We start from the raw sequence: 228,022 nt of genomic DNA, 5'->3' as shown, positions 1-228,022 counted from the left end.
CGTGTGTGTGTGAGGTGTATTTAGCGGAGCCGTGTGTGTGCGAGGTGTATGGAGTGGAGCCGTGTCTGTGCGAGGTGTATGGAGAGGAGCCATGTGTGCAAAGTGTAAGGAGCACAGCCGCGTGTGTAGGAGTAGCTATGTGTGGCCATTATATGGTACGAAGTATGTGCAGCCAATATACAGTATGGAGCATCATGTGCGGCCAATATACAGTATGGAGCATCATGTGCAGCCAGTATACAGTATGGAGCATCATGTCCGGCCAATATACAGTATGGAGCATCATGTGCGGCCAATATACAGTATGGAGCATCATGTGCGGTCATTTTACAGTATGGAGCATCATGTGCGGTCATTATACAGTATGGAGCATCATGTGCGGTCATTATACAGTATGGAGCATCATGTGTGGCCATTATATAGTATGGAGCATCATGTGCGGTCATTATACAGTATGGAGCATCATGTGCGGTCATTATACAGTATGGAGCATCATGTGCAGCCAGTATACAGTATGGAGCATCATGTGTGGTCATCGTACAGTATGGAGCATCATGTGCAGCCAGTATACAGTATGGAGCGTCATGTGTGGTCATTATACAGTATGGAGCATCATATGTGGCCATTATACAGTATGGAGCATCATGTGTGGTCATTATACAGTATGGAGCATCATGTGCAGCCAGTATACAGTATGGAGCGTCGTGTGGTCATTATACAGTATGGAGCATCATATGTGGCCATTATACAGTATGGAGCATCATGTGCGGTCATTATACAGTATGGAGCATCATGTGCGGTCATTATACAGTATGGAGCATCATGTGCGGTCATTATACAGTATGGAGCATCATGTGCAGCCAGTATACAGTATGGAGCATCATGTGTGGTCATCGTACAGTATGGAGCATCATGTGCAGCCAGTATACAGTATGGAGCATCATGTGTGGTCATTATACAGTATGGAGCATCATATGTGACCATTATACAGTATGGAGCATCATATGTGGCCATTATACAGTATGGAGCACTGTGTGGCCATAGATTTTTTGTTTATAATTATTGTATATGAAACAGTGTGATCAGCAGTGCTGAATGGGTGTGGTTGGGACGTGGATATGGGTGTGGCTAATTATGAATGGGTGTGGTCAGAGGCGTGGCCTAAAATTTGCCCCTCTTTCCCATCTTCAAAAGTTGGGAGGTATGCAAAACCCTGTCATGGGCAGCCCAATCTCCAGACCTGAACTCCATTGAAAACCTCTGGAATGTAATCAAGAGGAAGATGGATAGTCACAAGCCATCAAACAAAGAACTGCTTAAATTTTTGCGCCAGAAGCAGTGTGAAAGACTGGTGGAAAGCATGCCAAGACACATGAAAACCAAAACTGTGATTAAAAATCATGGTTATTCCACAAAATATTGATTTCTGAACTCTTCCTGAGTTAAAACATTAGTATTGTTGTTACTAAATGATTATGAACTTGTTTTTTTTTTTTTTGCATTATTTGAGGTCTGCAGCAATACATTTTTTTTGTTATTTTGACCATTTCTCATTTTAAGAAAATAAATACAAAATTTATTGCTTGGAACTTCGGAAACATGTTGTCAGTAGTTTATACTGTAGAATAAAAGAACAATTTACATTTTACTCAAAAATAAACCTATAAAAAGAAAAAGGTTAGAAACAAAAATGTTTGCAGTGGTCTCTTAATTTTTGCCAGAGCTGTATATATATATATATATATATATATATACATACATATACATACAGTATATATATGTATATATGTACCGTATATACTGGAGTATAAGCCGAGATTTTCAGCCCATTTTTTGGGGCTGAAAGTCCCCTTCTCGGCTTATACTCGAGTCATACCCAGGGGTCGGCAGGGGAGGGGGAGCGGGGGCTGTCTAATTATACTCACCTGCTCCTGGCGCGGTGCAGTCCCTGCTTCCCCGACGCCGCAGCTTCTTCCTGTACTGAGTGGTCACATGGTACTGTTCATTACAGTAATGAATATGTGGCTCCACCTCCCATAGGGGTGGAACCGCATATTCATTACTGTAATGAGCGGTAACGATGACCGCTCAGTAGAGGAAGAAGCTGCGGGCGCCGGGGAAGCAGGGACTGCACAGTGCCAAAGCAGGGACTACACCGTGCCGGAGCAGGTGAGTATAATGGGGAGGGGGGACGCAGCACTGCGCGATATTCACCTGCTCCTCGTTCCGGCGCCGCTCCATCTTCAGCGTCTTCTGCAGTGACGCTCAGGTCAGAGGGCACGATGACGTGGTTAGTGCGCGCCCTCTGCCTGAACGTCAGTGCAGAAGACGGAGCGGCGCCGGAACGAAGTCGGGTGAATATTGAAAGTGCCGGGGGCCTGAGCGACGGAGAGGTGAGTATGTGATTTTCTTTTTTAATCGCAGCAAAAGCAAATGGGGCAAGTGTCTGTATGGAGCATCTTATGGGGCCATAATCAACGTTTGTGCAGCACTATATGCGCAAATAGCTTTATGAAGCATCTTATGGGGCCATAATCAACATTTGTGCAGCACTATATGGCGCAAATATCTTTATGGAGCATCTTATGGGGCCATAATCAATGTTTGTGCAGCACTATATGGCGCAAATATCTTTATGGAGCATCTTATAGGGCCATAATTAACGTTTGTGGAGCACTATATGGCGCAAATATCTTTATGGAGCATCTTATGGGGCCATAAATAACGTTTGTGGAGCATTATATGGGGCAAGTGTCTGTATGGAGCATCTTATGGGGCCATAATCAAGGTTTGTGCAGCACTATATGGGGCAGATATCTTTATGGAGCATCTTATGGGGCCATAATCAACATTTGTGCAGCATTATATGGGGCAAATGTGTCTATGGAGCATCTTATGGGGCCATTATTAACCTTTATGCAGGATTGTATGTGGCATATTTTAATATGGAGCATCTTATGGGGCCATCATAAACTGTATGGAACATTATATGGGGCTCCTGATTCAATATGGATATTCAAAAACACTTAACCTACTGATGTCTCAATTAATTTTACTTTTATTGGTATCTATTTTTACTTTTGACATTTACCAGTACCTGCTGCATTTTCCACCCTAGGCTTATACTCAAGTCACTAAGTTTTCCCAGTTGTTTGTGGCAAAATTAGGGGGGTCGGCTAATACTCGGGTCGGCTTATACTCAAGTATATACGGTATATATATATATATATATATATATATATATATATATATATATATATATATATATATATATAAACAAATAACAGAATACCTAACTTTTTATATTTCGTACATATGTTGATGATATTGCTGCCCAGTGATGTTAATAACCAATACTACATTAACTTACAAATAAGCAAAACTTATAATGTGAATTGTGCTTTTTTGTGGGATCTGGAACTGGATAAGTGTGGGGTGAATATTCAAAGATTACAAGTATTTTAGATAAAGAACAGGCAAAAGCTTTATCATAAACGCTAACCAAAATTTTATAGACCAGTATTTTAACTGTAATCATAAATAATTTACAACAATCCATCTGAACTCATCTACCTGTATAATATCATATTACAGCATTTGTGTAGTCTCCTTGCCTCCTCCTATTGTTTTGAGATATTCCAAGTTGAAGTTCCTCCAGTTGACTAATCACTTTGGTATGTCAAGTTCCTCTTCTAAGTAGAGGATAACAGCTGAAGCTAATCCAGCTTCATTTTGGCATTTTCCAGAGCTCTGCGGAAAAGGAAGGCATATTATATTGTTATTTATAATAGCATGCTTTACATTAATAGTCTTCTAAGTCCAGGAGGAAAAAGTCAATATATTCTTATATATTATTGTGCAGAAGTTTTAGCCAGATATAGAAAAGTGCTGCAAAGTAATAATACTTTAACAAATAGAAGTGTTAATAATTTATTTTTTTATCAGTCTAAAAAATGCAAAGTGAATGAAGAAAAGAGAAATCTGAATTGAATATTTCCTTCGAATGCCCTTTACCTTCAAAATCCATCAATGCAACAATTCTTTTAAGAACACTTGTACACAGTTTTTGAAGTAAATTGAAGGATGGTTGTTCAAAAACTAACCACATATCTTCTGTGGATTTAGTCTGTCTCTTCATGTTATCCCAGATAGACTTGATGATGTTGAGATCAGGGCTCTGTGGGGTCATATAATCACTTCCAGGACTCCTTATTCTTCTTTACTGAAGATAGCTCTTAATGACATCGGCTGTATGTTTGGGGTCATTGTCCTGCTGCAGAATAAATTTGGAGCTAAATGATGGTATTGAAAACTAAGTATCGCCAAGTGCTTTGGACTAATGAGCTAAAATTTTAAATATTCGCCTGTAACAGTAAGCTGTATATTATCCAAAGGACTGGACAGTGGTATGAAAATGAAAGTCTCTATGAGCTCTCCACTGAGATTTTTGCCCATTCCTTAAGGCAAAACTGCTCCAGCTCCTTCAAGTTAGATGGTTTTCTCTGGTGAACAGCAATCTTCAAGTCTGACCTCAGATTCTCAGTTGGATTAAGGTCTTGGCTTTGACTAGGCCACTCCAAAACACGTTTCAACTTTCCCCAACACTTGAGTGTTGCTTTAACAGTATGCTTTGGGTATTGTCTTATTGGAAGCTGAACCTCCATCCCAGTCTCATATTACTGACAGACTGAAACAGATTTTACTCAAGAATATCTCTGTTTTTTGCACCATCCATCTTCCCTTCGACTCAGACCTCTTTCCCTGTCCCTGCTGCATCCCCATAGGATGATGCTGCCACCACCCTGTTTCACTGTAGGGATGGTGTTCTTGGGGTGATGAGATGTCTTGGTTTGGCTCCAGACATAGCATTTACCTTGGTGGCCAAAAAGTTCAATTTTGGTTTCATCTGACCACAGGACCTTCCTCCATACATTTAGATAGTCTCCCACGTGTCTTTTGGCAAACTTAAAGCGAGCCTTACAATTTTTGTGTGTAGGTAAAAGCTTTTTTCTGACCACTTTTCCATAAAGATAAAGTGTACAGCTTATTGTAGTCATCTGGACAGATATTCCAGTCTCTGATTGGGAACTCTACAGCTCCTTCAGGGTTACCTTTGGTCTCTCTGCTTCCTCTCTCTGATTAATGCCCTCCTTGCCTACGCTGAGAGATTTTGTGTGCTGCCTTCTCTTGGCAGGTTTGTTGTGCTACCATGTTCTTTCCATTTGATGGTAATGGATTTCATAGTGCTCCAGGAGATCATCAGAGATTGGGAGATTTTTTTTATAACCCAACCCTGACTTGTATTTCTAAACAACTTTGTCCCTGATTTGTTTGGAGATCACCTTCGTCTTCATGGTGTTGTTTGGTTAGTGGTTCCTCTAGCTTAATGGTATTGCAGTCTCTGTGGCCTTTCAGAAAAGGTGTGAATATACTGACTGAAGATGGGACGCTTATATGAGTAAAAGGGTAACAATGTTTGATGTTTTTACTTTCAGACTGCATATCTCACCATCCACTACTGGTATAAACATGAGACCACCATAATTTTGTAGACAATTATCTTAGTTATCTCAATTTGACTAGCAACTATTTAGCATATGATTCGTTATGCAGGTTCTTGTCATGTCACTGCATTGTTACTATTTTGCTCCTAAAAAAATGTAAATTTTTATTATTTAGTTAGTATTTTGTAAACACTGCCTGAATCCTTCTGGGCATGCTATCGATCAGATTCAAGCATGTCTTGACCGAAATATGATCCCAGGTCTCTTCGACACTTTCCCAAAGTTGGTGCATATTGGTTGACTCACTTGGGTATGTATACAGTTTTTTCTTCAACTCTATTACAAGTGTTCGATTGGGTTGAGGTCTGGGGACTGTGGAGGCCAATCCAGCACCTCTATTTCACTGTAATTGAACCATTTCTTTTGCTAATCTTGACATATGATTTGGCAAATGTCCTGCTGGAACACTCTGTCATCTTTTCATACTCATAATACTCAAGTGTAGGAAGTACCTCTCTTGCAGAACACTCACATATAGCTCAGCATTGAGATTACCATCCATCCTGGTCAAGTAGTCTATGCTTTTGGCTGTGAAACAACCCCATATCATCAGGCTTCCTCCACCGAACTTAACAGTTCCTTACATTTCTCAATCCGTTAGCCCCTTTTTCCCTTGTTTCTTTCAGACCCATTTGCACCCATCAGAGTCTAGTCTCATCGTTCAGAATCACCGCATTTCCAGTCATCTACTGTCCACTTTTCGTACTTTTTTGCAAACCGATTCAAAACTTATGATGATGATATTGAAGTCAAGGCTCCTTTCCTTATTTCAGGCCACTATTCCAGACTTGAGTAACATGCGTAACATGGTGCTTGCATGGATGTCTGATCTCATTATTACAAAGCATATGAGCCAATTCCACTGCCGTGTTTATTGTGCCAGAATTGATAGACCTTGTGATAAGCCATCTTATTGACTCCAATATTTTGCCTGGACGTCCATCTCTTGGCTTTTGAATTGATGAACAGACTTCATTTTGTATTCTTCCTACTGTCATGGCACTCACATGATGCAGTTTGGCAATTTTCTTGGCTGAGAGACCGCTATCAATGAGCGGGATGCTGCTGCATCTCTGTTTTTGGGAAATTTTCTTCATGGCTGCCCCTCGATTCGAACCATTGACCTTTTGCTTGGGAATCAACCTAATAACACACTGAGCAATTACAGAATGTGAGAACAGGTTGCATTTTGTAGTATACAGGAAAAAAAATATTTTTCCACTAAGAGGAACAAAACTAACAATGCAGTGAAATAACAAGAATCTGCATAACTAATCATATGCAAAATTGTTGCAAGTCAAATTTATTTATGAGATAGCCTCATAATAAAATACTGTCTATAAAATTATGGTAGTCTCATTTTCAAAGCAGTAGTGGATGGTGAGCTATGGACCCTGAAAGTAAGAAGTTCAAAACATTTTTAGGGTATGTTTCCACTTTCAGTATTTGCTGCGGATTGGATGCTGCGTACAGCTGCAGCGTCCTATCCACAGCGGCCAGATGTTACAGCATAGTGGATGGGATTTTATGAAATCCCATTTCCACTATGCGTTCAAAGATGCAGGTGGCAGACCTGCGTATACGCACATGCGGCGCAAGATAAATAGCACCTTCCTATGTATAGGATGCGGTGATTCTGCATGTGTTCAATGAACACATGCGGAATCACTGCGTGTACAAAAGCCGGCAGCACTTTGGACAGAGTGGGTATCTGCTCCATCATTTTCTGAGACCTGTAGCGTCTCCATTTTTCAGGATCTGGGGCCGGGTGACAGCTTATTTTTTGAATGCCGAGAACAAAGACGTTTTTAATGATACCATTTTGGTGTGTATATGATCTTTTGATAGCCCGTTATTGCATTTTAACCCCTTCATGACCCAGCCTATTTTGACCTTAATGACCTGGCCGTTTTTTGCAATTCTGACCAGTGTCCCTTTATGAGGTAATAGGAACGCTTCAACGGATCCTAGCGGTTCTGAGATTGTTTTTTCGTGACATATTGGGCTTCATGTTAGTGGTAAATTTAGGTCGATAATTTCTGAGTTTAATTGTGAAAAAAATGGAAATTTGGCGAAAATTTTGAAAATTTCGCAATTTTCACATTTTGAATTTTTATTCTGTTAAACCAGAGAGTTATGTGACACAATATAGTTAATAAATAACATTTCCCACATGTCTACTTTACATCAGCACAATTTTGGAAACAAAATTTTTTTTGCTAGGAAGTTACAAGGGTTAAAATTTGACCAGTGATTTCTCATTTTTACAACAAAATTACCTCACATTTGAAGTCAGTTTGAGGGTTCTATATGGCTGAAAATACCCAAAAGTGACACCATTCTAAAAACTGCACCCCTCAAGGTGCTCCAAACCACATTCAAGAAGTTTATTAACTCTTCAGGTGTTTCCCAGCAGCAGAAGCAACATGGAAGGAATAAATGAACTTTTAACTTTTTAGTCACAAAAATGATATTTTAGCAACAATTTTTTTATTTTCCCAAGGGTAAAAGGAGAAACTGGACCACGAACGTTGTTGTCCAATTTGTCCTGAGTACGCTGATACCTCATATGTGGGGGTAAACTACTGTTTGGGCGCACGGCAGGGCTCGGAAGGGAAGGAACGCCATTTGACTTTTTGAATGAAAAATTGGCTCCAATCTTTAGCGGACACCATGTCGCATTTGGAGAGCCCCCGTGTGCCTAAACATTGGAGCTCCCCCACAAGTGACCCCATTTTGGAAACTAGACCCCCCAATGAACTTATCTAGAAGCATAGTGAGCACTTTAAACCCTCAGGTGCTTCACAAATTGATCCTTAAAAATGTAAAAGTACTTTTTTTTCACACAAAATTTCTTTTAGCCTCAATTTTTTCATTTTCACATGGGCAACAGGATAAAATGGATATTAAAATTTGTTGAGCAATTTCTCCTGAGTACACCGATACCTTACATGTGGGGGTAAACCACTGTTTGGGCACACGGCAGGGCTCGGAATGGAAGGAGCGCCATTTGACTTTTTGAATGAAAAATTGGCTCCAATCTTTAGCGGACACCATGTCACATTTGGAGAGCCCCCGTGTGCCTAAACATTGGAGCTCCCATACAAGTGACCCCATTTTGGAAACTAGACCCCCCCAAGGAACTTATATAGATGCATAGTGAGCACTTTAAACCCTCAGGTGCTTCACAGAAGTTTATAACGCAGAGCCGTGAAAATAAAAAATAATTTTTCTTTCCTCAAAAATTATTTTTAGCCCGGAATTTTTTAATTTTCCCAAGGGTAACAGGAGAAATTTGACCCCAAGAGTTGTTGTCCAGTTTCTCCTGAGTATGCTGATACCCCATATGTGGGGGTAAACCACTGTTTGGGCACATGCCGGGGCTCGGAAGGGAAGTAGTGACGTTTTGGAATGCAGACTTTGATGGAATGGTCTGCGGGCATCATGTTACGTTTGCAGAGCCCCTGATGTGCCTAAACAGTAGAAACCCCCCACAAGTGACCCCATTTTGGAAACTAGACCCCCCAAGGAACTTATCTAGATGTGTAGTGAGCACTTTGAACCCCCAAGTGCTTCACAGAAGTTTACAACGCAGAGCCGTGAAAATAAAAAATCATTTTTCTTTCCTCAAAAATGATGTTTTAGCAAGCAATTTTTTATTTTCACAAGGGTAACAGGAGAAATTGGACCCCAATAGTTGTTGCCCAGTTTGTCCTGAGTACACTGATACCCCATATGTGGGGGTAAACCACTGCTTGGGCACACGTCGGGGCTCGGAAAAGAAGTAGTGACGTTTTGAAATGCAGACTTTGATGGAATGGTCTGCGGGCACCACGTTGCGTTTGCAGAGCCCCTGATGTGCCTAAACAGTAGAAACCCCCCAAAAGTGACCCCATTTTGGAAACTAGACCCCCCCAAGGAACTTATCTAGATGTGTGGTGAGCACTTTGAACCCCCAAGTGCTTCACAGAAGTTTATAACGCAGAGCCGTGTAAATAAAAAATAATTTTTCTTTCCTCAAAAATTATGTATTAGCAAGCAATTTTTTATTTTCGCAAGGGTAACAGGAGAAATTGGACCCAATAGTTGTTGCCCAGTTTGTCCTGAGTATGCTGGTACCCCATATGTGGGGGTAAACCACTGTTTGGGCGCACGTCAGGGCTTGGAAGGGAGGGAGCACCATTTGACTTTTTGAACGCAAGATTGGCTGGAATCAATGGTGGCGCCATGTTGCGTTTGGAAACCCCTGATGTGCCTAAACAGTGGAAACCCCTTAATTCTAACTCCAACACTAACCCCAACACACCCCTAACCCTAATCCCAACTCTAGCCATAACCCTAATCACAACTCTAACCCCAACACACTCCTAACCACAACCCCAACCCTAATCCCAACCCTAACCCTAATCCTAACCCTAATCCCAACCCTAACCCTAACCCCAACCCTAACCACAACTTTAACCCCAACACACCCCTAACCATAACCCTAATGGCAAGCCTATTCTTAACCCTATTTCCAACCCTAGCCCTAATTCCAACCCTAACTCTAATTCCAACCCTAAGGCTATGTGCCCACGTTGCGGATTCGTGTGAGATTTTTCCGCACCAATTTTGGCAAATCTGCAGGTAAAAGGCACTGCATTTTACCTGCGGATTTACCGTGGATTTCCAGTGTTTTTTATGCAGATTTCACCTGCGGATTCCTATTGAGGAACAGGTGTAAAACGCTGCGGAATCCGCACAAAAAATTACCATGCTGCGGAAAATACAACGCAGCATTTCCGCGCTGTATTTTCCGCACCATGGGCACAGCGGATGGTACTGTAAACCTGATGGAACACTGCTACGAATCCGCAGCGGCCAATCCGCTGCGGATCCGCAGCCAAATCCGCACAGTGTGCACATAGCCTAATTCTAACGCTAACCCTAGTTCTAACCCTACCTCTAACCCTACCCCTAACCCTACCCTTAACCCTACCCCTAACCCTAGTTCTAACCCTAGTTCTAACCCTATTGGAAAAAAAAAATATTTTCTTTATTTTATTATTGTCCCTACGTATGGGGGTGATAAAGGTGGGGGTCATTTACTATTTTTTTATTTTGATCACTGTGATAGGTTTTATCACAGTGATCAAAATGTAGCTGGAATGAATCTGCCGGCCGGCAGATTCGGCGGGCGCACTGCGCATGCGCCCGCCATTTTGGAAGATGGCGGCGCCCGTGGAGAAGACGGACGGACACCGGGAAGCTCGGTAAGTATGAGGGGGGGGATTGGAGCACAGGGCGGTGATTGGAGCAGGGGGCCGGGATCGGAGCACGGGGGGAGCGGACAGGAGGACGGAGGAGCGGACAGGACGACGGAGGGGAGCGGAGCACAGGATGGAGGACTGGGGAGGAGATTGGTGGCGGTGGGGGGGGTGCAGACCAGTGTTTCCAGCCGATGCCGATGATATTGCAGCATGGGCCATGGCTGGATTGTAATATTTTACCAGTTTTCATAGTGAAATATTGCAAATCGCTCTGATTGGCTGTTTCACTTTCAACAGCCAATCAGAGCGATCGTAGCCACGGGGGGGTGAAGCCCTGGGCTGAAGTACCACTCCCCCTGTCCCTGCAGATCAGGTGAAATTGGAGTCAACCCTTTCACCCGATCTGCAGGGACGCGATCATTCCATGACGCCACATAGGCGTCACAGGTCGGATTGGCACCGACTTTCATGATGCCTACGTGGCGTCAAAGGTCGGGAAGGGGTTAATGCAATGTTGTGGAAACAAAAAGTCATAATTCTGGGGGGGGGGTTTGCTACGCCGTTTACCGTTCGGATTCTTTTTTTTTATTTAGCTTGATAGATCGGGCAATTCTGAATGCAGCAATACCAAATATGTGTATGTTTCTTTTTTGTTTGTTTGTTTTATTTTGAATGGGGCAAAAGGGGGGTGATTTGAACTTTTTTATTTTTTTTATATTTTTAAAAACTTTTTTTTTTTTACTTTTTGCATGCTTCAATAGTGTCCATGGGAGACTAGAAGCTGCAGTTGTCTGATCGCCTATGCTACACACAGGCGATGATCTGATCGCCTGTGTGTAGCAGAAATGCTCACTTGCTATGAGCGTTGACCACCAGGCGGCGCTCATAGCAATCTAGCTATGACAACTATAAGGCTATGTGCACACGTCCGGAATTGCCACAGAAATTTCCTTAGCAATTCCGCAACTGTGCCGCGGGTAAAATGCATGCGGAAGTGGCATGCGTTTTCCCGCTGAACACTAGCGTAATTAGCTTGCAGAATGCTGGCGTTTTCCAAGCGATCTGTAGCATCGCTTGGAAAACTGATTGACAGGTTGGTCACACTTGTCAAACATAGTGTTTGACAAGTGTGACCAACTTGTTACTATTGATGCTGCCTATGCAGCATCAATAGTAAAAAGATCTAATGTTAAAAATAATAATAATAAAAAAAATCATGATATTGTCACCTTCCGGCGGCCCAAGCAGCCTTCATGCTCCTTGCGATGTTCCCAATTCATTGACTTGCGGCAATGATCATTGCCGCAAAGCATCCCTGGGAATGGAAGCATCGCGGGGAGCGGGGAGGCTGCCGGGGCCATCGGAAGGTGAGAATATCACGATTTTTTATTTTAATTTTTTTTTTTTACAGGTATATGGTTCCCAGGGCCTGGAGGAGAGTCTCCTCTCCTCCACCCTGGGTACAAACCGCACATGATCCGCTTACTTCCTGCATGGTGGGCATAACCACATGCGGAAAGTAAGTGGATCAATGCATTCCTATGTGTGCGGAATCCCCTCAATTCTGCACAAAGAATGAACATGCTGCATTTTTTTCCGGAATGCGATTCCGCCGCGGAAAAAAAAAAGCAACATGTGCACAAAATTTGCGGATTGCATTCTAATAATAGGATGCTTAATGAATGCTGTTTTTTTGCGGTTTTATCGCGTTTTTATAGCGAAAAATCCTGAACGTGTACACAGCCTAAAGGTCTCTTGGAGACCTCTGGTTGTCATGCCAACCCATCGGTGACCCGTGATCAAGTGACGCGGTCACCGATGGGCAGGATTTTCTGTGCTCTTCCGGTAAGCGCAGTTAAATGCCGCTGTCAGAGATCAACAGCGGCATTTAACAGGTTAACAGCCGCTGGTGTATCTCGATTGCATTCACGGCTGTTAGAGGCACAAGAGGCTCAGCGCCAGAGGCCACATCAAAGGGGGAGACATGGCATGCACCATACATGTGTGGCACATGTCGTGAAGGGGATAATTTATGCCTATATGGTTCTCACTTCACTTCACCAACTTAGACTATTTAGTGCTGATGAATCACACACAAATCGGATTACAAAAATATTTAAACACAGGTTGTAATTTAACAAAATAGGTTAAAAACCAAGGGGTGAATACTTTTGAAAAACACTGTATATTTCTATTTTGTTCATTCATTTTAAATTTTCTTAATTGATAAAAATAACTATTAACATGTCATTCTTAATTTGCAGCATTTTTTTCCCACACTTGCCTAAAACTTTCCTGTCCAGTACTAGTAATAGGTTTTTTATGTCATTTGCAAGACATGACAAAACTAATTTTGTGGTTCTGTCGTAAATGTATAAAATATATGCTAGTAGGAGGATGAGTGAATTTCAACACATAGCAGTCTTAATTAAATTTTTAGAACAGATAATTCCTTTCCATAAAATGCACAATTTTTGCTAAGTCAAGACAGAAGAGGCTATGGTAATTATCATAACTCATAAATCCTACAGTGGTGGTTTAAAGTTTCATCCTTTAGAATTTTCTGTATTTCTGCATACATTTTACCTAAAACTACATCAGATTTTCACACAAGCCCTAGTACTACAGGTGCTTCTCACAAAATTAGAATATCATCAAAAAGTTAATTTATTTCAGTTCTTCAATACAAAAAGTGAAACTCATATATTATATACAGTCATTACAAACAGAGTGATCTATTTCAAGTGTTTATGTTGCGGCTGCGACCACAAACGTGGCCGAGCCGACACCTCCACGTCGCCAGACCATGACGACGTGGGCGAGCGTCCCAAAAAGGAACGCAATGTGGACCCACTGGACCACAGAGTAACCTGGACCTACCCAGACTAGGGAACGGTAGCGAGCAGGGTCTGTGGCAGCTGAGCATGTCAACAAGATGTAGATATGCAGAACTAGACTACACCGCACAACTTCAGGTATGAAGAAACAAAGTTTACTTAAATGATAGCACAGTACATAACAAAACATAATGATGTCAGGATCCCGATTCCACATGACAAGGAAGGGTACACGACTCAGACGATGGCAGGAGTCATCACGGGTTGATGCAGTCCAGGTTCATCTGGCACGGGCATACTAGGACGGCCAATCTCTCAGGCCTCAGACATAGCACAGGCTCAGCAGGAGAACATCAGACACCGATGCCAGAAGGACGTCATCTCAGGGTGGACCTCAGGACATCAGGATCACAGGCGGGACATCAGGATCACAGGCAGGACATCAGGAACACAGGCAGGACATCAGGAACACAGGCAGGACATCAGGAACACAGGCAGGACATCAGGAACACAGGCAGGACATCAGGAACACAGGCAGGACATCAGGAACACAGGCAGGACATCAGGAACACAGGCTTAGATGGACGTCTGACGATGGCAGGAGTCATCACGGGTTGATGCAGTCCAGGGTCATCTAGCACGGGCATACTAGGACGGCCAATCTCTCAGGCCTCAGACATAGCACAGGCTCAGCAGGAGAACATCAGACACCGATCCCAGAAGGACGTCATCTCAGGGTGGACCTCAGGACACAGGCAGGACATCTGGACACAGGCAGGACACATGGACACAGGCGTGGCAGCCCAGGGAATCAAGACATCGGACAATGAAAGGACATCAGGAAAACCGGAAAGACATCTGGGACACTGGCGTGGCAGCCCAGGTCATCGGCTGGGACACTGACGTGGCAGCCCAGGAATCAGGACATCGGATAATGAAAGGACATCAGGAATACCGGAAAGATGTCCGGGACACTGGCGTGGCAGCCCAGGTCATCGGCTGGGACACTGACGTGGCAGCCCAGAAATCAGGACATCGGACACCGGAAGGACATCAGACACAGGCTGGACACTGGCGTGGCAGCCCAGGTCATCGGCTGGGACACGGAGGGCACAAGACCAGGTAGCGGAGGTCATCAGGTTCATAACTTTGGCCGTCAGGCTCCAGACATCAGACCTAGGAAGGAACTCAAGCGTGATGGTGCTAGCTCCGCTGGACTGGAACTGGGCCAGACAGGGTTAGCACCGAATGAAAGACTGAGCACAGAATAGTAAGCGCTCAGCAAGAACACCGAACTCCATCTTTGAAAGATGAGCCCGGAAAGTTCAGTCACAGGGTGCGGGGTACCAGACACAATAGGACTTAAGAAACATAACAGAGACAGGTTCAGACAGGATCAGGTACTGGATATTCAGCCTCCAGGATAGGCGGATCTGGGTACTCTGCCCCCAGAACAGGCGGGTAAACAAGACACAAACGGATCTGGATATACAGCCTCCAGGATAGGCGGATCTGGGTACTCGGCCCCCAGAACAGGCAAGAGACAGGCATCAGCTCTCCCAGAACATACTGCACAATGCACAAGCACAATGCAATGCTCTGGCAACGCACAGTAGCAAAGAGGAAGTTTATATAGGAGCTGCTCCTCAGCAATAGGCTGAGGAAGCAACACAGGTGCACACTCAAACCCTGATAAAAGCAGGGTAGGTGTGGCCGCGCGCACCCTAAGCACAAACAGAAACCATTATAGCACTGACAGCACAGGAACTGTGGCTTAGGGCACCTGGCAGCGGCTGCTAGCCTGGACACACGTGAGAAGCCATGCACCAGCTGCAGAGGACCTCCCAAGCCAAGGCTAGCTTCCAAGCAGCAGCCAGGGACCGCACATGCGAGTGGCCATGCAGCAGAGCAAAGTCATCACAGCACATGTACAGCTACGCAGCGGTGGCAGGGAACTGAGCAGAATCCATACAGGTAACAGACAACAGTATCCCTGCACATTAGGGGGAGAGGAGCAAGGGTTAAAGCAGAGATATGCAAAAGTAACGCCGAAGAAACGAGGTATAAACCCAGCGGCGTTACAGTTTATTTCTGTTAATGTTGATGATTATGGCTTACAGCCAATGAAAACCCAATAGCCATTATCTCAGTAAATTAGAATACTTTACAACACCAGCTTGAAAACTGATTTTAAAATCCGAAATGTTGGCCATTTGAAGTGTATGTTCGGTAAATGCAGTCAATACTTGGTTGGAGCTCCTTTTGCATCAATTACTGCATCAATGCGGCGTGGCATGGAGGCGATCAGCCTGTGGCACTGCAGAGGTGTTATGGAAGCCCAGGTTGCTTTGATAGCAACCTTCAGCTCGTCTGCATCTTCCTCTTGACAATACCCCATAGATTTTCTATGGGGTTAACATCAGGCGAGTTTGCTAGCCAATCAAGCGCATGCGCCGGTTGCGCAGCTGTTACTGGCCGTTTCCTGGCATGTGATGTGTCACATGCACAATGGTCCACCCTATTTTAAGTTCCTGGTGTTAGTCAGTGCCACTTCCCCTTGAGAAAGCTGAACATACCGCAAGGCGAAACGCACGTCGGGGGTCTGTCTTGGTAAGGATCCGTCCTGGCATACACTGCCCTAGCATCCCAGACTGGTAAGCTCCCCTTTGTGACTGTTATTTTAGGCTGTGGAGCACTCTTTTGCCCACTGGTCGAATCTTATACTGATTCTGGGCTGCTTTTTCACATTGGCTTTTTGCCTAGTATTTATATGGGCTTGTTATGCTGGTGGATACTCACCTTTTTAACCATCTTTATGCACCTTACAACCTTTTGACTTGTTATGCACTTTATGCATGTGTTTGTTAAATTAATAAAAGTTACTATTTTTACTACCTTCATGCTCCATTGGTACTCCTTTTCTCAGCTGTCTTTAAACCAGGTATTGGTACTTTTGGCAGTGTGGACAGGTGCCAAGTCCTGCTGGAGAATGAAATTTCCATCTCCAAAAAGCTTGTCGGCAGAGGGAAGCATGAAGTACCCTAAAATTTCCTGGTAGACAGCTGCACTGACTTTGGTCTTGATAAAACACAGTGGACCTACACTAGCAGATGATATGGCTCCCCAAACCATCACTGATTGTGGAAACTTCACACTAGACCTCAAGCAGCTTGGATTTTGTGCCTCTCCCACTTCCACCAGACTCTGGGACCCTGATTTCCAATTGAAATGCAAAATTTACTTTCATCTGAAATCAACACCTTGGACAACTAAGCAACAGTCCAGTTAATTTCCTCCTTGGCCCAGGTAAGATGCTTCCAGCGTTGTCTATTGGTCAAGAGTGGCTTGATGCAAGAACACTTGTAGCTGATGTCCTGGATATGTTTGTGTGTGGTGACTCTTGAAGCAATGACTCCAGCAGCAGTCCACTTCTTGTGAATCTCCCCCAAATTATTGAATGGCCTTTTCTTATCAATCCTTTCAAGGCTGCGATTATCCCAGTTGCTTGTGCACCTTTTTCTGCCACACTTTTTCCTTCTATTCAACTTTCCATTAATATGCTTGGATGCAGAACTCTGCGAACAGCCAGCTTCATTAGCAATGACCTTTTGTGACTTACCCTCATTGTGAAGTGTGTCAATGACTGCCTTCTGGACATCTGTCAAGTCAGCAGTCTTCCCCATGATTGTGGAGCCTACTGAAACAGACTAAGGGTACTGTCACACAGTACCATTTTGATCGCTACGACGGTACGATTCGTGACGTTCTAGCGATATCGTTACGATATCGCAGTGTCTGACACGCAGCAGCGATCAGGGATCCTGCTGAGAATCGTACGTCGTAGCAGATCGTATGGAACTTTCTTTCGTCGCTTGATCACCCGCTGACATCGCTGGATCGTTGTGTGTGACAGCGATCCAGCGATGTGTTCGCTTGTAACCAGGGTAAACATCGGGTAACTAAGCGCAGGGCCGCGCTTAGTAACCCGATGTTTACCGTGGTTACCAGCGTAAACGTAAAAAAAACAAACAGTACATACTCACATTCCGGTGTCTGTCCTCCGGCGTCTCAGCTTCTCTGCAGTGTGAGCGCCGGCCAGCCAGAAAGCGAGCACAGCGGTGACGTCTGACGTCACCGCTGTGCTTTCCGGCTATGGCGCTTACACAGTGGAGAGAAGCAGAACGCCGGGGACAGACACCGGAATGTAAGTATGTACTGTTTGTTTTTTTTACGTTTACGCTGGTAACCACGGTAAACATCGGGTTACTAAGCGCGGCCCTGCGCTTAGTTACCCGATGTTTACCCTGGTTACCGGGGACTTCGGCATCGCTCCAGCGCCGTGATTGCAACGTGTGACCGCAGTCTACGACACTGGAGCGATAATCATACGATCGCTGCGACGTCACGGATCGTGCCGTCGTAGCGATTAAAATGGTCCATCTAGTTCAACCCATAGCCTAACATGCCCTAACATGTTGATCCAGATCACTTTTTGTATTGAAGAACTGAAATAAATTAACTTTATGATGATGTTCTAATTTTGTGAGAAGCACCTGTGTATAATGAGAAAAATTAAACAAATGAACAAAAAATATTAGACTTTGTGCTTTAGGACTCTACCAATACACAGACAGATTATGTACAAATGGTGAGAATTTAAGACCATTTTTACCCTATCCAGGAGTGATTAACCAACAAAGATCACTCCAATAGCGAGGCGTATAATAGCCTACCAGCTCACAAAGAAACTAATGTATCTTCTAAACAAAGGCATATTAGCTAATATTAATGTGCATAAGTGCACCATCGCAAGAACAGTGAATAAAAATGGTGTGCATTGCAGAATTGCAAGGAGTAAGCCACCATTCTCCAAAACTAGAACATTGCTACCCATCTAAAATTTGCTAAATATCACTTGATAAACCACAATGGTATTGGAACAATGTTTTGTGAGCAGATGAGACTAAAATAGAACTTTTTGTTTTAAATGAAAGGTGTAATGTTTGGAGAAATAAAAACACTGCATTACAGCATAAAAATCTCATACCATCTGTGAAACAAGGTCGTGGTAGTACCAAGGACTGGGCCTGTTTTACAGTATCTGGACAAGGACTGCTTGTCATAATGAATGGAACAATTCATTGTGAATTATACCAGTATAATCTAAAGGAAAGGTCAGGATATGTGTCCATGAGATGAATGTTAAAAAAAATGTCGGTTATGCAGCAAGACAACGACTCAAAACACACAAATTGTTCTCAAAATGAATTATTAAAGATGAATAAAGTTTTGGAATGACCAAGTCAAGCAGACTTGCCCAGCTCTGCCCTTGCCGGCTTTTTCCAGTGAAGCTTCTGGTGATTGACAGCTCCCTCTCTAGTGAGTACATAGGGAGAGACTTGTCAGTCACCTCCAGCAGAGCTGGGAACAGCCGGGAAGAGGCAAGGCTGGACAAGTCTAGTCTCCGGCCATGATTGCCTGCCAGATCTTTAAAGTATAACTTCCCTGAAACACTGGAGCATTTCAGAGACCAATTATCTGGCTGTAGTAATGCATCTAGACTGTGATTCATGATGCCTGAGATTTAGGCAGCACAAGTCCTCTAAAAAAAAATAAAAAAACTAACGAGCACCTCAGAACAGAATATAGCAACTGTGAACAGGTGCAAGCTTCCATGACTGCTAAATGTACAAACAAGAGAATACAGCAGCACTTTGTAAGTGCTAAAATATAAGCATCTTAGGCTGGTTTCACATTTGCGTTTGTTGCCGCAGCGGTGGTACCGCATATAAACGCATGCGTCGTGTTTTCCTATATTTAACATTAAAAACGCATGCTTTTTTTTTGTTCGCGTTTTGCAGCATTTGACGACGCATGCGTCGTCTCGTCGTTTGCGGCTTGGCGCTGAAATGCAACATGTAGTCATTTCTTGAGGCATCTATTTGCCGCCAGGAAACGCATGCGGTCGATTGCGCAAGGATTGCGACAAAAAAACGCATTGCTGTCTATGTAAACGCATGCGTTTTTTTGCACATGCGTTTGGTTGCGTTTTTGAACGCATGCGTTTCAATTGAGAAAAACATGTCTAGACACTGATGAGCCACCCCCCACCATCAAGGTGATAAAAGGGAGGGTGTGGACAGTTGCAGGTCACTTCTCACCAGACACTGAAGCAGACGAGATGCAGGCTACATCCTTGGAGGAAAAAAAGACACTGAACAATGTGAGTATATCCTATCCAATGCCTTCATTTTCTATTTTCTGTCTCTACATGTCCTAATTTCTGCCATTTCTTTCTTTCTACATGCATCAGAATGTCTTCTTCGGATTCTTCATCTGGTGAGGAGTTTCAGCCAGGACAGTCGGAAGTGGAGCATGTCCTCAGTGAGGTGAGTACTTGCCTCGTCAGATTGGTAAGTATTCACTGTCACATCGACACATGTGACAATTTGATTTTTCCTGTTTTTTAGAGCTCTTCTACTGCGGCTGAGACAGGGCAGGAGCAGCGGAGTCAAGGTCCGGTGGAAAGGCGGCAGCGGGTACGTATACAAGGCTGACTGTCCTCCGTGTATTATTCTTGAATCTTCCTTTCTTTATACTCGTATTTCTTTACTTTTTTCTTCTGGAATCCTTTTGTATGTTGACTTTCCTATTCATGCCATTTCTCAGCATCTTTTTTCTTTCTTTTCCTTATGTAAATTGAGCAAACTTTAATGACTTTCTTTAATTTTTAGGTTTCACAACGGGAGGATGACCTAATCAAAAATGACCTCCTTATCACCCTGGTCCAGGAGCGAGTCCCGTTGTGGGACACCCGGGATCCACTGCACTCGAACAACATCACGATCCAGCGGTTATGGAATGAGGTGGCCCAAGCGATGTGGGATGGCTGGGACAACGCCCCGAACGGGTCCGAGCTGCATTTGGTAAGTATTGCACTGCAGTGTGAAGCAGCAGAGACCTTGGTCGTGCTCACTCGACTGTGTGTGATGAAAGAAACTCTCAGGAGTTTCTCTCATCACACACAGTTGTGTGAGCACGGGTAAAAGTCCTTTTTCTGACCACAATTTTTTTTTTAACAGTATCCAAAGTCAAAACACGTTGGCGTTCGATGAAGGACCGCTTCAACAAGGACCTGCGTCAAGAAAGCCGTGTTCCCATTGGTTCAGGAGCAAGGATAAGACGTTACAAATACCATCGAGTACTGTCATTCTTAAGACCGGTCCTTGCCCAGAGAATGTAAGTATTTATCACGTGCATTAGGTTGTATTGTATTGCCATAATCTGTATTTTTAAATTCCACAGGATTTTGCATCTGGTAAATTTTTTATATTAATTTTCTTTTTCCTTTTTTCACAGCACATACAGCACGACTGTCGGCCCAGGTTCTGGAGCAGTCCTTCATCTGACAGTCACGGACCCGTCCCTGCCATCCAGCAGCGCAGCAGCAAGTGGGCCTTCCACACTAACTGGAGACCAGGGAGCTGGTCCATCAGGTCTTCCCCTTTCGCAGTCCTCTTCCACTGCTCCCTTTTTTGGGCTCATCCCGGCAGCGGCAGAGGGCTTCGGACAGGTCACTCATGCCCGAGTTTTTGCACTTGAGCTCGGTTTTACACGATGCGATCAAGGCTTTGGGTGACCGAATGGATGCTTCGCATAACCTCTTAAATGCACGGATCCAGGAGGTCAGCAAAAGCCTTGATCAAGTGAAAGAGGCCAGCACATCATTTTTTTAATCAAATTGAGCAGGGCATGTCGGAACACCTTACTCCTGATCTCCAGCTGAGTGACATGCATGCCTGCAATGCTGCTTACGTGCAGGCTATGCAGCAGAGTCGGTACTTTCAGCAGACAGTGGGGGCATATCCACCTGTGCCTTCACTGTCACGCTTGATGTCGACCTCTGCTGCATCCCACTGCACGGCCACCTCAATTCCTTCCACAGCCGGACACCACTACAGTACCACCACCATGCCGAGTGCAGTTGGACATCCCACCGCCACCACCATGACATCCGCTGCTCCTGCTTGGACCTCCTCCACTGACACCACGATGCAGCAGGACCCTGGCATGGCCTTCCGTACCGCCTCCTCCATGATGCAGCAGGACCCTGGCATGGCCTTCCGTACCGCCTCCTCCACGATGCAGCAGGACCCTGGCATGGCCTTCCGTACCGCCTCCTCCACGATGCAGCAGGACCCTGGCATGGCCTTCCGTACCGCCTCCTCCACGATGCAGCAGGACCCTGGCATGGCCTTCCGTACCGCCTCCTCGACGATGCAGCAGGACCCTGGCATGGCCTTCCGTACCGCCTCCTCCACGATGCAGCAGGACCCTGGCATGGCCTTCCGTACCGCCTCCACCACGATGCAGCAGGACCCTGGCATGGCTGCATGCTCTACGAGCACTATGGACTCTGGCATGGCTGCACGCTCTACGAGCACTATGGACTCTGGCATGGCTGCACGATCTACGAGCACTATGGACTCTGACACAGTGCAGCCGGACCCTGACAGGTCACCCACCACCACGCCACGCCATATGAGCCCACCAAGACCTCCCACAACCAGGCAAACAAAAAAAAAACACAAAAAAACAAAAACCAAGGACTCTTAGCATTCCTCCCCCTTCACCTCCCAATGTGTCCGTAATGTCAGGTTTGTCTCACCCTTCCAGTGCGTCTGAAGCCTCTCATGTGTCAAGCCCCATCCCCGAACTTCCAGACCCTTCTAGTTTCATTGCCCCTTCTCCTGCCACCTCTGCGTCATCCACGGTTAGCCAGGCCTCAGCACTTCACACCCCCCGTTTACATCACTCTACCCCAAGCCGGCGCAGTAAAAAATAATTTTTTTCCTGTTGTTAACAAAATAAAAAAAGTTTGATTTGCCACAATTATGTTTGGTTTATTGTGTCTTCTGCCGCCGGCAACACACCGTGCGCCATGAAACTTCGCCACACACTAATTTTTTGGGCCACATCATATCTCCTCTAGTTAAAAATAAAAAGACTGCAGCTTTATGTGTCTTTAGTATACAGATATGAGGTGGCCCAAAAAATATTACATGTATCTCCATAATCTCTTTAGGTCTGTGCTTAGTGTGCCAGTCTGAAGAGAAAATGGTGGAAATACAGTGCAGACCTCTACTGAACAGATCAGGTGTCAAAAAACTCATTAGTTATTGACACCTGACCTGTTGAGTAGAGAACTGCCTTGTATAACCACCATTTTCTCTTCTTATATTACACACAACTTGAGTTACAATGGTGGTCACACACTACATATCTATGCTCACCTGCACAGGTGTCAGAAATAGTGAATTCATGAGCCTGTATATGTTTATCATGAATTCATTATTTCTGACACCTGACTTGATGACTGTAGATAGTGTGACAGTGATTGTCTCTTCAGTTTGTGTCCAATGGATACAGGAGAAGAGAATCATGACGCAATGACGTCAACAAGCTTACCAATAAAGCAACATGGCTGCCCTTACTAGCAGTATGTGGCCAGTGTTTTATATCAGTATTTGTAAGCCAAAACAAGGAGTGGAACAATTAAGTAAATTATGATATTAACATAATAACTGGCAGATCTGCTTTTATCACCCACTCCTGGTTTTGGATTACAAAAACTGATATTAAATACAGACCAAATACTGCCAGTTTTAGGACAGCCTGGGTTTGGAGAGGAAAAAAATAGGAGACACGGTCAACTCAACCAAAACTAAAGTTTATTAATGAGAAATATTATAAAGTTTATTAATGAGAAATATTATTATCATTGTAGAAAATAACTGGTACATATCGAATTACAACAGGACTTTTACACTACATTGTCCTGCCATGAGACACGTCCAATATCTGAATCAAAAAAGGCCGCAAATTGGTCCTGCATGTGGCCAACTGCTGCAGTTGACCGCAGCGGGTGATGCTGGAAAACGGGCAGTGGGTGTGCAACTGGTTCATCCAGTTCAATGTTGGGTTGCTCCTTAACCATTATATAATTATGCAGAACCACACAGGCTTTGACCACCTCGTCGACTGTTTCCACTTTTAGATTTATGGCTGATGCAAGAATGCGCCATTTAGCGACCAGAATGCCAAAGGTACACTCCACTGTTCTTTGGGCCCTGGTCAGTGTGTAGTTAAAGATCCTTCTAGTGTGGTTCAAGTCCCAACTGGAATAGGGCTTCAGTAGGTTTTCACACATCTGAAAGGCCTCATCCCCAACCATAACAAATGGCATCGGTGGTCCTTGAGTGTTGGGAAGAGGTTGTGGCGGGGGGAAATTGAAATTTTTGCCATACACACGCCGGCCCATATCCGAGTTCTTGAAAGTCTGCGAATCGTTGCCACGGCCAAAAGCTCCAATGTCCACGGCGATGAAGCGACAGTTCGCATCGGCTATTGCCATGAGCACAACAGAAAAATATTTTTTGTAATTGAAGTACTCCGATCCTGTTCTGGCTGGTTTGATAATGCGAATGTGCTTTCCATCCACCGCTCCTAAACAGTTGGGGAAATCACACACACTCCAGAATTTCTCCGAAATTTCTAGCCACATGTCCAAGGTGGGTAGGGGTATAAACTCATCCCGGAGTACATTCCACAAAGCCCGGCAGGTGTCCGCAACTATTCCGGACAGGGTGGATATTCCAAGCCGGTATTGGAAGTGGAGGGATGATAAACTCTCTCCGGTGGCCAGAAATCTGTAAGAAAAACAAACACAAAAAACATTACAATCTATTCTTTTTATGGTGTGGTTACGCTAAAGAAAGAAAGGAAAATACCCAAAAAATGCATGTCAGAAAACAGTAAATTTGGACTATCATTGGTTTAGATTTGGAACGTATCTTAATATAACCAGCAGACATTCCTCGGGTGGAATCGCTTTACGGAGCTGGGTGTCCTGTCGCCGTATGGCTCCTTGGACACGAGACAGCAAATCCAGGAATGAGTCTTGCGACATTCGTGTGTATTCCAGGAATTTCTCCGGGTTGGTATTAAGCTCGGCATAGAGCGTGTAGTAGGCTCCACGGCTCTCACGTAGTTCGATAATGGGGTGCCTCCAAAAACGCCTACGTTGCCTCCTTCTCCATCTTTGGCGATTTCTGTCTTGCTCCCAAGCGAAAGCACAGGCAAGAAACAGCTTGAAGCTGAAATCCAGGTTGAAATAAAAGCTCTCCATGCGAAGATCCATCATGACACAGGATACAGTAGCAAACTGTTAAAATTTCTGTAGCCCTAGGGTCTATATATAGAGATCCCATAATACACGCCCTCTGTAGTCCCATTGGCGGTGTCTGGTTATCTTGATTTTTCTCTTGTGAAATTTCTCATCATGTGCACCAAAAACGCAAACGCAGGAAAAAACGCGTACAAACGCAGCGTTCTTTTAACCGCATGCGTCAACGCATGCGTCAAAAAAAGCCACGTTTGTATGCGTTTACATGCGTTTTTTCCACCACTTGCGGATGCGTTTTAAACGCTGCATATTTAAACGCAAATGTGAAACTAGCCTTAGAAAACAATGTACTTAGCACATAAATTGGCCAATTTATGCATGCCCATGATTCACCGCAAGGGGACCTTTCTTTGAAGATCAGACAGGGGACCAGAACTCCGCAATGTCACATCCATGTCGGAACCTGCTGCTGTAACCCTGCCCTGGTCTCTATTTGGCGCCACACTAAAGGTACCGTCACACTAAACGATATCGCTAGCGATCCGTGACGTTGCAGCGTCCTGGCTAGCGATATCGTTTAGTTTAAAACGCAGCAGCGATCAGGATCCTGCTGTGATATCGCTGGTCGTTGAACAAAGTTCAGAACTTTATTTGGTCGTCAGACCGGCGTGTATCGTCGTGTTTGACACCAAAAGCAACGATACCAGCGATGTTTTACACTGGTAACCAGGGTAAACATCGGGTTACTAAGCGCAGGGCCGCGCTTAGTAACCCGATGTTTACCCTGGTTACCAGTGTAAAATGTAAAAAAACCAAACAGTACATACTCACCTTCGCGTCCCCCGGCGTCCGCTTCCCACACTGACTGAGCGCCGTAAAATGAAAGTGAAAGTACAGCACAGCGGTGACGTCACCGCTCTGCTGTTAGGGCCGGCGCTCAGTCAGTGCAGGAAGCGGACGCCGGGGGACGCGAATGTAAGTATGTACTGTTTGTTTTTTTTACATTTTACGCTGGTAACCAGGGTAAACATCGGGTTACTAAGCACGGCCCTGCGCTTAGTAACCCGATGTTTACCCTGGTTACCCGGGGACCTCGGCATCGTTGGTCGCTGGAGAGCGGTCTGTGTGACAGCTCTCCAGCGACCAAACAGCGACGCTGCAGCGATCAGCATCGTTGTCTGTATCGCTGCAGCGTCGCTTAGTGTGACGGTACCTTAACACTATGATTACTGCTGGATGCTAAAAGTTTGAGGGTGTTTAGATTTCAGATTGCAGAGACTAGTTTCCCCTTTTTTTTCACTTGTGTTTCCTGCAGTGAGCTGGTAGGTAATTAGCACTCTGATGTCAGCCATTGGTGGAGCAGCCTTCTATATAAACCCCAGAAGACAGTCTCTAGATGACAGTTATTATTGTGTATGGCTAGCACTAAGCTCTCTGTTTTTTGGCTCCTATGGTTTGTGTTGTATTTCCAGTGTTCTGATTCTGGCTTGAATTTTGACTATCTGCTTTTCTCCTGATCTTGTCCTTGACACGACTTCTCATCTTTGACTTTGCTTTGCGAACCTTCTTTTCTTCTGGTTCACACTTCTGGACAGAAACCTTTCCGTGGAAGCAATCCACTGGACTCTGTTGTAAGAACAGAGCTGTATACATGGCTTAAAGGGTGGTCAAGGTTTCTCTGGAGTCTGCCAGACAGAGTGGCTTCTACCAAGTAAGTGCAAGGCAGCCTCTTTGGGTCTGTGGCCTCTGACAGATGTGACACGCAATTTTCACAAGTAAAGCGTCATGGAATAAAAATGAATAATAATAATAATATTGGCACCTTTGTTCCTAGGGAGCACACGAAGGATGTTAGCAAAACATTTGAAAAGTATAGTCTTATTTGTATTTTAGACTGGATGGTGACTTGAAATATATGATTCTGTTTTCTTATTTTTTGCAATAAGGTCAGTATCTACAAATACTGAACAAAGGAACCATAAATTACTGATGATACAAGCAGTTTGTTCTAAATACGTCCACTTAATATAGACTCAGAAAAAGTATTCCACTATTTTCAGTCGCTGAGTTTTCGGAAAGTCAACAGGCAAGTAGTGTATTTTTGTATTTTACAATAATGTAGTGCAGTGTCATCTAGTTTATATTTAACTTCCCAGGCCTTAATTCTTAGGCAGTGGTATTTACAATTACATAAAAATAGACCATACTGAATCATATCCATTTCACTATAGACAACAAGACAACAGCGTGTCTATAATAATAGGACTATTACTAATAGGCACCAGGATGAATAAGAAATCAATTCATTTAGGACAGTGTGGTATTGTATAGTCATAAATAGAAAGACAGAAGTTAGAGGATTATGGGATCAAACTTTTCCATCTCCTTCCTTGACCCATTGACTGTAGTAAACACTGTTCCCCAATCCATTAAAGAACTTGGGTGACGCACAGCATCTCTAAATGCCTTGCGCCACAATTGACGTCCCATCAAAAACGGGTCACCTCACCAATGTGATGCTTCAGAGGTGTTTATTTTTTTAACAGATTGTGTTCCCTAAAAAGGTCATAGAAACTTATAGTGGACTAGACATTTTAACATTACAATATTTTTTTTGTTATCATTAATTTCCCTTGAAGTTGTAATTCAAATACTAAGATATGGCATCCACCTTAACTGACATGCCAAGCAAAGAGAGAACTAATTAAAAAAGCAGCAAAGAGGATTATTGTCACTCTGAAGGAGCTGCAGAGATCCACAGCTTAGGTGGGAGAATCTGTTCACAGGACAACTATTAATCGTATACTCAGCAAGTGTATTTTATGGAACCGTGTTACAAAGAAAGCCTTTTTGAAAGTAAACCGTTGGAAGTCCCGTTTACAGTTTGCAAAAAGCCATGTAGCGGCCACAGTTAGTATGTGGAAGAAGGCGACGTGGTCAGATGAGACCAAGTAGAAGTTTTGGGTTAAATGCAAAATTCTGTGTGTGGTGGAAAATTAACACTAAACATCACTTTGAAAACACCATCCCCACCATCAAACATGGTGGTGGCAGCATCATGGTGTGGGGATGTAGCACGCCTGCCAGGGCGGTGGGGTACTCTGTACGGGGTCCAGTCGTTGTTAAAGGGGAGGTCACGGTGGCAGCGACCCTGTCCGTGGCCCTGGGCGCCCAAGTAAAAGGGACAGTCTTTAAAGGGGTTGTGAAAATAATAAAAATTTGTGACACCACCTGTGGTACTCGGTCAAGGGTGACCGACGCTGCTAAAACGGGTCCTCTGGGGGTGATGGTGCTGCAGCAAAGATGTTTTCACTTCCCACAGGTGAAGCGGGGTCCTCAGGGCTCCCTATGTGTTTAGCAAAAATGGTGTGATACCGAAAATAAATGGAGGACACAGGGTTACATTCTCTTTACCTGGTTTACTGGTTGTAGTAAGCCACAGTCCAGGGTACCAGCAACAGGTGGTGATGTGGTCCGGTTAACCTGGAGGCAATAGTGGATCCCTCTCCCAGGTGAGGTTTGAAAGCCTTACTTCTAGTGCTTTTTTGCGAAGTCCTTGCTGCCTGCAGCTCCCTTACAAGGTCCTCTCTCTCCTGTCCTGGGACAGTACCGTATGGTGGGCAACGTAAGCCTTTTTACACGGTCTTTATCATGACCTGGGCTGTGTACTGCTGCACCTTCGGGTGTGGGTGCAGACAGACGATTTACAATCTTCTGTCCTTCCGGTTCTGCTGTGAGACCTAAAGTATGACACAGCCTAGGGCTCCCGGTGCCCGGTTCCTGCGCTTCAGCTCAGAGGGTGCCCGGTCACAGTTTCCCTACGAACTCCTTGACTCTCCTTTGCTTCTCCCCTCTCACACTTTCTATCACTTCAACCCTTCTGGTTCTTTTCTGCCCTGGAGCTTCACACGTGGCTGCACGGCCCCACTCTCTTCAGACTCCTCTCTCCTCCACTGTCTCTCTCCAACTAACTAACTCCTCCTCCAGACCAAAATATCTATATCTGGGGAAGCTCCCCTGAATCCGGCTTCAGAGCTCCCCCTTCTGGCCTGGATTCAGAATGTGTTGCATGTAGATGTATTACCTGTTAAAGGGAATCCTCCTTGCCTCCAGGCATGACATCATCCTCCCCGAAAGGAAGGCAACATCACTGTAACAACCAGTTACCTAGGGTGTTACAGATGCTTTTCTTCAGCAAAGACAAGGAATCTAATCAGAATTTATGAAAAAGAACAAAAATGCCCTAATTCATAAGCACGGAGGACCGTGATAACATCAAACACTTATGTAGAGCAAAAAAAAGTCCTCCAAACATAGTGGTGCATACAAAATAAATTTTATTGAAACATACACTTAAAAATGTTAAAAGAAAGTGTTTTGGAGATGTGGTACAGACCATACAGAAAAAAACAAGCAAAACACTGGGCTCATAAAATATATTGCATCCATAATTATAAGCAATCTGCAACTACCTGCATAATGAATTTTAATTACAAGGTGCACTTATAAAGCAGTAGTATGTAATAGTCATCTATAGAAGTTAATAAAGTGCAGAGTGCAAATAAATTGCAACAATAGGGTGCAAAATAAGTAAATAAATATACCTAGACACTACTTTATGAGAAGATACAGTAGATGAAGCTAAATACAGGGTAATCTTGGTCTCGATTGATCAGAAAAAGTCTTGGTTTTTAATACTTTTCATGTTGTTCAATTCCTGTTGCGTGATGAACTTTGACACTATCATGTGCCCAATTTGGCGTTTGTTTTTTTTAAAAGACTGCATATAAGCAAACCAACTCTGACAGCGGTTATAGGTTTTGTATTGATGAAGAAGTCCTGTATATGACTTCGAAACACATTGACTTTAAAACCTGACCAATAAAGCCTTTGTAAAATATATTGATTATATAAGACTACATTCATCAGCTGCGCATTCATTGACATGCTACCCGAATTCTGTACCTGTCTGTCCTTTTGGACCTGTGTCTTGCAGCGGCTGATACATGCTAAACATGTTGCATGTGTGCAACCTCGCCAGGTGAGCAAATTCCTTTCTGCATTATTGTTTTTATCAGTTAAAACCCTATTATAGCTCTATTTGTTCTCCTAGTTTGTTCCGTAGTTTCCAAAATGTTTTAGCACACAAATACTACATATGATCCAGGAGATCTATTTGCCTAAATTCTCCAAGCAATTTCAGCTTAAGCTTATGTGAGGCAGTGACCGGTGTCACAGATAGGGATCGCTGTGTGTTCTCCCCAGGATGCGCACGGAGGCGTATTGAAGCCATGGGGGTGCATTGCAATCACAGGCTTACAGTAGATGTAATTGCAATTGTGAGGCAGTGACCGATGTCGCAGATAGGGGTCGCTGTGTGTTTTCCAGAGGATGTGCACGGAGGCGTATGGAGTCCATGAGAGTGCATTGCAGTCACAGTCATAGCTGTGATTGCAATGCAGACTAAAAATAGGTATTAGTCTTGGGTTAGTCTTGGGTGGGTTAGTGTCCAGGGCAGCATTGGGAAAACCTACCGTGGGGGTTTTGTATTTTTAAACAGACTGCAGGATGGTAGACGTGCAGTCCGTTTCATTCCAGGCCTGGGTTTTCCATGTAGCTGAAGGCTACAGTTCCCAGTTAAAATCCCTGCAGTAAAGGGTTTGTGTGTGTCAGGGTCTGAGTCAGTATCAGTCTGGTGTATGCTAGAGTGCAGAGCAGTCGGCTCTGCCGAGCTCCTGCGTGAATGAAGAGAAAATTGGTGTGCACTAAGGTTGGAATAAAGCGAGGTGCAGGTGTAGAGGACTGGGGTGTCCTAACACACTATGACTAAATATAATACACCGCACACTCTAAGTATGTCACTTGTGAAGAATTTGAAATTTATTGAGGTGCTATAGACATATCATTCAACAATGCGAAGTGCGACCAGAAGTCAAACTGACAACGTTTCGACTCCTCCCGAGTCTTTATCAAAATGGTCGCTTAGCAAGGTGAATAGTAGTATAGCAAAAAATAGTATCCTCGTGGTATAGAAAATATCTTGCAAACTGATATTAATAATAGGCAGGTGGCCTTTCCTAAAGGTACCGCAGGTATAGTCTTATAGAGTTGGTGAAATTGCCAGGTAGTACGTTAGTAACTCAAAAAATGCGGTATTTCTGTTGTGCCATGAAGCAAGTCCTGGTAGGCTCTATGAGAAACTTAGCCTCGTGTGGTGTATGGACCGCCAGTAGGTCCAACGTATCGTTAGTATGGCCTAGAACTGCTGGTGGTATAAGGCTGTTTTGGGATTCCTCTGGTTATACCAGTAGGTGAGTGACAGCAGCTATATAGAAAAATGGAAACAAGAGACATACATGGGGCTCCACACAGGCTGTATGCGGCAATTGCATAAACGGCAAATGAACCGTGGGTAGGAGACCTCTTGAGGTGCTGTGTTGTAAGCGGCGCTCCTGCGCCTTGCTGCGATGGCCGTGAGGCACCACTGGCAAATGGAACCAAGCAGCCAGGAGAGCTGAGACGCCTGGCACCCACAGCGTGAAGAGTGGTGCAGTTGCCCATGGTAACTGGTCAGAGGTGAACTGGCGTGTTTAGTGATTGTAATCCAGAGGATATGGTTCCCAGCTGTGATCCGGAGGATATTGTGTACTGTGTAATGTTGTGAGTAGACATTAACACGGAGGTGCGGTCGCCCACGGCAACAGGTCTCAGGCGGTGGACTGGCGTGTTTGGTAACTAATCCAGAGGAAATGTGCCTGGCTGCGATCTGGAGATATTGTGTGCAGTTTTTATATGAGTTGGACATTAATGCTGTGAAGTGAACGCATTAAAGAGACTTTTGTTTGTAACTTTGCTGGGTCACTGCCTCATCACTGCATATGTGTGCGATAACGGACTGCGCTACACCGCGTTATGCCACAGTGTAACGCAGTCCGTTTAACAGACTGCTTAAACGCTATGTGGGTGCTGACTGGAGGGGAGTATGGAGGGGGCACTGACTGGAGGGGAGTAGGGAGGGGCCAATTCACGGCTGGACTGTGCCTGTCGCTGATTGGTTGCGCCCAGCCGGCCGCGACCAATCAGTGACGCGGGATTTCCGTGACAGACAAACAGACAGACAGACGGAAGTGGACCTTAGAGAATTATATATACAGTATAGTCACTATTGAAAGCAGCATCTAAGGGGTTAAACAGATATGGATGGTGCAAACACTGATCGTAGCTGATACAGCAAGTTGTCAGCTATAGTGAACAGCCGACAGCTGCTGGATTGTTACCTGTATGGGGAGGCTATTATCTTATATCTCAGGTCAGTTAAAAGATGTATTGGCGGTCATTAAGGGGTTAAGCAAATCATGCATTTTCCATTCAAAATCCTGCATTTTCCATTCTGGTCCCTCTCTCTCTCTCTCTCTTCTCTCTCCTCTCTCTCTCTCCTCCCCAGAACAAGAGGTCCAAACTCTATCCCCTGGTGAAATATATATATATATATATATATATATATATATATATATATATATATATATATAGATCAAAAAAAGAGGCAGCACTCCATTTTTCAAAAAAGGTGCAGGATTTATTCAAATCCACATGTCAGTGCGACGTTTCAGCTCTATTGAGCTTTTCTCAAGCAGTGGATACAGGTTCCTTAGTACTTATATATAGTGTTCTAACAACCTTAATTACAGCCATTCGTGTTCAATTATATGTAAATACTTTAAATAAAGTGCATCTGTGCATTTGTGCGTTTATACATGTAGATATCATCAGCCATTCTTACCGCTGCTGGAGACAGTTATTCATGGAGGACGCCATTGTCTTTGTCGGCGTTCCTAGATCTCCATTGCGCATGTCTATTATTTTACTAAGCTTGGTTGAACTGCAAAGCAGGTGAACAAACTCGGCGCATGCGCAGTAGCGCTAAATACCGCCATTTTCTTGTAGGCATAATCTCTAGAGCTCCAAGCATACAAGAACCGACGAAAAAAATATATATGTGCTTCCAAGTCTATTAGAATTATGTAGATGGACATACTTATGGCACCACTTGTTATAATACCACAAAACTATTAGGTACCATGTTTATTTTATGTTTACCAACACTACCTACGTCACATAAGGACTAGGGTTCTTAGTGATATATAATAATAATAATACCAAATGGACTTAATCCACATCACCCTGATCTTGCAAGTGTAGCTTTATATGGGCCACATCCTGCAGATCAGATAGCTCTTGGTATGGGCCAGTCGGACCTTAGCGGCCAGACTACCCATATCCCAAGCTGCTATATAGTGGTGGAATGTCCTGGCGTATAAATAATTCTAACACAAACAACAGGTACCATAATCTTATTATTGCACATTTTATTAACTTGCCCTCAGTTCAACAAAATATTTATATATATATAGGTTCATAGAAAAGAATTTTTTCTTTGATGTAATATACATTTCCTCCATGTTCAAACTGTCCCCTACAGCAGCACCCCGGCATGGATGACTTCTCATCTACATAAAAGATAAAAACAGATAAAGTGCATTAGTATCTATATTAAAAACAAACTAGTAATAACATGGGACCATATAGCTATACAACGGATTCAAATAATCGTATGCATCTTAAAATCGACATTAAGACCCCCAGGTTTTAGGGTATTGAGCTCGTATATCCACATAATTTCTCTCTTTTTAAGCATTGATTCTCTGTCACCCCCTCTTCTCTGTATGGGGACAGTATCAATAATTTTAAATCGTAGATCTTTTTCTGTATGTTTTTGTTCAGTGAAATGTTTGGGGACTGGGAGATCGGTTCTTTTTTTCCTTATGGTATATCTATGTTGGTTCATTCTAACTTTGAACTCACAGGTTGTTTCCCCAACATACCATAAGTTGCAAGGACATATCAGCACATAGATGACAAACTCTGAACTACAAGTCAGAAAATGCTTAATTTTATAAATCTTATCTGTCATTGGGTGTTTAAATGTAGATCCTTTAAGCATATGATTGCAGTTTATACAATTTAAACAGGGGAAGCATCCACTTCTACCAGATCCAGTCAAGGACATTTGAGTACTTCTCCTCATAGGGCCCATATCTGACCTAATGAGTATGTCCTTGATATTCTTGCTTTTTTTGTATGAGTATAGCGGAGGCATCCTAAATTCGTGAATATTAGGGAGACATTTTCCCAACATTGTCCAGTGTTTTTTAATAATATTTGCAATTTTGTCACTTTCCTCCGTGTATGTAGAGACAAAAGGGACTCTTTTGGATGATTTTTTCACATTAGGCTTTTTATTGATAAGTTGTAATCTGTCCTCTTTTATAACAGTATTTTTTGTCTGTTCCAATAGCCTCTTAGGGTACCCCCTATCCAAAAATTTTTTGATCAATAGGTCTATTGTTGAAATGGCTTTATCTTCCTCTCTCACAATTCGTCTGACTCTGAGTAATTGGCTCAAGGGAATTGATTTCTTTATAGGGTTTGGGTGATGGCTGTCATATAATAGTAAATTGTTTCTATCAGTATTTTTCACAAATAGAGTTGTGTCAAGCTGGCCATTTTTTTGTTCAATCAACACGTCTAAAAATTGAATTTCAGTTTTAGATTTTACTAAAGTAAATTTAATTGTTTGGTCTATTGTGTTGAGAAACGCATGGAACTCATTCAACTCTTTTTCTGTACCTGTCCAAAGGAGGAAGACGTCGTCTATGTATCGCCACCACACCAACACATGCTGGAAGTGGTGGGACACATAGACAAGGTCCTCCTCCAGGACTTCCATGACCAGGTTCGCATATGAGGGGGCCATATTGGCCCCCATGGCTGTACCTTGTTTTTGAGCATAAAATGCGTCACCAAAAAGGAAATAGTTATATTTAAGGATTATTTCCAACATCTTGAGGAGAAAAGCCCTACCCTCTATTGTGTATTTTCTTGGATCTAACATCTTACTCACAGCTCCTAAACCTCGTACATGATCAATGGAAGTATATAGTGACACTACATCGAAGGAGGCTAGAAGCACCTCCTCCTTCAAATCCAGTGTCTCCAACTTCTTCAGGAAGTCTGTGGTATCTTTGATGTAAGACCTACTATTTTTTGTGATAGGGTTCAGTATTTTATCAAGGAAGATGCCCATTTTGTTGAACATGGACCCAACCCCGGACACAATAGGTCGCCCCGGAGGGTCGACCAAACTTTTATGTATTTTTGGTGTCATATATAGCACCGGGGTACGTGGATTCTCCTCCCATAAAAAGTTATAGAGATCTTGATCTATTATAGATGCCTGCATGGCTTCTTTCAGGCATTTTTTAATTATTTCCTGAATACTAAATTTTGGGTCCCTATCTAGTTTTTCATATACATTTTTGTCATTTAATTGTCTCATGACTTCTTTTATATAGGCTTGCTTGTCCATGACGACAACCGCTCCCCCCTTGTCAGCGGGTTTTATTATAATGTTGTCGTCATGGACAAGCTCCTGCAGGGCTTCAACCTCCTCCCCCGAATGTTTGGGTGTCTATATTCATTGGTACATCCATTTCTCAACAGTTCAATATCTGTTTTTACAGCTTTTTCAAAAGCTTCAATAATGGCAGAATTGGTTGGTGGAATAAATTTACTTTTTTTCTTTAGCTCGACCATTTTTAAATCAAATTCACTTATTTTACATGACCCGCCATCACTTTTATCATTAAACCATTCTCTCAATTTAATTTGTCTAAAAAAGCTTTCTAATTCAATTTGTAACTCGAACCAATTTACATGGGTACATGGACTAAAATTCAACCCCTTACTAAGTACAGATACTTGTGCATTAGTTAATACCTTGTGGGAAATATTCACCACTAATTCTGGTCTCTCTTTCTGAGGTTCAGAGTCCTTTGTGGCTTGGCTTTTTCTATTTTCTTTTTGCCGCCGATGTTGGCGCTTGCCTCCTCTTCTTTGCCTTCTTCTGGACCTTTGGCTGGATCTAAGGGGTACAAACTCAGAGTTCAAGTAACAAGCATTATTAATATTAATCTCATGTCTATTCTGATGACCTCTTTTTCTCCAGGACATTTTAACATTTTCTGTTTGGAATACACGTGACCCGTCTCATAATCTGCAGTGTCTCTAATCCATTTTTTTCTTTTAGTTTCCTCCAGTTCACCACGGAACTTGCTCATATCTTTGTCAACTTTATCCTTAAAAAAAGTCCATTTGGTATTATTATTATTATATATCACTAAGAACCCTAGTCCTTATGTGACGTAGGTAGTGTTGGTAAACATAAAATAAACATGGTACCTAATAGTTTTGTGGTATTATAACAAGTGGTGCCATAAGTATGTCCATCTACATAATTCTAATAGACTTGGAAGCACATATATATTTTTTTCGTCGGTTCTTGTATGCTTGGAGCTCTAGAGATTATGCCTACAAGAAAATGGCGGTATTTAGCGCTACTGCGCATGCGCCGAGTTTGTTCACCTGCTTTGCAGTTCAACCAAGCTTAGTAAAATAATAGACATGCGCAATGGAGATCTAGGAACGCCGACAAAGACAATGGCGTCCTCCATGAATAACTGTCTCCAGCAGCGGTAAGAATGGCTGATGATATCTACATGTATAAACGCACAAATGCACAGATGCACTTTATTTAAAGTATTTACATATAATTGAACACGAATGGCTGTAATTAAGGTTGTTAGAACACTATATATAAGTACTAAGGAACCTGTATCCACTGCTTGAGAAAAGCTCAATAGAGCTGAAACGTCGCACTGACATGTGGATTTGAATAAATCCTGCACCTTTTTTGAAAAATGGAGTGCTGCCTCTTTTTTTGATCTATATTGAATGTGGACGACCAGTGGACGGGTTGCCTGGAGGCTCTGCACCCAGAGATAAGTTAACCAGTGTGCTGTTCCCCTTTTTACCATTTATATATATATATATATATATATATATATATATATATATATATATATGTGTATATATATATATATATATATATATATAATCATAAAAAAAGCGGACCCATCGCATCAGTTTTTCACAATTTGCAACAAAATTCGCCGGATTGTGCCTGATGGCTAAAAACTGATGTGTGAAAGCAGCTAAGCAGTAAGAGATATGTCTACTCATCTAAGACCAATTTATAATCATGTACATATTTGGTACTAATGTAGGCAACACAATAACTCAACATAGTTTAAACCCCTTAACTACCAGAGATATTTTTAGTTTCGCATAACTTTTTTATTTTTTGGTAAAAAATGGCCATGTGAGGGCTTTTTTTTTGCGGGACGAGTTGTACTTTTGAATTACACTATTGGTTTTACCATGTCGTGTACTCGAAAACAAGAAAAAAATTCCAAGTGTGGTGAAATTGTAAAAAAAGTGCAATTCCACAGTTGTTGTTTTTTTTTTCTCACCATGTTCACTAAATGCTAAAACTAACCTGACATTATGGTTCTCCAGTTTATTGCAAGTTCAGTGGTGAAAAAAATTCCAAAGTTTCTTAAAAAAAATAAAATTTGTGCCATTTTCCGATACACGTAGAGTCTTCATTTTTCGTGACCTCGGGTTGGGTGATGGCTTATTTTTTGCATGCAGAGCTGATGTTTTTAATTAAATCATTTTTGTGCAGATACGATCTTTTATTGCATTTTAATACAATGTTGCTGTGAACAAAAACCTCTGGAGTTTTTAATTTTTTTCTCGTTATGCTGTTTAGCGATCTGGTTAATTCTTTTTTTATTTTGATAGATTGGGCGATTCTGAACTCGACAATACCAAATATGTGTATGTTTGATTTTTTTTTTTTTTAATGGGCCAAAAGGGGGTGATTTGAACTTTTTTATATATTTTTTTTAAATATTTTTTTAAACTTTTTTAAACTTTTGCAGGCTTCAATAGTCTCCATGGGAGATCGGCTCTGCTACATACAGGCGATGATCAGATTGACTGTACTTAGCAGAATTGCTGATTTGCTATGAGCGCCGTTCACCGGGCGGTGCTCATAGCAATCCGGCATTGACATCCATTGAGGGCTGCTAGAGACCTCTGGTTGACATGCCAACCCATCGGTGACCCGGGATCATGTGACGAGGGTCACCGTTGGGCGGATTTCCGGCGCGATTGCCGGAAGCGCATGTTAAATGCCGCTGTCAGAGTTTGATTCCACCAGCGGATGTTTCGGGCACATGTCAGCTGTTCAAAACAGCTGACATGTGCCGGGAAAGATGTAGGCTCACCGCCAGAGCAGACATCAAAGGGAGGGGGTCCGACATCAGCGTACATTTATGCCCGATATTGATAAGGGGTTAAATGCTTATTTTCACTTTTACTCGTCTTTTCACATTCAGTCATCATAATGCCTAGTACCTTACAGACCGAGAGAGCATACATGATTAACCCTGACTACATGGGCTTAACGCACCAGTGGGGCATAGCAAATGAGCCATGCGCGGGTATATATAGAATAGATGTGTTAGGTGAATGGACCGTAACCCTGCTGAAGTACTTCTTCCTTCAAAACGCGTTGGTCCTTTGGCCTTATCAGGCACCCGTCGACCAGTATCAGTGACGTAACTCCTACAACACTCACCGCTAACCTCGCCACTGCTACGGCGGCACTTCCAGCCGGAGTTTATGATGTGCCCACAGGGCAGTTGGGTACTCAGTACCGGGTCCAGTCGCAAAGGGGGATGTCACGGTGGCTGCGACCCGGTCCATGGCCCTGGACATCAACGTTAAAGGGGTTAAATGTTCAAGGTTTGTCGTGACGCCACCTGTGGAGTTCGGTTAGTAGTGGGACCGACGCTGCATTAAAGGGGTCCCCTGGGGGATGTTGTGGCAGCCCAGATGTTACACTTCCCACAGGTGAAGCGGGGTCCCCGGGGTCCTATGGTGTGTGGCGTAGATGGTTTAGCCAGAGAATAAATGGAGGAAACAAGTGATAAGTATTTACCTGGTTTACTTGTGGTTGACAGACCACAGTCCAGGGTACCAGGCACGGATTGATGGTGGTCCGGCCGGCTCAGAGGCAAGTTAGAGTTCTCTCTTCCCACTAGAGGTCCATAAGCCTTTCCTCCTGGCGCCTTTCTAAGTGAGGTACTTGCTGCTTTAAGCTTCCTACAAGGTCCTCCAGTTTTCCCCCTGTCCATCCTGGGACAGGTACCTGCACGATGGGCAGCTTGAGCTGTTTTACAGAGACTCTCAGATGCCCCGGGCTCCTCAGGTGCTGCTGCGTCTCAGGCGTGGTGCGGGCAGGTGACATATAATATAGTGCCCTCCGGTGCTGCTCCGTGTCCTAGAGTCCACGAAAGCCTCGGGCTCCCGGTTCCCAGATTATTGCGCTTTAGCTCTGAGGGTGCCCTGCCACAGTTCCCCTCTGAGCTGTCTCTCTCCTGTGCTCCTTCCCTTCCGGCTGCTCCACATGCAACCCAACAGGTTACTCCTTACCAGAGGCTGCAGCTCCACGTGGCTGCCAGGCCTCTCACGTCTGCTCCAGACGTCCTTCTCCTTCTCTGTTTCCCTCCAACTGAACTAACTCCTCCTCCAGGTCAAGAAACATAAAGCATAGGGAAGCTCCCCTGAATCCGGGTCTTGAGCTCCCCCTCCTGGCCTGGATTCAGAATGTGTTGCATGTGTGTGCCTTACTTGGTGAATTGGTGAAGAAAACTCATTTGCCTCTGAGCATGACATCACCTTCCCCGAAGGAAAAACAACATCACTGCAGCAACCAGTAACCTGGGGTGCTGCACTCCCCCCCATTAACACCAGTACTCCCGGACTGGGAAAAGAAAAACAGCAATACAGGTTAAAGACAATTTTTGGATATGCATATCAACAGATGAAACTGGTTAAACTTGAGCATCCCTTAATGGGAGGTACGGTTATTGAATGTTGCATAAGATAGTAATAAAATAACTCTTTATTACAAGTGCACACAGGTTAAAGGGCAAACTTAAGAGGAACAAGGCGCATTGACCAGTCCTGGTCCTCTTCTGCGCCAGGTAGTTTTGCTCCAGTCCTGAAAAGCAAAACAGGTACACATATATACAATTCTGCTTTGAGTCTGTAAAGAAACCATGTAAACAAGGCAAACAAGGTCCCACCCACGCCGACAAATGGGCAGAACCAGGGTGCACCTTAACAGGTGGCAACTATTTACAAAATCAGTTTCCAGGGAAACATCTTGTCCATAAGTACTGCAAAAGAAAAGGCATCAAAACAACATATACTGTATACAACAGTTATTTCACACAGGTGAATGTCCTTTACTTCTGCTTTTTCCAGGGCAGGTCCTGGTGTGTACAGCTTCCTGACTGGGGAAGTCCATGAACACAGGGGTCAGCAGGTGACTCCTTAGAATGTTCAAGTTCCACAGTTTGCGTAGCCTGAGTCTGTGTTTCAGTTCCACTTTCAGTGGCTACACGGGGGTGATCATAAGGGTCATGGCACCGTTTCACATGAAGGGCGTAGTTTCCCCTTTCGCCGTGGTGCCAGGTATGAGTGACATTGTCTCCAGGGTAGAAATCATGGTCAAGGTGTCCTCGTAACAGGTGTGACTCCACACCTTCTCTTTGGCCAATGTGCTCTCTGATAAATCCCCAACCTCTGTCCAAGTTAGAGGACACTACAGTCGTTCTAGTGGTCCCTCTACTGGCAGGTTTAATTAAACGGGATTGAGCTTTAGCTGTTAAGTTCTGTTGCTCCATAGCCTCCCGTTTAGCTATACATTGTTGTCCTTCTGTTGCCAGTTTTAGAATCTGCTGTTTGCCGTAGTCCTCTGTTTCGGTTACTGTCACGCTATTAGCTGCAGATTGGGCTTCTATAGGAAATCCTATAAGGTCTGTCTGAGGGTGTTGCCAGTGTACTGTCTTTTTGGGCTTACATGCCTTTAGGGGCGATGCTACTGGGGTCAGAGGCTCAGTCAATGTGTCACACGCATCAGTTATGCAGTCCCAAGTCATGACAGTTGTTACTTGTTTGAGCACTAAGGTTGGCGGGGGTGTTAGTGGTCCCACTAAAATGTCTTCAGCTACCGGGGCAGTGAACATACCTGTCTCACCGGTGCCAGTGTCTTGTTTGGCCTTCTCCGCTGGAGTCAGGAATTCTGGTTGTCGCTGTGCTTGATCCGCGGGCTGTAGGACCTGGTGCTGCGGCCTCATCGTCTCCAGTTGTGGCATCTCGCTTGGCAGCGTCTCGCTTTCTGGCTGGGCCTCACTTTCTGGCTCCGTCGGGATGGCAGTCGCGAGGTCCAGGTTTTCCGTCGGCGGTGTTGTCTCACATTCCGGCAGGGTCTTACTTTCTGGCTCTGTCGGTGCTGTAGAAGCGGGCTCCGGATCTTCTGTCGGCGTCATCGTCTCCTCCATCAGCGCGCCACTCAACGGCTCCACTGAGGTAGACAGTGCAGGTTCCTCCAGGGCTGGGAATGCAGCTGGTAAGTGTTGGCGGGGCAGCTGGGCGGTCTTCATTCTCCGGACCAGGGAATCTTTCCAGGCGGCCATCGCTGTCATCTGGGTCTTCATCAGTTGCTGTGTGAAGGGACAAATTAAGAAAGATTCTCAATTTTGTGCTTTTCGACTCCATTTTGCTGTTCTAAGATAAATTTTGTTAGTAGGCTAAAGTTTACAGCTGTTATGAGACCTTGATTGTTGCAATCCAAACAGAACATGAGACTGAGGGTGTACTGTTCTACGAAACCTTGACGCACAGACTGTTCCTGCATTCTTATAGGTTAAGAACTGTGAGCGTGTTCTTATGCTGATTGGTTGAAGTATAATTTCTATGACTATGAAAAGTCATACACAATAAACGGGGGCCCAGAGATCAGCTTGATCCCCCCCAAACAGAGACACACGTCTCCGTCTGGTCATTTTCAGTTGCCGGCAACGCCTTGTAGATTAATTTGGAAATCACTGAGTTAACCGTGAAGGATCACTTTAGATCCTCCCTCAACAGCTGGGCCAGCTCCTCCATCTCTGCGACGAGGAGCTCGGGGTCCAGGATAGGTTGCAGGTCCAAGGTTTCTTGCCGCTGCGGACCGGGGACATTTTCTGGGGTCTCTCTTTGTTCTGGCAGCACTTCTTCGCTGTTTACCAGGGACTTGACCAAGTTACGCGCAGCCATCCTGCTGCCGTGCTGTTCCACATGCTTCCTCTTTCTGTGGAACACGCACTTTCCCGCCAGCTCCTTCTGGGGGCGGACCCGTCCTGGTGATGGACATCTTTGTTTAGCATTAGAGTCTCTGTAGGCGGTGGATCCAGCAGTTTGCCAGTGCACGAACTCCACCCATAGCAACACATCTTTTCCTGTTCTCTGTCCTTCTCCTTCTCTGTTTCCCTCCAACTGAACTAACTCCTCCTCCAGGTCAGGAAACATAAAGCATAGGGAAGCTCTCCTGAATCTGGGTCTTGAGCTCCCCCTCCTCCCCTGGATTCAGAATGTGTTGCATGTGTGTGCGTCTTACCTGCTGAAGAGAACTCCTTTGCCTCTGAGCATGGCATCACCTTCCCCAAAGGAAAAGCAATATCACTGCAGCAACCGGTAACCTGGGGTGCTGCACTTACCGCCAGCCCGCATCTCCATGGACAGGAGAGCCACAGCAATGGGAGGAAGCTCTCTTCTCGCTGCATAGGAGTTTGCCTTAGTACTGCACCATCGCGCTGTACACTATGCCCATGCTGACTATAGAAGTTAGTAATATTAATATACACTGGCTTACCAGCAGCCGAATTGCTCTGCACACTTCTCGAATCACTCCATAGGTCTGTAAAATAGTGGTTTGTACACCAATTGCACAACTTTCTAGGTTTGTAGCGCGGTGATATAATAACTTTTAGATTTCAGCACATGTGCAATTCAGACAGGGGAACGCACAGAATCTGTCTTATCATCAGCAGCTACAGCCTATCCATTATTTGTGAAGCCCCAGTGTTCTTGTTTGCCGGTTCCATAATTTTCAATATGACCATTGGTATGTATGAAAATACAACAGGTGGGCAGCCGTCGCCAAGGTACGCATCTGCGCCTTGCCACACTACAGGAAAATGGGGATCCTAACTGGGTGTGTGCTATTACCTTTGCAGTACGCCTCTCACAGACTGCATGCTGCAACTTGACATAGCAGACCAGCACCAGATGCAATAGAGATATAAGTATCTATCCCTCAACACCTGGTTTCATATGGCTATGACGTCTTCAAAGAGAGTAAGTACGATCCAGGGTCTGGCTCAAGTCAGGCTCAAGTCCTGTTAAGAACACTACCTTCTTTTACCCTTAAAGTACATTTATTCTCTAATATAAACCCACAAAGAGAGCTGCCAGTTTTTTTTCATCTGGACACCTCTTCCAATGAAGAGAGAATCCTGCATTCCCTGGATGTTGGCGAGGCTCTAAAGGCAGATGTGAACCACACAGGAAATCAAAACATATCTTCCTTTACTTCTCAGAGAAGAACAGGGGTAAGAAGGTATCAAAATTCTCCTTATCCAGATGGTTGTGGCAAACTATTACGATTTGCTATAAGCAAGCAGGCTGTCAGGCTGTGTAACCTCCACAGGTTATAAAAGTCCACTCAACTAGCGCTATGTCCACATTATGGGCAGAAAGAAGCTGGATACTTTGGAGTTTGGGCCATACATTCATGGAAGATTATAGGCTGGACATCCAAGGTTCTGGAGAGTCAGCCTTCGGCACAGCAGTTCTACTGTCCACGGTTAACAGTACTAACCCAAAGGATGGTTAATTGCTATATCCCCATTGATGCTGCTGCAGTAGGATGAAAGGAAAGTGTAATTTCTTAGAGTAAATTGTCTTTCCTTTAGTCTGAAGCAGCAGCACGAACTTTCCCTCCCAATAAAGTGGTGTTTTTTCTGCAGTTTTTCTAGGCCTAAGGCCTCTTGGTTTATGTCATACACAAGGGAAGGAGTGGAACCAGTAAGTGTGTATATAGATTGAAGACAATTTAAACTAATTGCTATCACCAGTCCTTTGTTTCAGGAGGTTACAATCTCTATTGGTGCTGCTGCTTTGCCTTTATGGTAAGAAATTACACTTTTTTTGCGTAAACTTTTTGCAAACTGTAGCAGTATTTGTGCTAAAAAGTCACAAAAATAAAGACCCCTATTCATCTTTTTAAAGTCAGTTTTCATTTTTTGTGGCAAATTCTTCAAAAGGGTACAAATAATCATAAAATTTGTACAAAGTAAAAAATGTTCTTTGCATCTGTCTATAACCTATTTTGCATGTATTCAACGTAAAAAACTGGACATCTAACAAAAACAAGAGGCAAACAAGACATATGAAATAGACTTAAATGAAAAATAGAAGAAAAAATATGCAAAAAAACAGGCACTAATGTAATAATGAATTGTTCTCTGAAACCATGTTGTGCAAAGTTATATTATGTTAGATATATCATGTTAGATATTGTGCAAATGGCTTTGTCCCTATTAACTTACAGCAAATATTTAGCCGAAATGTTTTTTTTTTATGACAGAAAAATAGGATGGAAAACTTGCAATAGGTTAGGGTGCCCACTATGACCTAAAACTATTAATTATTATATTCATGTCAGGGTTTGAACCAATAAATTTCATAACACAATTTCCAGTGGATTGTTAGAAATGATTAGGTGCTTTATGCTGAGCTATGGGATAAGAGGGACCCATATATAATTCTTGCACATGGGCCTTTTACTGTCTTTGTACACCCCTATATAGGCAGAACGTTATTATTATTTTTTTACAAGGACCACAGTGGAGTAAATAGGGGTCACCTTCCTGTCATGTTATTACTATGTAGCCGCTTTTGAGGAAGGACTTGTTTTTTTCTGACAGGATTTTGCAGGTGACGCAGACTCCTCAGTCAGCAGCACAGCGATTCATGGCTGCTGCTTCCTATTTTGTATTACCTAGACGTGAGGTAAAAATACGTTTCTGCATTTGCTCGTCGAAGGGGTCCCCTTTCTGAGCCATAATTCAATAGACAGCCGAGCTGTGTGAGTTAAATATATCAGCAGGCTGCCTCCTGAGGGATTGCCATTGAGAATGTCCTCACTGCGGACAGACACACACACAGGAGGGTCACACTGACATGTTCTCCACTGACAGCACAGGGGAGCCTGAACTGGAGCAAAGCCTGGGTACATAATAAAGACCCCCTGACAGTCAGCAAGTGACACACACTCAAGGTGGCAGAGCCAGCAGGCTGCACTCAGACACACACCCACTCTCTGGGTGGAGGCAGCAGGGTGCACACAGACACACTGGCACAGTCACTCCTGCACACACAACCCCCTCAGCCTTTGCTCAGGGGCTCTTCCTGCCAACATGCTTGTGCTCAGACTTATGGCAATGGGATTTTACATCCAGCTCTTTTTCTGTTTCATCCTCTCACAGACTTCCTTCATTGACAGTGTCTTCCCAATTCCTGCAGGTAATGAGCAGTTTTCTGTTCTTATGCATGTGCAGCCCCCTGAATGTTATCATAGGGCTGCATTATCACTGGGACCCCATGGTCTGGCCAGGAGAGTCCTCTGCATGTTTCCTTCTATTTTTGTCTGGGGTAGCCAGAGATTTGAACCAGGAAGGACAATTATCCCTATTAATAAACCTATTACAAGACTCGGTGCGAAGTGCAGGAGCGCTGGGAAGAATTGACTGGGTGAATTTAGATAAGGCTTATTATAGGAAAATCATTCATTATAAGCCATGCTTGGGAGCATGCTTATAATGCAATATGCAGTGTATTCTTTGCAGTATGAGCTGCCGTATATCTGGTAATTTGTATTGGTATACTATACTGCAGTGATTATCATATTGGGATGATTATGTAATGCAGATAAAGCCCCACAGGCGATTAATCAAACCTATAGCTTTATTTAACCCCTAACTAATTTAAAGCACTTCTTGATTTGCAGCAAAAAAAGAGAAAAATACAAAAAAAAATCTTATATATTTAAGCTTAAAGATTAAAGTTCATTGGGAAAAGTAGACCCTGTATGATATTACAGCGCAATGCACACACTGGTTCTTGTCTGCAGTGGAAGTTCATTATGTCTTACGATATATTCACACCCGGCAGATTCATCCGCAATTTAAAAAAAAATCCTTGCCATTCATCAGAAATGTTTTTCTGCAGCAAGTGCATGAAGAACATAGGAACAGCACCTTATATTGTTAGTTGGATGTACTTAGGGTGCATTTATCATAATGACTTTTTGGGAATTGGGACTGACTTGCTGATAAATATTTGTAGTAATCACCATTATTATGTTTGAAGCATAAGGCTATGTTCACATGTTGCGTTTTTGCTCCTTTTTTTTCTGCAGCAAAACCTGCTCTCTTGGCAGTAAGAAACTTGCTGCAAAAAGCAGGTTTTGCTTTGTTTTTGTTGCATTTTTTCCCCTGTGTCTTTGCTGCGTTTTTGTCTCTTGTGAATGCTGATAAAGTTTAGTGCTAAAAAAAAAAATCCGATTCTACTTCATCAGGTTTTGGCACAAAAAACGCAGCAAAACCTGATACCTGCATTTTTTCAGCATTTTTTTCACCACCCATTACTTTCAATGACTGTAAAACGCTGAAAAAACGATGACAGAAGTGACATTCTTCATTCTGCTACAACCTAGGTTTTGCACAAAATACTGAAGACAAAAAGAACAAAACAAGCTGTGTGCAAGAGATTTCTGAAATCTCATAGACATAGCTGGTACTGCAAAATGCAACTAAAATTAGCATAAAAAAAGCAGGAAAAAAAGCACAAAAATGCATACGTGTGAACATGACCTTACACTATGAAGACCCCATAGCAGCTTTCCATTTTAATAATGGACTGTGATTTGCCTTTCCTTTGTGCACAGTGCAGATCAGCATCCTAATAATAAATATTCAGCACTTCAATTTGATTGGGATGAAAATTATAATGGTGAACATGTAGTATCACACAGGGAGATTTACTAAGCAATATTCAGATACAGGCTGCAGAAATGATGGTGTGCACGGAGTGTTCCAGATTAATTATGTTTTTTAGACCTGTGCATTTTTCAAATAATTAATAAAAGCACTAAATTTAATGAAGATGTATGCCCTAGTATATAAGAGCAGCAGCATCTAAATGGTAGAAGAAAGAAAATTGTGTCTAAAATGCCTTGCAAAGCACAATTAGAATGCAATGTAAGCTATACACCGAATGACCGTATTAAAAAAAATATGTCGCCCAGCTTTGTCCTATTGGTTTTGGGAATGGGGAATCAAATATTTTTGACCATAAATGCAATTTTATAAATTATATACTGTAGATTCAGTTGCTTCTGAAATTACAAACCTGTGGCACTGGGCAGTAGCTGTGGGCGAGGTATTCGTCTTCCAAGCGCCGGCACCCTTCAGGAAAATGGAGGTCCTGGGTGTGTGGACTTTAGCTGTGGGGGCGCTACGCCTTTGCAGACCGCATGATGCCAGTGACTTCAGATGGCCAGGACCAGATGCTGTAGGGTTCAATGAGGGAGACCACCACTCAAAAATAAACTGTCTTTTACTAAACAATCACTTAAGGGGAACTATGTACTGTAGATAGCAGGTGCAAAACTTTGTGGAAGTTTCTCTTAGAACATATGACATAGTCATACCCATTCCTGTTACTTCCTGAGCTCGCTCCACTCTCAGCCCGATAGCCTCTCTCTCTCTAGCTTCACCACCACCCAGGACTTTGGGAGCTTCCCTAGTCCCCAACAACAGCACGACTAAGCAAGATTCCTATTTCTCAACCCACGGTTTCATGTCCTTTTTCCCTTAGGGGAGCTATTTATGCCACCATGGCTGTTAGCTTCTGTGCTTGCCGACACCTTGGAACTACTGCATGAGGCACTCTCTCTTTGTCCCACTTTCCTTCCCAGTACTGATTTGTAACTTAAATGTCAGATAACTCTGTACCGTCTTGCTAGGTTTCCTGCCCAGACCTTATTTCCTGAGAATCACTCACTCCGTCTAACACTTTTCCTTGTCTCTACTCTGGATCACGCTATCCATTGCCTCGGTCTCCACTCACTTCGAGGAGACTCACTTCATGCGGCTCTGCTGATTAATCAGACCAGAGATCTGCTCTAGTTGAAAGCTGGAATCTAGCTATCTCCTCACAGGAACCTCATAGCTGTCCCTTCACTTTAGGTCCTCTACTCTGGGCTAGTCTCAATTATTAGCCCTGTAGGCTACCTAGTGCTGGGCATAACACAACCTTTCACAGATCAAGCATTCAAACATCATAATGCATTGCAAAAAAAAAATACATGTCTTCAAGGGGGAAAGTGGGCAACCCATCCACATTCTTACACCTGAAAACACAATTTGACCTTTTTAAATCTTTTTAAAATAAATGTAGAGAATTGTTCTTTTAGGGTATGTGCATACGTTGCAGATTCGTGTGCGGATGTTTCTGCGCAGATTCAGAAAAATTCGCAGGTAAAACACCCTGCGTTTTACCTGTGGAATACCCGCTGTTTTACTGTGGTTTTTGTGCGGATTTCAACTCCATTTTAACACCTGCGGATTCCTATTAAGGAATAGGTGTAAAACGCTGCGGAATTCGCCCAAAGAATTGACATGCTGCAGAAAATAAACCACAGCAATTCTGCGCGCAATTTTCCGCAGCATGTGCACAGCGGATTTGGTTTTCCATAGCTTTACATGCTACTGTAAAACGCATGGAAAACAGCTGCAGATCAGCAGCATCAAATCCGCTGCAAATCCGCAGCCAAATCCGTAACGTGTGCACATACCCTTAATAGATTTCATCTCCCTCCCATGATGTCATCCTTGATCCTGTAAGGCCGGTTTCACACGTCAGTGGCTCCGGTACGTGAGGTGACAGTTTCCTCACGTACCGGAGACACTGACACACGTAGACCCATAAAAATCAATGCATCTGTTCAGATGTCATTGATTTTTTGCGGACCGTGTCTCCGTGTGCCAAACACGGAGACATGTCAGTGTTCGTGGGAGCGCACGTATTACACGGACCCATTAAAGTCAATGGGTCCATGTAAAACACGGACCTCACACGGACGTTCTCCGTCTGGGGTCCGTGTGCATGCAGGAGACAGCGCTACAGTAAGCGCTGTCCCCCCCACATGGTGCTGAAGCCGCGATTCATATGTTCCCTACAGCAGCGTTTGCTGCAGAGAAAATATGAATAATAGTGTTTAAAATAAAGATCTATGTGTCCCCCGCCCTCCCACCCCCTGTGCGCCCCCCCCCCCGCTGTTCAGAAAATACTCACCCGCTCCCACGTTGGCTGTCACTCGTTCCTCTCTGCCCCGTGCCTCCTACTGTATGCGGTCACGTGGGGCCGCTCATTTACAATCATGAATAGTCGGCTCCGCCCCTATGGGAGGTGGAGCCACATATTCATGACTGTAAATGATCGGCCCCACGTGACCGCATACACTAGAAGCCGCGGCCAGACCAGGAAGCAGCGAGGGAGGCGGGTAAGTATTTTCTGAACAGCGGGGGGGGGGAGGGCGGCGGACACATAGATCTTTATTTTAAACACTATTATTCATATTTTCTCTGCAGCAAACGCTGCTGCAGGGAACATATGAATCGCGGCTTCAGCACGATGCAGGGCACCAGACGCGTGGGTACCACACGCTCCGTGTGGTACCCACTCGCCATACGGGCGGCACACGTGTGCCGCACGTATGGCCTACGTGAGTTCCCAGGCACACGGACACGGATAACTCCGGTACCGATTTTTTCCGGTACCGGAATTATCTGGACGTGTGGGACAGCCCTAACATTGTTACTAAGCACCAGCAGCTTTTTCATTTAATCTTTTTTTAAGTCAAACATGGATTATGAGTTTCATAAAAAATCCTAGACTTGGATGTCTTGTTCTGCAGCTTGTATTGAGAGCTATATTCCTAGAAAGTAAAAATGTATTTAGTACATGCCAAAACAATAGTATTATTTATATGCTTTATGGTTTTAGTAGGCTTTAATCACTTTCAGCAAAAATGAACTTCAGAGCACATTGATTTTAAGACTTTTATTAAGGAGAATTTAAGCGCTTCTGGTTTTATCTTGTTTAGTAAATGTTAATATTTAGTGTTTTTCTTTAACGATCTTGTATGCATTGAAGGTATTGACTAAATTATTACAAATTCTGATGTGCAATAGGTATTTTACATTACATGTAATATGTCGCATGCTGATTAAGTTCCACCAGAAATACTAAAGATTAGAAGACAGCAGTGATACTGCATTGGTGTCCACTGCCAAACTGCAGGAGGTTTGTCTCTCAGCCTCCAGCTTTAAGATCAAGGTTCCTAGACAAAAGCTAATAATGAATGAAATTTACTTTTCCTATTTCTTTGTTTAATTCTTTTTACCATTTGCTGTTGACTAATAGTGTGGGGAAATATATACGGTAAGTGTAAGATGTAATATATCTTTCTTTATATATTAATGTAGTGTTTTGGGTGTGCATAAACATTCCTCAGTGGTGGATAGCAGAAGTCCTGCAGAAAAGGTTTATCAGAAGCATTTTAAAAATATATACAGTATATAAATTTTTTTTCCTTGGAGACTGCTTATTTTAGGACATGTTTACACTTGCTATTTGATATTCCTTTTGACTGTTCTGTTATTAAGAATAGGCAAATTGAATCAATGTTAAAAATAGATATGATGCAAGGGACCCCTTAATATTTGACCCGTCCAAGTTCTGCTATGTGTCTGTTTTTAGAACAAAAGAAAAAGTACACCATGCACAGCTTTTTCCTATGCTCGAAGAACCGAATAAGTCCTTTTTTTTTGCATTATTTCCTTTTGCTTGTATGCAATCTAAGGGTCACATGGTCTGTCAGTGTATACACACCTTTTCTGAAAGGCCACAGAGGCTCCAACACCATTAAGCCAGTTTCACACGTCAGTGGCTCCGGTACGTGTGGTGACAGTTTTATCACGTACCGGAGACACTGACTCACGTAGACACATTAAAATCAATGTGTCTCTGCACATGTCAGCGTGTTTTCACGGACCGTGTGTCCGTTTGAAAAACACGGAGACATGTCAGTGTTCGTGGGAGCGCACGTATCACACGGACCCATTAAAGTCAATGGGTCCGTGTAAAACACCTACCGCACACGGATGCTGTCCGTGTGCAGTCCGTGTGCCGTGCAGGAGACAGCGCTACAGTAAGCACTGTCCCCCCAGCTTGTGGTGCTGAAGCCGCCATTCATTTCTTCTCTCCAGCAGCGTTCGCTGGAGAGAAGGAATGAAAAATCATTGTTTATTAATTTTTTTTGTGTTTAAAATAAAGATCCTTGTCACCACCCCCCTCCCACCCCCTGTGCACCCGCCCGCTGGAAATAAAATACTCACCCGGCTCCCTCGATGCTTCCTCTCAGCGCCGCAGCTTGTCCTGTATGAGCGGTCACGTGGTGCCGCTCATTACAGTGATGAATATGCGGCTCCACCTCCCATCAGTATTTGTAAGCCAAAACCAGGACTGGGTGATAAATACAGAAGTGGTGCATTTGTTTCTATTATTATTCCTCTAATTCTCTAATTGTTCCACTCCTGATTTTGGCTTACAAATACTGATGTAAAGTACTGACCAAATACTGCTAGTGTGACGGCAGCCTAAAGCTACTTTCACACTAGCGTCAGGCACTGCGCATCGCAATGCGTCATTGTGGGGAAAAAACGCATCCTGCAAAGTTGCCCGCAGGATGCGTTTTTTTTCCATAGACTTATATTAGCGACGCATTGTGACGCAGTGCCACACGTCGCAACCATCATGCGACGGTTGCGTCGTGTTTTGGTGGACCGCCGCCACAAAAAAAGTTACATGTAACTTTTTTTGTGCGTCGAGACCGCCATTTTTGACTGCGCATGCACGGCCGAAACTCCGCCCCCTCCTCCCCGGACCTTGCAATGGGGCAGCGGAAGCGTTGTAAGACTGCTTCCGCTGCCAAAGTCGGGCATTTTTTTCACAGTATGCGTTGGTACGTCGGGCCGACGCAGCACGATGGCCCTGTACCGACGCTAGTGTGAAAGCAGCCTTACACTGATTAAAATGATGGGAGGCGGTGCTTGCGCAGATTGAGAGCATCGCTTGCCAATAGATGCTACTGTGTATATTTGTCATATTTGTTGTTTGCTCTTGAGTTTCTAAGCCTTGCATCGAAGCTGGCCTGTACTGCTGGAGCATACTGTTAGTTCCTGATTATGGCCAACTTCAGTGTTACTGAGCTCCTCCAATGATGCAGAGGCAAGACTGCCTCAAATAGTTGCATTGGAGAGTACACAATTCAGGCCAGTGGTTAAACAATACTGCTAGACTAAACTGCCAATCATTCAGGAGCACACTGCTCCTGAGCTAACAGGAAGACGGAAGGCTGGGAGCAGTGCACTCCTGAATATAAATTATGGTAAAACCTCTTTAAGTTACCTAAATGTCCCTAAATGTTGTCATCAAATGTAAAAGGAAGCTCAATATTTGATAAAAACAGCTAAATTGTATATTTAATGTTATAGCTCTTTCAATTCTAGCAAGCCTCAAGAGAGGTGAAAATGGTCCGTGAACTTGCATTTAAAGGAAATCTGTCAGTAGGATCAACCGTCTATGTGGATATGCAGATACTAGAAAGCTGAATAAAATAAAACCTTGATATCTGAGATCAGAAGTCTTATCCCAGAGAAATCTTTGTTTTTCTTAGTGCATAAATGAGCTGTTAAGATCCCTGAGAATCTGCCTCCAGAACTTATTTTAACAGAAAAGTGGTGTTACCAGTGTGAGACATGTAGATCAGGAGAGAACACTGTCTGTCATTACATGTCTCACACTGGTAATACCCCCTTTCATTTAAATTAAGCTTTGGAGGAAGATTCTCAGGGAGATCTATGTCCGGCCCATAGAACTTAACAGTTCATTTCTATATTAATAAAAATGTGGATTTCTCTGGAATAAGACAGTGGATTGCACACTTCAAGGTATTATTTTATTCAGCTTTCTATGATGCACATGCCTATATAGATGACTTAGAAAGGTTGATTCTACTGACAGATTCAGTTTAAGTCCAAAGTTCATCTTCACCTCTATGAAGCTACTAAAAGCCAAAGGAGCTGGACACTCCATAAGGTGGCACAGTGTTCATTCTGGATTTAGTGGTCAAAGCTCAAAAATCTCTTAAAGTATATCAAAATACTTTGATATAGCTGCTATTTTGAAAGTGCTGAACAATACATTTGATAGAAACTACTGTAGATAAAAAAAAACTATATAAAATAATGAGAGAAACAGATAAAAATATGCATGAGAAAAATAACTGTTTCCCAAAAGGACCTTAGAGACTCATTATATAAAAGACTGGCTGTTGTTGGAGTAATCTATTTTTTGGACTAACAAGGGGCAGATAAATAGCAGAAGTAGTCGTATAGTAAAAATTAAAATGTTGTTTTCATACCCATTACGATACTCCTTTCATGTTCCTGATACAGAGTATGGTACCCACCATAATGTCTCTGACATAGTATGTTACTCCCACAGTGATTTCCTCAATGTAATATGCTCATTCTGTGCTACCACAATGCCCCTATCACAGTATGATGGTCTCACAGTGCCCCAACACAGTATGATGTCGTCACAGCCCTCTTACATTGTGATGTCCCTACAATTCCCCCACTCACATTATGAGGCTCACACAATGACCCACCCCACAGTATGATACCCGCACAGCTCCCGACAAGGTATAATTCCCCCACATCCCCTTACACATTATGATTCCGCAATAGCCCCTGACACATCGTCTGTTGCTATCACATCCAGCCAACACGATATGATTCTCCCACAGCTCCCCTACACACAATATGATAGACTCCACGTATTCCCCCACTTCTCCTCTTCACACACTTTGTTTCTCCTCACAAGAACTGACTGAAAAAAATACTCACTTGGCCTATTCCACTTCTGATATGCTTATTTAGTCTGTGTGGCATGTGGACTGAGTCTCCGCACAGTAGGCCTGATCTAGTGCTGTCATTGCGCCTGCTGTGCTGAGACTTAAATGCACAAGCTGAATTGTAGAAGAGGGAGCCGATAGCTCCATGTTCCACCATTATATTAAACTGGATCTACTGTAGATTATGAGGATGCAGATACCATTGAAACTGAGACATCAGGATGTGGAGTCATTGTGCTCTTCAGCACCAGGCTTCACCGACTCACGGGCCCCATAGCAGCCACATGGTCTGCCGCTATTAATAGTACACCACTGTTTCCAATACTTTGGCTGTTCCCGGCAGCGGATCAGACAGGAATAGCCAATGGGCTTGATGTGGCCCATGGGCTGCAGTCTGCCAGGGTTTGCTTGCTATAAGTATTACATCCACTCCATCATATTTTAAGTGATGTGACATTTTGCCATATCGTGCTGCCAGTTAGGAGACTACTATTGTATGAAAACACTACCAAAATTGTGTGCTGTGCTGGACATTCTCAGATGCTGTTCGAGATATGTGAGATAGGAGTTCACACCATGAAGTAAAACAGCTTGTTGACACCTTTCCTGATGGAGAAAACCTTCAATTTCTCTTTCTTGTTTTCAAGAAGTGTATTTTCTATGAGGAGGATGAGGAGGCAGTCAGCACCCATACCGCTGAAGAACCGCTACCAGGCTCTCACCCAGTACAACTGCAAAGATGTACGTAAAAAAAGTGCTTTTCCCACAAAGACACTGCAGTAAGCAGTTAGAAGCCACTTGAAGGGAGAAAAAGAAGTGCTGTGGTGAAGAAGAACAGGAGAGTGGTGTTCATGGGGGATTTCCTACTAAGAGGAACAGAAGCCACTATCTAACGACCGGACATCACCACATGTGAAGTGTGTTGTCTTCCAGGTGCCCAAATCAAAGATGTGTCTGATAGTGTATCAAGACTCTTCATTGATACAGATGATCACCCATGTCCACTAATTCACATAGGAACAAATGACACAGCAAAAAGGATCCGCCATATGCAGAGACTTTGAAGACCTTTGCCAGTAAGTGAAGGAATTGGGCTCGCAGGTCATCTTCTCATCCATTCTCCCAGTGGATTGACATGGTACAAGGAGATTAAACAGGATTCTACAGGTGTACAACTGGCTACTTCGATGGTGCCATCAGCAACATGTTTGGTTTCTTGACCATGGGGTGAATAATTTGTATGATGGACACCTTGCTAGAGATGGGCTGCACCTTACAAAAACAGGAAGGCACATATTTGGAAAAAACGCCTTGCTACACTCATCAGTAGAGTTTTAAACTAGAACAATATTGGATGGAAAATATACAACCAGGAAAAAGTATGCATCTAATGAATTCTTTTGAACTCTGCTATTAGAAGGGAAAATAAAGAACAAAGACAACAAATTTTTAATGAAAATAGAGAGCCAAAAAAAGACTACAAACTAAAATGTGTCTATACAAATGCACAGAGCATGGGAAGCAAACAAGGAGAATTGGAGCTACTAACACAGGAAGAGAGATGTGTTATAGTCATCACTGAAACTTGGTGGGATGATACAGATTATTAGAGTACAAACCTTGAAGGCTACAACTTATTTATAATAAACAGGCTTCACAAGACGGGAGGAGGTGTTGCATTGTATGTCAGGAAAGTGTATATCACCACAGAGATCCAAGGTTCAGAGAATAGTAGCTCTGTAGAAACAGTTTGAGTCAGAATATAAGGAGAGAAGAACTGAAAGGACACTATTGTAGGTGTTTACTATAGGCCACCTGGACAGACCGAAGATATGGATTAACTTTTTTTACATCAGATGTCTTTGTTCTTAAAAAAAAAAGTACGACATAGTGATCATAGGAGATTTTAACTATCCAGATATTTGCTGGGAATCTCTCTCAGGCAAAAGTAATAGGTCAAGAAAATTCTTATCTTCTCTTTGACAACTTTATCTTTCAAAGAAGAGAGAACAAGAGGATCTGCCATCTTGTACATAATTCTTACCAACAGGGAGGAAAGGGTTGAGGAAGTAAAGGTGGCTTGGAATTTAGAAGGCAGCGACCATGCTATCCTCGAATTTTGGATTACAAAAGGAGGAAGACCTGCGAGCACTCAGACTTTAAGGTTGGACTTCAGAAAGGCAGATTTCAATGGACTCAAAGAGGGTAGAAACTTCCAAAAATTCTAAAGTACAGAATGAAGTGAGGCTTGCAAGGGGGACCAAAAGCAATAAAAAAGGATTTTGGGGGTATGTCAAAAGCAGAAGAAAATTCAAAGATGCTATAGGGCTTTTACACGATGAAAAGGTTGAAGTGGTAAAAAATGATTTTGAGAAAGACGAACTTTTAAATTCCTATTTTGCATCTGTGTTCTCTAAGAAGGCAAATGTAACATCAACTGATCTTCACTGCTATCGAAGGAATAAAAGAATTCATGCTATGTATAAACAGAAAGATGGTGAGGGAACACTTAGCTAATTTAAATTAATTTAAATCTCCTGGGTCCAGATGAATTACATCCTAGGGTATTGAAAGAGATAGCAGAGGAAATTGCAGAAGCAATAGACAGAGTCTTTTTAAAATTCCTATAGAACAGGAGAAGTCCCAGAATATTGGAGAAGGGCAAATGTCTTTATCTTAAAAAAAAAGGAAAAAAGATGGAGATAGGAAATTACGGGCCAGTGAGCCTTACTTCTATAGTAGGAAAGGTCTTTGAACAAATTATTAAAGGGCAGGGTCAAACTGGGGTGTCTTGGGCCCACAGGGTGTTATGATGACCTGGTGGTTAGGAGCACTAGGAATGACCTGATGAGCAAACTAGCAATACAGGACAAGCTCTGGGAAGTGGGAGCTCTGCTGACCGCAACCCCTAAACCTATCACAACAACTAGAAATAGCCGTGGAGCGTACCTGACTCTGCCTAGACGCCTCATCACAGCCTAAGAGCCAACTACCCCTAAAGATAGAAAATAAGGCCTAACTTGCCTCAGAGAAATTCCCCAAAGAAATAGGCAGCCCCCACACTTATTGACTGTGAGTTAAGATGGAAGTCACAAACACAGGAATGAAATAGGTTTCAGCAAAGGAGGCCAGACTTAACTAAACAGACTTGAGGATAGAAAAGGTATCTTTGCGGTCAGCATAAAAAACTACTAAAAAACCACGCAGAGTGTGCAAAAGAGACCCCACACTGACTCACGGTGTGGAGGTGCCACTCTGCATCCCAGAGCTTCCAGCTAGCCAGGCAGAATCATGATAGCAAGCTGGACAAAAAAACAGTGGTAAACAAATAAGCTAGCAGGGACTTAGCTTTTGCTGGAGAAGACAGGTCATCTGAAAGATCCAAGAGCAAACTGAACCAGTACTAGGACATTGACAGCTGGCATCAAGTAACGATCTAAGTGGAGTTAAATAGAGCAGCCAGCCTAGTACTAAACGAGGTCAGCTGAGGAAAGAACCTCAGAACCAGCAGCTCCACTCACCGCCACCAGAGGGAGTCCATGGACAGAACTCGCCGAAGTACCATTCATAACCACCGGAGGGAGTTCGAGAACAGAATTCACAACACAGGGGCAATGAACTCTAGGGGCCCATTTGCTATATGCAAATACCTGTTAGTCATTAACCCCGTTAAAGTGGAGCATCGACTGTAAAACACAGGCAGCTCCTGCACATCTACTGTACGCCTCCATAATTGGGATGTACAATTACAATAGTTTGCATTAAATGTGTTCTTTGATGAAAACAAGTTATAAATACAGGTTAGGTAAATGATAAATTATTGATCAGTGGAATCCCACCATTGGAAATTGCACCGATCGGAAGAATGGGGAACTTTTATCCCCATTTTAAAATAGAGCTGCAGATGGGATGTCTGACCGCAGCTCCATTCATCATCTTTTGGGGCTTCCAGAGAAAGCCAAGTGCAGCCACTTAGGGAATGAATGGATCAGTGGTCTTCTAACAAGGATAAAAGTTACACATTCTGCAGATCAGTGCAGGTTCCAGCAGTTGGACCCCCACCAATAAATCACATATCCTTTGGCCATGTTCACACAATCAGTATTTGGTCAGTATTTTACATCAGTATTTGTAAGCCAAAACCAGGAGTGGAACAATCAGAAGAAAAGTATAATAAAAACACATCATCACTTCTGAATTTATCACCCACTACTGGTTTTGGCTTACAAATACTGAGGCAAAATACTGACCAATTACTGGATGTGTGAACATGGCGTTAGGATAGGTGATTACTAGTGATGAGCGAGTGTACTCGTTGCTCGGGTTTTCCAGAGCACGCTCGGGTGGTCTCCGAGTATTTGTAACTGCTCGGAGATTAAGTTTTCATCGCCTCAGCAGCATGATTTGCGGCTACTAGACAGCTTGACCACATGTGGGGATTCCCTAGCAACCAGGCAACCCCCACATGTACTCAGGCTGGGTAATAGCTGTAAATCATTCAGCTGCAGTAAGTGCATATTTGCTACTGTGTAATAGTCACAGGTCAGGGAGGGGTTAAATGTCCAAGTATTTAATCTGTATTGAAAATAAAGAATCTTCCCCTTATTGCTATCAGAGAGAACAAGTGACCTCTATACACAACACAATCCACTATACCAAGATCATAATACCGCCACACAGTGACCAGACTACATATTATCACCACACAATGACCAAATAATACCACATACAGGAGATAAATATTGTTACACCATGACCAGACCACACATTACCACCACACAGTGACCAAATAATACTACATACAGGGGATAAATATTGTCACATCATGACCAAACCACATATTACCAATACATAGTGACCAAATAATACATACAGGGGATAAATACCTTCATAACATGACCAGATCACATGTTACCACAATATAGTGACCAAATAATACTACATACAAGGAACAAATACAGTCGCACCATGGCCAGACCACATGTTACCACCACATAGTGACCAAATAATACCATATACAGGGGATAAATACCAACACACCATGACCAGACCACATATTACCACCACATAGTGGCTGAATAATACCATATACAAGAGAGAAATGCTACCACACCATGACCAGATCACGTTACCACCACATAGTGACCGAATACTACAATACTGATCATTGATAAAAACCACAATACTAATAACACTAATATCACCACTGGTGACATTATACATAGATGTTCTGCGTATAGTGTCAGTGTATAGGTAATACAGTGATCACCAGTTACATTACAGTATATACAGAGCTCCTGTGTATATATATATGGTAGTGTACAGGTAATACAGTGGCCACCAGTTACATTATACACTTGAGCTCTGTGTATAGTGTACAGGTACTACATTGACCACCGGTGACATTATATACAGGAGCTCTGTACATAGTATACAGTGTATAGTGTCAGTGTACAGATAAAACACTGACTCAACAGTGATGTCTGTAGTTGAAGTCCTTCATCTTCGCTTTTCTTCTTCATCCAGTGCAGATCGCCATCACTTCCTTCCAGCCAGGGCTCGTCTCTGTAGAAAATAAAACAGTTATGTATAGCTGATCGCTTCCAGAGCACATTACCCTGTTTTTCCCCTACTTTTACACTACGAAAGATGAAGAAAAATAGCGATATAGTGCCGCCCTGCACAGTAACAGGACATCCCTTTAGTTCCCCCCATAGAAGACAGTATGCTCAAAAGTAAATTAAGTTAAAGCAGTAATAATGTCCCCCCGATTGGCCCCTACAGTAATTATGTCCTACTTACCAACTTAAACCAATAATTTATGTTCCTCATCCTGACCCCTATATAGCAATTTTGTCACTCCTTTATTTAATAAGGTCCCAGATCCTGGGCCCCTTTAATGTCCCCATCCTAGGCCCCTTTATTTATTGTCTTCATCCTATGCCCCTATGTTGCCCCCATCCAGGACCCCTATGTCCTTTAATAATGCCCCCATCCTGGGCCTCTTCCTGTAATAATGTCCTCTTCCTGGTCCACTAGCAGCATTATTGTCCCCATGCTGAACCCCTTCTGGTAATAATGTCCCCATCCTGGGCCCCTACTGGTAATAATGTCCCTATCCTAAGCCCCTATGTAGCCCCGTGCTGGGCCCCTATGTCTAATTTTATAATGTCCTGATCCTGGGCCCCTATGTCAGCCCCTATGTCCAATACCCTATCCAATCCCAGAGGGGGGAAAAAGATTCTTCTCACCTTTCTGCGCTCCCCAGGCATCGTCTTGCAGCTTCATATTCAGCATGGTCATTAAAATGGCTACAAACTGCAGCTGTGACAAGGAAGTCTGTTCAGTAACAGGCCGCGGGCTGACGTCACATAGCAGTAACATTGAAAGGCCACCGACCCATGAAAGGCTGCAGGCATCAGTGTATGGCCTCTGATAGGCCGGTGGCTGTTTAACGTCACTGCTATGTGACGTCGGCACGCGGCCTGTCACAGACCATGGCGCCCAGGTTCTCATGGGCCCCGGGCGAAAGAGTCTCAGTGGGTCTCTTTAACACATACCACGATTCATGATGCACAGATAAGAAATATAGGTATAGTACAATGCCAAAGATTTCACTTAGTTCATTACATGAGTGATATCTATTGTAAATTCTACAATGGCAAATCCTCACAGCGCACAGCAGGCAGGACGACTGCAGACTTACCATTTTAAACTGGACAGTATAGTCCTCCATACAGTATTATGTGCACCACATAGTCCTCCATACAGTATTATGGGCACCACATTGTCCTCCATACAGAATTATGGGCCCCATATATTACTCCATATAGTATAATGGGCACAATATATTGCTCCATACAGTATAATGGGCCCCACATATTGCTCCATACAGTAGAATGGGCCCATATATTGCTCCATACAGTATTTAATGGGCCGCATATATTGCTCCATGCAGTATTTAATGGGCCCCATATAGTGCTCTATACAGTATTATGGACCCCATATATTGCTGCATACATAAAAAAAATCAAATACTCACCTCTCATCATTCCTTGCTGGCTGCAGGTCCACTCTCCTGACTCTACAGTGCTCAGCACAGAGGGTGCACTCTAGTGATGCCATCGAGCCCTAAGCCCTGAGATGTCAAAAAGTCTGAATTTGCTGAAGACACTGGAGCTTCAGGGAATGGGAGAGGTAAGTATTTGAGGGAGGCTCCCCAACTCACTCACCCACAGCATACTAGTGTCCCCGACGGCGAGTGGACCCCCCTTTTTTTATTCTATCTCAGGTGACAGGCCCACCGGGCACTTAACCGGTACTCTGCCAGGGTAGTCCAACCCTGCCTGTATGTAAGTACTTGGACAAGAATGCAGTAATGTAATAATTATAGGGTATAACTCAGGAGACTCTTTGCGTGGAACAAGACAACTACAGGACACAGTTTTATAAGTGGTAAAGTCTATATTATCACACGGTGATTCAAACAGGTGCAGAGAGAAACTCAAGTCCACAACACTTGGTGCAAATATCAAATGCAGCTCAGCAGTCTATAGGAAACTTCAGAGGAAAATGCAATCACGCAGAAAGTCTATGAAGCACAATTATTCTTGAGGATACTTGACACGAATAAGTCCTTGCTTAGTCCAAAACACAGATAGATATGCTTATAAGGCAGTTCAAATAATATCTTAGCTCAACCAGGGAGGCCTGGTTAATAGTCTCAGGTTTTTGCAGAGCAGGAAACGCTTACATGTCCAGCAAATGCAGATGGAAGTAAACACGAGCAGCAGATGAAGGAGGATTACAGGAACTGGTGTATGCAGCAGGAACTCAGAGCAGAGTAGCAGGATCTCCACACAGGTTCACAGGAGCAGGTATATAGCCAGAGAGTAATCAGAGGTCAGGAGCTGGATGCAAGGCAGAATACTCTAGCACAGACTGAAGGCTGGGGTGGAGTTTTATAGCAGGAAGACACAGTGCACATGAGACCAAAGATGCCATCTTGGAAAAGGGCAGTAATGCACAAAAGGTAAAAAAAGTTCAGAGTCCTGACAAGTAATTATCTAGAGCCAAAATGGGTTTGTAGCAAACAAGTCATGCCAGACTAGTGTAATTTCCTTCTATGATGGAATTACTGACTTAGTGGATCAGGGAAATGCAGTAGATATAATATACAGTTGTGCTCAAAAGTTTACATACCCCTGCAGAATGTATGCTTTCTTGGCCTTTTTTCAGAGAATATGAATGATATCACCAAATCTTTTTCTCCACTCATGGTTAGTGGTTGGGAGAAGCCATTTATTGTCAAATTACTGTCTTTACTCTTTTTAAATCATAATGACAACTCAAAACATCCAAATGACCCTGATCAAAAGTTTGCATTCCCTATTTCTTAATACCGTGTGTTGCCCCTTCTAACGTCAAAGACAGCTTGAAGTCTTTTGTGGTTGTTGTGGATGAGGTTCTTTATTTTCTCAGATGGTAAAGCTGCCCACTCTTCTTGACAAAAAGCCTCCGGTTCCTGTAAATTCCTGGGCTGTCTAGCATGAACTGCACTTCTGAGATTTCTCCAGAGTGGCTCAATGATATTGAGGTCAAGAGATGGCCATTCCAGAACCTTCACTTTGTTCTGCTGCAGCCAATGACAGGTCGACTTGGCCTTGTGTTTTGGATCGTTGTCATGTTGGAACGTCCAAGTACCTCCCATGCGCAGTTTCCGGGCTGATGAGTGCAAATTTGCCTCCAGTAGTTGCTGATAATGTGCTGCGTTAATCTTTTCTTCAACTTTGACTAAGTTTCCTGTAGCTCACACATCCCCAAAACATCAGTAATCCACCTCCATGCTTCACAAAAGGAATAATGGTCTATCTCCAAATGTAACGTTTATGGTTGTGGCCAAAAAGTTCAATTTTGGTCTCATCGCTCCAAATTACCTTATTCTAGAAGTTTTGAGGTTTGTCTCTGTGCTGTTTTGCGTATTGTAGGTGAGATACTTTGTGGCATTTGCACAGTAATGGCTTTCTTCTGGCGACTCGACCTTGCAAACCATTTTTCTTAAAGTGCCTCCTTATTGTGCATCTTGAAACAGCCACACCGCTAGTTTTCAGATAGTCCTGTATTTCAACTGATGTTATTTGTGGATTTTACTTTGCATCCCGAACAATTTTCCTGGCAGCTGTGAATTACATTTTTGTTGGTTTACCTGACCGTGGTTTTGTTTTTACAGAGCCCCTGATTATCCATTTGTTAATCAGTTTGAACACTGCTGACTGGCATTATCAATTCCTTGGATATCTTTGAATCCCTTTCTTGTTTTATGCACTTCAACTACCTTTTCCCGTAGATCCGTTGACAATTCTTTTGCTTTCCCCAATACTCACAATCCAGACACGTCAGTGACTGGATGAAAGATGCAAGAGTCTGTCTGGATCCAAGAAACTCACTCAGCTTTTATGCACACACTTTGATTACAAGGAAACAGGTAACAGGTGCAGATGTTACCTTTAGTAGTCATTCAAACCCATTTGTGTCAACTTCTGTGCATGTTATCAGGCCAAAATCACCAGGGTATGTGAACTTTTGATCAGGGTCATTTGGATGTTTTGGGCTGTTATTAAGATTTAAAAAGAGAAAACACAGTAGTTTGACAATAAATGGCTTCACCCAACCACTAACCATGAGTGGACAAAAAGTTTTGGTGTTATCATTCATATTCTCAGAAAAGGCCAAGAAAGCAAATATTCTGCCGGGGTATGTATACTTTTGAGCACAACTGTATGTTGACTTCAGCAAAGCATTTGAAAAAGTATCTCATACTATCCTTATTGAAAAAATGACCAAGTATGGGATTGACAAGGCCACGGTTAGGAGGATTCATAACTGGCTTAGTGATCGTACTCAAAGAGTGGTAGTAAATGGTTGCACATGCAAGAGTGTTTCAAGTGGGGTACCACAAGGATCTGTCTGTATTGTTTAATACTTTTTCGAAATGATCTAGATAAGGGAACTGAAGGTAAACTAATCAAATTTGCATATTATACAAAGCTAGGAGGGATAGATAACACTAGAGAAGGCAGAGAAAAGATTCAGAAGGATCTAGATAAGCTTAAACAATGGGCAGTTACTAATAGAATGGTAGTTAACAGGGAGAAATGCTAAGTCCTACATCTGGGGAAAAAATGATACCTACAGAATGGGAAGAATAGAACTAAGAAACAGCATATGTGAAAAAGGCTTGGTTATACTAATAGATCACAGACTATACATAAGTCAGCTGTCATGATCCAGACCGGGTTTTGAGTCCTGATTTCCTGGTCGGATCATGTCAGGGGTTAACTTTTCTCAGCCTCAGTCTGGTTTCAGGTTTTGCTATTTATCTCTGTTGCATCCTGCGGGCGGTGTCAGTTATAGTTCTGTCTTCGGCTTGTGTAGCTGACTCTGGTATGTCCTGATTTGTCCTGCTGCTTTAGCTGCCTGAACCCGTGTCTCTGTTTTCCCCTGTTCCTGTCTTTCCCTTTAGTGTGCAGACCCCCTGATTTTTACTTGACTTGTATCCTGACCTGTTTTCGTCTTCTGTCTTTGGCTTATCCGCTCCTGACTGTTACTGACCTCTTGGCTTGTCTCTGACTCTGTGTTTTGTCTTTTCCTTTGGTACTGCACTACTGACTATATAGAACCGGCTTGTTTGACTATTCTGCTGCCACCTGTGGTAGCCTCACTGCTGCACTGCAGGTCAGCTCTCTTTAGGTGCAGCTGCTTCCTCTCTACTACCATCTAGTGAAGCTGGCACCTACCTGCATTGCAGCAGCATGACATTATAACTGACCAGAAACAGACAGGTTTTTTTTTTCTCCACTCTGCTTTCTATGGATCCGCTCCGTACCTTGGCAGATCAAATGGCTAGTTTGACACAAATGATGCAGGATCTGTCTGTGGAACATAAAGCCTTGGCCATGTCTCATAACCACCTGCAAAGAGAGCTTTCTGACATGGTAAGATCTTTGCAGGGATCTTCTTCCCAGTCTGGCTGTATGCACTCTGACACTGTTGATGTCTCATTGCACTCTCCTGAACCTACGGTCAGGCTCCCAGATACCTTCTCGAGAGAAAAGGAGAGGTTCCGTACGTTGAAGGAGAATTGAAAGCTATTGCTTTCTCTGAATTGTAGCGTGAAATTCGGGAGGCTCAGTCTCTTGCTCCTCCCTCTTTCCCTGATAATAAGCTCTTTGTCCCGGTTCAGTACCGGTTGAGTGTTCTCCGGGAGTTCCACGATTCTGCTCTCAGTGGGCACCCGGGGATCTCAGCCACCCGGAATGCCATTGCTAGGCTGTTTTGGTGGTCCTCCATGACCTCTGATGTCGCTGTGTTTGTGTCTGCTTTTGATACCTGTGCACGTGCTAAGAGCTACCGTAACCGGCCAGGGAATTGGTGCCATTGCCAATTCCGGATAGACCTTGGACTCATTTGTCCATGGATTTTATCACTGATCTCCCTCCTTCCAATGGCAAAACTGTTATCTGGGTAGTTGTTGACAGATTCAGTTTACAGACACATTTTGTACCTCTGGCAGCATTGCCTAATGCAGAAACTCTATCTAAGTTGTTTGTTGAGCACATTGTGCAGTTGCATGGCATGCCTTTGAGTGTAGTTTCTGATAGAGGGGTACAATTTGTGTCCAAATTTTGGAGGGCATTTTGTAAAAAATTGGGTATTTGCTTAACCTTCTAATCTGCCATCCCGAGACCAACGGTCAGACGGAGAGGACCAGTCAGTCACTTGAACAGATTTTACGGTGTCTTGCTATGTCTCAGCAGGATGATTGGTGTTCTTCATTGTCAGTGGCTGAGTTTGCATTTAACAATCGGATTAACCAGTCCACTGGCACCCCTCTGTTCTTTTGTAATTACGGCTTTCACCCCCATTTCGGTGAATTTTCCAGGCTGGATTCAGGATGTCCAGGGGCTGATACGACAGTTCAACGGTTGGGGGAGGTGTGGACGGAGGTCCAGAAGAGCATTGGGGAGGCTCAGGGCAAACAAACATTTTGCATGGTCCGCAATTCACTTCACTATTTGGTCCATTGTAGGGATTACGGTCCTGAGGATTGATCTTGGGTCCAGGCACGATCTGTCCATGCGGATCGATTGGTTCGGGCATTTCATATACGTTATCCTGGGAAACCTGGGGGTCCGGTGGCCCCACTTGAGAGGAGGGTACTGTCATGATCCAGACCAGTTTTGAGTCCTGTTTTCCCTTTTCCCGGTTTGATCATGTCAGGGGTTAATTTTTCTCAGCCTCAGTCTGGTTTCAGGTTTTGCTATTTACCTATGTATTAAGAGAAGCATAGAGTCTAGAACATGTGAAGTAATTATCCCCCTCTACTCCTCCTTGGTCAGACCTGATCTGGAATACTGTGTCCAGTTCTGGGCACCACATTTTAAAAGACATTGAAAAACTGGAGTAAGTTCAGAGAAAAGCTACTAGGATGGTGAGCGGACTGCAAATTGTCCTACGAGGAACGATTATAGGATCTGGGAATGTTTAGCTTGAATAAAAGAAAGCTAAGTTATGACTTAATAGCTGTTTCCAAATATTTGAAGGGATGTCAGTGTAGAGGGATCATCCTTACTCTCATTTGCACATGGAAACACGAGAAGCAATGGAATTAAACTGAAATATGAGAAAAAAGTTTTTGAAAGTGAGTTCTCCCTTAATTGAAGTCTTCAAACAAAGGCTGGACAGACATCTGTCTGATATGGTTTAGTGAATTTTGCATTGAGCAGGGAGTTGGACACGATGATCCTGGAGATCCCTTCCAACTCTAATATTCTATGATTCTATGATTCTATGAACTAAGTCTACACACAGACACATACAGGGCTTTCCATTGAGCAGTACATGGGGTTTTTGTTGTAAACCTCAAAAATCAGGATTCAGACTGAAACCCTGACAGAGCCATACGCTTCACTGAAGCCGACAAACTCACTTTGGACACTCTCAGGCTTCTGCCCTGCATGATTTGTCTTTTTTCAGATCCGCACAAACATGTTGATAATCATCAGTGGCTCCATTGGGGCTCTGTTGGGGTTACCGTAGGAAACTTGTTTTTCAGAGATTACGACAGGCATCCTGACGTAGTGTTCAATGGAGAGTTTTGTATGTGTGTGAACAAAGCCGAAGCTACAGTGCCGGACACAGGCTCTACCATATGTACTCGGCTGTACCTGGTAAGCAACAAAGAGAGATTGTGTAGGGGCATACCACTTTAATAGAGGGAATGATAAATAGTAATGCAGAGTTATAAGAAAAGAGGCTCCTGATATTTCATAGGGAATACGTATATTTACTAAAGCAGACATGTCAGGAGAGATGACTTCTGCTCTCTGGAGTCTCAGAAGGCTCGTAGTCCTGCTGCTTCACCTCCTGTGGTCAGAGCATGGATAATGTTATTCCTGTCTCAGTCATAAAATAATGAGATGGGAATAACCCGTTAACTGCATTTTCCAGTAAACTGGATCTTCTTATAATAGCTCCTGAAAAAAGATTCAGTCAAATGGTCTGAACATCAGGTGAAAAGTTATATTATATTTTATAGTCACTTGTTTGCTGTGTACTGTTTATAATAGTTCAGAGAAAATACAGTGCTCAGAATAAATGAGTACACCGCAACAGATTTTCCATAAACGTTTACTTTCCTATCATAATCAACATTTTCTATGGGATACCATACTAGAAATGACTCCCACAAATGTGCGGCATTGATTGCAAACAAGATTTGTTATTTTGCAGACCCAAAAAAGTAATTTTTCTAAAAAATTCATTCAAGACCATGTTGCAAAAATGAGTACACTCCAGTGAAAGTCTTAGGAGCAAAGCTAAACTTTAGACAACAAAATTCTAATTAACACAAATTCAACCAAAGGTAAGTTTAATAATTCATTAACCGGGTGTCAAGCAGTTGACTATAAAAGGGTGGTACTAAAATAAAACCCCTTCCCATTTTATGCTGTCAGAAATGGCACTACATCGAAGAGAAATGTTACAAGACCTTAGAAAGAAAATAATTTCTTTACATAAGAACGGGGAAAGCTACAAGAAGTTCTGCAAACCTTTACTTATCAGTCAGAATACTGTTGGAAAAGTGATACAAAAATGTCAAAAAAAAGAACTTCAACCATCTCAGAGACATCCAAACCAACCAGGGAAGTTAACACCTAAACAGGAACATCTTATGATGAGAAGGGTTGCAGAAAATTGATATGCAAGTATATAGTAGGTGTGAGGCAGTGACCCCTGTTACAGCTAGGGGGCGATGTTTGTGCTCTCCAGAATGCGCACGGAGGAGTAGTGAGGCCATGAGGGTGTATTGCAGTCACAGGTGTAACTATGATTAGAATGGTGCAGCAGTGACTGATTAAAAAGCCCTGTAGTAGAGGGGGGAGGTGTCAGTGTTGTTCTTGGAAGCAGACAGAGCAGTTGTCTGCAAAGCACTCCCTGTGTGAAGCAACACAGGGACAAGAGGAACAAAAGAGAGGCTGACACCCTGCCTCTCTGGCTGTCTTATGTTTACCTGGCTGCAGTCCGGAGGATCTAGCGTGCGGTGCATGGTATGAGTAATGAGACTTGGTACCGGTGTGCAGTCGCCCAGGGAAACTGGACAAAGGGAAGTCTGGCCTGTTTAGGGACTGCAAACTAAAGCCGTTTACTGTGTATTTCTAATGGACTGTGTGAAGTAACACATTAAAGGAACGTTTTGTTTGAATTTGCTTGGTTCACTGCCTTTTCACTGTGTATGGTGCTACCGCTGCATCACATATGGTGGAAAGAATGCGGGCCATGTGAACTAAGGCATACCCCAGACAGTGCTGCAGATCGTTGTGCAAGTTTGCTGGAGAAATGGAGGAACTTTTGGAGCAGGTTGTGCTCAATCAGGAAAGGCTTCAGCAAGAGAAGCTGCAGTTTCAGTCGCAGCAAGAGGTTCTGCAGCAGCAAGAGCTGCAGTGGCAGCAGCAGGAGGCGCTGCAGAGGAAGCTAGCAAAGCTTCAGCGATGTAAAGAGGAGAGGGGCGAACAGCAGAGTCCTGAAGAGACCCCAAAGGTAAGGGGCTATCATTGGGTGTGTCAGCTGTCCTATGTAGAGACTCGGCCTGCCAGGTTTCAAGCAAATGACATATTGCAATTGGTGGAGGAGTGAGCGCTCCAGCCTGAGTTCTGTTCCCCATATGAGATGATGGAATCGTGGCTGACCAGATGGTGAGGGCTCTGCCGGACGCCATGCAGTGTTGGGTCGGGCTGAGGGACCTAGGCACCCTGGAACTGCTGATAGAGTTGATTGAGCTGTATACACCCACTCAGGTCGTTGCACCAGAGCCCGGGCATGGGGCTAGTAACTTCGGTGACATCTAAGCCCATGGACTGCAGGAACACTGGTCAGGAGTCTATGTGTGCCCAGCCAGTCTGTATCACCACTATGGGCACAGCCAGCAGTGAACCAGAATTGTGCCAGGTACTGGTGAATGGGTGCCAAACCGAGGCTTTCCTGGACACGGGGAGTAAAGTGACTCTGGTCTATCGGTCCCTTGTTGCCATGTCCCCAAAGGACCGAAAGTGGAGGTGATGGGTATCTACAGGGAAATCTGGGAGTACCCGATCACGGAGGTTAATTTTTCCACACCATGTGAGGACATTAAGCATGTGGTGGGAGTGGCAAAGACCCTTCCATATGGGGCTGTGTTGGGGAGAGATTTGCCCCTCTTTTGGTCCCTGTGGGAAACCAGGGTCAACCCTCTCACGGAAAAGGTTGTACCGGGTGCAAAACACAATTATATTGAGATACCTGCCATAGGAGTCGCCAACCTAGGGACAGAGTGTAATCCCAATAGGCTTCCACTAGAGGTAATGGCAGGAGAAATTGAAGATGTTGTTTCGAGCGTAGAACCCGAAGATCCTAAGAGGTCTGCCACAGGGGTTGCCAATTTAGGGTTAGAGTGTAACCCTGATAGGCTCCCTCTAGAGGTTGTGGCAGTAGAAGTCATGGGGACCCCATTGAACCCTGAGCTGGAGGTGTTCCCTGGTAAGGTCAGGACAGCTCAGATCCAGGGTCCCACACGGAAATGCTGATATAAAAGACGCAGGTATGAGAAGAGCTGGGAGTGTATGGTTGCGGAGGCAACTGGGGACGTGCAGACGAGGAACCCTCTGGCATCAGTCAAGGATGCGGCTAGAGGTCAGGGTAAATTAGATACAGTGCTCGCTAGACAGCAGTGTCGGGAGGCTCAGGTTCAGGTGCGACATAATACAAACATATGCGCAGAGTTACCGGCGCAGTCCGTGGCATTTCAGCATGATATAGTCACTGAGGCATGGGTAAGGGTACAGAGGAAACCGTACCAGAGGCCCGAAAACAGATACTTAGGTGACAGGATGAACCGCGGGGTTAGTGAACCCAAAACAAACAAGGTCGAGACCACCCAAAACTGGCCCAAATCTGTGGTTAATCAGAAAAGAGGGCTTCGCTTCTGCAATGGAGAACGGGGTGGGTGGTCACATAATTAAATATGGAGGAGAAGCGCAAAGGGGAGGGATGCATGCGCCGATCGATGGTTCCAGTCCCTACTTTGGTTTCTTAATGTAGTCTTTCACCCATACGGGGTTACAAATGTTCAACCCCACAGGTATGAACGGGGGGAGGATATGTGAGGCAGTGACCCCTGTTACAGCTAGGGGGCACTGTTTGTGCTCTCCAGAATGAGAACGGAGGCGTACTGAAGCCATGAGGGTGTATTGCAGTCACAGGTGTAACTATGATTAGATTGGTGAAGCAGTGACTGATTAAAAAGCCCTGTAGTAGAGGGGGAGGTGTGTCAGTGTTGTTCTTGGAAGCAGACAGATCAGTTGTTTGCAGAGCACTCCCTGTGTAAAGCAACACAGAGGCAGGAGGAACCAAAGGGACTGACACCCTGGGTCTCTGGCTGTCTTATGTTACCTGGCTGTAATCCGGAGGATCTAGCGTGTGGTGCACAGCGTGAGTAAAGAGACTTGGTACCGGCGTGCGGTCTCTCAGGAAAACTGGACAAAGGGAAGTCTGGCCTGTTTAGGGACTGCAAACTAAAGCCGTTTACTGTGTATTTCTAATGGACTGTGTGAAGTAACACATTAAAGGAACATTTGGTTTGAACTTGCTTGGGTCACTGCCATTTCACTGCATACGGTGCTACCGCTGCATCACACAGGTAGCTAAAGAAATAGAAAACAAAACCAGGGTGAGTTATTCCCATGACACAATATGGCGTACACTACAGAGGAAAGGCATGTATGTGTGTCTTCCAGGTAGGAAGCTTTTTTCTAAAGTTCAAGCAAAAAAAAAGCTTGACTGCAAATTGCCAGAGCCTATGCTAAAAAATATGTAGACTACTGGGAATCTATAGTTTGGATTGATGAGACCAAGATAAATGTTTTTGGAGTTGATGGCTTCAAAGCTGTATGGCGTCACAAAGGACAAAGGAAAATGCATGGTGCCTACAATTAAACATGGTGGTGACAGGGTCCTTATGTGGGGCTGCATGAGTACTGCTGGTGTCAGGGGGCTACATTTCAATGATAGTATCATGAATTCATAGATGTGCTGCTCTATATTGAAAGAGAAGATATCACCATCACTCCGTGCCCTTCGTAGATGTTATCACAGGGGATTCCCAGCACCATGCTGCTCACTGCGTTCGCTGCTCTGCTCCTTCCCATGTCAAGCCACTGTGCTAAGTCATCATGCAGCTCTTCCAGCTCTGCTGCATATCCCTGGTGTCTCCACCTTGCTATAGGGAGGTACTATCAGATATTGCAGGAACCTAACCCTGCTGTGTCCTGCAGTGCCTAACTTCCCATTGTGGGGTATTTATTAGGTAAAATGTGTCTGAATTTTGGTACAAATTGCTGAAAAATAAATAAACAATTGAGTACATGGGATACATCAGAACTTTATGCATTTTCTACATGTTTTGTGCTTTCTTCAACTGGTTTGTAACTTGACTAGAATCATTGGTGTTAGCTAAAATCAACTGCAACAGAATTACTCATAGCTGGATAGAAAATGCAAAAGCGCAATAGGGTCTTATCCAAGTAATGAAGAGAAATCAAAGGGTAAGCAGGCTCTCAGCTCATGGGGTTGTGTAAGACACAACCACTAGAAATGCATAGATTCCAGCTGCTGCAGAAAAAAAAGGGCGATGGAAGTATCCTGCGCTGCTGAATAAATGACAAGCCACGAAGGGATGAAGTTCATCTGTAGTTGTCCTGAAGAGGGAGTTGGAGTGACTCTGAAACGCGTTGACATTAAACCAGCATTCCTTCATCCCATTGTGGCTTGTGATTTATTCAGCAGTGCAGAATACTGCCATCGCCCTTGTCGTATGTAGAATTACCCATAGAGTGTGTTATATCCATTGGAGGAAAATATAGATATAAGAATACCATCCATGAAGTCTTGGTGTCTCTATGTCTGAAAAGTTTGATATTTGTCAATTAGCAGCCAGCTCTGTCTGCTTTATCCTGGAGATAAAAGGTACAAAAATAACTGATATTACAACTTTGCATGACGCCTTGAAGCATTTGTGACATTTCCCCAATGGCAATATCAGAAACCTGTGCATAAATTGTATATCTAGTACAAGGACAGGATCGGATTGGAAACTTTAGAAAAAGTTTTCCTGATCCCGTTTTTTCCATTAACTGTACCTCTGTGATCCAGATCACTGTGTATGTGCCCTATTTGTACAGCGATAGATGGTTAGCTTTCCTATAACCTTTAGGCTACTGTATGCTTGTTCTTACATTTGAACCCGCTTGTCAATGCATTTCCTTTCCACCAGCTGTCCCTCTATAAAACAAGTAACACATTTGTGAAAGGAAAATACAGCAATCTTGTAAAGCATTAGGTTAATCACATCTAATAGTGAGTCCATTCTTGAGTGATGACTTGTTTTTCCATGTGTTACAAAAATACATTTGGATTATTTCCAATTATGCTTGAAAATCAGTGGCCTTAGAACACCTTTTATTTATGTCATCACATGTCTTTCCATGGCAACAGATGTAAACAAATATTGTATAGGTGTTACAGGGTCACAAGACAGTAACCAAGAACTACAGATAAACATCTCAGGGGGAAATACTCTCATGTATTCCAAATATTTCACTGCATGTGACTGCACAGAATGACGGGCAGGAGTTCACCAAAGCTTCCGGAGATTCAGCATATGTTTCACTCATCAATGTCTTTTCAACCAACTTTCAAAAATATTTGAACAGTACGGTGACTTTACCAGTCAATAAACAAATGCAGTGAGTTGTTGTTTACTAATGACATTAGTTGTTGCAAGTAGAAATCAATGTTTGCAATTGTTACAATTAAAGGACAGCATAGATAATATATTAGGAAAATGCTGGACATGCTTTTTCTTTAAATTGCTGGTTAAAAGGGTGTCCTTCATATGTAACGCTTGTTCAATCAATACAGGACTTTCACAGTAAAAGGATAATTACATAGAAATAAACAATAAAAATTACAACTATGTTTCTTATTGGCACAACATCTTAGCTTGGAAGATTTCTGTGTAGACAAAACTACATTGTTACTGAGAGTAACAGTTTAAAATGATATTTGTTTGTTTTTCGGCTACTTAAATACATTTTTTTAATACATGATGTACTGACAACAAAGTGTCCCCATTTTTAATAAAAGTCATAAAAGTTACATTTTAGCTAAGAATCTCTAGAATCGACAAGTTGTAGTGAATCCATTGACCAGTTATGCCATACATAACTTTTTTCATTTTAATGATAATTAAATTTACTTATTTATAATGAAGGTGAAATTGAAGAATAAAAGCTTAGTTCAAAGCAGCGTTAGGCCTCATTCAGACGTCAGTGTCTTTCACGTGCGCAAAATAATGGTACCATTGTCTTCAATGTTTTGGATCAGTGTTTGGTCACTGTGCAAATAAACTACAAAACGTCTCTTATACAATGCAATATTAAACGCAAACGCAATCCGTGGGCTGTAAGTGTTTTTCACAGATCAATAGACTTTTATTGGTACTTTTCATCTGAGTTGCTGGAAAAAACAGACTTCTGTAATGGGTACTTGTTGTATCCATGAAAAACACAGAATATGTGCATGCAACGAGGATGTGTGAATGAGGCCTTAGGCTAAGTTCACATGCCCATTTAGGAGTTTTTTGCCCATTTAGGAGTTTTTTGCCCATTTAGGAGTTTTTTGTTCCAGAAACACAGGGGTCTAATTGATTATTTTTTTGTCCTGTTTATTTTTGGTATTAGTTTTTGGAATGGAAGAAAACGTCTTCTGTTCTAAAAGGTGGACACCGAATGAAAACCAAGCAAACCCCATAATCAGGGCCCCAAATAATAATAATATATTAATAATAATATATTAATAATAAGTAGGGCCCCACTGTTTCTTTTTGCAGCAGTTAACAAGTGTTCCACTTTGGCCATGTATTTCTTTTGTCTGTTTCTAAATTGGAACAGAAAAACAGAACTGCCAATCGTCACGTGAACTTGGTCTTAGGTTGGTTTCGCATCATGATTTGATCATCTGTCATACATAAATATTTGTATACTAAAAATTATTGGACACATATACCTTAGAATGCAAATATGTGTCTTGGGGCAAGTTTATAATAATAGAGTATCTTTGTTTGACATGTTTACATATGGATCTTGCCATTAATTGTAGATTAAACAGGATCCCAGTGTTTGTAGTTTTTGGAAGTCAATGGTGGCAGATAGATCCAAGCATATGGGCATGCATCTAAATATTTGTACACCATACAGCTAGAAAAAAAAAAGGAAAAACAGATCTTCGTCAAAATAGTGTGAAATCAGCTCTACCTATCAAAGTTAATTATTCATTTGTAGATTGAAATATATTGTATTCTTCAGTGCTGAATTGTACGTTTTTTTTTTTTTAATAAAGTGCTATTAATATTTAGAGCCATAATTATAAGTAGTGGTATAATAGTGATAAGTATAATAATATATATTGTTATTGCTCAGTTAATGGTACTATACATGGTCATGGTATAATATTGCTTTTTAGTATCTCCATGAGATTGTAAATACTACGACATTGTGTTCCCTTGTTTTACTATTTTATTTAAATATTTAAAATTTACATTTTTATACAAATTATTGGAACTCCACGTGGTTATATTACACATTGTAATTGCACTAAAATGTATGCCTACAAAATCTTTTGGTCATCCAACTGATTTTTTTTTTTTTGCTAATGGACTTTGCCTTAATACTGTTTTTTTTCAGTACTCTGAAGTTACTTACTGCATGTTGTTTGTTTTTGTCAGTTTGTAAATTTGAGCTTTGACTTGAAAATTTGGAATAATTTATATTTTCCAATGTGCACATCTTTAAGAAAGTAAAATGAAATGGAAAGGAACATTATATCTACATTTTTATGACCATTTATGACATGGTGATTTTGTTTCTGTAATACAGCCAAGGAAAAGGAGAGAAAAAATAAGTCTATATATATATATATATATATATATATATATATATATTAGGGACATGAAGTTTTATAAAACTACCATTGAGGGTATAAGAGTATAAATATCTCACTTAATCCTTAGGCTATGTTCACACATGGCATTTTTGTAGTGCTTTTTTGCTGCGTTTTCTTCTGTAGAAAAAAACGTGCTTTTTAAAATACCAGCACATGCTGTGAGATTTCAGAAAATTCATGCACACAGATTGTTTTTCATGACTGAATTTGAGCACTGCAGCGTTTTTTAAATCTGCAGCATGTCAATTCTTTCAGTATTTTTGCAGTTTTTTTTTTCACTCATAGAAAGCAATGTGAAAGTGGAAGAAAAACTGCAGAAAAAGCAGCAAAACGTGTGTGCCGTGTTTTTGCAGCATTTTTTGCTGCATTTTTTTATGAATAAAACTAACTTTATTAGCATGTACTATAGAAAAATGACACATGTTCTGCTTCAAAAACAGAGCAAAAAACACTGGAAAAATGCCACGTGTGAACACACCCGAACTGGTCCTGTACATTTGTGCATGTTTAAAGTCCTAATTAAAATTGAGTCTGCTGAATTTAGTTTGACCTACTTATATTATGTAATAATACTATAAATGTACATAAATATAAATATTAAATGTGTGTGTTCATGTTAATTTTTTTCTATTCTTATAATCAGCAAATTGGAACAAGTGGAACAGAGATAAAATCTAATATAGAGCTGATGGAAGTAAAATAGATAAATATGCTTCTTTTTTTCTTCTGGCTTCCATCACAATCTTTTTTTATGTTTTAAAAGTGCATTTAACAAATTACAAAACATTGGTATTTTTATGTACTAACCTTTCTTATGGTATTTTTAGTATGTTGGGTTTGTTTGCGTAATTTTATACGTATTTTCCCTGACATTTTTTAATTGTTATATAAAAGAAAAACTATTTTAGAAAAGACAATAAAAAAAACCCCATACTAATCCAAATATTTAATAGTATTGAAATATATACGATCAGCCTGTTTACATCATACTATAATATTTTCTTCAAAATGATCACTTGGTTGAAGACTGAAAATTTATGGTTTTATCATGAAAAACTGTTTTGCTATTAGGATATTCAGTGTAAAATCAGAAAATGCAGCCTTGTTGAATTAAGCAGTAGTTGAAATCGGTAATTTTATACACTGTCATAAAACACACTTGCTGGAAAATCAGCTCATACCCCGCATTAAGTGACTTGTAATAATTCATTTTTTCGGTGTATAAATAATGAGGGCATTTTGTATCCCATGTAATTCTCTATGCTAGGTAATTGAGATAATGTGCCATTTTGTACTTTGTTGCACATGGCAGCTGCTAACAGATGCTATTTAATTTTTAGATGGCATTCCATTTGTTATAGAATATTGTGTAATATTGCCATAATTATTTCTAGTTATGGTTTGAGTTTTAAAGGGAACATGTCACAATGAAAATGCTATCCAATATTTTGGAACATATTATACAGTAGGAAAAGGTGAGCAGATTGATATATAGGTTTGTGGGAAATGATTCAGTATACATTTAGATCTCTGGTCTTATTCTAGATTAAGGGTATGTGCACACGTTGCGGATTCCATTGCAGATTTTTCCACGCGAATTCTGCAGAATCTGCAGGTAAAATGACCTGCGTTTTACCTGCGGATTCCCTTCGGGTTTTGTGCAGATTTTGTGCGGATTTCGCCTGTGTTTTTACGCCTGCAGATTCCTATAATGGAACAGGTGTAAAACACTGTGAAATCCGCACAAAGAATTGACATGCTGCGGAAAATAATCCGCTGCGTTTCTGAGCGGAATTTTCTGCAGCATGTGCACAGCGGTTTTTGTTTTCCATAGGTTTACATGGTACTGTACACCGCATGGAAAACTGCTGCAGATTCGCAAGGCCAAATCTGCTGCGGATCCGCAGCCAAATCCGCAATGTGTGCACATACCCTTACAGGTCAAGTGGGCAGATTTATTTGTGGTTGACTGGTATTTCTGAATGCATGCTTACACAGGGAAAACTGTGTGACTACGTAGGACCACCCACTTGACTTCTGAACACAGATTGAGCTGAGAATTAAATGAGTAAAAAACTAATTTCTCCCATAACTTAATATAAATTTGCTGAACTTTTCCCACTCTTTAATAAGATGCTAGCAGATCAGACTCGTACTGCTATTCCATGTGACAAGTTCCTTTTAAGTAACTTGCCTTTTTATACAATATACTGAAAATCAACATTTCTCTCATATGTTCCTTTTAAGTACAGGTGCTGTTCACAAATTTAGAATATCATCAAAAAGTTACTTTATTTCAGTTCTTCAATACAAAAGTGAAACTCATATTATAAAGAGTCATTACAAACAGAGTGATCTATTTCAAGTGTTTATTTCTGTTAATGTTGATGATTATGGCTTACATCCAATGAAAACCCAAAAGTCATTATCTCAGTAAATTAGAATAATTAACAAAAAACACCTGCAAAGGCTTCCTAAACGTTTAAGAAGGTCCCTTAGTCTGTTTCAGTAGGCTCCACAATCATGGGAAAGACTACTGACTTGACTGATGTTCAGAAGGCAGTCATTGACACACTTCCCAAGGAGAGTAAGCCACAAAAGGCCACTGATTAAGAACCTATATCAAAGCATATTAATGGAAGGTTGAGTGGTAGGAAAAAGTGTGGTAGAAAAAGGTTCACAAGCAACCGGTATAGCCACAGCCTTGAAAGCATTGTTAAGAAAAGGCCATTCAAAAATTTTGGGGCGGTTCACAAGGAGTGGACTGCTGCTGGAGTCATTGCTTCAAGAGCCACCACATACAGACATGGGCTACAAGTGTTACATTCCTTGTGTCAAGCCACTCATGACCAATAGACAACGCCAGAAGCATCTTACCTGGGACAAGGAGTAAAAGAACTGGACAGTTGCTTCAGATGAAAGCAAATTTTTTCATTTCATTTGGAAATCAAGGTCCCAGACTTTGGAGGAAGAGTAGAGAGGCACACAATCCAAGCTGCTTGAGGTCTAGTGTCAAGTTTCCACAATCAGTGATAGTTTGGGGAGCTATGTCATCTGCTGGTGTAGGTCATCTGTGTTTTATCAAGACCAAAGTCAGCACAGCCATCTACCAGAAAATTTGAGAGCACTTCATGGTTACTTCTGCCGATAAGCTTTTTGGAGATGGAAATTTCATTCTCCAGTAGGACTTGGCACCTGTCCACACTGCCAAAAGTACCAATACCTGGTTTAAAAACCACAGTATCACTGTGCTTGATTGCCCAGCAAACTCGCTTGACCTTAACCCCATAGAGAATCTATGGGGTATTGTCAAGAAGAAGATGAGAGACACCAGAACCAACAATGCAGACGAGCTGAAGGCTGCTATCAAAGCAACCTGGGCTTTCATAACACCTCAGCAGTACCACAGGCTGATCACCTTCATACCATGCCGCGTTGATGCAGTAATTGATGCAAAAAGAGCTCAGCATTTACTGAACATACATTTCAGTAGGCCAACATTTCAGATTTTAAAATAATTTTTCAAGCTGATGTTATAAAGTATTCTAATTTTCTGAGATAATGACTTTTGGGTTTTCATTGGATGTAAGTCATAATCATCAACATTAACAGAAATAAACACTTGAAATAGATCACTGTTTGTAATGACTCTATATAATATATGAGTTTCACTTTTTGTATTGAAGAACTGAAATAAACTAACTTTTTGATGATATTCTAATTTTGTGAGAAGCACCTGTATGTTATTTCTTTATGACGACTGGTGTGCTATAAACACTTGTATTCCCTAGTTATGAATGCAAGTGCCCGTTACTCGAGTTTACCTAGGGTGCTCGGGTATACACTGAGTATCTTGAGTGCTTGAGAGACATGTTTAAGTGCCCGCCTCTTAGCCACAAAACATGATGTGGGCGCAGGGACTTGAACATGTCACTCAAGTACCCGCAATACTCGGTGCATACCCGAGCACCCTAGGCAAACTCAAGTAAGGAGCACTTGCGCTTAACCGCTTAATCCTATACGACGTACTATCCCGTCGAGGTGACCTGGGACTTAATTCCCAGTGATGAGATAGTACGTCATATGCGATCGGCCGCGCTCACGGGGGAAGTGCGGCCGATCGCGGCCGGGTGTCAGCTGACTATTGCAGCTGACATTCGGCACTATGTGCCAGGAGCGGTCAAGGACCGCTCCTGGCACATTTACCCCGCAACACTGCAAACATGATCGCAGTGTTCCGGCGGCATAGGGAAGCATCGCGCAGGGTGGGGGCTCCCTGCGTGCTTCCCTGAGACCCTCGGAGCAGCGCGATGTAATCGCGTTGCTCCAAGGGTCTCCTACCTCCTCCTCCCTGCAGGCCCCGGATCCAATATGGCTGTGGGGCTGCTTCCGGGTCATGCAGGGAGGTGGCTTGCAAGCACCTGCTCAGAGCAAGCGCTTGCATGCGTCCCTGCAGTGCCACAGTGCTCTGCAGAGTGGAAGATCAGCGATGTGACTCTATAACATGATGCCCCCCCCCCCCCCCCCCCCCCCGGGGCAATGTTATAAAGTTAAAAAAAAAAATTCACATATGTAAAAAAAAAAAAAAAAAATCCTAAATAAAGAAAAAAAAAATATTGTTCCCATAAATACATTTTTTTTAGAAACACAAAAGTACACATATATTGTATCGCCGCGTCCGTAACGACCCGACCTATAAAACTGTCCCACTAGTTAACCCCTTCAGTGATCACTGTTAAAAAAAAGAGGCAAAAAACAACGCTTTATTATCATACCGCAAAACAAAAAGTGAAAGAACACGCAATCAAAAATACAGATATAAATAACCATGGTACCACTGAAAACATCATCTTGTTCTGCAAAAAATGACCCACCATACAGCATCATCAGCAAAAAAATAAAAAAGTTCTAGTCCTCAGAATAAAGCGATGCAAAAATAATTATTTTTTCTATAAAATAGTTTTTATCGTATAAAAGCGGCAAATCATAAAAAAAGATATAAATGAGGTATTGCTGTAATCGTACTATCCTGAAGAATAAAACTGCTTTATCAATTTTACCAAACGGTATAAACGCCCCCCCAAAAGAAATTCATGAATAGCTGGTTTTTGGTCATTCTGCCTCACAAAAATCGGAATAAAAAGCGATCAAAAAATGTGACATGCCCGAAAATGGTACCAATAAAAATGTCAACTCGTCCCGCAAGAAACAAAACCTCACATGACTCTGTGGACCAAAATATTGAAAAATTATAGCTCTCAAAATGTGGAGACGCAAAAACTATTTTTTGCAATAAAAAGCGTCTTTAGTGTGTGACAGCTGCCAATCACAAAAATCTGCTAAAACCCCCACTATAAATAGTAAATCAAACCCCCCTTCATTACCCCCTTAGTTAGGGAAAAATAAAATAAAAAAATGTATTTATTTTCATTTTCCTATTAGGGCTAGGGTTGGGGCTAGGGTTAGGGTTGGGGCTAAGGTTAGGGCTAGGGTTAGGCGTGTGCTTAGGGTTATGGTTGGGATTAGGGTTAGGGGTGTGTTGGAGGTAGGGGTGTGGTTAGGGTTGGGATTAGGGTTAGGGATCTGTTGGGGTTAGGGGTGTGGTTGGGGTTAGGTGTGTGGTTAGGGTTATGGGTAGAGTTGGGATTAGGGTTAGGGGTGTGTTTGGGTTAGGGTTTCAGTTAGAATTGGGGGCTTCCACTGTTTAAGCATATCAAGGGCTCTCCAAATGCGAAAAAAACACCATAAGAGGAAAAACCTCCACTATTCTAGACAAAAATACACCAGTATACAGGCAGAGATGCTTACCTGTCCAAGGCCTCCAACAATTGCACTAACCAAGGTGCAGAGGACCCAAGTTAAGATGGCAAATACACAGGTGCAATAATACCGATAAGGCAGCCTACAATCAGGAATTGGCCGCTTGGTGCACCTGTGCAAACAAATAGTCTGTATGTGGCGTGTTCACACAGGAATGCAAAGTATGTGGCTCAAAGCCTATTAATGACGCCATGTAGCGGGCTCACCATGATGCATCCTGTGTGAACAGAGGCCACAGTGTACAGAGCCACATACAGACTATTTGTTTGCACAGGTGCACCAAGAAGCAAATTCCTGATTGTAGGGTGGCTGCCTTATCGGTATTATTGCACCTGTGTATTTGCCATCTTAACTTGGGTCCACTGCACCTTGGTTAGTGCAATTGTTGGAGGCCTTGGACAGGTAAGCATCTCTGCCTGTATACTGGTGTTTTTTTGCTCTCCAAACGCGACATGGCGTCCGATCTCAATTCCAGCCAATTCTGCATTGAAAAAGTAAAACAGTGCTCCTTCCCTTCCGAGCTCTACCGTGCGCCCAATCAGGGGTTTACCCTAACATATGGGGTATCAGCGTACTCAGGACTCAGGACAAATTGGACAACAACTGTTGGGGTCCAATTTCTCTTGTTACCCTTGGGAAAATAAAAATTTGGGGGGCTAAAAAAAACAATTTTGTTGGAAAAAATGATTTTTTTTATTTTCACGGCTCTGCGTTATAAACTGTAGTGAAACACTTGGGGGTTCAAAGTTCTCACAACACATCTAGATAAGCTTCTTGGGGGTCTAGTTTCCAATATGGGGTCACTTGCGGGGAGTTTCTACTGTTTAGGTACTTGGCACCAATGCCAAGTGGGCAAGTGGCAATGTGATGCCTGCAGACCATTCCATCTAAGTCTGCATTCCAAACGGTGCTCCATCCCTTCTGAGCTCTGCCATGCGCCCAAACGGTGGTTCCCACCCACATATGGGGTATCAGCATACTCAAGACAAATTGGACACCAACTTTTGAGGTCCAATTTCTCCTGTTACCCTTGGGAATATACAAAACTGGGGGCTAAAAAATTATTTTTGTGAAAAAAAAAAAAAAAAAAAAAATTATTTTCACGGCTCTGCGTTATAAACTGTAGTGAAACACTTGGGGGTTCAAAGCTCTCACAACACATCTAGATAAGCTTCTTGGGGGTCTACTTTCCAAAATGGTGTAATTTGTGGGGGGTTTCAATGTTTAGGCACATCAGGGGCTCTCCAAACGCAGCATGGCGTCCCATCTCAATTACAGTCAATTTTGCATTGAAAAGTCAAACGGCGCTCCTTCCCTTCCGAGCTCTGCCATGCACCCAAACAGTGGTTTACCCCCACATATGGGGTATCAGCGTACTCAGGACAAATTGCACAACAACTTTTGGGGTCCATTTTCTCCTGTTACCCTTGATAAAATAAAACCAATTGGAGCTGAAATAAATTTTTTGCAAAATAAAGTTAAATGTTCGTTTTTTTAAACATTCTAAAAATTCCTGTGAAACACCTGAAGGGTTAATAAACTTCTTGAATGTGGTTTTGAGCACCTTGAGGGGTGCAGTGTTTAGAATGGTGTCACACTTGGTTATTTTCTATCATATAGACCCCTCAAAATGACTTCAAATGTGATGTGGTCCCTAAAAAAAATTGCTGGTCAAATTTTAACCCTTATAACTCCCTAACAAAAAAAGTTTTGGTTCCATAATTGTGCTGACGTAAAGTAGACATGTGGGAAATGTTACTTATTAAGTATTTTGTGTGACATATCTCTGTGATTTAAGGGCATAAAAATTCAAAGTTGGAAAATTGTGAAATTTTCAAAATTTTCGCCAAATTTCAATTTTTTTCACAAATAAACGCAGGTAATATCAAAGAAATTTTACCACTATCATGAAGTACAATATGTCACGAGAAAACAATGTCAGAATCATCAGGATCCGTTGAAGCGTTCCAGAGTTATAACCTCATAAAGGGACAGTGGTCAGAATTGTAAAAATTGGCCTGGTCATTAACGTACAAACCACCCTTGGGGGTTAAGGGGTTAACATTAGTTTTCACTATAAAGTAACTTTTCTTACAATTTTTTATATTGCTATTACTCTGTTACTCCCTTTGGAAGTATATGAATATATTGGACAACTGGCGTTTCCATTTCCCTTGGTTCTACGGTTTATCCTAAGGCCGGTTTCACACGTCAGTGGCTCCGGTACGTGAGGTGACAGTTTCCTCACGTACCGGAGACACTGACACACGTAGACCCATAAAAATCAATGCATCTGTTCAGATGTCATTGATTTTTTGCGGACCGTGTCTCCGTGTGCCAAACACGGAGACATGTCAGTGTTCGTGGGAGCGCACGTTTTACACGGACCCAATAGAGTCAATGGGTCCGCGTAAAACACGGACCTCACACGGACATTCTCCGTCTGGGGTCCGTGTGGCGTGCCGGAGACAGCGCTACAGTAAGCGCTGTCCCCCCCACATGGTGCTGAAGCCGGTATTCATATCTTCCCTGTAGCAGCGTTTGCTATAGAGAAAATATGAAGAATAGTGTTAAAAATAAAGATCCATGTGTCCGCCGCCCCCCCACCCCCTGTGCGCCCCCCCGCTGGTCAGAAAATACTTACCCGCTCCCTCGCTCCTTCCTGGTCTGGCCGCGCCTCCTACTGTATGCGGTCACGTGGGGCCGATCATTTACAATCATGAATAGTCGGCTCCGCCCCTATGGGAGGTGGAGCCACATATTCATGACTGTAAATGATCGGGCCCACGTGACCGCATGCAGGAGAAGCCGCGGCCAGACCAGGAAGGAGCGACAGCCGACGGGGGACCCGGGTAAGTATTTTCTGACCAGCGGGGGGGCGCACAGGGGGTGGGGGGGCGGCGGACACCTAAATCTTTATTTTTAACACTATTCTTCATATTTTCTCTGCAGCAAACGCTACTGCAGAGAGGATATGAATCGCAGCTTCAGCACCATGCAGAGTGGGTACCACACGCTCCGTGTGGTACCCACTCGCCATACGGGCGGCACACGTGTGCCTCACGTATGGCCTCCGTGAGTTCCCAGGCACACGGACACGGATAACTCCGGTACCGATTTATTCCGGTACCGGAATTATCTGGACGTGTGGGACAGCCCTTACATAGTCAGATGGTATAAGCAATTAATGTAGTGTGATAATTGTGTGGGATTTCAATTGGTTGTTCTCATTATAGTTTCTTAGCCTTTATGAGAGACGCCTCATAATCACCTCTTAACAAAAGGAATAAACTGTTGTGGTTTTATAAATTATTATAGGAGTAAAGCAAATATGTAGGTGTAATGCTCATTGTAACATTCAACGTCCATAAGGCTTCATCAGACGTCTGTGTTTTACATACATATATGCATTCGTAATGGATAGAACATGTACAAATGATAGTTTATACGGTTGTTCACATTTCTTCATTTTTTGGGGGCACCAAAAAAACCAACAAAAAACCCACAATATGAAGACAAGCCACAAATCAAATTGCACGTTCCAGTCTATAGGTACATAAAAAATTCATACAAGACACACACGGAATCCAGGTTCCATCCTAGTATGTTCATTTTCACTGACTACTATGAGGAGTTTAGGAAACTTTTTATATGTGAGAAAAACTGTTAAAACTGTTTAAATACTGATGGTAAAAACTCACACTGGAACCAAGCATTGCTGAATAACTAATTCAAATCACTGACGAAAATCATAGGGAAAAAAGAATGAGGTTGGTTCCTGTTCTTAATAGAGCCATGCCAGCTTTTAGGCATCATTCAGATATAAAAAAATTTCATATGTAAAAAAAATAAATAAAATAATGATTCTTATCAGTGTTCTGGATTTTGTTTTTGTCTGTATTTTATCAGTGATTTTCTGGAATACTCTCCCCCAAAGAAATTAAATTAAAAATATTCAGCTCCTAACCATAACAATGTTAAAGGCCGGTTTCACACGTCAGTGGCTCCGGTACGTGAGGTGACAGTTTCCTCATGTACCGGAGACACTGACACACGTAGACCCATAAAAATCAATGCATCTGTGCAGATGTCATTGATTTTTTGCGGACCGTGTCTCCGTGTGCCAAACACGGAGACATGTCAGTGTTCGTGGGAGCGCACGTTTTACACGGACCCAATAGAGTCAATGGGTCCGCGTAAAACACGGACCTCACACGGACATTTCCGTCTGGGGTCCGTGTGCGTGCAGGAGACAGCGCTACAGTAAGCGCTGTCCCCCCCACATGGTGCTGAAGCCGGTATTCATATCTTCCCTGTAGCAGCGTTTGCTATAGAGAAAATATGAAGAATAGTGTTAAAAATAAAGATCCATGTGTCCGCCGCCCCCCCACCCCCTGTGCGCCCCCCCCGCTGGTCAGAAAATACTTACCCGCTCCCACGCTCCTTCCTGGTCTGGCCGCGCCTCCTACTGTATGCGGTCACGTGGGGCCGATCATTTACAATCATGAATAGTCGGCTCCGCCCCTATGGGAGGTGGAGCCACATATTCATGACTGTAAATGATCGGGCCCACGTGACCGCATGCAGGAGAAGCCGCGGCCAGACCAGGAAGGAGCGACAGCCGACGGGGGACCCGGGTAAGTATTTTCTGACCAGCGGGGGGGCGCACAGGGGGTGGGGGGGCGGCGGACACATAGATCTTTATTTTTAACACTATTCTTCATATTTTCTCTGCAGCAAACGCTACTGCAGAGAGGATATGAATCGCAGCTTCAGCACCATGCAGAGTGGGTACCACACGCTCCGTGTGGTACCCACTCGCCATACGGGCGGCACACGTGTGCCGCACGTATGGCCTCCGTGAGTTCCCAGGCACACGGACACGGATAACTCCGGTACCGATTTATTCCGGTACCGGAATTATCTGGACGTGTGGGACAGCCCAAAGGCAGACAGCACATGGATTGAATACAAATAGCAATGTATGAGCAAACGGAACCAGTAGTTTTATATGGGGAAAAAAACACACCCAATAGACTATAATGGGTATGTGTTCTAAACATGAAAAACATGGATAGAACGTGTATGTGAAAAAAGATATACCGATATATTTTTTCAAAATGCCAATTTCAAAATAAATACCTGTAATAGAGATAAGAAGTGATAGGGCTCATACCCAGCACCATAAAAAAATAGTCCTATATCATTCCAAAAAAAGCGGGAACCAGTTACGTCCACGCAAGCGCCATTAGCACTGTTCTAACGGGGCTCCTCTGACGTAATTGAGTTGATCTGAGTTCATTGGCTCTGAACTGTGATGACTTTTCTGATGTCACTGCGTGCTTTGGATCCTGAAAAGCAGCAAAAAAAAACAAACAGTGTGAACATAGCCTTAGACTGCCTACTCTGAGCTTACCAAAATATTTTTGTCATTTTCGGTGAATGGTGAAACATGTTAAGTCAGTCCTTTTTGTTGAAGTCATGCCTGTTGTAAGGGGGAACTAAAGAAACTTTGGACAGGCCATTAACTCCCAGAAACTTATGAAGAACTTGCAGTCATCATTGGCCCCTATCTCCTCCCACTCATGTCCTGATTCTGCACTGAAGCATTACAATGAAACACTGTAAAGTGCCCTGGATGAAACCGTACCTCCTATACATAAAACAACTCGGCACAGATGGCGACAACCATGGCACACACTGCAAACACGTTTCCTACAGAGGTGCTCCAGGTACGCCGAACGTCTGTGGAGAAAATCCAATCTACCCAAAGTTTTCATCCATTATAAGTTTATGCTTAAAACATAAAACACGGCCCTTCTCCTCTCCAAACAAATCTATTTCAACACCCTCATCACTTTACTATCCAATAACACTAAACGTCTCTTTGACACTTTTCATTCCCTATTGAACCCAAGAGTGCAGGCCCCAACCATGGATCTCTGCACTGACAATCTGGCCAATAAAGTCAAAGAAAAAAATTTACCATATCCGAAAGGAAATTTTCTCCCAATCCCCTCATACCATGCACTGTCCTCCCTCCTCCACTGCATCTAGCTCAAGTCTCTGATTTTGAACCAGTCACAGAAGAAGAAGTGATCAGGCTCCTTGCATCTTCTTGCCCCAGTGACCCTATTCCATCACATCTGCTCCAGTCCCTTTTCCCTGCTGTCACCACTCACCTTACAAAAATATTCAACCTCTCTCTTCTGGTATCTTTCACTCCTCATTTAGGCATGCCATCATACATTACGTAAAAAACATTCCTCGACCAAAACTGTGCAGATAACTATAGACCTGTCTCTAATCTTCCCTTCATCTCTTAACTCCTCGAATGCCTAATCCACTCCCATCTTATCCACCATCTCTCAGATAACTCTCTTCTCAACCCTCTTCAATCCGGTTTCCGCTCTTTACACTCTACTGAAACTGCCCTCACTAAAGTCTCTAATGATCTACTAACAGCTAAATCTAATGGTCACTACTCCATGCTAATTCTCCTGGATCTCTCTGCAGCATTCGACACTGTGGATCATCAGCTCCTCCTCACTATGCTCCACTACATTGGCCTCAAGGACACTGTTCTCTCCTGGTTCTCCTCCTATCTCTCTGACCGCTCCTTCAATGTATCTTTTGCTGGCTCCTCCTCCTCTCATCTTTCTCTTACTGTTGGGGTTCCTCAAGAATCAGTCCTAGGCCACCTTCTCTTTGTATACTGCCCCTATTGAACAAGCAATCAGTAGATTTGGTTTCCAGTACCATCTCTTTGCTGATGACACCCAATTATACACTGTAATATGCATTAATTAAATCTTGTACCTTGTCTCTTTAAGAAAGATGAGATGTAGAGAATTGTGGGTAGTTACAGAGAGGAGGGGGAGAAGTTACTTTCACTTTGTCATGCATGCAGAGCCAAGCTTATGCAACCTGCTAAAGAGAAATAAAGATAATGAAGATTTACTAGTGTGGATTACTTACAAAGTGTGGACATTACAACTGGCGACGAGGATGGGATCGAAAATCTTCTGCTGCAGTGAGTACTAATCCCTATTTTACTGATCCACACGGCTGCACCACTGAAAAACTTCATCATGGCTGAATACTTACACAGTTTCCCACAGTTTGATATGACTGATGTCACTAATCTCTCCCATAACTGGAGAAAATGGTTGAGCAGATTTGAGAACTTTCTAGAAGCCATAGATATAAAAGAGGAGAAAAGAAAGAAAGCATTACTTTTACATTGTGCAGGCACAGGAGTCTATGATATCTACTGCACATTACCTGCATCTGAGACAGATACATACAGCGATTGCAGCAAAGCTCTCACTGATTACTTCAATCCCAAACAAAACATCAGATATGAGAGATACAAATTCAGAATTGCTAAGCAGCTTCCCGAAGAATCCATAGACACCTATGTCACACGACTGAGGGAGCTGGCACATGGATGTGCATTCACACATATAGATGATGAAATCCTAACTCAGGTAATCGTCACCTGCTCATCTAACAAAATAAGGCGCAAAGCTCTGCAGCAAGATCTCTCTTTACATGAATTACTCAAAATAGCCCGTGCTACGGAAATAGCAGATCATCAGGCTACTACAATGGAGAATGGGGAAAAGTCACAGGTACATAATCTCGTGCATAAAAATACACAAGACAAGCAAACCCCGAAACAGAAAAAATGCTATAGATGTGGACAGGAGTTCCCTCACCGCCTGGACAGATGTCCAGCTATAGGACAGACATGCAATAAGTGTGGAAAAGGGAACCATTTGGCAGCTGTCTGCAGATCAGCACAATACAAGCCTTCTCTGCCTATGACACGGCCTGCAGATGTAAAAATGGTAAATCAGGATACAGAAGAAGCATCTGGAGCAGAAAACTATGTGTTCACCACCTCTGCCACTGGCTCTGTACAGTCCCCCTGTATCACACTCCCAATCTGCGACACCAATATCACGTTTACAATAGATACGGGAGCGTCAGTGGACATCATAGACAGCACTACCTATGAGCAATTGAAGACAAAGCCAGTTTTGCAGCAAGTACATACTAAAATCTTCCCATATGGATCTAAAATACCTCTAACTACCAGAGGGCAGTTTGATGTTGAACTGAGCTATAAAGACAATAAGCAGAAAACTACCTTTCATGCGTTACAAGGATCAGGAGGCTGTCTTCTCAGCTATCACACTGCCTTGAAGCTAGGTCTCATCCAAATTATCCATACCATAACTGATCCTGCGGACATGGATATACAAACCATGGTGAATAATTTTCCCTCCCTATTTAGTGGCTTGGGGAAACTAAAAGACTCTCAAGTACATCTTCATGTGGACGATAGTGTTCGCCCAGTGGCCCAGTCACATAGGCGCATTCCATTTCACCTGAGAAGGAAAGTAGAAAAAGAACTCCAATTCCTCATGGACGAGGACGTTATCGAAACCGTTACTGGGCCCACTCCCTGGGTCTCACCACTGGTGGTAGTTCCTAAACCAAAGGCTCCTGACCAGGTGAGATTGTGTGTTGACATGCGCCTACCCAACACTGCCATTCAGAGAGAAAGACATATCTCACCCACAATTGATGACATCATTCATGTGTTAAATGGAGCGACCGTCTTTTCAAAACTCGATCTCAATAAGGGCTATCACCAGTTAGAGCTGAGTCCAGAATCCAGATATTTGACAACATTTTCCACACATGTGGGCCTCAGAAGATATAAAAGATTGACTTTTGGGGTCTGCTCTGCAGCGGAAATTTTTCAGGATGCAATAAGGGGCGTTATTCAGAACATTCCAAATGCCTTTAATTACAGTGATGACATACTGGTGTTTGGCAAAACTCAAGCTGAACACAATCGTGCTCTATATGCCGTCTTTGAATGCCTCCTCTCTGCTGGACTCACCTTAAACAAGGAAAAATGTGAATTTGATAAAAATTCATTAGAGTTTTACGGTCATATTTTTTCGGCAAAAGGGGTACAACCTGATCCCAAGAAAGTGGAATCCATTAAATCAGCCTCAATTCCACAAGATGCCAGTGAAGTACGCTCGTTTCTTGGAATGGCCAGTTATTGTGCTAGATACATTCCAAACTTCTCAACAATTAACAGTCCATTAAGGGAACTTACAAAACAGAGTTGTGTTTTTCAATGGTCTCCAGACTGTCAAAATGCATTTGAAACAATTAAAACTGAACTTTGCTCAACAACCACAATGGCCTATTTTGATCCAGCTCTCCAAACTGAGCTAATTGTGGACGCCAGTCCCGTGGGGCTGGGTGCCATCTTAGCACAATATAAAGATAACAATCAAAATCCTCAGATTATTTCTTATGCAAGTAAAAGCTTAACAAGCACGGAACGGAAATATTCACAACCTGAAAAAGAAAGCTTGGCAGTTGTCTGGGGATGCGAACATTTTCACTTATTTCTGTATGGAGCTCCCTTCACTGTTGTCACAGATCATCAAGCACTCCTTACGATCTTTGGAAATCCCAGAGCTAAAATGCCTGCACGCATAGAACGGTGGGGTCTACGTCTACAGGACTACAACTACAAAATTGTCCACAAGCCTGGAAAATTCAGCAATCCCGCTGACTATCTGTCAAGACATCCGATGACTGATGATCTACCTGAGCATTCCGCCATTGAAGAATACATATGCTTCATTACAGCCCATGCAGTACCAAAAGCTCTTTCCATTGATCACTTTGTGAACGCCACAACAAGTGACAAGACACTACGTGCTTTAATACAAATCATCCGAAATCGAAGGTGGCATGAAATTCAAAGAGAAAAATTTCCCGATCCTGAGATTGATCTGACAGAATTAAAACTATTCTCAAGTGTACGGTATGAACTATCTGTCACTGAGGAATGCCTCATCCTTCGAGGTACCAAATTGGTTGTACCTAAGACTCTGCGCAGCTTAGTAATACAGATAGCGCATGAAGGTCATCTGGGAATTGTTGGCACAAAGAAATTACTCAGAGAAAAAGTGTGGTTCCCAAACATGGATCAATTGGTGGAAGAGAAGGTTAAACACTGTTCCACCTGCCAAGTTATCACTCCATCATCACAGCTGGAGCCTTTACAAATGTCACCTCTACCCACTGCTGTCTGGGAGGAGGTGGCAGTCGATATATATGGACCGTTACCAAATGGCCAATACATTCTAGTAACAATTGACGAATATTCCAGATACCCTGTCATTTCTTTTATCTCTTCAACATCTGCTACTAGTGTGATACCAGAACTGGATAACATATTTTCAGCATATGGCATTCCAAGAGTGGTCAAAACGGACAATGGACCTCCATTCAATGGACACGTGTTCACACAATTTGCTGAATACTTGGGGTTCAGTCACAGAAAAATCACACCGTGCTGGCCGCAAGCAAATGGAATAGTCGAACGCTTCATGCGCACCATGGGGAAACGAATCAAGGCAGCTAGCCTGGAGCACACCCCACTGAAACAGTCATTGTACAAATTCATGCGCAATTACCGCAATACGCCACATTCTACTACCAATGCTGCTCCAGCGCATCTAATGTTTGGCAGAACTCTGCATATACGAATCCCTGACATAGTCAGTCGTCCTGTACCAAGTGACTCCTCTGTGCGCTTAGCAGACTCTTCCAACAAACAAACCATGAAACACTATGCAGACAGAAGGCGAAGGGCACAGCCAAATGCTATCAAAAGAGGTGACGTCGTTGTGGTGCGTCAGAGACCAACCAACAAGACTTCAGCTGCATATTGTCCCGCAAAATATAACGTTATTGACAAGAAAGGCAGCATGGTCACGGCTGAGAGGGATGGACACTTCATAACTAGTGTTGAGCATTCCGATGCTGCAAGTATCGGGTATCGGCCGATACTTGCTGTATCGGAATTCCGATACCGGGATTCCGATACTCTTGTGGTATCGGGTATTGGGTATCGGAACAACATTAATGTTAAAATGTGTAAAATAGAGAATTAAAATAAAAAATATCGCTATACTCACCTGTCCGACGCAGCCGGGACCTCAGCGCAGGAACCGGCAGCGTTGTTTGTTTAAAATTCCCGCTTTTACATGGTTACGCGAAGTCCCGGCTTGTGATTGGTCAGGGCGGCCATGTTGCCGGGCCGCGGACCAATCACAGCAAGCCGTGACGAAATTACGTCACGGCTTGCTGTGATTGGTCCGCGTCCCGGCAACATGGCCGCCATTAACCAATCACAAGCCGTGACGTCACGGGAGGCTGGAAACGCGCTCATTTTAAAAAGGGCGCGTGTCCAGCCTCCCGTGACGTCACGGCTTGTGATTGGTTGCGTCGCGGTCAACCAATCACAAGCCGGGAGGCTGGACACGCGCCCATTTCAAAATGAGCGCGTCCAGCCTCCCGGCTTGTGATTGGTTGATCGCGGCGCAACCAATCACAAGCCGTGACGTCACGGGAGGCTGGACACGCGCCCATTTCAAAATGAGCGCGTCCAGCCTCCCGGCTTGTGATTGGTTGATCGCGGCGCAACCAATCACAAGCCGTGACGTCACGGGAGGCTGGACACGCGCCCATTTCAAAATGAGCGCGTCCAGCCTCCCGGCTTGTGATTGGTTGATCGCGGCGCAACCAATCACAAGCCGTGACGTCACGGGAGGCTGGACACGCGCCCATTTCAAAATGAGCGCGTCCAGCCTCCCGGCTTGTGATTGGTTGATCGCGGCGCAACCAATCACAAGCCGTGACGTCACGGGAGGCTGGACACGCGCCCATTTTAAAATGAGCGCGTGTCCAGCCTCCCGTGACGTCCCGGCTTGTGATTGGTCAGGGCGGCCATATTGCCGGGACGCGGACCAATCACAGCAAGCCGTGACGTAATTTCGTCACGGCTTGCTGTGATTGGTCCGCGTCCCGGCAACATGGCCGACCTGACCAATCACAAGCCGGGAATTCACGTAACCAAGTAATAGCGCGATTTTTAAACAAACAACGCTGCCGGTTCCCTCGCTGAAGTCCCGGCTGCGTCGGACAGGTGAGTATAGCGATATTTTTTATTTTAATTCTTTCTTTTACACATTTATATGGTTCCCAGGGCCTGAAGGAGAGTTTCCTCTCCTTCAGACCCTGGGAACCATCAGGGATACCGTCCGATACATGAGTCCCATTGACTTGTATTGGTATCGGGTATCGGTATCGGATTGGATTCCGATACTGTGACGGTATCGGCCGATACTTTCCGATACCGATACTTTCAAGTATCGGACGGTATCGCTCAACACTATTCATAACTCGAAACTCTTCACATTTCAAAATTATTCCTCAAAATAATGACAATGGACATTCTCTGGGGGAAGATTCGGCACTCAACAGTGGAGAGAATCACCAGGAGGCAACAAGTTCTTCATTAATGGACACCATCGCTGAGCCCAGACGTTATCCATCAAGAGAGAGAAGGGCTCCATCCAGACTTATTGAAGAAGCGTGACTTCTTTTCTTTAACAGGGCAAAATGGACATACGTTTTCTTGGACATTTTTCTTGTTGCATCATTAGTTCATGTTATTTTATTTTAGCTTTATTCGTTTAAAAAAAAAAAAAAAAAAAAAAAAAAGGGGGATGTTGTAATATGCATTAATTAAATCTTGTACCTTGTCTCTTTAAGAAAGATTAGATGTAGAGAATTGTGGGTAGTTACAGAGAGGAGGGGGAGAAGTTACTTTCACTTTGTCATGCATGCAGAGCCAAGCTTATGCAACCTGCTAAAGAGAAATAAAGATAATGAAGATTTACTAGTGTGGATTACTTACAAAGTGTGGACATTACATACACCTCCTCTCCTAACATCATGCCTGCTTTTTACACTTTTTAGTACACTAGTGATCGTCTTACCGCTGTCTCCAACATCATGTCCTCCCTCTATCTGAAACTGAACCTGTCAAAAATTGAACATGTTGTGTTTCCTCCCTTTACTAACCTACCTATGCCCGACATTGCCATTTCCGTGTGTGGTTCCACCATTACTCCCCAGCAACATGCCCGCTGTCTTGGGGTCATACTCAATTCAGAGCTTTCATTCACCCCCCACATCTGATCACTGACTCGCTCTTGTTATCTGCACCTCAAAAACATTTCTAGAATTCGACCATTTCTTATTTTCGACTCTGCAAAAACTCTTGCTATTTCTCTTATTCATTCTTGTCTGGACTATTGTAACTCTCGACTAATCAGTCTCCCTCTTACCAAACTCTCCCTTCTCCAATTTGTCTTGAATGCCTCAACCAGGATCATATTCCTCCCCAATTGTTACACCGATGCTTCTACCTTGTGCCAGTCATTACAATGGTTACCCATCCACTCCAGAATTCAGTATAAACTTATTATCCTCACGCACAAAGCACTCCATAACTCAGCACCACCCTACATCTCCTCCCTCATCTTAGTCTACCACCCTACCCGTGCCCTCCTTTCTGCTAATGACCTGAGGTTAACATCCTCAATAGTCAGAACCTTCCACTCCCGTCTCCAAGATTTTTCACTTCCTGCCCCAATTTTTTGGAATGCACTATCCAGGTTAATTTGATTAATCCCCAATACCCACAGTTTTAAGTGCACCCTAAAAAAGCATTTCTTCAGACTGGCCTACCGCCTCAATACATTAATCTAACTATCCCTGTGTTGCCCATTCAAAATTTTTACCATAACCAGGATCCTTGTATCTTGTTCTCACACGCTTTATGCATTTAATAGCCCTCTGTGTCTGTACTGTTACATATTTAGGCTGATAACCGGTTTATGCAGCATTACATGAACACCCGATTCTTGCACTATGGCTGGACCGAACAATGAAAGCAATTGTTACCATCTACCTTTCGTGTCTCCCCTTTTTCCATAGATTGTAAGCTTGTGAGCAGGGCCCTCACTCCTCTTGGTATCTGTTTTGATCTATGTGTTTATTGTTATGCTGTAATGTCCATTGTCTGTACAAGTCTCCTATAAAATGTAAAGTGCTGCGGAATATGTTGGCGCTATAGAAATAAAATGATTATTATTATCTATATATATAATTGTCTAAGGGTTTTTCCGTCTGCCTGTCTGTCTGTCTGTCTGTCCTGGAAATCCCGCGTCTCTGATTGGTCGAGGCCTGGCGGCCTCGACCAATCAGAGACGGGCACAGCATGGCGACGATGATGTCATAATGGTTGCCTCGACCAATCAGCGACGGGCACAGTATCGACGTAGATGTCATAATGGTTGCCATGGCGACAATGATGTCATAAAAGTTGCCTCGACCAATCAGCGACGGGCACAGTCTGCCGCTAATCACATACTACGGGGACATGCATATTCTAGAATACCCGATGCTTTAGAATCGGGCCACAGTCTAGTTATTATTATAAGTGTGTAAAATGTAGTAGACATGATACAAGTCAGGGGAGCCAGGTTTTTTTCTTCAAAAATTGTGCCATAATTCTTGTGCCACCTACCGGCTCTTTGTATGTAGCTTTGCTATGTGCATTAGACCAAAAACTGCTTAAGGCTATGTTCACACGTAGCATTTTTGCTGCTTTTTGTATGCAAATTAAAAGCTGCATTTTAAAGTGTCAGCAAATGCTATGAGATTTCAGAAATCTCATACACAGTTTTTTTTTTCTGACTTGAATGAGAAAACTGCTGCTTTTTTGAAAACTGCAGCATGTCACTTCTTTCACCATTTTTCAGCGTTTTTTCACCCATAGAAAGCAATGAATAAATGCAAAAAGTAGCAAAAACGTTGCCATAAATTTTTTGCTGCGTTTTTAGTAAAAATGAAAAAAAGCTGGTCCAGCAGGATGTGAAACCCATTTATTTTTGTGATTTTCTCAAGTTGAAACCATAATGTCTTGGTCTCCTCACCTGAGAATGGCAAATAGGATTAGTACAATTTAATTAAATTAGTGATGTGTTAAGGTACATTAAGCGACGCTGCAGCGATAGCGACAACGATGCCGATCGCTGCAGCGTCGCTGTTTGATCGCTGGAGAGCTGTCACACAGACCGCTCTCCAGCGACCAACGATGCCGAGGTCCCCGGGTAACCAGGGTAAACATCGGGTTGCTAAGCGCAGGGCCGCGCTTAGTAACCCGATGTTTACCCTGGTTACCAGCGTAAAAGTAAAAAAAACAAACAGTACATGCTCACCTGCGCGTCCCCCAGCGTCTGCTTCCTGACACTGATGAGCTCCGGCCCTAACAGCACAGCGGTGATGTCACCGCTGTGCTTTCACTTTCACTTTAGGGTCGGATCTCAGTCAGAGCAGGAAGCAGACGGCAGGGGACGCGCAGGTGAGCATGTACTGTTTGTTTTTTTTACTTTTACGCTGGTAACCAGGGTAAACATCGGGTTACTAAGCGCGGCCCTGCGCTTAGTAACCCGATGTTTACCCTGGTTACCAGTGTAAAACATCGCTGGTATCGTTGCTTTTGGTGTCAAACACAACGATACACGGCGATCGGACGACCAAATAAAGTTCTGGACTTTATTCAGCGACCAGCGACATCACAGCAGGATCCTGATCGCTGCTGCGTGTCAAACTAAACGATATCGCTAGCGAGGACGCTGCAACGTCACGGATCGCTAGCGATATCGTTTAGTGTGACGGTACCTTTAAAGTAAACAATTAGGTACCGTCACACTAAAGGTACCGTCACATTAAGCGACGCTGCAGCGATAGCGACAGCGATGCCGATCGCTGCAGCGTCGCTGTTTGGTCGCTGCAGAGCTGTCACACAGACCGCTCTCCAGCGACCAACGATGCCGAGGTCCCCGGGTAACCAGGGTAAGCATCGGGTTGCTAAGCGCAGGGCCGCGCTTAGTAACCCGATGTTTACCCTGGTTACCAGCGTAAAAGTTAAAAAAACAAACAGCACATACTCACCAGCGCGTCCCCCAGCCTCTGCTTCCTGACAATGACTGAGCTCCGGCCCTAACAGCACAGCGGTGACGTCACCGCTGTGCTTTCACTTTCAGTTTAGGGCCGGCGCTCAGTCAGTGTCAGGAAGCAGAGGCTGGGGGACGCGCTGGTGAGTATGTGCTGTTTGTTTTTTTAACTTTTACGCTGGTAACCAGGGTAAACATCGGGTTACTAAGCGCGGCCCTGCGCTTAGTAACCCGATGTTTACCCTGGTTACCAGTGTAAAATATCGCTGGTATCCTTGCTTTTGCTGTCAAACACGGCGATACACGGCGACCTAGCGACCAAATAAAGTGCAGACCTTCTAGCAGCGACCAGCAATTTCACAGCGGGATCCAGATCGCTGCTGCGTGTCAAATACAGCGATATCGCTATCCAGGTTGCTGCAACGTCACGGATCGCTGGCGATATCGCCTAGTGTGACGGTACCTTAAGCGACGCTGCAGCGATACAGACAACGATGCCGATCGCTGCAGCGTCGCTGTTTGGTCGCTGGAGAGCTGTCACACAGACTGCTCTCCAGCGACCAACGATGCCGAGGTCCCTGGGTAACCAGGGTAAACATCGGGTTGCTAAGCGCAGGGCCGCTCTTAGTAACCCGATGTTTATCCTGGTTACCAGTGTAAAATGTAAAAAAACAAACACTACATACTCACCTTCACGTCCCCCGGCGTCTGCTTCCTGCACTGACTGTGAGTGCCGGCCCTAACAGCAGAGCGGTGACGTCACCGCTGTGCTCTGCTTTTACTTTATGGCCGGCAGTCAGTCAGTGCGGGAAGCAGACGGCGAGGGACCTGACGGACACCGGAATGGGAGTATGTACGGTTTTTTTTTTTTTACATTTACGATGGTAACCAGGGTAAACATCGGGTTACTAAGCGCGGCCCTGCGCTTAGTAACCCGATGTTTACCCTGGTTACAAGCGAACGCATCGCTGGATCGGTGTCACACACACCGATCCAGCGATGACAGCGGGAGATCCAGCGACGAAATAAAGTTCCAAACGATCTGCTATGACGTACGATTCTCAGCGGGGTCCCTGATCGCTGCTGCGTGTCAGACACAGCGATATCGTATGAATATCGCTGGAACGTCACGGATCGTGCCGTCGTAGCGACAAAAGTGCCACTGTGAGACGGTACCCTAATGTGTGAAATTGAACAATGCTTGATCAACTCAATGGCCCTGACCAATGTGTAAGGCTATGTGCATACCATGCGGATTTACTGCGGATCCGCAGCGTTTTTTTCCGCGCAGAAATGCTGCAGATCCGCAAAGTGATTTACAGTACAAGTAAATCAATAGGAAAAAAAAAATGCTGTGCTAATGGTGCGGAAAATTCGGCATGGAAAACGTAGCGGATTGAAAGGAGCATGTCACTTCTTTTGTGCACATCTGCAGCGTTTCTGCACCCTTCCATTATAGAAATCCTCAGGGGTAAAAAACGCATGAAATCCGCACAAGATCCGCAGCAAATCCGCAAGAAAAAAGCACAAAATCCGCAAGAAAAACGCATCAAATCAGCACCTGCATTTTCTGCCAGGAGATACAGATTTTGTGCAGAAAATTCTGCACCCAAATCTGCAACGTGTGCACATAGCCTAAAAGTAAAAAGTCTCACCAATGCTCTGCCAATGTCTATGGTAAACTATTCCAGACCAATTCAACTCCCCCAGTTGTTGTTACATTTGTAATTATGTATTTTTCAAGAACATTTTTGTTCAGAATAGTCACTATTTTTTCAGACATCAAAATCTTTTTCCACTAAATAATTTGATAAATTTGCCCTTTCTTCCACATACGGTATGTTTTATGGGTTCACACATGTCTTGTGTTGATGGCCTTACATCTTGCATTGTTCATGCTTGTATGGTGGAAGCAAAGCTGAACTTTGGGATCCTGAAAACGCAGCAAAAAAAAAAAAAAAGAAGCAAAAACGCAGCAAGAAAAACAGCAATAAATCCAGCCAAACCTGCTTTTTGTCTGCAGCTTTTTACTGCTAATGGATAAGGTTTTGGCTGCAGAAGAAAAAGCAGCAAAAAAAACAATGTGTGAACATAGCCCAAATAGAAGCTTTGTTTTCATGCAGCTCTGCCCTACTCAACTGTTTTATATCTGGAATTCTAAGTCACTCTCTCCAGTAAGCACGTAGGGAAATTAATACAAGCAGGATGTCCAAGGGAGTGTGGGAAAATAATGAATGGAGGCACTAGAGTCGTGTCAGTATTAAGTACGTAATGTGTATCACCCAGCTTGTTTATTATTAGTTTTGATCTGCTCCCAAGTAGGAAAGACACCTGTGATGTTATGTCAGCAGTGCTCTTCGGAACGGTTTAGCCTGTCAATCAATGTTCATAGAAGCCAATGAGTCACTTGAATTGAAGACAAGCCTTCAGGACAGCTGGAGCAGGGCACATGAATGTGCAAGTGTTTAATGAGAATGTCTGTGAAAAGTATCGGGCCCTTACTATAAACAAAGAGAACAATTAATCCAGCATTGTGTCTAAAATGACTAAGTAGTGAATTCTCTTTTAAAAGGGTATCCCAGAAATAGAAAAAAAAAAATAAAGGAGAGGTCATTGTAAAGTTTTGCCTAGTGGGATAATTACTATAGGATTAAAATGGGCTTGCATCTTGTTACACTGAGAGAAGCCTGTCCTAGAATGCCAGGACAGGAGCCTGTGAGCAGGTGCAGGAGGAGCTCCGCCGCTGTGACCTGGAGTTCAGCTGTATACTGTGCAGTCATTCAGAAAGGCAGGGTGCTGAGAGGTTCGAGCTGCCTCTTCTTACCTCACATCTCTGGTATCTCTCTCTTTAGCAGAGCACATCTTCCTACCCATGAAGGGAGAGGGACGGGAGCTTCCTACTGCACATGCTCATGGGCAACTGTCCTAAAATTCGAGGACAGGTTTATGTCAGTGTAACAGGACAGCGGCCATTTTAATTGAATAATGACTACCTGCCTAGAAATAAAGATTGTGATTTGTTAATTAACCCTTTCACCTTTCGATTTTCCATTTTTCCGGTTTCGTTTTTTGCACCCCTTATTCCCAGAGTCATAACTTTTTTTATTTTGCCATCAATATGGCCGTGTGAAGGCTTGTTTTTTGCAGGATGAGTTGTACTTTTGAACAACACCATCAACTTTACCATATAGAACACTGGCAAATGGGAATAAAATCCAAGTGCGGTGAAATTGCAAAAAAAGTGCAATTCCACAATGTTTTTTAATTTTTTTACCATGTTGACTAAATGCTAAAACTGACCTGCCATTATAATTCTCCGGGTCAGTACAAGTACGCATATATAAAACATGTATAGGTTCTTTTTTATTTAAGTGGTAAAAAAATCAAAAGTTTGTAAAAAGTTTGTAAAAAAAAAAAATGGGGCCATTTTCCGAGACTCGTAGCATCTGCATTTTTCTGATGGGTGAAGGCTTATTTTTTGCACGCTGAGCTGTTGTTTTTATTGATACCCTTTTGTGATAGATACAATGCTTCAATCACCTGTGTTTGCATTTAATTGCAATGTTGAGGTGACTAAAAAAAACGTAATTTTTATTTTTTTTTCTCATTATGCCGTTTACTGATCGGATTAATTTACTTCATATTTTGATAGATCTGACATTTCTGAACCCAGCGATACAAAATGTATATATTTTATTGTTTTATTTTGAATGGGGCAAAAGGGGAGTGATCTGAACTTATATATACAAGTGCTTCTCACTAAATTAGAATATCATCAAAAAGTTAATTTATTTAAGTTCTTCAATACAAGAAGTGAAACTCATATATTATATAGAGTCATTACAAACAGAGTGATCTATTCCAAGTGTTTATTTCTGTTTATGTTGATGATTTTAGCTTACAGCCAATGAAAATCCAAAAGTCATTAACTCAGTAAAATTAGAATACTTTATAACACCAATCCGAAATGTTGGCCTACCGAAATGTACGCTCAGTAAATGCACTCATTACTTGGTCGGGGCTCCTTTTGTATTAATTACTGCATCAATGCGGCGTGGCATGGAGGCGATCAGCCTGTGGCACTGCTGAGGTATTATGGAAGCCCAGGTTGCTTTGATAGCAGCCTTCAGCTTGTCTGCATTGTTGGGTGAGGTGTCAGATTATCTATTGGGTTAAGGTCAGGTGAGTTTTCTGGCCAATCAAGCACAGTAATACTGTTGTTTTTAAACCAGGTATTGGTACTTTTGGCAGCATGAAGTGCTCTAATATTTCCTGGTAGATGGCAGGGCTGACTTTGGTCTTGATAAAACACAGTAAACCTACACCAGCAGATGACATGACTCCCCAAACCATCACTGAATGTGGAAACTTCACACTAGACCTCAAGCAGCTTGGATTGTGGCCTCTTTACTCTTCTTCCAGACTCTGTGACCTCCAAATGAAATGCAAAATTTACCCTCATCTGAAAACAATGTCTTGGACCACTGAGCAATAGCCCAGTTCTTTTTCTCCATGGCCCAGGTAAGACACTTCTGGTGTTATCTATTGGTCATGAGTGGCTTGACACAAGGAATACGACACTTGTAGCCCATGTCCTGGATACATCTGTGTGTCTTGGCTCTTGAAGCAATGACTCCAGCAGCAGTCCACTCCTTGTGAATCTCACCCAACTTTTTGAATTGCCTTTTCTTAACATTTCTTTCAAGGCTGCAGTTATCCCAGTTGCTTGTGCACCTTTTTCTACCACACTTTTTCCGTCTACTCAACTTTCCATTAATATGCTTGGATACAGCACTCTGTGAATGGCCAGCTTCTTTAGCAATGATCTTTTGTGGCTTACCCTCCTTGAGGAGTGTGTTAATGACTGCCTTTTGGACATCTGTCAAGTCAGTAGTCTGATTGTGGAACCTACCGAAACAGACTAAGGGACCTTTTTAAACACTTAGGAAGCCTTTGCAGCTGTTTTTTGTTAAAGGGGTTGTCCACTACTTTCAATTAACCCCCCAATGTATCCCCCCGGGTCCCCTAATGAATTGTGCAAATACCTTCCGTTGCCGTTTTCACCTGTGAGCGACGCTATTTCGGCGGCTGAGTCCAGGTCACGTGACCCCAGGCTGCAGCCACCGCTTATTTCCGCCGACGTCACGTCAATTTCCAGACTCTGGAAATTGACGTGACGTCAGCAGCAGGCGTGAGCCAGCCTCACAGTCAGCAGTCACTCATCAAGAGTGCCTGGGCTGTGGGCGGGGCTGGTGGCTGCCTGCGGGGCTGTGCTGGGGGCGGGCGGGGCTAGGCTGGTATGTGCGGGCGCCGGGGGTCTGCGTGCCGGCGCCAGTATGTGCGTGCCGGCGCCGGTATGTGGGGGCCGGTGCTGGGGCTCTGTGGGTCGGTGCCGGTATGTGCTGGGTCTGCTGCGGGGGGGGGGTGGTCTTTGGGGTGTGTGTGTGAGTCTCTCTGTGTACAGGCACCGTCCGATGGGACTACAGGTCCCATCGGGCTCTGCCTGCTACAGTGACAGTGAGTGACACATTAGCCAATGATGGGACAGTAGTAGTCCCATCTGTTGTGAATTCCATTCTCGGACTCCCTCCTGTGGTCATGAATGGTACTTTGGTTAGTTCTGCTCTTGGACTCCCTCTGGTGGCTTTGAGCGGAACTGCTGGTCACTGAGGTTGGCTTTGTCAGCTGCTCTCGTTTATTGCTTGCTGGCTTCCCTATTTAACTCCACTCAGATCGTTACTTCATGCCAGCTGTCAATGTTTCAGTATTGGTTCAGATCTCTCTTGGACTTCTCTGAGGACCTGTCTACTCCAGCAGAAGCTAAGTCTTTGCTAGTTCATTTGTTGTTACTGCTTCCTGAATATATTTCTTAGTACTGCTAATTTCTAGTCCAGCTTGCTATCATGATATTCCCTTGCTAGCTGGAAGCTCTGGGGGTGCAGAGTGGCACCTCCACACCGTGAGTCGGTGTGGGGAGTCTTTTTGCTTACTCTGCGTGGTTTTTTGTAGTCTTTTGTGCTGACCGCATAGTTCCCTTTTCTATCCTCTGACTATTTAGTGAAGTCTGGCCTCCTTTGCTAAAACCTGTTTCATTCCTGTGTTTGTGACTTTCCTCTTAACTCACAGTCAATATATGTGGGGAGCTGCCTTTACCTTTGGGGAATTTCTCTGAGGCAAGGTTAGGCTTCTATTTCTATCTTTAGGGGTAGTTAGCTCTTAGGCTGTGAAGAGGCGTCTAGGGAGAGTTAGGTACGCTCCATGGCTCTTTCTAGTGTGTGTGATAGGAGTAGGGTTTGCGGTCAGCAGAGTTCCCACTTCCCAGAGCTAGTTCCGATTTTTGAGTTTACTCATCAGGTCATTCCGGGGTGCTCCTAACCACCAGGTCCATAACACCCATCATCCGGCTAATGTGTTGAATGTAAAAAAAAAATACACATATACAGTACATACATACATACATACAACACACACCATGTGACATGTAACAACATGCGACATGTGACAACATGCAACATACGACATGCAATGACATGCGACATGCACCATGCAATATGCGATGACATGCAGCATGCGCCGACATGCGACAACATGCAACATACGACATGCACCATGCGACGACATGCACCATGCGACATGCACCATGCACCATGCGACGAAATGCACCATGTGACATGCACCATGCGACGACATGCAACATGTGACATGCGACAACATGCAACATACAACATGCACCATGCGACGACATGCACCATGCGACATTACCATGCGACGACATGCGCCATGCACCATGCGACGACATGCACCATGCGACGACATGCACCATGTGACATGCACCATACGATGACATGCAGCATGCGACGACATGCAACATGTGACATGCGACAACGTGCAACATACGACATGCACCATGCGACGACATGCAACATGCGACATGCACCATGCGACGACATGCACCATGCGACACCATGGACATGCACCATGCGACGACATGCACCATGCGACAACATGCAACATACGACATGCACCATGCGCCGATAAGCACCATGCGACGACATGCGACATGCACCATGCGACGACATGCGACATGCACCATGCAACGACATGCAACATGCAACCTATGACATGCACCATGCGACGACATGCACCATGCGACTACATGCACCATGCGACGACATGCACCATGCGACGACATGCACCATGCGACGACATGCACCATGTGACGACATGCGACATGCACCATGCGATGACATGCAACATACGACATGCAATGACATGCGACGACATGCAACATGTGACATGCAACATGCCACATACAGTACGTACATACATACAACATACATACAGTACATATAACATAGAGTACATACTCACCATCACTTGTCACCTTGATCCCCGAAGCCATTGTCATCTGTAAAAAATATTAAAATAATAAACAACCAATATACTCCCTGATCCGCAGAAATCCAATTAAAACGAGTGTCCCTCGACGATCTCCCGTGGAGAGCAGGAGCATCTGCTGATGCGACCGCTCTCCAGGGGCTCCAGGAATACAATGATGGAAGGTATCCTTCCACAATGTATTCCTCCCAATGTATTCCTACGCCTTTGTGAGAAAATAGTCCCTAGTCTCACTTTATACCATTGCTGTTGAGAAATTTTCCCAGGCAGCAATTGCCATAAAGTGAGCCTTTGTCCTAAGTGATGCACTGCATCACTCAGTGCTCTCAGTGCTGCACTGCAGGAGCCATTGTCTCCTGTCAGTGTGTCACTGAGGGTCCTATAGAGCAGTGACATCACCCGATGTCAATGTTCTATAGGGGAGATCATCGTGGGACACTCATTATTAATTGGACTACGGCGGACAGGTAGTATACGGTTTATTATTTTATGTTTTTTGCAGGCGCTGAAGTATGGTAAGTATGGTTAAATGAAGAATATTAAAATACTTTTTTCCTAATGTGTGTGTGTTTTATTAACCCTTTATTAGTATTGGATTACTAATGGATAGGCGTCTTATTGACGCCTCTCCGTTATTAACCCGGATTAATGTCACCTTACAATAGCAAGGTGACATTAACCCCTTATTACCCCATATCCCACCGCTACACGGGAGTGGGAAGAGAGGGGCTAAGTGCTGGAATTGGCGCATCTTACAGATGCGCCATTTTCGGGGCGGCTGCGGACTGGTATTTGTAGCCGGGGGGGACCAATATCCATGGCCCCTCTCTAGGCTATGAATATCAGCCCGCAGCTGCCTGCATAGCCTTTCTGGCTATAAAATATAGGAGGACCCCACGTAATTTTTTTGGGGGGTCCCCCTATTTTAATAGCCAGTAAAGGCTATGCAGACAGCTGCGGGCTGATATTCATAGCAGGCTACAAATATTGGCCCCCGGCCGTCAGCTTTCCCCCTCTGGTGCAGAAAATTGTGCGGGAGCCCACGCCGTTTTTTCCGTTTTTTTATTAAATTAAACGCTCATAAAGGCCTATTTCACCCTTGCGTCGGTACAGGTCCGTCGCTATGCGTCGGGCTGACGTACCGACGCATGTTGTGAAATTTGTGCACGTCGTGGGCAGCGGATGCAGTTTTTCAACGCATCCGCTGCCCATTCTGAAGTCCGGGGAGGAGGGGGCGTAGTTTTGGCCGCGCATGCGCGGTACAAAATGGCGGACGCGACGGACAAAAAAACGTTCACTTGAACGTTTTTCGTGCCAACGGTCCGCCAAAACACGATGCATCCGTTGCATGACGGACACGACGTGTGGCCATCCATCGCGATCCGTCACTAATACAAGTCTATGGGTAAAAAATGCATCCTGCGAGCACATTTGCAGGATCCGTTTTTTTCCCAAAAAGACGGATTGCTAAAAACGCAAGTGTGAAAGTAGCCTTAGGCTACTTTCACACTAGCGTTTTTTTTGCAAACGTCGCAATGCGTCGTTTTGGCGAAAAAACACATCCTGCAAAGTCGTCTGGAGGATGCGTTTTTTCCCCATAGACTAACACGGTTGCGTCGTGTTGTGGCGGACCGCCGGCCGCAAAAAACGTTACATGTAACTTTTTTTGTGCCGACGGTCCCCCATTTCCGACCGCGCATGCGAGGCCGGAACTCCGCCCCCACCTCACCGCACCTCACAATGGGGCAGCGGATGCGTGGAAAAACAGCATCCGCTGCCCCCGTTGTGCGGCGCTTGCACAGTATGCGTCGGTACGTCGGGCCGACGCTAGTGTGAAAGTAGCCTTAGGCTGCTTTCACACTAGCATCGGTATGGGGCAGTCGCACTGCGTCGGCCCGACGTACCGACGCATACTGTGACAAAAATGCCTGACGTGGGCAGTGGAAGCAGTCTTAAGACGCTTCCGCTGCCCCATTGCAAGGTCCAGGGAGGAGGGGGCGGCGTTTTGGCCGCGCATGCGCAGTCGAAAATGGCGGACTAGACGCACAAAAAAAAGTTACATGTAACTTTTTTTGTGCAACTTTGCAGGATGCGTTTTTTTCTCCACAACGACGCATTGCGACGTGCAGTGCACGACGCTAGTGTGAAAGTAGCCTTAGAAACATTGGCCTTTCTATTATATAGCTATGGATATATCTATCTATAGATATATTTATAGATAGATATATCTATAGATACATAGATGTACCTATCCATATATTTGGCTGCTTTCACACATCAGGATTTTGCCGTTTTTTTCTCATATAGTTGTATTAGCGCCGGATTGCGCCTGATGACCACACGTTTCATCCGTTTTTTGCCGGATTCGTCAAAAAAGCTGTTTCTGCCGGATGGGAAAACACATACAGAGGAACGTTTTTTCTGTCCGGCGAAAAAACGCACAGCAACGGATCCGGCAAAAAACGTATGAAACTGAGATGTGAAATGATGAATCCGGCCTTGGAACCTGTTTTTTCATGCATGTTTCCTTTCAAATCATGCACATTTTCTGTTTATTTATTTCCAAAAACTGCATCAAAACCGTGAAAAAAAACCGCACCAAAAACAGCATCAAAACTGCACCAAAAACTGCATCAAAACCTGGTGCAGTTTTGGTGCGGTTTTGATGCAGTTTTTGGTGCTGTTTTGCAGTTTTTGGTGCAGTTTTAATGCAGTTTTCGGTGCGGTTTTGATGCAGTTCTTGGTGCGGTTTTGGTGGAGTTTTTGGTGCGGTTTTGATGCAGTTTTTGGTCCGTTTTTTGTGCAGTTTTGATGCAGTTTTTGGTGCAGTTTTGATGCAGTTTTTGGTGCGGTTTTGGTGCAGTGTTGATGCAATTTTGGTGCGGTTTTGATGCAGTTTTTATTGCAGTTTTGATGCTTTTTTATGCACGGTTTTGATGCATTTTTTAATTCGCTCTTGGTGCGTTTTTTGCATGGTTTTTATGCGTTTTGGTGCGTTTTTGAAAGCTAAATAATGATGTATTATTGAACAAAAAAAAAAGATTTGTGATGTAATTATTGTCTAATCTCCTCTTTTACATTTGTCCAACCCACACTCCATTACACACACAGATAGACAGATAGATGATAGATGAAATGGATAGACAGATCTAGATATAGATAGATCTATAGATGCATACATCTATCTATTCATATATCTATCTATAGATATATCTGGATAGATATATCTATTGATAGATGTATGGATAGCGTAGGGTGTGTGTCCACTGTCCAGATTACATCCGAATTAGCTGCAGATTGGATGCTGCGTACTTGTAGTCCCATCGGATGATGCCTGCACACACACCCCAAAAGACCCCCCGCACAGCCCCGCACACACCCGAAAAGCCAGGCACCCACCCTAAAAGCCCCGCACACACCTGAACAGCCCCGCGCACACCCAAACAGTCCCGCACACACCCAAACAGTCCCGCGCACACCCGAAGAGTCCCGCACACATCCGAACAGTCCCGCACACTCCCGAACAGCCAGGCACCCACCCGAAAAGCCCTGCACACACCCGAACAGCCAGGCACCCACCCGAAAAGCCCCGCGCACACCCAAACAGCCCCGCACATATCCGAACAGCCCCGCACACATCCGAACAGCCCGCAGTCCCAGCACACACATACACGCACACAGTCACCGCCCACACACTTCCCTCCTCCCAAACTGCAGCGTTTCTCGGACCCACATCCACAGCAAAACTACAGATCTTTTTTACATCTGCGGTTTTGCTGCGGATGTGCCCGAATCAATGAAAGTCTAAAGGTGCAGAAACGCTGCAGTTCCGCACAAAAAAAGTGACATGCTGCGAAAAAAAAAGCTGCGTTTCGATGCGGCTTTTTCCACAGCATGTGCACAACAAGTCTGCGGCTCCCATAGACTTACATTGGTTGTGCACTACACTGTGGATTTGATGCAATTCTGTGTGGCAAAAAACACTGCGGATCTGGAATCAAATCCGCAACGTGTCCACACAGCCTTAGTATTTAGTGAACCTAGCAAAAAAGCCAAGCAAAAAACAAGTGTGGGATTGCACTTTTTTTACAATTTCATTGCACTTTGAATTTTTTTCACATTTTCTGTTACACTACATGGTAAAACCAACGGTGTCGTTCAAAAGTAGAACTTGTCCCGCAAAAGATAAGCCCTCACATGGCCATGTAGACGGAAAAATTATGGCTCTGGAAAGAAGAGGAGCGATAAACGAAAAAAGCTCCAGGGCTGAAGGGGTTTAGAAACATGGATATGGACATATCCATGGAAATAGACATAGATATATAGATATCTGTATGTATTCATCTATCTATCTATTTGTTATCTATCTATCTATCTATCTATCTATGTATCTATGTATCTATCTATCTGTGTGTAATGGAGTGTGGGTTGGACAAATGTAAAAGAGGAGGTTGGACAGAAATGACATCACAAATCTTTTTGAAGATAGAGGTGGGAGAGGAGGGAGGGGTTGGGGTGTGTTTTGGAGTGGGTGTGCCAGGTGCAGAGTTACAGGCGAGTGCAATGCATCATGGACACAGTAAGTCAGGAGAAAGGAAGTTGTCGATTAACCCCATGAGAGCTGGATCCAGCGCTAAAGATGTGCTGCTACAGCATGATAAAAGGTAATATTGTAAAATAAACACAGTAGATGTTTTCAGTGGCACATAATAGCAAGATTTATAAAAAAAAAAAAAGTTATAGTAGTGGACAACTTCTTTAATTTATTCTAATTTTCTGAGATAATGACTTTTGGGTTTTCATTGGCTGTAAGTCATAATCATCAACATAAACAGAAATAAACACTTAAAATAGATCACTCTGTTTGTAATGACTCTATATAATATATATGAGTTTCATTTTTTGTATTGAAGAACTGAAATAAATTAACTTTTTGATGATATTCTAGTTTAGTGAGACGCACTTGTATATTGCCGGTCCGGCATTCATAGGAGGTCTGCAAAGATAAACATGGGTGGCTTCTACAGTTCCCCGGCTGTCATGCCAACCCTTCGTTGCCCTATGATCATGTGACAGGGGTGCCAATGGGTGGGGTTTGTTATGCTCTTCCGGAGTTATTGACAGTGATTGACAGTGACATTTAACTTGTTGTAGAGGCACATGGCAGCTGAGTTATACGCTCATGTGACCGAGCCCTTACAGTATAAAGTGTACATGGTCAAATACAGGTTCCTATGATAATAATGGTAAGGTATTCTTAAAAATTGGATGCAATACAGAATATAACATTGGTTGAACAGCACACATCCGTATACCACTAAGGCCAAGGCCACATCCACACATCAGTGTGAACATTGCCATCCGTGTGAGTATTGCCATCTGTATGAGTTTTACCATCCAAGTGAGTATTGCCATCCATGTGAAACGAAACAATTTTTCTTCTCAGATGTCATCCCAAGTTGCATCCAATTTTTTTCTCATCCTTTTTTTCACTGAAGCAGATAGAATTGACTTTTAGCATTGCTACTTCCTATAGGCACAAGAGTTCTACTCCTCTTCCTCTCTGAAGAGACAATTTGCATATTTCCAAGAGGAGAATTGTGACCTAAAGTCTCCTCACCTCGGCATGCTTGATGTGTCACTCTATGCAAGGAGAAACATTACCTATTGGATCCCGGTCAGACGCCGCTCACCCAACCAAACCACATCTCACACTTTGCACTGACGAGGGGCAGTATTCTGAAACACAGTGTCTGCAAATTGAGATTTTGGTTTGACTTTTATCTTAAGTCATGTGACAAGGCTCATTGGAGAGTCGATTGCTACTTCCTTTAGGTGGCACTAGAGTTTTAGTCCTCTTCCTCTCTGTAGAGACAATTTGCATATACCTCAGTATTGGTAAATCAATAACAGGAATGGGTGAAAAATACAGAAGTAATGATGAGTTTCTATTATGCTTTTCCTCTGATTATTTCACTCCTGGTTTTGGCTTACAGATACTGATGTAAAATACTGACCAAGTACTGGACATGTGTAGGTGGCCTAAGAAGAAATGAAGTTGAGCAGTGCATGCCACAGAAAAGAGGTTTTGTTCTCTTGCAGTGAGCAACATTATTGACTGAGCACCTCATGTCTGTCCCATGTCTAGACACTAGAATTGACTGTAAGATGAAACAGCCAAGGAAACTATGTTCGAAAAATTCTCTGCATAGCAGCTAAAATGTGATGCTTAAAAATATAGTACTGACTCTTGTGACAGAGTTCAGTTATTGATGACTGGAAGACATTTGAACTTCTTTAGCTATACACGGCGTGACTCTCCTTCCAAGATAAACACTAAACCATGTCCAGTAGATGGGGGTCCTAAAGAGTATCTAGGCAAACAGGAAGAACAACGCAAATTGTGGTCTAATTGATTGTTGTGGATTTGGTTTCCAACACTCCCAGTGAACAGTTAATTTTGCTAGGGAGGGTGTAGTTAGCGAGACATCACCTAAGGAAAATTTCACACGTTGAGTATTTGGTCAGTATTTTACATCAGTATCTGTAAGCCAAAACCAGGAGTGGGTGATAAATACAGAAGTGGTGACTTGTTTCTATTATACTTTTTATATTTTACTAGCTGAAGAGCCCGGCGTTGCCTGGGCATAGTAAATATCTGTGGTTAGTTATAGCACCTCACTTATCTTATTTTCCCATCACGCCTCTCATTTTCCCCATCACATCTTTCATTTTCCCCCTCACATCTCTCATTTTCTCCCTCACACCTCTCATTTTCCCCCTCACTCCTCTTATTTTCCCCCTCACTCCTCTCATTCCCCCCTAACACTTGTCATTTCGACCTCACATCTGTCATTTTCCGATCACTCCACTATTTTCCCTCACTCCTCTCATTTTGCACTGACACCTTTTCATTTTCACCTCACACCTCTCATTTTCACCTCAGTATATACATGTTTGTCATCTCCCTTATATATAGTATACACCTGTATGTCATCTCCTGTATATAGTATATACCTGTATGTCATCTCCCCTGTATATAGTATATACCTGCTGTGTGTCATCTCCCCTGTATATAGTATATACCTGTATGTCATCTCCTCCTATATATAGTATATACCTGTATGTAATCTCCTCCTGTATATAGTATATACCTGTGTGTCATCTCACCTATATATAGTATATATCTGTGTGTCATCTCCTCCTGTATACAGCATATACCTGTATGTCATCTCCTCCTATACATAGCATATACCTGTATGTCATCTCCTCCTGTATATACTATATACCTGTAGGTAATCTGCTCCTGTATATAGTATATACCTGTATGTCATCTCCTCCTGTATATAGTATATACCTGTATGTCATCTCCTCCTGTATGCAGTATGTACCTGTATGTCATCTCCTCCTCTATATAGTATATACCTGTGTGTCATCTCTCCTGTATATAGTATATATCTGTGTGTCATCTCCTCCTGTATATAGTATATACCTGTGTGTCATCTCCTCCTGTATTAGACCTCGTTCACACGTTATTTGGTCAGTATTTTTACCTCAGTATTTGTAAGCTAAATTGGCAGCCTGATAAATCCCCAGCCAACAGTAAGTCCACCCCCTGGCAGTATATATTAGCTCCCACATACACATAATAGACAGGTCATGTGACTGACAGCTGCCGGATTCCTATATGGTACATTTGTTGCTCTTGTAGTTTGTCTGCTTATTAATCAGATTTTTATTTTTGAAGGATAATACCAGACTTGTGTGTGTTTTAGGGCGAGTTTCGTGTGTCAAGTTGTGTGTGTTGAGTTGCGTGTGGTGACATGCATGTAGCGACTTTTGTGAGATGAGTTTTGTGTGGCGACATGCGTGTAGCAACTTTTTGTGTGTCGAGTTGCATGTGACAGGTTAGTGTAGCAAGTTGTGTGCAGCACGTTTTGCGCATGGCGAGTTTTGCGCGTGGCGAGTTTTATGTGTGGTGCCTTTTGAGTATGTGCAAGTTTTGTGTGAGGCAACTTTTGCATGTGTTGCAACTTTTGTGCATGTGGCAATTTTTCCGCGTGTGCAAGTTTTGCGTGTGGCGAGTTTTCCATAAGGTGAGTTTTGCACGTGTGGCGAGTTTTGCATGTGGAGAGTTTTGCGCGTGGCGAGTTTTGAGCGGCGACTTTTGTGTTTCGACTTTTATGTGGCGAGGTTGGTGTATGTGTGGTGAAATGTGTGCTGAGGGTGGTATATGTGTTCGAGCACGTGGTAGTGTGTGGCGCATTTTGTGTGTGTGTTCATATCCCCGTGGTGGTGTGGTGATTATCCCATGTCGGGGCCCCACCTTAGCAACTGTACAGTATATACTCTTTGGCGCCATCGCTCTCATTCTTTAAGTCCCCCTTGTTCACATCTGGCAGCTGTTAATTTGCCTCCAACACTTTTCCTTTCTCTTTTTCCCCATTATGTAGATAGGGGCAAAATTGTTTGGTGAATTGGAAAGCGCGGGGTTAAAATTTCACCTCACAACATAGCCTATGACGCTCTTGGGGTCCAGACGTGTGACTGTGCAAAATTTTGTGGCTGTAGCCGCGACGGTTCAGATGCCAATCCCGGACATACACACATACACACATTCAGCTTTATATATTAGATTATTGTTCCACTCCTGGTTTTGGCTTATAAATAGGGTTGAGCGACTTTCATTTTTTTAAGATCGAGTCTGGTTTTGTGAAACCCGATTTAGTCCAGAGTCGAGTCGAGTGAAGTCGGCCGATTATCGCTAAAAGTCGGGGATCGACCGAAACACGAAACCCAATGCAAGTCAATGGGGAAGCATAGCCGGCAGTGAGTGGAGGCCAGGAAAACACCTACAGTGCACATTTTACTGCCAAAAACATCCATTCTTGTTTTCTGAAGCTTGTCAATCTTAATTAACTTTATAATAATAGTTGGGCACTGGAAATTGGGGGTCATTTGGCAAAAGTTGTGGGGGTAGGGCTGGTTCAAGGTTTTAGTGGGCCCAGGAAACATGGACTACGTCATGGCGGTGGAGCAGGGAGAGGTAAGTATTTCAACGTTGCAAGTGCTGTGATCCTGAGCAAGCAGGGGGGGCCCACTCGTTCGCATTGGCACTGGCACAGGGCCCCTCAAAGTACGGCGGTGTGTTTGCATGGCGGGGGCGCCTCCCACCAGCAGCGACACTTTTGCGTACTCTGAGTGGCCCTGTGCCAGTGACGTCGCCAACGAGTATGCCCCCCCACCTGATGAAGGAACCTGCACTTTCATCTGCACCTTCCTCTTTGTCCCTGTGTAAGGTGGTATAATATGCGGGAAGGGGAACCTTACTTTCAGCAGGGTCAGATTCTGGCTGTGTAGAGTACAAGGGGAATGTAGTGGTCTAGGTCAATGTACCAGCAGACTCATCTAGCAGTGGCTGGGCAATGGGCAGGATGATGAGGAAACAGATATAGGGCCAAAGAATAAAGTAGGCTAAATGCAGATCAAAATTGGTAACAGGACTAAACAGGCGGCATTGCTTTGTTCAGTGGAGTAGCAAACCCAAGAGCAGCAGACACTGTTTCAAGGGCCTAACCACACTAGTAGGCCAAATGCAGTTTAATATCTGATAGTATAGGCCGAAAGCCAGAATGTGGAAGCTCAGCTTTGTTCAGTTGAGGACAACACCAGGGAGGGGCAGACACCGTTAGTAGGCCCTAACCACCATTTTGTTTTTTAAAAAACACTTAATGAGAGCCAGAAGGTTGAAGCTCAGCTTTATTCAGTTGAGGGCAACACCAGGGAGGGGCAGACACCGTTAGTAGGCCCTAAACACCATTTTGTTTTTTAAAAAACACTTAATGAGAGCCAGAAGGTTGAAGCTCAGCTTTATTCAGTTGAGGGCAACACCAGGCAGGGGCAGACACCGTTAGTAGGCCGGAACCACCATTTTGTTTTTTAAAAAACACTTAATGAGAGCCAGAAGGTTGAAGCTCAGCTTTATTCAGTTGAGGGCAACACCAGGCAGGGGCAGACACCGTTAGTAGGCCGGAACCAGCAATGTGTTTAAAAACAGCAGTTAATCAGAGCCGGAAGGTAGAAGCTCAGCTTTATTCAGTTGAGGGCAACACCAGGGAGGGGCAGAAGCCGTTAGTAGGCCCTAACCACCATTTTGTTTTTTAAAAAACACTTAATGAGAGCCAGAAGGTTGAAGCTCAGCTTTATTCAGTTGAGGGCAACACCAGGCAGGGGCAGACACCGTTAGTAGGCCGGAACCAGCAATGTGTTTAAAAACAGCAGTTAATCAGAGCCGGAAGGTAGAAGCTCAGCTTTATTCAGTTGAGGGCAACACCAGGGAGGGGCAGAAGCCGTTAGTAGGCCCTAACCACCATTTTGTTTTTTAAAAAACACTTAATGAGAGCCAGAAGGTTGAAGCTCAGCTTTATTCAGTTGAGGGCAACACCAGGCAGGGGCAGACACCGTTAGTAGGCCGGAACCACCATTTTGTTTTTTAAAAAACACTTAATGAGAGCCAGAAGGTTGAAGCTCAGCTTTATTCAGTTGAGGGCAACACCAGGCAGGGGCAGACACCGTTAGTAGGCCGGAACCAGCAATGTGTTTAAAAACAGCAGTTAATCAGAGCCGGAAGGTAGAAGCTCAGCTTTATTCAGTTGAGGGCAACACCAGGGAGGGGCAGAAGCCGTTAGTAGGCCCTAACCACCATTTTGTTTTTTAAAAAACACTTAATGAGAGCCAGAAGGTTGAAGCTCAGCTTTATTCAGTTGAGGGCAACACCAGGCAGGGGCAGACACCGTTAGTAGGCCGGAACCAGCAATGTGTTTAAAAACAGCAGTTAATCAGAGCCGGAAGATAGAAGCTCAGCTTTATTCAGTTGAGGGCAACACCAGGGAGGGGCAGACACCGTTAGTAGGCCGGAACCAGCAATGTGTTTAAAAACAGCAGTTAATCAGAGCCGGAAGGTAGAAGCTCAGCTTTATTCAGTTGAGGGCAACACCAGGGAGGGGCAGAAGCCGTTAGTAGGCCCTAACCACCATTTTGTTTTTTTAAAAACACTTAATGAGAGCCAGAAGGTTGAAGCTCAGCTTTATTCAGTTGAGGGCAACACCAGGCAGGGGCAGACACCGTTAGTAGGCCGGAACCACCATTTTGTTTTTTAAAAAACACTTAATGAGAGCCAGAAGGTTGAAGCTCAGCTTTATTCAGTTGAGGGCAACACCAGGCAGGGGCAGACACCGTTAGTAGGCCGGAACCAGCAATGTGTTTAAAAACAGCAGTTAATCAGAGCCGGAAGGTAGAAGCTCAGCTTTATTCAGTTGAGGGCAACACCAGGGAGGGGCAGAAGCCGTTAGTAGGCCCTAACCACCATTTTGTTTTTTAAAAAACACTTAATGAGAGCCAGAAGGTTGAAGCTCAGCTTTATTCAGTTGAGGGCAACACCAGGCAGGGGCAGACACCGTTAGTAGGCCGGAACCAGCAATGTGTTTAAAAACAGCAGTTAATCAGAGCCGGAAGGTAGAAGCTCAGCTTTATTCAGTTGAGGGCAACACCAGGGAGGGGCAGACACCGTTAGTAGGCCGGAACCAGCAATGTGTTTAAAAACAGCAGTTAATCAGAGCCGGAAGGTAGAAGCTCAGCTTTATTCAGTTGAGGGCAACACCAGGGAGGGGCAGAAGCCGTTAGTAGGCCCTAACCACCATTTTGTTTTTTAAAAAACACTTAATGAGAGCCAGAAGGTTGAAGCTCAGCTTTATTCAGTTGAGGGCAACACCAGGCAGGGGCAGACACCGTTAGTAGGCCGGAACCAGCAATGTGTTTAAAAACAGCAGTTAATCAGAGCCAGAAGGTTGAAGCTCAGCTTTATTCAGTTGAGGGCAACACCAGGCAGGGGCAGACACCGTTAGTAGGCCGGAACCACCATTTTGTTTTTTAAAAAACACTTAATGAGAGCCAGAAGGTTGAAGCTCAGCTTTATTCAGTTGAGGACAACTTGAATTAGGGACTGCATACAGACTTAGCAGGCTGTCCCCTGTGTGGACCATGCATCCAATACATTAACCCATTGAGCCACAAAGGACACGTAACCTTCCGTGGCCATGCCTACAGGTCCATGTGTCTGTTGTCAGGTGTACCTTTGTCAGTGTAGGCCTATTGGAAGGAGGGACCGCAGACAGGCTTCGAAGGCCTAACACAATAAAATGGGCTGGCTGTAGGCACTTTAAAATTGGTTCCAGGGGTACACGGGCAGCAGTGGTCTGGTCAGTGGAGGCCTAGTGGAAGGAGGGACCGCAGACAGGCTTCGAAGGCCTAAAATAACAAACAATAGGCTCATGGCAGTTTTACAGCGGTTACATGGATACACGGGCAGGCAGCTTGGTGGTGAGTGGAGGAGTATTTAAAGTAGGGACCGCAGACAGGCTATCAAAGGCCTAAAATAACAAACAATAGGCTCATGGCAGTTTTACAGCGGTTACATGGATACACGGGCAGGCAGCTTGGTGGTGAGTGGAGGAGTATTTAAAGTAGGGACCGCAGACAGGCTATCAAAGGCCTAAAATAACAAACAATAGGCTCATGGCAGTTTTACAGTGGTTACATGGATACACGGGCAGGCAGCTGGTGATGAGTGGAGGAGTATTTAAAGTAGGGACCGCAGACAGGCTATCAAAGGCCTAAAATAACAAACAATAGGCTCATGGCAGTTTTACAGCGGTTACATGGATACACGGGCAGGCAGCTGGTGATGAGTGGAGGAGTATTTAAAGTAGGGACCGCAGACAGGCTATCAAAGGCCTAAAATAACAAACAATAGGCTCATGGCAGTTTTACAGCGGTTACATGGATACACAGGCAGCTTGGTGGTGAGTGGAGGAGTATTTAAAGTAGGGACCGCAGACAGGCTATCAAAGGCCTAAAATAACAAACAATAGGCTCATGGCAGTTTTACAGCGGTTACATGGATACACGGGCAGGCAGCTTGGTGGTGAGTGGAGGAGTATTTAAAGTAGGGACCGCAGACAGGCTATCAAAGGCCTAAAATAACAAACAATAGGGTCATGGCAGTTTTACAGCGGTTACATGGATACACGGGCAGGCAGCTGGTGATGAGTGGAGGAGTATTTAAAGTAGGGACCGCAGACAGGCTATCAAAGGCCTAAAATAACAAACAATAGGCTCATGGCAGTTTTACAGCGGTTACATGGATACACGGGCAGGCAGCTGGTGATGAGTGGAGGAGTATTTAAAGTAGGGACCGCAGACAGGCTATCAAAGGCCTAAAATAACAAACAATAGGCTCATGGCAGCTTTACAGCGGTTACATGGATACACAGGCAGCTTGGTGGTGAGTGGAGGAGTAGTGCAAGGAGTGTCTGTCCCAGTACTCCCAAAATATAAATAGATGTTAATGTCTCGCAAAACAACCAAAACAAAAAAAAAGGTGGCATACTTAGGTACAGGGGTGGGCTCATCTACTGAGTTTCTGACATAGTAATTTGGCAGTAACTATTTAATGGTGCCAATATAGGACACAGACACAGACTACTTTAAGTTGCATCATAGATGTCTACAAATTTGTATTGTCAGTGCCAGACATTGAATGATGTCAGCGAATAGACTAAAGATTGGTGGAGCTGTGCGACATAATTTTGCACGTGGTAGAGCACATTTTGAGCTGGGGTAGGGGGGAACTCTCTTGAGGCCGGCGGGACCGCCCCAGGGCCCCTCATGTTACAACGGTGTGTCTGACGTTGGGTGCGCACCACCACCGCCAGAGACACTACATTGTACTATGAGGGACCCAGTAGCAATGCCGTCAACCAAAAGCGAGCACACCCACCTCTTCAGACAAACAGCAGTCTCACGGGTGCTTGCGCCAAGTCGCGATACCACGGCCCCGTGTGGGGAGTTTTGCCATTTAGGGAGGTGTAAACATGTCGTATGCTGTACAATCAGCTGCAGCAAATTAGACATTAGAAAAGTAATTCACAGGCAAGAGCTTTTCATAGGAAAGCTAGGTGTCGGCCGGGCAAGGTGGGGCAAAAGATTTCGAAATCCAGTTGTGGTTCATTTTAATGAATGTTAGATCGTCAACATTTTGGGTAGCCAGACGAGTCCTTTTTTCGGTTAATATTGAACCTGCAGCACTGAATACTCTTTCTGATAGGACACTTGCTGCCGGGCAAGCAAGCTCCTGCAATGCATATTCTGCCAATTCTGGCCAGGTGTCTAATTTGGAGGCCCAGTAATCAAATGGGAATGACGGTTGAGGGAGAACATCGATAAGGGATGAAAAATAGTTAGTAACCATACTGGACAAATGTTGTCTCCTGTCACTTTCAATTGATGCAGCAGTACCTGTCCTGTCTGCGGTCATAGCAAAATCACTCCACAACCTGGTCAGAAAACCCCTCTGTCCAACGCCACTTCTGATGTGTGCACCCCTAACACTCCTAGTCTGCTGCCCCCTGGAGCTCGTGTGAGAACGATCACGTGCGCTGTGTGCTGGGAATGCCTGAAGCAAACGGTCAACAAGAGTTGATTGTTTGGTTGCTAATATTAGTTCCAAGTTCTCATGTGGCATAATATTTTGCAATTTGCCTTTATAGCGTGGATCAAGGAGGCAGGCCAACCAGTAATCGTCATCGTTCATCATTTTCGTAATGCGTGTGTCCCTTTTTAGGATACGTAAGGCATAATCCGCCATGTGGGCCAAAGTTCCAGTTGTCAAATCTCCGGTTGTGATTGGTTGAGGGGCAGTTGCAGGCAAATCTACGTCACTTGTGTCCCTCAAAAAACCAGAACCCGGCCGTGACACGCAACCAATTTCCTGTGCCCCCGGGAAAGGTTCGGCATTAAAAATATACTCATCCCCATCATCCTCCTCGTCCTCCACCTCCTCTTCGCCCGCTACCTCGTCCTGTACACTGCCCTGACCAGACAATGGCTGACTGTCATCAAGGCTTTCCTCTTCCTCTGGTGCAGACGCCTGCTCCTTTATGTGCGTCAAACTTTGCATCAGCAGACGCATTAGGGGGATGCTCATGCTTATTACGGCGTTGTCTGCACTAACCAGCCGTGTGCATTCCTCAAAACACTGAAGGACTTGACACATGTCTTGTATCTTAGACCACTGCACACCTGACAACTCCATGTCTGCCATCCTACTGCCTGCCCGTGTATCCTCCCACAAATAAATAACAGCACGCCTCTGTTCGCACAGTCTCTGAAGCATGTGCAGTGTTGAGTTCCACCTTGTTGCAACGTCTATGATTAGGCGATGCTGGGGAAGGTTCAAAGACCGCTGATAGGTCTGCATACGGCTGGCGTGTACAGGCGAACGTCGGATATGTGAGCAAAGTGCACGCACTTTGAGGAGCAGGTCGGAGAACCCAGGATAAGTTTTCAATAAGCACTGCACCACCAGGTTTAAGGTGTGAGCCAGGCAAGGAATGTGTTTCAGTTGGGAAAGGGAGATGGCAGCCATGAAATTCCTTCCGTTATCACTCACTACCTTGCCTGCCTCAAGATCTACTGTGCCCAGCCACGACTGCGTTTCTTGTTGCAAGAACTCGGACAGAACTTCCGCGGTGTGTCTGTTGTCGCCCAAACACTTCATAGCCAATACAGCCTGCTGACGCTTGGCAGTAGCTGGCCCATAATGGGACAACTGGTGTGCAACAGTGTCATCTGCCGATGGAGTGGTTGGCAGACTGCGTTCTGTGGAAGAGCTGTAGCTTCTGCAGGAGGACGAGGAGGAGGAGGAGGAGGGGGTGCGAACGCCTACAGCCAACTGTTTCCTAGACCGTGGGCTAGGCACAACTGTCCCTAAATTGATGTCGCCTGTGGACCCTGCATCCACCACATTCACCCAGTGTGCCGTGATGGACACATAACGTCCCTGGCCATGCCTACTGGTCCATGCATCTGTAGTCAGGTGCACCTTTGTACTCACAGATTGCCTGAGTGCATGGACGATGCGCTGTTTAACATGCTGGTGCAGGGCTGGGATGGCTTTTCTGGAAAAAAAGTGTCGACTGGGTAGCTCGTATCGTGGTTCAGCGTACTCCATCAGGGCTTTGAAAGCTTCGCTTTCAACTAACCGGTAGGGCATCATCTCTAACGAGATTAGTCTAGCTATGTGGGCGTTAAAACCCTGTGTACGCGGATGCGAGGATAAGTACTTCCTTTTTCTAACCAGAGTGTCATGTAGGGTGAGCTGGACTGGAGAGCTGGAGATCGTGGAACTTTCGGGTGTGCCGGTGTACATGGCAGACTGAGAGACGGTTGGAGACGGTATTGTTTCCGCCGGTGCCCTAGATGCAATATTTCCTCCTACAAAACTGGTGGTTCCCTGACCCTGACTGCTTTTGGCTGGCAAAGAAACCTGCACAGATACTGCCGGTGGTGCGGAAAATGGTGGCCTTACAGTGACGGAAGGGATGTTGCGTTGCTGACTAGCTTCATTGGCCGAGGGTGCTACAACCTTAAGGGACGTTTGGTAGTTAGTCCAGGCTTGAAAATGCATGGTGGTTAAGTGTCTATGCATGCAACTAGTATTTAGACTTTTCAGATTCTGACCTCTGCTTAAGCTAGTTGAACATTTTTGACAGATGACTTTGCGCTGATCAGTTGGATGTTGTTTAAAAAAATGCCAGACTGCACTCTTCCTAGACTCGGATCCCTTTTCAGGGATTGCAGACTGAGCTTTAACCGGATGGCCACTCTGTCCTCCAACAGGTTTTGGCTTTGACACACGTTTTGGGCCAGATACGGGCCCGGCAGATGGAACCTGTTGCGATGTTGATGCCTGCTGCGGCCCCTCCTCCACCTCCGCTTCTGAACTACTGCCGCCTGCACCCTGTTCCCCCAATGGCTGCCAATCGGGGTCAATAACTGGGTCATCTATTACCTCCTCTTCGAGCTCGTGTGCAACTTCGTCTGTGTCACTGTGTCGGTCGGTGGTATAGCGTTCGTGGCGGGGCAACATAGTCTCATCAGGGTCTGATTGTGGATCTGTACCCTGAGAGGGCAATGTGGTGGTCTGAGTCAAAGGAGCAGCATAGTACTCTGGCTGTGGCTGTGCATCAGTGCACTCCATGTCAGAATCTACTTGTAATGGGCATGGCCTGTTAAATGTTTCACTTTCTAAGCCAGGGACGGTATGTGTAAAGAGCTCCATGGAGTGACCCGTTGTGTCGCCTGCTGCATCCTTCTCTCTTGTTGTAGTTTTTGCTGAGGAGGACAAGGAAGCGACTTGTCCCTGACCGTGAACATCCACAAGCGACGCGCTGCTTTTACATTTACCAGTTTCGGAAGAGGAGGCAAAAGAGCTAGAGGCTGAGTCTGCAATGTAAGCCAAAACTTGCTGTTGCTGCTCCGCCTTTAAAAGCGGTTTTCCTACTCCCAGAAAAGAGAGCGTTCGAGGCCTTGTGTAGCCTGACGACGAAACTGGCTCCACAGCTCCAGACTTAGGTGGAATATTTTTATCCCCACGACCACCTGATGCTCCACTACCACTACCATCATTACCAGCTGACAATGAACGCCCACGACGACCTCTTGCACCAGACTTCCTCATTGTTTTAAAATCTTAACCAAAGTAACTTTATTTGTTGCTGTCAAACAACTTACACGGTGAGCTATAACTTCAGTATGATTTCAATATCCCTTAACAGGTTGGTGAGACCACAAGGAAAATCAGGCACAATGTTACACACTCTGTTTTCTGTGGCACAAAATCACAGAGATGACACACACGCAGGACTGTCACTCAAGCACTAATGTCAATATTAATCTCCCACCTAATTTATTTATTTATTTTTCTCAGGGAGACTTTAGAAACCAAATAATATTTAAAAAAAAACAAAAAAAAAAAGGCTTTCTATGGCCCACAATTAGAGAGAGAGAGGTGGCACACCCAGGAGTCAAGACTGGCGCACAAGCTGAAAGGGCAATATTACTCTCCCACTGTTTTTTTAAGTTTTTTTTCTTTTATTTTCAGGGAGACTTTAGAAACCAAATAATATTAAAAAAAACAAAAAAATAAATAGCCTTTCTATGGCCCACTGAATGAGAGAGAGGTGGCACACCCAGGAGTCAAGACTGGCACACAAGCTGAAAGGGCAATATTACTCTCCCACTGTTTTTTTAGGTATTTTTTTTTTTCAGGGAGACTTTAGAAACCAAATAATAAGAAAAAAAATAAATAAATAAATAGGCTTTCTATAGCCCACTGAATGAGAGATAGCACACACAGCAGTGGCACACAAGCCCTGACTGAGGCCAATATTTTTCTCCCACTGATTGATGTAGTGTTTTTGTGTTGAGGTAGATTTTAGAACACAAATCAAGGAAAAAAAAAAATAAATGCTTTCTATGGCCCACTGAATGAGAGAGAGGTGGCACACCCAGGAGTCAAGACTGGCACACAAGCTGAAAGGGCAATATTACTCTCCCACTGTTTTTTTATGTATTTTTTGTTTTTTAAGGGAGACTTTAGAAACCCAATAATATTTAAAAAAAAAAAATAAATAGGCTTTCTATGGCCCACTGAATGAGAGGGAGAGAGGTGGCACACCCAGGAGTCAAGACTGGCACACAAGCTGAAAGGGCAATATTACTCTCCCACTGTTTTTTTATGGTTTTTTTTTTTTTTTCAGGGAGACTTTAGAAACCAAATAATATTAAAAAACCCAAAAAAATAAATAGCCTTTCTATGGCCCACTGAATGAGAGAGAGAGGTGGCACACCCAGGAGTCAAGACTGGCACACAAGCTGAAAGGGCAATATTACTCTCCCACTGTTTTTTTATGTATTTTTTGTTTTTTAAGGGAGACTTTAGAAACCAAATAATATTAAAAAAACCAAAAAAATAAATAGCCTTTCTATGGCCCACTGAATGAGAGAGAGAGGTGGCACACCCAGGAGTCAAGACTGGCACACAAGCTGAAAGGGCAATATTACTCTCCCACTGTTTTTTTATGTATTTTTTGTTTTTTAAGGGAGACTTTAGAAACCAAATAATATTAAAAAAAAAAAAAAAAAAAAAAGGCTTTCTATGGCCCACAATTAGAGAGAGAGAGGTGGCACACCCAGGAGTCAAGACTGGCGCACAAGCTGAAAGGGCAATATTACTCTCCCACTGTTTTTTTAAGTTTTTTTTTTTTTATTTTCAGGGAGACTTTAGAAACCAAATAATATTAAAAAAACCAAAAAAATAAATAGCCTTTCTATGGCCCACTGAATGAGAGAGAGAGGTGGCACACCCAGGAGTCAAGACTGGCACACAAGCTGAAAGGGCAATATTACTCTCCCACTGTTTTTTTATGTATTTTTTGTTTTTTAAGGGAGACTTTAGAAACCCAATAATATTTAAAAAAAAAAAAAAAAAGGCTTTCTATGGCCCACAATTAGAGAGAGAGGTGGCACACCCAGGAGTCAAGACTGGCACACAAGCTGAAAGGGCAATATTACTCTCCCACTGTTTTTTTATTTATTTATTTTTTTTTCAGGGAGACTTTAGAAACCAAATAATAAGAAAAAAAATAAATAAATAAATAGGCTTTCTATAGCCCACTGAATGAGAGATAGCACACACAGCAGTGGCACACAAGCCCTGACTGAGGCCAATATTTTTCTACCACTGATTGATGTAGTGTTTTTGTGTTGAGGTAGAATTTAGAACACAAATCACGGAAAAAATAAATAGGCTTTCTATGGCCCACTCAGTGAGAGATGGCACACACAGGGATGGCACTGTAGCAGAAATGCCAATCTTAATCTCCCACAAAAAAAAACAAAAAAAAAAAACCAGGGACTGTCCTACAATTACTATCTCCCTGCAGTAATCTAAGCCAGGTATGGCAGGCAGCAATAGGAGTGGACTGATGCACAAATTAAATAAAAAGTGTGGACAAACAAAAAAGATAGCTGTGCAGAAAGGAACAAGAGGATATGTGCTTTGAAAAAAGCAGTTGGTTTCCACAGTGGCGTACACACAGCAATACAGCTATCACGGAGCCTTCTAGGGCAGCCCAATGAGCTACAGCGCTGAGGAAAAAAAAAAAAAAATAGCTTCCACTGTTCCTGCACACCGAAGGTGGTGTTGGACAGTGGAAATCGCTACAGCACAAGCGGTTTGGTGGTTAGTGGACCCTGCCTAACGCTCTCCCTGCTTCTGACGAAGCGGCAGAAACCTCTCCCTAAGCTCAGATCAGCAGCAGTAAGATGGCGGTCGGCGGGAACGCCCCTTTATAGCCCCTGTGACGCCGCAGACAGCAAGCCAATCACTGCAATGCCCTTCTCTAAGATGGTGGGGACCAGGATCTATGTCATCACGCTGCCCACACTCTGCGTTCACCTTCATTGGCTGAGAAATGGCGCTTTTCGCGTCATTGAAACGCGACTTTGGCGCGAAAGTCGCGTACCGCATGGCCGACAAGCACAGGGGTCGGATCGGGTTTCATGAGACGCCGACTTAGCCAAAAGTCGGCGACTTTTGAAAATGATCGACCCGTTTCGCTCAACCCTACTTATAAATACTGAGATAATATACTGACCAAATACTGAAGGTGTGAATGTGGCCAAAAACGGGATATGGACAGAGCTTGCCTTAATTTCATATTATTGTGTGTTTCTGGTACAATTTTGCACACAATATTTTAACATAATATCTATACTGTATATCTGAGATACTGAGCTTTGCACTTGCTTTGATTGCATGCTTCATTATTGGTAGATACTGTAATTTAGTCCATGTGGATCAGAACATTTTCTTCTTTTCATGATTATTTTTATTGATTTAGACATGAAATAAGAAAGTAGGTTACAGTATAATAAACACATAGGTCAATATTGGGGAAACAAATGTACCAATTAAGGCTACTTTCACACATCAGTTTTTTGCCGTCAGGCACTATCTGGCAAATTTTGAAAAAAACAGATCTGGCAAAAGTTGCCGCCGGATCCTTTTTTTCTCATAGACTTGTATTAGCGCCGAATGGCCTCACGTTTTATCCGATTTTTGCTAGATCTGTCAAAAATTTGTTTTCCGACGGAGAAAACGTACATAGGAACATTTTTTTCTGTCCGGCGAAAAAACAGCCAGTGATGGATCCGGCGAAAAACATATGAAACGTGAGGTGAAATTATGGCATCCGGCCATCGAATCTCTCTCTCTCCTTCCCCGGACAGCTAGTGCCTGGATATCAGCAAGTCCGATCCGGCAAAAAAACGGATCCGTTGCATCAGTTTTTCACAATTTGCAACGGATCTGTTTTTTACAAAAGTAGCCGGATTCAGCCTGACGACGAAAACCTGATGTGTGAAAGTAGCCTATAAGAGACATTGTAAGAAAAGGTAAAGTATTTAAATTGTTTGAAAGTAAATATTTGTTCACAAATTTTAAATTAGTATAAACCATGCGGAGATATTGAAATTGGTAATGTTTACAGCTTAGGTTATGTTTATGTTGCATTTATACTCTACGTTTGGGAAAGGTTTTAGCTCATACAAACATATTGACAGGGCCTCATTATTCATGCAAGGCCTAAAGGTATCCTTTTTTCAGGCATCTATAAATTTTTATCCTTTTTTAACTACGGTATATCTAAAAATGAAACACAATAACAGGACATAAAGTAAAAAAATATGTATACAAAAGCATTTGCAGCTACGCTTCTCTATGCAGCAGCATCCTGCAAAATAAACCATACGATGCATGGTATATCATATTCTAACATGGAAGCCTGTAGGTGACATATGCCACTCCGTTCCTATACAGTGGTATAGCATTGGGATGTCAATTTAACATATACTTCTGATGAAAGGCTCAATATTTATGTGAAAAGAGTCTTAAATTTGAAGGGGGTAGAATTAGTTTATTTGTATTCTTAGCTTTATAAAATGCAAAAAGTTTGTCTTGTGATACATTTTAAATACTCTTTTTTTTCCAGCTTTTCCTTCTTTAGATCAGAAGAAGCGAACTAATAGTGGAGAATGTTGCCTATTAACGCCTCCACCACCCCCAATTTTCCCACCACCACCATTCTTCAGAGATCGCAGAAGCACAGTAAGTACCTAGATAAGTGGAGGTCAGCTCAGCACATAGTAATTGGAAACAAAAGCAATCTTTGACTTTATTAAATGGCCAGAACTGTATATATAACAACATAAGCAATTTATAAAAACACTGAAAAAAATGTATAATTTTCCCATTCCATATGGTAGTGTCAGGCTGGTCAGCTAGAGCTTCAGAAAATATTTTAGCAAGTATTGTCTTCAAATAACAACAGACTGAAGGTAACCCTTATCGGACCTGAATTTGGAGTGAATCACCTTCCAAGAGGGTCTGTTTATTAAGGGTTGCTTCACAAACGGCGTAAGAGATCTTATTAATTAAATCTCAGCATCAAAGTATTAAGCGCATTTAATCTTCAATGTGCGCATGTTGTGTATGGATGGAGGATCAGTATAATTTTCTGTGATGGGTTTAAAAAAAAATCAGTCTGACACAGCTTGATCGTAACGAATTGTTAATACTCTTCGACTCCATACTATGCAAGAATAATAGGAATTATTCAATATATGTACAATAGGTTTAATAAAGCCAGTTATAGAACTATTGAGGAAAGGGTTATATTGTATCCGTGAAGAAAAAAAAATATTTCCCTACTTCGATTTATGATTTCAGGAATCTGTGATTCTTCATCTGAGGTTTTCTATTCTGCCCTTGAAAACAATTACTCATGTGAAACCTGCCACTGAAAGCTTCATCCAATCTAGCTAATAGAACCTAGTGAATTTCATTAGCTGTGTGTGCAGCCTTTACTGATTACTATGTAGGCTACTCTTGCAGAAGGACGTTCCAGTAAAATGCAACCTCTCCCCAGGGCTCATTGGGCTGTTACTTTATGCTTCACTGTTTACCAGAACAGTATATGAGCCGTGTATAATCATTAACCTGACAAAACATTCATCATCCATGTGTCTTTAGTCATAGGATGCTGTGCACACTGTGCTCAGGTTTGATCTATTATTATGTGTTATTACATGTATGTAATTCAACAAGTGGTTTAAATCAGAAAATAAAATAAAAACATTCTATGTTTAGCAACTAGAATAAAATCCTTGTTTTTTTTTAAAAAAAAGGCTTTTATTAATGCAGATTTGGACATGGATTACAGAAAATAATTTAAACTGTATGTACAATATAGAATGAAAGTGGGAATATATTCCTCACAGTCCACAGCAGAGTCCTGGGCTCCTATTGCTAGAATTTTGTTTCTACAAAAGTAATGTTAATCCTTGATTCTTGAAACAAATAAAGCATGCAATTCAGAAAACATTGTAACTGGTAGATAGACATTGAAATCATTACTTATAGCCATTATGGCTAGCTAGAATTATTGCAGATCTATGCCACAACATTATAGAGCCATTCACTTCACACACAACTGTTCCTGACTTGTTAGTTATCAGCAGTGCAAGTTAAGGTAATGGCTGCGTTGTAGAGAAGGGCTTTTAAGCTGCAAGATAATCATGATTAGAGCTGTTAAAAACCCTCATTTCATAATGATCTTGTGCTGATATCTGATGAATAAGTAAAATGCTTGTGCATCTTGTGAAATGATCTTTTGCGCTGCACAAAAAGTAATTGTTCTCGGGGGTGCATTGTCCTGTGTAAACATTGCACTGCCGAGAACTATGGCAGCCTGTGCACACTGAGTGATCAGTAGAGATTGCTCAGTGCGCACCGTTTACTGTGGTCTGTGGGTCGTGTCATACCACCGGTCAGTCCGTGTAAAGGGACCCTAAGGCTACGTCCCCACGGTCAGTAATTGGCACATGTCCGCTGTGTCCAAAGCGCTGAGGGCTTTTGAATGCAGGTGATTCCGCATGTGTTCATTGAACCGTGCAGAATCACTGCATCCCAATACATTGTACGGGTGAAATTTATCTTGCGGAGACATGCTGCGGTCTGGAAAAACACGCCGCATGTCCGTCTCCGCGATGCAGGCATAGTGGGCATGAGATTTCTTGAAATCCCATCCACTATGCTGTAACATCTGGCCGCTACGGGTTGGATACTGTGGATGTACGCAGCATCCAACCCATAGCGTTTACTGACAGTGGGAACATACCCTAAGAGAGCAATCTGACAGTATCACCGGGAGGATGTGGTGTGCTGAATTTTTGATCAAATTATGTATGATCATCAGAAATTCAAGACATGGGTATTTGTGCATTATAAGGAGGATCTTAGTAAACAGGTAGAGAGTATCACCTTGAAAATATGATATGTTGACTGTTTGATCAAAGGTTCAATGATCCAATGATCCGTTGTAAATTTAAAGTTTAACAGAAAATAATTTTAAGATATATTATTTTGTGTTTTGTTTTCAAGATGTATGACCTGGACTACACAAACTCAGCTCTGGAATTAAATCCCACAATACCTTTATGTGTACCAGGCCCACCTGGGCCCGAAGGGCCTCCAGGACCTCAGGTATATATATTTCAGGATTTGAAATGCAAATGATTTTTTTTTAGTTATCTCCTTAGTAACAGCTAACACACTTACCAACAAAATGATTAGCATTGTTTACAAATCTGACAATCCATATGCAAATTGCCTCTTCTGAGAAAAAGAGGACTTAAACTCTACAGCGCCACCTATTGGAAGTAGCGATCCTACAAGTCACAATCAACCCTTTAACGAGTCGTACAATATGACTTAGGATAAAAGCCAAATCAGTATCTCAATTCGCAGACACGGTGTTTCGGGCTGTTGGCCCTCGTCAGTGCGAAGCATGAGAACTGATTTGGCTAGGTGAGAGGCTCTGGACATGGGGTCTAAGGGGTATCGTTTCTCCTTATGGAGAGTGACATACCATCTCTGGCTTGTCAAGGTAAGGAGGCTTATTTGCCGTACAATGCTCCTCTGGGAATTTAAATATGCAAATTGCCTCTTCTGAGAAAAAGAGGACTTAAACTCTACAGCGCCACCTATTGGAAGTAGCGATCCTACAAGTCACAATCAACCCTTTAACGAGTCGTACAATATGACTTAGGATAAAAGCCAAATCAGTATCTCAATTCGCAGACACGGTGTTTCGGGCTGTTGGCCCTCGTCAGTGCGAAGCATGAGAACTGATTTGGCTAGGTGAGAGGCTCTGGACATGGGGTCTAAGGGGTATCGTTTCTCCTTATGGAGAGTGACATACCATCTCTGGCTTGTCAAGGTAAGGAGGCTTATTTGCCGTACAATGCTCCTCTGGGAATTTAAATATGCAAATTGCCTCTTCTGAGAAAAAGAGGACTTAAACTCTACAGCGCCACCTATTGGAAGTAGCGATCCTACAAGTCACAATCAACCCTTTAACGAGTCGTACAATATGACTTAGGATAAAAGCCAAATCAGTATCTCAATTCGCAGACACGGTGTTTCGGGCTGTTGGCCCTCGTCAGTGCGAAGCATGAGAACTGATTTGGCTAGGTGGGAGGCTCTGGACATGGGGTCTAAGGGGTATCGTTTCTCCTTATGGAGAGTGACATACCATCTCTGGCTTGTCAAGGTAAGGAGGCTTATTTGCCGTACAATGCTCCTCTGGGAATTTAAATATGCAAATTGCCTCTTCTGAGAAAAAGAGGACTTAAACTCTACAGCGCCACCTATTGGAAGTAGCGATCCTACAAGTCACAATCAACCCTTTAACGAGTCGTACAATATGACTTAGGATAAAAGCCAAATCAGTATCTCAATTCGCAGACACGGTGTTTCGGGCAATTTGCATATTTAAATTCCCAGAGGAGCATTGTACGGCAAATAAGCCTCCTTACCTTGACAAGCCAGAGATGGTATGTCACTCTCCATAAGGAGAAACGATACCCCTTAGACCACAATCCATATGAACATTTTTAAAAATATCATTATTATTGTTTTTTATTTTTGTGTGGATATTTAATGTAGAAATCAAAGTACCGCGATAGAGACTTCTCTTGGTGTGACCCATTGACTTTTAGATGTTTTTCACATCAAAGGTTTGTTTTATGCATAATGTTTATATTATTAGGCATATTATCCTACTTATCATTTGTTACATCTTCATTGTTCTCACAGTTAAGCTGACTTGTCCATGGTGCTGAATTTCTTAAACTAAATTAAAATAAACTAATGTAAAATACATAAAATAAAATATAAATAAAATAAATTAAAGTGTTCTTTTACAATTCTCCATGTTAACCCCTTCATGACCTTGGGATTTTCCATTTTTCCGTGTTCGTTTTTCGCTCCCCTCCTTCCCAGAGCCATAACTTTTTTATTTTTCAGTTAATATGGCCATGTGAGGGCTTATTTTTTGCGGGACGAGTTGTACTTTTGAACGACATCATTGGTTTTAGCATGTCGTGTACTGGAAATCGGGAAAAAAAATCCAAGTGCGGTGAAATTGCAAAAAAAGTGCAGTCCCACGCTTGTTTTTTGCTTGGCTTTTTTGCTAGGTTCACTAAATGCTAAAACTGACCTGCCATTATGATTCTCCATGTCAGTATGAGTTCATAGACACCTAACATGTCTAGGTTATTTTTTATCTAAGTGGTGAAAAAAAATTCCAAACTTTGCTAAAAAAAAAAATTGCGCCATTTTCCGATACTTGTAGCGTCTCCATTTTTCATGATTTGGGGTCGGTTGAGGGCTTATTTTTTGCGTGCCAAGCTGGCGTTTTTAATGATACCATTTTGGTGCAGATACGTTCTTTTGATCGCCCGTTATTGCATTTTAATGCAATGTCGTGGCGACCAAAAAACGTAATTCTGGCGTTTCAAATTTTTTTCTTGCTACGCCGTTTAGTGATCAGGTTAATCCTTTTTTTTTATTGATAGATCGGGCGATTCTGAACACGGCGATACCAAATATGTGTAGGTTTGATTTTTTTTTTTATTGAAATGGGGCGAAAGGGGGGTGATTTAAACTTTTATATTTTTTTTATTTTTTTCAAAATTTTTTTACTTTTTTTTTACTTTTGCCATGCTTCTATAGCCTCCATGGGAGGCTAGAAGCTGGCACAACGCGATCAGCTCTGCTACATAGCAGCGATCATCAGATCGCTGCTATGCAGCAGAAATGCAGGTGTGCTGTGAGCGCCGACCACAGGGTGGCGCTCACAGCTACCGGGGATCAGTAACCATAGAGGTCTCAAGGAGGTCCGAGGTCAGAAAGAGGTTAAAGTGTAGACCAAATTTCAATGAATGGCACTCGCCTTCCCATAAAATAACAAGTCTGACATTCGGTGTTGTAGAGAAAGGCGACATCTAAGCAGTTGCTGCTGTAATTAAACTTTCATCATATTTATTTATTATGCTTTGCTTATATAGTGCCATCATATTCTGCAGCACTTTACAGACATCATCATAACTGTCCCCATTGGGGCTGACACTCTAAATTCCCTATCAGTATGTCTATGGAGTGTGGGAGGAAACCAGAGAACCCGGGGGAAACCCACTGCAAACACAGGGAGAACATACAAACTCCTTGCAGATGTTGTCCTTGGTGGGATTTGAACCCAGGACCCCAACGCTGCAAAGCAACAGTGCTAACCACTGAGCCACCATGCTAGGAGGGGCAGACAACTGATGTACCTACAGGGCTGCTTAATTTATGAGTACTTATGAGTATCCATTTGGGCATTTAACTGGAGGGAGCAACAGATGAAATGGTTATATAGTCAATAATGAAATAAATTAACAGATATTCCAGTCTCCAAAATGTACCACTTATTTATTGGGCAGGGAAGAATTCTTAGATGAGTATGGGTCTCACTGCCGGGATCTCCATTGATCGCGGAGCAGGGAGACTTCTAGCTCCCATCCCTCCTTGGACAGATAGGGGTGAGATCAAAGCCAGGAGGAGATGACTTCAGTAAGTACCGTAAATTCTATGTGAGTGATGAGGATAATCAATTAGGTCTTCAGCAGTGGAACCCACACCAATCAACAATTACACAGGGGATAGGTGTTATTTTTTGTAAATTGTATGTCCTTTTAAGTTCTATGATCTCCCCAATGTCATTAACATAAGGTAACAACTTTAAATTATACTGTGGCATAACTTCAAAACAGACTTTATTATCTTCTACATATGATATATGAGGATACGTATAACACTTATGTTTATTCTCTTTAATAGGGGCTTCCAGGTTCTCCAGGGACGGCTGGACCAAAAGGAGAAAAAGTATGTTGCTGCATGCATTTTCTTCTGTCAGCTATGTGCTGCTGTACTGAATTATTCAGCTCTTTTATTTATTGATGCTGTGTGACCTCTTTAATCCAAGTACCAGTGCCAGTCTACAGTCTGTGCCGGTGAAATTCACTTGTGTTTATGTAATGTAGGCTCTTCCTTTACTCCACAAACAATATTAAGATGATCTCCATATCGGTAGTTTACTAACTGGTAAAAATCTGTAATACGTTTGGTCAGTGCTCCATCAACAGTGTCTTGGGAGCCCTTATGGTGGTAAATATTAATACTATTGTGTCCAAGGATGTAACATAGCCTTAGCGTTAGGATCAAATCTATATCACTGGCACTAAGGCAAGACTTGTGTGTAAGTTGTGGTTGTATACTTGTGACTTGGGGTAGTATATTTAATACACTTCTTCTCTTTTAAAATTCTGTGTGGCTTTGCACATAGAAGCGGAAATGTTGGGGCACATTTTTGTTAGGAACTACAGTATGTGCATTGTGTTCATTTTCAAGGTTGAAGCTCCATCAACTGGAGGCAGAGGGAGTGCAAAAAACTCTAGAGGTGGTGATGATGTACAAAATAGGCACAGTAACAGTCAAAAGTATGGACACACCTGTTCATGTAATTGTTTATCGTGTTCTTTTTGGAATGTACACATTGTAGATTCAGAGTGAAGACAGCAAAACCACAGAGTCACACATATGGAAACAAGGAGAAAGGAAACACGTGTGAGATAAACCAGTATATGTGTTAAACCTTAGATTACTCAAAGTGCACCCCCTTTATTCTGAAGACAGCTTAACACCTCCTTGGCATTATTTTAAGTAGCTTTATCACTGGCTTCCCAATGGTCCTGAAGGAGTTCCCAGAGGTGCTGAGCACTTCTTGGCTGCTTTGCTTTCATTCGGTAGTCCAACTCATCTCAAATCATGACATTGTGAAAGAAGTGTCTTGATTCGTCTTATTTCTCTTTCTTTTGGGACCAAACTACTCTTTTATAAGATCTTCCTCTCCTATCTCTGTTGTAGAGCAGGGGTCAGGCTCCTCCTGGGTTGACGTAGCTGGACTTGGGCTCCATAATATCTGTAATGTGACTGACAATAATAACTTCCTGTTAGTAAATTAAGATGAAGGAGAGATCTACAGTATAAATGACTGAGTTTTTCAGGAAAGAGATTGGTGTGCGCTCAGTTGGGTAGTTCAAGGTGCTGGTGAAGTGGGATGTGTAACCCCCAATGATGTATGGTTTTTATTTTCCACAGTATGTGCATCTGAAAACATGTTTATGTATTGTCACTAATCCTAAGCCTTTTCCGTTTTACAGGGTGAAATTGGTAGGCCAGGAAGAAAGGTAAAGTTAGTTTTTATTTTTGAAGTTTAGATTGGAAGTGGAGGTTATGGCTCATACTGTGGCCAGGTGCAGAGGAGCATATTTTTTGTTATCCAAGAAATTGGATCAATTATGCTAATGACACTCTGATCTTAGTTTGATCAGAGTATGATCATAGTGTGATGCTTTCTCTTGGATGCGGAGAAGATGGAGAAAAACATTTTTCCGCCTCTCCTGTCAATCTGTAGAAATTGGACTGAACTCCGATGTCATCTGAGTACAGTCCGATGGTTTCCACGCACTCATTAACTTGCATGGCCAAGTGCGATCAGAATATCGGAACAAACTCGGTCGTCCAACGATTTCTTTTCCTCGGACTGACTCTGCCCGAGGAAAAAATTGGACATGTGCAGGGCCCCACAACATAACATTGATTTGAGTGCGATCTGATGTTTTGTCGGAGTGCATGCTGACCAATAATATAATCCTCTGCATGAGTCTTAGAGAGAGTGTGTCACATTGTATAACTCGTGTTTTATTCCTTGAAATCCCTGGTATTTGTAAGCATAGGATACCAGTGGGGGGGTTCTATCTCTGCGTGTAAAGTCAGACAGGAAAAACTGTCAATCATTAATTAGGACCACCAACTGGACTTACAGTTAGGTCCATATATATTTGGACACAGACAACATTTTTCTAATTTTGGTTACAGACATTACCACAATGAATTTTAAACAAAACAATTCCGATGCAGTTGAAGTTCAGACTTTCAGCTTTCATTTGGGGGTATCCACATTAAAATTGGATGAAGGGTTTAGGAGTTTCAACTCCTTAACATGTGCCTCCCTGTTTTTAAAGGGACCAAAAGTAATTGGACAGATTAAATAATTTTAAATAAAATGTTCATTTCTAGTACTTGGTTGAAAACCCTTTGTTGGCAATGACTGCCTGAAGTCTTGAACTCATGGACATCACCAGACGCTGTGTTTCCTCCATTTTGATGCTCTGCCAGGCCTTCACTGCGGTGGTTTTCAGTTGCTGTTTGTTTGTGGGCCTTTCTGTCTGAAGTTTAGTCTTTAACAAGTGAAATGCATGCTCAATTGGGTTGAGATCAGGTGACTGACTTGGCCATTCAAGAATATTCCACTTCTTTGCTTTAATAAACTCCTGGTTTGCTTTGGCTTTATGTTTTGGGTCATTGTCCATCTGTAGTATGAAATGACGACCATCTGTAGTATGAAATGACGACCAATCAGTTTTGCTGCATTTGGCTGGATCTGAGCACACAGTGTGGGTCTGAATACCTCAGAATTCATTCGGCTGCTTCAGTCCTGTGTGACATCATCAATAAACACTAGTGACCCAGTGCCACTGGCAGCCATGCATGCCCAAGCCATCACACTGCCTCCGCCGTGTTTTACAGATGATGCGGTATGCTTTGGATCATGAGCCGTACCACACCTTCGCCATACTTTTCTCTTTCCATCATTCTGGTAGAGGATGATCTTGGTTTCATCTGTCCAAAGAATGTTCTTCCAGAACTGTGCTGGCTTTTTTAGTTGGTTTTTTTAGCAAAGTCCAGTCTAGCCTTTTTATTCTTGATGCTTATGAGTGGCTTGCACCGTGCAGTGAACCCTCTGTATTTACTTTCATGCAGTTTTCTCTTTATAGTAGATTTGGATATTGATACGCCGACCTCCTGGAGAGTGTTGTTCACTTGGTTGGCTGTTGTGAAGAAGTTTCTCTTCACCATGGAGATTATTCTGCGATCATCCACCACTGTTGTCTTCCGTGGGCGCCCAGGTCTTTTTGCATTGATGAGTTCACCAGTGCTTTCTTTCTTTCTCAGGATGCACCAAACTGTTGATTTTGCCACTCCTAATATTGTAGCAATTTCTCGGATGTTTTTTTTTTCTGTTTTCGCAGCTTAAGGATGGCTTGTTTCACCTGCATGGAGAGCTCCTTTGACCGCATGTTTACTTCACAGCAAAACCTTCCAAATGCAAGCGCCACACCTCAAATCAACTCCAGGCCTTTTATCTGCTTAATTTAGAATGACATAACGAAGGGACTGCCCACACCTGTCCATGAAATAGCCTTGGAGTCAATTGTCCAATTACTTTTGGTCCCTTTAAAAACAGGGTGGCACTTGTTAAGGAGCTGAAACTCCTAAACCCTTCATCCAATTTTAATGTGGATACCCTCAAATGAAAGCTGAAAGTCTGAACTTCAACTGCATCTGAATTGTTTTGCTTAAAATTCATTGTGGTAATGTCTATAACCAAAATTAGAAAAATGTCATCTCTGTCCAAATATATATGGACCTAACTGTATATACATGTATAAACAAGATATTTTAGTGAATACAATTAAAGGTTTACTGAAAGATTTCCCATACCAAATGTATATGAATCTGATCAGTTCATCATGCTCTTTAACATCCTGCCTGCAGATCAGATATCATTTTAAACTTGACAGGTTCCCTTTAAGTTGTGTTCAGACTTCCCTTCACATATATTGCCCCATTGGCCTCCTCTCTCCAGATTCATAACACAAATTTGTTGTGCATTGAAGATTAAGATAGATTATAGGGCAGTGGGTAATAGGAAAGGCACGTTAGGATACTCATGAGTCATGACGTCACCGCTGCAGCCAGATTCTGTGTAAAAATGGAATTTTAAATAATTCACTTTTTTTTTAATAGAGTTGATAAATTTATCTCCAGGAAATTGTCTGTGGTTTTGAAGTAAAATTGTTATTTGTCTCTTACAATAAATCAACTCTCTGCTATTTTTATTCTATCATTTACCCCATTTCTATTAAGTGCACTTAGTGTGGGATGTGCTGGCAGTCAGATGAGTGCATCATAAAAATACTTTGTACAGGCTATACAAGTGTGGAGTTTGGATGCTCACATAGTAGATACCATGCTAGCAAGCTACAAATATCTTAGGTCCTCACATGGTCTGCAACATCATATACATCCTCTCTCTGTCGGAAGTGCTCAGATTTAGAAGCAGAAGTAAGAAAGTGTTATTTATAAACTGGACTGTAATTACTTTCACTGAATAGGACAACACTATGTGATCTCTGCTGATCTTCAGAGAGGGGAAAATAACACAAATATCATTGTTATATAATTAAAGGGGTTTTTCTGGTTTTACTTTTTTTATTATGGAGACTTGTTGTTCGCAAAAATACTAAATTCATCCATTCCTATCCCTTTCCACTCCAGCGCTGGCTCTTTGCTGCTGTCCTGGTGCTTGCTGATATAGCTGTGCTGATATAGCTGTGGCGGTCATCACATGACTACAGGATGCAACTGCTGTGGCCAATCATTGAGCTCAGTGGTCTCATGCGGCATCAGTGTTGAGCCCAGTGATTTGCTGAAGTTGTGATGTCACCGCTGCAGTCATATCATCAAAAGGCGGGGCAGCAGCAGAGAGCCGTCGCTGGAGCAGCAGGGAAAAGTATGGCTAACTTTGTTATTGTTGCATAAAAAAAAACACAATTAAGAGCCAGAAGAAAAATATTTATCTGACCTATGTAAAGAGATGTAGATCTTAGTAAATAAGAGATCCGGATTCAAAGAAGAAAAGTAATAAAAGCTTTTAACATTAATGCCAGTGCTCCTGCATGGTAGGGACGCCGACATACTCCCCTCCTCACAGGACAGCGTGTTTCTCTGTGTGCCCGCAACATGCCTAGTGCGCGTTGCCCTGTTCTTAAAAGGGGCAGTTAGCGCACCTGCTAAGATGCCCTCTGCCAATAGCTGGGAGGCATCTTGTTTAAAAGGCACCCTCCCCAATAGGGAGGTGCCTAAGCAACGAGTTTCGTTAGTGTTAGTGGTGCAGTTAGTGAGTTGTTAGGTCCCCTGGTCCTGGTGTGGCCATGTCCTGAACCTGAGTCCCTGGTCCTTGTATGGCCATGTCCTGAACCGGAGTCCCTGGTTCTTGTATGGCCAGTCCTGAACCCATAGTCCCTGGTCCTTGCGTGGCAAAGACCTGAACTAGTAGTCCCTGATGTTAGTGTAGCTAGTGCCTCAACCTCATCTCCTGATTCGTCTGTGGCCAGTGCCTGAACCCTGTCCCCTGGTCTGTTTGCGCCCAGTAACTGAATCAGTATCCGAGGCTTGTGTGTTTGAGCGTTTGCCTATCCAAGTATTCCGTGTATTTGGATTTCTAAAATCAGTCTCAGAATCAGCCCTGTCTGAGACTCAGTGTCAGTAACCATTTTGCAGAGGAACCTGAACCTAGTAGTCTGAACAAAGCCCAAGTCCATGTCAGTAACTGTTCTGCCAAAGGATCCAGAACCTAGTAGTCTGAACGGAACCTGAGACTGTATCTGTGTCTGTACACATAACCCCTGGGGTCAACAGCTGCAGTACCGGGTACAGACAAGGAGTGGCACCTGGCTGCTACCTGCAGCTCAAGCTTGACTCCAGAACTAAGCAGCTGCGTCAAAACTATAGTGGCCGTAACAGGATACTGCAGATCCACCCCCATATTCATTTCAATGGGGAGTGGATTGCAGTACCCAGCCACAGTCACTTTGAAAATGATGGAGTCACTGTGTTCCAGCAGCATCCAAGAATTTCCTGCTGATACTGGCAACAGCGGGAGAGATGGGTGTCGTAATTCTAACAATCAAATATTGATGGCCTATCCTAAGAATAGGCCATCAATAAAAAGTAGTGGCGAACCTTTTTAAAGTGTCTTTAAAGGGAACATATCAGGGCAAATGTAATACTGAAACTAGTGATATATGTTTGTCTTAATACAACAACAACAAAACAGACATGTTTTTCTAATCCTGGAGAACAACATATTAACTTGTAGAGTGTTTGGTTCAAATGGTATATTTTACATGTGCGATTTTTAATTTCTAGGGCAGGACTGGCCCTCCTGGTGTCCCAGGTATGCCAGGCCCTATAGGACCACAAGGACCAATAGGACAAAAGGTTTGTGTTTTACAAATATAATATGTAATCATTTAGTTCTGTGTTGCTAGAGAAATAACTTTGTGAAAAGTTTGTACCACAAAATCAACTATAATTACTAATAAAACTTATTGTAGCAAAATCATTATTTTTCAATGCACGTCTTTTTGTGCTTAAAAATCTTATTATTTCTGCTCTGTATTAATTTCTAATTTATTACTCACAATTCATTATATAAGACAAAAATTGAGTATGTGAACTCTAAAATATACTCTACACTGCAGTCATGGCTGAAGTATTTCTCCCAGAAAATTATTGCAATTGCACATTTTGTTATATGTTTATTGCCTTTGTGTGTATTAGAACAACACAAAGCAAAAAAAAAAAGGCAAATTGAACATCATTTCACACAAAACCGGAAACATGGTTCTGACAAAATTTTTGGCATCTTTCCAAAATTGTGGGTAAACAACTTTGTTACAATCATTTGATGCTCATTCAAATTTATCTGTGGCAAGTAAAAAGGGTAGGAGTTGACTTAGTCTTTGCATTGTATGTCTGTGTGTGACACACTAAGCATGGAGAACAGAAAGGGGACTTGAGAACCAAATTTGTTAAAAAAATATCAGCAATCTCAAGGTTATAAGTCCATCCCCAGAGATCTTGATATTCCTTTGTCCACTGTGCTCAACGTAATCAAGACCTTTACAACCCAAGGCACTGTAGCTATTAAACCAGGACATAGATGATACAGAGAAATTGATGAAAGGTTACAATGCAGGATAGTCCGGATGATGAATAAGCAGCCCCAATCAAGTTCCAAAGAAATTCAATCTGTCCTGCAGGCTCAGGGTGAATCAGTGTCAGCTCGAACTATCTCTTCACATTTGAATAAAATGAAATGCTATGGCAGGAGACACAGGAGACATAAAGAAGCTAGACTGCAGTTTGACAAAATGTACATGAGAAAGCCAAAATCCTGAAAAAGTAACTTGTGAACAGATGAGACCAAGATAGAGCTGTTTGGTAAAGCACATCATTCTACTGTTTACCGAAAATGGAATGAGGCGTACAAAGAGAAGAACACAGTGCCTACAGTCAAATATGGTGGAGGTTCAAAGATGTTTTGGGACTGTTTTTGGGACTGTTTTGCTGCCTGTGGCACTGGGAGCCTTCACTGCGAACAAGGCATCATGAAATCTTAAGATTACCAAAGGATTTTGGGTTGCAATGTAGTGCCCAGTGTCAGAAAGCGGTTTTTTTTGCGTTCTAGGTCATGGGTCTTCTAGCAGGACAATTACCTCTAACATAACTCAAGAAGCACCCAGAAATGGATAGAAACAAAGTGCTGGAAAGTTCTGAAGTAGCCAGCAATGAGTCAGGATCTAAACCCATTGAACACCTGTTGAGAGCTCTTAAAATTGCTGTTGTGAGAAGGCTCCCTTCAAGTATGAGAGATCTCGAGCAGTTTTCAAATTAAGAGTGGTCCAAAACTACAGTTGAGAGGTTTTAAGAGCTTGTTGATGGTTATGGGAAGCGATTGATTGAAGTTATTTATTCCAAAGGGTGTGCAACCAAATATTAAGTTGAGGGTGCCAACATTTTGTCTGGCCTATTTCTGGAGTTTTGTGTGAAATTATGTCCAATTTGCCTTTTTTTCTAGTTTTTTTTGTGTAATTGTAATAATTTTCTGAGAGAAATACTTCATTGCCACCTATTTGAATCTGCAATTCTAAAAGTCAATATCGACCCCTTAACATGCATTTCCATATGACTTAGGATAAAAGTCAAACCAGAATCTCAATTCACAGTGTTTTGGGGTGCTGCCCCTCATCAGTGCAAAGCATGAGATCTGATTTGGCTGTTTGAGAGGCCTCTGATCTTCTGGGGTAACGTTTCTCTTTGTGGAGAGAAATTGTATGGCAAGGCTTGTTAAAGGGTCGATATTGCCTTTTAGCATTGCTACTTCCAATAGGTGGCACTAGAATTCACATCCACTTCCTCTATGAAGAGGCAATTTACAACTGGACATGAACGTTTAATTAATTGATACTCTGTGTTTCCAGGGTGAAAAAGGGGATTCTGCGTCAATAGCAGGAGCAGGATCAAGAGGACCAATGGGCCCCAAGGTTTGTTAAAACTGTCTAAAAATCATGGTTACTGCCATATTTTAATATTTTTCAACTCCTTTCTGGAACATGCAACAATCCAATGCCTTAGCAAATAAAGCATTAATCCTAAAGGAAAATGGAAATTAATTTATAGATGATACTGCATAAAAAAGACACTTGTAAAAATGAAATTGCAAATAATATCATAAGATACTAAATAAATACTAAATAAATAATAATAATACTGTAACTATGCTAAAAAAGCATAGAGGGAAGTATTGTAAAAATAAATATAAGTAATTGTATACAACTAGTATTTGTTTGACTACTACAACTACTCCTTCCTAGGTTCTTTGACTTACAAGTCAACTAAATCCATGCAGAATCAATTTTTTGCAAATAAATAAAACACACAAGAATACCAATTCTTAGACTCTAGTACTAAGTGATTGCTGGTTTGCAATGTACTGCTCAGCTCCAACTGAAGGAATTGGAAGCTGAGTTACAGTATCTTCTATACTTTCAACTAGGGTTGAGCGAAACGGATCGTTCATTTTCATAAGTCGCCGACTTTTGGCAAAGTCGGCGTCTCATGAAACCGAGCCGATCCCTGTGTGGGGTCTGCCATGCGGTACGCGACTTTTGCGCCAAAGTCGCGTTTCAATGACGCTAAAAGCGCCATTTCTCAGCCAATGAAGGTGGACGCAGAGTGTGGGCAGCGTGATGACATAGTTCTCAGTCCCCGCCATCTTAGAGAAGGGCATTGCAGTGATTGGCTTGCTTTCTGCGGCGTCACAGGGGCTATAAAGGGGCGTTCCCGCCGACCGCCATCTTACTGCTGCTGATCTGAGCGTAGGGAGAGGTTGCTGCAGCTTCTTCGGAAGCAGGGATAGTGATAGGCAGGGTACATAAAGCTACAAACCGCTTGTGCTGTAGCGATTTCCACTGTCCAACACCACCTTTTGATTGCAGGGACAGTGGAAGCTACATTTTTTTTTCCTCAGCGCTGTAGCTCATTGGGCTGCACTAGAAGGCTCCCTGACCCTGATAGCTGCGTTGCTGTGCCTGTGTGTACGCCGCTGTGCAAACCAACTGCTTTTTTCAAAGCACAAATCCTGTTTTTCCTTCCTTTCTGCACAGCTATCTTGTGTGTTTGTCCACACTTTTGTGTGCAGCAGTCCTTTTTATAGCTGCCTGCCATAATTTTCTGAGATAACTGCAGGGAGATAAATATTGGCAAGTCTGCCTCCGTGCCATTGCTGTGTGTGGTATCTGTCTCTCATTGTGTGGCACCGAAAACACTGTGTAATACTTGGCTATTTTTTTTTTTTTTGGGTACATTCTCCCTTTTCCAAAAAAAAAAATAGTGGGAGATAAATATTGGCAAGTCTGCCTCCATGCCATTGCTGTGTGTGTGGTATCTGTCTCTCATTGTGTGCCACCGAAAACACTGTGTAATACTTGGCCATTTTTTTTTGGGGGGGGGTACATTCTCCCTTTTCCAAAAAAAAAATTAGTGGGAGATAAATATTGGCAAGTCTGCCTCCGTGCCATTGCTGTGTGTGGTATCTGTCTCTCATTGTGTGCCACCGAAAACACTGTGTAATACTTGCCCATTTTTTTTTTTTTTGGCTAAATTCTCCCTTTTCCCCCAAAAAAATTAGTGGGAGATAAATATTGGCAAGTCTGCCTCCGTGCCATTGCTGTGTGTGGCATCTGTCTGTCATTGTGTGGCACCGAAAACACTGTGTAATACTTGGCCATTTTTTTGGGGGGGGGTACATTCTCCCTTTTCCCCAAAAAAAATTAGTGGGAGATAAATATTGGCAAGTCTGCCTCCGTGCCATTGCTGTGTGTGGTATCTATCTCTCATTGTGTGCCACCGAAAACACTGTGTAATACTTGGCCATTTTTTTTTTTTTTGCTAAATTCTCCCTTTTCCCAAAAAAAAATTAGTGGGAGATAAATATTGGCAAGTCTGCCTCCGTGCCATTGCTGTGTGTGGCATCTGTCTGTCATTGTGTGGCACCGAAAACACTGTGTAATACTTGGCCATTTTTTTTTTTTTAGGGTAAATTCTCCCAGAAAAAAAAAAAAAATAGTGGGAGATTAAGATTGGCATTTCTGCTTGAGTGCTGGTCCTGTGTGTGCCATCTGTCTCAAATTATTGGGGCACAGAAAACCTAGTGTGTAACATTGGGCCTGATTTTCCTTTCAGTGTCAGGCACCTATAAAGGTATATATAAATCCTACAGAAGTTTGAGTTCACCTGATAAGTTGTTTTACAGTAAAGGCCCCGTCTCACATAGCGAGATCGCTAGCGAGATCGCTGCTGAGTCACAAGTTTTGTGACGCAACAGCGACCTCCATAGCGATCTCGCTATGTGTGACACGTACCAGCGATCAGGCCCCTGCTGCGAGATCGCTGGTCGTGTCGGAATGGCCTGGACCTTTTTTTGGTCGTTGAGGCCCCGCTGACATCGCTGAATCGGTGTGTGTGACACCGATCCAGCGATGTCTTCACTGGTAACCAGGGTAAACATCGGGTTACTAAGCGCAGGGCCGCGCTTAGTAACCCGATGTTTACCCTGGTTACCAGCGTAAATGTAAAAAAAAAAAAACAATACATACTCGCCTTCTGATGTCCGTCAGGTCCCTTGCCGTCTGCTTCCTGCTCTCACTGACTGCCGGCCGTACAGTGAGAAGTGAGAGCACAGCAGTGACGTCACCGCTGCGCTCTGCTCTCGCTGTACGGCCGGATCTCAGTCAGAGCGGGAAGCAGACGGCAAGGGACCTGGACACCGAAAGGCGAGTATGTAGTGTTTGTTTTTTTTGGTAACCAGGGTAAACATCGGGTTACTAAGCGCGGCCCTGCGCTTAGTAACCCGATGTTTACCCTGGTTACCCGGGTGCTGCAGGGGGACTTCGGCATCGTTGAAGACAGTTTCAACGATGCCGAAGTCGTTCCCCTGATCGTTGGTCGCTGGAGAGAGCTGTCTGTGTGACAGCTCCCCAGCGACCACACAACGACTTACCAACGATCACGGCCAGGTCGTATCGCTGGTCGTGATCGTTGGTAAATCGCTTAGTGAGACGGGGCCTTAACAAATAGCGTTACTTTGGTTACGTTTTGCAAACAATGAGGAAGTCTAGTGGAAGAGGTCATGGCCGTGGGCGGTCATTGTCAGCTGGTAATGATGGTAGTGGTGGTGGAGCATCAGGTGGTTGTGGTAAAAGCAGTACAGCACCTAAGTCTCGAGTTGTTGAGCCAGGTTCGTTGTCTGGCTACACAAGGCCTCGAACGCTCTCTTTTCTGGGAGTAGGAAAACCACTTTTGAAGCCGGAGCAGGAGGAACAAGTATTGGCTTTCATTGCTGACTCTGCCTCTAACTCTTTCGCCTCCTCCTCGGAAAGTGCCAAATGTCAGAGCAGTGCATCGTCAGTGGATGCTCCCGGTCAGGAACAAGTCGCTTCCTTGTGTCCTTCACTAAAAACAACAGTGAAGGATGCGTCAGTCGACACAACAGGCTACTCCATGGAGCTCTTTACACATACCGTTCCTGGGTTACACAGTGAAACAGTTAACAGGCTATGCCCATTAGAAGTTGAATCGGACATGGAGTGCACAGATGCACAGCCACAGCCAGATTACTATGCTGTTCCTTTGACTCAGACCAGAACATTGCCCTCGCAGTGTACTGAGGCAGAATCAAAACCAGCGGAGACTATGGTGCTCCGTCACGAACGCAATACCACCGGCTTACACGGTGACACAGACGAAGTTGCACACAACATAAAAGAGGAGGTCATAGATGACCCAGTTGTGGACCCCGATTGGCAGCCATTGGGGGAACAGGGTGCAGGCGGCAGTAGTTCTGAAGCGGAGGAGGAGGAGCCGCAGCAGGCATCAACATCACAACAGGTTCCATCTACCGGGCCCGTATCTGGCCAAAAACGCGTGGCAAAACCTAAACCAGTTGGAGGACAGCGTGGCCATCCGGTTAAAGAAGCTCAGTCTGCAATGCCTGAAAAGGTATCCGATAGTAGAAAGAGTGCAGTCTGGCATTTTTTTAAACAACATCCAAATGATCAGCGCAAAGTCATCTGTCAAAAATGTTCGACTACCTTAAGCAGAGGTCAGAATCTTAAAAGTCTAAATACAAGTTGCATGCATAGACATTTATCCACCATGCATTTGCAAGCCTGGACTAACTACCAAACGTCCCTAAAGGTTGCAGCACCCTCGGCCAATGAAGCTAGTCAGCAACGCTACATCCCTTCCCTCCCTGTAAGCCGACCATTTCCCACACGACCTGCAGTATCTGTGCAGCTTTCGTCGCCAGGCCAAAGCAGTCAGGGAATCACCAGGTTAGTAGTAGGAAACACTGCATGTAGGGCACCGGCAAGAATACCATCTCCAACCCTCTCTCACTCACCCATGTCCACCGGCACCACCGCTAGTTCCACGATCTCCAGCTCTCCAGTCCAGCTCACCCTACATGAGACTCTTGTTAGGAAAAGGAAGTACTCATCCTCGCATCCGCGTACACAGGGTTTGAACACCCACATTGCTAGACTAATCTCATTAGAGATGATGCCCTACCGGTTAGTTGAAAGCGAAGCTTTCAAAGCGCTGATGGACTACGCTGTACCACGCTACGAGCTACCCAGTCGGCACTTCTTTTCTAGAAAAGCCATCCCAGCCCTCCAACAGCATGTTAAAGACCGCATCGTCCATGCACTCAGGCAGTCTGTGACTACAAAGGTGCACCTGACAACAGATGCATGGACCAGTAGGCATGGCCAGGGATGCTACGTGTCCATCACGGCACACTGGGTGAATGTGGTGGATGCAGGCTCCACAGGGGACAGCAATATTGGGACAGTTCTGCCTAGCCCACGGTCAAGGAAAGAGTTGGCTGTAGGCGTTCGCCCCCCCTCCTCCTCTTCCTCCTCCTCCTGCAGAAGCGAGAGCTCGTCCACAGACCGCAGTCGCACATCCACTCCATCCGCAGCTGCCACTGTTGCACACCAGGTGTGCCATTATGGGACAGCTAGTGGCAAGCGTCAGCAGGCTGTATTGGCAATGAAGTGTTTGGGCGACAACAGACACACCGCGGAAGTTCTGTCCAAGTTCTTGCAGAAAGAAACTCAGTCATGGCTGGGCACTGTACATCTTGAGGCAGGCAAGGTAGTGAGTGATAACGGAAGGAATTTCATGGCTGCCATAGCCCTTTCCCAACTGAAACACATTCCTTGCCTGGCTCACACCTTAAACCTGGTGGTGCAGTGCTTCCTGAAAAGTTATCCGGGGTTACCCGACCTGCTCCTCAAAGTGCGCAGACTTTGCTCGCATATCCGCCATTCGCCTGTACACTCCAGCCGTATGCAGAACTATCAGCGTTCTTTGAACCTTCGTCAGCATCGCCTAATCATCGACGTTGCAACAAGGTGGAACTCCACACTGCACATGCTTCAGAGAGTGTGCGAACAGAGGCGTGCTGTTATGTATTTGTGGGAGGATACATGGGCAGGCAGTTGGATGGAAGACATGGAGTTGTCAGGTGTGCAGTGGTCGAAGCTACAAGACCTGTGTCAAGTCCTTCAGTGTTTTGAGGAATGCACACGGCTGGTTAGTGCAGACAACGCAATAATAAGCATGAGCATCCCCCTAATGCGTCTGCTGATGCAAAGTTTGACGCACATAAAGGAGCAGGCGTCTGCAGCCGAGGAAGAGGAAAGCCTTGATGACAGTCAGCCATTGTCTGGTCAGGGCCGTGTAGAGGACGCGGTAGCGGGCGAAGAGGAGGAGGAGGACGAGGAGGATGATGGGGATGAGTACTTTTTTACTGAGGAAGCTTCTCCTGGGCCAACAGAACTTAGTGGCGTTGCAAGGCCGGGTTCTGTTTTTGTAAGGGAGACAAGTGACGTAGATTTGCCTGTAACTGCCCCTCAAACCAGCACAACCGCAGATTTGCCAACTGGAACTTTGGCCCACATGGCGGATTATGCCTTACGTATCCTCAAAAAGGACCCACGCATTATTAAAATGATGAGCGATGACGATTACTGGTTGTCCTGCATCCTTGACCTTTGCTATAAAGGCAAATTGCAAAATATTATGCCACATGAGAACCTCGAACAAATATTAGCAACCAAACAAGCTACTCTTGTAGACCGTTTGATTCAGGCATTCCCAGCACACAGCGCCGGTGATGGTTCTCACACGAGCTGCAGGGGGCTACAGGGCAGAGGTGTTAGAGGTGCACGGATCAGAAGTGGCGTTGGACAGAGGGGTTTTCTGACCAGGTTGTGGAGTGATTTCGCAATGACCGCAGACAGGACAGGTACTGCAGCATCTATTCAAAGTGACAGGAGACAACATTTGTCCAGTATGGTTACTAACTATTTTTCAGCCCTTATTGATGTTCTCCCTCAACCGTCATTCCCATTTGATTACTGGGCATCCAAATTAGACACCTGGCCTGAATTGGCAGAATATGCGTTGCAGGAGCTTGCTTGCCCAGCAGCTAGTGTGCTATCAGAAAGAGTATTCAGTGCTGCTGGTTCAATATTAACCAAAAAAAGGACTCGTCTGGCTACCCAAAATGTGGATGATCTCACCTTCATTAAAATGAACCACTCCTGGATTTCAAATTATTTTGCCCCACCTTTCCCGGCTGACACCTAGCTTTCCTATAAAAAGGTCTTGCTTGTGGACTGGTCTTAGTGAGTGTTCCAATCTCTTAATTTGCAGCAGCTGTTTGTCCAGCATACGACATGTTTACACCTCCCCCAATGGGAAAACTCCCCCCACGGGGCCGTTGTCTCACTCTCGACACTTGGCGCAAGCACCCATTAGTTACAGTGCTGTTTGTCAGAAGAGGTGGGTGTGCTCGCTTTTGGTCGACGGCACTGCCACTGGGTCCCTCATAGTACAATGTAGTGTCTCTGGCGGTGGTGGTGCGCACCCAACGTCAGACACACCGTTGTAACATGAGGGGCCCTGGGGCGGTACCGCCGGCCACAAGAGAGTCCCCCCCCAGCTGAAACTGTGTTCTACCACGTGCCAAATTATCTCGCACAACTCCACCACTGTTTAGTCTATGCGCTGACATCATTCAATGCCTGGCACTGACAATCAATACCAATTTGTTGACATCTATGATGATAGTTACAGTAGTCTGGGTCAGTGTCCTATATTGACACCAGTAAATACTAATTTACTGCCAAATTACTTTGTCATAAACTCTGCAGATGAGCCCACCCCTGTACCTAAGCATGCCACCCTTTTTTTTATTTATAGTTGTTTTGCGAGACATTAACATCTATTTATTTTTTGGGAGTACTAACTGTGTCAGACACTTCTTGCAATACTCCTCCACTGACCACAATGCTGCCTGCCTGTGTATCCATGTAACCGATGTAAAACTGCCATGAGCCTATTGTTTGTTATTTTAGGCCTTTGATAGCCTGTCTGCGGTCCCTACTTCCATTACTCCTCCACTGACCACAATGCTGCCTGCCTGTGTATCCATGTAACCGATTTAAAACTGCCATGCCTGCCTATTGTTTGTTATTTTAGGCCTTTGATAGCCTGTCTGCGGCCCCTACTTGCAATACTCCTCCACTGACCACAATGCTGCCTGCCTGTGTATCCATGTAACCGATTTTAAACTGCCATGCCTGCCTATTGTTTGTTATTTTAGGCTTTTGATAGCCTGTCTGCGGCCCCTACTTTCAATACTCCTCCACTGACCACAATGCTGCCTGGAGTGCCTGCCTGTGTATCCATGTAACCGATTTAAAACTGCCATGCCTGCCTATTGTTTGTTATTTTAGGCCTTTGATAGCCTGTCTGCGGCCCCTACTTTCAATACTCCTCCACTGACCACAATGCTGCCTGGAGTGCCTGCCTGTGTATCCATGTAACCGATTTAAAACTGCCATGCCTGCCTATTGTTTGTTATTTTAGGCCTTTGATAGCCTGTCTGCGGCCCCTACTTGCAATACTCCTCCACTGACCACAATGCTGCCTGCCTGTGTATCCATGTAACCGATTTTAAACTGCCATGCCTGCCTATTGTTTGTTATTTTAGGCTTTTGATAGCCTGTCTGCGGCCCCTACTTTCAATACTCCTCCACTGACCACAATGCTGCCTGGAGTGCCTGCCTGTGTATCCATGTAACCGATTTAAAACTGCCATGCCTGCCTATTGTTTGTTATTTTAGGCCTTTGATAGCCTGTCTGCGGCCCCTACTTTCAATACTCCTCCACTGACCACAATGCTGCCTGGAGTGCCTGCCTGTGTATCCATGTAACCGATTTAAAACTGCCATGCCTGCCTATTGTTTGTTATTTTAGGCCTTTGATAGCCTGTCTGCGGCACCTACTTGCAATACTCCTCCACTGACCACAATGCTGCCTGCCTGTGTATCCATGTAACCGATTTAAAACTGCCATGCCCGCCTATTGTTTGTTATTTTAGGCCTTTGTTAGCCTGTCTGCGGCCCATACTTGCAATACTCCTCCACTGACCACACCAATGCTGCCCGTGTACCCCTGGAACCTATTTAAAAGTTCATAGAGCCTAGTTATATATTTTATTTACTATTAATAAGGCCATGATGGACTAAGCTGTACCACGCTACAAGCTAACCAGTCGACACTTCTTTTGCGAGAAAAGCCATCCCAACCCTCCACCAGCATGTAAAAGACCGCATTGTCCATGCACTCTGGCAATCTGTGAGTACAAAGGTGCACTTGACAACAGACGCATGGACCTGTAGGCATGGCCACGGAAGATTACGTGTCCATTAAGGCGCAATGGGTTAATGTGGTGGATGCATGGTCCACAGGGGACAGCCTACTAAGTCTGTCTGCAGTCCCTAATTCAAATTGTCCTCCACTGTATAAATCGGAGCTTCCACCTTCTGGCTTTCGGCCTATAGTATCAGAAATTAAACTGCATTTGGCCTTCAACTTTGGTTACGGCCTACTAACGGTGTCTGCACCTCCCTGGTGTTTGTCCTCAACTGAATAAAGCTGAGCTTCAACCTTCTGGCTCTCATTAAGTGCTGTGTTTTTAAAAATTGGTGGTTAGGGCCTACTAACGGTGTCTGCCCCTGCCTGGTGTTTGTCCTCAACTGAATAAAGCTGAGCTTCAACCTTCTGGCTCTCATTAAGTGCTGTGTTTTTAAAAATTGGTGGTTAGGGCCTACTAACGGTGTCTGCCCCTCCCTGGTGTTTGCCCTCAACTGAATAAAGCTGAGCTTCCACCTTCTGGCTTTCGGCCTATAGTATCAGATATTAAACTGCATTTGGCCTTCAACTTTGGTTACGGCCTACTAACGGTGTCTGCCCCTGCCTGGTGTTTGTCCTCAACTGAATAAAGCTGAGCTTCAACCTTCTGGCTCTCATTAAGTGCTGTGTTTTTAAAAATTGGTGGTTAGGGCCTACTAACGGTGTCTGCCCCTGCCTGGTGTTTGTCCTCAACTGAATAAAGCTGAGCTTCAACCTTCTGGCTCTCATTAAGTGCTGTGTTTTTAAAAATTGGTGGTTAGGGCCTACTAACGGTGTCTGCCCCTCCCTGGTGTTTGCCCTCAACTGAATAAAGCTGAGCTTCCACCTTCTGGCTTTCGGCCTATAGTATCAGATATTAAACTGCATTTGGCCTTCAACTTTGGTTACGGCCTACTAACGGTGTCTGCCCCTGCCTGGTGTTTGTCCTCAACTGAATAAAGCTGAGCTTCAACCTTCTGGCTCTCATTAAGTGCTGTGTTTTTAAAAATTGGTGGTTAGGGCCTACTAACGGTGTCTGCCCCTCCCTGGTGTTTGCCCTCAACTGAATAAAGCTGAGCTTCAGTCTTAGGCTTTTGGCCTAAAGTATCAGATATTAAACTGCATTTGGCCTATTAGTGTGTTTGGGCCCTTAAAACAGTGTCTGCTGCTCCTGGGTTTGCTACTCCACTGAACAAAGCAATGCCGCCTGTTTAGTCCTGTTACCAATTTTGAACTGCATGTAGCCTACTTTATTCTTTGGCCCTATATCTGTTTCCTCCTCATCCTGCCCATTGCCCAGCCACTGCTAGATGAGTCTGCTGGTACATTGACCTAGACCACTACATTCCCCTTGCACTCTACACAGTGGCGTAGAAAGGGGGGTGCGGGGGGGGCGGGCCGCCCCGGGCGGCACAACGCGGGGGGCGGCACAATGCGGGGGTGAGGTCGTCAGTCTGGCGTATCTAGGGGGGGGGCAGCCGGGGCATGCGCCCCGGCCGGGCGCAGCCGGCAGGGGGGCGCAGTCGGGCCGCCTAAAGCGGCGGTCCGCAGTGTCCCCCCCGGCGGCTGCATTCTGCCGCCCCCGCACTGGGAGTCAGCTGTTCGCTGTGCCGACTGTCAAGCTGACAGCCGGCACAGAGAAGCTGCGGCGCGCCGGCTCCCAGTGTTCAATTGTACTGCATCTGAGATGCGAGTACAATTGAAGCTCTGACTGCCGGGTCAGAGCGACGCCAGCAACGTGATCAGGTCATGTGATCACGCTGCTGACGTCACTCACCTGCGCGGCAGAAGCAGAGCAGGAGACACAGAGCGGTGCTAAGTGCTCCAGTGGAGCTGAAGACACCGAAGGTGCAGGGGGGGATTTACTGTGAGTGGGGATTTACTGTGAGTGGGGATGGGGGGGGGGATATATTGTGGGGGGATTTACTGTGAGTGGGGATGGGGGGGGGGATTTACTGTGAGTGGGGATGGGGGGGATATATTGTGGGGGGATTTACTGTGAGTGGGAATGGGGGGGATTTTATGTGAGTGGGGATGGGGGGCATATATTGTGGGGGGATTTACTGTGAGTGGGAATGGGGGGGATATATTGTGGGGGGATTTACTGTGAGTGGGGATGGGGGGATTTACTGTGAGTGGGGATGGGGGGGATATATTGTGGGGGGATTTACTGTGAGTGGGAATGGGGGGCATATATTGTGGGGGGATTTACTGTGAGTGGGGATGGGGGGGATATATTGTGGGGGGATTTACTGTGAGTGGGAATGGGGGGCATATATTGTGGGGGGATTTACTGTGAGTGGGGATGGGGGGGATATATTGTGGGGGGATTTACTGTGAGTGGGAATGGGGGGCATATATTGTGGGGGGATTTACTGTGAGTGGGGATGGGGGGGATTTACTGTGAGTGGGGATGGGGGGGATATATTGTGGGGGGATTTACTGTGAGTGGGAATGGGGGGCATATATTGTGGGGGGATTTACTGTGAGTGGGGATGGGGGGGATATATTGTGGGGGGATTTACTGTGAGTGGGAATGGGGGGCATATATTGTGGGGGGATTTACTGTGAGTGGGGATGGGGGGGATTTACTGTGAGTGGGGATGGGGGGGATATATTGTGGGGGGATTTTATGTGAGTGGGGATGGGGGGCATATATTGTGGGGGGGATTTACTGTGAGTGGGAATGGGGGGGATATATTGTGGGGGATTTACTGTGAGTGGGGATGGGGGGCATATATTGTGGGGGGATTTACTGTGAGTGGGGATGGGGGGCATATATTGTGGGGGGATTTACTGTGAGTGGGGATGGGGGGCATATATTGTGGGGGGATTTACTGTGAGTGGGGATGGGGGGCATATATTGTGGGGGGATTTACTGTGAGTGGGGATGGGGGGCATATATTGTGGGGGGGATTTAATGTGAGTGGGGATGGGGGGCATATATTGTGGGGGGATTTAATGTGAGTGGGGATGGGGGATATATTGTGGGGGGATTTAATGTGAGTGGGGGTGGGGGGATTTAATGTGAGTGGGGATGGTGGGATATATTATTGGATGGGGGATATTTAATATGGGTGGAGATGGGATTTATTGTGGGGGGAGATTTAATGTGAGTAGGGAGGGGGGATTTATTGTGGGGGGGGATTTAATGTGAGTAGGGAGGGGGGATTTATTGTTGGGGGGAGATTTAATATGAGTGGAGATGGGGGGATTTATTGTGGGGGGAGATTTAATGTGAGTGGAGATGGGGGTATTTATTGTGTGTGGGGAGAATTGGAGTGGAGATGGGGGATTGAATGTGTGTGGGAGGAGATTTGTCATGGGGATGGGGGGATTTAATGTGTGGGGGAGATCTAAGGACACAAAATGAAGAGCAAAGGGGGAGATGGGGGGGCATATATGAGGAAACAGAATGGGGGATGGGTGCAGACAGTTTGGGGTCAAACGGGGGAATGTATGCGGACACAGTATGAGTAGCGATGTGAAAAACTTATGTGGACAGAGTACGGGGAGTGAGGGTGTTGGGATGTGTGCATGCGTAGCATGGGGGACAGTGTAAGGGCACAGCCAGGAGGGGACAGTATACCAAGGAGGGGGAGTGTGATGAGAGAGTACAGTTTAAATACTGGGCCCTATAGGGGGGACTCAGTGTGAGAGGACAGTGTGAAGAGGGGTCCGGTATAGAAAGGGGAGGTCAGTGTGAAGAGCATGTACCATAAGAGGGACAGTGTGGGGGTCATATTTTATGCAGACAATATAGTGAGGGGCAATTTTTTATTCAGGAGCATTATAATGACACTTGTATCTTTAAGGGCGTCATGTGGAGATTTTCTGCAAAAGAGCGGAGAAGATGGAAGTCTGCAGAGACGGCTGTGGATGAGAAAACTCATCATGGGGTCTGGACAAGATGAAGAAAAGAAGGAGAACGACTCCAGAGACGACATCATCTATAAGGTACCTGGATGTAAAGGTTATGTGTGATACTGACTAACTCATGTTTTTATTTATGTTAGGAGCATTAAAGGGGATGTCCAGGTTTGTGATGAGTCTGCAGTCATTCTTTGTGACTGCAGACTTCTGAATTCTCCCAGTGCGCCCTGCACACTGTCAGGATTCTCTCGTGCCGGCGATTTACATACATGCAGTCACGTGCTGACTAGACATGTGTGGCCTCACTCAATGAAAACGAACTGAGCGAGGCCGGGCACGTCTAGTCGGAATGTGGTCAGAAGTATACAAATCACATACTTGTGCTGACATGACCGTCCACCGGCAAGGGAGAATCCTAAAAGTATGCAGTGCATTCGATGTGAGAATTCAGAAGCTGCGATGTCAGGATTCAGCTCTGCAGGTTCCAGTAGTCGACACATGGACACTTCACTCATATGCGGCTTTCATACTCATGGTCCTGTAACAACAAGCTTCTCTTCTGCTTCTCTCAGTTTTTACTGAACATTGGGAGCTTAAGGGAGAGGAGCTCGTCGGTACATGACTAAGGCTACTTTCACACTAGCGTCGGGAAAGACCCGTCGCTGTGCGTCGGGCCGACGTTCCCGACGCTAGCGTGGTCTCCGCCGCACAACGGGGGCAGCGGATGTATTTTTCCAACGCATCCGCTGCCCCATTGTGAGGTGCGGGGAGGTGGGGGCGGAGTTCCGGCCGCGCATGCGCGGTCGGAAAAAGCGGACCGTCGTGAGCAAAAAACGTTACATGTAACTTTTTTTTCTCACGACGGTCCGCTACCACACGCCCAAGCGTCGCAAAACGGACGCGACGTTTGGCAATGCGTCGCAAATGCGTCGCTAATGTTAGTCTATGACGAAAAAACGTATCCAGCAAGAACTTTTGCTGGATGCGTATTTTCGGCAAAACGACGCATTTGCGACGTATTGCAGTTAACGCTAGTGTGAAAGTAGCCTAAGTGTGCAAATCGCATACATTCTGGGGGGGCGGGGGCGCCAAACTCGGGAACAGCCCCGGGCGGCAAAAGCTCTAGCTACGCCCCTGACTCTACACAGCCAGAATCTGACCCTGCTGAAAGTAAGGCTCCCCTTCCCGCATGTTATACCACCTTACACAGGGACAAAGAGGAAGGTGCAGATTCCTTCATCAGGTGGGGGGGCATACTCGTTGGCGACGTCACTGGCACAGGGCCCCTCAGAGTACGCAAAAGTGTCGCTGCTGGTGGGAGGCGCCCCCGCCGTGCAAACACACCGCTGTACTTTGAGGGGCCCTGTGCCAGTGCCAATGCGAACAAGTGTGCCCCCCTGCTTGCTCAGGATCACAGCACTTGCAACGTTGAAATACTTACCTCTCTCTGCTCCACCGCCGTGACATAGTCCACGATTCCTGGGCCCACTAAAACTTTGAACCAGCCCTACCCCCCACAAATTTGCCAAATGACCCCCAAGTTCCATTGAACAACTATTATTATAAAGTTAATTAAGATTGACAAGCTTCAGAAACAAGAATGGATGTTTTTGGCATTAAAATGGGCACTGTAAGTGTTTTCCTGGCCTCCACTCACTGCCGACTATGCTTCCCCATTGACTTGCATTGGGTTTCGTGTTTTGGTCGATCCCCGACTTTTAGCGATAATCGGCCGACTGCACTCGACTCGACTCTGGACAAAGTCGGGTTTCACAAAACCCGACTCGATCTTTAAAAAATGAAAGTCGCTCAACCCTACTTTCAACGGCTGCAGGAACTGTGAACTGCTGAATTGTTGAAGTGCTGGATGTTGGACCCCACCAATCTGCTATTGAAAACCTATGTGGGACAACCCCTGGAACAAAATAATATTTAGGAGCTGATAACTTGGCTTAGCTGGGATTTGTTAGGGTCCATGTACACTGCAAGATTATTGTGAATGTAGATTCCGAGGAACGCTTGTTTCTCAATAATCTTGCAGTCGAAACAGGTTGCCAGTCACCCAAGGCACAAGCAAAATACTTGTTTGTTGGATGGAATGTACTTTTGAGCTACACAAAACATCGCCATTCTCGGCAGCTCATTGTCCTGTGCACATAGGACTTGTGCTGCTGAGAATAATGGCAGCTTAAGTGAACTTAATGATCTATTGCAGATAATCATTTGAAGTGGGCTTCACCTCTGGAAACAGGCTACTAAACTACCAATAAAGCAACCTATCAGTGGTCGTTTAGTGCCCTGGGTCGCTCTGTGTAATACAGATGTAAGAATTGATTCTATAATTATGATTTACAAGCTGCATGGTTTTATGTCTTTAATTTTCATTCATTGGTTTATTTTCACTTTAAGATTATTTACAAATGTTTCAGTATAGTTTTATGGCAAAACAAAATAACTGTTATCCTCTAAAAGAAAACCTTAACATATTCTTCCCTCTGCTTTGACCATGTGTGCATGGTCGATTTCTCCTGCTTGGAGCTTTGGCCTGGCCGGGCGTCCTACGGCGATGCATGTGTATGTCACTAGGGAAATGGTTTCCCTGTTTGCGATGCGTGCGTCTGTCCCTGGTTCCGGTGGGCAGAAGCTCCCCGTGGTGATGTTTGCCACGCATACACCTCCCACGTGGTCTCTGCTATGGGCAATACCCTCTGTTCTCCCAATGGAATATGGCTTTCACTTGTTTTATTGTTGATACAGCCACATAATACATAAGGCCCTTCCATTTTGCAGACACATGACCTGCCTTTAAAGCATTTGAAAGGCTGCACTAAATATTTTTGATTCCTGTAACATTTTATACCATTGGTTCAGATGTCAAAACACACATACACATCCACTATTGGCTGTGAGTATATTTGTATTCAGCCCTGCCATAGGTCGTCTTTTTACTGCTTTCCCTAGAAATACCCACTCCTTGCCCTTAGCTAGACATGCCCCCTGACGAAGCTTGGGTGAAACGCAAGTTGGGGCTGGGGGATCAACACTATACAACCACCTGACTTAGTTGCATCGTTTGATGTAAGGACTATGCCTGCTCCTTAAATACCTCTCTGTTTTCAGTACATACCATTCTATTTGTCATAGCAGAGACCTTCAGGCTGACACACTGTTGTCTGTGTACTCGGTATATGTTTATTAACACCCATATGTATTTCTGTATAGTGATTCATCCCCCCTCCCCCCATTTTTGGTACTCTGCTTTACTCCATATCTTTATTTCCTGGGTATTGTTTTAATTATTTTCAATACATTGTATATTTTATGAGACTAAGTTGGCCCTTTATTCATTTTTGTTGGTATTTGGTTAAAAGAAAACCTTGTAAAAATGTGATTTTTCCGTAGTTCTATAAATTTTTGTTGGTTGAAAGATGTGATTATGCAAACCTGTATGCAATATAGTCACTGTGTCATTCACACCGCAAGTATAACTGATTTGCCGTTAAGTTTTTCCATTCCTGTCATAAATTGTTATCTACATCATCAGTAAAAAAATAACATTAAAATGGTTTTGCGGTATAAAATTTTACTTTCCAAGAGGCTTGCAGATGTATGAAATAATAAATTGACCTGTTACTCACCCTCCCCAGCTGCAACAATATCTGTTCATCACTGACTTATGTGGCTGCTGCAGCCAAACACTCAGCTTAGATGCTTTGGTGCTGCAGCCAATCAATAATGATAGAAACAGAGAAGCACCATTGGACCTGGAGAAAGTAACTTTTTAGTTTATTGTTTTATATACCATCAACCCTTTGGGGATTAAATTGTATTCCTTACAACCCTTATAATGTCAACTAGTTTGTGCCATCACTAATTATTGACAATAATTCTTCTTCCTGTGTTTGAAATCTCACGATACGTTCTTTGGAACTTTAATGAGGAGATATCTGGAATTCAGTAATAAATATAACAATTTGACAACCTAACACAGCTATAGAATAGTATGACTGTTTATTGATTTAGTAATTAATTTGTTCCTCTCTTCTGCTGGCATGACTAGTGACTCATTTGTATGGGACTGTCTGCCTCATTCAGTTTAGTAGCTAAGCCAGCTGTAATAATTCTGTTGTCAGAATACCCAGGCCAGGGCCTCTTTCCCTGTCCCTAGTGCTAGGGGTGCCCTAGCTATCCATACTCCCCAGATTACTTCTCTTGGTGAAGATACTGAGGCCATGTACCTTGCTGAGTTCCTGAATTAACCCTATATCTGTCCCCCTCCCCCACCAGCGAAGTGTGGAATTATAGATTATGTATATACACAAACCAGACTAACAAGGGAGGACATATGAACATACATAAAAAAATACCAAACATGCAAATATGCACTCACAAACAACAGAAAGGAACACCGGAGATAAAAGGGAGGTAAACTAATAGGAGAGAATGAGGAATCGCACATAGCCGAAACACCAAGCAACAATCGCAGATCAACACTCCAAACGCCTCTACCAACAACTGACTCCTCCACTCCATACCAGGCAGTACAAGACTAACACTGGCAATCCAGATTGCCAGAAGGGACTATATACAGTCATATGAAAAAGTTTGGGCACCCCTATTGATCTTAAACTTAATGTTTTATAAAAATGGTTTATTTTGCAACAGCTATTTCAGTTTCATATATCTAATAACTGTTGGACACAGTAATGTTTCTGCCTTGAAATGAGGTTTATTGTACTAACAGAAAACGTGCAATCTGCATTCAAACAAAATTTGACAGGTGCAAAAGTATGGGCACCCTTATCATTTTCTTGTTTTAAATACTCCTACCTACTTTTTACTGACTTACTAAAGCACTTTTTTTGGTTTTGTAACCTCATAGAGCTTTGAACTTCATAGCCAGGTGTATGCAATCATGAGAAAAGCTACTTAAAGTGGCCACTTGCAAGTTGTTCTCCTGTTTGAATCTCCTCCGAAGAGTGGCATCAGGGGCTCCTCAAAACAACTGTCAAATGATCTGAAAACAAAGATTATTCAACATAGTTGTTCAGGGGAAGGATACAAAAAGCTGTCTCAGAGATTTAACCTGTCAATTTCCACTGTGAGGAACATAGTAAGGAAATGGAAGAACACAGGTACAGTTCTTGTTAAGGCCAGAAGTGGCAGGCCAAGAAAAACATCAGAAAGGCAGAGAAGAAGAATGGTGAGATCAGTCAAGGACAATCCTCAGGCCACCTCCAGAGATCTGCAGCATCAACTTGCTGCAGATGGTGTCACTGTGCATCGGTCAACTATACAACGCACTTTGCACAAGGAGAAGCTGTATGGGAGAGTGATGCGAAAAAAGCCGTTTCTGCAAGCACGCCACAAACAGAGTCGGTTGAGGTATGCAAAAGCACATTTGGAGAAGCCAATTTCTTTTTGGAAGAAGGTCCTGTGGACTCATGAAACCAAGATTGAGTTGTTTGGTAATACAACAGCTTTTTGTATCCTTGTATCATTGTATTGGATGGTTCTTCAGATTGTGTCCCCTGCTTCCTGCTTGTGATAGGTTTCTCTCTGTCAGATGTGGCAAGGAGGAGGCAAGTTTTGCAAAGTGACGCAGCATCTCAAATGATACACAAGACAATCTTCACACATCAATTATAGCTGTAGGTAGGCAGTATGAGTCAGATGAGTTTTATAACTGTGCAGCTAGATATTTAACATACTAACTAAATCACTGCTCTAATCAATAAGGCTGAAATGATATCTTCAACTTCACTCTGAACATATAAAGCTGAGGGCTGAGCTTGGTATGAAGGGGTCAGAAGCTGCAAAGAGGAACTTGATAAGTGATGATGTCATCCTGTGGTTGTCAGGAAGTCAGAGACTGACCTCCTATCCACACTGGAGAAACCAGAGATTACAAGGCCCAGGCACCCAAAATGAAAGTGTATTCAACTGGGAAGATGCAAAAAAAAGACATGAACATATTGTATGGTATAAACATACCTTTACATAATTACATATTTTCAGAACAATAAACATATATCTTTCATTACCATATACACATTTTTTTACATGTTTATATCGCATTGAACCTTTTCACAATCAGAATATTCTGCTGTTGTATTCTTGATAAACAGTCCGCTGAATAATACCTTTGGTATAATAGCTGAGTAACTTTACTGACTATAATTGCTTCATGTTTACAGGTTGATGTATACTATAGAACTGCAATAACATTGAATATATTTTATAATATCTCTACATCCAGGGTATAAAAGGAGACATGGGAGAAATGGGTCCCACAGGTGAACAGGTAGGATGCTTCATTGAATGGGTGTAGATGTTCTTAATGATATTGGATGGCACATACAAATCTTTAGTCACCTCCTGACAAACGAGACGATCATCATAGTAATTTCTGACAATTAGGAAGATAATGAACTGTTTCTTTAACATGTGATTATTATCTCTGAATCCCAAAACTTGTTATCCAGCATTGTGTAAATTAATATGAAGGCAGATTACTGCCTGTGTCACAGTACAACAATTGGACTACATGTAATATAGCCAAGGAGAGCTGAAATAGCTGTGGGATTAAGAACATGCTTCATATATCTATCCTTATGTCTGTGTTTCTTTCTAGGGCTTCATGGGTCTTCCAGGAATGCTTGGCCAAAAAGTAAGTGCTTAAATAACTAACGCTGCAATACCCAGCAAAGCTGCTAAGTGTACGGTGTGCGGACAGACAGAACAATTTTGACAACAAAGAGTCCACTTAACTTGAGTGTATGCTGTGTATGTATGTTCTTTGCCCCGTAGAGTGAATTAAAGGGCCACTGTCACCCCCCTCCAGCCGTTATAAACTAAAAGAGCCACCTTGTGCAGCAGTAATGCTGCAGTCTAACAAGGTGGCTCTTTTAGTTTTTGATTCAGTTATTCCCTCAATGAAGCGTTTTAAAATTTGTACAAAATAACCTGTCCTTAGACCTGGAGGCGGTCCGAAGCTTCCTCGGTGAATCTCCCAACGGCCGTCACTCTTCTCTTCTGGGGATGTGGTCGCCGCCCCCTGCGCGCTGTTTCTTCTTAAATCCGGCGCCTGCGCTGTGCGTGCCTGCCTGGGGCAGGCGCAGTCTTCATTGTCCGTCATAGGTCACATGCAGGGTGCCTGACTGCGCCTGTGCGGGCAGTGTGGCCACCCTGTTGCTGAATCCGCGCCCCGCACTGTGTTATTCATTATGCACAGTGCGGGGCTGGGGTTCCTGGGCATGCGCACTGCGCTGTTCAGACGCTCCCCCGGTCCCCCGCCTTCCAGCGTTGCCGTAATATACAGGTTTCCTTGCCAGCGTTTGGAATGAAGCAGCCGCAAATAACAACGCTGGAAGGCGGGGGAGCTGGGGGAGCGTCTGAGCTGGGGGAGCGTCTGAACAGCGCAGTGTGCATGCCCAGGAACCCCAGCCCCGCACTGTGCATAATGAATAACACAGTGCGGGGCGGGGATTCAGCAACAGGGTGGCCGCACTGCCCGCACAGGCGCAGTCAGGCACCCTGCATCTGAGCTATGAAGGACAATGAAGACTGCGCCTGCCCCAGGCAGGCATGCACAGCGCAGGCGCCGGATTTAAGAAGAAACAGCGCGAAGGGGGCGGCGACCACATCCCCAGAAGAGAAGAGTGACGGCCGTTGGGAGATTCACCAAGGAAGCTTCGGACCGCCTCCAGGTCTAAGGACAGGTTATTTTGTACAAATTTTAAAACGCTTTATTGAGGGAATAACTGAATCAAAAACTAAAAGAGCCACCTTGTTAGACTGCAGCATTACTGCTGCACAAGGTGGCTCTTTTAGATTATAACGGCTGGAGGGGGTGACAGTGGCCCTTTAAGCAAAGTCCCAGAAATCCCTCTTAATTTTGAAAGTCTGCAGAATAGTGGATGCTGCTCTGGAATATAATACAGTATATAATTTAGGATTTGTACTCAACAAATAAAGAAATGTAATTAAAAAATGTTACCTTTTCTGAACAGAGATTCTATATATAAACTGTAATATATTTTTCATGGGTACATGCTATTTAACCTTGTCCCATGCTAGGTATGCTATAACCAGAGCAATGTAACCACTAACATTTATATTAGCTTTAAATGATCAGTGATATGCCGTTGTGGTTTATCCTAAATAAATTATAACCACAGCTGACTGCAGGAAGAGATGTAAGTAAGTATGCTTGGTGGCTCTTGAGGGATTCCATACTTCATTTACTGTCTCATGTTACAACCATTTACCCTTTGCTTTATGGACTTATGTCACCTCCCAGTCTGTTTTCCATGCACTTTTGACAGTGAGGAAGCTGCAATGCATTGCATTACCCACATTACCGTTCTTAATAACCAGCTAAATATAGCGTTACTTACTGGCAGCAACTCTGATTATCAGTGATAATCATATAATTTCTAAATAAGGATCATGCTAAGGAAATGTGTTTTGTTTCTCTAACTTGAGGATGAACCCAACAAGAGAAAATGATATAATGAACATAATTGAGTCTAGAAGTAGAAATTAAATTGTATCCATGTTGTCTTTGGAAAACAGAATGGAGAAGGTAATTTATGTTAAGGTGTATTAACTTCAACTTCCCCAGGCAGCGAGATGAACAGAAATAGATGCATGTGCTCAAAGCTGATACATTGTGTTCATTTATTGCATACACATCCTGTAATAAAACATAGGTATCCCCTGTCACACTGACTCCGGCTGTAGTAAAACGCAAAATCCCCTGGTGATATTGTTCTGCCATTCTCCTTTTTATCTGTTTTTCTTGCAGTCTTATGGAGCGCCCCCCACACCGCCGCAGGGCCGAGGGGTACCCGGAGCCGGGCCTCTAGGTCTCAGTCCTGGGGTTGTCACGGTAGCTAGACCCGGTCCGTGGCCCTGTCTGTCAGTGGGGGACGTCCGGTGCAATAAGTGATGTTGTAGCGGTGCAGTTGTGGGGTGCAGGTCGCGGTAAATAACGAGGACACCAGGTTGCAGTCTCTTTACCTCTTTACTGAAGCTCTCTGGGTCCTCAGTCCGGAATACGGCTCACCAGGCTGCGCAAGTCCGGCCGGTCCAATGGCACTTCCAGAGCTCTCCTTGCAGGTGGAAATCGGTGCCTTCCTTCTAGCGCTATGTGTTGCAGTCCTTCCCTGCTGTGCTTACGGAAAGTACCCCACAACTGTTGTGTCTGTTTCTCGTGTTCCCTCACAACAACTTAATTCGCAATGATCTTCCTCGTCCCTCCAGATACTATGGTAGGAACGCACCCGTATGACGGGGAGGCTCGGAGATCTTCCGGGACTCTATCTGCGCCCCTCTCCTGTTGGTACCCCCCTTTGCCTTCCTGGGTGATGCGTGAGACAGTCCGCCTCAAGCTAACTGCCCTGCCGTAGGTCTGAGGTATGGCTTGAAACTCTTTACCTCCTCGGCGTTCCGGCCACCGGTAGTGCGCCTCAGTAAGGTGCTGCCTCTTTCAGCACAACCCTCACTGGTATCTCCTTTCGCTTGATTTCGTTTCTCACTCAGCACAATCTATCTCGCTTCTTAGTCCTTCCTTGGGCACCGCCGCTATGCTGAGCAGGCACGGTCCCTTTACGTTCTTTCCATGCCAAGCCTCTGCCAGGATCCCACCCCTGGCAGAGACCCTACAGTCTCTCCCTTCACAACACCCTCAGCCACCAGGTGTTGCTCCGTTCAATCCCGTCAGCGTTCTCTCCCTAACTTCCTGCCTGACCCCCAGTTTACCCACTATGGTGGGGAGTGGCCTAATGAATAGCACCCTTAGCTCCCCCCGGAGGCCCAGCTGTGAAATGTATTGGTGACTGTGATACCTGCTCAGAGAACTCCTTCCGTGCCATCGAACGCAGCATGGCCCCCCTTAGTGGCTGAACCATGCTACTGCAACGACCAGGACTCTGGGGCGCTGCACTCCCCCCTGGTTAAACACAGTACTCCGGGACTGGGAAGAAAAAAACAACAATACAGGTTAGCAAAAAGACATACAATTTTGTTGAGTGCAAATAACAATAAGTATACTTAAGTAGGCTTCCCTTTATGGGAGGTGAGGACACTTGTAACGTTACAAACATAATTAACCTTATAATTTACAGAGTATAAATAACTTCTGTTACCCAACCGGGTATTCTATTTAGTGCAATTTTTGAAATAATAACTTAACATTGCCTTTAAGAAACTCACACTCTTAGTCTATCAAAGGCCTTCCTATAATCACATTATAAGGCATTTCAACTTTACATTCTCCTTCTTGTGAACCTGCAGGACCGCCTGTCCCTACGGCACCAGGCCTACTGCCTCTCCTTTCTTCTACAGGACCGCCCTGTTCAGCCAGGGCCTACTGCCTTTCGCTACTATACACAGTATAGACATAACATTCCTTTCGGTTGAAGAACTCTGAGCCAGCTCTACTCGGCCCCTTTAAGGACTCACTCTCTAACCCCTACGGGTTCACTCTCTGTCCTTAGCAATAAAGTAACTTTTCAATGGGGACGCAGGGTTTACCTTCTATCCTCACCCTCATTATTACTTCTCTTACTTTCAACTATGCAGACCTCTACTTCTACCCCTACGGGCTCTCTGCATCTTTCCTGTCTTCAAAACATTATTCAAATTTCACATTTTAACAAATTCAACACATATAACTTAGCATGTAAAACAGTTACATTTCTTTTCAAGGCATCATTATGGCATTACTGTTCTGCAACAGTATCTCTCTCAAGTTCAGTTTCTCACATCCCCTTTAAGAGGAGACCAAGTCTTTCTAAGATAGCTCGTCTCCTCAGCCTACCGGCCCCTGCAAAGGTTCCGGCATGGTATCTTCGCAAAGTGTCTTTGGCTCAAACAAATAGGACAAATATCTTCGCAAAGTGTCTTTGGCTAAAACCAGTAGGGAGCACCTTTAAGAAGGTGCAAACTATTTACAAGGGAAGTTCGAATCATGCGCAGTCCATGATTTCTGCAGTTCTTTAAACTTGTGCAAAAATTTTAGGAAAGGAAAACAAACACAGGGATCCCGGGTCAACAAAGGGATCCATTAACCCTGGGCGGGTTTAGCAGCAACTTAAAGGAATAAAAGACAAACAGTAACTATTTACATTTTCATGGTATCGAGGTTTATTCTTTTTCTGGTGGCTCGGGCTCCTGAACCCCGGCCACTGTAGCACGGACACCAGCGGCAAGCTCCGTAGGGACCACCTGGTCGCCTGCTGTCTGAATTTGAAGCCTAACTCTGTCGGCAAGTTCAGGAGCTGCTACAAAGCGTACAGTAGAAACAGTAACAAGATCTGGCAGCCCTGGATTGACCACAGTTGGGGCCGCAGGTGCCATTCTCTCAGACTCGCATCGCTGAACTTTCCGGGCACGCCATCCTTGTGTGTTCCAGTGGCGGGTATATGTCACCTGATCCCCCTCCCGGAGTGGTTCACTTTCTCGATCACAGCAGGGGGTCTCCACATCGTAGCTGGCAACGAAGATGCCAGTAGGTAGACCCGACTCCCAAATGGAACCCCACCCCTTCTTTGGGTGGAATGCCGCCACCGTCCCTCGCCTGACAGCATCCGTCCCATCATAGATCATTTTTTTGCTCTGCAGTTCCCGTCTTTCAACTTCGGTGCGCTGTCCCCAATGCTGGAGCACGCATTGTTTGTATTGGTCCCAGGTAAGTATCGCAATAGTGAGACCTTCCATTGGAATCCCATCCTGCTCGACCCAGGGAACATCCCATCGGAACATCACCCCTCCTGGGTCCATTTCTATGGGCTCTCCCCACCTGGTTGGCAATGGTGGTAACAACTTCCCCAACGCACCGGGGGTGAGAACCGCTCGGTCGATTGTAAACGCGGGGTTACTGTTGTGGGGAGGATCGGTCGGGAGAGCAGAACCGTCCAGGGGAGTAGGGGCGCCGCCCATACCTGCGCCTGATGTGGTTCCATCGGTGCCGCTCCGGTCCGTTAACAAAGACGCTGGAATCTGCTGCAGCCCGGACCGGGGCTCCTCCAATGGGATGCTCGGATTCGGCTCCGCTGGCTGTGGTTCCTCCTCCTCTAACTCCGAGGTCGGGATTGGTGAACGTAACTCCGCTGTCGGATCCGCAGGCTTCCGGTCCATCTCCGGTGAAGAAGGGCAGGCCGGAACTGCTTCTTCCTCGCTCAGGCACTCGCCGTTCATCATCGCCGCCTGATAATCGCTGGCAGTGCATGCACCTAACTCCGCCATTTCTCTGAGGTCGGGCTTCTCCATCACCCGCTTCCCGCCGTTGCATCTCAGGGGGTTGTCTTCTGTTTTGGGGCAGGTCATCTCTTTGCAGCCAGAAGTGCAGGGGGCGGTAGCCATTTCTCGCGCCACACTGAGAGTCTCCGCCCATAACACACCCTCCTTCTCCTGGGGTGTAGCAATGGCGGCGCCTTTTGGCGGGAACTTCTGGCGGCCAATGGCGCAGCACACAGTCTTGCAATAAAGTACAGTCCAAGCACAGTAAATCACAGTCTCTAGGCACACATGACCTGATTCTTCAGGCTTAAGTAGAATCCTGTTCGTGACGCCAAGTTGGAGCGCCCCCCACACCGCCGCAGGGCCGAGGGGTACCCGGAGCCGGGCCTCTAGGTCTCAGTCCTGGGGTTGTCACGGTAGCTAGACCCGGTCCGTGGCCCTGTCTGTCAGTGGGGGACGTCCGGTGCAATAAGTGATGTTGTAGCGGTGCAGTTGTGGGGTGCAGGTCGCGGTAAATAACGAGGACACCAGGTTGCAGTCTCTTTACCTCTTTACTGAAGCTCTCTGGGTCCTCAGTCCGGAATACGGCTCACCAGGCTGCGCAAGTCCGGCCGGTCCAATGGCACTTCCAGAGCTCTCCTTGCAGGTGGAAATCGGTGCCTTCCTTCTAGCGCTATGTGTTGCAGTCCTTCCCTGCTGTGCTTACGGAAAGTACCCCACAACTGTTGTGTCTGTTTCTCGTGTTCCCTCACAACAACTTAATTCGCAATGATCTTCCTCGTCCCTCCAGATACTATGGTAGGAACGCACCCGTATGACGGGGAGGCTCGGAGATCTTCCGGGACTCTATCTGCGCCCCTCTCCTGTTGGTACCCCCCTTTGCCTTCCTGGGTGATGCGTGAGACAGTCCGCCTCAAGCTAACTGCCCTGCCGTAGGTCTGAGGTATGGCTTGAAACTCTTTACCTCCTCGGCGTTCCGGCCACCGGTAGTGCGCCTCAGTAAGGTGCTGCCTCTTTCAGCACAACCCTCACTGGTATCTCCTTTCGCTTGATTTCGTTTCTCACTCAGCACAATCTATCTCGCTTCTTAGTCCTTCCTTGGGCACCGCCGCTATGCTGAGCAGGCACGGTCCCTTTACGTTCTTTCCATGCCAAGCCTCTGCCAGGATCCCACCCCTGGCAGAGACCCTACAGTCTCTCCCTTCACAACACCCTCAGCCACCAGGTGTTGCTCCGTTCAATCCCGTCAGCGTTCTCTCCCTAACTTCCTGCCTGACCCCCAGTTTACCCACTATGGTGGGGAGTGGCCTAATGAATAGCACCCTTAGCTCCCCCCGGAGGCCCAGCTGTGAAATGTATTGGTGACTGTGATACCTGCTCAGAGAACTCCTTCCGTGCCATCGAACGCAGCATGGCCCCCCTTAGTGGCTGAACCATGCTACTGCAACGACCAGGACTCTGGGGCGCTGCACTTACATGTTGCAGACTGGGTCTTATTCACATGTCAGTATTTTGGTCAGTATTTCACATCAGTACTTGAAAGCCAAAATCAGGAGTGCAATCTACAGAGAGAAAAACTAAGGAGTCACATCGCTTGTGTATTTTGCAACCACTCCTGATATTGGCTTATAAATACTGGCCAAACTATGTCATGTGAATATGGCCTATAGGTTGCTATCATTAGATCTGTGTTACTGAAGTGAATAGGTTTATTCTGTGCAGTCTGACACAATCACTGTTGAGGAATGGTAACACTTACCGTAGTTGTTAATGTATTCATTGGAGAAATAGCATGAGTGCACTGGCACTGCATTCAGAGTATCTCCATGGCCAACCTGCATATATTTACTCACACATAGTTTTGCCTTGAAATATATAATTTCATCCATCATTCTATATGTGCAGAGCTACTCAAAAAAGTCACCAACTAGAGACCTTCATTTCACAGCTGTTTGCTAGACCTAGTGCTAATGCATCAAGCTGACAAATAGCCACAAGCCACACATTATGGGCCCACGAGGCACAGTTTGGGGGCCGCTGCTTAAATAAATATCTGTGACCAGTGCTATCTGTAATCAGGCCAACTTCACACGTCCAAGACTCACGGCTAGTGTACGGACCGAGATTTACAGACCTGCAGCGAGTCTCCTGGCCCTAAAGCAAAACCTAATTTATGGTTATGAGGCTGGTGATTTCATGTAAAGAGACCCACGGCTGGTCTGGAAATCATTGTCCATGCAAGGACTGTGTAAATTGGATATGTGAGGCCTGTCTTACTTTCTGAGGCTTAATTTACATTTTCACATTTTTGGATTTACTTTCTATTTCAACTATATTTTGGACAGCAATGGTTTTTCTTGACTAGTAAATAAAGTCTCTTATACAAAAGTGGATACTGTAGGAATATTATAATATTTGCTGATCAGGATTTGCATGCTATACTCAACTAATCATTGATTCATTTTCTGTAACTAAAGGGAGAGATGGGCCCAAAAGGAGAACCTGGAGTTCCAGGAAACAGAGGACCCACTGGTAGACCTGGAAAGCGGGGCAAACAGGTATTGACTGAATCTAAATAACTTCTTCTGCATGGAACTATTTTCTCTTATGGAATACATTGTTGGACTCAAATTACCTTGGTGGATTAATGATGTTTGGCTTCAACCCTAATCCCACACCGTAAAGATTTTATTTTAAGAGAAAATGTCAGTCTTCTGGCAGCAAGCCTTACAGAGATGTGCAGGGTAACCTGACGCACAAACTAGCGCACAAGAGGACTACAAGATTTCATTCTGTGATTTTATTTTTAGCTGTAAGCAACATTAGAAGTGGAAGTTTTGGATCCTTAATGGCAGTAAGAAGGTATTTTTAGTGAATGCACTTAGGTAAAAGAAGTATCTGATTAAGACCATTTGTCCTTGGAGGAGGTTCATTGTAAAACCCTTTTTGGATTACACATTATACTCCTATTCCACGTTCCTTTTATACCGGATAATACTGTAGAAGTTATGTATTCTTCTGCTTTGGAAAAGTAAATGTGTTTCAGGATTTATTATTCTATATTGTGAATGTCACATAGTAGACTGGACAATGCGGGTATCCTCTTACTGTAATGAGGTCTAAGATATCACCTTAAATATCTGTAACATCTACATGAAATAAATATCAGTATATTAGTTTAAGAAAAAGGATTTATGGTTAGAAGTTTAGGAAGGAAGAATAGATGAGCGGGAGATGTGTGATGTCCAGGAGACTATTTTCATTGGCCGTATTTGGGGTTGTTTTTCTGCTGTATAATAAATTTGGAGCCAATCAGATGCTTTTCTGATGATATTACATAATTTATAAGTTTCCTATATTACTCAGCATTGTGGATACCATTAATCCTGACAAAATCCCCAAATTCATTTGCTGAAATGCAGCCCCAAAATTGCAAGGAACCTCCACCATGTTTCACTGCTGCCTGCACACATTTTCCTTACCACTTTGACACCACTTTCCAACCCTTCTCTCTGTTATAAACAAATATTACATTTTGACACATCACTCCAAAGCATCTGCTGTCATTTTTCTACACTTGATTTCCTATATTTTTGTGCTTGGTTATGTCACTTGGCCTTGTTGCCATGTCAAAGGCATGATTTTTTTTTACCACATTTCTTCCATGAACACCACTTCATGCAAGACTTTGGTGTAGCTGGATCCCACTAGTTGCTGTCAGTTCTTAGCTCATGGCCCAGCTGAAATCTTCCGATTTCAAAGGAAGGTAAGCATGTTCCTTGGCTGACCACCAAGTCTACGTTCCTCAATGTTACCCAATTCTTGTTACTTTTTCAAAGGAACTTGAACAGCACATCTTGAAATCACTGCTTTGAAATCTTTGCCTAGGAGAGAACTTGCCAATGCAGTACATTATGTCTTGTTGCTGTGCTCAACCTTGCTATGGTGCATACTCCGTGACATGAAAAAGAACAAAATACTGGAAATAATGATATGGCCCCACAGAGCTCTTATGTTCACAGCATCAAGTTTATGTAGAACTAGCTGTTTCCAGCCAGTTAACGCTCGGCACGCTCATTGCTATCTAATTAACGCTGCTAGTGATTAAACTAAAGTAAATAATGACAACATTCAATAGCGCTTATGCAGGTGGTAAATTAACTTAAAGTGAAGTTAATAACAATAATAATAATTAAAAATCAGAATAATACTAATACATTTTATTCACAGTGTAAAATCAAAAGCAAACTGGATTCGTGTGGTAATGTGTGAGGACAGAGCCTCATGTGGTAATGTGTGAGGACGGAGCCTCGTGTGGTAATGTGTGGGGACAGAGCCTCATGTGGTAATGTGGGGGGGCGGAGCCTCATGTGGTAATGTGTGGGGACGGAGCCTCGTGTGGTAATGTGTGGGGACGCAGCCTCATGTGGTAATGTGTGAGGACGGAGCCTCGTGTGGTAATGTGTGAGCAGCGTCGGACTGGGGTGTCTGGGGCCCACCAGAGGAATGGACTCTAGGGGCCCACCCTACAGCTATATGCAAATATCTGTCATTATAGTGGAGCATCGGCTGTAAAACACCGGCGGCTGCTACACATCTACCGTGTGCCCCAATAACTGGGATGTATAATTACGGTAGTTTACATTAATGGGGTTCTTGGTAAAACAAGTTATCACTGATCCATGGGCTCCACAGGATTGGTGATCGCTTAGATCCGACCATTAGAAACTGGGGAAGTTTTATCCCTGACAGGACACTTAACACTATTTTAAAATGCAGCGGCAGGTGGGATTTCTGACTGCAGCTCCATTCATTCTCTTTGGGGCTTCCAGAAAAAAACAAGTGCAGCCACTGAGGGAATGAATGGATCAGTGATCTAGTCGGACATGCCACTCCAGTCTAATGGGGATACAAAGTTCCACATTTTGCTGAGTGGGTCCAAGCAGTCAGACCCCCACCAATCAATATGTTATCACTTATCCTGTGGAGAGGTGATTACTTTTTTCCACAGGAAACCCCTGTAAGTGCATCTCTGCCGCTGTGTACAAAGCATTAAAACTCTAATGGAAATAAAGAATCTTCTCCTAATTAATATCAGAGAGAACAAATGACCGCCATACACAACACAATCCACTATACCAAGACCACACCACATACAGGAAGAAATACCACCACACCATGACCAGACCACATAGTGACCGAATAATACTACATACAAGGGACAAATACCACCGCACCATGTCAAGACCACATATTACCACCACTTGGTGACCAAATAGCACATACAAGGGACAAATACCACAACGCCATTTCCAGACCACATATTACCACCACATAGTGACTGAATACTACAATACTGATCAGAAATAAAAAAAAACAAAAAACACAATACTATCACCATAAGGCTGCTGTCACACTAGCAGTATTTGGTCAGTATTTTACATCAGTATTTGTAAGCCAAAACCAGGAGTGGAACAATTTGAGGAAAAGTATAATAGAAACATGTGCACCACTTCTGCATTTATCACCCACTCCAGGTTTTGGCTTACAAATACTGATGTAAAATACTGACCAAATACTGAATGTGTGACGGCAGCCTAAGTGACATTATACACAGGAGATCTGTACTTAGTATGCAGTGTCTGTGTAGAGGTAATACAGAGATCACTGGTGGTATTATACACAGGAGCTCTGTATATAATGTATAGGTAATACAGTGATCACTGGTGACATTATACACAGGAGCTCTGTATATAGTATACAGTGTATAGTGTCAGTGTATAGGTAACACTGACTCACCAGTGACGTCTCTAGGTGAAGTCCTTCATCTTTCATCCAGCACAGACCGCCATCATTTCTTCCAGCCAGGACTCATTTCTGCAGGAAATAACACAGTTATCTCGAGCTCCGCTTGCAGAACACATTACTTAATTTTTCACAACTTCTACATTACACCACATGAAGAAAAAAAGGCGACATAGTGTCACTCTACACAGTAACAGGACCGCCCCCCCAATTAAAACAGTATACTCAAAAAATAAACTAAATACATCACTGCAGTAATAATATCCCTTTAATTAGCCCCTATGGTAATAATATTCCCCACCCTGACCCCGTTTATCTCATTCCTGGCTCCAGCCATATGTTCTCGCATCCTGCCCTCATGAGTATCCATTCTACCCCATATGATCTCCCCATCCTGCCCCATCTGTCTCCATTGTATCCATCCTGCCCCATGATCCAATCCTGCCCCATGTCTTTCATTCTGCCCCGTGTCTCCAATCATGCCCTGTATCTACATTCTGCCCATGCCTCCAGTCCTGCCCCCAGTGTGTCCAGCAATCTACCCCAGTGTGTCCACCATATTACCCCCAGTGTGTCCAGCAACCTGCCCCAGTATGTCCAGCATATTGCCCCAGTGTCCAGCAATCTGCCCCAGTGTGTCCAGCATTGCCCCAGACAGTGTGTCCAGCAATCTGCCCCAGTATGTCCGGCAATCTGCCCCAGTGTGTCCAGCATATTACCCCCAGTGTGTCCAGCAATCTGTCCCAGTATGTCCAGCATTGCCCCCAGACAGTGTGTCCGGCAATCTGCCCCAGTGTGTCCAGCAATCTGCCCCAGTGTGTCCAGCAATCTGCCCCAGTATGTCAAGCATATTGCCCCAGTGTGTCCAGTATTGCCCCCGGACAGTGTGTCCAGCAATCTGCCCCAGTGTGTCCAGCATATTACCCCCAGTGTGTCCAGCAATCTGCCCCAGTGTGTCCAGCATATTGCCCCCAGTGTGTCCAGCAATCTGCCCCAGTGTGTCCAGCATATTACCCCCAGTGTGTCCAGTAATCTGCCCCAGTGTGTCCAGCATATTACCCCCAGTGTGTCCAGCAATCTGCCCCAGTATGTCCAGCATTGCCCCCAGTGTGTCCAGCAATCTGCCCCAGTGTGTCAAGCATATTACCCCCAGGTTGTCCAACAATCTGCCCCAGTATGTCCAGCATTCTGCCCCCAGTGTGTCCAGCAATCTGCCCCAGTGTCCAGCACTGCCCCCAGTGTGTCCAGCAATCTGCCCCAGTGTCCAGCACTGCCCCCAGTGTGTCCAGCAATCTGCCCCAGTGTCCAGTAATCTGCCCCAGTATGTCCAGCACTGCCCCCAGTGTGTCCAGCAATCTGCCCCCAGTGTGTCCAGCAATCTGCCCCAGTGTGTCCAGCAATCTGCCCCAGTGTGTCCAGCACTGCCCCCAGTGTGTCCAGCACTGCCCCCAGTGTGTCCAGCATTCTGCCCCAGTGTGTCCAGCATTCTGCCCCAGTGTGTCCAGCAATCTGCCCCTGTGTGTCCAGCATTCTTCCCCAGTGTGTCCAGCATTCTGCCCCAGTGTGTCAAGCATATTACCCCCAGGTTGTCCAACAATCTGCCCCAGTATGTCCAGCACTGCCCCCAGTGTGTCCAGCAATCTGCCCCAGTGTCCAGCACTGCCCCAGTGTGTCCAGCGCTGCCCCAGTGTGTCCAGCACTGCCCCAGTGTGTCCAGCAATCTGCCCCAGTGTCCAGCACTGCCCCCAGTGTGCCCAGCACTGCCCCCAGTGTGTCCAGCATTCTGCCCCCAGTGTGTCCAGCATTCTGCCCCCAGTGTGTCCAGCATTCTGCCCCCAGTGTGTCCAGCATTCTGTCCCAGTGTGTCCAGCATTCTGCCCCAGTGTGTCCAGCATTCTGCCCCAGTGTCCAGCACTGCCCCTAGTGTCCAGCACTGCCCCTAGTGTGTCCAGCACTGCCCCTAGTGTGTCCAGCACTGCCCCTAGTGTGTTCAGCACTGCCCCCAGTGTCCAGCATTCTGCCCCCGTGTGTCCAGCATTCTGCCCCAGTGTGTGTCCAGCATTCTGCCCCAGTGTGTCCAGCATTCTGCCCCAGTGTGTGTCCAGCATTCTGCCCCAGTGTGTGTCCAGCATTCTGCCCCAGTGTGTGTCCAGCATTCTGCCCCAGTGTGTGTCCAGCATTCTTCCCCAGTGTGTGTCCAGCATTCTTCCCCAGTGTGTGTCCAGCATTCTGCCCCAGTGTGTGTCCAGCATTCTGCCCCAGTGTGTGTCCAGCATTCTGCCCCAGTGTGTGTCCAGCATTCTGCCCCAGTGTGTGTCCAGCATTCTGCCCCAGTGTGTGTCCAGCATTCTGCCCCAGTGTGTCTCCAGCATTCTGCCCCAGTGTGTGTCCAGCATTCTGCCCCAGTGTGTCACCAGCATTCTGCCCCAGTGTGTCACCAGCATTCTGCCCCAGTGTGTCTCCAGCATTCTGCCCCAGTGTGTGTCCAGCAATCTGCCCCCAGTGTGTGTCCAGCATTCTGCCCCCCCAGTGTCCCCCACTGCTCCGGGGGCCCCCCCCCCGGCCGCCCCCCACCCACCCTCCTTGAAGACGATACTCACCCTGCTTCAGCGATGGTCTCGGCGTCTGCTCTGCGCTGCATCTTCTTCCTGCTTGTGCGGTCATGTGATAATGCTGATTAAAGTCATGAATATGCGCATATTAATGAGCTTAATGAGCGGTACCACGTGACCGCACAAGCAGGAAGAAGATGCAGTGCAGAGCAGACGCCGAGACCATCGCTAGAGCAGGGAGAGTATCGTCTTCAAGGAGGGTGGGCGGGGGGCGGCCGGGGGGGCCCCCGGAGCAGTGGGGGCCCCTGGAGCAGTGTGGGCCCTGCCAGCAGGTGTCAGTGCCTGGGCCCACCGGAGGATCCTCCGGTTCTCCGGTGGGCCAGTCCGAGCCTGTGTGTGAGGACGGAGCCTCGTATGGTAATGTGTGGGGACAGAGCCTCGTGTGGTAATGTGTGGGGACGGAGCCTTGTGTGGTAATGTGTGAGGATGGAGCCTCGTATGATAATGTGTGAGGACGGAGCCTCATGTGGTAATGTGGGGGGATTGTGTGTGGTAATGTGGTGGGGGGTGGGATTATGTGTGGTAATGTGGTGGGGGTGGGATTATGTGTGGTAATGTGGGGGGGCAGAATTATGTGTGGTAATGTGGTGGGGGGCGGGATTATGTGTGGTGGGGGGCGGGATTATGTGTGGTAATGTGGTGGGAGGGCGGGATTATGTGTGGTAATGTGGTGGGGGGCGGGATTATGTGTGGTAATGTGGTGGGGGGCGGGATTATCTGTAGCAATGTGGTGGGGGGCGGGATTATGTGTGGTAATGTGGTGGGGTGGTGGGATTATGTGGTAATGTGGTGGGGGCAAGATTATGGGTGGTAATGTGGTGGGGGGCCGTTTTTATGTGTGGTAATGTGGTGGGGGGGATTATGTATGGTAATGTGGTGGGGCGGGATTATGTGTGGTAATGTGGTGGGGGCGGGATTATGTGTGGTAATGTGGTGGGGGCGGGATTATGTGTGGTAATGTGGTGGGAGGGCGGGATTATGTGTGGTATTGTGGTGGGGGGCGGGATTATGTGTGGTAATGTGGTGGCGGGCGGGATTATCTGTAGTAATGTGGTGGGGGGCGGGATTATGTGTGGTAATGTGGTGGGGGGCAGGATTATGTGTGGTAATGTGGTGGGGTGGTGGGATTATGTGTGGTAATGTGGTGGGGGCGAGATTATGGGTGGTAATGTGGTGGGGGGCCGTTTTTATGTGTGGTAATGTGGTGGGGGGGATTATGTATGGTAATGTGGTGGGGGCGGGATTATGTGTGGTAATGTGGTGGGGGCGGGATTATGTGTGGTAATGTGGTGGGGGCGGGATTATGTGTGGTAATGTGGGGGGTGGGATTGTGTGTGGTAATGTTGTGGGGGGGCGGGATTATGTGTGGTAATGTGGTGGGGGGCGGGATTGTGCGTGGTAATGTGGTGGGGGGCGGGATTGTGCGTGGTAATGTGGTGGGGGGGCGGGATTGTGTGTGGTAATGTGGTGGGGGGCGGGATTGTGTGTGGTAATGTGGTGGAGGGCGGGATTTTGTGTGGTAATGTGGTGGGGGGCGGGATTGTGTGTGGTAATGTGGTGGAGGGCGGGATTGTGTGTGGTAATGTGATGGGGGTGGGATTGTGTGTGGTAATGTGGTGGGGGGCGGGATTGTGTGTGGTAATGTGGTGGGGGCAGGATTGTGTGTAATAATGGGGTGGGGGGGCAGGATTATATGTGGTGATGTGGTGGGGGCAGAGCTACTGTGCAGGGGGCGTGATTAGCGAGTAATCACGATGCCTCGTGTATATAGATTGTATCAATAGACCGAAGGATTTGCACAAACCTTCATTCACAGAAGATGTGTCCTTAAGGTACCTTCACACTCAGCAACTTTACAACGAGAACGACAACGATCCGTGACGTTGCAGCGTCCTGGATAGCGATATCGTTGTGTTTGACATGCAGCAGCGATCTGGATCCCGCTGTGATATCGCTGGTCGGAGCTAGAAGTCCAGAACTTTATTTGATCGTCAGGTCGGCGTTTATCGACGTGTTTGACAGCAAAAGCAACGATATCAGCGATGTTAAACATGGAGCTAACGACCTGTGAGAACGATAAGTGAGTCACCGTTACGTCACAGGATCGCTCCTGCATCGTTCTGGAGTTGCTGTGTTTGACGTCTCTACAGCGACCTAAACAGCGACGCTGCAGCGATCGGCTCGTTGTCTATATCGCTGCAGCGTCGCTGAGTGTTACGGTACCTTTAGTTCTCCAACATGTTTGGAACAACTTCCCTGCCGAGTTCCTTAAAAAAAAGTGTGAAAATGTACTTAGAAGAATGAATGCCGTTTTGAAGGAAAAGGGTGGTCAGTGTCACATATTGATTTGATTTAGATTTATCTTTGTTCATTCACTTTGTATTTTGTTAATTGATAAAAATAAACTATTACTTCTATTTTCAAACGCATTCTTACTTTGCAGAATTTTTCTACTCCTGCCTAAAACGTTTGCACAGTAATATTTATAAATTAGTTTAAATGCAGTGTACTAAAAAAATAATATTACAACAATATATCATTTTTGCAATTTCTGCTAGTTCCTAAAAAAATACTTATGGTACTTATTTTTTAGTTACTGCTGTGGAGTAACATACTGAAAGGCTGACATATTATGTTACTAAGTCAATGTTTGGCAGTGAATGACTCCCTGGAGTGTAATTATCAGATCCATTAAAAAATATGCATGAATTCTAAACCTTCTTTTCCAATGATTCTAGTAATAAGATATTATAAGGGTTCTTATATCAATTGAATGATTAACTCATTTTTGGCTATTGCTGGTTCAGCACAAGACACATGACATCATGCTGTCAGTTATATATAGCTTTTGAATTTTATTTTTTATCAATAGTAATGACCTCATATTGTGTTACCTATTTGAAAAAATATCCTTTTAAAGCGCTTATATTGTAACTCTAAGGCCGGCGTCACACTAGCGAGTCTTACGGACGTAAGAGCGCAGAAAATACGTCCGTAAAACTCGCCAAACAAACGGCACAATTATTCTCAATGGGGCTGCTCCTATCAGCCGTATATTACGGTTCAGTATTATACGGCTTTCTACTGCCGTACAAAATGGCAGCATGCTGCGTTTGTCAGCGTATTGCGCAAAAAAAGCCAATGAAAGTCTATGGGGGCGAGAAAAATACGGATTCCACACGGACCAGCAGTGTGACTTGCGAGAAATACGCAGCGGTGTTAGTGAAAAGTCAGTAATTCAATTGCCGGCTTTTCATTTCTCCTGCCTAAACCCGACAGGATATGAGACATGGTTTACATACAGTAAACCATCTCATATCCCCTTTTTTTTGCATATTCCACACTACTAATGTTAGTAGTGTGTATGTGCAAAATTTGGGCGCTGTAGCTGCTATAATAAAGGGTTAAATCGCGGAAAAAATTGGCGTGGGCTCCCGCGCAATTTTCTCCGCCAGAGCGGTAAAGCCAGTGACTGAGGGCAGATATTAATAGCCAGGAGAGGGTCCATGGTTATTGGCCCCCCCCGTGGCTACAAACATCTGCCCCCAGCCACCCCAGAAAAGGCACATCTGGAAGATGCGCCGATTCTGGCACTTGGCCACTCTCTTCCCACTCCCTGTAGTGGTGGGATATGGGGTAATGAAGGGTTAATGCCACCTTGCTATTGTAAGGTGACATTAAGCCAGATTAATAATGGAGAGGCGTCAATTATGACACCTATCCATTATTAATCCAATTGTCTGAAAGGGTTAAAAAACACACACACACATTATTAAAAATTATTTCAATGAAATAAACACACAGGTTGTTTTAGTATTTTATTGTTCTCTCAATCCATCAGAAGACCTTCGCTTGGCAAAATAATAAACCCACAAGATACATACCTTCCGATGATCTGTCACGTCCAACGAGGTAATCCATCTGAAGGGGTTAATTATTTTACAGCCAGGAGCTGCGCTAAAGCACTCGCTCGTGGTTGTAATCCCCGGGTAATGAAAGGAAATCTGAGTGATCTTTACTTACATTGAGTTGCGGTGAGGCGCCCTCTGGTGGATGTTCTCATGAACTGGAGCCTTGGAAAAGTTCCCACGCTCGAGTTCATATGAGTTCATCCACCAGAGGGCGCCTCACCGCAACTCAATGTAAGTACAGATCACTCAGATTTCCTTTCATTACCCGGGGATTACAACCACGAGCGAGTGCTTTAGCGCAGCTCCTGGCTGTAAAATAATTAACCCCTTCAGATGGATTACTTCGTGGGACGTGACGGTTCACCAGAGGGTATGTATCTTGTGGGTTTATTATTTTGCCAAGCGAAGGTCTTCTGATGGATTGAGAGAACAATAAAATACTAAAACAACCTGTGTGTTTATTTCATTAAAATAATTTTTAATAATGTGTGTGTGTTTTTTAACCCTTTCAGACAATTGGATTAATAATGGATAGGTGTCATAATTGACGCCTCTCCATTATTAATCTGGCTTAATGTCACCTTACAATAGCAAGGTGGCATTAACCCTTCATTACCCCATATCCCACCGCTACAGGGAGTGGGAAGAGAGTGGCCAAGTGCCAGAATAGGCACATGTTCCAGATGTGCCTTTTCTGGGGTGGCTGGGGGCAGATGTTTGTAGCCATGGGGGGGCCAATAACCATGGACCCTCTCCTGGCTATTAATATCTGCCCTCAGTCACTGGCTTTACCGCTCTGGCGGAGAAAATTGCGCGGGAGCCCACGCCAATTTTTTCTGCGATTTAACCCTTTATTTTAGCAGCTACAGCGCCCACATTTTGCACATACACACTACTAACATTAGTAGTGTGGAATATGCAAAAAAAAGGGGGATATGAGATGGTTTACTGTATGAAAACCATGTCTCATATCATGTCGGGTTTAGGCAGGAGAAATGAAAAGCCGGCAATTGAATTAGCGGCTTTTCACATATATCGCGCTGAATGAAATATAAATACAGAATATATATATATGTGTCTCAATGACATATATATATATATATACACTGTATATATGTTTTACCGAAGATTTGAGCACATAAATCCATTAGATGTCGGTTTTGCAAGCCTGCGAGAAAATCTCGCAGTACGGATGCCATACGGATTACATACGGAGGATGCCATGCGCAAAATACGCTGAAACACCCTGACTACGGATCACTATTTTGGAAATATTTCTCCGTATTACGGCCGTATTACGGCCGTAAAAAACTGAGCGTATTGTCTTACGCTGAGTGTGACGCCGGCCTAATTGTGAGAAACTTTCTTAAATATTTTATTTAGGTCTTATAGAAAAGATTCCCTGTGCTTGTTTTTCTGTTTTTATGGCAAGATGTACTCTGTTTTTATGGCAAGATGTTATATTGCAGTACATCACAGCATTTTGTCTGCGGACAGATTTGCTGCAGTAAGGGCATGTACACACTGAGTTTCTGCTCCAAAAACTCCTCAAAAAGCTGTGTGAACATTCCCTAAGATAGTTTGAGTCTGAGTTAGCAATTAAGAGATCTAGTGACAGCCCACTCCTCAGAGGACGGGCACAGTAGGGAAGTGACAGACGGACAATATGAATTGCCATAACGCAACTTTTGTTTTACATAGAGGCGTTACACTTGGTGGTTACAGACATCCAGCATACTATTATTGGTTACAAAATATAGACACCTTGCTTTTCAGCTTCAAGGTAGAAGTACGGTATATACAGTGTTAAATATAGGAACAATGTGCCAGCACTCTTTCTATGAGCAAGCAAGTATTTCTTCATTTACTTCAGAGAGGGGGACAGTTGCCCATCTATGAGTAGCTTAGCTTGCAATACTGTAGAGGGTGAGCCACTCCTCAGCTTTCAGTTAGCCAGACTTGTGACTCCTCCCCTGTGTGAAAATGGGTCTACAACATCTAAATGAGTTTAGCTTACGCTGGCACAGTGTCCCGCATGGTATATCACAATAAGCTATATACAAAATAAGGTATTCACTAATTCATTAGTTTGCCCACTACTAGGACAACCCCTTCTTGATCAAAATGTTTGGCAGCCATAAAATAATAAAGCTTATACTCGCCTCCCATACCGGTGCTGTACCCGCGGTGTCGGCAGTCGCTCTCCCTGGGCTGTTGTGCGGTGACACGTGAGCCTGGTATCCAATCAGCACTGGCATCACTGTCCCCGCCTTTGGACAAATCGAACATGAAGAGAAGTCCGGAAGTCCGGACTGCAGCTGATCCCAGACTTCCGCCTCATGTTCGATTTTTGCAAAGGCGGGGACTGTGATGCCAGTGCTGATTGGGCACCGGCGTCATGTGTCACAGCCCCGCTCGAGAGCCCCGGTAAGAATGACTGACAACACTGCGGGAACAGCAGCGGCATGGAAGATGAGTAAAAGTTTACTGTTTTATGGGGGCCAAGGGAGGAGTATAAGAAGTTTTCCAAGTAGTGGACAACTTTTTTAACATCATTTAAGGAATCACACAAACAATATAAACTAAATTATAAGTAGTTCGACCTGAAGACATTAAGTTCTGGCACTCTATACTAGAACCGCAGTCTATATGAGGTGCATCAATCACTTGTTGTTGCACGCCATGCTGATATTGTTTGCTGGCTTAAAGCACCACTCCAGCATTTTTTTTTTATTTTACCGCTGCAGTGGTGTCACTAATCTAAGTTTCTTGCCCCAAGTAATCTACTTACCAGCTGCCGTCTTCTTCTGTTATCGATGCTGCTCTGTCATGTTCTGCAGGTTGTGACCTGCCAGATCGCTCCAGTGTTTTCTTGGCGAGCCGGAGGTCACACCTGAATGTAAGTCTATATGAGAGCCAGAACAGGACCAGAATGATGCCAGAATGAGTTTCTCATACACATACATGTATATCTTGTGATTATTGCCTCTGTTTTCTGGTCAGTCAGGAGTTGCCATCACAACAGCTCGTAAGTATAATACTAGGGGCAGAGAACCTAGTTTAGTAGCACCACTCCAGCACTAAAATATAAAAAATCTTTGGAGTGGTGCTTTAAAGGCATACACATAGGAGACAGCATTATTCATACCACTATAGTACTAGAAAAGGGGTGCAGCGTGACTTTGTAATCCTTAAAATAAACTCAGACATATTTCATATGATGGGGCTATAACAAGTCTCTGCATATGGGCCTGAAATTCAACATATTCACACTGATGGCTTGGGACGAACCCTACAATACCACTTGCTAAAGGATCCAAATGTGACAACAGCCATAGAAAGCAAGAAGTAGAATTTACCACCCTATTATTGTGATTGTAGCAGCAACCAATTGATTTATGTTAGAACTTCAGCCCAAAGTATAACCAGATTTTAGATGCAAAAATATTTCATACTGAAAAAAAGAAAACCTTTCTGCATATGATTTAGACCCTCCATAACCTTTTGGCCTTTTAACAGTAGTTATTGTTGTAGTGTGGCAAGTTTGGGCATCCTGAATGGTTAGTATCTAGTAGCACCCACTTTTGAAAGTATCACAGCTTGTAAACGCTTTTTGCAGCCAAGAGTCTTTCAATTCTTGTTTGAGAAATTTTCTTCCTTGGAAAATTCTTCCAGTCCTGTGAGATTCCCTGGTCATCTTGCATGCACTGCTATTTTGAGGTCTAATCACAGATTTTCAATAATGTTCTGATCAGAAGATTGTGAGGCCATTGTAAAACCTTCAGCTTTCTCCTTTTGAGGTCGTCTACTGTGGATTTTGACTTGTGTTTAGGATCTTTATCCATTTGTAGAAGCCATCCTCTTTTCCACTTCAGCTTTTTTCAGATGGTGCCATGTTTGCATCAAGAATTTGTTGAAATTTCATTGAATCTATTCTTCCCTCTACCCATGAAATTTTCCCATGCCATTGGCTACAAGACAACCCCAAAGCATGCTTGATCCACCCCCATGCTTAATAGTTGGTGAGATGTTCTTTTCCTGAAATTCTGAAATTCTGTGCCCTTTTTTCTCCACATATATCTTTGATCATTGGGGCCAAAGCATTCTATTTTAACGTCATAGGTCCACATGACTTGTTTCCAAGATGCATCAGGCTTGTTTAGATCTTATTTTACATACTTCTGGCGCTGAATTTCATGGTGAGCGTTCAGGAGAGGTTTTCTTCTGATGACTCTTAAATGAAGGTCATATTTGGGCAGGTGTCTTGGAAGAGTAGAACGATGTGCTGGAGTCTGCTAAATGTTTCTGAAGGTCTTTTGCAGTCAAGTGTGGGTTTTGATTTGCCTCTCTAACAATCCAATGAGCAGCTCTCACTGAAATTTTGCTTGGTCTTCCAGAACTTATCTTGACTTCCGCTGTTCCTGTTAACTTCCACAATGACATTTCGAACTGAGGAAAGAGCAACTTGAAACCATTTTTCTATCTTCTTATAGTCTTCTCCTGCTTTGTGGGCCTTCACCATTTTCATTTTCAGAGTGCTAGGCAGCTGCTTAGAACCACCCATGGCTGCTGTTTTTTGGCACAAGACTAGAGGAGGCTGGGGTTTTTTGAAGCTGGGAAATTTGCATCACCTGGCCTTTCCTAATGATGATAGTGAACAAGTCATAACCCTAACTGGCTAAGTAAGGTCTAAAACCTTGGTCAAGGTTATCTGAGCACACAAATCTCCAAGGATGTTAGTGATGCACTATATCTGGAGCTGTCTCTAAAGTGGCAGTTACAAGTGGGTATCATCTGTATAATACAGCTGATATTCTCCATGTATGGTGAATGCCAAGATCCATACACACTTTCTTGCAAAAAGGATGGTTTTTACAGGGTTAATCAATCAAGCACCTTAGATGGAAAGGGACATTTTTCATTTACTGAGAGCTCACACTTAACCTCCCAAAATATTAAGCAATAAACAATAAGTAGTTTTAAAGTGTCATCAATGTATTCTCATGGCACAGTAAACCTGAAATATTTGCTGTAGGTCTCTATGTCTTCTGGACATCTTCTCTTCCCTATATAACACTTCTTCTGGTTTGCTGGTTCTAATTTCCAGACTCATTAATTTCCCCTGAATGGAGAAGGGTTGGAGGGGGCATTTTATTTTGTCAGCCGCCCCAGAAATTTTATCGGTGGCCCAGCACAGAGGATCAGAATTGTTATAGACCCTGTAGAATGCAAATCAAATGATCAAATTAACTCTTCTTGCCCTAATGTTCAGAGCCATGAGAGAGCAGATTCACATGCAGAGGGCTACTTTTATATGAATGCAATGTGCAAGACTTTATAGAAATGTCAATCTGTAAATGCACAAGATGTAACAGTGCATGTAGTGTCCATTACAGCTGAAGATTAATGAGCGTGTTGATGGGACATCTGGTGAGCTTGCCCTCTTCTAGTGTACACATTAGTTTTCAGTGTGCATGTCCAGCATACATCTCTATATAAATATCCCTTCTGAAAACTCATCTAAAATAAGAAGTGTTACTTCCCCATCCATTTTAAGAGCCGTCTTAAGATGCCACCATCCCTACACTTTCTTTTACTAAATGATGAGTGACATCCTAATCAATGTATCATTCAGTCATTTCTTTTATTAACTTATTCTAAACTATCATACTTCTTTTTTATTCCAATGCTTGTCCTTGAAGTCAATGTTGTGACATGGTGAATTTGTGCTACTGATTAGTAAAATTACGCAGATTTCATAATGTAAAAAGTTATCTCGATGCAGAAAATGTAACTTGACATTTAACTATACAAACTCAATGGATTTTTGTTGTGTTTAGTTGGGAGAGTTAAAGGGGTTGCCTGGGATTATCATGAAAGTCTGCTTTCACGCTGTGTGACCACAGACTTGTAAATCCTTACATTGTGCGAGACCGAACGGTCATGTGACCGCAAGTATTCAATATGCTTACTCCCGGCCCGCACGTCTAGTCGGAATGTGGCCAGAAGTATGAAAATTGCATACTTGCTGTCACATGACCACTCCATCCCGGTATCAGAGAATCCTTACAGCATGCAGTGCGTGTGATTGCGAGGATTCACAAGTCTGCAGTCACAGAGTTACTGCAGACTTTCATGATGAGCTCGGAGAACCCACCTTAATTTTCTGCATCGTGATATGTTTCTAGTAAGTTAAGCCCTCATGCACTTTAGATAGCTGTCGGCAGAACAATAGTTTGGTTGATCATTCACTGGTAGCTATTGCCCAAACTCAGGAGCGCTTGCTTAGCCTAGTGCTCCTGTGTTCTCTATGAGGGAGGGACCCAGACATCTCTGGAAGAGGCTTATCTCTTTAAAAAACAAAAGTGTTGGCAATCCATAATTGAACAAGCTGGATCCTTATCTTCCCTGACACATTAGACTTTTGGCTGAACCCCTCAATAACAACAACTTCAGCCGATATTAGTCTAATGTAACTGTGTAATTTCTCTGTTTTTAAACTGTTTTTAAATCAGTAATCAGCTGCGATCCCATGTTGTCCTCTCTTTTGTGTCCTCCCCTTCACATGAAATGTGGTACATTCAGACCATGGTTCTGCATGGTTAGACACAGCATTACACAGTACTGTGCACAGCTGTGGCACATTTATAAGATTACCAGAACTGTAGAAAAATAATATAGCCCGCACATCCAAGAATCATACAATGGCCTAATGCCACTAGGCAAAAATTTACAAAACTGAACATGAGGTTCTTAGTTTACATTCTGATCAGACTGTATGAAGCCCACTGCCACATCATGGTGAACCTCTTAGTGGGTTACTAGCCGGAAAGGTATGGTATCGTGTGCAAACCACTGTCACAGCAACAATGCATCACCAGAGCTGGTGACCTGGTGCCTCACAGCACCCATGCTGCATGGCTGAGTCCCCATGACTCCAGGCCACACCACCCCACAAGCACAACACCACAGCAATGATGGTCCCCACACAGCACGAACACCAGGTGAATACTGTAGATGAAAAAAACCTCACCTTCCATAAGGGGCTTGCCAAAGAGGTTCTGCCTATTTTTGCTCTCAGTCCACAGTCTGAACATGCGGAGGATGAGGTTTTTTTACATCCATTGAGTTGGTGTTGGTGCTGTGTGGCAGCCATTGTTGCTGTGCTTATGGGTGGTGCAGCCTGGAATTATGGGGACTCAGCCTTGTAACATGGGTGCTGTGAGACATCAGGTCACCCCGCTCTGCTGGTGCTCTGTCACTGTGACAGTGGTTTGCACACTTCATAGCACCTTTTAGGTTAGGGTCCATCTGAGAGGTTCACCATGACGTGGCAGTGGGCTTCATACAATATGATCAGAATGTTGCACTAAGAACCTCATGTTCAGTTTTGTAAAGAGACAAGCTGCTAACAGAGAAATTTGACAGCTGCTTTCTAGGCTCTCTTCTTTGAAAACAAACACATTTATGTTTGCAGAGCCAAATGTTCCTGTGTATGAGGATGTTAGGAGAACTACAATTGTTCTGCTGACAGCTATACAATTATTGGGGTTTTTATTCACTCTCTGGTTGGGTTGAATTTACAGTAAGGACTGGAGTCAACAATGTTAAATATTGATTTCCACTTTCATTATGTTTTTTTTCTACTAAAGTTAATGAAAACAACTCAGTTTCATGAGGCAGTTGTTTTTCATACATACATGACATGGATGTTTTAGTTCTCCATTTTTTTATGTGCAGTCACTTTATTTTTGTATTTTAAAACCATTCAGTGTTTGTAATGGAAAACGCCAATGATCTAATCCAAGGCTGAAACTCTACCCTGCTCATCCCTGCTCAAAATCTTGTTGATGACAAACTTTAATTACCTAATAAGTAATGGACAGAGAGGAGCAAGATGCTATGCTATCAGCAGAGAATAGAGACGTACAAGCTTGTGGTGACCACTTAATGTCGCCTATCGTTTAAGTATTCTGAAAATTCATCTTTACTAACATAACGATTTCTAAAATGTGGTTTTCTCACGTTCAGTAGTTAACCACTACTCTGTTCAACCAATGTCCATGCACCAGCATATTTGCCATATTGATTACTTCTGTTTTCAAATCAGAAACCGATCTGCTGTAAGTGAACATATGACAGATATTCATTCATCACTGCTTTTATTTGAAGAATTATATAATCAGGACTGGATTCACTCTCCTCTCCTTGGGACAAATCAGGACATACAGTGAAAATGAGAGCGCAGCCGCAGCTCTCACTTCTCCAGATGTCAATTACATCTGCAGGAGAGTGAAGCCAGCGCTGATTGACCACTGTCGCGCAAGCTCTGGATGAGCCAGAACGATGTGTACAACCCCTTTAAACATTTGTCAAATGCAGTGTGTTTTGTGTATAGAAATTATTATTATTATTATTCAAGATAATTATATTGTCGTTTTTATTATTTTTTAGGGAGACAAGGGCATGACTGGTGCCATGGGCCTTATGGGTCCCCCGGGAAGACCAGGGTCTACAGGTCAACCTGGGCCACCAGGACCAGGTAAAATGGATCACTGTTCTAAATCAATTTTGGTGACCGTTGAATCACACCTGATCTTTGTAAATTTTAGTCCGCTGAATCTAAACATGAGATCGGTTTATTCCAATCAGATCCTGTTTTCACACAAGTTGCTGGTCTTATTTAATGTAACTGCACAATTCAGCTTGTGTTGAATGTGTAAAAGAAAAGCTTTGTGAGCGGCAGCCAGGGCTATAGTCATGGCCCGCACAGATGTCTGCTTTAGCGCGCCCTGGCCACCCCTCACCACAAAAACCCAGTCCCACTGTCTCTCATGCCTGGTTCTCAGGGTCCTCTCTGAGTCACAGAGAAACTTCTTCCTTCACTTTAGGGCATAAAGAGATAGAGTCCAGTTCCAACTTTAAATGAACAACTTTACTTGATTACATACACAGCACGTCCAGATCAGTTACAGCATTGACATGGTATTCCACACAGTACACATCCTTCACTCTCCCTGGGCTCCTCTTCACATCTCTGGGTACGCTCCCAGGTCGTACCATCTCGCTCACTACTACAGGTGTTATGATCCCAATGGCAGGGGACCTCAAAGATTACAGCAAAGTCTGCAAAACATAAATACCAGCTCATAGGGAAGTGGTAACTAGGCTGACCATATACCTGATCCTAGCGCAAACACTAACAGCAGCCGGGGAACGTGCCTACGTTGATTCTAGACGTCTCGCGCCAGCCGGAGAACTAACTACCCCTATCAGGGAAAATAAGACCTCTCTTGCCTCCAGAGAAAAGACCCCAAAGTAATACAAGCCCCCAACAAATAATAACGGTGAGGTAAGAAGAAAAGACAAACGTAAGAATGAACTAGATTTAGCAAAGAGAGGCCCACTGACTAATAGCAGAATATAGTAAGAAGACTTATATGGTCAGCAAAAAACCCTGCAAAATATCCACGCTGAATATCCAAGAACCCCCAAACCGACTGACAGTGTGGGGGGAGAATATCAGCCCCCCTAGAGCTTCCAGCAATAACAGGAATCACATATTGTACAAGCTGGACAAAAAATATGAACAATGCAAATGATCAAGAGTACGAAAGCAGGACTTAGCTTATCTTGCAAAGAACCAGGACCTGAAGACAGGAGCAAACAGAAGTGAACTGATTACAAAGAAGCCAGGCACTGGACTGAGAATCCAGGAAGTTTCAATAGCAACACCCCAGGCCTAACGAAGCAGGTGAGCACAAACCTGGTAAAAGACAATCCAAGTGCCAAATCACTAGTGACCACAAGAGGGAGCCAAAAAGTATAGTTCACAACATACAGGGTCCTCCCATTATGGCTTAACTACTTTCAGGAATTCCCCTGTCTATTTTGCAACAGACATAAGGGCATCTGCGCACATAGAAAGCTGCCATGTCTTAGAACAACCTGCGTTTCTATTCTACTGTAACTTCTGCGATAACCTTCTCTTGTAGCTTCTGGCCACTATAGACCTTGGACGGCTGGGTTCCTAGCTTTACCACGTTGCGGGGTCACTATGCTGTCCCAGGGCTCTAAGGACCATCCAGACTGTTTGGGCTCCCTGGCCCTACTGCCCACAACCAGGAACTGTTCCTAGCTTACCCACAGTGGCCCTCCTATGTAAACTATGTACATTAATGTACCCCCTTCTAGTGTCCTAATTGAGGTACTGCACTTTCCCTAAGTAACGGTATACATTCAACAGCACATGAGTAAAAATAGTGTATACAGTTATATGCATTGCACATTAAAACAGAGGGGTGGGGTACACGTCAGTCCTGGTACACCCCTTACAGCTTTATAGGGCAAAATGGGCACCACATAAGGTGTGCTGGTTGTGGGATCTTAGACTGTGGACAAAAGGTCAGAGAAAATGTATCAGCTTTGGTGTTCCTATGATCTGGCCATAAAATCAAAACCATGTTGATAACTGCTATTTTTGCCTGATGAAGATCACTGTCTTTACAACAAAAACAAGACATTCCATTGAGTACCCAAATCTCACCTCAGCGCTAAGATCAGTTGCTCACTTTTGATTAAGTCCTTATTCCAACCTTCTCTACATTAGAAAGTTTGAACGACAATCCTTCCATGTGCTTGAAGAAGCTAATGATTTTCTGGCCTCAGGAGTCGAAGCTGAAAAGTGCCAGATATTCCCTCAAGCTGAGATAAATGATCTTGTGTGGGATCTGAATCTACCAGTCTTCAGTAGAGGTTACTAAGTTCAAGGCTGAATAAAAAGAATCTGTTGGTGTCTATCGGGTCAAGCTGCATTTGCTTCAAAGCCATTAGAACTACTTCCCCTGAAATCTTGGATCTATGAGTGAAGAGCAAGGAGAAAGCTTCTAGAAGGACATTAAGACCATGGAACACCGATATAAAGGCAGATGGAACATAAAAGTGATGGCAGACTATTCCAGTGAGACAACCCTGATCATTGCTATTGCAGAAATTTAAAAAAAGAGAAAATTTGTGCCTAAGAATTAGGAATTTACACAACTAAGGATCTTTTGGTTAACCCTAGAATGCGTGACACCACAAATCTACACTTTTACGTAACGGGGACCTTTTAGGCCCCGTGCTAAATAAATCTAATGTTTTGTCCATCATTCTGCAATGCTTTTCCTTTCTTTTTGATTTTTAAGACAGAAGATACAATTAATATTTTGTTATTATTTTTGCAAATATATGTTTTTTCTTTCTCAGGACAACTAGTTGTAGGACCAAAAGGAGAGCGAGGGCTTCCTGGACCTCCAGGGAGATGTCATTGCAAACATCCTCAGTCTGTGATTGATGAATCGTTAAATGGTTATAACTACGCCAAGGTAATACTGTGATAATTAATATAATGAAGCTCAGGGTTGCATGTTGTGTATGTGTACATAGATATGCCAAACTTTAGTGATAATTGGTCACACTTGGAGAACAGGGAAAACTACTAAAAAGCAGAATAGAATCAGTGTATCAAGAATATTCACATATTTATATACATATACGTTTAACAGTTAGGAATTTTTGGTATGGAGAAGTTATAAGATTACCAGATCCATTCATTGTCATACAGTTTCTGTTCAGAATGTGAAATTTTTCCCTTCTGCCTTGTTTAAAGTTACTTTAAAGTTACACTAGTGTGGCTATTTTTTCCCCTTATGTCTTCCCTTTATCCAAAAAATAGATAATTTCAATAACAAAATAATGTGGATTTTTTTTTGTATTTACATTTTTATGTATCACAGATTTTTCTAGTCAATGGTCAGGAGGAGCTAGACAGGTTCGATATTGAGAATGCATTAGTTTTCCGTAAGGACCGAAGATCCCTTTATTACAGAGATACAAACGGATATTTCCCTATACAGGTAAGAGAATTATATTTTGGATATATGATAAGTTCTTTCCTATTGTAGTCTCAACATCCCTTGACTTTTGCACTGCTCCATAGAGGTGTACTTCAACTATTCCCTTAATTTCTTAAAAAAAAAGTCACCTCCCCCCAACAATGATTCGGAGTAAACAAATATATATGTTTGGTACTGTCACGATTATGACAAACCACAGAATAAAGATATGTTATCATTCATATGCGTATGACACATTGCGAAATAAAATGGGAGATTTTGTGAAAAAAAATATTTTGTAACTCTGCACTTACAGTATCCCAAAATGGTACCATTAAATTTTTCAGCAATAAATATAATTTTACATCTATGGTAAAAAGAGCACTAAAATGTAAAAAAAATATGTACATATTTGGTATTGCCACATGTTATTTTCTCTAATTGTATGAGTCTCAAATGTGAGGATGAAAGAGTGAAAACACAAAATTACTAGATCATTAAGGCTCAAACTGGCTGGTTATTAATGAGTGAAGCGGTAATTACTAGAATCGCAGGCTAAGTACCTGTGAGGCATAGTAGCTGAAGGGTTCTGTTAAAAGGAATCTGTCAACAGGTTTTTGCTATGTAATCTGAGTGCAGCATGAGGTTTGAGCTGAGACACTGATTTCAGTGATGTATCACTTTCTAGGTTGCGTCTGTAGTTTTAATACTATCATAGATTTATCAGCTATCACTACCGGACTAGCTGCCCACGTGCCTCCTGGTCCAGCCATTCCCCCATTCCTGTCAATCTACAATGTACACAGAAAGCTGCCAATCATTGGTGTTGGTGAAGTTAGCTATCTGAGCATTGCTACATCTACAGCAGAGAAAACTGATTGTAGCACAACTGCTGCACCCAGCGGCTGGAATCAGGGTCTCTTTCCCTACTTTATGCTGCTATCAGATGAGGTAGCAAAAACCTGATGAAAAAAAACACAATGGAGGAAACACCCGCTCACCAGGTTGAGAGATTTCTGGAATAAAGGTGTGCACAGAGACTTCGGGCTGGTTTCCTGAGTGAGCAAACTGTGAAAAAAAAATTGGAAAATCCAGCAACCCCAAAAGTAATAAAACATCACATTTATTGGTAGATTAAAACATGAAAAAGAAAAATTGAAAAAACACGATAGTATAATGGTAGATGCATTTCATGATTAAGAGTTAGTGTAGCTCGAAATGCGTCGACCGTTATACTATCATGGTTTTTACATTTTTCTTTTTCATGTTTTAATCCACCAATAAATGTGATGTTTTATTACTTTTGTGGTTGCTGGATTTTTTCACGGCAAAACCCTAATGACCGATTTCATTTTAAAAGAGTTGGAAGTTAGTAATGAAACTCAATGATGGAGGGTTAGAGTAAAACTATAGGAAGATAGTAGATTTGAGCAAAAGAAAAAACAGGAAAATAACTGGGGAAAGAATAGGATGTTTACTGCAAGTAGTCCTTAGGGGTGCCACAATATCCGAGAGAAATAAATTAGCACGCAATCTGGGTAATTATATTGCACCAACGGTGAAGAATAACCATTCTCATAAACCTGCTACATTTTTGGAATATAATATGAAAGGTTTCTTTCCATGTCCTAAATGTACAATGTGCCTAAAGACACGAACCAATAGAAAATCTGTAATTACTAAAGGTGGCTCAGACTATGCAATTAAACATTTTATTACCTGCTCCTCAGAAGGGGTAATATGTTATCAAGTGCCCATGCAATAAACTTTGTGGGTCGCACCAAACGACCACTTAAAACAAGAATAAGAGAACATATTCGCAACATAAAACAAAAATTGTATAGGTCACCCAATTTCTAAACACTTTGTGGAATACCACAATAGTGAAATACGCTCCATGGAAATTACAGGTATTGTATTGAAAAAGTACCTCAACCATGGAGAAAGGGTAATTATATTGCTTTAATGTCCCGGGTGGAAAGCAAGTGGATTTTCACTTTGGACACTTTGACCCCTAAAGGACTTAATAGTGAAATGTAACTGTTCGGTTTCCTCTAACAATAAGCTGATTAGGATCGTACCTATAAAAGGACCTCTATTACAATAAGGACCATCCCTTATGAAGGAAAGCGTTCTTACCGAAACGCGTTGGATTTTTTTTGTCCTTTCTGCTATCTGTATCTCCTGAAATCCCACCCAGGTCTTGCGGTTTCACGTGATCCGCAGCATCACGCCAGGTCCTGCTCCCACCACCGCCCACAGCGGGGATGAAGTTACTGAACTTAGTGACCAGGATCCACCTTAGACCACCGGACACAACTGTTGGCTGCATTCGGACAAAGCAGCAGCGGTCAGTGACAGCACACCGGCTCCACGAGAGCCCAGGGAACCGTGTTACTGCGTGATCCTTATCGTCACACCAGGTCCTGCTCCTACCACTGCTTACAGCGGGAACGCAGATACTGACCTGAGTGACCAGGATCCACCGAGGACCACTGGATACAACCGCCTGCCTCCTAACGAAGAACCTGCAGTCACCACCACCACACCAACTCCAGGAAAGGTAAATCCCAACTAGTAAACAGGTCATCGACCGGGTGGGTGCTTCCACTTGCTACTATGGTAGCATTCTAATAAGAGATACTGCCACCGGCCAGGGCAACCTCTTTCTATGCAACTTTGTGGCTCTTACATGCAAGCGTTGAAACTGACTATTAAGACTGTATTCCTAATAGCCTAAAGGGCCCCGAAAATACACAGGATTCTGGACTATATTTATTGAGACTTTTATGAGGACTGTTTTACCTTATTATTGTGAAGTCATTTGTTTTGATTCTGGCAAACCTGTGCTTTTGGTTTTTCCTCCACAGCTCTGGCTTACATCGATTACTCATTGATTACCTGTATCTATCTTTACATTTTGCAATCCAGAAACAGTTATCTTGCTTATGTGGTAATCAATCTGTGCTTTAGTATATCTTATATCTCGTGATTTTTCCGCCACAGCTGGGCTATGTGCAATTACCTAGGTGGGCTAAGTGCAATCACCACAAGTTTTACCTAATTTAATTCTCTCGGATATTGTGGCACCCCATCTGACTACTTGCAGTAAACATCCTTTCTCCTTCGCCTGATTGGGGGACACAGGACTGTGGGTGTATGCTATTGCCGCCAGGAGGCTGACACTAAGTAAACACAAAAAAAGTTTAGCTCCTCCTCCGTCGTATACACCTTGACACTGGCCACCGGAGAAACCAGTTCGTGCTTAGTGTCTGAAGGAGGCACACGTCTGGGTCCAGACCTTTTTGGACCCCTTCTTTCTCTACATCTTGGAAGTAAGACAGGGGCGACGGATCCTTTTGAAGGGGTTCGATCTCCCCAAATCATCAACGGGCGAGCATGTGTGAGTATTCCTCCATGTATTCTTTACCGCAACATGGGATTACTTGCCGGACTTAGCCCTGACCACCCTAAGGTAACAGAACCATAGGCTGTACAGGTGCTCGTGGATTGTCCGTGCGGCCCCCACTGCATCACCAATGCTAGACAGCGGTGATAGAAGGGTGGCGGACGGTCCCTCTCCTCATCCTTTGAAAGGAAGATGGCTTTAGGGTGCCTGCACCGTCTTTTTTACAACCCCCCTGACCTTAACATCCAGAGGGGGGCTAAAGGGGGCTTCTGTGGCAGCGAATCTTTTACCTGGCAGGAGGGATTTGTGGGCAACGCATTATCTCGGCGGCTTGCGGCGTCCAGCAGCGCTGCAGTCTTTCATCTACTGTCGGCCCCACGACCTCCCTGGCATCAATCGTCGCCGCAGCATGTCTTCTGCGGGTGGTGCCGCGGGCTTACTAGTGCGGTGCCGTGCCGCGGGCTGGTATTCCAGCGTCACTTCCGAGGCGATTATTAAATTTACTCCCGGCTTCTGACTGGGGTAGGCCATGGGTGGAAACCATGCCCCTTCCGGCACGTCATCTTCCGAGTCCGCCCCCTTTTTTCCTCGCCGAGGAAAAATCCAGGCCCCGGCTTTGGCCTGCTGTAGGCCGCAGGGACGCTGCATTTCCGGCAGCTCCGCCCACTGATGAGGGCGCTCTTTTTTAAAAAGAGAGAAAGACAGCGCACACTCATCTCTCTATGACCGGTTCCACAGTACGTGCGGGGGCACAGGACTGGGGTAAGTGCTACTCCCCCCAGCCTGACAGCAGCAATATCTGCATTCCTTCAGTCAGTCTAGAGACCCTGATTATAGCACATACAGAGCACCATGGCTAGAAGGTCCAAATCTCACACGGTCTTATATACCGTATGTGTATCCTGCCAGTCCGCTTTTCCGCATGCCCAGAGTAAAAGTCTCTGTGAGGCCTGCGATTCTGAATGCGCTCAGGAGCCCCCCCCCTGCGATTTCCCCTGCCATTTCCCCTGCGACTCAGGCAGAAACTGCGGTGCTTCCACCGGAATAGGTCACGTCCTTGTCGCAATCCATGGCATACCTAACTAAGTCAATCGAGTCCCTTCAGACCCCGGCTGGAGTCAGGGACAGCGGTTTGCCTGCCTTAGAGAGATCCTCTGACTCACAAGAGCCTTCGGCCTGCAGGGGCCGCGCTCGCACTAGGCAGATGCAGGGGAAGCGAACCCTCACAGCGTCTCCCGATCCATCAGGTGCATCTGCATCTTGGAGTTCCGCCTCTCGTTCACCTTCCCCAGCAGAGAGCGGTGAACTCGGTTCAGACTATGATTCTGAGGGGTCCCTTAATTTGGAGACACCTGGTTTTCAGGAGTCAGTAGACAGCCTAATTGAGGCCATCAACCAGACGATGGGAGTAGAAGACGAACCAGCCTTGACCTCGGATCACAAGGTTTCATTCAAGAGGGCCACGCAGTCTCATAGGGTTTTCTCTTCTCACCCTGAGTTTGAGGACTTGGTCTGTTGTGAATTTGGTTTTTGGGCTCCCCCGGTGGTCGCTGGTGGTACTGGACTTGTGTGCTTCACTTTCTCTGTTCACCTGTTTCCATCAGGATGTGGGAGTATCCTATTTAGCCTTGCTGCTCAGTTATTCTAGTGCCGGCCATCAATGTAACCAGAGCCTTTCTGTTGCATGTTCCTGCTTCTAGACTACTATCAGCTAAGTTGGACTCTTAGTCCTAAGTTTGTTTGCATTTTTGTTCCAGTTCACAGTTATGTTATGTTTCTGTAGCTGGAAGCTCTTGTGGGCCGAAATTACCACTCCGGTGTCATGAGTTGACACATGAGTCTTAAAGTAATTTCTGGATGGTATTTTAATAGGGTTTTCAGCTGACCGTGAAGTTCCCTATTGTATCTTCTTACTATCTAGTAGGCGGACCTCGCTTTGCTGAACCTACCTTCATACTGCGTATGTCTTTTCCTCTGAACTCACCGTCAATATATGTGGGGGGCTTCTGTCTCCTTTTTGGGGGAATTTCCCTAGAGGTAAGCCAGGTCTGTTTTTTCCTCTATTAGGGTTAGTTAGTTCTCCGGCTGGCGCTGGGCATCTAGGGATAAAACGTAGGTACGTCACCCGGCCACTGTTAGTTGTGTGGTAGGTTTAGCTCACGGTCAGCTCGAGATTCCATCACCCAAGAGCTAGTCTGTAATTTAAGTTCTCTGACGTTCCCTTGCCATTGGGAACCATGACAGTATGGCCGGCCAAGGGTTAAAACCGTTGGCAGAAGAAAGGAGAGAAAAAGAAGTCTGCAGATTTTTTTTTTTTTTTCTTCTGAGCTTGCTCTATTGTTGACTCAGTTGCATTTCTGCTCTAATTGCAGCCTTTGCCTCTCTCTCTCCTTCTAATCCTTGAATGGCTCTGATCTCACCTGATTAAAATGGATCCTCAGAGTTTGGCTACAGGTTTGAATAATCTTGCTACGAAGGTTCAAAATTTACAGGATTTTGTTATTCATGCTCCTATATCTGAACCTAGAATTCCTATACCAGAATTTTTCTCCGGAGATAGATCTCGTTTCCTGAATTTCAAATATAATTGTAAATTATTTCTTTCCCTGAGATCTCGCTCCGCTGGAGATCCCGCACAGCAGGTTAGGATAGTAATTTCCTTGCTGCGGGGTGACCCTCAAGACTGGGCATTTGCATTGGCACCCGGGGATCCTGCGTTGCTCAATGTGGATGCGTTTTTTCTGGCTTTGGGGTTGCTTTATGAGGAACCTAATTTAGAGATTCAGGCTGAAAAAACCTTGATGGCCCTATCTCAAGGGCAAGATGAAGCTGAAATATACTGCCAAAAATTTCGTAAATGGTCTGTGCTTACTCAGTGGAATGAGTGCGCCCTGGCGGCGAATTTCAGAGAGGGTCTCTCTGATGCCATTAAAGATGTTATGGTGGGGTTCCCTGCACCTACAGGTCTGAATGAGTCCATGACAATGGCTATTCAGATTGATCGGCGTTTGCGGGAGCGCAAACCTGTGCACCATTTGGCGGTGTCTTCTGAGAAGGCTCCAGAAAATATGCAATGTGATAGCATTCTGTCCAGAAGCGAACGGCAGAATTTTAGGCGAAAAAATGGGTTGTGCTTCTATTGTGGTGATTCAACTCATGTTATATCAGCATGCTCTAAACGTACAAAAAAAGTTGATAAGTCTATTTCAATTGGCACTTTACAGTCTAAGTTTATTTTGTCTGTGACCTTGATTTGTTCATTATCGTCAATTACCGCGGATGCCTATGTCGACTCTGGCGCCGCTTTGAGTCTCATGGATTGGTCCTTTGCCAGGCGCTGTGGGTTTGATCTAGAGCCTCTGGAAGTTCCTATACCTCTGAAGGGTATTGACTCTACACCATTGGCTAGTAATAAACCACAATACTGGACACAAGTGACTATGCGTATGAATCCAGACCATCAGGAGACGATTCGCTTCCTTGTGTTGTACAATCTACATGATGTTTTGGTGCTCGGATTGCCTTGGTTACAATCTCATAACCCAGTTCTTGACTGGAAAGCAATGTCTGTGTTAAGCTGGGGATGTCAGGGGGCTCATGGGGACGTACCTTTGGTTTCCATTTCGTCATCTATTCCCTCTGAGATTCCGGAATTTTTATCTGATTATCGTGATGTTTTTGAGGAGCCTAAGCTTGGTTTACTACCTCCTCACAGAGATTGCGATTGTACCATAGATCTGATTCCGGGCAGTAAATTTCCAAAGGGTCGTTTATTTAATCTATCTGTACCTGAACATGCTGCTATGCGAGAATATATTAAGGAGTCCCTGGAAAAGGGACATATTCGTCCTTCTTCATCTCCCTTAGGAGCCGGTTTTTTCTTTGTATCTAAAAAAGATGGCTCTTTGAGGCCGTGTATTGATTATCGACTCTTGAATAAAATTACAGTCAGATATCAGTATCCTCTGCCACTGCTGACTGATTTGTTTGCTCGAATAAAAGGGGCTAAGTGGTTCTCTAAGGCCATGTGCACACGTTCAGGATTTTTCGCGTTTTTTTTCGCGTTTTTTCGCTATAAAAACGTGATAAAAACGCGAAAAAAACGCTAACATATGCCTCCTATTATTTACAAGGTATTCCGCATTTTTTGTGCAAATGTTGCGATTTTTTCCGCGAAAAAATCGCATAGCGGGAAAAAAAGCAACATGTTCATTAAAAATGCGGAATTGCAGGGATTCCGCACACCTAGGAGTCCATTGATCTGCTTACTTCCCGCACGGGGCTGTGCACACCATGCGGGAAATAAGCAGATTATGTGCGGTTGGTACCCAGGGTGGAGGAGAGGAGACTCTCCTCCACGCACTGGGCACCATATAAGTGGTCAAAAAATAAGAAATAAAATAAAAAATAGTGATATACTCACCCTCGATGTCCCGCGCAGTGTTCCCGCCTCACCGCTGCACGCTGCCGTTCGGTTCCTGTAGCTGATGTGCGGCGAAGGACCTTGCCGATGACGTCACTGTCCTGTGATTGGTCGTGAGCGGTCATGTGACCGCTCACGTGACCGTGACGTCACGGAAGGCCCTGTGCGCACAGACCAGCTATAGGAAGACGAAGGGACGCCGCTGATGAGATGTCTGGGTGAGTATAAGCATTTTTTTATTTTTTTTATTATTTTTAAACATTCTATCTTTTACTATAGATGCTGCATAAGCTGCATCTATAGTAAAAAGTTGGTCACACTTGTCAAACAGTATGTTTGACAAGTGTGACCAACTTGTCAGTCAGTTTTTCAAGCGATGCTACAGATCGCTTGGAAAACTTTAGCATTCTGCAAGCTAATTACGCTTGCAGAATGCTAAAAAAACGCGAAAAAAACGGAAAAAAAACGCAAAAAAAAAAATGCGGATTTCTTGCAGAAAATTTCCGGTTTTCTTCAGGAAATTTCTGCAAGAAATCCGCAACGTGTGCACATGGCCTAAGATTGATCTTCGTGGGGCGTATAATTTGGTGCGAATTAAGCAGGGGGATGAGTGGAAAACCGCATTTAATACGCCCGAGGGCCATTTTGAGTATTTAGTAATGCCTTTTGGTCTTTCAAATGCCCCTTCAGTCTTTCAGTCCTTTATGCATGACATTTTCCGGGAATATTTGGATAAATTCATGATCGTGTATCTGGATGATATTTTGATTTTTTCGGATGACTGGGATTCTCATGTCCAACAGGTCAGGAGGGTTTTTCAGGTTTTGCGGGCTAATTCCTTGTGTGTGAAGGGTTCTAAGTGTATTTTTGGGGTTCAAAAGATTTCTTTTTTGGGGTACATTTTTTCCCCCTCTTCCATTGAGATGGATCCTGTCAAGGTTCGGGCTATTTGTGATTGGACGCAACCTTCTTCGCTTAAGAGCCTTCAGAAATTTTTGGGCTTCGCTAATTTTTATCGTCGATTTATAACTGGTTTTTCTGATGTTGCTAAACCTTTGACTGATTTGACCAAAAAGGGTGCTGATGTTGCTGATTGGTCCCCTGCTGCTGTGGAGGCTTTTCGGGAGCTTAAGCGCCGCTTTTCTTCCGCCCCTGTGTTGCATCAGCCTGATGTTACTCTTCCTTTTCAGGTTGAGGTCGATGCTTCCGAGATCGGAGCTGGGGCGGTCTTGTCGCAGAAAAGTTCCGATTGCTCCGTGATGAGACCTTGTGCGTTCTTTTCTCGAAAATTTTCGCCCGCCGAGCGAAATTATGATATTGGCTATGAAGTGGGCTTTTGAGGAGTGGCGTCATTGGCTTGAGGGGGCTAGACATCAGGTGGTGGTATTGACCGATCACAAGAATTTGATTTATCTTGAGTCTGCCAGGCGCCTGAATCCTAGACAGGCGCGCTGGTCGTTGTTTTTCTCTCGGTTTAATTTTGTGGTCTCATACTTACCAGGTTCTAAAAATGTGAAGGCGGATGCCCTTTCTAGGAGTTTTGAGCCTGATTTCCCTGGTGATTCTGAACCTACAGGTATCCTTAAGGATGGGGTGATATTATCTGCTGTTTCCCCAGACCTGCGACGGGCTTTGCAGGAGTTTCAGGCGGATAGACCTGATCGTTGCCCGCCTGGTAGACTGTTTGTTCCTGATGATTGGACCAGTAGAGTCATCTCGGAGGTTCATTCTTCTGCGTTGGCAGGTCATCCCGGGATCTTTGGTACCAGGGATTTGGTGGCTAGGTCCTTCTGGTGGCCTTCTCTGTCTCGAGATGTACGAGTTTTTGTGCAGTCTTGTGATGTTTGTGCTCGGGCCAAACCTTGTTGTTCTCGGGCTAGCGGATTGTTGTTATCTTTGCCTATTCCAAAGAGGCCTTGGACTCACATCTCTATGGATTTTATTTCTGATCTCCCTGTTTCTCAGAAAATGTCTGTCATCTGGGTGGTGTGTGACCGTTTTTCAAAGATGGTTCATTTGGTGCCCTTGCCTAAGTTGCCGTCCTCTTCCGAGTTGGTTCCTCTGTTTTTTCAAAATGTGGTTCGCTTGCATGGTATTCCGGAGAATATCGTTTCTGACAGGGGGACCCAGTTCGTGTCTAGATTTTGGCGGGCGTTCTGTGCTAGGATGGGCATTGATTTGTCTTTTTCGTCTGCGTTCCATCCTCAGACTAATGGCCAGACTGAGCGAACTAATCCGACCTTGGAGACTTATTTGAGGTGTTTTGTGTCTGTGGATCAGGATGACTGGGTTGCCTTTTTGCCGTTGGCGGAGTTTGCCCTCAATAATCGGGCTAGTTCTGCCACTTTGGTTTCTCCTTTCTTTTGCAATTCGGGGTTTCATCCTCGCTTTTCTTCTGGTCAGGTGGAGTCTTCGGATTGTCCTGGAGTGGATACTGTGGTGGATAGGTTGCATCGGATTTGGGGACAGGTGGTGGACAATTTGGAGTTGTCCCAGGAGAAGACTCGGCATTTTGCTAACCGCCGTCGTCGTGTTGGTCCTCGTCTTCATGTTGGGGACTTGGTGTGGTTGTCTTCTCATTTTGTCCCTATGAGGGTTTCTTCTCCTAAGTTTAAGCCTCGGTTCATCGGCCTGTATAAGATTTTGGAGATTCTTAACCTTGTGTCCTTTCGATTGGACCTCCCGGCATCTTTTTCTATCCATAATGTCTTCCATCGGTCATTATTGCGCAGGTATGAGGTACCGGTTGTGCCTTCCGTTGAGCCTCCCGCTCCGGTGTTGGTTGAGGGTGAATTGGAGTACGTTGTGGAGAAGATCTTGGACTCCCATGTTTCCAGACGGAAACTTCAGTATCTGGTCAAGTGGAAGGGCTACGGTCAGGAGGATAATTCTTGGGTGACAGCCTCTGATGTTCATGCCTCTGATTTGGTCCGTGCCTTTCATAGGGCTCATCCTGATCGCCCTGGTGGTTCTTGTGAGGGTTCGGTGCCCCCTCCTTGAGGGGGGGGGTACTGTTGTGAATTTGGTTTTTGGGCTCCCCCGGTGGTCGCTGGTGGTACTGGACTTGTGTGCTTCACTTTCTCTGTTCACCTGTTTCCATCAGGATGTGGGAGTATCCTATTTAGCCTTGCTGCTCAGTTATTCTAGTGCCGGCCATCAATGTAACCAGAGCCTTTCTGTTGCATGTTCCTGCTTCTAGACTACTATCAGCTAAGTTGGACTCTTAGTCCTAAGTTTGTTTGCATTTTTGTTCCAGTTCACAGTTATGTTATGTTTCTGTAGCTGGAAGCTCTTGTGGGCCGAAATTACCACTCCGGTGTCATGAGTTGACACATGAGTCTTAAAGTAATTTCTGGATGGTATTTTAATAGGGTTTTCAGCTGACCGTGAAGTTCCCTATTGTATCTTCTTACTATCTAGTAAGCGGACCTCGCTTTGCTGAACCTACCTTCATACTGCGTATGTCTTTTCCTCTGAACTCACCGTCAATATATGTGGGGGGCTTCTGTCTCCTTTTTGGGGGAATTTCCCTAGAGGTAAGCCAGGTCTGTTTTTTCCTCTATTAGGGTTAGTTAGTTCTCCGGCTGGCGCTGGGCGTCTAGGGATAAAACGTAGGTACGTCACCCGGCCACTGTTAGTTGTGTGGTAGGTTTAGCTCACGGTCAGCTCGAGATTCCATCACCCAAGAGCTAGTCTGTAATTTAAGTTCTCTGACGTTCCCTTGCCATTGGGAACCATGACATTGGTCCAACATCCCCGGGAACATCTGGATAGACGTTTCTCAGGTCAAAAGGCCTTGAAGACAAGATACCCTTTTACTCCTGAGCTACGTAATAAATGGGTGGAATCCCCTTTAGTAGATCCTCCGGTATCTCGCTTGGCCTCTAAAACACTGTTATCCCTTCCCAATGGCTCCTCTATTAGGGATACTACGGATCGGCTTATAGAAGGTTTAGCTCGTTCAGTTTTTGAGGCCTCAGGTTCAGCACTCTCTCCCTCTTTTGCGGCAACATGGGTAGCTAAGGCCATGATGTCTTGGTCGGAATCTTTGACTAAAGGTACCTTCACACTGAACAACTTAACAACGATAACGATAGCGATCAGCGGTGTCCACCGCTACGTCTAGACTTCCTTCCCTCCCGCAAGTCGATTGCTCTTTTGCCCAGTACTGGCATATATATATTTCCAAGTTAAGTTCGCTTTACATGGATGCAATATAAGTAACTACCACCGGGGTCCTACCAAGCGTACCACTATAGTTAGCACACTGATGAAGGTCCAGTACAGACCGAAATGTTTATGACTACTGTATGTAAATAAACCCCCCCTTTTTTGCATCACAATCTATTGGAGTGTGCTAGTTGTCTATATTCTAAACACCACAGCCGTGGCATACATAAATTATCAAGGGGGTACCCGCAGCATGGCGGCCATGCAGGAAGTAAAGCAAATATTTCTCTGGGCCGAGAGAAATCACTCAGTGATTTCGACAGTCCACATCCCGGGCGAAAAGAACTGGGTTGCGGATTTTCTCAGTCGGCAGGGCCTGGCGTCCGGGGAATGGTCTCTCCATACCGAAGTATTTCAACAAATATGTCAGCAATGACGGACTCCGGATGTGGACCTAATGGCTTCCGGGAGGAATGCCAAGGTGCCCAGGTTTGTCGCCCGGTATCGAGATCCACAGGCAATCGCTGTGGATGTGCTAGTTCTACCTTGGAACCAATTTAGTCTTCCATATCTGTTTCCCCCTCTGGCGCTGCTCCCGAAGGTAATCAGGAAGGTCAAGACAGAGGGAGTACCAGCTATTCTGGTCGCCCCCGATTGGCCGCGTCGGTCCGGTCATGGTACGCAGACCTAGTGCAGCTGCTCGCCGGAGTTCCATGGCAGCTTCCAGACCACCCGGATCTTCTATCTCAGGGCCCGATCTACCACCAGAACTTAGGGGTCCTGTGTTTAACGGCCTGGCCATTGAATCTTGGGTTCTAACACAGGCCGGGTTCTCCCAAGAGGTAGCCGCTACCATAATTAGCTCTCGGAAATCCGTCTCGGCTCGTATTTATCATCACACCTGGAAGGTTTTCCTTTCATGGTGCAGAAAGCGTGGACTACCTCCACTACGTTTCTCCATCCCTAACATTCTTGCTTTTCTCCAGGCCGGCCTGGATTCAGGGCTGGCACCAAGTACTCTTAAGAGACAAATATCAGCCTTGTCGGTCCTTTTTCAGTGCAGAATCACTATTAATCTACAGGTAAAGACTTTCTTGCAGGGAGTCGCTCATAAGGTTCCTCCTTATATGACTCCTCTGGATGCTTGGGACCTTAATTTGGTCTTAGGTGCCTTGCAGAAAGGCTCCTTTCGAACCCCTTCAGGACATCTCTTTAACTTATCTTTCCTGGAAGGACGTATTCTTGGTGGGCATAACTTCCATTAGGCAGGTATCAGAGCTGGCAGCTCTATCCTGCCGTGCTCCTTTTCTACGTTTCCATCAGGATAAGGTGGTGCTCAGACCAGCACCCTCCTTTTTGCCAAAGGTAGTCTCCTCATATCACATTAATGAGGACATCGTTCTACCTTCTTTTTGCCTTTGCCGATGCACTGGGTGGAAAAAGCTCTCCATACGTTAGACCTAGTGAGAGCGCTGAGGAGGTACATTTCTTGGACAGCTCCTTTTCGGCAGGCGGATGCACTGTTTGTCCTCCCGGAGGGTCGCAGGAGAAGATTCCCTGCCTCAAGGTCTACCTTGGCCAGATGGATATGCTCGGCTATTCAGGAGGCCTACCGCATTAAGGGAATGGCAGTTCCGGCTGGAATTAAAGCTCATTCCACTCGAGCAGTGGGGGCTTCCTGGGCGCTTTGGCACCAGGCTTCAGCAGAGCAGATTTGCAGGGCTGCAACCTGGTCTAGTTTGCATACCTTTTCCCAACACTACAATATCCACACTCAGACTTCTGCAAATGCAAGTCTGGGTAGAAGGATTCTTCAGGCAGTGGTAGAGCACTTGTAACCGGCAGTTTCCTGGATACTATACCGGTGAGTTAATTCCCCACCCAGGGACTGCTTTAGGACATCCCACAGTCCTGTGTCCCCCAATGAGGTGAAGGAGAAATAGGGATTTTTGTGTTACTCACCATAAAATCCTTTTCTCCGAGACGCTCATTGGGGGACACTGCTCCCTCCCTGTTAGCCAGATGGCTCCTTTTTTTTGTTTTGTTTCTGACTTTTCAGTCGGTGGGGTCATTTCTAGACATGATATTTCTGTATTAATGCTGATGTATTTTTTCTTTTATTCTCCTACTCCTTTTGCACCAAACTGGGTTCTCCGGTGGACAGTGTCAGGGTGTATACGACGGAGGAGGAGCTAAACTTTTTTTCATGTTTCATGTCAGCCTCCTGGCGGCAATAGCATACACCCACAGTCCTGTGTCCCCCAATGAGCGTCTCGGAGAAAAGGATTTTACTGTGAGTAACACAAAAAACCCTATATTCTTTCCCCAGTTTTTTTCCTGTTTTTTCTTTTGCGCAAATCTACTATCTTCCTATACATACCCACTTGACAAACCTGTGGTTATTGTCCAGATTTGCTGCATCTAAAAATCTTTTAACTACTAGCGCTTCTGAACCATATACTTCACTTTAGAGTGAAACTATACTTCTCAGCAAAATATGAAAGTCCTAACTAATTCTTAAATTATGTTATATTTTTTTTATTTACAATAAATTAAAGTTTTTATATTTTCGTTATGGTATATTGTTGAACTGTACAGCTGTAAAGCCTTAATAGGTTGTAATGTAATAGGAATTTCTGGTTATTGTCCTGTATTTGCAATGTATTTTCAGCTAACATCTACGCTATCAGATGCCAGTGGCACATGTGGGGATGGTATCATCCAGCCAGGAGAGGAATGTGATGATGGCAATAGGATCGTCACTGACAGCTGTATAGGTAAATGCATTGAGTAAGCTAACACAGGATATGGATTTGGTTGCTCTTTTTTTAATTGTATTTATACCTTATATAACAAGCAGCCAACAAAATGTCATCAGACAAAAAAGGCAGTAGGTCGATGATACAGAGACAAATCTATAAAAATTCAAAAAGTAGAAAAAATGGTGTGCACTCACCTTCCTGATAAAAAGTTCCTTTATTGAGACATTAGCAGTTCAGACAGGGAGAACGTGTAGTGAGATAGGATGACAGCTGTTTCGCATGAGCAGCGCTTCCACAGATCCTGATAGCCTGATTAGGCGGTGCAGCGGTGCGGATTTTTTTTTCTTTTTCATTGAAATCTATAAAAATATTTCCCAGTAAGTACCACTTATTTTATGGATGTTGCTTCAATGATGATCACATTGGAGAGCTGTACATTTCCCCGCCTGGAGAATTATCGCAAGGGTAAGTCCTAGGTGGAGGACTCGTATAACAACTCAATATGACCTTTAGCCCACATTCACACGTTCAGTATTTGGTCAGCATTATACGTCAGTATTTGTAAGCCAAAAGCAGTGGGTGATAAATACTGAAGTGGTGACATGTTTTTCTTAACCTATTCCTCTGATTGTTCCACTTCTGATTTTGGCTTACAAATACTGAGGTAAACTACTGAACTTGTGAACATGGCCTTAAAAGGATTTGCACCCTTTCTTTTAATTTACATATGGATTTCAAGTGTATGCCATTCTGCTGTTCTCGCCAGTCTCCTATGCTTGTTTGTTTTTCCAAACAACTTAATTAAAATTTTCAACCAAAATAAGACATAGAGAGAGCAAGGTTAACACAAATGCAATGACATGAAACATTCATGAAGCATAAAAGTAAAAATAGAATAAAATAACAAAACAATAAATACAGTAAATTCTTATGGAAATATTTCCAGCCAGAGAGACCATTTTTTCAAAAAAGAAGGAAAGCAGCCATTCAGTAACTCCAATTTTTGTTCATAGGATTTATGCAAAGCCAGTTTGTCAATAGTTTCTTGTGAAGAGGGTACTTTAGAAGGTTTCCAAATAAAAGCAATAGCATTCTTAGAAACTAAAAGCAGATGTATAACAAGTTTCCTAAAAGGTGGAGTCAATTGATCTGCATTCAACGAGAGCAGGGCCAACTGAGGAGACAGAGAAAAATCCGAACGTTTTAATATAATAGAAATAAGAAAAGAGATTTCATCCCAAAAGGTCTAATATGTGGACAAAACCAAAACAAATCAGAAAGGCTACCATAATGTCCACAAGCCCTCCAGCAGAGAGGGGAATTGGAAGGATTAATAAATGCTAAGGGTACCGTCACACATTGAAATTTTCATTGCTGCGACGGCACGATTCGTGACGTCGCAGCGTCGTATAATCATCGCTCCAGTGTCGTAGACTGCGGTCACACGTTGCAATCACGGCGCTGGAGCGATGCCGAAGTCCCCGGGTAACCAGGGTAAACATCGGGTAACTAAGCGCAGGGCCGCGCTTAGTAACCCGATGTTTACCCTGGTTACCAGCGTAAACGTAAAAAAACAAACAGTACATACTCACCCGTCGGTGTCCTTCAGGTCCCTTGCCGTCTGCTTCCTGCTCTGAGTGCAGCCGTACAGTGAGAGCAGATCGCAGCACCGCTGCGCTCTGCTCTCACTTTCCGGCCGGCACTCAGAGCAGGAAGCAGACGGCAAGGGACCTGAAGGACACCGACGGGTGAGTATGCACGGTTTGTTTTTTTACGTTTACGCTTGTAACCAGGGTAAACATCGGGTTACTAAGCGCGGCCCTGCGCTTAGTTACCTGTCATGGTTCTCATGGCCAGAGAACTAGCATAAGCCTTAATAGGAACAAGCTCTTGGAAGATGTAACTGTACTGACCATGAACTAAACCTACCGCATCATCTAGAAGTAGCCAGGTAGCATGTCCTACTTTTTATCCCTATATGCCCAGCGCCGGCCGGAGAACTAAATAATGCTAGCAGAGGGAAATATAAGACCTGACTCACCTCTAGAGAAATGCCCAAAAAGGAGACAGAAGCCCCCCACATATATTGGCGGTGATATGAGATGAAACAACAAACGCAGCAGGAAAATAGTTTTAGCAAATTTGAGGTCCGCTTTCTAGATAGCAGAAGACAGAAAGCATACTTTCATGGTCAGTAGAAAACCCTAACAAAACACATCCAGAAATTACTTCAGGACTCTGGCATTAACTCATAATACCAGAGTGGCAATTCCTGATCAACAAGAGCTTTCCAGACACAGTAACGAAACTGCAGCTGTGAACTGGAACCAAAATACAAAAACAAAACATGGACGAATGTCCAACTTATCTAGTAGATGTCTGGGAGCAGGAACAAGCACAGAGAGGCTTCTGATAACATTGTTGACCGGCAAGCATCTAACAGAGAAGCCAGGTTATATAGCGACACCCAGATCTAATCAGAACAGGTGAACAGGGAAGATGATGTCACAAGTTCAATTCCACCAGTAGCCACCGGGGGAGCCCAGAATCCAAATTCACAACAGTACCCCCCCCTCAAGGAGGGGGCACCGAACCCTCACCAGAACCACCAGGGCGATCAGGATGGGCCCTATGAAAGGCACGAACCAGATCAGAGGCATGAACATCAGATGCAGTGACCCAAGAATTATCCTCCTGGCCGTATCCCTTCCACTTGACCAGATACTGGAGTCTCCGTCTGGAAACACGGGAGTCTAGGATTTTTTCCACAACGTACTCCAACTCACCCTCAACCAACACCGGAGCAGGAGGCTCAACGGAAGGCACAACCGGTGCCTCATACCTGCGCAATAACGACCGATGAAAAACGTTATGAATAGAAAAGGATGCAGGGAGGTCCAAACGGAAGGAAACAGGGTTAAGAATCTCCAATATTTTATACGGACCGATGAACCGAGGCTTAAACTTAGGAGATGAGACCCTCATAGGGACAAAACGAGAAGACAACCACACCAAATCTCCAACACAAAGCCGAGGACCAACACGACGGTGACGGTTGGCAAAAAGCTGAGTCTTCTCCTGGGACAACTTTAAATTGTCCATCACCTGCCCCCAGATACGATGCAATCTCTCCACCACCGCATCCACTCCAGGACAATCCGAGGATTCCATCTGACCGGAGGAAAATCGAGGGTGGAACCCCGAATTACAGAAAAACGGGGACACCAAAGTGGCAGAGCTGGCCCGATTATTGAGGGCGAACTCCGCCAATGGCAAAAAAGCAACCCAATCATCCTGGTCAGCAGACACAAAACACCTCAGATATGTCTCCAGGGTCTGATTAGTCCGCTCGGTCTGGCCATTAGTCTGAGGGTGAAAAGCAGACGAAAAAGACAAATCTATGCCCATCCTAGCACAGAATGCCCGCCAAAATCTAGACACAAATTGGGTTCCTCTGTCAGAAACGATATTCTCAGGAATACCATGCAAACGAACAACATTTTGAAAAAACAGGGGCACCAACTCGGAAGAAGAAGGCAATTTGGGCAGGGGAACCAAATGGACCATCTTAGAAAAACGGTCACACACCACCCAGATGACAGACATCTTCTGAGAAACAGGCAGATCTGAAATAAAATCCATCGAGATGTGTGTCCAAGGCCTCTTAGGAATAGGCAAGGGCAACAATAATCCACTAGCCCGAGAACAACAAGGCTTGGCCCGAGCACAAACGTCACAAGACTGCACAAAGCCTCGCACATCTCGTGACAGGGAAGGCCACCAGAAGGATCTTGCCACCAAATCCCTGGTACCAAAAATTCCAGGATGACCTGCCAATGCAGAAGAATGTACCTCAGAGATGACTCTACTGGTCCAATCATCAGGAACAAACAACCTATCAGGCGGACAACGATCCGGTCTATCCGCCTGAAACTCCTGCAAGGCCCGCCGCAGGTCTGGAGAAACGGCTGACAAGATAACTCCCTCCTTAAGAATACCTGTGGGGTCAGAGTTGCCGGGTGAATCAGGCTCAAAACTCCTAGAAAGGGCATCCGCCTTAACATTCTTAGAACCCGGTAGGTACGATACCACAAAATCAAACCGAGAGAAAAATAATGACCAGCGCGCCTGTCTAGGATTCAGGCGCCTGGCGGTCTCAAGATAGATCAAATTTTTGTGGTCAGTCAATACCACCACCTGATGTCTGGCCCCCTCGAGCCAATGGCGCCACTCCTCAAACGCCCACTTCATGGCCAAAAGCTCCCGATTCCCAACATCATAATTCCGCTCAGCGGGCGAAAATTTACGGGAAAAGAAGGCACAAGGCCTCATCACGGCGCAGTCAGAACTTTTCTGCGACAACACTGCCCCAGCCCCGATCTCAGAAGCGTCGACCTCAACCTGAAAAGGAAGAGTCACATCAGGCTGACGCAACACTGGGGCGGAAGAAAAACGGCGCTTAAGCTCCTGAAAGGCCTCCACAGCATCAGGGGACCAATTAGCAACATCAGCACCCTGTCTAGTCAAATCGGTCAATGGCTTAACGACATCCGAAAAACCAGAAATAAATCGACGATAAAAGTTGGCAAAGCCCAAAAATTTCTGAAGACTTTTAAGAGAAGAGGGCTGCGTCCAATCACAAATAGCTTGAACCTTGACAGGATCCATCTCAATGGAAGAGGGAGAAAAAATATATCCCAAAAAGGAAATTCTCTGAACCCCAAAAACGCACTTAGAACCCTTGACACACAGAGAATTAGACCGCAAAACCTGAAAAACCCTCCTGACTTGCTGGACATGAGAGTCCCAATCATCCGAAAAAATCAGAATATCATCCAGATACACTATCATAAATTTATCCAAAAAATCGCGGAAAATATCATGCATAAAGGACTGGAAGACTGAAGGGGCATTAGAAAGACCAAAAGGCATCACCAAATACTCAAAGTGGCCCTCGGGCGTATTAAATGCGGTTTTCCACTCATCCCCCTGCCTGATCCGCACCAAATTATACGCCCCACGGAGATCAATCTTAGAGAACCACTTGGCCCCCTTTATGCGAGCAAACAAATCAGTCAGCAACGGCAATGGGTATTGATATTTAACCGTGATTTTATTCAAAAGCCGATAATCAATACATGGTCTCAAAGAGCCGTCTTTTTTTGACACAAAGAAAAAACCGGCTCCTAAGGGAGATGACGATGGACGAATATGTCCCTTTTCCAAGGACTCCTTTATATATTCTCGCATAGCAGTATGTTCAGGCACAGACAGATTAAATAAACGACCCTTTGGGTATTTACTACCCGGAATTAAATCTATAGCACAATCGCACTCACGGTGCGGAGGTAGCGAACCCAGCTTGGGTTCTTCAAAGACGTCACGATAATCAGACAGGAACTCAGGGATTTCAGAGGGAATAGATGATGAAATGGACACCAAAGGTACGTCCCCATGAGTCCCCTTACATCCCCAGCTCAACACAGACATAGCTCTCCAGTCAAGGACTGGGTTGTGAGACTGCAGCCATGGCAATCCTAGCACCAAATCATCATGTAGATTATACAGCACCAGAAAACGAATAGTCTCCTGGTGATCCGGATTAATACACATAGTCACTTGTGTCCAGTATTGTGGTTTATTATTAGCCAATGGGGTGGAGTCAATCCCCTTCAGAGGAATAAGAGTCTCCAAAGGCTCTAAATCATACCCACAACGATTGGCAAAGGACCAATCCATAAGACTCAAAGCGGCGCCAGAGTCGATATAGGCGTCCGTAGTAATAGATGACAAAGAGCAAATCAGGGTCACAGACAAAATAAATTTAGACTGTAAAGTTCCAATGGGAACGGATTTATCAAGCTTTTTAGTACGCTTAGAGCATGCTGATATAACATGAGTAGAATCCCCACAATAGAAACACAACCCATTTTTCCGTCTAAAATTCTGCCGCTCGCTTCTGGACAGAATTCTATCACACTGCATGTTTTCTGGCGTCTTCTCAGTGGACACCGCCAGATGGTGCACTGGTTTGCGCTCCCGCAGACGCCTATCGATCTGAATGGCCATTGTCATGGACTCATTCAGACTTGCAGGCACAGGGAACCCCACCATAACATCCTTAATGGCATCAGAAAGACCCTCTCTGAAAGTAGCCGCCAAGGCACACTCATTCCACTGAGTAAGCACAGACCATTTACGGAATCTTTGGCAGTAAATTTCAGCTTCATCTTGCCCCTGCGATAGGGACATCAAAGTTTTTTCTGCCTGAAGTTCCAAATGAGGTTCCTCATAAAGCAAGCCCAAGGCCAGAAAAAACGCATCCACATTGCGCAACGCAGGATCCCCTGGTGCCAATGCAAAAGCCCAATCTTGAGGGTCGCCGCGGAGCAAGGAAATCACAATCCCAACCTGCTGTGCAGGGTCTCCAGCAGAACGAGATTTCAGGGACAAAAATAACTTACAATTATTTCTAAAATTCTGAAAGCTAGATCTATTCCCTGAGAAGAATTCCGGCAAAGGAATTCTCGGCTCTGATACCGGAGCATGAACAACAAAATCTTGCAAACTTTGTACTTTCGTGGCGAGATTATTCAAACCTGCAGCTACACTCTGTAGATCCATTATAGACAGGTGAACATAGAGCCATTCAAAGATTAGAAGGAGAGAGAAAAAAAAGAAAGACTGCAGCATAGACAGACTGGCAAGTGATCCAATTAAGAGCACACTAACTACTAGAGAAAAAAAAAAAAAAAAAATTTTCAGCAGACTTCTTATTTCTCTCCTTTCTCAGCCAAGGATTTTAACCCTTTAGTGGGCCGGTCAAACTGTCATGGTTCTCATGGCCAGAGAACTAGCATAAGCCTTAATAGGAACAAGCTCTTGGAAGATGTAACTGTACTGACCATGAACTAAACCTACCGCATCATCTAGAAGTAGCCAGGTAGCATGTCCTACTTTTTATCCCTATATGCCCAGCGCCGGCCGGAGAACTAAATAATGCTAGCAGAGGGAAATATAAGACCTGACTCACCTCTAGAGAAATGCCCAAAAAGGAGACAGAAGCCCCCCACATATATTGGCGGTGATATGAGATGAAACAACAAACGCAGCAGGAAAATAGTTTTAGCAAATTTGAGGTCCGCTTTCTAGATAGCAGAAGACAGAAAGCATACTTTCATGGTCAGTAGAAAACCCTAACAAAACACATCCAGAAATTACTTCAGGACTCTGGCATTAACTCATAATACCAGAGTGGCAATTCCTGATCAACAAGAGCTTTCCAGACACAGTAACGAAACTGCAGCTGTGAACTGGAACCAAAATACAAAAACAAAACATGGACGAATGTCCAACTTATCTAGTAGATGTCTGGGAGCAGGAACAAGCACAGAGAGGCTTCTGATAACATTGTTGACCGGCAAGCATCTAACAGAGAAGCCAGGTTATATAGCGACACCCAGATCTAATCAGAACAGGTGAACAGGGAAGATGATGTCACAAGTTCAATTCCACCAGTAGCCACCGGGGGAGCCCAGAATCCAAATTCACAACAGTTACCCGATGTTTACCCTGGTTACAAGCGAAGACATCGCTGGATCGCTGTCACACACAACGATCCAGCGATGTCAGCGGGTGATCAAGCGACGAAAGAAAGTTCCAAACGATCTGCTACGACGTACGATTCTCAGCAGGGTGTCTGATCGCAGTAGCGTGTCAGACACAGCGATATCGTAACGATATCGCTAGAACGTCACGAATCGTAACGTCGTAGCGATGGAAATTTCAATGTGTGACGGTACCCTAAGCGAGACGGTGAATAATACCACCTAGAGATAAGCTTAAAATAAGACTCATGAAGAGCCATGGACATGGTGGCAGAATAAGTCAAGGACATGGCCAGCTCCCAATCATCTAGAGCTACAGAAAGATTCAAAGTCCTATGCTTGTTTGTACTTTTCTTCTGATGTTGTCGGTGCATGATCTCTGCCTGCAACCAATCAATTGACACATGGAGACATGTTGGTTGCACACTGCAGCCTCTGATTGTCTGAAATGGTTATGTGCTAACAATGCTGGAATAAGAGATGAGATCGGAGAGGGACCAATCAAATCATCAGGATGGTGGAGTGGCGGAGAATCCATAAGTGTGTATATGCTATTTTTTTTCACTGCATGCATGGGCCACATATAGGTTAAAAAGGAAGTGATGAAATTCTTGTCTAAAATACATAAAAAATACCCAACATTGAAATTGCAAGACCAAGAAGGAAAAGTCATGGAGTTATGGAAATCAATGGATGGATAGACACATTAATGATATGTAAATGATGCAAAATGGACACAAAATTTTCAAAACATCTCAATGTATTCAGTATCTGAGGCATGCATAGAAATATACACTCTTACACGCCTTGGTTGCTGTCAATGAGCTCAATGGAACACCTGTAGATGGTAATCTGGCTCATAACCCAATATTATGCAAGCATCTTCTGATTATTGATGTAGATATTGTTTGATGCCTTAGGCTTGGTATGTGACATCCAATTTCACATGCAAAATAGAATTGATGATTTGTGGGACTAATGGTACAACCATTTCTTAAAAGTGTCCCAGGAGCTGTTTCTCAACACATCAGTCACCATGTTGTTTATGCTACTGTGAGTAGACATTATGGCCTACATGCACTACAATGGTTTGCAACTTATTCAGACTTGTGTCTCATCAAGTTCATCTGGGCTGCCATTGGTTGGCAACTGCAAAGGGAGCTGCCATCAGCAGATCTTAACGATTTATGTGTCCAAATGCATTCAGTGTGGTGGAACATGTCTCAGACAGCCAATAATAACCTGATTAATGGCATGTGATGGTGTGTAAGTGCATGTATTTCTGAACATGGTGCTCATACTTGATGCTGAATAAATCAAAAGGTTTTGAAAATGTTGTTTCCGTTTTTCTATAATTTCCATATCTTTAACATGTCTGTCCATCCTGTGATTTATATCATTCCATGACTTTTCATTGTTGAGCAGTTTATATTAGATGGTGTATATCAGTGCCTGTTAAAGAGTGAAACCCCTTAGTTACTGGTGAGGTTCCTCTGAGGAGGCAGTTTTGATGATAATTACTATGAGCTGTATCTTTGACCTCGCCAATTTCTGGTTTGGGCTTCTTTTATAATGTTTTTGTATTTTCAGGAGACAAAGGAGAGGTAAGTTAAACAAATTTTTTAGGGTTTTTTTGGACTTGAACCACAGCTGGTAAAGCAAATGCAACACATTGCTTTGGCCATGTAAAAAAAAAAGTTTTGCGAAACTATTATGTATAATAATTTGAAATAATCGAGTTGATTCTAAATGAATTGGATATTTGATTTGTACAAATTTTGCTGGATTCATGTTAGCTGGAACAGGGTTAATAAACAGTACATTATCGTACTCACTGAGCACCTCACCTGTTCCTGCTACCACAGCTTCTCAGCGGCTCTCCTCTAGCTTCCTTAGGGCTTTGCTGTACTCAAGTGCCAGTCTCCTCTTCGCTGTTGGTGAAACAGTCCCATGGCATGGTGCACATCATGATGTTACAATGTGCATCAAGGACTAGCCAAAATCGAAAGGGCGTTGCTGGCACCAGTGAAGAGTAAAGCAGAGACCACGCCGCAATGGAGGATCGGATACAGAATCAAAGATAGGTGAAGGGTAGGAGTGTATGACAAATTATTGTTTTTTAACACCTTCGTGGCCCATTACCTTATTATACTTTGTGAGGCCGGTTTCACACGTCAGTGCCTCCGGTACGTTTGGTGACAGTTTTCTCACGTACCGGAGACACTGATACACGTAGTCCCATTCAAATGATTGGGTCTATGCAGATGTCAGCATGTTTTGACAGACCGTGTGTCTGTGTGCAAAACATGCAGACATGTCCATTTTTACCTGGACACACGGCCCGCCAAACGTCCCGCACACGTGCACTCAGAGAACAGTGTACACTGTCCTCCGTGCGCACGGATGGCCGCAGGGGAAGCACCGCTACTGTAAGCCCCTGTTCCCCTGCGTGTGGTGCTGAACCTGGCTTTCATCCATTGTCTCCTGCTGTGCCAGCTGATTTTCCCACACTGAAGAGTTCATTTTAGTTCAGGCCACGTGGCTTCGGTGACGTCACCGCTATTCACCAAAGCTCTGCTCCCAGCATTTCATTCATTCACCAGTAGTTTACAGCCAGGAGCAGTCGCATTAGCAGCGCTCCCGGTTGTAAACTGTAAATTCCCCTAGATATGGATTACTGAGTGGGACTGGTATGGTATATTGTTGGTTTATTTTTTTAAACTTTTTTTCCAGGAGATCGAGGGCTTTGCTTGGAATGGCAGAGTAATAAAGATGGAAAAAATGTGTATATTGTTTTATTTCATTAAAAGACTTTTTTCTAACTGTGTGGTGTGTTTGATTAACCCTTTAACAACTATAGGATTAGTAAAGGATAGGTGTCTTATTGACAACTCTCCATTACTAACCCGGCTTAATGTCACCTTAACATTAACCCCTCATTACCCCACTTGCCAACACTACAGGGCAAGTGGATAGAACTGGGCAAAGCTCCAGAATTGGCGCATCTAATAGATGCGCCTTTTCTGGGCAGCTGCGGGCTGCTTTTTTAAGGCTGGGGGCCCCATATCCATGGCCCCCCCCTTACCAGCCTGAGAATAGCAGCCTGCACCTGTGAGTTTTGCCAGGTTGGTTGTATAACTATGTTAGTTGTGTAACTATAGGGGGGACCCCACATCGAGTTTTTCTTTCATTCATTCTCCTCTGCTCGCGCTGCTGCCCGCCGAGCAGGGGAGAACGGATGACAGCCGGCTTCAGCTCCACAAGCAGGGGAACAGCGCTTACTGTAGCGCTGCTTCCCGGCGGCCATCCGTGTGGTCTTGATGCAGCACACGGGCGGCACACGGGTGGCACACGTTTGCCACATGTGTGCCACACGGATATATCACACGGACATCTCCGGTACCGTCTTTACCGGTACCGGAAATATCAGGACGTGTGAAACCGGCATGATAGGAAGATCTCAGAGAACAATTAACATTTTTATGTCATTTGGGCTTATTTGATTCAAATCAATTAAATTTGATGCAAATTGAATTTCCCAGCCAAATTTGAGTGATCATTTGAATTATGGTAGTTAAATTCAGCTCCCATAGGAGTGCCATTTCTACATGGCATTATTCATATTTATAGGTGATGTATTGGTAATTCTACTTTAATAATGTATTTTTGTAGCAAGTGCTAAGAATAGCATTAATCTATAGATTGCATGTCCTTACATTCAGATCCCACTAATACATAGTAATGAGATGTTTCTGTAATTGTTTGCTTGGTGAATTTATGGATATTAAAAATATTAAGGTTTGGAGTCATTCTTGCCTTCTATGTTCTACTTTACAGAAAGTCCACCATTAGGGTTGAGCGACTTTTGCTTTTTTAGGGTCGAGTTGGGTTTTGTGAAACCCGACCTTCTCGAAAGTCGGATCGCGTGAAATCGTCCGATTCTACTGTAAAGTCGGGTTCCGGACCGGAACACGAAACCCAATGCAAGTCAATGTGTATTTTATATTCTCTCTCTCTCTCTCCCCTCCGTGCAAAGCATGTGTTGTTTGACTGCGGAAATCACTGCAGCCCAAACGGTAATATGGCTCTATGACGCTGGCCGGAACCTATGTCATCACGCTGCCCACACTCCTTAATTGGCTGAAAAAATGGTGGGGAAGGCGTCATACAAAACGCGACTTTGGAGCCAAGATCGCCGACCACGTGGTCGATCCCACGCTGGAGTCGGGTCGGGTTTCACGAAACCCGACTTTGCCAAAAGTCGGCGACTTTTGAAAATTAACGATCCGTTTCGCTCAACCCTATCCACCATATGAGACATGGTGGTACCGAGAGACAGAACCCTCAGCCATGTTTAGTCATGAACTTTAGTTAATGCTAATAGATAAAGCCTGAGTGGAGTGATTATTGCTAAAATAAAGCTCTTAGAACAACTTTGCAATGATATCAGCCTTAACAAAACCATGAATAACCAGCTGTATGATATCGGTGTCACCAAGGAAATTATATACGTATGACATTTGCAAAAGACACTGTCCCTCAGCGTGATATATTACTGCAATCACATGTAAGTGTCACTGCAGAGACTCTTGGCTTATAACGTACTCTGAACTTTATACATCCACTCTCAAATTTTGTTCATACAGTAGAAATTCTTCATTGACTTTGATAATTGATTTAAGTTTGTTTGATCCAGCAATCAACTATCTATCAGGTCTGGCGGTTCCTCATCTGACACCAGTGACACAAGGGAATCATAAGTAAATGGTGATCATTTTAGGATTAGCGATAAGTGGTACTGTAGATATCTTGCAGCTCATTATCCATCTTGTTCTTTTGAAGCTAAAAGTGCATTTTAATGATTACTGCCATGAAAAAATAAAGTTTCCTATATGTTAGCAAATCAGAGAGCAGAGAGCGGCCATTGCATATCACACTGGTAAATTCCCATTGCATTTAATATGAGCTCTGTTGGCAGATTATCATACAGATCAGTGTCCGACCCATAGTTCTTAACAGATTGTTTACTTGTAAGAAAAACATGGATTTTTCTAGAATAAGTCATCGGATCACAGATATCAAGGTATCTTTATATTCATCTTCCTATGACCTACATGACCATATAGATGGATTCGGAGGGTTTATCCTACTGACAGATTCCTTTTAAAGCAATAAGCGATTTGTTGGACTTGTACGGTATTTTTCTTACAGAAAAATGGACTTTTTTTTGTTAGATGACCATATTTGAAAATATAACTTTAAGAAATGCAGCCATAATGGTATAAATTAACTTCTCGGAAACTAACAGTAATATGGCTGCACTTCTGGATGTAACTTTAGCGATTTTTTGTCAATTGAGGGTTCATACTACAGATCTTGAACAATCTGCTGATAATACGAGTAGTGATGATAATGTGTTTCTTCTTCCTAGAATGTAAACGTGCGTACTGCGGGGATGGCTATCGGCAGGAAGGGGTGGAGGAATGCGATGGTAAAGACTTTGGCTACCAAGCATGCAGAACTTATCTCCCAGGGTATGTAGAACCAAACTTCCACATGTTGTGTCCACAAATTGTGCAACCATAAAGATTTGCACAGCTTGCTGTCTCATGTCTGTTTCAGAGCTTTGATTTTGCTGTAAAAAAACAAACTGCCAAATCACAATCAAGTTGCAGTCCTATGTGATTTGAATTGATGTCTATGGCAAAAGAATTCTGTTTGACTTGAGACAAGCCTCTTAGAGTCCCGACTTTATGATCTCTATGTTCTGCTAATCTGGATTGATGCTTTAGACGTCGCACTGATTTTACCCATCATCAGATGCTTAAATATATTTCTAAAGGTGCTATTGACATGAAATTATCATGAGATGTCAGTAACAACCCATCCAATCCACAGAGGAAAAATTAAAACCATAGATGTCCATAAATTAAGTTATGTGTAATAATGAGAAATTACACAGGGAATAATTAGTGAACACGTTTACTGACATATAATTAATACTTTGTACAAAAGCCTTTGTTGGTGCTGATAGCTTCCAGACACTTCCTGTTTGGACAAATTAGTTGCATGCATTGCTCAGGTATGAATATTGGCCCATTCTTCCACTCAAACACTCTTCAAATCCTGAAGGTCCCATGGGCTCCTTCTATGAACTCTGAACATTAGTTCCTTCCATATATTTTTGATTGGATTCAGGTCAGGTTATTGGCTGGGCCATTCTAGCAGCTTTATTTTCTTTTTCTGAAACTACCCTAATTGAAAGTTTCCTTAGGTGTGTGTTTGAGATCATTATCTTGCTGAAATGTACACCCTCATTTCATCTTCATTATTCTGGTCAATGGCAGTAGATTTTTATCAAGAACATATCAGTTCCTTTTGTCCATTCATCCTTCCTTCAATGATATGAAGTTTGCCAGTGCTGTATGCTGGAAAACAGCCCCTCACCATGATGATCCCACCTCCAAGCATCACTGTTCGTATGGTATTTTTGGTTTGACATGCAGTGCCCTTTGGCTTCCAAACATGGTGTGTATTATGGCATCCAAAGAGTTCAATTTTGGTCTCATCTGACCAGACTATATTCGCCCAGTATTTCACAGGCTTGTCTAAAGGTTGTTGAGCAAACTTTAAACACCCTTGAAAATGCTTTTTGTTCAGCAATGGAGTCTTGCATGGTGAGCGTGCGCACACGCCATGGAGGTTGAGTGCATTACTCATAGTTTTCTTTGAAACAATTGTACCTGCTTATTCCAGGTTTTTCTGTAGCTCTTTGGCTCTTGGACAACTCTTCTGATCTTTTAACTCCTCTATCTGAAATATTGCTGGGAGCACCTGGTTATGGCTGGTTATGGTAAACTGATGTTCTTTCCACTTCCGGATTATGTCCCAAACAGTGCTCACTGGAATCTTCAGTAGTTTACAAATTCCTCTGTAATCAATTCCATCAGTATGTTTTGCAACAATAAGGTTGTAAGGGTCTTCAGACAGTTCACTGGTTTTACCCATCATCAGATTCTTGTGTGGCATCTTGGTAATGAGCCACCATTTTATAGGCCATCAGTTGAGCCAGATGTTATTCGTTTTCACTAAGTGGCAGGATTGCTTTCTAATTACTGGTAGATTTGAGCTAGTTCCAGGACTTAGCATGGCTTTTTGCACCTCTTTTTCTTCATGTGTTCAATACTTTTTCCCTGGGCAATTTCTCATTTTTAAATATAACTTAATTTATGGACATCTATGGGTTGAAGGTCAGAGAGGTCTCCTTGTAGCTTTCACCTAAGGCATGAAAATGGAAATGTTAGAATCAGAAATAAAACAAATTTATTGACTAAAATTGGGCACCTAAAGAGGCCAGCTCAGACAGAGGTGTATCTAGCTCTTCCTGCACTCGGGGCAAAGGATCAGTTTGGCGCCCCTTCCCCCCTCAGATTTCTTCCCCCTATAATGTCCTGATTTCTGCCCCCATCCCCTCCCTTCCTGGGTGCAGTTGCATGTGGTGGAGAAATCTGGGGAACACAGTAGTATACAGCACTGCCCACATAGTAGTATACAGCACAGCCCGCTTAGTAGTATATAGCACAGCCTGCATAGTAGTATACAGCACCGCCCACACAGTAGTATACAGCACCGCCCAGACAATAGTATACAGCACAGCCCACATAGCAGTATTCAGCACTGCCCACATAGTAGTATACAGCACAGCCCAAACAGTAGTATACAGCACTGTCCACATAGTAGTATATAGCACAGCCCGCATAGTAGTATACAGCACTGCCCACATAGTAGTATATAGCACAGCCCACACAGTAGTATACAGCACTGCCGACATAGTAGTATATAGCACAGCCCGCATAGTAGTATACAGCACCACCTACATAGTAGTATACAGCACTGCCCACATAGTATATAGCACAGCCCACACAGTAGTATAGAGCACTGCCCACATAGTAGTATACAGCACAGCCCACATAGTAGTATATAGCACAGCCCACGCAGTAGTATACAGCACTGCCCACACAGTAGTATATAGCACAGCCCACACAGTGGTATATAGCACTGCCCACATAGTAGTATATAGCACAGCCTGCATAGTAGTATACAGCACTGCCCACATAGTAGTATATAGCACAGCCCACACAGTAGTATATAGCACTGCCCACATAGTAGTATACAGCACTGCCCACACAGTAGTATATAGCACAGCCCACACAGTAGTATACAGCACTGCCCACATAGTAGTATATAACACAGCCTGCATAGTAGTATACAGCACTGCCCACATAGTAGTATATAACACAGCCCACACAGTAGTATATAGCACTGCCCACATAGTAGTATACAGCACAGCACACATAGTAGTATATAGCACAGCCCACACAGTAGCATACAGCACAGCCCACACAGTAGTATACAGCACTGCCCACACAGTAGTATATAGCACAGCCCTCACAGTAGTATACAGCACCGCCCACATAGTAGTATATAGCACAGCCCGCATAGTAGTATACAGCACCGCCCACATAGTAGTATATAGCACAGCCCACACAGTAGTATATAGCACCGCCCACACGGTAGTATATAGCACAGCCCACACAGTAGTATATAGCACAGCCCGCATAGTAGTATACAGCACTGCCCACATAGTAGTATATAGCACAGCCCACACAGTAGTATATAGCACAGCCTACACAGTAGTATATAGCACAGCCCGCATAGTAGTATACAGCACCGCCCACATAGTAGTATATAGCACTGCCCACATAGTAGTATATAGCACAGCCAACACAGTAGTATATAGCACAGCCCACACAGTAGTTAGTATATAGCACAGCCCGCATAATAATATACAGCACCGCCCACATAGTATACAGCACTGCCCACATAGTAGTATATAGCACAGCCCACACAGTAGTATATAGCACTGTCCACACAGTAGTATACAGCACAGCCCACATAGTAGTATATAGCACAGCCCACACAGTAGTATACAGCACTGCCCACACAGTAGTATATAGCACAGCCCACACAGTGGTATACAGCACTGCCCACACAGTAGTATATAGCACAGCCCACACAGTGGTATACAGCACTGCCCACACAGTAGTATACAGCACTGCCCACACAGTAGTATATAGCACAGCCCACACAGTAGTATACAGCACTGCCCACACAGTAGTGTACAGCACTGCCCACACAGTAGTATACAGCACTGCCCACATAGTAGTATATAGCACAGCCCGCATAGTAGTATGCAGCACTGCCCACATAGTACTATTCAGCACAGCCCGCATCTCTCCTTCTGGCAGTTCGTTGTCTTCAGATCCAGCCTCCATTACCCAGCCGTCTGGAGCTGGAGCACTTACCACAAACCGCAAGGCTGCCTGTGAAGAGCCGGCGAGTGACGTCAGCAGCGTGATTATGTGACCTGATCACGCTGCTGGCGCTTCACTGATGCGGAAGTGCCGGCGGCGGTCAGGGCATAGATCAAGGGTACTAGCGTCTGAAGATGCTAGTACATCCTTGGGAACCGACGAGCATCACTTTCTCTGAGCCGGCTGTCAATTTGACAGCCGGCTCAGAGAACGGAAGAATCTCAGTGTGGGGGCGGCAGAATTCCGCCAACTGGGAGTCTCCTCCTTGGACCGTCGCATCAGGCGGCCTGCTGGCGCCCCCCTGTCGGCTGCGCCTGGGGCACATGCCCCGGCTGCCCCCCCCCTGGATATGCCACTGAGCTCAGAAACAACATTTAGGCCAAGTTCACACGTTGCGGAAACTGCAGCAATTTACAATACCAGTAAATGGGTTTTTCAAAATCCTATTCACCCATAACGGAAAAAAAATTAACACTAAAGTGAAAGTGTGGTGCAGATTTCAAATCTGCAACATGCCAATTCTTATGTGGATGTTAATTGCGAATTTCACCCTATTTGATGGTTAGTAATGGAGTAGGGTGAAATCCACAACAATGTATCACATGTTGACTTTGTGGATTAGTGATCAAATCTACAATGGAAATGTTCTGCAACGTGTAAGTATGGCCTTATGGAGCGCCCGCTAGGACCGTGGGGTACTCCGAACCAGGCCGGTTCTTAAAGGGATGTGTCACGGCACCAGTGACCCGGTCCGTGGAATCAATGGTGCGATATAAATAAATTTAAAGGGAATGAATAGAAGTGGAAATAAAGTCTAATGTAGTAGTGTTCGTGACGCCACCTGTGGTACTCGGCCAGAGATGGCCGACGCTGCTTAAAGGGGTCCACTGGGGATGATGGTATTGCAGCAGTGGTGGTATGGCTTCCCACAGGTAGAGCTTAGTCCCCAGGGCTCCCGGTGCAGTTGGTAAGGTTGATAGATGGTGAAGTGCAGGAAAGAATTGGAGGACACAAGGGTGCAGTCTCTTTACCTTTTACTGATGACATTCAGGTACACAGATTACAGGTGGTCTTTGGAATCCGGTCAGCCTCCAAGCGATTCGGAGTCCTCCTAGCCAGGTGGGGTTGGAAGCCTTCCTTACTGCGCTGTATTCTCAGTCCCTTGCTGCCTCAGGCTTCACACAGGTTCCTCTCTCAATCTGTCCTCTTAGATGGACACTATCCGCATGGCAGGCAACTCAAGCCTTTTTACAAGTGTCCCTTCTCGTGGTGACTCCGGGCTCTAATCTGCTGCTGTGTCTTTGGGTGTAATTGTGGCCAGGAGACTTGGAATCTCCTGCCCGCCGGTTTCTGCTGTGGGGCATACAGTTCCCTCACAACCTTGGACTTCCGGCCTCTGGTTTCTTGTGCTTGAACCTGGAGGGAGCCCAGTCGCAGCTCCACTCCAGTTTCTCTCTCCTCCTGTGCTCCTTCTCCCCTCAATGTCTCCTACAGACTTACTGCTAACTCCTCCTCCAGCCAGAATATCTAAGGAAGCTCCCCTCAAACCGGGTCTAGAGCTCCCCCTTCTGGCTTGGAGTCAGAACAGTGTTGTATGTATGTGTTACCTGTTAAGGGGATCCTTCTCGCTTCCAGGCATGGCATCACCCTCCCCGTGAGGAAGGCAATACCACTGTGACAACCGGATTCCTGGGGTGTCACACTTACGTATGTATAGGATAGGTGATAAATGTACAAGTGCTGGGGGGGCTGGATGCTGAGACCCCTACTGATGCCCTGTGTGAATGTAGCAATAGCAGGTGTGTAAATGAACCGTGGTCACACACGCTCAATATTTCGATAGGTGATAAATGTTGTTTATGAGGCATTGGCAAGCTTTGTGGCTTATGGTATCAGGCAGTATCAGACACCCACAGTTCAGAAGGCAGTATAGTCAGTGTACTGAACCACAGCAGAGGCAGGACAACTATAGCATATCCAGTACTGAGCCATATCTGATTTTTTTTTTCTTTTCCCTTTTCAATAGATCGTATGGACAACTACGATGCACAACTTATTGCTACATTGACTCTACACAATGTCGATATTTCACATGAGAAAGAAATGGAAAGATAGATTGATTCACGGTGTCACCCATACGTCAGGTGCTATCGTACAAGAAATTCAACGAGACTGAGCAAAACGCTAAACTTAAAGCCTGAGTGAAGGAATGATCTGCTGCTGATTGCTTCTTAAGAATCGTTACAATTATGTTTGACTGGAAGAAATTGGACCACTGCATCCTGTCTTAATAGGCCATGCCAAACAATACTCGCCAGCAAAGCTTGTTCACAGGAAAATCACTTATAGGACAAACTGCTGGGACAGCAAATTTCACTCTTTGGGAATATTTTGTTAATAAGACAACATTACCTCGACTTGGCACTGTTATATGTGGAAAATGTGGAAATCAAACTTTTTTAGGTGTTTTTTTTTCTGCCAACTGCAATTATGAAAACCAAACCTACTCTGATTTGTCTTGTTTTCAAAGAACACTATCCTCTTAATAAGAATAATAATAATGTGAAAATGGACCGTACTGTATGGACTTTGTCAATTAGATTTGTAGAAAAAGAAAAGATGGGGCTCCTTTTTATCGTGCACATTGAAATCGAGAAGACGAAGAATGAAATTACTGGGAAGGAAAGCTGCATGGAGCCGAGAATCAGGGCCTTGCCGTTTCATGTGGTCAAGTTGGACAAAAACGTTGTAGACCAAAGACTGAGTTTTGTGATGCAAAACCGTGCTGATGTTAGCAGTTTCTTAACCCATATCATAGAACTAGAGGGAAACATTACATATATAGGGGGATTAGCAGAGAAATTAGAAATGTTAAATCTTAGGCAATGAAATAATTTCAATTATTTAGGTGAATGAAATATTTTATAACTAGTTGTATGTATATAAGTAATAGTACCCAGCAAATAATTCTATCTGTCCTCTTGCATACAATTATTGCAGATATCTGACAATATGAATTAGTAAATTGATATCAGTATAGGGGTTGTCAAGGGTTTGATTTAGAAAAATAGGGTTTACTTTCTTTTGAAAAATAGCGGCACTCTTCCCCATGGTTTGCATCCGGTGTTGCAGCAAAAGACTGTGACAATGAGCGGCTCTGTTTCTGGAAAGATATTAGACACTATTTTTTTAATCCCTGGTAACTGCTTTATATTTCTCCTTTTTAATCACCCTCCATTTTTATATGTTTTGCTGTTCCACTCTTTCATTTTTTTTACACATTACTTTTGCCAATGTACTAGTCACACGTTCTGTAGTGTTGTCATAGCTTAGTGTCGGATGTTCAGTCGTGGTTCCATGTCTGTTTGGCAGGTTCCAAATATCCCTGTATTGTGCATATGCTGTGTAATTGCTATTTGTGTAAATGTGCCTGTTAAGTGAACATTTATTTATACAATATTACAAGGTTTTGACTTGACTGAAGAGCTCTGGACTGTTATATGTAGACTTTCCAACTAATTTTAAAATCCCTTCCTGATCTTACCACAAATGAATCAGTTTACAGACACTTACGTTGAAAAATTTGTAATAGGTGAAGAACTGAAGTGCATGTGTTTACTTATTTGGTGACAGCATCTAAACAAAAAATCAAAAAGTAATGAAATGCAAAGGAAATGCATTAATATATGTAGTGTTTGTATGCATTATGTCTTTGTATCAACTGGAATCTTCTTTACCTGCATGCCCTTGACCTTGGAACTCCCCAATAAAATAAAACATGCTGCTGTATCCGGTCTCATTTGTGGGTAATACTTACCATGTAATACAACCACCATCATAAATATCTGAGCCAGATAAATGGCCTGACCCCTTCAATTTCCTATTTGGTATGATCATTTTTTTACCCCATTGTATACATTTAAAGGCTGTACTTTTTCTCAACTATAACAACTCACTGATTTTGAAATTAAGAATATTATATTTGTGAATTCACTCAACTCTTTACCATCTATTTCTATTTTTTTTATCATATATATTATTATTATTTTACATACCAACATGAATTTGATCCATTCATGTATTCCTTTTTCAAATATTTGAACGATTTTCTTCAATTTAGGCATTACCCACACAAATTGAATACTTGAGTATTTAGGTGTGTATTTAGGTTTCCACCTAGGGTAGTTGTATCTCAGACCAAGTTTAAGAAAGCCATAAAAAAATCTTTGGCACACTAATGGCAGTAATGTTTAAACAAAATGATTTATTTCTCAATTGCAGAAATTTCCAATGTTTTGCTCCTTTACGGCCTTTTTCCAATACTATCTGCATAGTGATAACAGAGAACAAAGAAATGTTTCAACAAAATGAAATGAACATCAAAACTTTTGAAAATCATAATCTCAAGAAACAACAAAGAAAAAGCGAAGGTCATACAAACGGGGATCACCACACAGTGGATTTAGCAAAAATGAACAAAGCCTTTATTAATGTATATTAACAAACATGAAACATGCATAAGAAAAGCACACACAATTTGTTAAAAACAATTAAAAAGGTAACATACTTGTTCCTTCTAAACACAGCCCATAAAAAGGCTTACACCTGCGCCAGGAAAAACAGGCCAATACCCTATAAAGGGGTGCCTATATGGACACCACTGTACATGCACAAAAATTAACAGGGCAAACCCATAGATGAATCTCTAGAGGTGGACAGAATAAAAAGCAGTCCTACCAAAGCATAACGTAATGCAGTTTACACTCCCAATGCTCCTATCAATACAACCAATAGCACTCCCCCTAGTACCGGAATGACCCTAATAGGCGTACACAGGAGTAATGCTCTTAATTCACATCACCAAATAAGGCTAAATGTGAATAAGAGTACTGGGCGCCCCATATAATGCCGTTCATATACAATACCATGAACCAATACCCAGCCGTGCATGGCCTGATCACATGAGCGCAGGTGAAGCGGAGACCCGATGCGTATCGCCACACTAAGGTGGCTTCATCAGGGGTAACCACCGCTGTGCATGTTTTACCTTATATACAAGTTCCATGATTCTCCCAGTCGCAGCTGTGTGCGGACTGAAGCGTGTAAAGTTCAATGAATCACTTCCTGGTTTGCAGATGACTGCGCAGGCGTAAAAAATGCCTGTCTCACACAGAGTTGCCATAGTAGCGCTGCATATACAAACGGAGCGGCGCCTGTGCATTAAGAGATGGAAACGCCAGAGCATAGTGAGTGAATCACTTCCAAGTTTGAATGCAACCGCACAGGTGCTAAAAATGTCTCCCACACCCTGAGATGTCATAGTACGCTATAGATCAAGAGGAGGAAAAAGGAGGCGGTGCCTATACATACAAGTGAGACGCTGAAGCTAGATTGTCCGGGATATCGCTACACCGATCAATAGTATATTGCCCGGTGTTAACAATGCTGTCCTTTTTTATGTGATGGATAAGGTGGGTGATATTGGTTTCACCGTGTTTACCATATTATGGGACAATCTAGCTTCAGCGTCTCACTTGTATGTATAGGCGCTATGTACTGTGTACTATGTGTACTATGCGTACTATGACATCTCAGGGTGTGGGAGACATTTTTAGCACCTGCGCGGTTGCATTCAAACTTGGAAGTGATTCACTCACTATGCTCTGGCGTTTCCATCTCTTAATGCGCAGGCGCTGCTCCGTTTGTATATGCAGCGCTACTATGACAACTCTGTGTGAGACAGGCATTTTTTACGCCTGCGCAGTCATCTGCAAACCAGGAAGTGATTCATTGAACTTTACACGCTTCAGTCCGCACACAGCTGCGACTGGGAGAATAATGGAACTTGTATATAAGGTAAAACATGCACAGCGGTGGTTACCCCTGATGAAGCCACCTTAATGTGGCGATACGCGTCGGGTCTCCGCTTCACCTGCGCTCATGTGATCAGGCCATGCACGGCTGGGTATTGGTTCATGGTATTGTATATGAACGGCATTATATGGGGCGCCCTGTACTCTTATT

The 228,022-nt window shown here is 44.0% G+C and overlaps 1 protein-coding gene across 2 annotated transcripts; it reads left to right on the top strand.

Annotated features, from left to right (window-relative positions):
- Positions 1 to 44,897: 44,897 nt before the first annotated feature.
- On the top strand, positions 44,898 to 225,785 carry COLQ (collagen like tail subunit of asymmetric acetylcholinesterase). Of its 2 annotated transcripts, none has more exons than XM_077268851.1 (16): positions 44,898 to 45,277; positions 126,481 to 126,596; positions 128,931 to 129,032; positions 132,711 to 132,755; positions 134,093 to 134,119; positions 138,987 to 139,058; positions 141,104 to 141,166; positions 160,063 to 160,107; positions 160,438 to 160,473; positions 168,527 to 168,607; positions 186,832 to 186,919; positions 189,625 to 189,743; positions 190,155 to 190,274; positions 204,927 to 205,032; positions 218,056 to 218,158; positions 224,025 to 225,785. In XM_077268851.1, exons 1-16 carry the CDS (start codon positions 45,172 to 45,174, stop codon positions 224,092 to 224,094), a joined length of 1,299 nt encoding a protein of 432 aa, XP_077124966.1. In that variant the 5' UTR covers positions 44,898 to 45,171; the 3' UTR covers positions 224,095 to 225,785. The 2 variants fall into 2 exon arrangements, with proteins under 2 accessions (XP_077124966.1, XP_077124965.1); XM_077268850.1 differs by lacking the exon at positions 44,898 to 45,277 and adding an exon at positions 99,686 to 99,965.
- The last annotated feature ends 2,237 nt before the right edge of the window (positions 225,786 to 228,022 follow it).

Source organism: Ranitomeya variabilis, chromosome 6 (assembly GCF_051348905.1).
Source record: "Ranitomeya variabilis isolate aRanVar5 chromosome 6, aRanVar5.hap1, whole genome shotgun sequence".
NCBI lineage: Eukaryota > Metazoa > Chordata > Amphibia > Anura > Dendrobatidae > Ranitomeya > Ranitomeya variabilis.
The sequence above is the reverse complement of the archived record's forward strand: the minus strand, read 5'-3'. Positions and strand labels throughout refer to the sequence as shown.

What these genes read in the sequence shown, in the direction of transcription:
- COLQ (XM_077268850.1), top strand. Translation starts at nt 99,785, where the DNA reads ATGGGCTTGCATCTTGTTACACTGAGAGAAGCCTGTCCTAGAATGCCA. An exon ending in AAGGACCAATAGGACAAAAG is followed by an intron (nt 139,059 to 141,103) that starts GTTTGTGTTTTA and finishes CTGTGTTTCCAG; the next exon opens with GGTGAAAAAGGGGATTCTGC. An exon ending in ACCTGGGCCACCAGGACCAG is followed by an intron (nt 186,920 to 189,624) that starts GTAAAATGGATC and finishes TTTCTTTCTCAG; the next exon opens with GACAACTAGTTGTAGGACCA.